The sequence below is a fragment of the Acanthochromis polyacanthus genome, chromosome 13 (assembly GCF_021347895.1).
Source record: "Acanthochromis polyacanthus isolate Apoly-LR-REF ecotype Palm Island chromosome 13, KAUST_Apoly_ChrSc, whole genome shotgun sequence".
In the NCBI taxonomy this organism is placed as follows: domain Eukaryota; kingdom Metazoa; phylum Chordata; class Actinopteri; family Pomacentridae; genus Acanthochromis; species Acanthochromis polyacanthus.
In genome coordinates, this window is record NC_067125.1 from 38,495,236 (window position 1) to 38,731,973 (window position 236,738).

Genomic DNA, 236,738 nt, shown 5'->3' on the forward strand with positions numbered 1-236,738 from the left:
CTTCAGTTGTTATTTGTGCAGTTTGTCTTCGATTGAAAAGAGCTAATGTGTGAGTTCAGAGTGTTCAAACTCAATGTGTGATATTTGCTGTGAATACTCAGAGCTTGTGTGGCTGATCTTTGCTTATGTGCTTCAGGGTTTTACTTGAAACCACAGAAATAGGTGTGTTCACAAAGCCCAGATTTTCTTGTTTCTTGTCTCGCACAGTGACAGCTGAGAATCTGCTGTGTGCGTGAGCTTTGTTTGTGTTCCTTCTACTTTTGTTTCCCTCTTCACATTCATGCGGTTATAGTTGCCTTTTTCTGCTCAATTATCCTACAGCAGTGTCAGCAGCTCTCTTGAAGTGTACTCTAGTTTGAGTGATGGTGGTCATCTGTTATCACTGTTTCAGTAGCAGGAGGACTGTCACCTCAGTGTCAAAACTCACTCCCTCCCTCCTCTGAACTCCTCTTCTCCATGTCACTGTCTACATCCCAAAGCACCGCAGCTGTGTTTGGCCCGACTGAGTGGGGATGAAAGGGGGGCGTGTTTGTTTTCAAGCCCAAACAGTTCACAGACGGGTGGAGAGGAGTGGATCTGTGCGGGTGTGACAAACCGTGGTTCCTTCCTCAGCAACATTCCAGGCCTATGTGACAAAGCTGTAGCGTATGTTGACAGAGGGAACACCTTATGAGGAAACCTTCAGCATCTGTCCAAGCCCCAGAGGTTGCTGCTGCCGCCGGCTCCTGGCTGGATGACAGCAGTCGCTCGTTACTCTCACGATGGTTTGGCACATTTCTCGCTGGGTATGTGATTAAATAAGCAGATGTCCAAGTCTGCATAATTTTGGTTCCTGCTCTTCTAACCACACCCATTGTGCGATTCTCATTAGACACAATGTATCTCTCGTCTGAAAGCCATCATTAGGTCCAGTTTGACTTAACTAAAGTGCCCTTCCCCTGCACCCACACCCCGTGGCTGTAAACCACGCAGGACTCTGGGGTGTGGTGGAGCAAGAGGGTGGCTGTGGCTTCCTTTTGTTAGCCTAAAAATGTCACATGCACTCACACACACACACACACAGAGACATTCATACACACACACACACACATACACAATGACGTCACTCCTCATGGGCAGTGCTAGCTGTGGAAAGCATGGAGGAGAGGATGGTTGTGTCTCTTGAGAGAACTTCTCCACAGACACACACACATTCACCATGGTGCATTCCTCTGTGGCTTTTGCTCAACTAGCCATTAGCTTCTTGTGCCTTCAACTGCTGCTTGCCTCTGCAGCCAAAGTATAGGCAGTCTATACTTGGAGTTTATTAGCCCATTAGCTTGCTGGCTACTGCAGCGGATGTTGGTTTCCCCCTTTTCTCTGCTTCGCCTGTAGCTGTGTCTGTTTTCCTCATTTGCTGTCACTGCACGCTCATTGCATTCACTTGCAAACTGGAATGGCAGAATCTGCAGATATGCAGCACCACACCCGTTCATCTACTGAGTGACATTTCTTTGTTGAAGAAACACATTCAGTACATATTATTGTGAACAGTACATAACAGGTATTTTAGCTAAGGGAACGTCTTGAGTGATGGGTGTGAGTCATGGTCTGATAACAATACATAAACCACTTCTTTGTACTTTGTTTTGTTTAAATGAGGATTAATTGAAACACACTCGAGCCGCCCTGTTGCTTCTTTATATTGCTGTCGTTGTGTTTGTGTTGTCATGTGAATCTCAATGTCTCAGATGTTAACATTATGCTCTTTCCTGTGCAGTAATTTTATCATCAATTACATTATCTCAATGAATCCACACACCAACAGTAGTGCCACTCTACTCTGAGCCCTTTTATTGAGAGACGGTGGCAGATCAGTCATCAGTGAAACCTGACCCATCGTTCTGTATAATTCTGCTCTAGGTAAACTGTGTGGGCCTCGTTCTCTTAGCATGAAGTGAGATTTGCTGTGCGATGGCACAATGGCGATGCAGATACTGTTTTGGCCTGTGGCTTTGGCTTTGACAGGCGAACCTCTGGGCTGTCTTAGTTTGATATGAGGGCAAACAATCGGGCTAGGGAGCATGCACGCAACACTTCACTGAACACAAGGCTGCCGGAAGACAACAATAACGAGATGGTGAAAGATGAGTGCTTTTGTTGTTAACATTAGATGCCATCATGTGTTTAGTATTCTTTGGACGAGTTTTTCCACAGGAAGAGAAGCTGTTGTTATTAACTATAGAAGTCAATGTGGAGTATAATCATTAAATGCCATCAGAAAGGTGTATAATTAGTCTAACGTATTACAAAGGGAAGGTGCTAGTTAAAATCATTTTTTGGACTTCATTCACTGTATGGGACACAATTTCAAAACTAGAAAAGCACTCAGAGAGTGCAGACCTCCGCCAAGGATGGAGAGGAAAACAGGAAACCCATGCAGTAAAGGATCATGAGCTGGAATTGAACCTGCGTCTCTGACACAGTTCTGTTTATGAATCACCTTCTTAACCAGTTGAACTATCTGGACACCTTGCTCCAATTTGTTGGACGACATACTAACCTATGATGCTTTTGTCATATTTTGGACCACATACTAAAAGATACTACAAAATTCAAAGTGATCCAGGATCCTTTCCATATTGCCACCAAAGTTAAATCAGCTCTTCCTCTTACCATAGTCTACATCCCCTCAAAATTTCATGTGAATCTGCCCAGGCGTTTTTGAGTTATCTTGCTAACAGACAGACAGACAGACAGACACACAAACACCGGGTGTCGCATAACCTCCTTGGCGGAGGTAATTACTGATTCAAAACAATCCAAATTGGGTTTTTTTGGAAGACTTTGTGATGTGTCACAGTAGGGTGGGAGAACTGCAAGTGCAAAAAAAATAATTACATTTTTGCCTTTATTAGATGGCGACAATGCATTCGTGGTATGTACCCTAACTGCCTGACCACTGGGTTGCTCCCATATTTGTTTTTATTTGTACAGCGGAGTACAGTTAGGCAGTAAACAGAGAGAGAGAGGAGGAATGATGCACAGTAAAGGTTTAGTCTGGAGTTCAACTGCAGCTTTTTTCTACTGAAAGCATTTCAGCACATACAATATACACCAAAACCATTCAATCATGACTTCTCCACATAAATATCATAATTAATGATGCCTAAAATCCATTTTAGCTGCGATTTGCTTAGTGGCTCAGTGTCAAGATTTACTGGGACAGATGACCACAACAATAGCATTGTTAAATATTAGTAATTTGAGCATCTATTAATTTTTTTAATCAGGGACCATGAAATTATCATAAAACACATAGAACTGATGCATAACATATAGAGTGTATAGCATTGAGCTAATTGTGCCCTTTTAAACAACTGTTCAGATGATGCTCTGACCCCTTCAGACTGGATTATAAACTCACCTGTAGCTAAACAATCAGATTGGTAACTTTTAATAATTTACCAAGCTTCACATGATTTAGTGAAGGGCTTTAGACTGCTAGCATGCAAAACAATCTTGGGACAACAGCAGATGAGCTATGATGTGGAAAACTGCATTTCTCTGCATGTATGTGAAGTTTCACTTAATGTTTTGACACATAGATCATGTTCCTACTGCTGGTACGGTGCAGCATGGTGCAGCTTATTGATCCTCTGGTCTTCAAAAATGTAGCCCTGGAACTGGTTTAGTCCCTAGCTTTTGTACGTAGCCCTGTTAGTTACACCTGTGCTTTCCTACTACATGTCTTTCCACCAATTACATCCCATCATTGAGTTCAGGCTTGATGGGAGTTCCTACAGAAAAGATGTGATCGCTCTTAGCTAATTGAACAGTGCATCCACTCTTCTTGTATGCATTCTTGTCCAAACCTCTCTGGAATAACTGCTTGAAATGGCTCACTGAATTGCCCTGTTTGGTCCTCCTCTGACATCCTAGCTTCCTATGCTCACCGCTTCCTTCCTGTCCCTGCTGGGCCGGCTCACCAGACCCTCAAGCGAACTGGCTCATGCCTTCATCTCTGCAGATGTCCCACGTCAGCCTGATCTAGCCTTCCACCCTCCACCCTCAGCACTCTGCAGAAGTTTTGGTCAGAGGGCGACCCTGAACATTCTTCTAAAGCCTCATAGAAGTAGCCCCTGCCAACCCCCCCACTCACTATAAATAATCTCAGCCCTGTTCCCATGGCCCCCACCGAGGTCCCAGCACTCAGAGAGCAATGTGCGATATGCTCCAGAGCGAACGGCACCCTTTTCTGATAAGCAAGGGATGATTGGCTTTTAGGGAGAAATTGAGGCAGGTGTTGAGGCAATTGCAGTTGCTGTCAAAGAAGTCAGACTACCATTTTTTTTTTTTTTTGGGGGGGGGGGGATAAAGGGTCTTTTTCATGTAAAAATATTCTGCTCTGTACTCCAACTGTTTACGGTTTGAGAGACTTGAAATTGTCTAGATAAGAATTGTCTTTATAAAAAAATAACTTGTGCAGTTCTTCCACTGTGCTTGGTGGTGTAACTGCATGGGTTATAATCACATTCAAATTTACATCTCCAGTCGTGTGGCTGTAATTTTTTGGCGTACCCAGATTCTGTATTTCCATTGCACAATTATAGTATTTGCGGCATCCATTCCTAACCTCTAACCCCTCTGGGAGAACTCTCACATTCTTCTAGTTTTTCAATCTGTGGTTTAGAGTGCAGTCATCTGTAATCCTTCAGGAATTGGCCCATTGAAAATGTATTTACCTACTGGGGTGTGCTTATATTTTACCATATGTGTCTAGTTTGTGCTGCCATTAAGCCATAACTCAGCATTCAAACCACAGTGCATACCATAAAGGGAATGCTCACCCTAATGCAGTGTAGCAGCATTTTATGGCATTTTATAATTTTATATTTTTGTACGTACTTCATGATTGATTTGTCTTACTCATGCTCATTCATTGTAAAATTCTGAATTAAAACATGCTCCATTGCGGCTACTGTGGAGCTGAATAAAAAAAAAAAGGTAATAAACACCACAGATTTATTCTCTTTATCCACAGTTACGGGGCATATGACCAGGTGATCTGCTGCACAGTGCCTACAAATATCAGTTTGTCCACCAGCAGCAGCAGCAGACTCAGTGGCTAAGAATGGAATTCATCCTTAAGACATGCTGAATGTTGAATGAAGGACACTGCTAGCTTTCATTTTAGTAATTCGGTTAGAGCTACTGCTGACAAGGTAAACCTACAGTGATGAAGCAGACATAGGCGCGCTGCCTGTGAAACACATTTTGGGGAATATAGGAAATACCTAAACTCTTAACTATAACTTTTTCTTCTCACTGCAACTTCCTGTATTTCAAACATTATAAACTAGCCCCTGTAGCGAAGTTCCATACAGCACAAGTGGCATATCAAGCACACATATTTTTTGTTTCTGTTTTTAGAGATGGACAGTGGCCTGGGCTGCGAGTCAAGAAGCCTCGATCTAATCTTTGTGCTTCTGGGAACAAAGTTGGAAAGTTTACTCTAACTGCAGGCACTGTCAAGAGACAGGCTCTGCATGGGGCAGATTGAAATGAAGACGATAAGTATTGTATGCATGTTGGTGTCATATGTTATCATCAGAGGGAAAGCATCTGATGTGATGTGACATCAGCAGAAAAAAAAAGCTGCAGACGGGAGTAATGAAGTAACACAACAACAGAAAAACACATGAGCATGAATGAATTTTGATGTAATGCAGGTACTTATTTTTGGGGTCAACTGCAAGCATCAGGTAATGTTTTGCAAGTTGAGATTTGTGCATCTAAGACCATCATTTAAGCCATTAATTATTTAATATCTTATCCATCTCTTGTTAATATATCAGCGGTTCTTGGTTGCTGACATTGCCCTTAGCCTTTTAGTTATTGTGATGCTGAGGATTAAAATTTACACGGTTGACATCATTTGAAATGTGTGTGTGAAGATTCTTGCGTGAGGGTATTTGATTGCGTATTAATGCGTAGAGATGAGACCAGCATGGTCCTCAGCTGCAGCATCCTCCACTCTCTTTAAGAAAATACTTCCAGATGCTCTCACCATGCTGCAGGACAGCGAGAGGAAATTCCAGACAAGCCAAAAGGAAGAGCAGGAGAGATGGTGGAGATCTTTTTGAGGACAGGATGCAGTAAAGGATAGTTGATGTCCCTGATGAAAATATAGGCTGTATCTTGATGTAGTCTGCAAATGGACATATGTGGGGGAAAAAACTCTGTATTTTCAGGACGTTTAAAATATAAAACGAATAGTTATTTGATAATTTGATTTAATCTGGCGAAAAATGTAAATAAAAGATTCTGTGGTGCTGAGAAAAGCATGCAGATGTTATAGAAGACAACACTGATGAGATGAGTTAGAGAAAACCCACAGGGCCGAAATCAGGGAAAGCATTTTATCAGATGTTCGATTACAAAAGGAGCTGCTGCGAAAAACCAGACAGTAAAAAAACAAAAGTATTTGGGCTACTTTTTTCCTCCATGTGCACCATCAGCACCACAACCAGCAGACACACACACAGACAAAACAGATACAGATGGTGGTATCAGATTTAAACACTTGGGTGTAAGTAAAGCATGGAATGTGTTAGCATGCTGTGACATGATGATGGATGGAACAGAGTGGAAAGGCAGGGAGTTTGAGACACCACCACAATACAATTTAGGGAAGGTTACTGTAATTGGAAGTGGTTTAGTGAAAGGAATCAAGAGCGAAAGAGGAAATCGGTGTGAGTAGATCCATCTAGGGCTGGACCCGAATATCCCGAATGTCCGAATATTTGTTCGCTAAGGCACTATCCGGATATTAATTTGGTATCCGAATACCCCCCCCGGATATTCGTCTTTAATAGGGCCCGAATATTCGGAGGCCAGAAACCACTATTCGGGCCAGCCCTAGATCCATCAGTTATTTTATCAGTCGTGGTTTTAAATGGCCTTTTGTATTTGCTTTTCCCTTAATTTCACAGATCTCCGCACCTTATTGCCAATCTAAACAGGAGACCCCAACTGCAGCAGATAGATAGACGCTGCAAAAACCAACAGCTACTCACCCACAGTTAGTCAACAGTGTCAGAAATGAAACCCAAATGTAAACCAGGATGGGCAGAGACCAGATGCACTTTTATTGACCATTGTGTGAATTTTCTTTCCTCTACGTATCACATCAGGCCCATTTTGTGTGTGCGAGCACATGTGCGACTTTATCCGTATCACTCCGCAGCCAGTTGTTTGAAACCAGACACTGAAGTCGTAACCACAGCACTGGCACGCCACCATTCAGTAAATATTTACAGCTCTTGGAGCACTTTTATGGGAATACTTCTGGAGTTCCATAAGTCAAAAAAAATGACTGTTATTTTGTGTGCTGGAAACATATTTCATGTATTTATTGTCCAGTAGCAGTGAGCAGTAAATGCAGCGTTGTGGAAGTCTCGCTTATAAAGTTGACATTGTGCAACAATATTAGCAGCACAATATCCACATGACACAGAGAGTCAGCTACTACTTTTGCCTCAATTACCAGGTGTGTGGCCAGTATTAAGGAGGCTGCTGTATGTGTGGATTTTGTAGTGATCAGGAGACATGGCTGGACATTGATTGGTTACTGTGTAGCATTACATTTGTTATTTCATACATTTGGTCTTTCCTAATATATTTCACCTCTTTATCTGAATCTATTATTTATTGTGAGATTTCCCAGTGGCTGTGGGTTGTTTTTTTTGTTTTTTTAAGAGACTGTGAGGTAGATGCTTTGAAATTTGTTTTGGGGCTCAGTAGTTGAAAACGGTAGTGTGGGTGAGATTGGGGTTGGGAGTGGTGTGTCTGAAGTGTGCTTCTGTGAGAATTGGGATCATACAAACTGGGTGAACACCACAACATGTGCATCTCATTGCAGGATCAAAGAGGAGACACGTGGCTCCTGCCTCCCCCGATCCCTTGAGCCTGCTCCCCATTTCCCCCTTCACCTCTCTCTTCTTTTATGTGCTCCCTTCTTTGCCATTTTTATCCTGCTCTTTGCCTTCCGGTGTGAAAGAGCTTCCAATTTCTGTCCAAAATAGTCTGTCTCACTCCCTTGGGCTTCAGGCTTTCCCTTTTTACTCTCCACATAAGCATGCTCACATACCTGTGGCAGATTGACCTCCCTGTTATTGAGGGACTCCAACCACACCGGGATCCCTCTTCGTATCCATCTCTCTTCATGTTTCTCCACCCTCAATACCAAGGAGGTTCCTGAACCTAAAATAAACTGTTAGAAATAGGTACAGGCTTTGAATGTTTATTTTGCTGGAAGATCTTTAGATTTTTAATCAATAATGATTGTGATCTATAACTGCTGAACTATCATTTAGATACCTATTGAAAGCTTTAGTTACTGCTGAAACAAAAGCAGGTGCACTGGAAATTGTATTTCTTTATTTAAGTAACTAGCAATGAATTTACAAGATACTGCTGGAGATTTAACCAAAATTACAAAAATATAGTGTTCAGAAACCTCTGATTGGCAGTGTAGCCCAGCAGGAAACCATATGCTCATTTACTGTTGCTCTGTGTGAGGTAGTTCTAATTACAGGTGTCTGTCTTATCTTGTGTGTGTGTGTGAGAGTGTGCGTGCATGATCTTCAAAAGTTAAGAGTACCCAGAGGGACACCCATTACTGACTGCTTTGTGGAGCTGGCCTTAGTATTTAAGCACTATGAGCAGCTAATGACTTCCTTATTTTCACTGTTAAAAAACCTCTTCCAGCCTCTTTTTATACTCCATCTCACTGAAAAGAAATAAGAAAAACATCCGGTACTTTTAGCGAATTAACAGGTTGCCATAGGCAACTGCTTGTGGGGTGATATACAAAGACAGTGCTTATTCAGACCTCTCTCTGAGTATCTGTAGTATTTGCTTTATTGTGTTTTTTAACCGTACATTTTGACAAAGACACAGGAAACAGACTTTTACAGCAGTAGACCTGTTTTCTTAGCTTTCCACAATATGCCTGTACAAAGAATGGGGTCACACCAAGATCCCAGGATAGGAGAGCTGAAAGGCACTTTGTCTTAAATCAACTGTTTTGTAAGAATATCTGTCAATTTCCTATCAAAACCTTGACCCCATCCAAGGTCAAAACAATGTTTAACCGTCTAAGTCAACTGTCTTCAACCCAAGGCTGGCTCCTAAATACCTTACATGTTGTAAACTACCAGCATGTCCACCAGCTACACTTGACCAAGGTTTGACTTGTCCAATGTCAGTTCTTTTCTTAACACTGCATTTTAATGACCTCATTAGACTCTAAATGAGTGCAAAGCAATAAAAAAGAGGCTGTTGTTGTTATTGCTGTGATTTCTACCTAATTACTGGTGTGTGGCTGTAGGACAGCTTAGAAATGCAATGCCAAACTGGATTTCAGTGTATAATGTATGAATTTGTCAGTCCTCCAAGAAAGTATTTGGAAAATTTTAATCCACACATTATTTACAATCCCATTTTGATTAGTTCATATGGCTAAAGTGCCTCACTTCCTATCACTCAGGCTGTTGTCATTTTTTGACCACATGAAAACATGCCCTTAATAATCCAGAAAAGTTGAATGCTCTGCTGTCATCCATTTGCTGTGATATCTCTGTCCCCTCATTTTGTTGAGCTAGTTTTGAGTAATTTGAGTGTGTGTTACCTGTGCTGTTTGTCAGAGATGTTATCATCACATCACACCTTGGTATTTATTTTAAAAACTTTGTACAACCCAAAAATACGTCGACTCTGACCTGGAACCTGGTCTGTGCCAGGGAAAAAAACAGAAACCAAATTTGTTGCTTTCTGGCAGAGAAGCTGGGAAAACTGGGATAGAAGCACACATAAGCTTATGATTAGCTAAATGGCAGATAATAATTCAACTACTGGAGGTTCCTTTCTTACTTTGCTGATGCAGTGTCAACCATTGAGTAAACTAAAAATACCTGAGAGAATAATTTAATACAGAATAACTTTCCAGAGTTTTTTTGTTTTTTTTTGATTGAGTGTTATGTGTTTTTTCTTTTTTTTTCTGGAAACCAGACTAAATGTTATTGTAGTATTTATCCCATGAGTTATGTCAATATTTTTGTGCTTGTGTTTATGCACACAGTCCTTGTTGTTTGGGTTCCTCTTATAGTCACAGTCAATCTGATGAATGCTCTTGATTTTTTTTAATATAAAGATTTTGAAGGACCTTTTTGGGCTCCTGTAGTCTCCCACCACACAGCGAACCAGTGGGCAGTAAATAAATGCCCTCGGTGTCCTTCCACCCCACCTGTTAACCACTACCACAGCAGACTCCCAGCCGCCCTCATGTGCCGCCTGACTGTGATATTTATGTTTGTGAGGAATGCAACACATTTTAAGAGCACTCTGAGGGAGATGGAATGTGTTTAACCTGTAACGGTGTATTGGACTGAACTACAAAACACAGGCTGAGCACACTTAAAAATTGTTGTTTAGAATATGTGACCCTGTAACTGTTGAGAAGTCCAGAGCAACTCCTTATTCAAGAAGCTAAAATGGGCTTCAGAGATGTTGCATTTCAGGTATTGTCAAAGTGAAGTAGCATTGTAAGGGGCAGCTACAGTCTTAAGACGTGTTATCTGACCAACGTGGTGTTCCAAAAGGCAAGTACAGTGGGGAGGGATGGAGTGGTATTGTTTAAAACAGGATAGCATTTTCAGACAATCTCTCCAGGGAGACATTCATAGTAGTGTAACAAGTGGAGAAAGAAATCTCCAGAGAAGTCCAATGCTGCGTTTCTGTCTCACCTCCATGCAGACAGCCAATCACGGCATGACGTAGGTGTGAATGTCGGATCGTCTGTTTCGGAAAGTTTTGGTCGACACAGACACCGCCTATCCTGCATCCGAAAATTGTGGGGGGAGGGAGTTTTCCATGCAATCCTACCATTCGACATGCAATCCTGACAGAGCATAAATCCGTCTTAAGAAGTGTACTTTTCTTCTCATTTGGTTTTGAGACAATAAGGAGAGACTTTGTAGGCGGACAGTAAGATGTAGCTCTGAGGCCATGTTTATCTAAAATGACAGTTGTGGCCTTTTCCACTCAGCCACTTTGGTTGTGTGATTGTTTTCATTGGGAAAACTACTGCACAAGTGGCCCGGGAAAAAGATATCTTGGCATTGCATAACATCCCAAGACAATCTGTACCAATCCCTGGTGCTTTAAAGAAAGCAAACTAAACGCAAACACGTCCGTTGAATCCTGGGTGACACTAAGAAGTTTCAACAGTAAATTTCTGTCATCATAAAACACAGTTCATAGCATGATGGAAGTCTGGTGTGTCTACAAGCATATCTCAAAAGCCTGTCAGAAGTGAATAATCTTTTGCGGAGTTCAGGCTCTTTTTTGACTGATTTACAGCTCTGTCTTGTTAGTGCTGGAGCTGCAGTCCACCAGCAGTCGCTGAATACCTCCCTGTTTTTCAGACTCTGTGGAGACAAAAGCCCAGTTTCCTCACTCTAAATGAGCAGTCTGGTTATGGCATAGCAGTGTCTCTGCCCAGTTTCCCTGGGAGTCATGCCAAAAGGGGTGCCCCCTTCTCTGCAGTATTATCATCAGAGGATAATATTGAAGGCTTAGGCAGTGTGATGTTGCTAACATTCTGCTTAGCATGACACATTTCATCCAAGTGAAGTTGCAGATGTTGATTTCTTAGAATGTGCAAGACAAACGCAGAAACTTAAGCACTTGCGTATTTTTCGCATTACAGTTTTTCTTGTTAACCCTAAAGAATGAGTTGATAATGCAAAACGATAGGCTTGTTTTTCTTTCTAGCCAACAGCCTGGTCTATCCAGATCTAGCCTAAAGCAGAGCCTGGCGAACAATCTCAGGCTGCTGACTTAGGAGTCTTGTGCTTGCTGGTGTCTGGGTTATTAATAGAGCTAGCCTGAGAATTCAGACTAAGGTCAGCAATCAGATTCCTGCTCCCAACTAGTGGAAGGGAACAAGAGGGAAAAGTCCCTCCCCGAAATTATGCATTTTTCACATTTCTATTCATGTATGTAAACTCCCACTCCTGCATGATGCCTCCACTGTGAGGGGTACCCACTCCTCCTGCTGCAGATTTCCCTCCACAAAGTGGCAACCGTCCTGCTGCCTACTTTAGCTCACTGCTCTAAGCTTTTTATGTTATTCACATAGTGGAAAGTACTTCACCCATGGGATATGTCCTCAACATGTCATCTACTTGATGTCCTTATAATTGATGAGATGGAACATTTTTATGCACTGGAACTGTGCTTCACTGCAGCTATTATAGAGGCTTCAGAATGAGCGGACATTTCAGAATGGTAGACATCTTCGCCTAAATGTCCTCCTCAACTGCTTTACAATCAATGGCAAGTGACACAAGTATGTTATGCACTCCAGTAATGCTGCTAGCATCATTAGTAGCTACAATAATTAACATTAGTTGTTTAGATAAGAGCATCTGTATTTATTATGAAATAAGGAGAAACTATTTAAATAAGTTAGTTTAGTCCTGCACCAATGCTGTCAGATATAATTTTTTTCCCACAAGTCGGCATGTGGAGTGATATGTAGAACTGGATGTTTTAGAGATTCTTAAGGATTTTTGTTAAAGTGGCCTTTACATTTTTTTTTCAACACTCCTCCTCCAAACTAGTAGCAGTCCATATTACATATATGTGGCATATACACATATGACTTACCACTCATAAACACTGTCAGGTGTGTTCACTGACTCTGCATAAGTCTTTGTGGTGGCAAAACAACTAGATATGTCTAAATCAAAACTGAAGCTATAACTGCTTTAGCATACATAGTGAAGGTTGATGTGTAATTCTGATTTGGTGTGAATCAGGACCGGACTGCTTTCTTTATTTTTGCAAAATAGGACGTTGACCTTGGTGGAGGAATGTGCTCTGAATATTTTACTGTGCCATTCTACTTAAAAAAAACAGTCAAAATCTAAAAATGTAAATCAGAATTTGTGTAACATTGAACATGAAATTTGATTTCATTATTTTTAAGAGGTTGTTCAGTTATTTGATCAGCATATTTCATTTTTTTACCACATTTTTCATTAACTTATGTACATGCATTACAGATTTCTCCACTTTCTAACATGTATAATTCCATATAAAAAAATATTAATCAATTCAATTTTTTTTCTTCAACAGTGAAAATTAAAACAGACACAGCCACTATCACAGGCTAATAGTCCCACTAACCAGTGTTGAAGCTTACTTGGATGGCATTTCATACACACGTGGACAAAATTGTTGGTACCCCTCAGTTAAAGAAGGAAAAATCCACAATTCTCACTGAAATCACTTGAAACTCACAAAAGTAACAATAAATAAAAATTTATTGAAAATTAAATAATCAAAAACAGCCATTACTTTTGAATTGTTGATTAACATAATTATTTAAAAAAACAAACTAATGAAACAGGCCTGGACAAAAATGATGGTACCTCTATAAAAGATTGAAAACTATTTGACCAGAGTGACATGATTAACTCAGGTGTGTCATTTAATTGACATCACAGGTGTTTCCAAACTCATAATCAGTCAGTCTGCCTATTTAAAGGGAGACAAGTAGTCACCCTGCTGTTTGGTGAAAAGGTGTGTACCACACTGAACATGGACAACAGAAAGTGAAGGAGAGAATTGTCCCAGGACATCCGAAAAAAAATTATAGACAAACATCTTAAAGGTAAAGGCTATAAGACCATCTCTAAACAGCTTGAAGTTCCTGTGACAACAGTGGCTCATATTATTCAGAAGTTCAAGACCCACGGGACAGTAGCCAACCTCCCTGGACGTGGCCGCAAGAGGAAAATTGATGACAAATTGAAGAGACGGATCGTTGGAATTGTATCCAAAGAGCCCAGAGCAACCTCCAAAGAAATTAAAGGTGAACTCCAAGGCCAAGGTACATCAGTGTCAGATCGCACCATTCGTCGTCGTTTGAGCCAAAGTGGACTTCATGGGAGACGACCAAGGAGGACACCACTGCTGAAAAAAACTCATAAAAAAGCCAGACTGGAATTTGCAAAAATGCATGTTGACAAGCCACAAAGCTTCTGGGAGAATGTCCTTTGGACAGATGAGACCAAACTGGAGCTTTTTGGTAAGGCACATCAACTCTATGTTCATAGACTCAAAAACCAAGCATACGAAGAAAAGAACACTGTCCCTATGGTGAAACATGGAGGAGGCTCAGTAATGTTTTGGGGCTGCTTTGCTGCATCTGGCACAGGGTGTCTTGAAAGTGTGCAAGGTACGATGAAATCTGAAGACTATCAAGGCATTCTGGAGAGAAATGTGCTGCCTAGTGTCAGAAAGCTTGGTCTCAGTCGCAGGTCATGGGTCTTCCAACAGGACAACGATCCAAAACACACAGCCAAAAACACCCAAGAATGGCTGAGAGAAAAGCGTTGGACTATTCTAAAGTGGCCTTCTATGAGCCCAGATCTGAATCCCATTGAACATATGTGGAAGGAGCTGAAACATGCCATTTGGAGAAGACACCCATCAAACCTGAGACAATTGGAGCTGTTTGCTCATGAGGAGTGGGCCAAAATACCTGTTGACAGCTGCAGAACGCTCATTGACAAATACAGAAATCGTTTAATTGCAGTGATTGCCTCAAAAGGTTGTGCAACAAAATATTAAGTTATGGGTACCATCATTTTTGTCCAGCCCTATTTCATTAGTTTGTTTTTTTAAATAATTATGTTAATCAACAATTCAAAAGTGATGGCTGATTTTGATTATTTAATTTTCAATAAATTTTTATTTATTGTTACTTTTGTGAGTTTCAAGTGATTTCAGTGAGAATTGTGGGTTTTTCCTTCTTTAACTGAGGGGTACCAACAATTTTGTCCACGTGTGTATATTTCTGTTCTGGATAGTTTCGGTTCCCTTTACATTGCAGATGTGGCTGGCTGGATTATTGTTATTAGCGCAGCCCAGCTGCTGGCTAGACGATGGCAGCTTTGTCAGCCATCTGTCCACTCAGACAGATAAATAGACATTCAAGCATCAGTTAACATAAACACACAGTCACACACATCTGGAATTTCCAGCTTAATGCAGAGCCACACAAGCAGGACTATGAGCCCAGTCTAACCCAGCCAGATTAGTCTCACTGACACCCAGTCAGTGCATCATGACCCCGATTATATTCCACCAAAACCCTGCACTGCTGAAGGGTTAAATAGTGTGTGAGCATCCGTTTGATAATAGTTGACCGTCTTTGATTTTGATTATTTTCTGTGCGTTTGTATTCAATATAATACCATCAATAAACTGCTGTGATCTTGAATATCTGCCGCTTTGGTCACTTTGCGTAACATAAATCTGCTATATTTGGTTTACAGAGATTATATTCTGGACATCTGGACATTCCAGCAGTGAGTGGTTCTGCGACAGATGCAGTAACGGAACAGTTTCTAAAACGCTGCAAGCCTTTTGCTATGTACAGTTAAGCAGTTATTTTTATGCCTATTATAGACATAGTTTACTTTTTGTAAATGAGTTGAATGAAATGCAGGATTGTGAGCGACTGTTCGTGGCAAACTGATCATTTTTGTCCTTTTGGGGTCATGCCTGGATAGGGTGAACTGAGCCAAAGGGAAAAAAGCAACCCTTGTGGATAGTTATGAGATGTTATATGGTTCTGAGCCTCTGTTCTCTGGATCTCTGCGTCAGTGTCTACATTGCTCAAAGCTTTTTCTCTCCGCCTTGTGCTGTCTTGCTGTTACTACTGTTAATTCCTTCTAACTTGCCCTTCACCCACAACCTTCTCTCCACATCACTGTCATGTTGTGCCGTGGTGCCTCAGTCCCTGCTGTTACCAGCAGTCAAGAGGACCCGGGCTATGACAAAGTTCAGTTCATCACTCTGTTCAACTTGAGTCACAGAGCAGAGTGTTTCTGACTGCAGCTCCCTCAAATAGTTTTTTTTTTTTTTTTTTAGAGTCCCAGGTGAGTAGGAAGAAAAGCTCTGTGCTACTGTATTTAGCCTCGTGTCTACGCCAATTGAAAAGATTTTCATCCCAGCCGGAATCCACTTCATCTCTAAACTCTGCTGCCTTGCCAGAATTATGTGTTCAGGTCCTGGCTGCTGAATGCGAGTATCCGATGATGAAAAGAAAAAGTTTACTTCTAGCTGAGGACATCAGTGAAAACGGCACACTAGGTGATCAGCAGACTCATTCAGTTCAGCATTAATAAATTCCTGCTCACATTTAGTAAGAGGGAATACTTTTGTATGCATGTGTTAACCATTTATCAACGCTTACTCAGGTATTTCCTACCTTTTACTACACTGCATTCTGGATCAGCTCAACTGCAAAGACCCAGTGTAACAATAACAAACACTCCGAGATTGTTTTTTTTCCACAGAAGCTGCCAGTGGCAGTTATTGAGTTAAAATTGGCAGGCGTAGCTCATAATAAACTCTTAAATTCTGACATTTATTGCTTGAGTGTTTTCACATCTGTAGCAATTCCAATATAAAACGATGCCTCACCACACTCAGATCTGCTCAAATCAAAGTGTGGGTGTTGAACCAGTGTTTCCTAATTAAAACTTGCAGCTTTAATTTGTTGTTAGTTGAGCAATTACTTCAACATTAATCTTTGGGGCCTACAGTATAATAAAAACAAAGTCAACATGCCCACATTAAAGAACTTATTTCCTTTTTAGGCTCTTTTGACAAGTCATTTGCTTGAGATGTGAGAGCTGCTGATGCACACCATGTGCTGTACAACATGCCATGCTCTTCAACTGGGATTTATGAATTGTGCGTCATTCCTCAGAAAGCTGCAGCATTCCTCTTTTTACAGTGTAGTATGCGCTTGGTCTGCTTTTAAGTGGCTCATGGAAAATTGAACTGTAAAGCTGTGTGAAATTCAGTGAACATTCAAGCAGTCCTGAGATTATAAAAATGAACACAAGCACCAAATGAAAAACTGTTCCAAGTCTCTCATCACTGCTTTTGTTACAAGTCTAGTGACAAAGTTGAGCTTTAAGGGGTAGAAGTGCTAACATTGGCACATGTGTGGGTGAGGGAGCAAACTGTGCCCAGCCTAAACAAATACTATCATGCCCCGCTGAATGTACCCAAACCCACAAGCCAGAGCAGCAGTTACAGTATCTATAATATAGAAAACAAACCTCTCTGCAGCTTTGAAGCCATAGTGGTCAAACTTAGCTTCACGAAAAAGTTGGTTGTTTTTTCCACCACAGTAAACTTACCTTTTAAAGTATACTTTGGTTTTCATTAAATTAGAAAATTGTGCTCTGTGGTTCTGAGATTCATCACTTCAGAGAAGTGTTAAAAAGTGCTGTCAGCACATATCGTGGGTAGAACATCCAGTATAATTAATAATATTTTGAAACTTGCATGTCAATCAGAGGTGATGCATCAGTTTCTGTAGCTGACTTCTAAGAATGCTGTCATTATAAGATCAGGCTTGTTTGAAATTTTCTTAAAATTCCCAAAACTCCTGAAGTATCAAAGCAATAAAGCAATGTTAGCAATGTTAACAGAACATTTGGGTTAAATGACAGTCCCAAACAATTACATGAGAACATGTTTCTACATTCTGATTAGTTTTAACGCCTAATGGTCAACGCATCATCTTCTTGCTGATCCACACAAAGCTTTTCCTTCTCCCTTCTGTCGGACCCTCACAATGAAGCAAATTTCTCCCTTTCCTTCTTTTCCATTATCACTGCTCTTTTTGCAGTGTCACCGGCAGTCAAGCCCGAGATACAGCATGTGTCTGTGTGCAGCCTTACGTGATTAATGTCTGGCTGTAAGACTGTGTAGCTCTGCTGGAGCTGGAGGCGAAAAGGTTTGTCTGTACAAACCTGGAGCAGCTCACGGATGGTTGCTGTCCTCTCCTGGGTCCTGTGTGTGTGTGTCTTGGCCATCTGCAGAATGGTAAGCGTTGCGTGTTTTTTGCATTGTGATGAGAGGTGGGATATGCTCGGTTACACGGCACGTGTCTTAAACAACCCCTCTCTGTTTATAATGTGCCTCCTTGTAATGACATTGATTGTGTCCTCCAAACCAGTCAGGAGACTTTAATAGAAAAACTGGTTTTATATATATGTGCTAATGGCTGCCTATGCTCAGTTTGTCTACTCTGCCTGCAGCATGCATGTCTTAGGACTGATATTTTCTTGGTGGCATGGTGCTGAGGTCACAGGCATATGCAGTAGTATGTGCTGGGGCTTTTTGATCAGTATGCACCAGCTGTACAGTCTACAAGACAGACAGCTGTAAACCAGAGAGGTTAATCAAATATGTGCCAGAGGAGTGTGAATACCATGTGAAGCACTGCATGCTTGTTAGTTAGTGCAACGTATGTTGGAGCTGCATGTGCTAAAGTTACTGGCATCACAGATGAGTCAGCTGGCAAGGCATCCCATTTATGTGTGGGTACATGTGTTGAGAGCTCAAAGCTTTCTGTGTGTGTGTGTGTGTTTTGTGGCTCTTTTAGTGTTTGGGCATCAAGATTAGAGAAGCGGATTATATCCGGGAGGAAAGGAACAGATGGAAAGAGAAGAAGGAAGGGGACAATTATGTGTAGTTCATGTTGGAGCTGAGGCTTGTCAGGCACCACCCCAGCCACCAACGCCATCTGTTGAGAGTACAAGTCATCGATTGACACATATCTCTGCATTCTTAAGAATTTGTAGAAATCCTTTCCTTTTAGTGGTAGTCTGAATAGCCCATGTAAAAAATATGGCTTTTTAAACACTATAATGGTTTAATCTAGCTGCTAGACAGACCCACTGCTCATGAGAGCAGAGACTGCAAAAACCACATGGTGGTAAATCAGGTCTAGTTGGCTCATTCACAGGTGAAGTCCAGATGTAACAGCCCTGTTCTTGAGCATGACTCTGAAGTCAAGAAGCCCTGAGCCTTCATAACACCTTTAGCTCCAGCATGTAGACAGATTTTTTTTAAGTTTTAAAGGTCAGTTGGAGACCATAGAGCCCTCCTGTTATTATGCTAACAGCTTCTTAATCCTGTGCACACAGGGGTTCCTCAAGGGGTGTCTGGAGTGTCAATCACCGGTTCTTGTAAGCTCAGTTCTGCGGGCTGCTGTTTGTCAATCAATTATGCTGTTGGGAGCAAAACAATCTTTGCTATACAAGATAAGCGACTCGGTTACCATTGAGATGATGCCAGAGAGCTGACAGGTAAATCAAGACACGTTGTGTTGATTTCTAAAATGGTGATTTCTTTGGAAAGAAGTTGGTACAGAGGACAGTTCTCTCACATGCTCAGGTTTTTTTCTGCTTAATATGGCTTTACCACTTTCAGACTTGTTCTCACTTGAAGAAACACTTCGTTTCTGTATAGCGTTGGTGAGAATGGCTGTACTGGGAGTGTACATGTACACTCACCATCTGCTTTATGGCCTGTTGTGTGCGTTGCATTAGTTTGTAATGCACAACGGCATTTGAGACATTGACACAAAATTTGTATTTTGTGCCGTTAGATGTTGCGACACAAAATAAGCTGCTCTTATCTGTGCATTGATCGTTCTTCGTTTTATCTCAGAAATCTTGTCTTGAGAGACAGTCCGAATTCCTACAGATGGTGAGGGTTATTCTGTGAAAAGACAGTATGTGTTCAGTGAAGTGTGATTTTATAATTGCTGACCAGTACAATTACAAATTTAAAACTGTTCTTCTTTTCTTTCTGAACTACAAAGACGTTTTTGTTTCATTAAATCTGAGTAGATTTGAATATAAACAGCTTAAGTCCAGTTGAAAAATATAGCTTGGTACCATTTCTGTTATAGTATTTTGCATTTAAAACAGCTTAATTAGAGATAGTTAATTATTCAAACACTTTGACACATCGTGCCATTTGCTATTCTCTAGACTTTACATTATGAGATAATCTGTTGATGGGAATATCCTCTAGTGGTCTGTAGTGGGGGCAGTATCAGCAGAACAGACGGACTTGTTTTATCTGCATACACTGCATTTTCTTATCTATGCAGTAGAGTGTACCTTACTATTTTTCTTTCATAGATGTTTAATGATAGCTGTATTACAATAAAAAGTACATTAATGTAGCTTTTATACAAAGCACTTTACAGTTCTCACTTACCAATATAGACACACACACACACACTAATGGCAGTAAGCAACCAGGGCACTTGGACATGCAGACAGTGAACCCAGAGTCTGAACTGACCTGCCGCTCCTGCGATAAATGGATGACCTGCTCTTTCTGCTGAATCACAGCCACCTGATGTAGAAAAGAGATTGTTTAAGGTGGGCGCTTTTAGTTCCAGAAATTGACACTGATTTTCTTTGTGTGCTGGCAGCAGTAAATGCTCTGAGTGAAGTAGAAATGCTACTCCCAAAATGGAAAAATACTATACTAAAATACTATTACAAATAGAAGTTATAATCTTACTTAAATAAAATGACAGAAGTATTGTATATATCAGCAAACTGTACTTATAACCACAGTAAAAAGTAGTAGCTGTACAATAAGATGTAACATTACTATATTGTTGACAGCTAAGCATCAACGTTGAGTGTTTTACTGTGAAGTGGAGCTAGTTAGAGGCCAGCTCCCTCCAAAGGGTCATAAATCTGATCATGAGGTGATTAATGGAAGGGAAAAAAGAAGAAACAAAGTTCTGCTGCACAAATCGTTTTTTGTTTCTGGACTTTTCTTTTTTCCAATTTTCATCTGTGGGCATGGGTTTGACATATCTAATTATTTAATTTGTTTAGGCTTTGACCTTCAGTGACAGATGTATGTGTGAACAGGGTAAGTATGAAGGGGAAATTGACATTGCTTTTATATAAAGGATCTAAAGCAAAAAGATTGGGGACCACTGTTAAATCTTTAATGTGTATTTTATCAACTTGTACATCTACACAGTTTTTAGCTTTAGTACATACATTCTGTACATGACTACGCCTTTCTGTTGTTTATGTCTCTATAGCCTCTGTGTGCTCTGCTCTTATCTCTTATTTCTGTATATTCTGTATGTTGTATATACTGCTGGTTTCTTGAATTTCCCTCGGGACCAGTAAAGTTCCTACCTACCTAATGTAAAATGCTTTTTATTAACCACAAAGCAGGATTTTTTTTTTAAATGTAGTGAAATAAAAAGTTAAAGATTTTCTGAAAAGATGTAGAGTAGGAAAAATATGAAGTCCATACAGTTTAAGAGGAAGACTCAAGTATTCAAAGTACAAGTACCAAACAGTATAAAATGCAGTTCTTGACTAAATCTACTTCTTTGTAAATGGTCTGTATTTATATAGCGCTTTTACTATACCTGCAAGGTACCCAAAGTGCTTTACAAGATACGTCACATTCACCCATTCACACACACATTCACACACTGATGGCGGAAGCTGCCATGCAAGGCGCTAACCACGACCCATCAGCACGACGGGCCGAGGATCGAACCGGCAACCCCATGCCGCCCCCTGTAAATTTGTAAATTTGGAGGCACATGCTAAACTTTCAATAAAACTTTGGGAGACCAAAGCTCCACTTTAGAGCTGATAATGTTCGTGTAGCACTAAATATGCAGATTATTAAACTTCATACATAATTTCCTACAACTGAGTTCTGCCTGTAGTGTAAACTTACACTTCTGTGTAACTTTGAACATCTTTGACTACTTATTATTTAAGTTCTTCTCATTTGTTTATCCATATGACACATGATGTAATGAATAGTCAACCTCCATCTAGGGCTGGACCCGAATATCCGAATATTCGTTCGCTACGGCACTATCAGGATATTAATTTTGGTATCCGAATATTCGGCCCCCCACCGCCACCGTCGTCGGACGTCACCGGGCGGAAAGAATATTACTGTCTTCCCTCCGCCTTCGGCCCACATCGGCTCATCTCGTCCTGTGATTCTTCGGCTCATTTCGGCTCCTCCATTCGTGTTTCTTACCACCACCCGAATGGCCGGGTGGCTTCCAACTCTGACGTCACGCTTCACTTCGTTGCATAAACACAAGACAACATGCTGAAGACGGTGGTTGTGAATTCTAAAGACTAAACGAGGGCAAAATGTGGACCCGGGAGACCAGACGAACGGATCCGACTATTCGGCCGTCTCCACCACCGCGCCGCCGCACGAACCACACGAACGGATCCGAATATTCGGGCCGTCTCTGCCGCCGCACCCGCCCCCCTCGGACGTTACGGGGTGGAACGAATATCCGGATATTCGTCTTTAAAAGGGCCCGAATATTCGGAGGCCAGAAACCACTATTCGGGCCAGCCCTACCTCCATCGTTGCCTGCCCTGGGGTCTGCCGACTGCGGTTTCTTAATCTACTGTTGAAAAAGTAATGAATCTGAGAATAATTTAGTTACTTTGTGCTTCTGTTTGATTGCCAGCTTTGACAAGGCAGGAAACCCAGTCCAGACGCTGATGTAATTTCTCTTATTGAATCTGTTCGAGAAACAATGCCAACACTGTTTCAGCAGATCTATGGCTCCGACTTCAGACTTCAGTATCGTTGTGATAAGGCCCACCAGGAGCCAAAAATCACACAAGGTGGTTTTGTGTTCATGTAATGTGGGAGCAAGACTGGTTGGAATTCAGTGTAGCAGAAATAAGGACACACAACAACCCACTGACTTCCTTTAACCAGGGCAAACAGAGTTCACCTCCCAGCAGATGTTGGTCTTGTTTTGTCCGTTGTCGCCTTTTGTTTTTCAGGTGCTTTTCTCTGCTCTGTTTGGGTGCAACATGCCAGTCTAAATAAACACTACAAGCACCTTTAACACTGGGCTCAAGTCATGCAACTTGTTCTCTGCTTTTCTTCATGATTCAGTGACAGCTGCTCAGCTTTCTGGGAGTCGGTTCCTGGTTCTCATTCTGAATAATGGCTGGGAATAAATAGTACAACTCATTAAAATGTCCAGATCTCTGCCAAAGGTAGTAGAATAAAGGGCAATTACTCATTTGAGGGGAAACCAAACCCTTTGTTGTTGCTTTTGATGTGTAATTTCAGTGTGTGTGTGAGTGTGTGTAGCCGATTGTGATAAGCCTTCGAACTGCTTGATATTTTTACCAACTCTCTCAATTTAGTCAGGTTACATTATGCCATCCACGCTACTGCTAATGATGCAGTTAAGACTTCTCAAGCTGTTAGAAAAGATTACAAACAGAACTGCAGAAACACCCCAATATTGAGAGTGCAGTTCATATGGCCATAATTGCTCTTATTTTATGCTATTCCCCGTCTAATTTTTTGTGCCCGTGTAGCTCTCTCCTCAGGAATCGGAAAAATGTAGCTCAAAGGATTCTGAAGCAGATTTTGGGCCAGCAGGAAATCACGCTCTCTGCATGCTGGTGTGGGTGGACGTAAAGGTTAGAAAAGTCACGGTGGGGTCTCACTGTACACAGCACATAAATCCCAATAACAAAGATGCCAGCAAAGTCGCTTCCAAAGTCATGTAAGTCTTCAGATGACTGTCGGTTTTGATTTGTGGTAGATTCAGTTGAGTTGAACAATGGAATTCCTCGCTTGCAATCTGGAAAATTCTTTCCTTTCTTTAAGTCGTCCAGTGGAAACCCCACCCCCACCACCAGAGCCACATGAGCCTTTGTTGCTACATGCCACCTTTTTAAGAGGGAAATAACAAAGTGAGAAAATGCTTTAGCTCCTTTCCAACAGGAATCGCTCTGTGTCAGATAAAGATCCTTAATTGAATGGAGGGGGAAGTGTAAGTTCAGCAAATCCAGGGTCTCCTCGTTTGTCGCTGTTGTGGAACAATATTTATGTTCCTGCAGAGATGGTGGATATCTGCTTCAAAGAGTGTCAGCGTATACTGCATGTTACTGTTAAGACATTTCATCCATTTTCCCAGACAGCTCAGGAAAAAATGTATATCAAATTTCAAGTTTCTTCATATTTACTCCATATTTCCTGTCTCCCCTTTAACAACACAGGTTTCCATTCTTTCCTCTTGAATGCTTGCATGTATGAACCACTCTGGTATAATGTTGGTGCTTAAGCTGACAGTTGTCCTCGTATTCAGGGTTGATTTGTGTAACATGCAACTGTCTGCAGTTTAAAACCTACGTATAATTTGCAATTTCTGCCAAACTTCCATGCGATGATCCTCTCATCAGATAACTTTCTCATTATGCTAGAAACATAAATCCAGAGTTTTTGTGTAAGGGCTGGACTTGTGTATTGTAAATCATGGTTTATAACTGCATTAACCATTGATGAGGTCATTTAAAGGTGTTTTTCATATTGTAATATAAACTGAGTAGCCACAGCATTAAACCCGCATGCTTAATATTGTGTAAATCATCTTGATATGGACATAAGAGCTCTGCAGGTGTCAGGTTGTGTTTGGTACCAAGACCTTGGCCAGGTCCTTTGAGTCCTGTAGGTTGCAAAGTGGCACCTCTGTAGATCAGGCCTTTTCTGTACCATTCCATAGATTCTTGACCAGGGGTGATCTTGGTAGTTCGGAGACTGGGCCAATGACTTGAGCTCTTGGTTGTGTTCCTTGAGTTTTTCCCAAATAGTTTTTGTTGTGTAACATGGTGCATTGTCCAGACTGGGGGGAAGCCGTTGCCATTGGGCAGATGGATAGTACATGTCACAGCGACATCTACACACAAGGACCTAAGGTTTCCCAGCAGAACGTGACATTGTAATGAGTTCATCAGTGTTCTGCATGTCATCTGTCAGTCATCTGTCAGTGGTTTTAATGTTGTGAAAATATATTCAGAACGTAGTATTGATTTGAGCTTCAGTGCAGAGGCCTATTATATGTTATTTCAGCTGACATTTTGCTGTATTACTGTGATGGAATACAGGGATACTTGAACAGAGCAAAGCTGTTGCTAATGTTATTAAGAGCATTTGTAATTTTGCTGATTATGAAAGTGGAAATCTATGCTGTGAAAAGGCAAATCCCCCATGCATTTACAAATCTATTTATGGCGTGCAAAGTGGTATTGTTTCCTGTGATGAGCAGCAGGTGGCACTGCCCTTCCTCAGCTGTCCATGCTGCATCCTCTGCAAAAAAAAAAAAAAAAAGCAAATTCCTGCACATTCAGCCTCATAGACCTTAACACAAATTTATGTTTAGTGCAGATGTAGTTAGTCGATCGGACTCGTCTCTGTTTTTCTGGTTCGGTCTGGAACGTTTTTCAATAACTGTTTGTGTTGGTTGCTGTTCTGAGTGCAGCAGTTTTTATCAAGAAACTCATTCCAGTCTCCGCTGGCCTTGAGCCAGATGACCTTATAGAGTAAACAGGGATGGAGAGACATTTTAATTATGATGAGCAAACATGATCCTCGGAGCACTCTTCCGTCATGTCTGGTGCGTCTAACTTTTGTGTGTGTGGTGTCTTCATGCCCTTCCTGTGTGTGTGCAGGCCAACATACAGGTTGGTGCATGCATGTGTGTTTGTATGCTGCCTCAGATTGTATATCTAAAGCTGTCCATCCCTTGGGCACTATCAGCCCTTTCAGACAGTTCATGATAATCACCCTTGTGATGTGATCCAGCCAGAGGATTAAAGCAGACCTACAGTCATCTCCCAGACACCAGCTTTCCTCACAGGAAGTAGTGTCTCCTGCCTGTTTGACTGTTTTTTTTCTTCACCCTGTCATCCAGGCCAATTCTGAACATGTCACATTAAATGGCGCTTTAAGTGAGATTTGCCTACTGTGTGGTTTGTAGGACTGGCATGTCTGTTGACCTGATGCTATTTGTGCTGCTCTCTGTCTAGTACTTATGGTAGTTATTACAGTTGTATAAGTTGGCACACTTGCAGTAAGCGCTATTAAGATTGGGATCATGTTACATTTGGTTCTTCCTCCCATAGGCAGAAAATGAATTCTCAGCTGAATACTGCTCCTGTTTTTGCTCCCTCCTAAAATGCTTGGGATTAGATCTCAGGCTAGACACAAGCTCAGCTTTTCCAACTGCATGTATTTCTTTGCAGCAAAGGCAGTGTCAAGATACTGTTCCTCACTGCTACTATCACTCTCTGTTAAATCCAGAAACACAGTTTTGTAGTGCTTTATTGCATCGGTACTTGTCTCTTTACAAAGGAAACTCAAAATACATACAGCTTAGACACATGAACCCAACACGGCAACTTAATCAGAAAATCCTAATTCTTTAAGAATGAGTGAGAATTTTAAGACTTGCAAGGCACACAGATTCATTGAGATTAATGAAAAAGCTTTGTGCTCTGGCCCACTTAAGGGTTTGAGAGAGAGAGTGAGCAAGAGGACAAAGAAAGTGAGATAAAAAGATTATTTGTAGCATGTAGGCCACAAGTCACTTCTCCTCCCCACCATGGACACACACACACACACACACACACACACATGCACACATAGACACACACACTCTTCTTGTGCCGCTCTGGCCCTGGCACTGCCAGCTGGGAGGTCTGGGTTGGATGTGATGGCCATTGTAAGAAGTTATGTGCACAGTGATGCTAGCTTTCTTTTTCTTGTTTTTGAATTTTGATCTGATTTCTTGGTTTACAGCAACTGCTTCTCCAGCCGCCTCATAGCTACTTTCAATTATTCAGTCACTGAATCATTTCAAACATATCTGCGCTCTTTGCTCACGTGTCTCTTTGCGACACAGATTTTGTTTGTGTCTATGTGATCTGATCACTTGTGTGTGGATCTCACATGTATGGCTTTAGGAATGAGGACATGAGAGGCTTGTAGCAAGGCCACAAGGCAGATGTTGTTGATCTCCTCAGAGAGCAGCACCTCTTCTGGAGGCAGGATATTCGTGCTGCTGCCGCTCATCTGCATATCAGCTGCAGATTGGTCATAACTGCAGAGCAGGGCGGAGCTCTTGAAACGCTCCAGATGCAGAGTGTCACAGATCGAAGGTGTACCTGTTTAAAAAAAAGATGCTTCCAGACACAGTGTGGAGGATATGTAGGAGAAAACCTGATACCACCTGATTGGTGAGGCAGGGAAGATACATGTGCTTATGTAACGAGGGGTGCCCAGAAACTAAAGAAGTGACACTTTGTCTGAGGAGCTTTCCAAGGCCTTTTCACTGGTTTCTGTGTCTTCCTCCTGCTGTCTGGGGAAACCAAAGGAATACGACTGGTTCTGAAGGAATAATATGGCAGCAAATTCAGAAACAAACAGTGATATAGAGGTATGCGCTTGTTGCTTTTCTTCTTGCTGACCCTGCAATTAAGTGTATTTCTCTGTGTTTGTGACTTGCTCTTGGTTTTTTTTCTTTCTGACTTTGCAACATAGTAATCTGTGGCTGCAGGTTTTCTCTGAGCATATACAGTACGCATGTGTCAGAGTTTAGGTTATCGTCACAAAGCCACACACAGACTGGACCATTCATATGACTGCATGTGATTTTCTTTTTCTTTCTTTATGCATGTAATGACAATTTTCTGCTACACTACAGTAAGGATCTGGAATATCTTTTTTGCACACGAGTGCCTGAGCTTTTCCCTGCTGCTCATCTCCAAGATGTTAAAGCATGCGCATTGATTGACACATGTATTGATCAGGAGTGGTGGCTTAATGCATTGAGAGACTTATGAATGAGCCTCCGATGGTGGAACACATTGCTTCCTAGTAGTGTACACCAACAGCAATACATTTGGGACAGAGATACTTGCACTTCTCCAGGATATTGAGTCCTTCATTGTCTGAATTTGACTTACACTGTACTGGGAAATCAGAAGAAAAAGCGTGTCTTTTCTGTTGCAGTGAATATGTGGAGTTGTGGTCACGTGAACATTTGCATGAGCTCTTTAGCTGTGGGAGAGTTTGGTGAGGGGGGACTATTTCTGTCTCTCTCTTTCCTTCTCGCTCTGTACTGAGCCAGCTTCACACAGAGCCCTGCTATAACTATCCAAACAACCACAGCATTCACACAGAGCGCACATGGCTCCCTTCACCACCTGCTACTGGCCTCATCACAAGAGGAAACCTTACTGGTATTCAGCCTGTTCATTCCACAACATTCACATTTAAAGTGGAACACACATAGAGTGTTGTTTCTGGTGTGAATGCCTTTGAAAAAGTACTTTTTCTCCAAAAACTAAGAACACAAGTGGAGCTTAACATTGGTGTGTACAAGTCATATTTGCAACAATTAATGCACCATCTCTCATGCAATATCAGCATACAGTTAAGTGAGCGTTCCTGCCAACAGGGGCAAAACCTGCCAAGAAAAAATGACTTAGCATTCAGTGAATAGCTGCAGAGTAATTACTGTAGCTGGATTACAAGCGACTCTGTCAACTACATTTCCTCCCAAACCAAAATGTATTTTCATTGTATAGAGTCAATAACAACATGCTGTGTAGTTTCTTTTGGCAGCTTTGATTGAATTTCCCATGTTGTACAGACGGCATTTGAAGAGGGCTTTCCCCTGAGAGCTGCTTTTAATGCAACAAATCATCATCCATCAGCGCTGTGTCAGCCAAGCCCACTACCATGATCCAACAGTAACAGAGCAGCTTAGTCAACCATACAACTTGTTTATGTTCAGCTGGGTTTCATGTCCTTCAATTGTTTCTCAGGGACTGCATAGGTTTGCCATGAAGGTTTGAGCCCCATCATAAAATACGTCCCACATGTCTCTGATATACTCAAGAGGCTGCTTTTCCTACAATGGTCCCGTTGATAACCTTTGACTGAAACACTACAAGGGGTATTATTTGTGTCAGTAGTTTTACAGCAGCCTACCACTTGCCTCTCAGACTGCTTATTACGTTTAATTAAAATTATTGGATCCTTTGGTTGGGACTGTATATGCAATAAACAGTTCTGTAGTGAAATTGTTGTTTTAGCCCCACTTTACTCATTTCATATGACAAATCGGACATTCCAGGCCAACATCTTCTTGACAGTGAAACAACCCTGTGTCCATTTTGAGGCTTCAGTACACCGTAAGTACATTTTATCAGTACTGCAGGAAATGCCATAGATGCAGCTGTTGACAAAGTACGATATGTCATTACCAGAGGCTAACGTTTCTGTCAGGCTATCCACATACCATTGTTTAATCTTCCTTGTCTCACTTAATTGGCTGTGCAGTGGATAAAATGTGGATAAAAATAATGTGAGGAAGTCTTTAAAGCATTTTAAAGTAATGTGAGGAAGTCTTTAAAGCCAAATGTACTTGAGTTGTCTGACTGTATATGAAAGCTTATTTGTCACAAACTAGTTCTTGAACTGTTGTGTATATGAAGCTTTTCCAGCCATGTGTTTTGCTTCATGACGTCTTCATGCCAGTTTGGACTTTACCCAGCCATACTGTGGTTTCACCTGGTCTGACGCTTATTCATTCTGTTTCATCTCAGTCTAAACTCTGCATGGTATTGCTGATGATAAAGGTTGCTTATTAGTCATGATGAACACACCCTTGGTCAGTTATAGAAACTATAATTGGTTCAGGTCTCAGCTGAGACTCGTTCCAGTGGGAGACTGTGTGGGGTGGCTCTAATGGAAATGTGTGAAATTGATGTCAGAGCCCATTAGGTTTCATTCTAGTTAAAGGAATAGTGAGGCTTTTCTGGGTTTGTATGGCTCACCAGAGTTGGACTGATGTTTCTATCACCCGTCAGTCAAGTGTTTCATAAGTATATCCTCTTCACGTTTTTTTTAAACTTTGTTTTATGCCATCCAAGTTGTTTTCCCCTGACTAAATCCTTGCTCGTGATCTATCTGCTCTCACATGTACGTTGCTTGGCATAAGAGCATCTGCTAAATGAAATGGTAGAAATTGTAGACATAAAATGGCCTGATTTTGCTTTTGTAGACTGATTTTGCAGATTTATAGAAAATGTCTACCTGTGAGGCTTGTTAGAGAGTTTTTGTGGAAGTCAGAACATTTGTTGTCAGTCCTGCGTAGTTACTCTCCCAAGAACGTGGTCAAGTTTTGTGAAGATTGCCGTACGTTTGTCCGTCTGTTAGTCTGTTTATCTGTGTGCAACATTACTCAAAAATGGAATAACAGATTTAGATTAAATTTTCGGGGAAGGTCAGAAATGACACAAGGACCACCTGATTAGATTTTGACAGTGATGCAGCTTATAGTCTGGATCCATGCATTTGTTAAAGATTTCTGTTTCATTGCAAGATAACGACACAGCATCTCTGTAGCTATGACAACAAGGGCACACTACATCAGCTGCCTGCTGACGATCACATGATTGCAATCCTACTACAAATCCACCACTGAGGGGTCATCAGGACTCATCCGTTGGAAATCATACAACAACTGAGCAGCCTTGGCTTAGTACTGGGCTCTTTAAGTGCTTTTCTTGTTTAATTGTGTAATACTAGGTTTGGGTTTTGGGTTTCACCTGGATTTCGGCGGATTTCTGAAAGATGGAGTTGATAATTACAAAAAAGTGCAATTCATTGGGATTAAGTTCAAGCAAAAGGATGAAGTGCTGCTGGCTCTGTGACAGGAGAAACTCAAATGGCTTATTAGAGTTAAGATCTGGGTGAGTGGAAATGTCTGCATGTGGAACATAGTAGGTACACAGTAAAATCTGATCAAATGTCAAGTGAAATGTTGAACTTCTAAGGTTGCTAAAGTTTATTCATTCTCCTATATCTCTTTTCCTAAAGGAGAGAATGAGAAAGAAAATGTCAAACCCAGCTTTTTCTATTTCACACAGCTGTGTGTACCAGGAACACCAAGTTGCTTTGGTTGTTCTTGACTTTTGTTCTCAAGCTCTGTTAATCTTTGTTCATCTTGCGGGTCTGCTCTCTTGTAAGACGTCTTCATTGCGGTTTTTCTTCCAGCTGAGTAATCTGAATAAATATAGAGGCCAAGAGAAAATTAATGTATTTTCGTAGGTACATGAAAGATCCAATTTCCAGTGAAATTCCTTTCATAAAGCCGTTTAGCTATAGGTATGTTATATTTTCCAGACTTTAATATCAAGACTAAGGATATCATGGACTGATGGTCTGGCTGGTTCAGTGGGGAAAAAGTTGCACCGGTTTCCAGTTTTGACTTCTTACAAAGCTGCTTTAGAGTGCTTAGAGGAAAGTGAATCTACTACTTGCACACAGTAATGCCATCCACACCAGTTAGATTTAAACACAGTGTAACCTGATAGTACATGTGGTTTAAAGAACAAATCTGTGACCCGGGGTCATGTTCAGGAATGCCTCTGAAGGAAAGTAGAAATGAAAGAAGACACATGCAGTCTCAACAAGGAAACATACATGTAAATAAAAGGTGAACATTTATTACATGGACATACAGCATGAAGGAGAAAAAAATGTGGGAGGACTGGCAAAGTAATATATGAAGCTATCAGATAACTGTTTTAGTCAAAGGATCCCAGACATCATGGTGGTTGCTATCTTCTAAAGACAATACACCCTGGACAGTTAACCCTTTAAGCTTCAGTCAATTCCAGCCGTTTTCAGTACAAAAAAATCGCTAATATTCTATTTTTAAATTTAAAAAATTACAAAAAATACAGGGAATATTGGACGCACATCGCGAGGTGCATTTCCTTGAAAACGACCGATTCGTGGATTTTATACCGACTTCAGGACATGTTTTGGAATTTACCTTCATTCTCTCAGTGCTCTAACGGATCTGGATGCAACAGTTTCCATCATGGTGATTTATGTGGTCTGTTTTCTGATCATTTGAGCCGTTCTAATATGTTTCGTGTTTTTTTTTAAAGTGTATCAATCGATGATTTTTTTTTCTTTTTTGTATTCCACCACGGTATTGCACGGGTGTAAAACAGTTTAGCTCCACTCTGGTGAAGAACATCGGTGAATTAATTGTTTATCACGGTCTTCAGCAGTAATTTTTGTTGCTAAATGAGAGACATTAGTATCGCACATGTCTGCGATTACGTTTGCGCTGGGGACTGCTCTGATTGGTGGAACTCACGGGAGGCGGGCCAAAATTGCGGGAAAGTTGCGGTGATTGGACAAAATTGCAAGGCCGCGCAGAATTCGCCGAGATTGGTTGATTTCGCGTGAATTCGCGCGATCGCAACATCGCGAATTCCTGGAGGGACTGGTTGGAGCAAATTGATGCATAAATTTGCTTTTAAATGAGGAACTGCTTTAAAGTTTAATTTAATACGTGAAGACAAGTGCATTAGCTTATAAATTGCTGATAATTAATTCATTTATTAGCTTAATTAGTGAAATCATTAGCATAGCCAGCAGTTAGGTTTAAAAGATTATGATAGGGCGTTAAACAGCTCAACTTCCTCATTATGTAATATGGCAGACATACCGTATATATAATGTCATCTCTGGGTTACAGTTGTAGCCTTTTCTAGTATAATGCTGTTTTGCAGTGTTTGCTTTGTTTGAGTTAAACATCAATGCCACAGTATGTCATAGCCAGGGATTGTTGACAGTAGGCATGATCTGCCTGGATTCAGTGAAGATATTGAGTTGATGTTACATTATTTGACAGGAATGAATGCATTTTTCAATTATTTCTGACCATTTCACAAATAGAAATGACAATTATGGCTGAATAATGAACTCAAGTTTTTAAAAAAAAAAAAAACTAAAGTAAAATTACTTCAAACTTTAGTTCATGCTATTTTGTAGCTGGTTGTTTTTCCTCTGACACTGGCTAACATTTTCCAATTGCTTTGTCAGCCAAATGAGAGAAAATTAATTGGCAAGAGCTTGACTATTGATTACTTGTTGAAATTTCAAAAAATCTCATCATAGAAGAAGATTTATTGCTTCCCTTGATTTTCTATCACTGTCAGTTGCACTGTCAGACGAAAGAAGACTACAGAAAATATCACTCAAACAAAATGTGATGGACATTTTTTACTGTTTGCTGGTATTTTAAAAAACAGATATTTGTGTCTATGATGTTGTCTTGGTTGCTGCCACAGAAATGACACATTTTTCTGTTCATATTGTATCATGCATGATAAACAGCTCTTCAGCTCAGAGTGGTAAATGTTGCTCCATGTGTGGGTTGGTGTGTAGTCTGTGGATGGTGACGTGCGGCTCATCAATGCTGCTGATCAGTTCCCCGGGGCGTTCAGTGGCTCAATTGAGCTGAAGGACACTGTGTCCTTTGGGGTGGAGGTTTATAAATGCTGGAGCCTCTGGTCTCCACTCTGCTGCCTGATGCAAAGGGTATGAAGAGCAGTTTTCTCCGAAGCCAGAGGAAGAGGCTTTGCTGGTTAGAGGTACCACAAGTGAGACACTGAAAGGCAGGAGGTGAGGCTCTGCGTGGAGGAAGGGTGAACATGGATTCATGATCTATTTTTATGAAGATGAATTGGTTTGTGCTTTATTTTTTTTCCTGGAATAGTTTGACTTGTGATTTTAGCAAGAGATTACAACTGATATTGCTCTAAGTCTCTCTCCTCAGTCCCCTTTGCTACTTTTTAGGACTTTTTCAAGCGCATTTTATTTGATACATGAGTGTGTGTCAAAGCTTTATGATCGGCCATTTCTTCATGTAGGTCAGAGAACCCACCATGCTGGACATTGATCTCAGTGGTTTGGTTGTAGCACAGGAAAGCAGGTCACTGATTTCCCAAATTGTGAAACTATCAATGTCTCCTCTGCCCTTAAGCTCTAGGTCCCAACATAATTAAAGCTGTAGGCCGTGGGTTGAGACATTATCCGCTTAAAATGACAAAAGATTCTTTTGAATTGCATGCTTAGCTTTTGTTACAGTGGTGGGAAAATTATAAGGGGTTTCAAAGTTAAAAGGGAAAGAAATTGTCAAAATCTGTAGAATTACACTTTATTTTCTAGTGGGAACATTAATGCAAAAATATCACATTTTTGGCTGCTGAGTGGCTCTAAAAACAAATGGAATCTCTTTGACCAAATGCGTGTCTTGCTTTGGTGTTTGACTTTTCATCAAACATTCAGTGACTTTTGCATTATGTAGCTGCAACTGGGACAGATCCTTCTATGTGCTGGCACTGACATTGCCTGAAGTGGTTCATTTCTTGTGCTAACAGAAACACTGAACAGAACAATACCACAGGAATTGATAACCATAGGAAGTGGGCCAATTTTATTTTGGAAACCTGCTGCTGTCAAAATGCCATTATGCATAGCTCAGTCATCTCTTCAGTTAGTCAAACAAGCAGGCATGCCTTCTGCTCTGTAATCATACCATTTCTGCGCAAATGTTATGTTGTTTCATATGTTTCTTTGTTTTTATTTAACCCTTTTTTTCATTTCCCTCCTCGTCTTCATTTGTCCTGCCTGAACACGTTCACTCCTCGTTTCATACCGCTCCTCCTGCACCTGATTTCCTCATGATGGACTCTGGGGGTCCTTCTCCTGCCTTTCCTGGCATGACCCCTTCTTTTCTTTGCCCTGCTAAACCTCTTGATGTGTGCTACCTTCCGGTTGGAGATTGCAGAGTGCGCTGTAGCCCCAGTTGCAATGGAGGACAGTGACCATGAGCCTTCCTCTTCATCAGACGAGCAAGACTCGTGCCCAGCCTCCCCTAATCATAGCAGAGACCATGATGCTAAACAGGTATCAGTGACACCCCCAAACACTCTTCAGCTCCCCATTTTACTGCCAGCTAGTGAGAGTCTTAAGCTGATCTGGACGCAGCAATCATACTGTAAAGTTAGAGGACAAAACTACGACTCGTCTTTGGGTCAGATACATCCTTGCTGTTTTTATTATGTATTGTTAATTTTTCATTTGTCCATCCTCAGTACCCCCTAATCTAAAATGAGTACAGTGTCACAGTATGAGCCTACAGCTGAATTTAAATGGCCTTGTTGCTTTCTGAGGCCACTGCATTATTGATCTAGCAGGGAGACTTTGTCTGTGGGACTGGGAGAGCTGTGGTAACTGGAGTCCATAGTATGCATAACAGCATACACTTGAGCTGTGTGTCATCTCACAGGAAAGGCTGCACTTTTAGATGTTATACTTTGTAAATAAGAGTGATATACACTACCAGTCAAAGGTTTGGACACACCTTTTCATTCAGTGCTTTTTGTTTTATTTGTATTATTTTCTACATTGTAGATTAATACTGAAGATTAACGCTTTTTTGTTTACTCCATAATTCCATATGTATTCTTTTAGTTTGATGTCTTCGGTGTTACTTTGGTTTTTTTCAACCTGGGGTCTAGCCTAGCCATGCTACACTCATGTTTCTGACGGCACAAGTGTCTAGGGAAGCTCGACAGGGAGGGAGGCGGGCTAAAAGGTTGTCTATCAAATCCCTCTGCAGCAATTGGGTAGGTATACAACCAATCAATGCAACGAATAGGCTGACGTAGTTCCAAGAGCACCGGCGGATTGTGGCTAAGTCCCATTAGCTTCCCAACCAGCAGAGCCAACTGGTATATTAAGGATTTACCATATCCCGTCGGCATAAGTCCAAATACGTCTTTCTTCTCAATGAAACACTTCAGTGCCGTCCTTTGTGTATCTTTCAAGTTGAATTTTAGCTTCAAATCTTTAAGGGCTGTGGCCAAAGCCGAGTCGAAAGATAACTGTTCATTGTGCGCTGGTTGTTTCTGTCAGAATCGTCACGCCTCTGTCGTCACTTCGTTACGCCCGCCTTCTGACTCTACACTTCATGGTGATTGGTCCGGCCAGTTTTAGGAGAATCCAACCTCGAGCCTTATGGAGGGTAACTTGACCCACCCTGGCAGAGAATTAAATTCGTTGCCATGGGTTGTCTAGCGCGGCTAGGCTACCTGGGGTCTGTTTTCATATGTCACTTCATACATGTGAGTGATGGAGAAATGAATGTTCGACATAGCTCCAGTATTTAGCCAGGCAGGCAGCTTAGCAGCTCAGCTAGCAGCTCAGCTAGCGAAAAGTATGGGGCAACTTGCCCCCCCGCATCAAAGTCCGCCCTAACGTGCTTTTTTCCCCACACTGACCGGCTCGGATAGTCTCAATGAGTGTCCCACAACATACTAGAGATGAGAAGTGAACGGAAACCTCCACATTACCTGGCGATCGCTCTTTGTTGTGGTCTGTATCCAAATCTCAGGACGCTAGAAAGCAAATCTCATTCCGAAATCGCGCAAGAGCTCGCGCCAAAACACCGGTTTCGGCGCGAGCTCTTCGGTTGAAAAAAACCGAAGTTCCCCTTTAATCTACAGTGTGTTAAATAATTAAATAAAAACCACTGAATGAGAAGGCGTGTCTAAACTTTTGTCTGGTAGTGGACATATTTGACTATTAATATAGTTCTTAAAAACCATTCATAAAGTTTTGTTGTGCCACATTAGCACTGCAGAATTTATAAAGTGGTCAGGAGATTTATACCCCATGATTCAGCAAAACTGTTCACAGATCACTCTCTGCCTCAGGTGATGTATAACCAAGCTTATGCCCAGTATTACAACTCATTCAATTGTTTTCATTGTAATGAAACAACAAGCAGATCCATTGAGATGGGTGCCTGGTCTTCCTGCTCATCTGTAACATGATCTATCTTCACTAATGATTGTTGAAAGTGAAAACTAGCTGAATTGCCGCCAACATGTAGGATGTTTGTCATGTGTAGTGAAAGGCGCGTCCATGTGTTTTATAACCAGTTAAGCTTGTTAATTTTCCATACAGATTCACTCACTTCTAGCTTAAGCCAGAAGATGACAATCTGTCGCCTTAAGCTAGAAGAGAGTGAATGAGGTTAACAGTTATTTCTTCTTGGTTGACTTCTGCAGTGAATATTTAGCTTTGATAATGCCAGTAGGATCTCTCCTGTCACTGTCTCCACTGTAGAGCATAAAGTCATGAGATATTACGACCATTTTTAAAACTGTGTATTTTCTGCTTCTGAATCTCTATACCTTCCTCCCTGCATTGGCACTGTTCCTTTTCTCTGCATGTCTTCGCCTCTGTCCACTACATTTTTCCCACCTCGTGCGTCCCCTTCGATCTTGGTGTCTCTCTAGCATTCAAGCCACTCAGACGACTCAGAATTGGAGAATATAATGCAAGACCCTCAACACCAAGAGGGGCATGGCGACCACCAGCAGCAGCATGAGGCTCATGATGCAGATAGGGAGACAGAGGGTGAAGACCGCCCTCACACCCCGTCCTACCTGCGGCCCCCTGTGGCGGGTAGGGCCCAGTCAGACTCGGGTTCAGAGGCCAGTCTGCCGCACAGCAGGAGTGTGGAGTTTGACTTGACTTCCCCCGTCAGGCCAAAGAGCCCTTGGGGTCGATTTGACCCGTATGACAACAATGAGGTAAAAGTAGGTGTAGTTGAGAAACACAGAAAGGAAAAATAAGTCTCTGTGTTGTTTAGTTGTGCTTTTAAGGTGACTGTGTGCTGTGATGTGTTGAACGGCTCGACTTCAGACAGACGGACACACTTCATGGGACGAGAAAGAGCTTGTACAAGTCTAGCGCTAATAAGTTGCTTTATGTGGCAAAAACAGTGCTTTGTCTTTATTTTCTTCTGATCCGACATGATGGTACTATTGAGGTTTGCTGTCGTCGTGTGTAGACTTTTTTTGTGCGACAGACTTGCTGTTAAAAGTTTACACACCATGAATGGGACAAACTCTCCAAGATGTTTGCGGTGTTTGATAGCAATGTCAACCATGCTTACACATGAACGTGCATTTTCGTGATCTACTCTTCTATTCTTGTCTGTGTTTAGGATCAGGACAAGGAATATGTGGGTTTCGCAACACTGCCAAACCAGGTGCACCGCAAGTCCGTAAAGAAGGGATTTGACTTCACGCTCATGGTGGCAGGTAAATCCTAGTTTGCACATTAGTAGGCATTTGATCTTAAGCCCACCTTTTACTCTGAAGAGACTGCTAATCGCGACGTCTTAAGCTTCGCTGTTTTATTCTTTGCTGTTCTTTGTTTGAAGGGGAGTCTGGCCTGGGAAAGTCCACCCTGGTCAACAGTCTGTTTCTCACAGATCTGTACAAAGATAGAAAATTGCTCAATGCTGAAGGTGAGGAACACACTTTTTTTTCTTGTTTCTTCTTTGTTTAGTAATTTTTCAACTACAGTGTGTCATGGCTGATGTTAAAAACTGAGGCCTGTTTGTGTTTTTCCTTAGAGCGAATCACCCAAACAGTAGAAATCACCAAACACACGGTGGATATAGAAGAGAAAGGTGTCAAACTGAAGCTCACTATCGTGGACACTCCTGGGTTCGGGGATGCTGTAAACAACACTGAATGGTACATGTTGAATATCTTCACTGAATAAAATAACAAAACTGTGAATCCTCACAGAGCACGGATGGATAGCCTCGTTGTAGCCGTGCTGTGGTTAACAAGTCATGTGTAGCAGTTCAGCTGTTCCGAGGTCTGCATTGCCTCGGAGACTGAACGACCCTCTGTGTTTCTGCTCTAGCTGGAAGTCAGTGGCTGACTACATCGACCAGCAGTTTGAGCAGTACTTCAGGGACGAGAGTGGCCTTAACCGCAAGAACATCCAGGACAACCGCGTACACTGCTGCCTCTATTTCATCTCACCCTTTGGTCATGGGTATGACAAAGCTGCAGTTCTTCTCTAGGGATTAGTTAGCCTGCTCACTGTCTCTTTTGTTACTTCTGATAATGGAGAATATAAACACTTTTCTGCTGCAGTATGTAATGTCTGTGCTGGTTTTAAAAAAAAACGTATATCTCATCACCTTACAGATTTTCATTTACAGCCTGTCCTGAGCACACAGCTACACACATCTATCGCAAACATGTAGTGGGCCAGTATTTACTTGCAGCGCATTCAGCCCCATAAATTGTTAATGCCGCAGCTCTTGCACAGAGTTAAAGCAGTTCTCAGCTGCCTTCAGGTGAATTTACATCTGGTGCAGTGCTTTCACTCTAATCATTTGTTAGCGCTGAGTGCTGATGTGGTACTTTTCAGTGCAATTGTGCACATGCACTGTTCCACATCACTGTGCTCATCAAGGAACAACTCTACCATAAAACTCAAGTAATGCTGCAGTGCATTTTCAGTGCAACAGTGATGGAGCAACTGCTCCCTCTGTTGGTGACCATCAGTCATTACTCATCAGGTCACACACCAAGAGGTCATTAAGAGAGCAAACCTCTGCTGCCACTGATCGATACCTTGCACATCCAGAGACATCATCTTATGGCTTAAATTTGATGTTAAATCAATATTTTCAGGCTGCTAGCGTACAGTTACAGATCAGGTTTGTGGCTTCACTGTTTCACAAGCAACTTTGAACAGTCAGTCTTAAAGGCATTATGGAGGATGTTTTTTTTTTGTTTAATTTGTCTGATTCACATAAAATGAATATACTGACCTTTAGTGGACTTGTATGTATGGTCTCTAAAAGAATAAAAAAATAAATAAAAATAACTGTGGACATGGCAGGACCTGAAAAACATCAGCCAATCAGTGCGCTCGGACCGAGGCCTTTGGTTTGCTCCCTTTCCTGTCAATCAAAAATCTTCCGGCTCAGGCCTAGTTACGTAGATTACGTACGCCTTGGACTTACGTGTTTTCTGTATGTGTTGCTTTGGTATAGCTTCGTAGTTAGCTGGCGACTTGTTTTGCTCATCTTTTTTTACATAATGGCAGATAAAGATCCAGGGGGACCCAGCCGTAAAAGACAACTTCATGAGTCCTACGCAAGTTTCTGGAGGGGGGCGTTTCTTTGTAAATGTTAAGAGGCGGGGTGAGGGAGAGGTTGTGTGCGCATGCTACGTTCAAAGTTGTAGGAAATTAAATCTCCTCTAATGCCTTTAGATGGTAAATGATTGTATTTATATAGCACTTTACATGATACGTCACATTCACCCATTCACACACTGATGGCGCTAACCACGACCCACCAGGAGCAATTAGGGGTTCAGTGTCTTGCCCAGGGACACCTCGACATGAGCTCAAAGGGTCGAGGATCGAACCGGCAACCTTCCAGTTACAAGACGGCCACTCTACCCACTGAGCCATGCCACCCACAGTCTTATCCTTTAACATGTATGGAAATTCCCTCAGATTTTTGTATCTTACTGGCTGACATAGCATAAAACAGTAAAAATGTCCTTCCTTAATTATAGTCGTTTCCTGTAACAGCAAATCGTCAAATGAGAGACAGCATATTTCACTCATGTTTGAAGACCATGGGTGCTAATAGCACATTGCATATAGAGAGAGCATTGTGTTGTTTTGTCCTTTATAAATATGTCTTGTCTTTTCTAGCCTTCGGCCTCTGGATGTGGAATTTATGAAGGCTCTGCATGAGAAAGTCAACATCGTCCCTGTTTTGGCCAAAGCCGACACACTCACCCCTAGTGAGGTCAAGAAAAAGAAAATTAAGGCAAGGCAATCAATAAACCGCTGATCTCCTCCTATAAGAGAGGAACCTTAAGATGCGTGCCACCTAAACACTATCGCTGTAATAGATTCATGAAGCAAGCAGTGTTCTGTATCCCAGCGTCTGAAAAGGACAGAGTTGACACATTAATTAGAAATAGCTGTTTTCAAGATTTCCCCTCCATATCTGTCCATGCAGATCAGAGAGGAGATTGAGCAGTATGGCATCAAGATATACCAGTTCCCTGACTGTGACTCTGATGAAGATGAGGAATTCAAGCAGCAAGACCTCGAGCTGAAGGTGAGCACCAGAGCTGCCAGATGGGTCCCACTGTTCTTACTTTCATTGTCTTGTCTACAGTTTGGTGTTTGCAGGATGTTGAAAGCAGCGTGCACTTTGTTGCCACATGCTCAACAAACATAATTTCCTTCATCTAAGCTTTTGCAGTGTTGACAGGAAAACCTAAAGCATCCTAGAAGCTGGATGCTCTTATGAATCTTTCTTTTTAGACATATTTGCTGGTCTGAACTCATTTAAGAGAATAATATAGAGTGTAGTGATGTTACATTGAATATACGCTCCATATAATGCATGACCTTGACAGTTAGCTCACAGCACATTTCACAGACTTGATGAGTCAACGTTCTCCATCCTTTTCACATCAACAACCTGGCAGTGAGGATACAGTCAGTGTGCCAGCATATCTCTCTCTGCTTCTGTCTTTGGGTAGCCTCTGGTCAGAGCAGTGAGGAAGAGTGGAATTATTTAATGGGATGCTCATGTTCAAGTTAAAAAATTAGGGTTAAAAGCGATAAATTACGGCTCCATTTGGATTAAACAGAGATGATAAAGAAAAAGCGCTGCACAATATAGAGGAGGACAAAGACTTTAAGGAGGCAAGTTGGGAAATAAAAAGAAACAAACCAGCCGTAAACACGTCCACTGCAGCACTCAGTACTGCACCAGTCCTTTCTTCACTCCTGACCCATCTACATTACAAATATCATTTTATTTTATGATCCTTTCTGTTCTCCCTTCAAGGAAAGCATTCCCTTTGCAGTAATTGGCAGCAACACAGTGGTGGAGGCTAAAGGGAAGAGGGTGCGAGGCCGTCTCTACCCCTGGGGTATCGTAGAAGGTAATCACTCTGTCCTAGTTCACAGCCTCAACTCATTTATAGTGTATTAATTTCAACCAACAAAAACACCATTAAGCCGATTTGTAGCATCTGAAGTCTTTAGATTTCACATTAACATAAACACAGAAAAAGTTTCTGACAGGTACAGTACTTGTGCGTGTTCATTGATTCTTTTTGCATCTTTATTCACACTTTCCTTCATAGCAAGTACAAATCCTAGGTTTTTAGAACACTGAATCTATAGCTGACCCTCACGTTGTGCTCTGCAGTGGAGAACTCGGCACACTGTGATTTTGTGAAGCTGAGGAACATGCTCGTTCGCACACACATGCAAGACCTCAAGGATGTGACCCGGGAGACCCACTACGAGAACTACAGAGCCCAGTGCATCCAGAGCATGACCCGCATGGTGGTGAAGGAGCGCAACCGCAAGTAGGTCCATGCTGACAGATACACCAAAGCAGACGTTCACGTGGATGTCATCTAGATTTAAAGAACAGAAGAACAGAATGCAACGAAGGTTAATCCTTCTTATTCAGTGGATAAATGATACCACCGTGAGCAAAAAACGCCCAGAAGCTGTTTGGGGTTCAGAGACTTAAAGAAATATTAGATGTTCCAACAGCAAGATAAAGATTTTTTTTTAATATAGAAAAGACGGACATCATTACTTTCTATGTTTTCCCATGTTTTTAATGAGTTCCCGTATTAATTCCCCAGAGCACACACAGTTACCTTAGATTTCTGTGTGATGTGTTAATGGTGTTTGTTGGACAGATTCGTTGTCCTGCAGTTTCCACGTCCCAGAGAGCCCCATGTTTATTTAAATGTATTTATATGTGAAGCACCTTTAAAAATAACCACAAAACGAACATGAAATCTGTATCTCTCTGCAGTAAACTAACCAGAGAGAGCGGCACAGACTTCCCCATCCCTGTGGTACCCGGAGTGTCGGAGAGCGAAACAGAAAAGCTCATCCGAGAGAAAGATGAGGAGGTACGGCACGCCGGCCGCGAACCGGAGTCACATCACCAGCACCATCATGACCATGAGCACCTGTCCGACCACAATTCTGAGCACTCAGACCCTCAGCCCGACCCAGAGCCACCCTTACATCAGCTAGAAGACGAAGCCCTCTGAGTGTCTTTAGCTCACAGATTTTGTTTATCCATAAGCTTTTTATAAAACACAGTCAATCATGCTTTCTGGGTTAACAAAGAGTAACCTCAGAAACATGACTTGGTGTGATTATGCATTAAATCTCTAGTTCCCTGCTCTTTGGACCTTTCAGCGCTGGGTGGGAAAGGCGTTTTCTCATAAACATGTTCTGTTTGTTCTGAGAAGCACTCACATTGAAGCACCAGGATACTTAGAATCATGGCGTCATGTAGGGTCAGATCTTCAGCCAAATAGCAGTTTGTTGGCCTCCTCCTCAGGTACACAGGTGTGGAGATAAATGTGTGATATGAGCAGCTTTTACAACATTCAGCATTGCTGTTCACCCTGGGTTGATAACATCTGTTCCATGGTTCACCACTGAGACTGCTGACAAGGTGCTGAGGAGGACACAGTCTCATATACCTGGGATTTGTTGTTGTTGAAAGGGCTAAAAGAAAATACAGTGAAAAATGACAGATAAATAACAACAGAGCGGGCATTAATTAGAATATATATTCTCAGATTAAATATTATGAAAAGAAACCTTCCATATAGATTATTTTAATTGCCCAGATGTGAACTTAGCACCCTGTTAATGTGATTATTTAATCCCTTGTTCTGAACTGAAGCTTGAATGAGCAGGAATAGATAGATAAATGTCTTTAGTGTGATGAGAGGTTGTCCAGCAAAATAGATTAATATAACCAAATACAGCTGATGATGTGCCGTTGTCAATGTTTTAAATTTCTCTTCCTTGTCCCCACTTAATCCTGCAAAATCTATTTATTTCATTAAATAAAGAGACTATTTTTCCTCATTTGTTTTTTATTTTATTTTCTGTTTAAACAACACAAGAATTAAAACAATAAAATGTTACTGTGACTTCATACTATCTCAATATTTAGCCCGTTCATGCCACAGTTAGCCGCCATACTTTACTACACAAAGTACAGTCACAGCAACGGGACAAAACAACTACAGATTCTCACACTAGGAAGCGCCAGATTTGCACTTGTGTGACCTAAATTATTACTTTGATTTAACAGACAATATTATAACTCCTTGTGATTAACTGGTTAAGCTGCCAGCTCATATTAGTGCATTTTAATATCTTGAAATTCTGCACTTGTTCAGCACAGGTCACGTGATGCAGAGAGAACAGGCTGACCTCCCGAGTGTTATTGACTTTTTTTTTTGTCTGTGCAGTCATGCGTAAATAATTTCCCCTTAAAAACCCAGCACAGTTCGCTGACATGCCCACACTTGGCGCTGCAGTCTAAGTAAAAGTGCATCAAACTGTGTCACTAACATCACTCTCCTCTCTCCTCACAGTTGCGGCGGATGCAGGAGATGCTACAGAGGATCCAGGATCATTTGATCACTCAGAAAGACGGCTATTAAACACGGTCACACTGTGTACATGTCTCACTGGGTTTAAAAAAAGAAACACCCAGGAAACCTTTCTTCCACTCTTGAACATCGACATCCCTCGGTGTCCACCCAGCCACCACTCAGCCTCATCGACAGCATGTTTCACATGGATCAGGGACCTGGTGAGGAGGTGGTCACACGTTCTGACATTTGCAGCTTAGCAACTCCTTTTATCCTCTCCAGAATCTCTGACATTAATCTCACCACTGCTGCAGAACACCTGGCCCTCCTCTCTACCTGTTTTAAACAGGTCTGGTGTTGGTTGGAAAGAACCGGTCTCCAGTTTGAGGATTAATTCACATATCGGAAGTTTTATTTAGCCACATGAACACAGGGTTGTATAGTGAGGTTTACATCAACGTACTGGTGATCTGCTCAGATTTTTTAAGCACATTTTTTTTTCTGGTGCGAGTGTTTATTTTTATTATATCTATAGGTCAACATGCATATATACTGTAATAATTTAATTTTCTATGTTACACTCAACTGCTTTTCCTCCTGTAAGTGTACCTGGTTTTATTTAATTACACCCTTCTACACTGCCTGACATTATACGTGATTGTTTTACGTTGAATTCCCGCCCGCTGAGGTTCCTGTTGGTTAATTTGGTTTCATCTTCAGGCAGAGATTGAGTTTAATGTAAATTTAGTTTTATCAGTGTCTGCATGTTTAGAGTTGCACCTCCGATGCCCGATGTCATGGATGTCTGAGGCTCTGCTCAACATTGGCCAGTTTAAAGTCACTTAGAACTGCTTACTGATTTTCCTGTCAGGATTTAAGTTAATGTACTTTTCAATATGATGGAGAAGAATTATTTGGAGATTTCCCCAAAGAAGAGTCGTTTAAAAGTCGGCTGAGGACTTTGATAAGACAGGGCTCTAGATTTGCATGAGGTGAGCGTCCAGTGGCAGGGTTGCATCACAGCCCATGCAGTGTATTTATTTTTGCATGTGTTTTATGAAGGTTACTCAGATTGTAGTTTGGTTATTGGTGATCAGCTGTTGGGGAAATATATATATATTAAAAAAACAGATGTTCTTTGGTTTTTTTACAATGTTTTGGCGTGTTTTAATTTTGTGTTCTCACTTCTCAGCAACTGTTGATTGAGTACTAACCTTGACATTTTTCTTGTAACCAATGATAAACTTGAGTGTCCCAAATTTTGGATTTACCTTTAAAAGTGTGAATTTTGTTTGACTTATCAAAGCCAAGGGTAATGATCAAAATTACTGCGTGAACATAATGATTTTACCAATTGTTTCCGTTACAAACCTTTGTTTTGGAGATGAGATGACTCTGCCTTGTGTGACTTTTGTTTTCTTTAAAAAAAACATTCCTCGAACTTCTATCCCAGAGTCAGGTCATACTTTTGTTTTTAAGTTTGTTTTATATTAAATTTGTCTTTTGTTATGCTACGTTTTTGAGTATATTTATGTAATAAATTTATAAATGAAACGAGGATGGAAAGGATGATATGTACAAATTCTAATATTGTAATAAAATATGAATATAATTTCATGCTCAATCAGATATTGGGGTTTTATTTTTATGTTAAAGTTTAAGTGGAGCTGAATGCTGTGGTTTCATTTTAATAAATAAGTTTAAATGCAACAAACTTTAATCACCTATCCGTGTATTATATTGTCCATTATTTCAAAGTCAGTGTTAGTGGCCACATACTTATGGTTCAGAGAGAAGAAGATGCAGCAGACAGGGTTAGATGGAGGCAATTGATTCGCTGTGGCGACCCCTGAAGGGAAAAGCCGAAAGGAAAAGAAGAAGAATACTTATGGTTCAGTAGAATTAGAGGTTTTGTTAATGGAGTTCTGAATAGAAGCCCCACCTCAGGTGTCGCTAAGTAGCGGCTAAAGTTCAGTCCTGAGCTGGTTAACTAGTTAGCTTGTGTGAACCGTTTAATGCAGACGAAGCTCATTCTATCAGCTTATATCTTTATTCAATAATTCTTCAACAAAATACAAATGAAAGTTCATAAACTGAATTTCATATCAAGTAGGCCATTCCATTTTATTACCATGAACCCAGTTGATGGAAGAGTTTAGACGAAAGAGTTTTTTTTTTTTTTTTTCAATTCTGTTGAACCACGGTTCAAAAGCAATGTCTGATTGTCACCAGTTAATTTTCATAGATTTTTTTATTTATTTATTTACTTTTGTCAGATTCAAATTATTTCTGTGACCATTCTGGGTTTTTCCTTTCATTAACAGAGGGGTACCAATAATTTTGTCTATGTATGTAAGAGGACACTTAACGTTTATGATTATTTCTGTGTAGAAATCTTTATTTACAGTTAAATCAATTATTTTCAACAAGTTTTTAGTTCTTTTTTTCCAAGTAGTTGAAGAAAGACCACTACAAATTAGCATTTTTTTTGCATTGATATAAAATTGAATGTATCAGAAAGTGATGATGTAGTGCTGTATTTTATGTCTGTCTCTTTTTGTCAGCCAAAAATGCTTTTTCAACATGTCGTAAAAACATGCCATATGATGAAATAATGGAAAGTACGCTGTGAAAAACACTATAGAACAATTTTCTTTAAAAAAAAAAATCATGAATTTTGTCCAAAAAAAAACGCCATAGTATACTATGTCGAAAAAAAAATCAGATTTTTTTTCCACTTTTACAAAAAACACACCATAGTATACTATGTCGGAAAAAATGCGATTTTTTTCAACATGTCGTAAAAACATGCCATATGATGAAATAATGAAAAGCAGGCCATGAAAAACACAATAGAGCAGTTTTCTTTGAAAAATAAATCATCATGAATTTTGTCCAAAAAACACACCATAGTATAATATGTCGAAAAAAATGTGATTTTTTTTTCAACATGTCCAAAAAAATGCCATAGTATACTATGTCGGAAAGAATGCGATTTTTTTCAACGTCGTAAAAACATGCCATATGATGAAATAATGGAAAGTAGGCCATGAAAAACACAATAGAGCAGTTTTCTTTGAAATAATAAAATCATCATAAATTTTGTCCAAAAAAACACACCATAGTATTCTATGTCAAAAAAAATGCAAATTGTTTCAACATGTCGTAAAAACATACCATATGATGAAATAATGGAAAGTAGGCCATGAAAAACACTATAGAGCAGTTTTCTTTGAAAAAAATCATCATGAATTTTGTCCAAAAAAAACACCATAGTATACTATGTCGAAAAAAATGCAATTTTTTTTTCAACATATCGTAAAGACATGCCATATGAAGGAATAATGGAAAATAATCTGTAAAAAAGACTTCAGAGTGGTTTTCTTTGAAAAATAAAATCATCATGAATTTTGTCCAAAAAAACACGCCATTGTATATATACTATGTCGAAAAAAATGCGAATTTTTTTAACATGTCGTAAAAACATGCCATATGATGAAATAATGGAAAGTACACTGTGAAAAACACTATAGAACAATTTTCTTTGAAAAAAAAATCATCATAAATTTTGTCCAGAAAAAACGCCATAGTATACTGTCGGAAAAAATGCGATTTTTTTAAAAATGTCGTAAAAACATGCCATATGATGAAATAATGAAAAGCAGGCCATGAAAAACACAATAGAGCAGTTTTCTTTGAAAAAAAAATCATCATGAATTTTGTCCAAAAAACACACCATAGTATAATATGTCAAAAAAAATGTGATTTTTTTTCAACATGTCCAAAAAATGCCATAGTATACTATGTCGGAAAGAATGCGATTTTTTTTTTCAACATGTCCAAAAAAACACCATAGTATACTATGTCAGAAAAAATGCGATTTTTTTCCAACATGTCGTAAAAACATGCCATATGATGAAATAATGGAAAGTAGGCCATGGAAAACACTATAGAGCAGTTTTCTTTGAAAAAAAATCATCATAAATTTTGTCCAAAAAAACACACCATAGTATTCTATGTCGAAAAAAAATACGATTTTTTTCCAACATATCGTAAAAACATGCCATATGAAGGAATAATGGAAAATAATCTGTAAAAAATACTTGAGAGCGGTTTTCTTTGAAATAATAAAATCATCATAAATTTTGTCCAAAAAACACACCATAGTATACTATGTCGAAAAAAAATGCGATTTTTTTTTCAACATGTCCAAAAAATGCCATCGTATACTATGTCGGAAAAAATGCGATTCTTTTTCAACATGTCGTAAAAACATGCCATATGATGAAATAATGAAAAGTAGGCCATGGAAAACACTATAGAGCAGTTTTCTTTGAAAAAAATAAAATCATCATGAATTTTGTCCAAAAAACACACCATAGTATACTATGTCGAAAAAAATGTGACTTTATTCAACATGTCGTAAAAACATGCCATATGATGAAATAATGGAAAGTAGGCCATGAAAAACACTATAGAACAGTTTTCTTTGAGAAAAAAAGTCATCATAAATTTTGTCCAAAAAAAAACACCATAGTATTCTATGTCAAAAAAAATGCAATTTTTTTCAACATGTCGTAAAAACATGCCATATGAAGGAATAATGGAAAATAATCTGTAAAAAATACTTTAGAGCGGTTTTCTTTGAAATAATAATATCATCATAAATTTTGTCCAAAAAACACACCATAGTATACTATGTCGAAAAAAATGCCATTTTTTTTCAACATGTCCAAAAAATGCCATAGTATACTATGTCAAAAAAAATGCAAATTTTTTCAACATGTCGTAAAAACATGCCATATGATGAAATAATGGAAAGTAGGCCATGAAAAACACAATAGAGCAGTTTTCTTTGAAAAAAAATCATCATGAATTTTGTCCAAAAAAACACCACAGTATACTATGTCGAAAAAAATGCGATTTTTTTTCAACATGTCGTAAAAACATGTCATATGAAGGAATAATGGAAAGTAGGCCATGAAAAACACAATAGAGCAGTTTTCTTTGAAAAAAAATCATCATAAATTTTGTCCAAAAAAACACACCATAGTATTCTATGTGGGAAAAAAAATGCAATTTTTTTCGACATATCGTAAAAACATGCCATATGAAGGAATAATGGAAAATAATCTGTAAAAAATACTTGAGAGTGGTTTTCTTTGAAATAATAAAATCATCATAAATTTTGTCCAAAAAACACACCATAGTATACTATGTGGGAAAAAAAATACGATTTTTTTTCAACATATCGTAAAAACATGCCATATGAAGGAATAATGGAAAATAATCTGTAAAAAAGACTTGAGAGCAGTTTTCTTTGAAATAATAAAATCATCATAAATTTTGTCCAAAAAACACACCATAGTATACTATGTGGGAAAAAAAATCAGATTTTTTTTTCAACACGTCCAAAAAATGCCATAGTATACTATGTCGGAAAAAATAAGATTCTTTTTCAACATGTTGTAAAAACATGCCATATGATGAAATAATGGAAAGTACGCTGTGAAAAACACTATAGAACAATTTTCTTTGAAAAAAAATCATCATGAATTTTGTCCAAAAAAAACGCCATAGTATACTGTCGGAAAAATGCGATTTTTTTCAACATGTCGTAAAAACATGCCATATGATGAAATAATGAAAAGCAGGCCATGAAAAACACAATAGAGCAGTTTTCTTTAAAAAATAAATCATCATGAATTTTGTCCAAAAAACACACCATAGTATAATATGTCAAAAAAAATGTGATTTTTTTTCAACATGTCCAAAAAAATGCCATAGTATACTATGTCGGAAAAAAATGCGATTTTTTTCAACATGTCCAAAAAAATGCCATAGTATACTATGTCGGAAAAAATGCGATTTTTTTCAACATGTCGTAAAAACATGCCATATGATGAAATAATGGAAAGTACGCTGTGAAAAACACTACAGAACAATTTTCTTTGAAAAAAAAATCATCATGAATTTTGTCCAAAAAATACGCCATAGTATATACTATGTCGGAAAAATGCGATTTTTTTCAACATGTCGTAAAAACATGCCATATGATGAAATAATGGAAAGTAGGCCATGAAAAACACAATAGAGCAGTTTTCTTTGAAATAATAAAATCATCATAAATTTTGTCCAAAAAACACACCATAGTATACTATGTCAAAAAAAATGCAAATTTTTTCAACATGTCGTAAAAACATGCCATATGATGAAATAATGGAAAGTAGGCCATGAAAAACACTATAGAACAGTTTTCTTTGAGAAAAAAATCATCATAAATTTTGTCCAAAAAAAAAAACACCATAGTATTCTATGTCAAAAAAATGCGTTTTTTTTTCAACATGTCATAAAAACATGCCATATGATGAAATAATGGAAAGTAGGCCATGAAAAACACTATAGAGCAGTTTTCTTTGAAAAAAATAAAATCATCATGAATTTTGTCCAAAAAACACACCATAGTATAATATGTCGAAAAAAAATGCGATTTTTTTTTCAACATGTCCAAAAAAAATGCCATAGCATACTATGTCGGAAAAAATGCGATTCTTTTTCAACATGTCGGAAAAACATGCCATATGATGAAATAATGGAAAGTAGGCCATGAAAAACACTATAGAGCAGTTTTCTTTGAAAAAAAATATCATCATAAATTTTGTCCAAAAAACACACCATAGTATACTATGTCGAAAAAAATGCCATTTTTTTTCAACATGTCCAAAAAATGCTATAGTATACTATGTCAAAAAAAATGCACATTTTTTCAACATGTCGTAAAAACATGCCATATGATGAAATAATGGAAAGTAGGCCATGAAAAACACTATAGAACAGTTTTCTTTGAGAAAAAAAATCATCATAAATTTTGTCCAAAAAAAAAAACACCATAGTATTCTATGTAAAAAAAAATGCAATTTTTTTCAACATGTCGTAAAAACCTGCCATATGAAGGAATAATGGAAAATAATCTGTAAAAAATACTTTAGAGCGGTTTTCTTTGAAATAATAAAATCATCATAAATTTTGTCCAAAAAACACACCATAGTATACTATGTCGAAAAAAAATGCGATTTTTTTCAACATGTCCAAAAAAATGCCATAGTATACTATGTCGGAAAAAATGCGATTCTTTTTCAACATGTCGGAAAAACATGCCATATGATGAAATAATGGAAAGTAGGCCATGAAAAACACTATAGAGCAGTTTTCTTTGAAAAAAATATCATCATAAATTTTGTCCAAAAAACACACCATAGTATACTATGTCGAAAAAAATGCCATTTTTTTCAACATGTCCAAAAAATGCTATAGTATACTATGTCAAAAAAAATGCACATTTTTTCAACATGTCGTAAAAACATGCCATATGATGAAATAATGGAAAGTAGGCCATGAAAAACACTATAGAACAGTTTTCTTTGAGAAAAAAAAATCATCATAAATTTTGTCCAAAAAAAAAAACACCATAGTATTCTATGTAAAAAAAAATGCAATTTTTTTCAACATGTCGTAAAAACCTGCCATATGAAGGAATAATGGAAAATAATCTGTAAAAAATACTTTAGAGCGGTTTTCTTTGAAATAATAAAATCATCATAAATTTTGTCCAAAAAACACACCATAGTATACTATGTCGAAAAAAAATGCGATTTTTTTCAACATGTCCAAAAAAATGCCATAGTATACTATGTCGGAAAAAATGCGATTCTTTTTCAACATGTCGGAAAAACATGCCATATGATGAAATAATGGAAAGTAGGCCATGAAAAACACTATAGAGCAGTTTTCTTTGAAAAAAAATATCATCATAAATTTTGTCCAAAAAACACACCATAGTATACTATGTCGAAAAAAATGCCATTTTTTTTCAACATGTCCAAAAAATGCTATAGTATACTATGTCAAAAAAAATGCACATTTTTTCAACATGTCGTAAAAACATGCCATATGATGAAATAATGGAAAGTAGGCCATGAAAAACACTATAGAACAGTTTTCTTTGAGAAAAAAAAAATCATCATAAATTTTGTCCAAAAAAAAAAACACCATAGTATTCTATGTAAAAAAAATGCAATTTTTTTCAACATGTCGTAAAAACCTGCCATATGAAGGAATAATGGAAAATAATCTGTAAAAAATACTTTAGAGCGGTTTTCTTTGAAATAATAAAATCATCATAAATTTTGTCCAAAAAACACACCATAGTATACTATGTCGAAAAAAAATGCGATTTTTTTCAACATGTCCAAAAAAATGCCATAGTATACTATGTCGGAAAAAATGCGATTTTTTTTCAACATGTCCAAAAAAATGCCATAGTATACTATGTCGGAAAAAATGCGATTTTTTTTTTTCAACATGTCCAAAAAAATGCCATAGTATACTATGTTGGAAAAAATGCGATTTTTTTCAACATGTCGTAAAAACATGCCATATGATGAAATAATGGAAAGGAGGCCATGAAAAACACAATAGAGCAGTTTTCTTTGAAATAATAAAATCATCATAAATTTTGTCCAAAAAACACACCATAGTATATACTATGTCAAAAAAAATGCAAATTTTTTCAACATGTCGTAAAAACATGCCATATGATGAAATAATGGAAAGTAGGCCATGAAAAACACAATAGAGCAGTTTTCTTTGAAAAAAATCATCATGAATTTTGTCCAAAAAAACACCATAGTATACTATGTCGGAAAAAATGCGATTTTTTCAACATGTCGTAAAAACATGCCATATCATGAAATAATGGAAAGTAGGCCATGAAAAACACAATAGAGCAGTTTTCTTTGAAAAAAAAATCATCATAAATTTTGTCCAAAAAAACACACCATAGTATTCTATGTCGAAAAAAAATGCGATTTTTTTTCAACATATCGTAAAGACATGCCATATGAAGGAATAATGGAAAATAATCTGTAAAAAAGACTTTAGAGTGGTTTTCTTTGAAATAATAAAATCATCATAAATTTTGTCCAAAAAACACACCATAGTATACTATGTCGAAAAAAAATGCGATTTTTTTCAACATGTCCAAAAAAATGCCATAGTATACTATGTCGGAAAAAATGCGATTTTTTCAACATGTCGTAAAAACATGCCATATGATGAAATAATGGAAAGTAGGCCATGAAAAACACTATAGAGCGGTTTTCTTTGAAATAATAAAATCATCATGAATTTTGTCCAAAAAACACACCAAAAAACACTGTTGAAAAAATGTGATTTTTTTTCAACATGTCGTAAAAACATGCCATTGTATACTATGTCGGAAGAAATGCGATTTTTTTCAACATGTCGTAAAAACATGCCATATGATGAAATAATGGAAAGTAGGCCATGAAAAACACTATAGAACAGTTTTCTTTGAGAAAAAAATTCATCATGAATTTTGTCCAAAAAAACCCACCATAATATACTATGTCGAAAAAAATGCGATTTTTTTTCAACATATCGTAAAAACATGCCATATGAAGGAATAATGGAAAATAATCTGTAAAAAAATACTTTAGAGCAGTTTTCTTTGAAAAATAAAATCATCATGAATTTTGTCCAAAAAAAAAAAAAAACACAATAGAATCAGTCTAAATCAAAATGAGTACTACCCAATACACAGTGATCAACAACAACGACATCGTACTGCTTAAAGCCATGTTCATCAACTTCAATCTGATCTTGGGGCTTGAAGAAGTCATCCTGATGGACCACGCAGCAGGTTCTTGATCAGGCGGTTGGTGAGGCTGGTTTTCCCTCCATTGGTTACGTCGCCGATGTCGATGATGTACTTCATGTTCTCGGACTGGTCAAAGCTCAGAAAAAGAGTCAAAAACGTCAATAAAATCTGGGTCGGGAGTGATCGGACGTGGAAGAAAGCTGAAAAAGAGAAGGTTGCAGCAGGAAACGACAGCTACTGGAGTCCTCCATGGCACTTGAGTTTAGTGAGTAAGGTCAGAGCAGAAAGGGAGCTGCCACTCAGACGCGGTTCTTCCACCCAGAGAGGACCTCTTTCTGCTGTTACACATACTGCTCTAGTTGAGGTTTTAGGTGGAATATTCCTTTTAACCAGCCCCTCAGGTCTCTTTGAGGATTTTGGATGGAATACTGAGTTAAACCAACATTTTAGGCGCATGTCCAGGGATTTTTTGATGGAATGTTCCTTTAAGGTGGATGTGTGAGGACCTTGTAGGCGGAATACTTCCTGAAACCAACCTTTTAGGTCAACATTCAAAGATTTAAGGTGGAATATTCCTTTAAACCAACCTAAATTTCATGTTTTGAACATTATCAAGTGAGAAACCTCAATCCAGACTCCTCATAATGACGTTTGAGATTTATGCTGCTGTTATTTGTTAAGTCCAGACTAAATGACAGAAATCCACAACTGTAATTTTATTTCAGGACTCTTATTAAATGTCAAAACAATCCATGTGACTCTAAAAACTCAACAGCTTTACAAACTCTGAGATTAAACTCTCCACAAGGATCCAAAATAAGTTGGACTTTTTCAACTTATTTTCAGAGTAGAAATGAGAAGGAAACCTTCTTGACCCCTTATGTTGAGGTCCTGTACCAAGAGTTTGAGCAGGTTGTGAAGAGTCTTTAGTTCTTTGGTCTGAAAGTACCAGAAGAGTCGACTCATTAAAGGAGAAAACAGGAGCTATTGTTGGTTCTTCTGTCGCTCTGCAGTTTTCTCAGACTGAATATCAGGTTTCTATTTTAAATGATTTACTGTGTGAGCCCAAGAAGACTTCAATAAACTCCCTCTATCCCCTGAACACAACATATTTTATTGCCATGTTAAATCTTTTAAGTATGTTTTTGAGTTTTAATCATAGTTTTAGCATAGTTTATTCTCTTTGCTTGTGTAGTTTTGTCATCTGTGTGAAAGGTGCTAAACAAATAAAGTTGAATTGATAAACTGAATAACTGACTAACTCATGATTGTGACAACAGAAGTATTTTTATTGTGATTTAGGAGTTAGTTTCATTTTTAAGGTTGGGGTTAAAATCTTGACAGAAAAAGATTACAGAAATAAACTACATTAAAAAAGCAATTAAATCAAAAGAAAAAAACATTTAATACAATAAAACTTTAAAAAAAGAAAATTAAACAAAAACAATTCAATTCCATTAAACAGACAAAATATTTAATTAGATAATTAAGCAGAAGATGCAAAACATCTAATTATGAAGTTAAACATTTTTAAACAAAAATATTAAACATTAAAGATGAAATATTTTAGATAATGAAACATTTAAAAATACAATTAAACAATAAGAATATTAGAGATTTAAAAAAAATATGAAAGATTTAATTAGATTATTAAACCTTTAAAAAGACATTTAATTAAAAAATGTTTAATTAGAAAGTGAAATCTTAAAGACAAAACTTTAAATAGGAATTAAACAGAAAATACAATGAAGCATTTAAAAAGAAAATTAAACATTAAAAGGTAAGACATTTATAAAGAAAAACCTTAAAGATTTAATTTAAAAATTGGGAATTGGGAAAGAAAAGGAAACTTTTCAAACAAGCTGATAAAACATTTGAAAAAAACAACAATTAAACATTAAAAACACAAAACATTTCAAAGTCAAATCAGACATTAGAAAAGAATAAAAGGTGAGAAAAGAGCAAAACTAAATATTTAAGAAGAATCTAAAGACAAAACATTTGAAAAGACACCAGTTAGACTTTAGAAGATCAAATTAAACAGAAGAGACGATAAAACGATGAAAAAGAGCAAAAACAGATAAAGGTCTTAAAGCGTTTTCTAGTCTGAAATGAAAACACCAAGTTGTTTCTTCAAACATTTCCTCTTTCTGTGTTCTTGGTTTGATTGTGGACAGATTTACTAAGAGCTCATTTCAGAAAACTGCTTTCCAGATAAAGTCTACTAGTAGTTGAAGGCATCGATCAAACTAATGTTACCTTCTGATCTCCACAAACTTTACTGTTCAGTGAACAGAATCAAAGTTTGTTCAGGATTTCTGAAGAACCCACAGGTGAAGGTCTGAGAAGAACTCAGATGGATGGTCTAAATGTGAAATCAAGACTCATGGTCACAAGTTTTAAGGCTTCTGTTAACCACAAAGTTCAAACTAACACAGAAGTACTGAGAAACTTTTCAGTCCTCAGACTGTCTGAAGGTTCAAACTAACAGCCATCTACTCAGGAACTTCTTAAATTTCAGTCCTCAGACTGTCTCAAAATTCAAACTAACAGAGACCTACTGTGGGACTTAGAAAATTTCAGCCCTCAGACTGTGTGAAATCTCAGGTTCTGAGGACTCAGGAGGTGTTGAGGCTTTGGAAAGTCTTGGAACTGAGGGTTCAACCCTCCAGCACAAAGGCTGAAGTCCAACCTCCTGAGAAAAACGGTCGAGAAAAGATTCAACTAAAAAAAAACCTCGAAAACGACAAAAAATTTGATGATAAATGCGCAAAAAAAGAAACAAATTAGTGTCTGAGCAAGTAGCTCAGGGGGGTAAGAAGAGAGACTACCAAGTGGAAGGTAGTACATTCAAGGCCCACCACTGGCACTCTTCTTTCTTTGTCTAAGTTTTTCAAAAAGTTAACAAGGGTCTGGTCTTGAACCAGCAACCTACAGCTCCATAGGCATATCTTTAACTCACTGAGCTGCAGATCAGATATACAGACATTAATTCGTCGTCCCTTTGACACCGTAGTTTCCAAGGGACCACATGGGTGGAGTCTGGGTGGAGCCAAGGCGGAGTCAGGGTGGAGTCAGGACGGAGAGTAGGAGGGGAGGTGGGTGGCGGCCTCCAAATATATTATCAAACCCAAATATATTCAGTTTACTGTCATAGAAACCAAAAAGATTTACATTCATGATGCAGGAATCAGGCAGTTTTTCACTTTTCATCTTAGTTTAGTCACAAAGATAGTTGATAATGTGTGAACTGTTTCAGCTTGTGAACCGTAGAAGGTTTTAATGTTTGGGGCCGAGTGTCAGAAAACATTTAGAAACCAACATCAACAAATCACTCAAAGATTTGAACATCATTAAAGGGAAATCCAACTTTTGCATGACAATGTCTAATTAAAGAACATTTATTTCCAACGTAAATGTGTGATGTTCATCCTCTGGAGCTTCTCTTCTCATCGTCTTCCACCTGGACTGGTTTGGTCGGGAGCATGAGCAACAAACGTGAAAAACTGCACTTTAACATCAATGAATGACACTGAAGTTTAATCTCTACATAAATGAGACTGAGTCCGGATGTGCTGCTCTGTCATTAACTCCTGAGTTTAGGGAAAGTTCAAACAAAAGAGGATTGTTCAGATAAGACTTGAGAATGAGCTGATTCTGAACAAACATCTCAGACTTTCTGATCTTCAGCACCTCTAGCAAGATAGTTTAACAACGACCAACTCCAGAGATCCAGAAGTTGGAGAGAGTTAGCTTTAGCTGAGCCAAAGAACATGTGGGACGCTAAGCTAGCAAACATTTCAAGACTTTTCTCTGTGAATTCTGAGAAATAATTTCCTATTTAATGACAGAGCTACACATCTGAACTCAGTCTCATTAAAACAGACTCTAATTCAGTGTCATCAATCCATATTAAGTATTGGTACTATCCACATTGTTTTTTAAAATACCTCATAATCCATTTATCATTTAGCACATAGCAGATAATAGCCTTCTTTATCACAGAGACAAATGATGCCAACCTGATCCTCATGTGATTTTCTGAAGTGATGCATTTAAGTAGCCTAGCCGTGCTAGACCCATGTTCTGAAGGCACAAGGATCTAGGACCGCTCGACAGGGAGGGAGGCGGGCTAAAAGGTTGTCTATCAAATCACTCTGCAGCAATTGGGTAGGTATACAACCAATCAGCGCAACGAATAGGCTCCTAGAGCGCCGGAAATCAGAGGATGCGGTAGTTCGGTGAAGCCTTATTTATAGTCAATGGGTGAAGCTCAAGTATATTACAGACATGTTAACAGAAAGATTATTCAGAGTCGGTGCTAATGGAGCTCAACGACTGTTGTTGTTTTTGTTGTCGACCCTGGCAGAGAATTAAATTCATTGCCGTGGGTTGTCTAGCGCGGCTAGGCTAGTTGTTTCCGGTTGTTTCTGTCAGAATCTTCGCGCCTCTGTCGTCACTTAGTTACGCCCGCCTTCTGACTCTACACTTCATGGTGATTGGTCCGGCCAGTTTTAGGAGCATCCAACCTCGAGCCTTATGGAGGGTAACTAGACCCACCCTGGCAGAGAATTAAATTCGTTGCCGTGGGTTGTCTAGCGCGGCTAGGCTAGCATTTAAGAGAAAGATAAGAAATCTGATAAAGAATTTACACATCCCTTTTGTAATCAGAGACATTAGTAAATGGTTCAGTGGAGCACTTCACAAACTGGTGGATCGCTTCCTCTGAGTTGGAAGTCAGCTGCAAGCAAAGGATTGTCTTGTGATAATGCAATCCAAATCTTAATACCACTTTGTTCAACGAACCAAAAAAAAAAGCAGGTCCAGCCATTTGTAAACATAATACAATTTATTAAGTATACTTTTTAACTTTTTTTTTTTATAAATTTTTACATATCTTCCCCAGCTTTTTACATAATACAGTTAGATCTAAATGCAGCCCAACATTTACAGGCCATATACACCTTAAACTTTCTCCATAGGGAAAAACACAAGTACATTGTTGCTTCTTCAAGTATGTGTATCCCTGTTAACTTTTATACATTTTGTTTGAATACAATATGATTTCAAAATACAACAGCTCAGGATCACTTGCATGAAGTCTGAAAGTGGGGGGGAAAAAAGGATAATTTATCTTTGCACAAAATGAGTTCTTTAAAAAACAATGTCCCTGCTCACATTGTATCAGAACAAAATACAAAAAAGTTAGAAGGGGTGAATACTTTCCAAAGTGGCCAAATGTGATATCAACAACGGGAGGTCTGTGTAATTATCGCCCCTCATATACAGCACTGTACATGGTCCCAGAAAAAAGAAGAAGCTATATTATAAAATTTACATTAAAACAGAAGAAGTTATTCTCCAGATGAAACAAGCAACGGTAAATTTTAAAATACAAAATCAGTTTTAAATGGTACACTTTACATACACTTGATACATTAATAAAGTAATCGCAGTTTTAAAAAAAAAAGGGTTTAACTTCTGCTGCGTGCGCTACTTGAAATCCTGTCACAGATCAATACATTCAGATTAAATTAGGAGAGCACAGCGTTTTGCTGTTCTGCTAAGTGCTATGTTAAAATGACTGCTCATTGAGACTTGTAGAGATTTTCACAGTGCTGGCTTTGGAAAAGGGTAGTCTTGAATAAACACACATTACTTAGATTTATGTCGGTTTTTCAAGTCACTTTGTACCAATCCCCACCCAAAGTTATGGATAACAGAGCTTAAAATCTGCGCCGCAGAATCTTATACATTCCTACACCAGCTACTCCAACAACAGAAAGCGCTGCTATAGGTCCTCGCATTCATAACAATCACTAAATTAACACAGTCATGGCATGCATTCACAGCATGCAGACACACAATCCTACTACCACTTACACTACAAGACACCATAGATACACACTTTACGTTATGGACTTTTTCTGTGTTCACATTCAACATCCCTAGTCTCACTGCCCTTATCTCACCTTGTAGAATTAGACTGAGTTTTTATTTCCGACAACGAATACAAAGTCACCTCTGCCTGCTGTGTTTACATCAAGGGGGCATGTAGATGTTTGGCAAAATTTAGAATATAATAGCAGCTGAGACAAAAACTTTCATCCTAAACACTAACTTGTACTTGTGCTCTGTGTACAATCGCCAGTATATTTGAAAGACAAATAATAAAGTAATAATTTGATTGTCCTTTAATTCCAGCACTACAAACCAAACCCTGAAAACACTGCATATTCTTTTACTGTAAGTTGCTGCGGTGAGATTGATATCCATCAGCATTATACTTCACTGAACTGTATTTTCCCCTCATCACAGATAGTTGTTTTACACTGAACACAAACAGCCAGCAGGGGGAGGTATTGCTGTGTGCACCATCCCTTAGGACTGCGGCTCCAGTGCAGAGGATGGTTCAGTCCATGATTTAGCTGCAGCCCTGCAGCATGTGCAGCTGCTGGGGAGGAGGAGCTCATCCACATCACATTCTGTGTGCTGAGCACTGCGGTCCAACCCTCTGATCCTACTCTGTCTGGACTTTGTACTGGCAGCACAACACATCCCTATATGAAGCTGGTTCTGTTTAGCTCATGTGAAGATAACTACTGCTCCATTATCTTCAACAATGGGTGGCAAGTGAGGGCCTCAGACTGCACATCTGCCCACTGTATCAGCACACACACATAACGACTAAACCACATGCAGTCTGGTACATCCTACATTCAGGATCAAGTTTTCCGGACACTGGTAGACTCGTATGGAAAGAGGTTTGCAGTTTGTCTGATTGTTCCCGGCCTTCTGTCTGCTGAAATGCTTCTGAATGATAGTGAAGGTCTCCAGCAGCTCTCCTGGCCTTATGGTGGACTGACGGCCTGATCCGAGGCCCATGGCTCACCCCTTTCGGGGGGTCGTCTCTGTCGGCCGCCTGGTGGTCCTGGTGGTCCTGTTGGCAATGCTCAGGCCAACTTTAGAGTGCTGATAGGGAAGGAGGGCATGGTCACCATTGTCACAGGGTTAAGAACTGTCTGACCCACCAGCTGTGGGTGGTGTGCCATCATTTGGGCGCTCATTGTTGTCTGCTTACCAATGATGGTGGCTGACTGGGTGGGTGCAGTGCCGTTCACCTGTGGGTGGGGGTGGTTTAGTGTGTGAGTGATGTGACCCACCACAGCTGGCTGTGTGACAGCCACTGGCTGAGGGTAGAGGGCAGGTAAATGCTGGCTCAGGTGAGCCACGGGGTGCACGGTGATGTGACCAATGGGTTGGTGGCCAGGGGCTAACTGCACAGAGCTGGTGGTGGAGGGAGCAAGGTGGGCGATGTGTTTGGGACCCCCTCCCTGGATAACATGGTTGACTGCCTGGATGACTGAGGGATGGGACACTGAAGCGTGGGCAATAACTGTGGGGTGCAGACTGGGCGCGGTCACCATCTGTGTGTGGGTGGGGATCAGGGGCTGACTGGGAGTAGTGGGAGTGCTGGATGTAGTGGCTGTGAGTACAGGCTTGGGCAGCGGCTGTGGAGGAGTAACTGGTAGGGGCTGGGGCTGCTGCAGAGGGGCTTTTTGCTGCATGGAAATGTGTTGGGTGATGAAGGAGGTGGTGGTGGGTGTCGGGGTCTGAGTGGGAGCTGCTGTCTTATGCAGCTCAGGTTTCATGGTTTGAGGCACGGCGGGTAAGGCAGTTGGCGTTCTTGGTGCTGTCTCTTCATCTGGGTCGTCATCCATAACCTCTTCGCCTTCTGCAACATCAGCAAATGAAAAAACAGCATTAAGAGACAGACTCTGATTTTGCACTTGGCTTTGAAATAGGTGATTTAGTGCTATAGACTCGTATCTGATGTTAACAAACATCCCACATGCAGTTCAGGCAAACCAGAAATTCCATTAACTCTGCTGAACTCCAAGCACTTTCTAGGTATTTTCTTGCTTTGTCCCCTTTTTACACATTGTGAGCTCATTGTTCTCAGCAGTTTAAAGTCCTGCACCTTTATGGAAACAGCACAGCCATATATAGAAGTAGATAGGGCTAAAAATGTCTTTATTATGCTATTTTTATATAAACTAGAAAAATAAGACAAGTTGAAAGTAAAATTTCCTTAACTATTGTTTTTACAAAAACTGCAAAAGCCTGGGATCAACATTTTCCAAGTTACAAATATAAAACAACACGTGTTTCTGCACGCTTTAATCATTTTTCTTATGTTTTTAATTTGCGTCCACTCTCTGTCAACCTACAGTTCAGAAAAAAGGCCACAGTTTTTGTCATGACCGCGAGTCTCCGCTGAGTCGAGCAGAATTGGATTTTATTAACCCTACCTGAGGCTGTGGAGGTGGAGGCTTGGTCCTCCTCAGGCTGTACTGTCTGTCTGAGGACGCGGTCAATCTCAATCACATCCATCCACTGGCTCAGCTCGTTCTTCAGCTCCGATAGCCGCTGTTGGGTGGCGATCTTCTCTCTGGCCAGTCGCTCCATGTCGTGCTCATACTCCTTCTCTTTGCGCTTTAATGTCTGAAAGGAGAAAGGAGAAAATGGTCAAATTCATGGACACAGTGACTCCATGATACTATGCGCTACCAGTATGCACAGAATCACCTGTTTATTAGCCTCACATGTGCAGTGAAATGTAACCATCCAGTATGACAGCCTCACAGTGAATCCTCTGACAGAAACATTAGTATTTTTTTCTAAACTCACTTGGTGGTTTTGTATTAGACTGCAGTATATTGATTCATGTTCCCCTTGTGACATAAGTTATGTAGGTTGACTAATTATTTGAGTCACTTTTGAATATAATGGAATACATTCTACCACTGCAACTTCAAAATGTATAATTGCACTTATACTGCACTACAATAAAAAAACAGTACTTTTCAGTTTTTCACTTTTCAGTTTTGTTAAATATTCAAATTCTTAATACAGTACAATCAAAAGGTCAATTTTGATGCATCATCATGGATTTAACTACCCAGCAGGTCATACAGTAATTAAGATCAACTCCAGCAGCTTTAAATTGATGCTATAGTAGTTCGTGAAAAATTACAGTCCAATAATAAAATGCACATTACCCTATATTTTTTCATACATTACCTATATTTTAATGCAAACACATTTTATTTTTGCTCAAGTAAAAATGTAAATGTATGACTTGTAATAGTACTTTGAAGCTGTGATATCACTAGTTCTTACTTTTACTAATTTCCTTTTTTTGCATAATTCTTCCACCATTCAAAAGCTTTGTGATCCAGGCCTTTTCGTTGTTTTGTACTGGTATGTAACATATCCATTGCACTTTACTGTACAGTATAACTTCAAAGCCACTTTGCAAACAAAAAATACTGGCTTATAATACCTTAGTGCAGGGAGCAAAATAAAAGGGCTACAGCAGCACGAGGGAAGGTGGAGGAAGGAGGAGGAGACGAGCATGGAAAGTGGGAGGTGCTTCCAGGCAATGGCTCTCTGTGACCCAGATTCCCCTCCCCAGCTGACACATGACAAAACCAAACAAACTGAGCTGGACTTCCGTGTACACGGCAAGAGGAGGAAAAGTTTCTCTCTTTTTTTTAAAACATGAAAGCTCAACAAAACTTCACCAAAAGTTAGAAATTACATGTTTACAGAGAATCATTTATCACCTAGAATATTCACGATTCAAACACTTGTGTCCAGATTTACTGCTGGCTAAGGCCACAGACAGGGCAGAGCTATGCTGCTGAGGACTAACGTTTTGAACTCAAACACTGCACATACATGCACATTATTTATGACAGGTTGGTCAAACTATCCAGCACGCTCTCTGGTCTCGCTAGGAGAAGCTCGGGAAAATAAAACTGTGTGAAATCTGCTACCAGGATCACAAAGCCGTTTTCCCAAAAGGTGGACTTCCTGTTTGTGCTCATGCTACCGTGTACAGTATTTGTGTGTGTGAGTTTGCAGTGCATGTTCATCTTGTGCGTGCCGTTTAGAATCTGTGTGTAAGGCAGAACCGTTGTGTTTTGAGTTGTGGCCTACTTGTGTTTCAAGTGTGAGCTTTCTGCCAGTGTTTGTGCATGTGCGTCTCCAGTACAATGCACATGTACATAAATAGCACAGGGGGACAAAAAGGCGGGCCTTGTGCGATTGGGCACCTGTCTCTCGTCCTTATCCAGGATTAGAAATGCATGGGCCAAGCGGTCTGTGCTCTGGCTGCCTCCCACAGAGTGTTGTCAGTCACTAGCACACAGACTCAGAGTTCACATTTTAGTTCAGCTAAGACAAAAAGAACACAGTTAAGCCAATTAAACAAATGTAAACAACGAGTTTACTGTGATCTCTTTAACATCAACAACCTTGACGCGCACACAATAGATTTTTTTGTTGTCGTGTGACCAAGATAGACACTTAGCAGGACATTTTACAGCTGGAAAGTCCCTGTGGTAGTATTCTCTGTTGGGATAACCATGTGTAATCACAGCAACAGGCTCAAAGTTTTCCTTTTTCAAACTGATGTTTTTTTTTTGTATAACTACCATTGCTCAAAATGTACTCTGACACCAATATATCTACAATAATCTGTATCAGTTTATCTCTGCTTATATATCTTTGCTCTACTTATTACAGACCAACACCAAATTAGAATAATATTCTTCACTCAGTACTGTTAACCCTCTAAACCCCAAGCACTTCCTAATAGTTTTTCATCTTTTCCATTTTTACTCACTGTGGAAGCGTCTTTCACTGCAATATGAAGTCCTGCACCTTTACTATAACAGCACAGCCATGGGCAGAATTAAATGTCTTTTGTTCAACACAACACTGTTATAATGCCATAGATTATATTTAAGAACAGAATAAAACTAAAATATAGTTTATTTAACGAAAATAAAAATGAAAAAAGAACCTTGAACAATATTTTTTAGTGCCGCAGGCGTTACCATATTGGGGGGGTAAAAAAGAGCGACTCGATTGCAGATATTTGAGTCCTTAAATTTTTGATTTGATTCCACATTCATCTACTGTGTGCTCTGTGTAAACTGTCTGCAGTTCAGCCAAACTGTCCCTGAATTTTATTTTTTATCATGCTAGCGTTGCAGCTTAGTCAGACTTGGCTGCTCAGTAGCATTGAGGAGCACAGATTTTTTATTTTAAACAGGCTTTCGTCACAGCAAACCGTTTCTTTTGGCAAATGTTTATATTAGACATGTAGAATGAAGGGATTTTGATTAAACATCATATTAGGCTTGGATTTAGTAACTAAACAGCATGCCACAGATGAGCAGTTGAAGGATTGTAAAGATGGCGTGCCTTTCGACCTCACCAGTGGGTTTAAAGGGTTAAGGTACAAACTGCTACACATCTCATTGTGAAATTTGGTGGTCAAGTGCTGCTGGAAAACCACAAGAATTCTAGTATTGCAGCATTTTATACTCACAAAGACGGGTATTTATACAATTAAGTTGTTGTCTTCTGAATCATGCAAATGTAATGTGGACATGTAGTGCATTTTAGACCTAATGAGCAGGGCAGCACATATACTTTATAGATTAATGAAAACCACAGATGTGTCACAGATGTGAAACTGATGGTCGACAGCTTTCTGTCAGCTGGGGAGCTCCATGGTTCAGTCTAAACGCATTCATGCATCTTTGGTATAGCACTTGATCAAATTTGCCCATCTGCAGATGTTAGGGAAACCGCCAAAACCCTTTCAAGGTGTTCTCCGTAACCCGAAAAGATCCCAAAGGTGCCGTCTAGTTTCCTTGACAATGCCAACATCTAAACATTCCTTTTAAAACTCAATCCGACACGTGCACCGAAAACGTCTGGCTGGCTCCTTTTTGCCTTGCCGTTTCTCTTTAGAAACAGCTGAGATTAAGCATGTAAATCTGATAACTAAGTCTGCAGCAGATGGATCCCACATGACTTCATCACTGTGTTAATCATGTCACCAGGTTGGTAGGACACAAGGTGCCAACAACCTTTTGATTCTTTACACATGACCGCACCTCCCGAGAATCCAAACCTCCTCCTTCCACAGACACAAGGCCTTACCTCGCCGCTGTTTGTGTGTGAAAATCTAGATCAGTACAGAGACAGGCTGCAGAGTGTGTGTGTGTGTGTGTGTGTGTGTGTGTGTGTGTGTGTGTGTGTGTGTGTGTGTGTGTGTGTGTGTGTGTGTGTGTGTGTGTAAACACTGCTCAAGCGCTGTCACAAGCAATGCGAGTGCCGAGCACATGGCCCCACAGAGAACGGGAGAGGGAGGGCGGCAGATAGCGGGGGATTGAAAGAGAGCAACACAAGCTGTACTCACTGACTCACTTCTGCAGCAGCCGAGGACACACAGCACAAGGCTTGGTTTAAAGGGCCAGCACAGGAGGCCACGTTGCAGACATGCTGCTCAGAGTGGATGACTGATCAGGCTTCTGCAATGAGGTCTTGTGACAGTGTGGTAACCATAAACCCTTGTCTTACTGTGTCTCCAGGCTGGAACTGAGAACTTCACGTGGAGGCCGATTTCAACAATAAAGGGCTTGTCTCTGGAAAAAATACCTACTTCTGCACACCATTCGCTGTGTGCAAGAGGCTGGCCTAGTTACCTCATCTCGGTTAACCCTCCTGTCGTCCTTTAAAGTTTTAAAAATGTGGAAAATACATATATATTTAACAGTGAAAACTTCCACATTTTCAAAATTTTTTAGGAAATTTTTGAACATTTTTTGGCGGAAAAAAAAATGTTAAAAAACACTCAGGAAAAAAATCAACCAAAATCCAGTGAATTTCACTGTCAAATTTGGGGATTTTTTATTTAAAAAAAAAAACTTTTGAGGGAAACTTTTTAGGAATTTTCTTCCTGAAGATTTTGCAATTTTTTTTATAAATTTGGGGAAATATTTTCTGAATTTTTTGACTTTTTCAGACAAGGCAACAACATTTTTTGGTAAGGACAACACGAGGGTTAAGAACTAACTGGTCACTGGTCTGCAAGGACTGAGAAGACTTAATACCTAGCTGCTGTAAAGGTAAAGTCACTGGGCAGATAACCATAATGATAATGAAAAGATTTTTTTATCATCACTTAGGTAGCAGAACAGATTCAACAGTCAGTTTTTGAGACTGTGTCACTGCAAAATTACTAAAGAAACTGCCAGACGGTCATGAGATTAACAGTACAATAAAGAATATACTATGAAAAGGAAACATAATAATCAGGACCACTACTCCCGCCTAGCAAGGAGGGCTGATTGTTTTTAACATTCCAGGCAGAGCGAATACCAGAACGGCACAGCACGTTTCAGACTGGCATTTGGGGACAAGCAGCACAGAAACAAATTCAGTCAGGCTTTGAGAGGGATCTGAACTGCGAGCGGAGCAAACTGAGCCTTGTGTTTACGGCTCCACGCTCCCTCCCTGCTGCTGGCAAGCCAAGCCCGGTGGTACGGCGAGTCCTGCCTGTTGCAGCGCTGGGCGGGGGCCCAGCACGGGGGTGTGACGTCACGCGGCTCAGGCTAGCCATGTGCTTGCTGCTCATGTGGCCTTAAAAGCTTAGAGAGGCAGGATGGAGGGAGGGAGGGGGAGCAGAGAGGAGGAGCGCTAATGCATCAGGGCTTATTTTACAGCCTCCGCTTTCACAGCACCACTACAGGCTCAAGAGGAAAGCCTTTAGGAACAAGATGTAACACATTTTGAGTAAAACCCATTTATAGCCCTGGTAACACAAAAACACTGACAATAAGTAAAAAAATAATCTGAGTGTATTTAACACCTCTGGTTATATTTGCTGACTCATTGGCACTCGAGATGTAATAAGGAAGTACAACCTGGGTCGTGTCGTAAGTTGGTGACTTTCCGTGGAAAACTAATTAAGTCCGCCCACAGTTGCGGGAACTTTGGTCATTTATAAATCAACACCTGAGTAATAATGCCAGACAAATGAAATGGAATGTGATGCCGAGCCCAACGCCGTTATTCGAACCTCCTCGGAGGACAGTGTTTTTGTGTACAAGCTGCTTCTGTGCTGCCAGCCCAGAGGAGAGCAAGGACAGGGGCGGGACGGAGGCAGCGTTCACGCGTATGTCCCACTTAAGTCAAGATGGCAGGGAGTGCACGTGTTTATTCTTTTTGTTTGAGGGGAGCGTGTATCCCATTACCCAAAGTTCCCATCTTTTACTCCACCCATACAAAACAAAACAGCACCAGAATCGCCAGTGGGGGGAAAAAAAGCCACCTAGTGACGAAGAGGCACGTACGAGCAAACTTAGAAAAGGAGCCAAACTGCTGTGACCTAGAATACACAGGCTGGTATAACGCTGGGCTAACTTTGTCCAACTAGACATGATGAGGCTTTAGAGTTGACATTTCTGCATTAAGCGGTATCGGCTATGACATATTTCCTCAGTTTATTCGCTTTAAATATAGCCCTTGGCCAGCTCAGCTCCTGATAGAAGGAAAACACATGCAGGTCAGTTGAGCTCACCACTCGCACCGTGTTGCTTAATCACAGAGAGGGGCACAGGGAGGGAGATTGGGTGACGAGCTGTGCACCCACGCTGTCCTAGTTTTCCTCAGTATCCACGCGCTGAGAGGAATAACCAGACTGCTCCCTCTCAGAGCATCAAATCAGCAGCGCGCCGTTCTCCTCAATATTACCATGAGTAAACCTGCACCACAGTTATATAATATTGGCAGAGCTGGTTCTTACACAGAGGCCTTAAAAGCTCATAGCCAAGCAGTGCACATCAAATATTACTGCATCATATAATCTACAGCCAAATAGAAAGTAAGTACCTTGGTGTTATGCAGATTAAACATCAAGCCCTATTTGTAACCAGACAAGTGTAAAAGCAATAACACATGCTCTTCTACTTTACATGCAATGATGAGAATCACTTGGCAACTGGATCATGTCATTATACACCAACATATGACAAACTTGTAAAACCGGAAGCTTCCCTGAGTCCATGGGTGAACTTTTGCCTCAGAGCAACACCTGCCACCGTACAGGATCCATCTACACCCACAATAAACACTCTGACACACTCATCAGCACAGTCACCGTCTGAAAGAGTTAAACTAGGCCAGTGGCGGACCTTTGCACTGCTGTTTACAACCAGGATACTCTCACAGCGAGTGCCTGACTCACACGCAAGACGAGGCATTTTTGGACATTTAACAATGGTTCAAATGAGGAAGCCTCAGAAGTAGAAGTCAGATAAAATACAAATCAAAACACATGACAGGGAACACTAGAAAAGGCAGAAGAAGAACCTGGAAATATTACTAATAATAAGATGCTTGATATAGCATTTTTAGGTCAGCAACAATAACACATAATCTCAAAAAACTCGTCGACTCCTAGCACTCTCTCTTACTTGTTGCGCTTACAGAGATCAAAAGCATCATTGGCTTCAGTTCAAACAAGATAACCTAAAGTGTCATTCGATCTGTGTTCATAAGTCACACACTGTCCTCTCTGTGTGTGATAAGCAGTCCCACCCTCGTCCAAACATGCAGCTAAACAGGAAGCAGAAAGCACGCTCTTGCCTGCTTCATGCATGCTCTGCATTATTGGATGCAATTACCGTCTGAAAACCCATTATCGCAAAATAACAATGACATTTTCGTGCTCCTCGGCTACCAAAATAACATCTACTTACGGCTATTTACAGTAAATGCTCAACAAGAACAGATGATACTACACAGTGTGGAACTGAATCAGCATATGTATCTTGTACATCGTGTCCTTTCTTCCTTACTCATATCCTTAGCTTGGGAGCAGGCTTTTGTTGTGCCACTCCTCCTGTACGTTATGCTAAAGGTCATATTGTGCTGTGAATTCTTTAGCATGGAGGCTTCTTTGTTCTGTAGTAATCACGGGTGCTAATACACCTGTACAAACAGGTCTTATTGATTCATAACATTTGATGAATGCTCTCTGCAGGCTGAGGCGTACGGTTTAATAATAATTGGTCAGGAAGTTAGAATATGCTGCAGACATTTAATAGCTCGTGTTGTTTAGGCATAAGTATTTGCAGAAAATGCAACAAATACTACATTTTAGCTAACCAGGCGTGTCAGCACCGAGAACTCGTACAGACATTTTGCCACATCTCTCCCATCTAAAAAATAAAACCCCTCAAGATGACAGTAAAAGAAGGTAAAGTCTTCTGAGTACCAAAGACTGAGCCATTCAGGTCAGGAGGACAGGTCAAAGTACAGTAATTAACTCTAAGAAACACCCAAGTATGAGTTAACCACTCATAAAACTTGGTGGTAAAACTTCAGACACCAGAAGCTTACCTGAATGTATCTCAGTGCACTTCGTAGCACGCTCAGATTAGAGGTTTTCTTCTCATCGATGTTTGGGATGTTCTTTTTCAGCATCTCAAAACACTCCTTTAGGTGTGCTCGTCTGACAGATACAAGACAGAAAGGGGGACTTGAGACAGCAGAAATGACAGAGCCACACGATGGATGATTTCACAAGAGCGTTTTTACTTGGTGTTTTTAACCACAAAGATTAGCATTAAAATCAGACTGCTATAAATAAACAAAGGAGTCAGTCAGTTTCACAGAAAACTTTAATCTTTGGATCAGATGCTATCAAGACGAAATACCAAGGAACTAGTACACTATTATTAAACAAACAGGTTGAACCCACCTGTTTTTCTCAAGCTTGTTATGCACTTCTCTTGTGCCTGCCCTGCAAGAGCACACACGAGAGCATGATAAAAAGTTGATGCCCAAAAGAGCAACATGACAAGAATGATCAAAATCAACCAAAAAGCTGTTTAGTAACTTTGTTAATCGCACGCAGTTCAGTGATATGCATGAATTATTTAAAGCAGAATTTCCAGTCTGAGGCCCTGTTTACACGAGGACGCTTGCAGGTAAAAACGTCAAAATATTTCAACAAAACACCCTATTGTTTATACGAGGACGGCGTTTTGGGGGCTTAAAAACGCACAAATTTGAAACCGGCCTCCAGAGTTGAAAAGTAGAAAACTCCGCTGTTACGTTTCTGTCTAAACAGCAAAACGCAAAACTTTATTGAGATCTGACTACGTCGCGTACGTGATTACGTCACATACGTGCACCGGTGCTTTGGTTTGCCGGCCGGTACAGTAAACAAAGATGTGTGATTATTTCCATCCTTCGTACCTTCAAGCAACTCTGGCAGCTCTATGTACAGTACAGGAGTCGTACCAACAAACGTACAGAATCTGTACAGATTCCATTCATGAACATTTACCGCGGCGGAGATCCGAAAAGGGAGATAGTACGTATGCGCGTAGACATGGCGGAGTTTTATCACAGCGCCACCCAGCTGCCTGGCATGCATATCCAATCGAATTCCGCACACTATAGAGTCACCGTATATACGCAGATTTCCTTCAAAATCGCTCGTCTAAACGTGAAATAAAAAGTGAAGACAAGACGTCACGTTTGCGTTTTCTGTTAAGATGGTCCTCGTATAAACGTAGCCTGAGCTGAACAATATCAAGATAAAAGCACGTAAAGTATACTTTAAAATAAGGACCTGAATGAGTGTTTAGAAACGATTGCATTCAAGAAAACTGATTGTACTGATGATAACTGATCATTTTAGTGTGTTGTTTTTGTTTTCAGGTGCACATTTCAAAAATACCTCTGAACTCCTGGTAATTATTTTTCACATTTTATGGATGATTATGATTGCCAAGGAGCATATCTATTTAAAACAAAACTCAGTTGCCCTCAGCTTACTGTGAGTGAGTTCTGAGGTTTACACTTACCCTCCAGGTCTCTTCTTGCTGTCTAGGTGGCGGCCGTCATCAGGGGGACTCCCTCGGCTGACGGGGCCGTTCTGTAGGGGAGCCTGCTGAAGCACAGGGCCCGAATGGGGGAGTAAGGCATGTTGCTGTGGGGGTGAGACGATGGAACCAGGGTAGCGCTGAACCAGCTGCTGATGTGTCTGCTGCTGCAGCTTAGTGCTGTTGGTTTGGGCGATGAGCTGTGTGTGATGGTGGTGGTTCTGTATCGGCTGCTTGTGATTGGCGGTCACCACAGTTGGATGGTCAGGTTGAGGTTGTGGAGAGCACAGGAGGGCTGCAGCACTTTGCTCCTGAGGGGAGTGAGGGTCTCCTTTTGGGGAGGCCAGCGGAGGAGCAGCTGGAGGGGAGAGCGTGGAAACAGGCAGAGTGGGTGAGCCTGTTGGGTTGGGGGTGACCACAGGGATAGGGATGACAGTAATGGGCATGGAGGGAGGAGGCAGAGAGGGTGGTATCGGGCGGTAGTCAGTGCGGAGCTCCTCTGCTTTAGAAACATTGTTGATGTGGATTGTTGAGTTATAGTTCAGATCTGTGTGCCTCTGCTCTGTCAGCTGCTGCAGACGCAGACTTTCCTTCAGTTCATCCTCTGTGGAAGAAACAAAGCCAGTTAACAGAACAAATCACACAGTTTCCTCCTGTACACACAGAAGGTACTATAAATCACCATGCAGAAAGTTTTTTCATGGACCAGAATGAGCTGTTGGGGAGGGGGTAACTACGTATAACAGTAAACATGAGCAGTGCATGCGCAGTAAAGGCAAGAACAAAAACCTGTGCTTTTTGAGTATTTGAAAAACAAAACATGTCTATGATGCTTTACATGAAATAGTTTTGTCATTATCTTAGTGCTGCCTATAACCTCTTCTCTACAAAACATGAATATGCTTCATCATGTTAAAAACAATAACAATACTGTGACCATATTTAGGAATATGTGAAAGAAAATAAACCGGGTACATGTTTAGTTTCCTTGCATAACTACTGACAAAAATGTATTAAATGTTTGGAAGAAAACTTGAAAACTGAAAAAATCTTCATACAGCCGGCACAGCACATACAAACTAAGGCCTACAGCGACCCAGTGGCATTAATCCTGGTTGTCCTAATTTTAGGAAATCAGAGTGACAAGCAAGTGTTCAACATTTAAAGCCAAAAGTATCTTTACTTGTGGCAGTTACACAAAGTTTTGAACTTTCCGCTCGTTTGTGGCTCTTAGTTCATTTTTAGGTGATTAGTTTAATGCAGAAATCAGTCTGAGTTTGTACGGTGGAAGCTTTTTATCTTGTGGCATCCCTACTTTGTAATTGAAGTGTAGCTTTATATTTGAGAAGTCTTGCCTCGCTGTAAGTACGCTCTAACAAAAAGCGGCTGTTACTCTAATGGAGGTACATCTAGCTGTAATGTAATCCCAGTCACACTCCACTAAACAGTTAGTTCAGGGGAGGCGAGTGCAATTCAGCTCTGTGTCTTCACTAACAAAGCCTGACGGACTCTTTACTACCAAGACACGTGTAGCAATTACTTAAGTAAAAGTTTTCTGAAAGCATAGAATAGAAAGAATGAAAACACACGGGAAGTTATTGAAAACTAATGAGCTCTTTTAAACGTTATTAGTAACCCGATGTTGTTTAAAAAAGAAGGTGAAGCCATCTTTGAAGCAATCAGAAACATCTTGATTTCTAACAAATAAACTGTCTTGTAAAACTACTGTAAAAGATTTGTACACGTAAATGTGGCAGGACGTAATACCAAGACCCCGACAAGCTTAGTAATATGTGTGTTCGGTATTTTCGTAAAAAATGAGTCAGATAAACTGCATGCACAAGTCTTGCAGAGCTATCCAATCATCTTCAGGACGCCCCCTCCATAATATATGGATGGTGTCGAACGGGGCTGTAGTTGCTATGGCAGCTGTGATGTTCACAGATAGAAATGTCAGATTCAAGTAGTTGTCATTAACATCATTATGAACGGGACCAGGGTACTGCAGAACAACACAGTCATCCCCTCATTGCAAAACTAAAGACTCAGAGACAGAATAGACTAAATTAGATTAAGGCAACATCATCAGCAGCCACTGAAAGCAAGAGCACGTAAATGTTGATGAATAGATACAAAAAATTAAAAAAAACAGAGACTACGATCTCCAAATAATTACACATTGTAAAACATCAAGATGATAAAGACAAAAGATAGAGGATGGCCACTGTTGTTATTACAGATCTGTAGCTAGAATATGCGCTCAGCTCTCATTTCATGACATACATGTAACTGCAACAGTCCTGCAGTAAATCCAACCTTCATGAAGGTTATGTTTGTTTTGTTGAAGCTGTTTTAAAAAGATAATCAACAAAGATGTAGTACTGTTACTTAGTCCACAAAATAATAGGAACGCCTGTCAGAACCACAAACTACTTAAAATGGAATTAGTACCTATTAGAACAAACTCTGTGACCTTCATGGATGTGTTAGTCTGCATTGGTTTTAGTAGCTTATAACAAACAAACTGACAGATATCCGCTCCTTTAATCAATAATCTAGATCTGAAGCAGGGTCAGTGTTGGGATGTTCTATAATATTTCCAGAAAGGACTCAAATAGTTTTACAAGCTTTTCACTAGTCTGTGTTTAGCTTCAGTCAATTAAGGTAAACCTTTGTAAAAAGAAACTTTTCTATGTAATGGAAACTACTTTATATGTTTCCCTGTGTATGCTAAATTCCCCACAGATTAAAATCTGTTGATATTGTGTTTATCCAGCTGTTAAGAGTTCAAAGTTCGGGAACATTAAAGTCCTACTTTTGCACACACAAACCTACAAACCTTTTGATCAGGTGTCATCCAGCCAAAACGCTGCAAATATCCCATTATGTAAAGCAAAGCTAAATATGTTATATTCCTATTTATTCTTTCCTCTTTGTCCAGACAAAACTGTATAGGAAGTGTTGCAACCTTCTAAACATGTGAAAGAAGGAAACATTTCCAGTTTTAAATAGCTCTGGAGAACATATTAATGGAATCTAATTAAGCAATCCAGAGTGGCGTTTTCTTCAGAGTATATATACCATCTTAAACTAAAGAAAGATTTCATCCAAGTAAAAAAAAAATACAAAAGAACAAGATGTTCTGGTTGCTATGCTGGCCAGCTTTTGTAAGATGTTACATGCTCTGTTATCAGAAACAGATAATTCAGGTTTGTGGCGTCGACACAAACACAGACTGGAGCGTCTCTTCTGACAGAAAACCAATGAAACCCTTACAAAAACAAGGGTTTTCTATAGACATTATATAACTGCAGCAGCACGTACAGAAACACTGGCCTACTTTCCTCCACACAGTGACCTGCTCTACAGTAGCAGGGAGGAGGGGGGAGGACTCTGATCTCCTCGAGCTGAGAGAGGAGAAGCAGGAACTCTCACTCTGAGTCTGTTCTCAGTACAACTAATGTCTCCGTAACACACACAGTGTATTACAGTCTCAATTACAGCACTCATCTATGGTCTAATGTACACGGAGAGCTTGTTTATATGAGCATGTTTCATCATCTTGTTGGTGCGGAGGGAGACATTTACCTTAAATTCCCTCTTGAGCCATTTCCCAGCTTTCTACTAAAGTTGGTTTGGCTCACCTGGAAGAAACTCTTATCATGTCTGCAGTAAGTTAATATGCTATACAGAACAATGTCCTAATCTTTTGTGACTGTGGAAAATGTGCTACAAAAACACTACAATTAAATTTTATTTATTGAGCTAAGTCGGGGGGTTGATGGATAAAGGCCACTCTCACAGTAACGTTTGATTAAATGTCTGTCAGCTTTCTTTGAATCATCTCTCACAAAACACAATTCCAGGTTTCATAAAGCGAGGCTCATTTTTTCTAATACTTTTTCTATAACACAGATGCGTTATGGGGACAGTTACAGACATGGTGATTTTAGTATAGAGCTTACATTATTGTCACGCATCTCTTCCGTCTTTTGTTGTGGTAATTGCTTCACCACTTGTGCTGTATAGGTCAAGTGTTTGAGGGTGAAGCACAAAAAAACAGATACATTTAGCCTATTTAATATCAAGGTTAAACACTGACAAAATATTGCATGCAGCTATTTAAAAGCCATTTGTTACCACTGACCACATTTTTAACAAACTAAATCAGTCTCTAAATGATCGTCCGCTGTGCATGTTATCCTACAAACATGACAACAACTCACTATATTAAAGTGAACAATGAATAATTATAATCCCGACCAAACTAACCTCCACGTGTCTCTGCTCCGGTCAAGTGGTGGTTATATAGTGGTTATATGTCAATATATTCTGAAACAGCCTACATTCAACCTTACTTTCATTTTCTAGATTAAAATATTGCCCTGGTTTTACAATGTGTCACCTGTCCCACTTTTCACCCTGCTGGTTAACAACATCCAGGCATTATTGTGACAGAAAGTGGGCTACAGTCTGCCAAGACTTGCTTTTTAGGGTCTTAACTTTAGTTTTAAAGTAGTCAGATAAGTCTCCATAATTCATAATATGGCGTGGTCTTAACCTTGCAATTTCAGTGACAAACTTATTTTTATTTTCTTACCAACTTTCTCAGGTAAATTCACATTATAAATGACAATGTATGATCTTAACTTTACTATTCAAACTTTTTAGATGTTTTTACTGGAAAGCACTTTGGTTCAGATGTGCTTTATATATAGAAGTAACAGTGACTTAAAACAAACTGCAAAAGTAGGGCTGCAGCAGCTAGTACCTTTAACAGTGAACCACACTGAATATTATTATTACTTATTGAAATCATTTGCTAGTAAAAACATTAGATCTTTCAACGTGCTGCTGAAGTAAAACAAACTTGATGCAAAACTTCAAATAAAATGCAGCTGCTGGTGAAACAGCCAGAGAAAATTGTTGAAAAGCAAAAGGAGAATTGATGTTTGAAAAAAAAACAACGGACAGCATATGAAGTATGACTTTTTTTCTTTGTATATCGACTGTAGTCTGTTTTTAGCCATTAGATGGTGAATCTGTGGGAAAAAAAAATCCGGAATAAAGACCGCTGTGGCTCATCTTGCTCATAAACAATCTTTGGGAGGGGTTGCCCGGCACGCACGTGGTGAAAGGGGCGTGGCTTTAACACACACGTCATCGACAGACACTCCAAAGCCCTCCACGAGCGTCTGAATCCCTGCGAGTTTGTTGTTCTTTTCTGTTGGCGGACACAAACACGCAGGTACACGATGTTACACGATGTTACAGCAGCACACAGTGAAGCTGCGGCTTTCGAACAGCCGCACAGATGTGAGCAGAGGTTAGGGCTTTCGTCCGTGGATCCCCGGCGGACGATATCAAGTCATTATGTAAAGCGAGCTTGGCATTCCCTGCGCCACCGCCCTTTATCCCCCCATGTTTGTGATTTTAAATGCTCCGCAGCGATGCGTGCATGTATCAGGAACATATACTGACAGGGAGGAAAATAAAGAGAAGCGAAGGGAGAAGTTTAGAGCGACGCTGCTGTGCAGACGTCTATGCAGCAGGTTTCATTGCAGTAACCCCTGACACTGCAGCAAAAAGCCCCAGTGTGTTTTCCTGCTATTTCAGAAGGCTGTGATTTAGGTTAAGACACAAACCGTTACATGGAGCAGATCAGGAGTTGGCTTAATCCTGCAACAGCGTCTGCACACAATATGAAAGTAAAACTAAAACGCCTCAGAGCAACTGAAACGCATTTCTCTAGTCTGTTGCATTCGTATTTGAATTCACACTGTTACTAATTCATGACTTGCGTTGGTACATTAATGACAAACCGTTTATTTTAACTCGTAACATTAAAATTTCCCCCGCTAAATTCGCTGAGTGTTCCCAGCACGTTACAGCTACTTTCTACTAGTTACCAGCATTGCTAAAACCCAAACTGTATTAATATTAAAACACAAACTTACCACGTGCTTTCTGTTGTTGCTGGGCTTGCAATTCCAAAAACTTGGCTGCTTCCAGGAGCGTTTCGATGCTCATTTCTGTCCACTTAGAAAGGCTCGGCTTGATTTTGTCGAGAAAAACGCTAAAGCGACCGGGATATGCGCCTGTGCACTACAGGGAGAGGTTCCCAGTCTGGAGCTGGAAAAAGGGTAATCGGATACCCCCTCAGTAGAAACTCTGCCACTTACGTAGAAGAGTTACAAACAAGATGGCGCTCAAAGTAGTACGAACAAATAAGGTTTGTGAATCGCGCAGCGCTTGTAACCGCCCACCGTCAGACGCCCTCCTCCCCGCATATCACAGAGAACACGACAAAACACGGAGCCCGGTGCGGTCAGAGCTCCAGGCATGAGCCGGAGGATGAGTCACGTCTGTACAGTCATGAAACAAACAGTTCGCCATGGTCGTCTGATGATGTTCATGTGTTCGAAACATGTAACTAGTGCTGCTCAGAGCGGTTAGCTGCTAACCGAGCACTGTTGTCGGCCATGTGTCGCTTAGCAACCACTTCAGATCAACATGGCAACAGCGTTCGTTAGTCGGCAGTGCAGCACAGAAGCGTTCAGGGCAAATAACGGTTTCAGGACTTTTCTATTCTATATCTTTTTCAACTATATGTTTAAATCCTGCCATCTAATTATTTCATGTGGTCTCTCGATAAAAAAAATTACGTTAATTTTAACGGTTATGGTGCACTATGTTAAAAAATACACTTGTTGCTTTGTGGTTTGTGTAAATGATCTGATATTCTGACAGTTTTCTCTACAATTTAAGATATAGCGTCTTCAGGAGATTCACATTTTATTATTTTTATTTTTATAGCTAGAAGAATCCCAAGGTTTGGCATCTTCAAACACTAAAACAACCAGTGCCTTATATTGTAGTTGATGTATCTGGCTTCACAGATATATGGTCTTCATAACTATAGTCAACTATCACATCAAGCTAAATCATTTTAAGCTGTTGGATACTGTAGTGTGACCGTATGTAATCAACACTGGAATGAACAACCCAACGCACACTCATTAACACAGAATATGATCAAAAAAACGTGTGCTGCATTGTTAGACTGTAAAACGTGACTGTAAGACTTGATCCCTGGGGGGAAACTACCCAGTACTATGTGATGAATGTAGTCAGAATTATCTCCACCAGCTGCATAATAAAAGTGAGCTGCACATTAATGCATCCATTATTATAATTCAGTAATACACATTATTCTGACATGGTTGTGTCTGCATTATGAACACTGTAACGTTCGGTACTTTGTCAATTTAATGCTAAAACGTTTATTCTTCTTTTACTTAAGTAAATGATACGAGTAATTCTTCCACCAACAGGCAACATCACTAATTTCTTTGCAACACACACATATATATAAATATAGATGCACAGTATGTATCCTGTTGCAAAAACATTGTGTTGATATGCTATGTGTGTGTGTGTGTATATATATATATATATATATATATATATATATATACACACACATATGAGGCCGAGGCCACTACCAACAGTTTGTGATACAGTTTGTGAAGAACACCTTCTCTGCAAATTACTACTTTGGAGTGGTTCGAGGCAACATAGTAAATGCTCGACTATTTCTGATTAGTTTTCTGTCACTCAGGTGAATAACTGTGGCTAATCATTTCAGCGCTTGTTGATTGATTCGTGTAATTACTGTTATTAAATCACCCCAAAATTGCAGCAGAGGCCCGGCTGACACATAACTCATTACAGTTTGTCTACAAAGCAAACCTCCTTATGTGGCAGCAATAGAACAGCATTTCCAGAAGAAATAAATAATACACAAGCTATGAGCTTTCTGAAACAGTGTTAAGGATGTAAATTATTAAGAGACCAAAAGTGGCTGTTTATAAGACCGTTTCTCTACTTTCTCCAGCGCTCCACATGACTCTTTTTCACACGAGTGGAGTGGGAGTCACTGACTGAGGGGACATGTCGTATGAACAGGAACTGTGTTTTCACTTATGACAGCAGGGAGGTGCATGTACGTGCACATGGCCTTGGGTATTTAGAACCGCTTTCCTGTTATTCTCTCGACTCTGTTGAGGAAGCGAGTCGGCTACAGCAGAGTAATAATTGTGTGCTAAAATACTGAAGGACCTCCAGGCACAGGAAGGACTGAGGGGATCGAGGAACTTCCTGAATTACACAGTCTGTGTGCTGATTTAAAAAGATGCCAAACTGAGATCATTCCAAAATATGACTAATAAAGCAGAAATTAAAGGTGGTAATCTTCATAAAACAAGTCATGTCAGGAATTGTTCCATGTAGAAGAAACACTTACTCTCCTCTAGTGGCCATTTAAAAGTACTACATCATCAAAAACAACTTACAGAAGCGCCACAAAGAAACAGCAATGTTGTAAAAATGTACATTTATTCCAAATGTTTTGAGAACCTGAAGACAAAATATTTAAGTACAGTGTGTAAAATACCTGAAAAGGTAGACGAACAAGAAAATCTGATTATGTGAATCTACTGCTGTAATTTTCCAGAAGTTTTTCCAAAGTTGATCAAAACATTTCAAAAGCTGTGTAGAACTGCACAAAAAAATGTTGCAGCAGACAGGAACTCCATAATCATTTCTAAAAATATCTCATTTCACACGAGGACATTTGTTTTGAAAAGGAAAAGGTCCCACCTCTCTGATTGTTCAGGACTTTGTGACAGTCTTTAAAAGCATGTTCTTCAAGTACGTGCACAGCTGGTTCATCAGGTCTTTGTTCTGGCCTTCCACCCAGTGCATCTCGATCATCACGCCGCTCTCCTCCAGCATCACGTTCAGCAGACACTTGAACAGGAAGTGTTTGACTGTGCTAGGGCTCAGGGGTCGCTTGGAAGGCGGCTCTCTTGCTGAGGCAGCAGCTTCCTGGGGCTCTGCTTCCTGGCCGGGTTCTGTGCAGGTCGAGGACTCCATGTCCACATCCTCACCTGGTCCACTCTCTGACAGCACTTTTTGTTCTCCAGTTTTGTCAGCTGTTGCTTCTTTAACTGGCTCGTTTGAAGGTGTAGCTTCGTTCTCGGTGTTACTGTCCTGGCTGCTGCTGTTCGTGGAGGTGTTCTGGTTCTGGGAGGGTGGAGGTGTTCCAGTGGTTTGAGAACTGGTTCCAGCACAGTGAGGCGCTCTGGGAAGCTCTCGCAGCTGTCGCCTCTGTTCACGTTTCTTCTGCCGCCCGTGGATCCAGGTGTTCTCCACAGCTGTCAGAAACAGGCTCTGCTCCTGCTTTCTGCAGGGGACACGTTTGTGCAGAACCTGCAGTGCAACAAGAGATCATCAGCTGAGACTGGACTGGAGGTGAGACACCAGAGCAACCCAGTACTTCTGACGTCCAGTTCACTGCACAGAACAAGTACCACATACAGCGAGGTACTGGTTTAGGCAGAGGCACTAAAAGGAAACAATTGACAGTACTAACCGATCAGTTTTCTCATTTTCACTCCACATTTTAATGATGTAAAAACATTTTGATGTTTCAGGTAAACGTTAGTACTGTCTGAAAACAACCTTCAAATCTGTGAGACTTTTTTCTAATTAATGCAAAATGAGGAAACTTGATTTCTTATTTTATATCTGGGCTACAGATACAGTTTAGAAACAATTATTCTTTTTTCTATGCTTAATATTAAACCTGGTAAATATGTATTATTTTCTGTTTTCTACAATTTTATGAAACCTTTTTAAAACTATTCTTTTTTTATTAAATAAAAAATGTTTTAATTGTCAACCATATTAACAGCCAATATTAGATATACTGGCCTCAATATTTGCAGCGACTTGACAACATTTTTTTCTCACCACACATCTCTGTCATACCACTAATAGAGCAATCCTTCTATCCCAGGAATTGGATGAATTGTAGCAGTTTGGGCTGAGAAAATTATGGTTGCAGGTCAGGTTGGTCCTGTCTGATAGATGGCAGACAGTATAATAATAATATCTGACATTTTAGGTTTAACCTGTCACAGTGTAATGGTTTTTGATCTGAGGTTTAAAAAAAAAAAAGAGTCGTGCAATCTCCCCTTTTTGCATTTTCACAAAGTTGAAAATGAGCTTCAGACAGTATTCAGAGTTTAGCTAAAATATCTAACATAGTTTTACATCATTAATAGTGGAAAAAATAAGAATCAACACAACCAAGTTTCTCTTAACTTTTCTGTTACTTAGATTCAATTTTGGATTATTTACATCATTCTGACTGGCAAACACATAATTAAAGTAATCTAAAAAAACACAGTGTAGCTCTCTTGAACCGAGGAGAATGGAACCACAGTTCTGATGAGTTAGAATTAAACTGTAGATATCTGACACACTGCTGTTGTTTTTCACTTACAGATGTCTGTAGCTGAACTGTAATGAGAACCTCGTACATGTGAATGGTAAACGTGACATCATTTCTCCTTTAAGAATGATGCTGTAGATGTCTGAATGATGTTTTTTTGGCAAGGAAGAACTGCATCAAAAGTAGCTGCAATATACATCCAGTCTATCTACTAAATGTTTAAATGGCTGATCACAGATTAAGGTGAGGCATCCAAAACGCTTTGTTATGTCTGAAATATCAGAAATCCAGTTCTTGATGCCTGATCTAGGAACTTACAGTTCCACCAGTCACAATCCTTTTTAACAAATAGAAATTGAATTATAGATATCTGTAATAATTCATTATAGCGAAAAAGGTATTACTGAAAATATCTATGTGAATATAAAAACACAGAAGTTAAACATTTTCAGTTGTCTAAAAATGACGCTTTGATGTCATTCACAAACAGTAAACTGCTACTAGTCAGAATGATTAAATGTGATGGTTCTGTCACTTCATCACACACAGTTTGTGTATGTGTTTAAAATTACAACAACTGCAACTGAATTTTTAACTGAAAGGGCAGAGAGAGCTCTGAAAAAAAACCCCATTTAATGTATTTTACTCACACAATACTCTACATCTGTCATTCAGAGTGCATTTAGTCGTCGCTGTAGGACCGAGTTAGAAAAACCCAAAATCTTAGACTGGTGCTGCACAAACATAAGGAGACACTTGCTGACACAAAACACATGAATGATGGTTCAGTTTTCTGAGTGGCAGTGCGGCGGTAAAGTTTACCCTCAGGTCGGTGAGCGTCTTCTCCAGCAGAGCGGCGACGGCGCCAACAGGGCTGCTGCTGGTGCAACCTACAGCCGAGGCCCGGGCCTGGAGCTCCTTCAGCCCCGCCTCCGGTAGCGTGAACGACAGGGGTTTCCGGGCCTTCTCCAGTTTGCGCTTCTTACTGGGAGGAGACTGACACAAAACAAAGACAATTAGAGAGAATTAAACAACAATCTGTATCACATATTGTTGTGGACAGCTGAAACTTGTATAACAATTAAAGGTGCGTTTCAATAAAAACACAGTCACGTCTAAAGGAGACTGTGTGGGGCAGTAATGCCAGAGATACCTGTGGTAGATGAGTCAGGAAGATTATTTTCTAACCAATGCATGATAATTCAGATACAACAAACCACAAAAACTGCCATGACAATAGCAAAGAATTTGCTTCCCCCAGGAGCAAACAGAGTAAAACCTTCTGCAGATTAGATACAGCCGGAATATTTCTAGCTCTTTTGTTCTGAACCAACTCCGTGTTTTGTTTTGTGTATTTCCCCCACTTCATGAACACTAGTTACATTGTTAGACCTACCGCTTTATTTCTGTATCTGGTCTGCTGTGTGTCTCCTGTGTTTAGAAGTTGCATACTTAAAGACAAGGGCTCAAGTCAAAACAGCTGGTCTGGAGATGCCGTTTGGTTTTCGGTCGACATTTTTAGACGTCTGGAAATAACATGAGTCATAGAAGTTCAAACGTGTCCAGACCGGAGCTGACAGCAGAGGGCAGCGTTTACTCAGAAGCAGCTGGATAACTCTTTATGAGGAATTCAGAAATATGTGACAAAGTGGTGCTTTAAAGCAAAAATCTTTGATAACAGCACACTGCTGAGGCGGAACATGAACACCCCAGCTGTATACAATAACTCCTTACTTTTGTCTTCTATTTTAACTACTGCTGGTAAACCAGACAGACATGCAGACGATATAGCATCATACCTAAAATCATTTAAGAACAGTTTAAAACCTTGCACCATTAGTGAGAAGGTTTAGTGTGACATTTTGGTAATATTGGGCAACAGAGGATAAACCTAATTGTGAGCCAGTAGCGGGACACTAGACCACAACATAAAGAGCGAAATCTGGATGTCTGAACGAGTGAGAGAGAAAAAGCATAAAGGAGAGGAAGCACACTGTTGCATCAGACGAAGGCATCGATGCAATATGATGGGTCTTCTGCCCCGCTGTTTAGAGGCATCAAACATCACCGCCCTGCTGCCGAATGAAAACCTGACAGACAGCAACACCTGGCTTCACTCCGATTGCTTTTCTTCTTGTTCTTTCATCAGAAAGTTATGCCTGGATGTTTGTTGGCTAAAATGTAAACGAGTTAACCCTCGTGTTGTCCTGCAGGTCAAACTGACCCGTTTTAAAGTTCAAAAATGTGGGGAAAAAATATATTTTCACAGTGAAACTTCTGATGTCCACATGTTCAACATTTTTGGGAAATTTATGAACATTTTTTGGTGGGAAAAAAGACATTTTAAAAATGTTTCTTAAGAACATTGACAAAAAAAATCAACCAAAATCCAGCGAAATTCGCTGGATTTTGGTTGATTTTTTTTGGTCAATGTTCTTAAGAAATTATTAGAAGTTTTATTGATACATTTGTAATCATTTTAGATATTTTTACTCATTTTTTGAAAACATTTACAAGCATTTTCTTGCCAAATTTGGGAGATTTTGAATAAAATGTTTAAGGGAAACTTTAAAGAAATTATTGGAATTTGCACATTTTAAGAAATGTGAGGAATTTTTTTTTGCTGAATTTTTGGGTTTTTTCCAGATAAGGAAGCAATATTTTTTGGGGCCCTTAAACGAAGACAACAGGAGGGTTAAGTGAAAAGAACACCACAGTGAATCCCATCATTACTGCACATGTAGCACAAATCTGAAGATGTTTGCTGAACGCCACAGGAGGGCGCTCAAACCACGCACGCTCCACATGAACCTGCAGTAAATCAAACTGTTCCTTATATCTAATCTCCTCTAATGTCACACTGTAATGGCGGTGGAGGTCATTATCCAACTGGGTCTGAATGCAAAAGCTCTGCAGTGACTGTCCGCTGCAGCCGATATGTGAACGCTGCATTCGGAGTCACTGCAGGCTGATAGTGGGGAGACAGCAGGGGTCTGCAGCAGCAGCAGCATTGCACGGTGACGGAGCAGACAGCATGGCCGACTGACCTACAAACAGCACAGCGAAAGAGGAAGCTGTGACCTTCACACTGCTGCACTCAGCTGGAGTCAAGTTCCAGTTACTTTTTCACTACAGGCTATTGTAGTTTAGAATATTCCCTTAATTTACATTTTCCTTTCCCCCCAAGATGAAAATTTAATTATAACTAAATGTATCTGCTGCTTTGTCAAGAGAGAAAAGAAGCAAACTAAGTGTTCACTCCAGGGAGAGTGTATTTGGTGCATATCTGCAAGAGATGGACACTTTTAATTAACGTCTTGACAGTGGACGCTGCCTCGTCTGGCTGCTTGTTAGAGCCTCTTTCATTTCTTCTTGTTTGTCCCAGATGTCTCCCCCTTTTCCTCCACGCCCTGAGATCCCTGCAGCTCTTTGTACAAGAAAAAGAAATCAATAAAATCCATCAAGCCGAACCTGTCTGTTTGTACGCAGCATCCTTGACACGGATTCTCGCCCTCATACTTTGCCATATAAACACACAGATTTGTAGACAAAGAGCATGAAACCCACGTGTGCAGTTTTAAATACACACCCCTCCACTGAATCACATCCTCTTCCGACTCTGCTGCTCTTTCACTCCATTATTAATCCCACTTACCCGCTCTCACCTCACCGCATGCTCTCTCTCTCACACACACTGAGTGGATGGAAACCATACAATAAAAGCCTGCCCCAATTTTCAATCCCAGTCCAACTAGAGCTGCTCTCTCCAGCTTCAGTGTCATTCAATCATACATCTTGACTTTCTCAGTCTGTGCGTACACACACACACACACAGCGGAGAAAGAAACAAAACACTGCCGATTTCACCTTCAGGCAAACATCTCAAATCACACTCTGATCACTCCTCTCCTCCCAACCCCCTATTTCCTTTTAGTCAAGTCCCAAAACCCCCGTATGGACCCTGGACTCTCCTGATCTCTCCTGCTGCCAGAGGCCTGTATGAGCAACAACAACAAGCCTCAGGGCTCAGATAAAGCAAGTCCTTTTATTCCGTCTGACTCTGCTCTATGTGCATCCTCCTTTTGTCTGCATTCACTATGTCTCTTTATCCACATCCGCTCAAGACAGTATCTGTTAACTCTTGCTAATAAGAGGGCAAATAACAGCTTTTAAAGGTGGACCATGATGCTGGAGGCTCCTGTAGACTAACCAGATGGACGTTTTCTGGAGTTGGACGGGTTCGTCTATTAGCGTAAGAAGCCAAAAGTGTTGATGATTGTTCCTAAATGGCAAATCAAGATGCTGTTTTGTTTAAATACGAGGGATGACGCTCATTTTCAGATCTATCCAGGAAGACAGGGAGAAGTTCAAACCTTGCTTCCTTTCTCAGATCCACACAACTGAACAATCACAACCTGAAGTGGGCGTAAATGTCCACTTAGAGAACTCAAATCACAGCTGCTTCGATTCTGACGTCAGGAAGCTGCCAACGGGGAACAGGTTTCTGAAGCTGCCTGACCATCTGGCCAGCAGCTCTGATGAAGTACACTGGCACCTTTTTAGGACAATATAATGCAGCTATAGAAGATTTTATGGCAACTCTCCACACAGCAGTACGGAAGAGACAAATCTGATGGAAACTGTGCTTGTACACACCAAGAAAGCTGGAAAATTATTCAGTATTTTAACGTGAAGTGGAGAAAAGAGAGAGAAAAGAAAATCTATGCGATGATCAAAGTTAAAACAAATTAACTTTAAAGAAAAAGACATGAGAACGTTCATACATGTCTGTTTAGCATCTATCCTGGCCTGCATTTATGTCAGATGTTGTAATTTCCTAATCTGGGAACCAAACCTAAGAACTGACTCTAAAGTTAAACTAACAGATCAATGAGTTTCAGTTCATTTACAACACAGACTTTCTTTCAAGATGAGCGCTGTAAATCCAGATGTGTAGATTTGTTTATTTGTGTTTCTGTGAGGACAGTTTTCTACCTTTCTGGTTAAACAAACTCAAAGAAGAGAAAATGCTGAGATAAAATAGTGGGAATAATAATAATAGCAGTTTGGGGCTGCTGTGGTAAGAAGAGGTTAAGTAGGTCACAGCTGCATGCGTGTCACATATGTTAAAGTCTATATGTAACAATAATGAGCAGCCACATGAATGTGCGCATGTAGCAGACGGCTATAGAAACATGCATGCAGGCAGAATTAGGTAGTCGACCGTGCACTGAACCGCACACGCAGAATCTTATCATGTAACTCCACATACACACACACAAACACACACGTGCTCCAGGGGTCTGCCTGGTAATGATGACGAGCAGCTCCCGAGTGGAAATGGCAGAGGAGCTACGTGAACGTGGAGGAGGAGGAGGAGGAGGGAGGGTGGCAGCAGAAAATGTAGGCCAATCATTCTGCTCAACTGCTTTTGTGCTGAAAAGGCCAAAACAGAGAGGACTCCAACAAACAGTCCTCATAATGCAGCCTCTCCTGCACCTGCCTTTGTTTGATCCCATCTATCAGCGCCGCAGCATCGCTTTTAGTCCTCGCTGTGCTATTTCTATTTATCTCCAACTCCATCCCTGTCCAGACAAGTCAGCGGTACAGTCTGTGCGCACACTCCTGCCCTGGCAACTGTTGCCTGGCTACGGCATGTTAGAAATCACATAAACATCTCCCCAGAGGACGGGGTAAGTGCACATAATGGATCAGGGCTGGAGGGAAAGAGGATCCAGTGTGGAGAGAGGATGGAGCGGGACAGCGATGGTGCATTATTGAGGAGGAGGAGGGTTTTTGGAAACATCCACAAGCAGAGCAGAGAGACCGGTTTTAAGGAGACAGCCTGGTCTAATAAAGATGTGTGGCCCTGAATGTTGGTATCAGGCTCCAGTGACTCAAACCAACCCGAGCTACATGTGTGAACTTACTGGAACAGTCACGTCGTCATAGAAACTCCAGGCCAGCGCCCACCGCATGGTCCGACCCTGGCAGAACTCAGTGTGGGTCACTTTAGGCACCTGAACAACAGGAAAAAAGAGAACACAGTCAGATGTGACCAGCATAGTGATGCTAGCCAAACATTCACATTCTCCTCAGATGGTCCACTTTTCTTAGTAGGGAAGTCGCTATTCTGACCATGTTTATGTGCTTTTAAGACGAAATGTGGAAACAGTGAAGACACTACTAAGACCATGTGTTGTATTTCTGTTTAAGCAACACACTGATAGCTGCTAGACCTTAAATATTGCTTTAAGTGACTTCTTGTCAGGATTACTGCTGAGAAGTAACTTTTGTAACTGACCCAAGTCACAGCAACATACAGACACAATGAATTAAAGGTTTCTGTACAATACGGGACAACATTTATGCGTATTTCACATCAACACTTTGGTAACTCGTGTACCTAAATTTTCACCTACTGTCTGAGTTGTTGTGCATGTTCATTTTCATAGCTGGGAGCTCACTTTTCAGATTATTCCAAAACCACATGAATTCACTTAAACTTCCCTCTGATAATTATATTTTTGTTTCTGTTTTTATTTTAAGAGAAGATCTGTCAGGCTCATGATGCTCCCCTTTACACGGTAGATATTATAAAAGCTTGTGAAGCTGCCAGAATGCTTTATTAGAAAGGTATATTGTATTATATATAAAAAAAACAAAACTGTATTTCAAATTTCCAAAGAATGGTATGGAAAGTTAGCCTAGCCGTGCTTGACCCAGCTCTTAAGACACAAGGGTCTAGGAACGCTCGACAGGGAGGGAGGCGGGCTAAAAGGTTGTCTTTCAAATCACTCTGCAGCAATTGGGTAGGTATACAACCAATCAGCACAACGAATAGGCTGACGTAGTTCCTAGAGCGCCGGCGGATTGTGGCTAAGTCCCATTAGCTTCCCAACCAGCGGAGCCAACTGGTATATTAAGGATTTGCCATATCCCGTCGGCATAAGTCCAAATACGTCTTTCTTCTCAATGAAACACTTCAGTGCCGTCCTTTGTTTATCTTTCAAGTTGAATTTTAGCTTCAAATCTTTAAGGGCTGTGGCCAAAGCCGAGTCAAAAGATAACTGTTTATTGTGCGCCGGTTGTTTCTGTCAGAATCGTCGCGCCTCTGTTGTCACTTAGTTACGCCCGCCTTCTGACTCTACACTTCATGGTGATTGGTCCGGCCAGTTTTAGGAGCATCCAGCCTCGAGCCTTATGGAGGGTAACTAGACCCACCCTGGCAGAGAAATAAATTCGTTGCCATGGGTTGTCTAGTACTGCTAGGCTAATGGCAAGTGGCTTTCAGTAAGACTTGTAATTTTGTATATTTTGGAAGAAACATGTTTGTCTCCTTTTCAATGATTCATTTATTCTAAGCATACAAGTAACAGTGCTCCCCTCTGAATCAATAATTACAAAACATAAGGAGTAACTTTATTCTGATCAGTTCTGTCACCATTTATAATCATAAGTAATTAATGAAGTTACTGCTGTTGCTCTCCAACAACGACAACTCTCCTCTTTTAATTATGAAATAAACTCAAAGAGAAAAGACTTCTACAACCAGTCTGAAGCTGGAAACGTTTTATCAAAACCTGGGTCACATTCATCGCTGAGGGTCGTTAATCTGACCTCTTACAGACGGTCTTTATCAGTTTTATTTTTTCTGGACATTTCAGTTTGTCATAGAAACTGTAGAGTAGACGAGAAGTAGATTTTTTTTGTGATTTTTTTTCCTAACGCAGCTCAAACTTGTGACCTGTGATAGGAACTTGTACCAGGTCTGACCTTGTATGAACGGCTTTGCAACTTTAATGGAAAAGCAACCGGACATTGAGGCTAAACGCTGAGATGCCGTCAGATTAACGGAACGAGTTCCTCTCTGAAAACGACCTATGAGATGTACAGAGATGAGTTCCCGCTGTGATTTTTGGCTCCCTATTTCTGGGTGACAAAATAACGATTGGGGATCCACGGTGTGAAAACAAACACGTTTGGTGTGAAAATCATTGCGCTAACAGAGCACTTTAACTGTCGCTAGCTAACGGCCTCAGTAAATAAGAGGAGGGGTGACTTGGGTGAGGGTCAGAGGTCGATCAGCTCAGAGTCAGAGAGGTTTTTATGTGACATTTGCTAAATTAAAAAACACAAAGAGAAACGAGGGCACGCTGGAGAGTAAATTGAGTAATGGGTGATAAAAGCATTAGCATATTAACTAGAGCAGGTTTCTTTTTACACAGACTCCAGAACGAGGCCTCTGTCTCCTCCCTGGATGTGAGCCAAGGCTGCACTCACCCTGATGAACAGCGACAGCAGCCTGAAAACCTCTGGTGGAGCTTCGAGAGGCGGCAGGTGCAGACGGGGGGTGACTGGGGGTCCCTTTCTTTTTCTATGGGCATGTGAGGGAAGAGACTGGCAGCGGACCAGAGGCCTGCAGCAGTCAGGAATCATGTGCCGGGCTATTAGTTAAGCTAATGACGCTAATGCATGTTAGCTACAGAGTACTGCGTGATTCAGTCATGCACCGCTGACAGAAGCTCATTCATGGTTGGTTTGTGACACTGCTTGGCTGGCATATTAGAAGGGGCCGATCTGCTCTACATCAATACACAGGAGAGCCTGAGATGGGAGGCAGGGATTGTTTTAACAAGCCATTATCAAACCCTGCGATGAGCGGCGTGTTGCTGCATGAACAAACAGAGATCAGAGCTGTTGCTGCTCTTCAACTCTCACCACGTTTCTGCATGTGTTTGTGCATTTGTCTTTGTTCTGGGTCTCACTGGCGACTCACCCCTTGCTTCCTCAGCTCCTCTTTCAAAGGTGCCAGGCTACACTTCTTCCCCAACATGCAGCTGTACCACCTGCAGAAAGAAGAATCCATATAACCCAGCTGTGTGTGACTGTGAGCGGCTGACGGCCCGTGGTGTGAATCACTGAGCACAGATCAAACGAGCAGAGGTGGGCTTTGGGGAGCGGCGCAAAGTAAAACATGAGAGACAGAAAAACATCCGGCTGTGAGCGGTCCGCAGAGGAGGGAAAACGGTTTTGAAGTCGTCCCGTGGCAGAGGCCTGATCGATAATCACTGCTGTGCTATAAAGACATGAGGTTGGTCCTGATCAATGAGCAGCAGAGTCCTGCCGGGAAGACGGAGGAAAGATAAACACATCAGGGAGTCAGAGAGGACGGACGTCCGGTCAGTTTCACCGAGCTGGTCACGAGTGGGTGTGGAGTTTTCACGAGATATTATTAAAAGCTCATCATCTGGTCTGTATTTATTCACCACAGCTTGAAAAAAATGTAAGTGGTGGTAAGAAAAACCTGTTATTATGCACTCAAAGCCCAGCCAGGGGTGTGAGGAAAAAATAATAGTTTTGTTTTAATCTCTCCGGACAAAGTCATTCGACTGCCCGGCTGTTGAAATCCAACTGAGAGAAGCTTTGAATTGATCAAAATGATCTGCTCATTTGAGTCCTTCTCAAATTTACCGTCAAATCAGCTGCTGACTGTTTAACTCTAGACAGCAGGTTCTAATTTGGGATATAAAAAAGCCAACAATCTGATTTTTAGCCCTTATGGTGTCCTTATTATAATTTTGACAAGATTTAAAATATTAATTTACGCAGTTGTAAAAAAAAAAACGCAACTTTAGTCTTGGTTTCAATGCATATTTGGGGAAAAAATGCACTGATCACGCTGATAACAAAATGAAACCAGCAGTAACCACTAATGCCAACTGTGCTGAGTGGTCAGAATTTATGGAGTCACACCCAGCTAGTTAGTCACATCCAGCTAGTTAGTCACACCCAGCTAGTTAGTCACATCCAGCTAGTTAGTCACACTGTGGTGTGTGGATCTCCTCTTATCTAAAAACTTCTAAAAGCAATCAGTTAAAATCAAAATCAAGCAATTGTTACTCCAATCTAACATGGGTAAGTGCACATTTAATGAGATTTGGTTGGACAACAGTGCATTCAGTACTTGGATGAAGCCTCTTGAAAATCCATCCATCCATTCTCTATACACCGCTTTATCCTCACTAGGGTCATGGGGGGTGCTGGAGTCTATCCCAGCTGACTCGGTGAAGGCAGGGGACACCCAGGACAGGTCACCAGTCTGTCACAGGGCTACATATTCAGACAAACAATCACACTCACATTCACACCTACGGACAATTTAGAGTGATCAATTAACCTCAGCATGTTTTTGGACTGTGGGAGGAAGCCGGAGTACCCGGAGAAAACCCACGCATGCACAGGGAGAACATGCAAACTCCATGCAGAAAGATCCCAGGCCCAGGCCGGGATTTGAACCGGGGATCTTCTTGCTGCAAGGCCAAAGTGCTAACCACTGCGACACTGTGCAGCCCCCTCTTGAAAATAAATTTTGCAATTCAAAAGTCAGAAAAACACCAGTTTAAAAGCTTTACAAACAGTAGTCAGGAAGAAAATAAGCAGTTTGAGTTTTAGTTTGTTGGATACTATAGTAAACAAAAAGGCTTAAACTTAACTCATTGAAACCTGCAGCAACCATGAATATAATTTAATGTGAGGCAAAATTGTGTACTGTATGTTGATTTTTTGGATTTTAGACTGTTGGTAGAACAAAACAAAAAACATTGCAAGAATTTTTTTGGACTGTATAATTATGATAACAGTGTCTTAGTCAAACATCTCACTTTGGGCTTTCGTACATTTTGATGGGTGTTTTTATTTTTTTATTTTTAACACAAACTACACAATAAATCAATTAGTAGAGAAAATAATGAACCAAATGACTTGCTAATGAGTCTATTTTCTAAAAAAACGACAGCATAATCTCATAATAACATAATCACTGAGCAGTAGGAGAGTACATATGATTTTAAGTAAGATTAATACACTAATTTTCAGCTGAAATGTGTACAAATACAGTGTTAGGTCTTTTTTTGGTTTAAGATGCTCTGACCTTATCGTTTCCTTCTTTATTCACACAGTCCTATCGTTAGCTGTAAAAAGGCACAAAGCCTCGACAAAATTACATCCTACAGAGTGTTTAACTTTGTGACTGACAGTAGGAAAAGGGCACCGACATGTAATCAGGTTAGGGAGGTTTGAAGATGCCCAGAGGGCGGAGGGGGCGGGCACAGCAACATGTCAGCCTCAGTTGACACAATGAAATATTGAACAGCTCTAATATTCACAGATGTTTGCCACTTTTCATCTCAGTGGGGAGGAAACACCCAGAAGAGATCCCCGATCGCTACGGCTTTTTCAAGAATCCTAAACAGTGCAGCTGCATTAGCTTCCACATTCAGCCGTCTCTCTTCACGTTTCTGAAGCACAGACGCTCGAGTACGATCTCATTACCAGAGATGGTAATTTTCATATCAATGGCGAGAAGACTTTGGAGTATTACCTCATTTCTAACTGCATGTTACACCCTTATCTGACAGTAATTACCCTTTGGTGGAAAGCAGGGAACGAGGAGCAGGGCGGAGTGTCTCAAAGGCCCAATCAGAGAGGCTGGCAGTGTTTCCATGGACACCCGGTGGCTCTGGTGTCCCAGCATGCTTTTGGGAGTGACAGGCGGCTCTGGTTGGTTTGTCCGCAGCCTCAAACCTGTTAAATAAAACCCTGACTTTCTCTCCCCGCTGGATGAATGTAACAGAGCCACACAGGAGCAGGCAGGTGTTAACATCAGCTCCTCGCAAGGCCTCGTCTCTCTGCTGAAGCATCATGCAAACACACACGGCTGCATACAGCGCGCACACACACACACACACACTGCACTCTCTGCAGGAGGCCCGAGCAGGTGTGGCAGGTCTAATCAGTTTTAATAGCGCCACTCTGCAGCTCCCTCCACCCGGGTCTCACTTGGCTGCTCCGGTGACAGCCCTGGTAACGGGGGAGGGTGAAGTGACGGCCGCCGGAGACTCCCCCACCCACCCACCCAAACACAGCTGTTCCCTGTGGGCTCCCGGATACTGCACAGAGCGAGTGTGTGCCAAAATCATTAAGGCGACTGTGGGTGACAGCTCCATCAATGTGCAGCAACCCATCTGCCCATTTCCTCTCTCAGTGTCCCCCTTTCACTGGTGCACTCAGTGGCCATTTAAACCTCTCCAAGCCTCTCCAGAACCAACAAAACGGCAGCACTCCACACTCATGAGTGAATTTAATCATGTAACTGTGTGGCCCTGTATGGTTGGGAAGAAGAATACAGCTCCAACCAGAAAAAAGTTCTCTTCCTCACCGCAGGCGCTTTTTGAGTTGCAGGCTGTCATGAATGATCCTCTTGACAAACTCCAGTTCCCCGCCCTCTGCCATGATCTCCGTCACCCCGCCCGTGTTCACTGAACTGGGAGGCGGTCGCCGTGAGTTCCTGGAGTTTACCCCCTGGAGAGGGCAGCAAGACAGACAGAGATTAGGATGGAATCCCATTAGAAGCCTGTTACTATTGTGTAAACAAACAGCGTTTAATGTTGGAGCCACTCTGGCCAGAGTCAAGTCATGCACCGACCTCAGGAACTTAAAGGTTCAGGACAGGACGCCATTAAACATTTAAAACGTGAAAACCAGGGAAACGCTCACCTTCGCTTCCAGCTGGTTGGCAAAAAAAGGAGGGTTGCACATGCAGAAGTCGTACACTATTTCTGTCTCCTCTTTCAAGGCGTCCATTAGCAAAGTCTTCTGAGGAACTTTGACAACTGGAAGAAGCAAAAAACACTTAAAGTGAGGTGAAACTGGGCGTTTTAGGTTATGAGACTGTGTGATGCATTCACAATGGCCAGTTTAGAGCTTCACAGTCCAAAGATCGAACCCTCATTCTGGGTGGATAAGAAGTCCTTACAGTGTGATCGACTACACCTAGAAACCAAGAGAGACCTTACACTAAATACTGTGGCTGATGCAACACTGCTTTATTTCTGTATTTTTAATAAATAGCAGCAGACGATGTGAGAGGTTTGACCGTTTTTTCCGTTTACACTGCACTGCAGCACTAAAATTCAGAAGCAACCACTTGAAACATCTCAAAAATACCATGAAGATTACGACTACAAATGACACCACAATAATTTTGCCAGCCCTGAGAATGCTGATCACTTCCTATCATAGAAGACAACGAAAGGCAGAAAATCCCTCACAACTTTGACATGACAATATTAAAGATGTTTACATGAACATTCAAATAATCATCAGTTTAGTTGGAGTCCAGTCACAGCGACTGAAACCCTGATTATGCCTTAAAGAGAGATTAACAAACTTTTACTCTTTTTTTTTAGAATGAAAAACCCAAATCTTTCTCTAACAGGCGAAATCCTGAATCCATAAGCAAATGAGAATTTCTGCTTCTGCCAACCAGTCAAGCTGCAAGCAAACATCTATTTCTGTCCAGCTTCATAAGATAAGATAAGATAAGACAGACTTTATTTATCTCACAAAGGAGAAATTTACATATAAAATATGTAGTGAAGACTCTGATGTGTCAATTCAATAAGAGAAACAAAAAACACAGTCAGATTTCTTGTACGTGTTCACATGTTTGGCTGACTAAGCTTGGCGCCATGACAGCAGAAGATGCTTCAAACATGATTTCGTTGAAAAGAATCTACAAATTCTAACTCACCGATGCTTCACACACATCTTCAACCCGGCAGAATGAAAAATTAGGGATGCGCAATGCTGCTTTTTGCTGATATGCCAACATTTTGCAACTCATTCTGGCCAATTTCTGATCTCAACATATGTATGCATGTTTCCCGCTTCACTGCAGAGAACATCATGTCTCTCTTGTAGTGAGTTAACGTATTATTATGTCTGCTCTGGTGGCATGAGGAGAGATAAAACACAACATTTTTAAATGAGCACCGTCACAAGGTAAAATAGGAAAACTACTTCAACATGGGACTCATACCATATTTATTTTTTAGATAACATTTTCAAAACAACCTGTAAACATTAGCCTAGAAACTATTATATGCCTATCAGTAATGACTTTTGAGGTGACGCCAATGTTTAATTTTTATCATCAACGGACACAGAGTAATGTAGAAATCACTGTGAATCCCTACAGAACAATGTATCTACATAATGACCACAGAGAGCACAGAAAATCCCATTAATTCACAATTGTATCCTATTATATTATATACTTGTGTGAAATTGTATCATATTTACCAGTTTAGTAAAGTCACAGCAACCTTTAATCTTTTGAACCCTCAAAACCCACCAGCCAGGTTGAAAAGCACATTTAGGCTTTTTTATTTACTCGAGTGAAAGAATGTAAAAACAAAACAAATTGTCAGATTATCGACTTTCTAACAGTCCTGTCAGTTTCATCTGAAACATCACCCCAATCTAAGCTTAAAACCATAATATTTCATCAAAATCCATTTGTTTTACATTTGCCCAAACCAGATTCTGTAAACAACAAAGACTTCGGCTCCCCTCGCACTCAGAAGCCACGACCGATCTAGCTGTGATCAACAGTCACATGACAAAAAAAAAAAAAGGGATTTTTCAGCTGAACCGGGCTTACCAACCGCTGGACATCGGTGTGAACCGGCCGTTCAAAGTAAGGCTGCGAGCGGCGTGGGAGCGATGGATGACCGATGGAGACCACAGTTTCACTAAGAGTGGAAGGCAGCGCCGGGCGAGTTACGCCACAATTTGCGAATGGATTGTAAATGCTTGGGCTAACGTGTCTGCTGGCACTGTTGTTCGAGCTTTCGCAAAAGCCGGCATCATTTCCGAGGCGCCGCACGGCACGGAAAGTGACTCTGACAGTGAAGAAAGTGAACCTGGCATGTTTGATGGAGGTTTAGCGCAGCTGTTCAATTCAGAAACAGAGGATGAGGACTTCCATGGGTTTGACTGATGACGATTACCGGTAAAAAAAATAAAAAGTGAATACCAAACTCAGTTTTGCTCCCGCTCTATTTTTAAATACGCACACTTGTGTGCTTGTTTTATCTGTGTTTTACCATGCCCGCGCCTATTGATGATTAAAAAAAATGTTAGTACTCTGTAATCAATACTTAAATAAAGCACAACCAAACTCAGTTTTGCTCCGGCTCTATTTTTAAATACGCACACTTGTATGCTTGTGTGTGTGTTATTGTTGTAAGGCCGACGTAGTAGAGGACACCATAAGAACGTTAAAGGGGGAAGTGTGGGCGTGGATTGTATATAAAACCCTCACCATATAATCAGGTGCGCCTTATGTGTGTGTTAAATACAGTAATGGCACACATAACTGAGACTGCGCCTTTTGGTACAGTGCGCCTTTTGGTCGTGAAAATACGGTAACTGAAATATGTGCTTACACGGAGCAGATAGGAGACAAGTTTGAAATGAAATGCTACTCTTATATAGCACAAAAGACATTTTTGATTCTCACTACTTGTAGCCATGCTTGTGAGAGAGTCAAAGAAATGAGCCCAACAGAGTAAACATGTGACAGGAGCTAAAAACACCCAGAATCTGCCTTGAGCTCAGAGAGTTAAACACCAAAATCAAAGTTCAATGTTGTGTCCAAATAAACCTCTGTGCCAAATATGACTAAGTTTCTTGATGACAGTGTTTCCCCTCCTATATAAACGACGAGGTGGCCCGCCTCGCTGGAATAGGCTATCGCCTCATTAAAATTTTGCCGACACTGCCGCCTCACTGGTCCGCACCAAAAAAAAAAAAAAAAGTAATGCTAAATATTAGAAAGCATTGACACATAAGTCCGGTATATTCGCCGCTGAAATCAACAGAATGGCAGCCTTTTCTCGCCATGGGTGAAGACAGCAGGCACATCCCTGTTGGTCGGTAACACTCAGTTCTCTATGACATCCCGCGAGTTCGTGTGTCAAATGTCGGTCGTTTCGATTGGCGAACAACGAGCATGGCGGAAAAGAAGCGGCAGCGCTCCATCGTTTGGTTTTTCGGGGCTAAAAGCAGGTGTGTATCACAGACATAGGTCAAATTAAGTATCAAAACTATCGCATGTCATCAAAATAAAGTGAGCAACGCAGTGTAGGTATCGATCTCGCTTCCTTTACCGAGTTTGCTTACTGTTCTGTTGTCTGCGGCGATACGAATTGACAGTGACTGCAAAAATGGCTCCGGTTAAAACATTTAGGTGACAAAACCCGTTCTCACGAACGAGACAAATGATTTCAACGGAATATAAAGTTCCTAGTTTCTTTTGATAAAATGATTTATAGAGTGCCTGAAATTATATCATTCAACGGCAAAACAAATTCTGTGTTCAAATTCGAGTTCTGTGTTCAAAAAGGTAACAGTTTTGAAAACAGAACTAACTCCTTCAGAAAACCAGTTGTTAACCCAGAGTTGAAGTTTTCTTTCACATTTTTAAGTAAAATGAAGGTCATGACATAACCTTTTTATTATAAATAAAAATGAAGTGGGAATTTGGTACCTAACATGTAGTTGTTTTTAGAAAAAAAGTAAAAGTCACCACTTGATTCCAGATTCAAGTCCTTTGTTGTCTTTTTCAAATTTGTAATAAGAACTGATGTGGCATTTTGGAATGGCTTGTGGAAATCTGACCAGAAAATAACAGACTGGACTAGTTGACATGTTTTGATCGCAAGGACAAGTGGGTTTATATTTGTCATATTTTCTCCCTATCACTAATTTTTAGAAAAGAAACATGAAAATTTTATTTAATTTAGTTTTTGGAAATGGCTACAAATACAACAAAATGTGCTCCAAATTGTGCCAGAATGCCCCATTTTGCATCTTGATTTTCAAAATTTTTCCGGGGGGGCATGCCCCCGGACCCCAACCCACCACCTCGCAGCCATTTCAACCCAGGGGAAACACTGGATGATGTTTCTGAGAATAGAATAGACAACCTGAAGCATAATGATTTTGACATAGAGGTATAAAAGCTGCTCCGGTCTTACTTGGTTGGATATGACCCGTAGCTTATGGTCACTAATATTGGCTACTTCTACTGTTGCTTTACTTTTTATCAATCATCATTATCCCATAACCGTTAGTAAGCGGCTGGAGGTCAGATGCGATGTGTCACATGATCTCCCTGAACGTCGTCATCTTCAGACAAATTGTTCTTCAGGGTGAGCGGACCACACTAACCTTTAACCAGGTCAGACAGGTTGTTCTGCTCCACATTTTTCGTGGCGTAGTCAAAGCAGATGTCATCCACCTCTGTGGCGAGGAAGTACCAGCCGTTCATCGTGGCTCCCAGCAGGGGGTAGATGCACGACGCCCCGGTGCCTGAGGACACACACAGCGTGACACTGATCAATTCATGAAGATGATGGTTTTGGCTGTCACTGAACAATGTAGAAATGTGCTGGTGTGTTGTTTAACCCTGTGGTCCTCATTTACGGGCATCAAAAATATTGTTTCCTTGTCTGGAAAAAATTCAAAAAACTCCCCAAATTTCTGAAAATTTGTGAAACCTTCAGGAAGAAAACTCCAGTAATTCCTAAAAAGTTTCCCTTAAAAGTTTTTTTTAAAATCCCCAAATTTGGCAAGAAAATTCTTGTGAATATTTTCAAAAAAAATGAGTAAAAATGTTCCCAAAAAAATCCTAAAAATATCAAAAGTGATTACATGTATATCAGTAAAATTTTTAATATTTTCTTTAAGAACATTCACAAAAAAAAAATCAACCAAAATCCAGCGAAATTCGCTGGATTTTGGTTGTTTTTTTTGTGAATGTTCTTAAGAAACTTTTTTAACATTTCTTTTTTTGAACCAAAAAATGTTCAAAGATTTCGAAAAAATGTTGAAAATGTGAACATCAGAGGTTTCACTGAGAAAATATAGTTTATTTTCCACATTTTCAAACTTTAAAACGGATCAACTGCGATCCGCAGGACGAGGGTTAAAGTAAAAAACTATGAAGGGAGGGACGGCCAACAACGTGACATGATGCTTTTCTGAAGAATGATCTTGGTCTTACTGGCCAGAATGGACAATAAATGTCAGCTCCAGCAGCTTCTATTAAATCATTCACATCTAACAAGGACCAAAGCTGCATAATTCAGTCCAGGCTCAGACAGAGATGGCACTGGTTAGTGAAAGAAAACGCCCAGTGGTGATCCATCAGCCAGCAGACAGCTTCAGTCTGCTTACAGGAAGGTTCAGGGTCACCAATCAGTGACCTGAGGCCCTGAAGACACGCATACACCTGCAGGCTGAGTGAGCACACACACCAACACACACAGCCTTTTCTCTGAGCGACAGAACGGCAACGAGCAGCGACGTGTGGATGGAGGTTTGGGTGTTCGTGCTGGGAACACTGGGAATGACTGGGCTCATGTGCTGGAAGCAACAACTGACATTTCATGTGGCGCTCTGAACCGCAACAAAAATATACAAGAGCAGTCGAATTAACATTTACATCCACAAAAAAAGTCATGGTTTTCTCTCTGCTTTACTGTAAAAACTGTCTGCATTCGGTTATGTTTAAAGGTCTAAGTGACTCGAGCTTAGGGCTGGGTATCGATCTAAAAGTTTCGATACCAGTACCAATACCGATACCTTCACTTCGATACCGGTTCCTAAACGATACTTTTTTCGATACCAGTTTTACAATATATACTCTAACAGAATGAAAATTGCATTACACATTACTTTTCACATCTTGAGTTTAATTTTCCAGTGATTTCCAGTGCAAAAGAACATTTGCAAGCAATGTCCAGTTCAGTACATACTGAGGCACCTTCACCCCCTGACCCTTCCTGGCCGACCCGGAGCCGGTCGCGGGACACCGCCGTGGAGGAAATGCGCCCGGCGGGGGACGGCCCGCACCCGGGGAGAGGTCCCGCGAGGGGATCCTCCCGCACCGAGCGGCCGCCCCTGGCCCGCCGAGTTGAATCCCCCAGGCGGACTGCGCGGACCCCACCCGTTTACCTCTTAACGGTTTCACGCCCTCTTGAACTCTCTCTTCAAAGTTCTTTTCAACTTTCCCTTAAGGTACTTGTCGACTATCGGTCTCGTACCGGTATTTAGCCTTAGATGGAGTTTACCGCCCGCTTTGGCATATACTGCACCGCGCACTATTGGCGTCCATTTTACAAAAGTAGAGCCACGTTTTAGACCTCAGAGGCATCTTTTCCCACTTCGACGACACGCTACACAACTGCAGTAAAGTCAATGTGCCTAACTTGAATTTCACACAGCATGTTTTTTTTCCGGCTTGCCGCAATCACGTGTAATGTTACAGCCAATCACAGGTTTGCTTTATCATAATCACGTGATAAGTACCGGAACATGGAATCGAAAGACGAGGCTTATTTTGATACTCATTACTACCGAAACTGGTTCTTGTGGATCTGCCTGTAGTCCAAGTGATAGATTCCAGTGTTTCCTCTGCATTCATTTAGGAGTGGTGGCGGCACACATACATGACTATTTATGGATACAGCTGTCAACCAAAGTTTATTTGAATTGAAAAATTTTGCTCATTGTGTCAATATTGCTATTTGGCAAAAATCTGATTAATCACAATAAACTAATTACAAAACCTCCTGGTAATTAGATTCATATATTTTCGCATCCCATCACTAGTTATCAGATTTTTAATTAATTCAACTATCACCATCAACGATTTTATTTATATATATATATATATATATACACACACACACACACACATATACATATATACAGGGACGGCTGGTATAAATGGGCTAACAGGGCTAAGCCCTCCCAGGCCAACACAAAAAAGAGGAGAAAATTAGTTTTTAAATAACTTACAACAGATTGTTTTAAGTTTAGGTGAAAACAAAGGTAGCAACAGCACCAATCAGTCAAACGAAAAACACAGAATATCTCTAAATGGGCTTATTTTTTACAGCCCCAACAGACACAGTCTGCTTTCATTAATTTCGTTCTTGTAAGTGATTGACAGGTGTCATGTCCCGCCCCCGTGACTTACGGATCATGTGGGCTAACTTCAGGCAGCCCACAGGCCTTTGACGCAGCGAGAAAAGGTTTAGCTATGGCGGGCGTTACCATGAACGAGGTGGATTATTTGCTTTCATGTCCATTTTCCTCAATGTCTTTGGAGGAAAAGCTGGAAGTTAAGAGACTGGGATCACATCGGTCGTCGATGTGAGCTTCTTTTCAAGTAAGGTAGGCCCATGTTGACCTGTTAAAGGACTGTGACACCTTGTTTTTGCTGAGGTCATGTTGCTTTTGCAGCTGTGTTAACCATTTAATCGGTATTATGCATTTGTTAGCCCACCCAACAAATTTCACCACCAGCCACCACTTTATATATATATATATATATATATACACATACACACACACACATATATATTAATAGGGATTAGTACCGATGTCGATGCCTCTGCGTGGCTGCTTCTGTCCATCGATGAGGTCCTCCACCCAGTGGATGTAGTTGAGGCGCAGGGGGACGGTGGGTATGAGGCGCTCCAGAGGGATCTCAATGGTCAAACCAAAGTCCTCCTTCAACAGGGTGCAGGTCAGCGCTCGCACTGCCTCCGGCTCTCTGAAGTTCACACTAGAGGAAAATAAATGAGGTTGTGTGAGATTTTAATTATTTACAAATGAAAACAGCAGCTGCAGGGAAAAGAGAAAATACAGTAGGTCCATCTAAACTGTTGGTAGTTGAGGTTAAAATGAAAATTCAGACTTCAGCCTTATTTTATCTGTTTTGATAGTTTTGTGTTTACCAAAAACACTGATGAAACCTATGAAACGCCTATTCCTACCAGCTCCAACCGAGTAACAAACACAGATTTTACACTAAGCTTAACTAGATTACCTAAAACGCCTGCGTGCACAACTATGGTGAGTACCAAAGGTCAAAGTATACTAGAAGAACAATGTCAGGAAGTGTGATAGATATGAGAAGATAGCAAACTTCATGACTGTTTCATTCCAGAAATCTGTTGGCATTTAATGTTGAGTCTGTAATGCAACCCCATTTTCCTGATCAGACAGTTCATGACTTAAATTATAATGCTGCCAATTTCCTATTTTATTTGAATATTTCAAACAATATCCAGCCCTTACGCTGTATCTGACTGTAGAGTCAGCTTGGACAATAATACTATTCATCTTTGCTTTATCCTCTAAGCAAGTTTGAATAATTTAAATGTGAAGGGCTGACCTCCACTACAGATGCTGACATGTTCCAAGCTCACAGCATTTAACTCAAACACACACCATCCCCATTTGAAAATAACGAATGGGGATGGGGACCAAAGCCACATAAATAAAACTAAGCTTGCATGAAACTAAAATCTCCATTTAACGACAAATTCAATTTAGTGACTTGCTGATCCTCCTGTTTTAGCACTGAGGCCACCTGACAGCAATTTAACAAACTGCTCTTAATGCAGCACTTCATTAACCTTCTGCTCCTCCAGCCTGGTGCAGCTCTCTGCACCGAGCCCCATCTCTTCACAGAACACACACACGAGCACACACACATGAACACACAAACACAAGCACAGACACACACACACATGGGGGACAATAAGGAGATAAGCAGCCCATCAATTCACAATCCCCTGCTGATGACAATGAATTTCACGTTTCCAACACAGCTCAGACCTCCCACTTTTTACTCCCAACTCTCTCGTTCGACTCTCCCGTCGTCTCCTCTCGACATGTTTAATGATTTCAGCTGTCACGGGCAGCCACGAGTACGGCAGACAAAACGAGTGGGCGAGATAGGTATAATTAAAGCTTTGCAGAGCGCTTTCACACCTTGGCAGATGCAATTAGACACATCCTGGTGATTTGAGCGTCTGGCACCTCACAGGTTTGGTGTGAGAAGAAAAACATCATCTGCTGCTGGAAACGGAGCTTCGGCTCGCAGAGCTCGAGGAGTCAAAGTTTAATTTTGTAGTTATTTGTGCTGTTTTGTCTCACAAATCAATTACACATAAAAAGCGGAAATTTTTGCTTTTTCTGCATTCAGCTGAACATCACAACAGCAATTTTGCCGTCTTACAGGCCTGTGAGACGAGCAGAAAACTCCAACAATTAAATATAAATGAGTGTTCAGGCTGAAAACAATCTAGTTGTCAATGAAGCCTCACATAACAGAGAGACATGGAATCCAGAAGGACGCCGCACTATGGTTTATTACATGATCAGTAAGGACTATACTCAGTGGTTATCATGGCAGCAATAATTAAATACTTTATCATGCCGGTCACAAATACTAGTTACTCTACCTGGAATGTGCATAGCCATATATGCAGCGTTTTATAGTGTTAAACCCAACTTTAATTATTTCATTTTCAGTTCAACATTCTCAACTGCACAATGTCAGAAAATGATTTGACTGCACCCATTATCATTCTGCTATTAGGGGGAACAACACTCTGGTGTGTCTGAAATTTGTAAAACCAATCACGACTGACCGGCAGCAAGTTCAAGATGCAGGCGATGGCGTCTCCACAAAACGGAGTGAAAGGAAAACCGTTCCGGTAAAACACTTGAGGCAGTACTTTGGATGTGCTTAGATTTGTATAAGCTTTCCATCACTAGCTGCGTTTCCATTAGCCTTAGATATGCGCAAAATGTAAATAGCGCAATAAAAAAACTGGTAATGGAAACACCTGAATTTCAAAAAAGGACTAAAATGTCGCTAAAAAGTTTTTACGCTCTCATGAGGTGGATTTTCAGACGTTTTGATATTGAAAAATATCGCAGAAGCGCAACGGAAACACTTTTTCCGCGATTATACGTCAGCGGACGTGACGTACCTGGTCACATGACCAGTTCTCTCAGAGTAAACATGGCGCGGTACGTGTGGACAGAAGAAGAGACCGAGACTTTTCTTACCATTATTCTTGAGAAAAACATCACTGCCATACTAGACAGCAACTGTCAAGGCAACCGCAGTCGATGTAAACATAACAACACCTACACGCAACAGGTTTTGGGCGTCCATCTTCCTGCAGTAAAATCTCGCGGGATGATATTTTACGAGAGTTACGATGCTTCTGCCCAGAACAACCTTCAAAGCGCACATATACTTTGTCGAAATTTTAGAAATATCGCTTTTATTTTGCAAAAAACTGTAATGGAAACCCAACTAATGAAATCCAAACACAGCAGGAAGTCCTACATTCTCCAGATGTGCCGTGCTGTGATCGTCCACTGTGCTCGCAACATATTCAGGAATAACGACTGAAACGGAGGTACAATCTGTAAATAGTTGTTATATCCTCTAAAAACTGCGTCCTGTGTTTTTCTGTGTTGAATATGAGGGGAAAAGCGACCATGTGTGCAGACTGGAGTGGACCTTTTGTTGTATGAACCAAACCATGTGGGTGTCTACTTGTAAATCTGCATCTGTCTGTGCACTTGGATATTTACAGCCCTTCACCGTAAAAACCAAACAGGTCTGCCTTATTGTATCAAAACTAGTGGTGGGACGTGATTTCAAAAAAAATTAATCAAATTAATTAGAGGCATTGTAATTAATTAATCTCATTCTTGTCAAATAGCGATGAATAGAGATATATGTGAACTTAAATAACCAAAGTGTTTCATGTTTCATTTATATTTATCTGCATTATTCATCCGTCTACTACAGTCACAGATTACTGCAAACTCAGAGTGACATTATAGCGATTATATTCAACACTTCAAGACTTTTTGTAAACTAAGCACTTTCAGTGTCTTGAAAAGTGGTCTATTATGGGCTGGCTACACCGTTTGCCATCCATCGTCTGTGAAACGCACCACATTGCATGCTGGTTGTGTTGCAGCGCGTTTCGAGCTGTTATGGCGCGTCCTCCCAGAGCTCATTTGCATAAAGTACAAATACAAATTCAGTGCGGGCAGCGGAGGTCAGACACATTGTGAAATACTCGTTAACCGTCTAAACCACCTGTCATTGAACTAAAATGAGAACAGATACAGCAACTGCACAGCTTATTTCTCACCTTAAATGCTTTCAGAAATACTTGTTGCTGAAGCATTTGTGTGATAAAAGAGAAATTTTGCAGCTGAGCCGCCATGTTGGTCTGATGTTTCCACCAGACTGAAGCTAAAGCACCATCATGATAGTGGCCCACTGCAGTGCATCTTCTTTGCAATTTACTTCAGGTTCATTACTGCCACTTACCATGCTGGAGGGTGCATCAGTGCTACAGGCGTGGCAGAAATTAAGGAAGTGAGAAAAGGTGAAATTAAATGTGTTATTTTTTTAATGCGATATTTTTTCTGTAATTAATTCATCGAAATTAACGTGTTAAATCCCAGCTCTAATATAAACCTTCATCAAACACACCTTTTCCAACATCTAAGTGCTGCTTGAAGATTGCTGCTCCTGTTGTTTCCTGAGGCGATGAGGATTTTAAAACAATAACAAAGTCTACGGCCATTGAGTCAGACTACCTTTACAACAACATGGTAGAGTCATAAAAACACATGTAATCGGAGCATCGTTAACTGATACATGGCAACCCTGGAGCATGTCACAGTAGAAATACAAGTTGTTGTCTGGGATTGTGGGTTGGATTGTGTGTTTTTGGATGCAGTAGTGTCGACACAACGCAGATCAATCACAGATTCTGTGACTTTAGACGTGAGTTTTGCTACAGTAAATGCAGTCAGGGCATAAGTGTGAGGGCGTTCCCAGATGAATAACAGAGCAAAAAGAACCTTAAAACAGATGTGTGCTGTGCTACTGTCCTACTTCACATATTGTTAAAAAGACCAGCTTTATCGATAATCTGGCCAACTGAACTGAACGACAGATCTTAAAGTGACTCTGATGGAGTTGAAAATGAGCCCCAGTGTCCTCGGTTTGCTTCTCTTTAGGGACATTTCTTGCCTCTCCTCATTTCCTGCCATTCCTCTACAGTCGGCTATCTAATAAAAGCAAAAAAAACCCATATCCTTTTTACACCGCTTTATCCTCACTAGGGTCATGGGGGGTGCTGGAGTCTATCCCAGCGGACTCAGGTGAAGGCAGGGGACACCCTGGACAGGTCACCAGTCTGTCACAGGGCTACATATACAGACACACAATTACACTCACATTCACACCTACGGACAATTTAGAGTAATCAATTAACCTCAGCATGTTTTTGGACTGTGGGAGGAAGCTAGCCTAGCCGCGCTAGACCCATGTTCTGAAGGCACAAGGGTCTAGGGAAGCTCGACAGGGAGGGAGGCGGGCTAAAAGGTTGTCTTTCAAATCACTCTGCAGCAATTGGGTAGGTATACAACCAATCCGCGCAACGAATAGGCTGACGGAGTTCCGAGAGCACCGGCGGATTGTGGCTAAGTCCCATTAGCTTCCCAACCAGCGGAGCCAACTGGTATATTAAGGATTTGCCATATCCCGTCGGCATAAGTCCAAATACGTCTTTCTTCTCAATGAAACACTTCAGTGCCGTCCTTTGTTTATCTTTCAAGTTGAATTTTAGCTTCAAATCTTTAAGGGCTGTGGCCAAAGCCGAGTCGAAAGATAACTGTTTATTGTGCGCCGGTTGTTTCTGTCAGAATCGTCGCGCCTCTGTCGTCACTTAGTTACGCCCGCCTTCTGACTCTACACTTCATGGTGATTCGTCGGCCAGTTTTAGGAGAATCCACCCTCGAGCCTTATGGAGGGTAACTAGACCCACCCTGGCAGAGAATTAAATTCGTTGCCGTGGGTTGTCTAGCACGACTAGGCTAGGAGGAAGCCGGAGTACCCGGAGAAAACCCACGCATGCACAGGGAGAACATGCAAACTCCATGCAGAAAGATCCCAGGCAACCGGGACTCGAACCAGGGATCTTCTTGCTGCAAGGCAAAAGCGCTAACCACTACCCCACTGTGCAGCCCCTGCTAATACCAATTTATCTCATTCTCAATTCATGGACACGACTGAGAGGAAGCAGGCGACAGACGTGCCTCAATGCTAAACTGATTCTGCTCCGTGCATCTTCACTCAGAAGTGATAGCAAAGACAAACGACCCCAAATGAGAAGCAATTTACCTGCACAGTCCCACATCAATCTTACCCAGTGTCTCTCCACCTAATGAACATATAAGGTTAATGGTCCAGTTTCAACAGCTGCTGACCTCTCACAGAAAACCAACACCTGGTTCCTCTGAGGATCTAAGACGAACCACTGAGCAGATGCGCACTTTAAAAAATGTCCCAACCTTTGGGGAGAAATCAGGCTAATGAGGGAGAAGTGATACATCAGCATAGCGCTTCCCCAAAATGAAAGCCAGCCTCTCTCATCTGCCCCGCTCTCAGATATTCTGCCCTCTTTCATTTCTCCTCAGAGGCATCATTAGATAAGGATCAATATTCAGAGAGGGAGGCTGCTCAGGCCAGCCCTCTATTTTTAGCCCCTCATATGTGTGAGTGTGTGTGCAATGCAGACCGATCACTCCCATCAGCACCACTGCGAATGGCACATCTCCATGGCAACCCCACCTACTGAACAGAAGAGGAGAGCACGCAAATCCGGCCACGCTGGAGCAATGGCTGATGCCAGAAGGAGCGTGAGCGTGCCCGCGATTTACGCTTCTGCTGCCACGTAGGTTCGTCGCAGCGTGCTTACGCATTTAACGTGGCCGACGGGATACAGTATGGGACAAACCTGAGCAGAAAAGTTGAGATGAGACGAGATGGGAGAGACTGTAACAACACCAGAGACACCGAGGGAAAGAAGCTGGACTGCAGCTTAGGTAAAACCCAAGTGGACCAAGCGAGACGGAGTAGAAATAAATTGAGATTCAAGTGCTGAGAGGCAGAAAAGTTCTTGGCTCAGATGGATGAAGAGGACGACATCATTAAACCGGAGGGAGGTTTACTGCTGAGACAAACAGCTCGCTACATGATCAGCATGAAAGCACACACAGTAACACACACACACTTTCAATCTCTGTCCACAGAGAGGTGACCTTCAAGGTACATCTACTTCAATGTGAGCGCGCTGGGAAATATTTTGTGCTGATTAGCCGCAACTTCTCTCATGTCAGGTGTTTTTTCTGCACACGTCGAGCCCTCACAAGAGCAGCAAAGAGAGCATCACTTAAAGCTCACCAGGAAAACTAGTCGTGAATATTTCTGAGCTCACTCTGTAAATCTGGAGAAATGCTGACGCTGGAGGAGACGACCATGAGAATCCCAAAAGCAACCGCCAATTACACTGAAGTAGCTATGTGTCCAGAACATGTTATTATGCGCATTTTGAAGTAAATCCCAATTTGGCAACAAGTTTTTGAACTCATTTGAGGTGTTAAGTTAATAGAGTTAATGCCCACAATAGGTGAAGGAAACACCTTTTTCAACTCCCATTTGTTTCCACTTCGGTATTTGTCTTCCTAAAATGTGAAATATGGACGGTACCAGATGATATTAAAGAGTGATTACAAGTTTCCCTTTTGAAAACAACTCCTGAGGACTTCTCTCATTTTTTTTCTTGAAAATAAATAAAATGTAGCTTGTTTCTTCTTCTTCAAGGTTTATAAGCCTGTGGAAAACTTTTTCTTTTTGGTTCACTGCAGACATGCATAACGCAGCCTCCAGTGCATCCTTCTACTCAGCTAATCAGCGAACAGAAACAAGCCTGAATCACAATCACTTTTTCATTTTTATTTCTTGTGACATATTGCTTGGTCTTCAAAAAATAAATTAATCAAGTTCCAAGATCTGTCCTATGTTATGACAGAATTTTCCTGATGTTTCAGGTATTTCCTGAGGTACTGTTTCGGTATCTGTATGTAAATATTTAAGTAGAATTTTGGTATCGTGACAGCACTTATCCACTGTCCAGCATGTCTTGAGAATGTTCGTAAAGGAAACTGATCTGTATGAGCGAAAAGAATGATAAATCTGTTAACGATCTAAATATGCTAGCTAGATAAATATCTTTCTCCAGAATCACAGACTCACCCTCTAACAGAGAGAATGTGATCTAAAATGACAAAAGGATGATTTGGAGGCAAAGGAGCAGGAGATAAAGTTCATTTGTCATTTGGTATAAATCAAATGTGTGACCAAATAACTCAATGTACTGAATGTGCCAGTAGTGTTGCAAAATATTTGGCATAAACAGCAGCGGTTGTGACTGGAACTGCATAAATGGTGCAGCTGTTGAACTCCTCGGAGGAGATGTGTGTTCATTTTTTAACCAATCAAAACCAAGAGAAGCAAAATTATAATATTAGATATAAAGGGCAAGGCACTTAAGTGATGCTCGCTTCTTCGCACCACATTTTGAGGAGCAAAATATGTAAAAATATCCTGTTTAAGGTGCTGACTTTCCTTCTCATCTTTCCCATCTCTTAACAACAGTGCAGACCACTCTAGTGCTATATTTATCTATTTAAAATCATCAGAGACCTTAATTATCCATTCATTTTCTCCTCTTTTGCCAAGAACGTGTTTAATAAAACATCTCTGAACAGAACTGGTATGAAAATTGAACAATTTTAAATTAAATGTCACTGGGGTTGTTGCATTTTTAATAACCATTCATGCTTCCTAATCCTCGATCTGCCTGATCAGAGCCCCCCTTCTCATTCCCCCAAAAACTGAAACAAACATTCAAACTGTTTGGAGGTTTATCTGGTTCCTCCCTTTAAATCCAATCAACTCCACCACATTTCTGCTGCTGCCTCTGGTCTGAGCTCTGCCCGCTGCTATCAGTCCTCCCCACTGACGATCCCTAAATGAGGGGAGTCCTATCTCCCCCGAGGATTGAGTGAGTGTCTCCCCAAGATTACTCTCATCCCCCAACTCACTGCTTAAATACTTAAAAACCCACTAGATGAATTCATTGAAAAATACAAAACCACCGCTAATCCCTCCACTGATGGAACGACAGGCTGACGGGGAGGAAGGAGCCAAATTCCTGCAGACGACTAACCAGAGCTGCTACCGCACACAAAGTCAGACGCAAATCCTGGACATCCGTTAACGCTGCGGGCGAACAGAGCGAACTGGCACCAGACTCTGGCCTGTTTTCACTCAATGTCTGATCAACATTCAGGGTTCAACCCTTTGTGTGAAAATTTTAGGAAAAGCGAAGGACGGGCTCATTCTAAAATCCTCTTTTTAGTTGGCAACTTGTAAAAGTAAAAACCACTTGAATGGAGTTGGAACAATGGGAGCGTGCTGTCCAACAAGAAAATATCACATGACATTTTGACAAATAAGACAATTTAAGAGGGGTGATAAATCTATTATAGGATGCAGATATGTTGTAGAAAGAGGGTGCCAAATCATCAACAGTTTCTGGTCAACCTTCTCTGATTTGCCTGAAATCTTTGTGGCATAAAAGACTGACACTGAACTATTAAAATAAAACACATTATCATATATACTACACCAAAAAAATTGGTATCAGCACCTAAATTGCAGAAACTGAGTGGATCTCATTTGCTCATTTTCTCCAGTTTCTACAACTGGTGTAAATGTAAGAATATGTTGCATCTCAAACAAATACGGACCAACTGTGTCCGCCTCGTGCCGGTTCAGTCTAGGGCTGTACCCAAATATCCCAAATATCCGGATATTCGTTCGCTACGGCACTATCCGGATATAAATTTGGTATCTGAATATTCGCCCCCCCCCACCCCCCGTCGGACGTTACCGGGCGGAAAGAATATGCTGTCTTCCCTCCACCTTTGGCCCACATCGGCTCATATCGGCTCATCTCATCATGTGATCACATAAACATATACACATATGTCGATGTGATCACTCCCTCCTCCCCCGAGACGTAAATATTCGGAGCTCGTCTCTTCCCTGCGCCTTCAGCCCATTTCGGCTCATCCCGCCGTGTTCTTCGGCTCATCTCGGTTCCTCCATTCGTGTCTGTAAACACCACCTGAAAGGCCGGGTTACTGCCGACTCTGACGTCACGCTTCACTTCGTTGCATAAACACAAGACAAGATGCTGAAGACCTCTGCTGAAGACAAAACGAAGGCAACGAAGGTCGGTTTACACTGAGTTCAATCTGTCATCAAGAAATGTTGGCCAGAACTTTCTAAAAATGAATTTTCGGGCCGTCCAAGTCACAAGCCGCCACTACCGCACCCCCAAAATAGTCTTAAGAAATGACTTTTTGAAATGCTAAATCTAATTTTACCCATTAGCAGATAGTGACTTCTATCGGAAATGACACTGACTGAGCAGCAGGGCAGAGCACTGCGCTCTGTGAGTGCTTTTCTTGGTAGGACTGTCGTTACAGTCTTCAATTTGAATGCTTGTTCCTTTAAAGTTACACACAAGTTAATAAAATGTTATTTTCTTATCACCAATCATCCCAGATTTCTGTCCTTGAAGAAAATTAACTGCTAACTAATAGAACTGGTGAATGCAATGCAATGATTAACATGTAATTAGGGCTGGAGCTGAATATTTGGACATCTGAATATTCGGTCAGACGACGGTATCCGAATATTTATTTTGACTAAATAACGTCAGACGTTACAAACCGAAACGAAAATTCGTCATTAATCGGGGCTGAATATCCGGAGCCCAGAAATTGTTATTCAGGCCAGCCCTACGTGTAGTGAGTCTACCTGCTAGCTAAATACAAGGAACAGTGAACTCCAGCTGTAATCTTGGACGCTGCTTTACTTCCACAGACCACTGCTTCATGTTAGTGTCTGTTCACATGTTTCTGTTGTCACAAATTTCACTCACATTCCTACCAAGTTGTCACATTCCCTGATTGTCTAAGTCCAGCTTCCACGCTGGGCGTCCAACCCAAACACTGCCAGCCTATTGTTTGTCATCTGTCTGTCTGACAGGAAGCCGCAGACAGACACAGAGATGCTACAAACCGATAATTAACACCTGTCACAGACACGCATCATGTGGGGTTTTACAGCGTGCCCACACACACAGAACCCGGCCCGCTATAAGATGATTGATTGGCCACCTCACAACCACAAAAGAGCAGCCCACACCAATATGTTCACAGCCGTGCACAGATGTTGGGCCTCGCTGCAGCAACACCATGTCTGCATTCATCTGCATAACACAGACAATAACAAGTGATTTCCTCACTGAGCAGACGGCTACCTGTTTCACACAAACAAAGGAGGAGGACACAAGTCCAACAATAACTGTCAGTTTCTACAGTCACTGTTTTTGTCCTCCGTCTTTGTTTTAGTGGACGGTTGTAGTAAATTTCAAAAGAATTCAAAATAAATCAAACATAGTGGCATGCCGTCCAGATATTAATAGTAAATGGTAAATCAGTCATGAGTCCAAACTAAAATAAAGAAGCGGTTAGTGTCTGAAAATCTGGAACAGGTTCTTTTGTCATATGAAACATAAGACAAAAGTCTCAATTGCACCAAGTGTTCAAATGTTTGTCAGATACATAATAAAAATAAGAAAATACTTATTTAAAGTCAAGCCTTTGATCAAGAAGCTGAACAAGCATTCAGTGTAAACTCCCTGTTCGTAAAACGTACTTAAGTAAGATGCAAAGCCCAGATAAAGCCCATATAATAAACTAAAGTGGTAATAACAGAATGAAAGTAGATTACATTACTTTGAAAAGCTGGAGAACAGCTTTTAGCCAACACTTTAAAATTCAAAACAGAACAAATGACAAACCGCTAATCTTGACACGTTAAGGTTAAGCGGCCCGTGGGCAGGCCATTTTGATATCTGCATAAGCATTTTTCGAAATAGAACTACACTGCCAAATCGATGATAGAAACATTACACGCCGATGGAAAGCTTAGATTCTCATGAATCCGCCGGTATAAACCACTTTCAGACGTGATTACCACAGCGGGTAATATAAACACATTTGTCCGACAAACAACGAATATCCATCCATCCGTTCTCTATACACGGCTTCAACATACACAGCGCGACTCACATTTGCGGGTTCATTATTACACACAGATGAAAATATTCCACAAAAAACGGCCATAATCCAACCTTGGACATCCAGACGAAACAAGCCAGTAAACTATTTTGTCCAAAACATGTCTTGAAGTCGGTATATAATCCACGAATAGGTCATTTTCAAGGAAATGCACCTCGCGATGCGCGTCCAATATTCCCTGTACTTCTCCTCATATTTTTATTTACAAATAAAATATTAGCGATTTTTTTGTACTGAAAATGGCTGGAATTGACTGCACCTTATAGGGCTACGTTTAGCAAATAACTTATTAACAAAAACATGTGGCTAAATTAATTCTTTTCAAAACAAAATTCTTCAAATTCCAAAAGAAATACTTGAGACTGCAACTGCTGGTTATTATTAACGGCAGACATAACAAAGGTGTGACTACCTACAACAATTATGGTTTTGTTCAAGTGTAGCTTCAAAGTGAGTCAGTGAATATGCAAAACAGCAGCACACATCTGGATAAAATATAGACTTCATCAATAACTAGTTATTAGTTAAACCCGTGCTTTTCCTGTGGCAACAATGTCTAAAAATGCCTCCGAGAACTGTGATGACAATTAACAATATTATTGCCATTCCTGAATTATCAGTCCACCTAATTCAGAGCTGTGGCAACACAGGTGCAGACATCCTCCAACATCTCCTGCTACTCATCCACAGGTTTCATTTACGAGCGCTTTATTACGTACAAATCAAGGAGAATCACAAACATGAACCCCGATTTGCCTGGACATTCTGCTTCATTATTAAGTATTGCAAACAGGTGCATGACAGTGAGAGGCGACCCACTGGAGACAAAACACAAATTCTATGTGCAAACCACAACTTGCAGTTCCAACATCTGCCCACAGACAGCGAATAAAGACAGAAGTAGGAGATGGAGAGCCACTGCAGCAATCATGAGCTCACACTGTTTGACGTCAACACCAGTAATCCCACCAGACATATTCTTCCTTTGTTCTCCTGCCTGGACTTTTTCACATTTCTGAACAGCATCTCGCTGGGAGGGACACACGCATACACAGACACACACACAGACACACAGACACACAGACACACAGACACACAGACACACACACACATTCATTAACTGGTGTCCAGTTCGACTGAAACACGGGAAGCTCAATGGCACTTTTCGACTGACACATTAACCTATTTCTAACTACATTATGAATTGGATTTAAACTGCCACTCATACATACTTTTTGAAGTAACGCAGAAACGCAGAGGCATGAGAGGACAGACTGAAAAAGGGAAAAAAAATCTTTTGATGCTGGGTCCATTAATCATTTGTCCAGTGATGTTTCTCCTCCTGCTGTTGCCAGAAGCTGAATGAGCAGCATCAACATCAGACTGAGTCAGCCAGGACATGAGATGCTGAATGTGTTCCTCTGGGCTACACTGAGTAAAGCTGCCACATTGGTGAAAATAAGTGCAGTTTGTGGTCAAAAATATGTGGACATCTGAGCATTTTAACTCTGCGGGAGAACTGCAGAAATGTGCTTACAATTTAATAACTGAGGTTGATCACTTGCTCAGGGCGAGAGCCTCTCATCATATTAAACATGACATGGTTGGTGGATTTTGCTATTTCCACGTGTTCATGTCATCGATCTTAAAGTTATATGATTACTGCTGTATAACGTTATCGGTACTGAGCACAATATTTAGATTTAATTACCAAGAGTAACAGAGTTTAGTTGATATCAGTAGTCTATATTTTTCTAACTTATGAGGCTCTTCCAAATTTTTATGTGAAGCTATAAAAACCATGATTATTAGGGATATAACAATCCATCCATCTGGATCTATACATCAGTTCAATCATCAATGGCTGAACATGATCGATGCACATGTAAATATAAGCTGTATCATCTTTAATTTAGCTGATCAAAAACATGTGCTGGGTAGAACAGAGGGTCTGTTTTATTGATCATGTTTTATAAATGATCTGTACGAGTTTAGAAAATAAAACAGCATCTCATATTTTAGTTGCTTTACATCTAATCGCGTTAAATGTGCACATAATATCAGCTGATATCCACTGCAGGACCCTGGATAGACCTGAATCAAAATCATATTGTGGTGATGGAATATTGAATCTTTGACTAAAGAATTTATAATATATATAAGTATATTTATAATATACTTAGTTTATAATATTTATAAGTCTGGTTCTCAGTCTGCATTTCAGATGTTGGATGAAATTGAGGTCAAGTTCTTCCACATTAAGCTATTTTAAAAAGCATTTCATCATTGGTGCCCCAGAGTTGGACTCTTATCAAACCTAGTTTTGACCAAACAAATACATCACCACCCCAACTCCCCATAATTTGGATATTTGAGTGACCAAGAAGAACTTTCTCTACTTATGCTGATACAAATAAAGTAAAACTAAAGCTGAAGCTCTCCTACAGCATGTGGACATGGACTATAAAGCGTATGTACAATAACTGTGCAGTTCACAGGAGACCAGAGCTGCTGAGTGATTCTCTGGTCCAAACATTTAACTAGTGACCGTGGTGAGAGATCAGTGATCAAAGATTAAAAATCAATACCTTAAAGCAGATTACTTTCAAGCAGTCCCCTGTGGGAGGGCAGAATCAGTAAACACACAGTGTCGGTACTCACACAGGTTTTCCTGTCAGGCTAGTGTGGACGTGCTGCTGGAAGTCTGGATATTTGGAGGCCAGGTAGGAGAAGTCCGGAGGTTTGTCTTTGTAGCGGTTCCTGGGATGCATGGACTTATTCAGGGACATGGTCTGACCTGATCTCAGGGAAAAAGCAAAAGCATCAGTGTGGATAGTTGAGGAGCAACAGGAACAGAGAGAAGTTACTAACACTGTGGTTTGTGAGGAAAACAAGCGTGGAGATGCTGATGTGACAGAGAATGGACACTAGTTTGGACTCTGAAACAGCTAACGTTGGAAAAGAAGAACATTTTGATCCACCAAAAACTTATTCCGTCAACTATAGCCCCTGCTGTTTCCAGTAGCACCGATGAGACTTTCGAACACACTTCAAATCTCTCCAGTTACTTCATTCTCCGTGGGAGGCGGAAGAAATCTTTTTCACGTTTCAAATCGGAGTAAAATGTAACGACTTCCAGGAGCTAGTTTGAAGCTAACTCCAGAAGCTAACGTTTATCCAACATTTGTTTCTGCTCACCTTCACGGTACGTTTATCTGGTGGTTGCTAATATTCTCAGACTGACGCTGACTCTTCAGACTTTACCAGAGTTTAGAAAAAGCAAACACAACTCACGTTGCTCAAACGTTGGTCCACTTTCTGCAACTCTCTTCCTGGACTCCTTCGACGTCACGTTCGTGCGCCGGTACGTGTTGACGTCGTTAAAGCGGTTGCCATGTGAACGGCTAAACTATGCCTTAAGCTTTTCAGGAAGTTTGAAATTGAAAAGATGAAGTAGAGAAACGATTTTTAAGTATTACGTGTCCAGTTATAAATAAATACATTTTAAAATTGTATATAAAATTGTATGTACAAACAATAATACCCCCTAACTGCCATACTGACTGGTTTACTGACATCAATACCTTTTATAAACAAGATATCAATCAATCAACCAGAGTTTATTTCTATAGCACTTTTCATACAAAAGTAGTACAAAGTGCTTAACAAGTTAAAAACAAACAATAAAAAACAATAAAAAGACAATGGCCCACATCCCTCCCAAACCCTGCCCCACAACATACTTCCTAAGAACACACAGACATACACACACACAGACAGTCACACAGCCATGCACACACACACACACACTTACTCACTCACTCTTTGAATCTGAAATATCTCAAGACAGATCTGAAATCTCATTTTTTTTAAAGCTTCTAGCTATGCCCACTCTTTTAACCTTAAAGATATTATGTCTTTCTATGATAATCCAAATGGTGGGCTTGAAAATCTATTTAATTTCATCATTCTATGCATTTTTTAACATATCCAATCACAAATAGAAATTAGTCAAATCACTCCTTAAGTTTACACCTTTCTTCAAAGAATGAAGTTCTGGTTCAGTTTACTAAATAATGAAAAAATAATACATTTAAAGAATGCATTGGAATTCTTTTCACCCTTAACGAATACGTCGTGTCAGGTGTGTATCGTGTTTTGCTGTTTTTGCTAAATGTTGATTATTTTAAAAAAAACAACATTTTTTCTTATTAACTGAAAATTTGAGCAAAATCTTTCTTTTTGGAATTAATTTGACAGTTTTTTTCAGCACCATGAACACCACTTAAGACTACAGGATTAGAACGTCATGGCAAGTATAAAGATCCAAAGTTAAACGTTACTTCATTCTCTTTTTTACCAGTACTTCTTTATTCATAATTGTTCATTTTAATATGTATATATATAAAATTTTCCATTCATTCTTTTTATTGAACTTATGAAATTTAAACAGATGAACATAAAAATAATTAATACGCAATCAAATACATTTGCATATTTTTTAATGTTGTGCCCCATTTCCTTTAAAGAAAAAAAAAGACAATTTATCACTTTTAAAAGCTGAAACTTAGCTTCTTTGTCCAAATATCCTATTATTTCAAACCCACTGTCCTTCACTGTGATAATCCAACAGCTCAGAACAAATAAGCAGGACACACAGATGCAGATTTTCTTCTTTTATTATATCGCAAACAATAATGACATCCAGGTATATTGTTAACAGTTTGCTGTGTGAAGAGTGAGACCATAGTGGCGAAAACATGAGCTCTCCTGTAGGAGCTTGTTGTGCAGTCTGAAGCCCTCGGCTGTGGTTCACAGGCAGGTGACAGAGGACAGAGGGACCAGAGGCTGGAGGAAGAGACCCACAAACAGCCGACAGCTGCCTGCCGGTCCCTTCACACCAGACCAGAGCAGCACAGGGATTGCTTGGGACCTGCAAATGGCAAAAAGGGGATTTTCTTCAACACTAGCGTACAACAACAGCAGCTGTGTTGTAGCTCTTTTTTTCCCTATCGATTATTACAAAATAAACAGAACACACATCGTCCTGACCTCTGATTAACCACCTTCCTTGAGTAAAACCAAGGAAGGCGATGCGTTTTTAATTTACATTTTACGGTCTGGCATGTCATAGCGTGATCCTGAGGAGACGATCATTTTCAACAGTTGGCCACAGTGTCGGACCAACACACGAGGAGGCTGATTTCTCAAGATAAACCAGATTGTACGGACTAAAGTCTCCATTTTTGGCTTCAGCTAGAACATTTAACACATTGGCATCTTCCTTAGCCAAATTGTACTACAAAATTAGCCGATTCTCTCTTCACCCAAAGTCTGCCTCAGACGTTTGGACAGAGAAAACAGGTTATAGAAAAAATAAGACCTTTGTGAAGGGGGCACACACCAAAGAGAGACATTAATATTCCCTGAAAGAGAGGGTTGCTCCTTTGGGACATCCTAGTCTGCCACAATCCCATTGCATTTACAGAAGGAGGAGGCTGTAAAAACCTCCTTCAAATAGCATCACACACAACAAAACCAGCCTCTCTGCGACCAGAGAACAGAGCTGTCTGAACCCAGCCAGCGACTGCGAACAGTCTGGTTTAGGAGCAGCTTGGGAAATACTCGCTGCGTTGGATGAAAAGACCGATACCTCTCTCATGTTTGGATAGTTAATATGCAGCTGGAGCCTGCAGATGGTTAGCTTAGCTTAGCATAATAACCGCTAACAGCTAGCCTAGCTCTGTCCAACAGCAGAGACTAGTTGCCAGGCAACCTGGAAGACTTAAGCAAGTCGGTATTTCAGGTCGTCATCTGTACTTTTCATGTCTCCCACAAATGTCAATTTAACAAGATTTTCCTTTCTAGTTTTTTGAACATGAAGACTTGTAAATACTATAATTTTAATCTCTTTTAAAATTCAATTAATTATCTAGATATTCAAGGAACACAGTCCATATTTACAGTATTTTATCTGTACTCCAGTTGCAAGACAGCCAGGTTACAGTTGCAGTGGAGAGAAAGTCCAGCAACAAATAAAGAGTCATTTTATCAAATTAAAAAACAGGATATAATGTGCTAATGAGCTGTTTTCCAGGTGCTAGCATGCAGATAAATCCTTTTACCTGCCAACCAGGCAAGCTGTGTCTGTTTGCAGTACTGATAATCTAACGGGCTGCAACTTCATATTTACAGCAAAACATATGAGACTGACAGCGATATTCTCATTTAACTCCCAGCAAGAAAGCAAATAAGCACACTTTCCCAAATTGCCAAGCTACTTTAAAGTACACAGGGTCAGGGTCTCCCCACATTATTCAAACCAATTAGTCTGATAGGAGCTTTAAGAAGAACACGTTCGGACAGCTCTGCCTCTGGCGCAGGTTTACATGCAGCAGTGCTACATCAACAGGTCACATTAGGCTCACAGTAGCCACTAGCAAGAGCTTGAGCAGCAGATCACCACATCCAGTACACACAGGAAGAGGAAAACTTGGCAAAGAAGCTAAGATAAGAAGATCAGTTAAGCAGTGGAATTCTTTATTAGCCAAGAACTGCATTGGAATGAAAAGGCTAATCAGAAATTATAGGTTTATGCATTTATCAACATCATTAAACTTTAATGTTGTCTTCGGTCGCCGTTCAACGACCAAAGCTTTAGTGAAAACAGGGATGTGCAAGATTAATGAACCACCTTGCCAGCTACGGTTTAGAAGCAAGATGTTTCATTTTTTTTTGTCCTACAAGGGAAGTGGAATGGTTGTCTCTTACAGCATCGACTGAATTACATTTATTTTCCAGCCTTTTCAAAAATCGCTTTACAGTTACAGCTTCACGTAGCTCAAAAGCTGAACATGTGAGGAAAAGCCACTCAGAAGACGTTTGCATACGTGTGAAGTGTTCCGTGGAGTTTGTCTGTAGAGATGCTCCGGCTTTAGTGTCGTCCATCCAGGAGCTTCTTTTTACAGTGAGGAGCTCTTTACAAATAAAAACAAAACAACCCCAGCATCAGAGCCCTCTACTGACAAACAGCACCGGCAGATCACTCAGCATATCTGCTGCTTCTTCACCCAATCTCATTTCCACCCAGAATACAAAACTGCCAAATCTCTTAATAACAAGCTGAATTTACATTTCATATTTTCACAGAAAACTGACTTTTTTGTACTCAAAACCTTTTTTTTTTATTATTATGCAGAACATTTAATTCAGAAGTTAGAGATCTTTGCACATCCCAGATTATCAAACCTGGGGGGCTCACTTTGACTCCTCGTCATGTTTTCTCCTCGGTAGGTTTATCGTGTTTCCAGCCTTCAGAGGCGCCGTGGGACAACCGAGCATCTACATCTGTGCGGTGCACCGAACTCTGCCACAAGTGACCGATTCAGCTCAAACAAGCATGCAAGGTCACAAGAAGTCATCTCCTAAAGGGAGACACACCCAACTGTAGGAGATTAAACTGGTGTGATCCCTGATGCTGTGACCCAGGGTGCTCACCGACAGCAAAACCAACTTGCTCGCTACGTTGGACTTCTCGTAAAAGCTTAGCGCGGCTGTTCACAAAGCCACTTTTATACTTTTAAATGGGATAACTCGTCTAAAGCCTAGCAGTGGTTCATGTGCCACCATGACAAGAGTTCAAAGCTGTTTTCAAGCCCCCGAGGTCTAAGGACAACAGTTTGAAACATTCGTATATACAGCCATTAAAATATTACCTAGTTCCACATGAAGAGAAATGGTATGCACACTTGAGAAGTGATGTTATAAAGCTACAGATTATTTCAATAACAAAGCCCCGCAGACGTCTCATCGCATCGTTTTCCCGCCTCATCTCTCGAACGTTTCACCAAGCTAGGCACCAACAGACTACGACAGTGAAGGAGAGAAATAACAGAGAAAAAAAAAATCCTAAATAAAAAAATAGACAAAATAAATCTTACACATAAAGACACTGTCATTTCTTAAATTATCGGTTTTTAGTGCCCTACATTTTACACCCAGTCAAAAACATCTGCCTTCGGTTGGTCGGTAAGGCTGCGTGACAGACGGCCAGCCCCGTGTTAAACCTATGGTACTTCTAGACAACGTTATGTAAATTTACAGTATACAATTTTGGATTACCATGCAAGAATACTTTTTTGTGTAACATTTAATAGCTCGATCTACATCCAGGAATAATTTACACAGAAGGACAAAAGTTATTGGACCAGAGAGAGCGATGGGTAAATAACCATGGTGGTGAGTGCGGTCGGAGGAGACGACAGATGTGCGGGTGAGGTTAGGTGAGGGGGTGAGGGAGGTGGGATGGGAGGGGAGGTAGGATGGCGGGAGGGGAGGTGGGATCCAGAGGAGCGCCTGGGCAATTAGGGTGGTGGTCCAATCCTCCGAGGTCCAAATCAGCGACACTCCCACACTTTTAATGTTTGATCTACGCTCCCAGTGACCACGAAGGGAGCAGCCTTGTGGAAATCTGTGGAGCAAACAAAGCGTCATGAGAACAAAGCAAACCAAGAGAAACTCAGCATTACTACAGCTGAACCACAAAATCAACTAGCAGGTTTGAAAGGTACGTTTAATCCCAATAAAGATACCAAAAATTAAACCATTTGTCAAGTGCCAGAAACGGTAAAAACAGCAACAGTTGTCTGATTTTGTTTTCTTTAACTAATAGTGTGAGACTTTTATTTTCAAGCAGGAAAATCAGCCAAATCTAAGCCTGAAATTGCGGTGATATTTAATCCAAAGCAGTCTTTTCTACATTTGTCAAAAACAAAACTGTTTTGTCTAACTAAAGCTAAAAATTCAGAACTCTTTGATCGCATTCAGCTGCGAGTAAGGCTGTGCTTACCCAGAGCAGATTGGAGACTAATATGGAAATAAATTCAAACTGTAAACAGCAAAATATCTATAGTAGGTTGAGAACCCGTTTTTTAACACCTGTGGGAAACTAACCCTGTGCATGTTGATTAAACCTTTTTACAATTTTTGTAAAACATATAATCAAACAAACCGAACTTTTGTTTTTCCTGTTTTTGTGATTTATGGCATTATAACTGTACAAGACATTTTGTTCCAGTTCTCTTTACTTCTACTCATAGTTGTAATGTTTCAACAGAGGTGCAGGATTTTATAAGTGAGCGAAAACGTAACAGGAGCAAAAAAAAAAAGCCCCGAGACTCCTTAAAGTTCAGCAGGTTAAAGGGTGACTATACTTAAACTGAGCATGTGCAGTGGCTTCTTCCCTTACAGGAACAACTTGCCTGAGATGGTTGATGCCATTCAATGGATGTGCTGTTTATAAATAAGGTACAGAGGTCATGTTTTAATAGTTTCTGGATAGCAATAAAGCTCTACCGACAAAGAAGAATAAACTAAAATCAGGCTTTGTACAAACGCAATACTGAAGAGGGTGACTTTACTGTTGTTTTTTGTTTTTTTTTCATGCTGTAAATGTGAAAGGCGAAACGTGGAAGGGCCATTATGGGAGAGGTATTTGATCAAACAATGACATGAGTGATCAAGCGCAGTGTTGTGGTTCGCTAGTCACCACCAAACAATATTCATAATCACAGGGTACATCAAAGAGCTGGTATATGTTTGCATGCTTTAATGTGCAAAATACATCATTTTTGTCATGCCGTTCATCACTGAAGAACCTTTTACCGCCTTCTGTCTAAAACCATTTCAGCTCCTGTTCATTTAAACTTCAATCCCCAGAAAGTGAAGTCTTCTTTGATTGTAAACGTATGGAAGAAATGGAAGAAAAGCCTGGACTTCAATGGAGGAAATTCAGCTAAGTAGGAAGCAAAATACAGGAAAAGAATAATTATGGGCGCCTTAATGCATCCTTGTCCATATTCAAGATAATACATCAAAAACTGAACTCTGAATTATTCGTTTCTTAGCAGTTCAAACTAGTCTGTAGTGAGTCAATCACAACAGAGTAGATGGACTTCAAAACAGAGACGTCATCATTCTGTGCCAGAAAAAGGGGCATAAAATAGGCGATGAATCCCTTCCTACCAAACAGAAATCTGCTAACATGAAGACAGAGTGAGTGAAAACGTGCCGGAAATGAATGGAAATTCGGTCTTATTATTAAGCCACTTGAAAGGCAGACACATTTGGGGGAAAAGCTCTCGGTATTGTACAATGGACCTGACAACACTTTGCAGAAAAAGGGGGAGAATAACACTTTTTTTTTTTCAATGATGTCTCACAAAGGTGCTTTGTCTTTTCCATACTGCACCAGAATTCATCACATCAATAGCTCACAGCGATCCTCTCTGGTTGAAGCAGGATTTAAGAGGACTAGGTTTCAAACGGCTTGCCAAGGAAAAGTTGGCTCAAGAGCTCCTCAAGAGAGTTCCCGAGCCTTGATCTGCTGAAAAGCCGCAGATACGAGGAGGGGGAGACGGGGAAATCCTGGAGCGCTTGTCTACCTCTTAAACCCCAGCTGCCAGCAACCCTCAGGACGCTGGTGGAGAAGCTGGGCTCGTTTACAATCATTCAACCTTCCTCTAAAGCAGATATTTGCGAGCAGCGCCGCTATCAGCACCTCAGAAGACCCACCGGTCAAACAACAACAAACAGAAAGCTCTTTTTTTGTAGGAGAGGGGTCGCTTACCCAGAGAGGTAACAAAGTGTTCGTGGGCACACAGGGTTTTCATGCAGCGCTTGTTCTTGTAGTCCCAGATCCTTAAGGTCTTGTCATCTGCACAGGTCACAATAAACTTTCCTCCAGGGTGGAAGAGGATCCCACGCACCCAGTTGTCATGGCCAACCTGGGAAACAAACAGACGCTGATGATGAAGGTGCAACCAAATTCATCTCATTCATCAGGGGATATATTTTCACTCTCTGCATTTTAGCATAAAATGTCAACATAAATACAAATTGTAAGAATGTTTACTTAAAGGCTGTCAGCATGAGACGGTCCTCACCAGTGTCATAAGGCACATGCCAATGCTAACATCCCACATCTTGATGGTTTTGTCTCTGGAGCCAGACAGCAGGAAGGGGCCTGGCTTGCCGCTCTTCTTGGACTGATCGGGAACAAAGGGGGAAAATTAAATATCGGGCATGTGTGTGATTGATTACAGGTACTTTCTACAATGTTGCACTCGAACAATATCACACATTCATCAGAGTATAAGTCTTTGTCACAAACATTAATTCACACAATTCTGACCTTCAAAATATGTGTAAAAATAGAACCAAGACCAAATACTACAAATTATTTTGGATTATAAAGGGGATTTAACCTCTAAACCCCAAAATGTAAAACAGGAAGGATCACTGGATTTTCAACTGACTAAATCTTTGAATTGATCATGTGTAACTTTTTGGGGTTGTCTGTATAAACAACAAAATCTAAGCTTAAAATCTGTATATTTCATCAAAAATGATCATTTAAAAGGTCTCTAAAAGTAAACCATTTGCAGTGGGCAGGTTCTGCAAAAGAACGAAAAAATTCTGTGTTCCTCGGCTGCATTTACACGGATCAGAGAAAGTAGTCTATGGGAAGTCGGAAAAAATGTACCTGTTGATTCAGTTTTTTTTTCCCAGTTTTTCAATAAAATGAATAATCAAAGAAATTAAACTTTTGCTTCCTTTCTCAGGATTTATGCCACAAGACAATGTTGAGTTCTGTTCAGTTCTAACCATGGTTATGCTGGTTCCATAGAGGTGCAGAACTTTATATTGCAGTAAAAAATGAACTAACAGTGAGTGAAAATGTGACCTAAACAAAAAAAAAAACAAACTGCTTGGGGTTCAGAAGATTAAAGCATTGAATGTAGCTTTGTAATTTCTTCTTTATTGGGAAAAAAAAATAAATTACTTAAAATCTTCTCCACTATCAGTAGGGAGAAATAAAGAAATCTGCTAAAATAAACTAAGAAACTGATACATTTGGTTTTAAGTGCAATTAAAACAAGAACAGGGCAGTTTAAAAGCCGTGTCAGGCACACTAGAAAAAGCGGCAGCAGAATAATAATAATAATAAAAAAAAAAAGACCTCAGGGCAACTCTGAGTGTTTTCTGTCGGCAATTAGTTTGACGACACGTATGCAAACATCTGTGTGGCAACAGCTCCAGGTCTGTTCAAAGTCAACAACTCCGTCAATCCATTTAGCCTGAAGTAACACAAAACCTCTCAGCACGGTATACAAAACAAAAACAGCAGCAAAAAATCAGCTTCTGTGCAAATGAACACAGGGTCGACTGGAACAACTGCTGCAAGGGCATATTTTGTTTTAATCTGTCAAGGTTACAATTGGACACACTGGAGATCACAAGGCAAAAGGAGGGAGTGTGTTCTGACTGCAGGCCATGCCGTTGTGCTGCCTGTGCATGAGCTTCATTTTGAGCTGGTCGGTTCACATGGCTGTCAGTCTGAGCGGTGACGTATGTGAGCCCACTGACACGGACACGCATGCAGAGAACGAACACGCTCCCCATCATCTGATGGTGTGAGGAAAAACAGCAGCTACCACCAAATGAATCACATACTTTGTCTTGATAGATAATTACGAGTTTATCCACAAAGGAAGTCCCCCAGTTCTGTTGCCGAGCTTTCTGCACATAGTTGTACATTTAGAGCTGCCTGATCGATCTTCCTGTCATCCTCAGTCATTGTCTCATTTAGTTCAGAGCCTGTAAAATATGTTTCTGGCTCCACTACCTTCTCATCAGGGGAAGTTAACTATCACACTTCAGTTGATCTCGTGCTGGTCTACTGTATGCTTGGCTCTTCTGAGCTTCCATGATGATCCACATTGGACACGACCTGATACCATACACCAGACATCACCAATAAAAGGTGAACTGACCTCTGGGTTTCTGGCCCAATCAGGACGGAGAGAAAGAACTCATACTGAAGAAACCAGCTCTTTTTTACCTCAGAGCCTGTGGCTTCTAAGATGGTGGGGTAGGAGCTCTCCGGTGCCCAGGAGATGCACTCCACCACATGTTCGTGCTCCCGCAGCTCAGCCTTGCATTCTTTGGAGGCCACGACCCACACACGAACCGTCTGGTCGTTGGAGCAGCTGGCAATCAGTGTGCCGTCCTGGTTGGGCCGCACCATGCGGACCCACTCCCTGTGGCCTGTGAAGGTCTTCACACAGTAGCTGATGGACACAAAACAGCAAAGCAGTTGTTAAGTTGTCAGAGAGGATGTGAAGAGTTAAAACAGAATATCATGCTTAAATAATACTAAAACATTGTGTTTTTTTTCTTACCCAGTTGCCACCTCCCACATTTTTATGGTTTTGTCCCTGGAGGCAGAAACGATGTGATCTCCATTGGGCATGATGGCTACAGACGAAACATTGTGGTCATGTCCTGGAAACAGAAAAGACAAAAACAACACATCAGCAAAAGAGCTTCAGCCTTTATAAAGATTTCCTAAGAGCACAACCCTACGTAACATTTGAAGCATGGGGTTGTGATTTTAATCATTTCAGATGGCTACACATGATCCTCTTATCTTTCCATCTTCATTTTAACCACCAGAATCAAAAGTCTGTTACAATTTTTTACATATTTCGGCACCAACAGTGCCAGAAAAACAACAGGTCTCATCCTAATTAGCCAATTAAATGACAAGTGAGGCAACCAATTTGGTGGGGTTTATTTTGTTCCACGGAGACTCAGGGATGCCTAATTACCTACACACTGGCCATATTTAAGCTGCTGAACAGATGAAGACAACAACGAGTAGACTCCAAAAGGCCAGCTTAACTCTGTGTGTGTGTGTGTGTGTGTGTGTGTGTGTGTGTGTGTGTGTGTGTGTGTGTGTGTGTGTGTGTGTGTGTGTGTGTGTGTGTGTGTGTGTGTACTAACACATGCCATGAGGCTATAATAATGGGTGGCAGCTACACAGAAAAGTGCTATGTGGTGCTGAAGAGGATAATTAAACTGCTGTCCAAATCGGCACTAATCTATTTCACCAGTTGGCCTTGTGGTGCTTTTTTCTTTTTTTTTTTAAGATGAGAGAAAAGGAGGAGTGGATTAAAAATGGACCAAAGGTTGAGTAGATGAATTAAAAGTGAATGGTGTGGGGAGTAAAAAGAAGGATGGAGGGGAAATGGTGGAGAACAAAACTAAACAGCAGGCTCAGTTGGATGAAAGGTTTTAGACAGTGATCTCTGCAAGCATTTTCTGCACAGTGAACGCAGCTCGTCTGTCTAAGGAAGCGTGCCAGCAGCTCACACCCTCGTTTACAAAAAAAAAAAAAAAAAAAAAAAAGATACTGGCAACCAATGAAATCTGGAGCTCACTTGGACCAAAATGCAGGATTTACAACTCCAGCTTCAATGTAAGAAATCCAGAGTGTTTTTAGTGTGTTCACTAAGCAGGCTTATTTATTTCATTTATATTCATTCATGTCTGCTTCACAGTCAGACATTAGTGTGCACTTCTAGAGGAGGTTTGAAGACAAGAAACAACGCGTTTGCACGGTGGTCCCTAAATCAGCAGGGCTTGAGGGCACATTTACTTGGCAGTTAGAGAGTACAAAGAGAAGGGAAGGAAAAAGCACTGTTTTCTGAAATGGCGTGACCGGTGGCACGCAGATTCTCGGATAAGAACAAAACCGTATCCAAAATCTGAACCAAACCTTTAACTATTCAAATGATTGTAAATGTTACCAGTTTAAAATGAGCTCCTGCAGTGGCATGTGTGGTGAGACAGTCTGTTTGCCAGAGTTGTGAATTACAGACTCATCAAATGTGAGCACCAACAGAATTCATACTCCCTGAACACTGTGCACACTCAAACACAAGAATATGCATACACAGATGTTAGAAATGATAGTAGCTGTGACGCATGTCTTAAGATTTCTAAACTTTTGTCAAAAACTGATAACAAATCAAGTTTTTTTTATCTTCTTACCATGCATGGTCCTGATGCATTCGAAGCCTTGGAAGTCCCACAGCTTGATAGTCATGTCCGCAGAGCAGGATGCTAGCAGTTTGCCAGTCTGGTCAAATGAGATGTCCTGCACTGAATCTGTGTGGCCTTTCAGTGTTCGTTCAAAGTCTCCTGTCTCATAGTCCCACACCTGATGGACAGAGCATACACAAATAGCATTAACATAAAGACCTAACCACAGTCACACTTTTGCTCTTCATTTCATTCTGTATCCCTTTTCCAAACCCCAGCGCAGCCCCCAAATGTCACATCATCTGTGGCTCCGTGTCACATCATCCTCCGCTGAGCAGTCCAGCAGCGAGAAGAGAAAATCAAGCTGCCCAGTGAAGTCAAACAATCAGACATGCTGGTGGCCTTCAGTACACTCTGTGTGGTTTGGATTACAGAATCTGCCACACATTACAGTTGCCAGTGGCAGAGATGCATAAGCCTGGATGCTGATTAGGGTTACAGTTAGGCCTGATAAAAGCCAAGAGACAGTTTATTGTGCTGATTGCAGCGCTGCCAGTTGGAGCACAGACAGAATATGGAGTGAACAGTAGTAAGCCTGATTTTCTAGCCTGAGAAAGCTGCTACGTCTCTGGCTTTTAAGCAGACAGACGGTTTGTCACAGAGGGATAAACCCTTCTTGGTTCCCCTCTTGGGGTGAGGGATTTTGGGCAGACGGTGACAGGAGACCCTCACACTCTCCTCCCCCACCCTCATGGCTCTTCTGCCCCCTCCCCAAAGGAAGCTACAGATGGCCATGAGGTACAAAGTGCACAGAGGGGGTTTAACTCAGAGCAGTTCAATGAAGTTAATGTGTTTGGAGGTACATCAGGTTTAACAGTTAACACACATTTAAGAGTATTTAGCAGCGGCATCTAAAGCACACATAATCCATTAACCACCTGAAACTCAATACCACAAGACTGACAATTCTTCCTGGCCCTTGTCCACGGTATTATTTAACCAGCAGGCCAAACACTTGCCTAATGTAATAATGAAAAATGGTTTGTTTTCTTTCAGTGAAAATGCCTTTGATCTTTGTCATTCTAAAGCCAACAATAAGACAAAGACTTTCTTTGTATGTGTCATTTGTGAAACAAGTAATGAATAAGCAAACACTCTTGTTCTTTGCCCTTGTTTAAATTAACCTAGCCTCTGGCGGATATGTCCAAGTGTGCAGAGTACACAAGTAAAAGATGATTTACATCCTGCACACATCATGAAAAAGAACGGCAGACACAAATCAGAGGAGACTTTTGTATTTTTTAATTGAATATACGCCCACATATTGGGAAAAATGGAGATTGGCACAATGAAATTTCAGCTATACTGTCTTTAGTGTGCAATTTTTCACACGTTTTAAACTAAACAACAAGGAATGTCTATTGATTTTGGTGTTCAAACCATTTGTGTGTTTTGGACTAAGACTACTGGCCAGTTCCCATTTTTTTCTGTTCTTGGGTTGAGTGGGATGTTATTTATATCTTGGCATGTGAAGACGTAACCTCGAGGTTCACAAAAACAGAAATGAAAGAAAAAGAAGGGGTTGTTGGGTACAGAGAGCTGAAGCCTGTGTCAATTTACACCCTGCGTAGACATGAAAAATAGGTTAATTTTTTGAACATCTGGCTTATAAATTTCTAGTCATTATTGGCACCTATGTTAAATCCAAGTATGAGGTGTCAGTGTTGATGCGTTCATATAGCCTACTAACAATTTTTTGAAAACTGGGAACACATTAATGAGGAAGTGTTCTGACATTACACAACCAACTGGACTGAAAAAAATTTAAAATGGTACAATGTTATCATATTGTTATAAACACACATTAAAAACAGAAACATTGTTACATTCTTAACAGTACGATAACTGATCCTAATGCTGTGCAGAAGAACTCCGCTTTAGCAGTGCTGACTGGCAGCTGACATGAGCTGTATCAGTCCTTTAAACTGTACCTTGATGTATAAAGCTGGTCATATATTGTTAAAAATACAGGCACAAGATAAACACAGTCAGCAAATCTCTGTTTCCAGTGAGGACGTTAAAGGACAAAGCTATGAGGTTGGAGCATTCTCTTGTTTTTGAAACACATATTGCCAATATGTCAAGAGTTGTTTGGACTGTAACATGAATTTACTCAGCAGCTTTATTCTCTCTTCTTGTTGCTGAGTCTGTTCCTGTGGGCCATCATCCATCTGTATTATTTGATATACATCTAGCTGCATACATTTTTGAGCTAAGTAGTCACAAAATAGTGGCAAGCACAGATGAGACTGACACAGATGTGCAGGTTGCTACAAAAACACACAAAAAATCTTTCTAGGATGAAAAAAAATACTACTTTTAGATTTTTTTTTGGGACAGATTAAACAAAGAAGGTATAATGTGATCATTTATAAGACAGCTGTTTCTACCTCTCTGAAGTCTTCAGGCTAAACTAAGCTGTTACCACCTCCTACATACTGACAGACAGGAAGTCTCATGGTCAGGTTAGGAAGCCTTACAACTTCAGGTGGAAAACCAACAAGCTTCTCAGGCTGTGCTTCTCCATGTAAAGAGCACAAGGTTAAAAATTTAACAGCTCTTGAAGAGAAGAAAAGTAGGACAAAGAGGGAGTCAGGTCAAGCTGCAGAGAGACGAGGCAACCGGGAGAAGATTTGCAAGAAGGCTGAGCTGAATTTTAGATTTGCGTCCAAGCCTGACTGCTCTGGGGGGTGGATAGGTGGTGGGCTGTCATGGTGGGGCAGCTAATGCTTTAAGTGGAAGACAAATGAGGCAGGATGCTGAAAGGTGGGGCTGCAGTGGGAGGGAGGGAGGGGTGTGGCTGGAAAAGGAAGAAGATGCCAAAACAGAGAGAGGGATCCCTGCTGTGAGGGTGTAGCCAAGGGGGGAGATGTACAAGTGTCTCTTATTGTCTCATGAATAAAATATACATAACAAACAGCTCAATGGAGTATTGGCATTGTGCAGTGAAGCAGAGGAGAAACGCTGCAGCAGAAATAGCTCAGAGACAGACCATGGAATTTATATAAGGCATCTAGGGATACATGCATGACACAAAGAGAGATACTTGTGTATGTGAGGGAGTGTCGAGGAAGGAGAGTCAGAGCAGTGGAGGGAATGCTGAGGGAAGTGAAGCGTAATGGAAATAACAAGGGGTGAAGAGTAACATTCAACAGAGTGAGCAGAAGCTGTGTGATAGAGCTGCAAACCAACCTGGCACTGAATCTAAAGGCCCAATTTGTCAAATGTAAAACTTAAACAGACCATTTTAGTGTGGGGGATGATGTGTGAAAAGCAAACAAATGGTCAGTGTATGATGGGTTCTTATTACTTTGATCTACATCTTATATGTCTCGAGGTGCGTATGGTGAAGCTCCAGATCATATAAATGTTCGTGAAGTCTTTTAGTCTTTGAAACCATACTGTATGTTTGATTTCTCACAATGCCTGCTTTAGCCCAAACACTATAAATGAAAACATTAGCATATTCAAATATTACCCATACTGACAGCTGTGCCATCTGTGCAAGCTGGGAATGGGAGGAATCACACACTGAATAATGGGTCTGCAGAAATACTTAAAACCGTCAGAAATGACTCTATACAACGATGGCGTTTTCTCTAGGCAGCCATCTACAGGGTACTCACACAGTATATCTGCCATAAACATCTTTATCTTCACCAGTTAAACATTTAGAATAACTTAATTTAAAATCCGGCTGTGCACCACATGATAACATCTGCTTAAAATCCAGCTGTGCAACACATGACCACATCTGCTGAACTCAGTTTGACATTAATACTGTTCTCATTAATGTCTGATAACATATTAGCTGACACTAACTTGCTTAATTACAAAATGACCTGTTTATTATGACGCTTCATTGGAGAAATTTAATGATACTGAATATCTTAAAGCCAAAGATGTCAATCAGAAATGGCGGATGATTTAATCCTGGAAAAAAACTAAATGTTTCATGCTTCCGTCGTGGATGTTGAACCTTTTAGAGGTAATATTTCATTGCAGTTTGCTGGTTTTCAGGAGGATTACGCAAAAACTAAAAGGGACAATTTTCAGGAAACTTGGTAAAGAGATGGGCCATGGCCAAAAAAAAAAAAGAAAACCTTTAATTTTGTGGTGGATCTAGATAATTTTCTTTCCAAGTTCTGAGATATTGACCAATGCAGACATTTAGGCACTCCTGAATGCCTTTCTAGTTATTATTGCCTCAATTAACCACTGTGGATTTGAAAACAGTCAAATGTAGTGTGAGGCATACTGAAAAACATAACGTAGATACAGAGTACATAGTTACGTTGAAGTGGAAACAACCAACCCCAAAGAGCTTCATTGGACCCTTCAGGAGGGATTCTGCTGATTTGCAAACCTTCAGCCAAAAGATAAACTTATCAGTAAAATCACCTGGAGCAGCTTTTGTTTGGAAAACCTGCTGACTCCGAGTTCTCTGCAGCAGGTAGTTTAAAACCCTTTCCAATTAAAAAAGATCAAGTATGTAAGTTCCACAGCCCTATTTGTCAAAGCACCATTTCCACCATGTGGCAGCACTGACCTTTATTGTTGCGTCCTCAGAGGCCGACACCATGACGCTGAAGACTGGGTGGAAGATGACACGGGTGACTGGACTGCGGTGGCCACTCAGCGCGTACCTTTCTGGTGGGCGTGGGATCCACTCTTTGGGGTCACGCTTCTGACTTACGGGCCCACCCAGGGTGATCTCCTCCTTAGCTTCATTCAGTTTGGATTCAAGTTCCATCACCTGTCCAAAGTGCACAGGTACAAGTTAGGGGAGCGTTAAAAAATACGCACATATCTAGATGAGTACAGCAGAGGAGGGAATGCTTTTTAGACTGTCATGTTTGCTGGAATCTGTCTTTTAAACAAATTATTAAACAGCTGGGTCAATGCTTTACTTGGTATTCTTCCTGTTGGTGTTAAAAGTGGATTCAGCAGTAATGTCACGAACTGTTCACAAGACTACAATCCCCACAAGCATTCTTTGAGCAGGAAAAAAAAAAAAAATCACAAACCTTCTTTTGTAATCTGATAACTGAGGTCCATTTTTTTTCCAAAAGGCCAGCATACTTCTTATCCAATTCTTCATTCTGTGGAGAAAAGGGGGAAGGGATATCAGCCAAACAAGCAAAGAAAGCCAATCAAAGTCGTGGGCTCAGCATAATCGGTGAGGTCTGCGGGAGGGGGGCCAGCTGGAGTAGCATGTTGAGGTCTTTGGTTATAGTAAGAAAGAACAAGGAATTATTTACACACCCCTCACAGGCCAACACTGACTGCCAGACAGTGCCAACCTACTGTACAACTCACATGCATACTATACGCACATAAACACACACCCTAGTCCTAATCCTTCTCACGCAAGCTAATCTCCTGCAGACAAGAAAGGCTTAGGCAGCTTACAGCCACACAGCCGGTACAGGAGGCAGCGGTGGAAGTTAACTTGTGGTAGTCCTGGCAGACTGAAGCCCGATTCCACCTGCAGGCTAATGCCTTGAACAGGCCATTGCCTTTTACATAATGGACTTCATGGCACAATCTGTTTCTTATTGCCAAGAGAAAACACAAAACAATGCTGTGGGATGTCTTCTCTGTTGCTACTTAGAAACCAAATATAAAACTAGCAATTATTTTAATGAGAAAACTGTTCAGTCTACTACATGTCAGAAAATCACAAAATATGTCCACAAGACTAAGAGGATGAAGAATCAGTTGTCAAAACTGTAGTCGATCAAATGACTAAATAACAACACAAAACCTAATTGGTTAATTCTCTAGGTAATTCATGAAGGTCTTTGACTGACTAGTCTTGTTCAACAATACAACAAGTCAAGAATCTATTTTAAAATGTTGAAAGGAACCATTTTATTTTTCCTACACATTTTTATGAAATCCAATTAAATACACAGAAAAAAAACAACAAGAAAAGATTCTGAAACGTTGCCTTGTTTAGCCTTATTTTAACACACAATACAACGGTTCTGGTGCCACGGTATATCCATGCCTCAAGGGTGCTACTAGCTATCAAAGCATCAAAAACCCACATTGACAAACATCCATGGGTGTCAGTGAGGGAGAAAATTAGCGTTGCGCTCCAATTTCACAGCTACTTCCTGAGCCTCGGCTGGAAACAAAGCAGACATCCTTGAGGTGTGGAGAGGTGCAGGCAATAACGATGCCTATATTTAACACTTCTGAATGACAAGAGGTGATTCCTATTAGGAGCAAGAAGTGTTTAAAAGAAAAAAAGAAAAGGGAGACAAAGACATGTACTAAGACACCGTGGAGAAATATAGGAGAGAGAAGGAGAGCAGGGAACCCAGTTTGGACAAGTCTGCAATCATCTAATCTGCCATCTGCCTGGACTCCAACCCACACAAATACACACAGACACACACACACAAAATGACAAGTGCCAGACTCCATTGCAGCCTGCCAGCCTGTTGGCAGTGGGCAATAAACATGCACATATGTGTGTGTTTGTCTGTGCATGCAGGTATGTACATTTTCATCTCAATGGGCAAGAAAAAACTAGAGCATGACCTCTATTAATTATTCCTACGAGTGCACACATCCTGGCAAAGCATTAACCTTAAACCACTACTCTAATCGCCACAAAGAACCAAGGTGAAGAGCATTTAATTCACAATTAAAGAAATTAAACTACATTCAGACACACAAACCATGGGTAAAGAATGCCTCACAATGTGGTCTTAGGAAAACGGTCCTTAAAATCACTTGGCTGTCTACCACTGTCCTACCAAAGTGAGTGTGGCCGAGAACTAATACCCAACAGGGTGCACCGATCCCTCTGTGCCATTCATCTATTATTCAGCCTGCTTCCAAAGGCCTGCCACATGGAGAACGACTGGGAGAAGAACGGGTAAAGACACCAAGGAGGCAGGGGAGGGGTGTCACATGAAGGTAATGTGAAAGAAAAGATGCTACAAGGAGCAGAAGAGGGAAGCGTGACATGAAAAACTGCCTCAGATGAAAAGGGGTCCAGATAATAAGTAGTAAGAAGCCACACATGAGGAACAGTTTTACAGTGAGCTCTGGAGCTCCCGAAACCTAAGAAGCAAAGGAATTACCGTACATTTTTGGAACAGCGTTTGTTGTATCATTATAATCTTTATGAACATGGGAATTACCGACACAGTTTCAGCTGATTTAACTGTATTGTATTTCTATTGATTCTATATTATTAAGAGTAGGCTTAATAACAGCAACATTCCTCTAATTAACATGAAAATAATTAGGAGGAAAGGTATGAAAGAGCAAATGGTCAACATATTATATTAGGTAGGGCTGAAGAAAAACCAGCACGCTGCCATATTTTGGTGTCAAACACAAATGTTGAGGAGGTGGAATCTAATTAAAGGTATTTCAATGCAATTTGCTGTTTTTTACGAATGGTTATGCAAAAACTGAAAGGGCCAATTTTCAGGGAATCTGTTGGAGCGATGGGCCACGGCCAAAGGAGGAACCCATAATATATTAGTGTGGGTAGGCTAAGTAACAGAAACGCTCCTGAATTACATGAAGGAAGACATAAAGAAAGGTATAAAATAAACGAGAAGAGCATGGCTCCGATTTAATATTACGTGGTGCTGCAGACAAAACAGAATGCAGTTAAATTTTGGTGTCATGCGGGAAATTTGAGGTGAAGGAAAATGCACTCAGTGGTCACTTAGTCATGAACATTACAAGAAGTTTGGCCTCATTTCTAAACAACACGATTTAACTAACACACCCATGACAATAAATTGAAGATTATATGCAACATAAAAGTAGATTACAACAACAACACTTGTACTGAACTGTGCTGTATTGTGCAAGTGATCCCAACAGAGTGGCCAATGAGCGTGTTAAAACTGTATTTAACCCCAACTGATTCTCATGTCATCACAAAGCAAAACCAGTAATATAGAAAAATTATATATCACAGTGTGGTACTGCAAATGCAATATTTGCAGGTGAATGAAAGCTCCCCTCAAGATCAGTTAGCAGAAGCATGGAGCACAGACCCCCTAATCAGACAGAGCTTCCTAATTGGCTGCAGGTGCTCCCGGGCACACTTGTGAACATGTTGACAAAAAGGGGAAGTAAAGTGGAAATTAAGGCATATTATTTGTATAAATTGGTCTGATTGGCTGTGCGGATGCGTGTGTCCACCCTCACTCTACTCACATTATCTAATTCCGCCTCCTTCTTGAAAGTGGAATATGCTTCTTCATATCCATTGGAACGTAGATAATCAGCTATCGCTCGATTTCTGAAACAGACAAAGAGGAACCATAATTAGTTCTCCTGATTAGCAGACAAGATAGTGGTTAACATTCCTCGAGGAACATTGTGCGTAATGGAGCTGTATTCAACGCTGCAAAACAAAGACAGAAAATGAGCACGTTCAGGAAAAGTGCCAGACAAAGATGTAAATTTAACACGCTTTTCACACATTCAGAATGTTATCACACTATATAATAAAAATGCTTTGCATGCACAAATGCAGTCCAAACAGTTAGCACCACCTAAAACAATATATACAGACTCTCTCACATACACAGACACATTCACAGTCGAGTCTGCCCATTTGACACAAATTGAGAACACATCTGTCAAGCTATTATAATGAGCTCTTGTTGCTGTGGGCAAATAATGGGAATGGACGACTCCCCATGGTGTAGATATGGGGGAAATGAGAGGTAGTGTACATCCCACCATCACCCACACACACAGACAGAAATGAGAATAATCCCTGTGAACTCTACAAGCTTCTGGCTACTGATACTTGACTCCAATGCATCTCCTTTCCAGGCTTGAGTTTACAGACAAACACAAGCGGATTTTCAAAGACACCAGACCTTTCAGAGAGCCGACACAAAGGTGGTGTGGAAGGTAGCAGCAGAGAATAACAGCCCCACTATTTCAAATATGTGAAGAGAGATGGCCAGATAGGACAGACAATAGACTAGACAGGCAGGACTGAAAGCGAGGAGAGAGGAAGCTACCTTCACTCTTCCCGTTTTTGTCTCCTGAGCTGCTATTAGGGAAACCCACAAATCTCTATTGCACACGCAGTCACCACAGACATTCACATACATGCATATATAAAGGTCTGGTTTACGACTGCAGCCTCAGCAGCAGTTCAATTTACCAGGAGTTATTAATGAGGTTCAAGTCAGTTAGTCTCAACAGTTCAGGCTTTTATTCTCTGTCTAATTAAGTTCGCATGAGGCTGCAGAAAAGTGAATTATTTATTCTACTACTTTTTTCCCACCAAGATGTTCCACTTAGTGTGAATACAGTTCATAAACTCTAGTAATTCTGTTATTGTCAGTAGAGTGAGGCAAGACTTTAATTTAGGACTGGGCATAATTTAATATAAGCAAATGTCAATTTTCAGTCTAACAAAATTATTACATTACAAAATTATTGTTTTACAAAATCACATTTATTTAATTTTTATTAAATACTGTATGTCATTTTCATCAGATACCCCAGTTCAGTCTAACACAAACTAACACAACCATTTTTCTAAAAAGTCTGCTTTTATGAAGTTCCAAACTGAACATTAAAAGCATTTCAAAGACGGTTACTGCTGGGGATGTTTTACTGGATTGCAGTAAATTTTTTCAGGTCTAATAAAGCCACTCAATGTATGTTTGCAGCCTTCTGACATATGGATATAGGTAAAATAGTCTTTTTTGTGATAGTGATTACAGACATGTCATCCTATATCTGCAATGTCTACATCTTCATAAGCATCTATTAAAGTGTATTGGCAAAGCTATTTGCATCGTTCATGTAATATAGACTTTCATAATGAACACATAGTAACTGGGTTGCAGTATGCAAATAGTCAGGAATAACAAAGGCACCATCTATTAATGCCATGTTAATTTACAGAGAAATTTCACACATTTTAACATTCAGTTTATGCTAACCTGGCTAGCATGGTTTAGCTAATCGTCGACACTAAAGCTCCAAAGTTGGACATTTACATGCATGTCCTGCATGTTGTCAGGACCCAAATTCCACTTAGACCGCATGACTAAATACACTAAACTCCAAAGCTTGAATGAGCATGGCTTGATTTGTGGAAACTGTAGTATGTTTTGCAGGCTACAGAGTTTGACCGATATGGTCCCTGATGTTTTGACTTTGGCCATTCTGTTCCATCTCTTCTGTGAGCATCCCAGAAAGTTTCAATGACCACACTGTGTGTGTTCCTAGAAAAGCAAATGCTAGAATTAATGGAAAAACTGAATTACAAAGGCAGAATAATTACTTAGAGAACGCAAAGAGAATTAATTCATGAGTACCTGGTAAAAATGTTCTTTTCCTCAAACATGAATACAATATTTTCTTGGCCCTCCAGTGTTTGTGCACACCATTAATGCCAGGAGACGCCAGACAAGCTGTCAGGCAGGCAGTGCTTTGAGGTGCCAATATGAAGGGGGTGGGGGTACAATCTGTCAGCCCAGCCTGTGCCCCCTGCGCCCTCTCGGTCAGTGTTGAGCACTGAAACCCCCTTCTCCCTCTGCCCACCTGAATCCCCATGACAACAGGAGCAGACCTTATTACAGCTCAAGGTTAGCAGGAGGTTATCTACTCTTCTGACAGCCTGCTGCAAGTCTTGAAAACTAGCAAGGAGGGCCGAGGTGTACCAGCGTGTCTGAGAAAGCGTATAAGCAGGTGAAGGAAGCCAAGGTACAAAGGAAGCTTTGATGTGGGGTGTGTGTTTCCACCACCACCAAACAAAAAGAGAATATCAGTACAGAATATCAGGAAGAATACAAGCCAACTCCCAATACCAGCTACAAGTCACAAAAGTCATTCTTGCTGTCAGTTTTATCATCATCATAATATATGTAAACCACATGGTGGAGAGGTTTATCTCTGTGGCTCCAAAGGGGCAAGGTGATAACAGTGAATCATATTCAAAGTGTTTTTACATCATATATAAACAATACAACCCTCCCACTAACGGTTTTTGTATGAACCAGCAAAGTCACACAGAAAAAAGTGAACGAAATGACGCTAATATTTATAAACACACATACTGCTGCAAAGCAGTGGACAAAAATAGAGCCACTGTGCTGAAATCAGACATCAACACAGAAGACCCACCACTACCCAACTCCCACTTCACCCTGGATTTGCCAAACAAACAAAACAAACACCAATGCCCAGTTTTCAATATGCAGTCCCCAACGACTGCGAGGAAAAAGGAGGAAAATAGCGGAAAAAGAGAAACTAATGTATACTAATGTCGACAGAAGGAGAGCAAACCAGCTGGTTTCTATGGTTACTAGCAGCCCACAGCTAGATGACGTGATGGGGAGATAGTGAGAAAGAGGGCAGGGCCAGTATGTGGACAGAGAGGACAGACAGAAGAGGAGAAAAAGAACAATAGATGGCCCAAAACCCTGTACTGTATCCTGACACTTTCTCTGCTTCAGTGAAATCAAAAGGCTTTCTCTTTGAGGACAGCACACTACTGATCACCGAAAAACTATTAAACAACTCCAACAGCAACGTCTGTTTGAAAGCACTAATCTCTGCATCATCAGGTGCAGCCTATGTGAGTCTCACGTGGGTTATATCAGTGCTATGGTCCATCAGACTCTGGTACAACACTGCTCTCTCATGTACCATAACCCCTTAATGGAGCGAGCAGGAAAGTCTGTGATACAGAGACAGGGACTGAATGTGGGAGAGAAGCATGACTTCATCCTTCTGAGAAGAGGGGTGAGTCAGCCATCCAGCACGTCCGTGACAGTGACATCATTTCCTCCATGATCCTACACATAATTTTACAAGGTAGCAGCAGTCAGTAACTCAGCCTCTGCCTACTGACTAACTTCACCACATTCTACACAAATGATGAAAATCTTACCATTTGTATTGACTTAACCATGTTGAAGATTACTGAAAAATACATCCAGCACATCTCACATGTTTCAAAACTGGGATAGCTGTACATAGAGTCATGGCTAGGCTGTTCTGTTTCAATGGTCATTGGATTATCCAACATTTTCGACTGTTGTTCAAGACTTGTGGCGTGACTATCAGCACACTTTAGTGATACAACTTGAAGTGGATGGTTAAGCCAATCATATATTATAGTCCTGAGTGATATGGTGATAGTGATATGTACAGGAAATAGACATTCCATTAACAGAATAAGAAAACAGTTTGAGAGAATGTTTGATGGTTTTATCTGAATGCATCGGATCCAAACTGCTATGAAAGCACTAAACAAAGAGGCAAAGTTCTGCTGTAAAGACAAAGCATGTTCCCTCGCTGGTTCATAACCAGCCCATCATACTCTGATAATGGAGCGTGCTGCCGTCCATCGCTCTCCGTGTTGGTTTACATGCAAGTCCCCTGAGGCCTGCTACTTTGCAGCTGCCTGGACTTCTTGCTGCCTCCATCTACATCCACAAACTTCCTCTGGTGGGCACTGGTGGTTGCCACTGCAGGATGGGCTTCACGGTCAAAAAAACACCACGACCGCTTGCCCCCCACCACCTTCCCCTAAATGATGAAGTCCCAGTGGCCTGCTGTGAGGGCTGACAGACTTTATGTTGGGGTGTGTGGAGGCCGGTTCGGGTAGCTGTCCAGTGACACCTGATCCAGATCAGCCAATAGGAACCTTAACAGGTCGCACTCCATGTACCCCCAGGTCTTACTTGCAGTCTTTATTTAATGCATATTTAGGTGAGATCATTCATTTATTATTATTGGTTTTTATTTATGTGTGTAAATGTATTAAATGTGGGGTTTTCATTGTTGTGTTGGCATTAATTTTATGATATGTATACCTTGATAAACAGCTTAAAGGTTTTTTTCTCTGGTCTAAAATAAAAATAGGTTATTAAAAATAATCCATAACTATAGACTGATATGAAAAGTGTTTTTCAGCTATATCACTTAGCCCTAATAACTTATCTGCAGTAGGAATTTCACTGCCAACAAACTCCAAGCTATGGCAACAAAAGAATTCCTTGTAAAGATAATAAGCCCCCTCCTTACCCCCAGAAAAGAAACCAATACATTACATTTTTTGCCAATATGAACTTAGTGATGAATACTCACACCAACCCCATACAAAAAGGACTGTAACCAACTGTCGTTTCCATTATTTTAGATTAATGTGTGGTTGTCCATTTCATGCATTTAAATGCCCAATTATTGCAGATTTATTGACTAGCAGAGCACAAAAATTAATCAGGCAACAAGCACTCTCTTGTCAAGCCACAGATTATGATACATTTAACTAACAACACATTATGCATATAGCACTCCCATCAGCTGCATGTTGCCTTGCCAGGCCATTTCCCCGCTGCCATATATCAGTCTACAGGCACAAACCTAAAGGAACGTTTCTAGACCAGACTACATATGAGCCTGCTTTGCTTTTTAAGGCTGGTGATAATTCTTTAATAGGTGCTGGCTCACTTTGAAAAAAACCTTGGTATGTATAAAATTATATTTTATGGATTACTTCACAGGCACATATCACATTCTATGGTTTTTCTTCAAGCAGACTTTAGAACTCTTTGCCACACACTGTTTGACAACAACTGTATGACCAGCACTCAGTGTGGCTCAGCAGAGCTTAAGATTTTCTGGCAGGCTGACTGTGCTCCAAAAAGGTGACAGAGGTTGTGCCAACAGTTGGTCTGTGAGATGATAACCACTGTGCAAACATTAGTGGATGAGAGGCCAGTACTGTGCAGTGATGCAACCAGGGTCTCTGTTGAATTCTCATATTCAAGTAGCATTGCCACTCGCAATACACAATAGTACAGCTAAGTACTGCTAAAGAATGATAATGACGTAAAAAGACATAAAGAAGCTGATTTCACTTTTGTGTAGTGTGGGGCTGTATTCGTGCTCTACTGCACAAAATTAACTTTACCCAAAATATTTTCCAAATTCTTTACTTTTTAGGTTCATGTAAGAAATGGGCAATGCACAAATGTCATTCTTTCATTTCTCAAATTCTAGAACTAAAGGAGCAGGGGATCATTTAGAGCTGGTATGAACAAAAGCTTTCAATGTACCAAAAGCTGGCATTTGTTTGGACTTGATGGAAACATCTGAAATCGAGCAAGGACAGAATTTTTTTCAAGCCTGACAACTGAAGGAACCACAAGATGTAGTACTACTACTAAATCAAACTTTCCCGCTTTAGCAAACATGTCCAGGATGGCCATGCCACAAATTTTTGCAGAACATAAAGTACCACTCCTGTTAAAAAGGTTTACTATGTGAAAACAACAAAAGGCATATTCTGCGAAACAGAAGTTGCGTACAGAAAGGTAGGCTGGTACAGAGCTAAATTAGCCTAACGGCTAATATCTTCTCATGGAGAACTTGTCAACAGAAACAAAAATCATACGACAGGATTGCATAAGTACCCAGTCACAGCTGGATCTCTGTGAAAACTGTAACTGATCTACTATTTCTCTTGCTTGACTGATAAAGAGGAGCTGCAGGACTTGGCTACTGAGAAATGAAGCATGCCACCTGAAGGCAATCACCACCCAGATCAACAAGACTATTAATCAATTACATCAATTTAAAAGGGGGAAAACGACTAGAAATGCCCTTCACTTGATTTCCAACTTTTTTTTTCCCATCACAAAGCCTCTTAAAAGAGTGATTATCATAATGCAGTTGGCGTCATTCTGAAACAGGTATCTAGTAGAGAAAAAGGCAGTTCACTTTCATATAAATTAAGAGCATTGCAGTGGGGATCAAGCCTTAAGCCAGGAGGAAACTTCAAAGGCCAAACTCCCCCTCACTGGGATTCACAGAAAAGAAAAGGTCCAACCAGCAATGTCTGTTCACTAAATAGAGACTTAATACAACATTGACTTTTTTTCCATTATGAAGAGTGTGTGCGTGTGTATAGCAAGAGTTTAGGATCAAAAGCAGGCCTGAAAAACCTGCGACCAATTCTGCACCAAAATACACAGCAAAGCCACACGTTTTCTATAGTGGGTGTGTGGCGTGTGTACATTTTCTGTCACATGGTGATGATGGAGCTTTGCTGACTGAGCTGAAGCCAGAGTCAAATGTACTTTCCTTAATCCTATGAGGCCGTGTATCATTCAACCTTGGATAAACAAAGGATAACATGGAGAGTAAAACAAGAAGTAGAAGAAGAAGGAGCTTCCAATTTCACAATGAGAATGTTTGTTTTTGGTTCAGCAATTTCTACTGTGGTAAAAATATTTTTTCAAAATATCTGTGATTGTATTAATGCTATTGTATAAATGAGAATGGCTTCTTTACATTGCAATAAAACGTGCAATAACATGATCAGGGGTTATACAGGATTAGGGATGCAGCTTTTTTTATTCAGTCCAAAGCCTAAAGATATTCAGTTTCCCCTTATACAGAACAAAGAAAAGCATCACATTTTCAGGGTTGATATGAACATTTTTACAGAAAACTGACCCGAATTGAACTGATTATCCAAGTAGTTGCTGATTTTATCCACTAATTAGTAAATTAATCAACTACAAGCTGCTACTCTACAATGACTACACATGCACTATCCAACACACACAGTAATGAAAAAGGACACACAATATAAAGTCAGATAACCACTGAAAACTCAAATGTGCAGCATTTTCAGTTCTCTGCATCCGGTAGACTGGCCCCATTCTGTATTTATATGTGGGGGGCAGTTACTGACTGATATGGCATGATGGTGGAGAAAACATGGATTGTTACCATGCCAGCCCATCTGTGTGTCAGTCCCGGGGCAAAAATCAGATCCACATTGCTGATAGACCCCCTGTAGATACACCCAGCCGTGATCAGTACACTGAGCACCAAGAGAGGGGCTGGGGAACAGACCATCAAACAGAAACTGTCCCTGTGCCAGCAACAAATGCCTGTATGCAACCTTCACTCCCTCCACTCAGGAGACACCTGTCATACTCCAGCACCGAAGTCCTAGCACAGATACATGGCAGCTATTTGAATTACTGCATCTATGAATCCAATTTGGGCAGAATAAATTGCAATCAGTTCAGTTAATGAACAAGGTACAAGCTTTGGCCTTAAATCCACAAATCTGGCCACTGACACTTGAATCTGACAATTCTATTATAATTTAAAGTCGGCAAGTGCAAACCTACACCAACTGAAAAGACACTGAATCAATATCCATATGAATTTTTGCTGGTATAGCTATATTTGATTTAGAGCATCCTTTTCTGGGATGGGTAAAATGTAACAAAAAAAGTTAAAGTTAATGAAAGTCTGACCTAAAGAAAACTAGTGTGCAGTTGATGTATGCTGATGTTTCTAATCACATAACACTAGGGCCATTTTTAACCTTCTGTTTCACAGAAGGTGTTGTACTGTCTGTACTACAAAGCGGTATGTTTCAATTTGTGTGCAAAATCCATTGTTTTTTTGTAGAACATCATTAGTCTCCCTGTGCATCAGATGCAACTGCTTTTTGTTCTCTCTCTTTATGACGCTAGCATCACCTAATCTATTATTTCTCATAAGCCTTATCAATATTTTTAAAATACCTATTTGAACCACTGATAAATTACATAATTCACATTTGTATGAACACAGAGATATTAGAAGACTCATATCTGGGCAGGTAAACATGATTTTGGTTCTGGCACAGAAAAACAACCAGTGATGTGAGCAGATGTTCTTTGCCCAAGTAAACTCCTTAAACCAGAGCTTTCACTGCCTATGGCACTCGTTTAAGTCACCTCCACATCTTTGAATGGCAGTTCATCCGTTACGTCAAACCACATTCACAGCCAAGGGACGATAGAAAAAGAACAAAAATCACATGAACCGTCTTGTTGCCCAAGACACGAAGGAGGCCTCCAGGTCTTTCAAGGGAGCAGATAGATTGTGTTCTGTGTCTATTTTTACGACATGCTGCCGGGGATAATCCCCCTGAACCTTGAAAGAAACACAAACGTGCTTTTCATTGGCTAAAATAGGCACAAACAGTTGTTATGAAGATGCTGCGCAATCACATCATCTGACTGTGGTGCTGACACAGTGGAGACAAAGATTATTTCTCTTGTTAGGATATGCTGTACCACACTGGGGTAAGAAAACCGTTATATTGTTTTTCAAGCAGGGATTTACCAGACTCAGAATTTTGACAGTCAAAATCGGATTTGGCTGTTCGATACAAAGGATTTGACTTTTCATTTCTTTATTTCCTCTGGCAGTCACAACATCCATTGGCATGAGTTTTGGTGGTGGTTTCAATTAGGGCTGGGCGACATGACCAAAATTTTATATCCCAACATAGTTATTTTATATCCCGATACGATATACATCACGATATAGCATATTTTTGGTAAATTCAATGAATGAATGGGACCGCGCAGCAGCATACCTTACAAAGTACAGTAGTCTGATCCTTGTCGGTCTTTTTAAATCCAAACCAAGCTGAAGAAGAAAACATGATAGGCAGTTCAGCTCGATCGAGCGCACGATTTAGACGGTCGCCAGGTCGCCATTTGCGACGTTGTTAGTCGCAAATGGCGACCTGGCGACGCTCGATCGAGCTGAACCGCCTATCATGTTTTCTTCATGGAGGCACCCACTTTGTATGATGTCATCAACCTCCCACGATTCCCGGTGCTCGCGGCGACCTGGCGACCATCTAAATCGAGCGCTGAAATACTGCCGCAAAGCGTGTTTTGCGACACTACGATATAAACGATAGGATCTTCACATAAAACGATAGACATTTTCTATCGTCCAGACGATATCTATCGTCATATCGCCCAGCCCTAGTTTCAACCACATGAACACAGACAAATGCAACAGAGTCCTGGGAACATATTTTTCACCATTTCAGAAATCTGTAAAAGACCGCTGCATACGATGCAAGGTTGAAACCGCTGGGCGTTTCAATTGTAGACATATAAAGTTGGGTTACCATATGGATTTGTCTGGCTTTGTATGAGACATAAATCAGTTCACTATATTCAATATTTATTTCACTGTAATGTGAAAATGGATAAACAAAGTATATCATTTAAAATGAGCTCATATTACCGCATGTTAAGAGTAACCAGTACCAACTTAACAATTTCCATTGTTTTGCTATATTCTGTGTTGTTGCATAAGTGAATAGTTTAAATTTGACTGTTGTCCTTCAAAGGTTCAAAATGTCACAAAACTTCATATTTTTCCTGAGTCGGGGTTACATCAAGCCTAGTTTACCAACCAATCAACATCAGGTCAGGTTCTCTTATTAACCACCAGCCTATATTCTCACACATGGAGTCTTTTAATTGCAAGCACAGCAGCTATCCCTATATGAATATATGAATACATCTATGACTCCCCTTAATTATATTTCCTCATTGAAACATTATCCTTGAACATTTTTTTCTGCATTCATAATACATGTACTGACTAAAATTAACAGATGACTCGACTCAGGGGTCGTATCTTTGTCAATGATAAGGTGAATATATGCTGGAAAAACAAAAACTATAAGTAAGGACTAACTGCATTGTCTTGCTTTCTGTTGGATTACTTTTCACACTTTTGATTTCATGGAAAAAAACATCACATTTTAAGGCCAAAAACATTTGCACACAGCAAAATTAGAGACTCCCTGCAGCCACCTGACTGCTCCAGGCAGTTCAAGTTAAAAAAAAAAAAAAACGTTAAAGAAGGGACAGCCAAATGCAATGGGAACAAAATCTATTTGTTTGCTGCCTGATGGTAAACAAGGCCATGACAAAGAAAGGAAGGGGCCCAATGAAAAATTAGTGTGAATAGCAGACAGCCATCCGGTCACTGTTCCCATTACCCCCTCTGTCTGATTCAAAATGGGACACTCGGTTTCCAAGCGGGCTTCCCAAAATGAGACTGAGTGAGGAAATGAGATCTTAGGGGCATTTCAAGGCCGCATCAATGAGAGCGCCAACTGAGCCAAGCGACATCTCCAACTGGTGGAATGCAACAGATGCTTGAATGTGACTCAAGTGGTCCCAAACCAGTTTCCAGTAAGCTTTGGGGGCAGAGACTTGTGCAACAGAGGAAAAAAAGAGGGCTGGGGGGCAGTAGATGGGGGGTCCTGGGAGCTTCCTCTGAATAGCAAATAGCATAAAAGATTAGCATTCCAATAGACCTCTCCATACCAACAGACCCCTCCCACAGCCCTAATCACAGAAAAACACTGAAACATTGTTAGGAATGCTGAGAGCCTTGTCATGTGAACGTTGGAGCATTTCTCAATGACAGTGCAAGACAGGGATGAAAATGACAGTCAATACCACCTAAAGACACAGGCAAATGTCTTTACCATAGTATCCTGTGGTTTTAACATGCTTCCCATGTGGAGAGGGATTTCTGAAGAGTAAAGCTCAGCAAGTTCATACAATTTCCTTCGTGTAACCTTGTATCTCACATTAAGATGCCTTAACTTTATATCCCCTGCCTCCGGGGTTAATTACCAAGCCCACAGACTAAGCAGAGCCAAACTGAGGCTCCCTCTATATTCGTCCTTCTCACATGCCTGGTATATACTACACGGCACATGTGCAGAATTTCTTTGTCCGTGTGCCACTTCTCTGCATGTGCCAGCTTTCAGACATGTTGGGCACATGGTTTCCCTGTTGAATCACAACAAGCACAGACTGCACGCACAGAGCAAATGCATGAACATTCTGGATCCCCCCTTTTCCTTTGTATGTAATGCGGGGGCAAAGGTTGCACTCTAAGCTTCTCCTAAGGTCACACAGGGCAAATTGTGAAGGCTAAACATTTTAAGGGGTAGGTAGTGTAGGTGGAACATCAATACATTTGTGCTGTAGGGCTTGGGGGAGCTTGGGAACCTTTAACCAGTCATTGATTCATCTCGAGGGGTACCGAGGAAAATAAAGTTACCAAATCTCGACGTTTAAACTGAACCCTGTGGTCAATACTCAACTTTCAGTAGAAGCAAGTTGTCTACCATCACACTAAAGGGACAACTGTAGCAGGTCTTCTTGCTTTGTCGGCTTTGAAAACAGTTTTAAAATATCAATAGTTTGCTTAGGCACAGGTGTACAAGCAGAGCTGACTGAAGCCAGCTCACATTAGTACTTTCACCAGACTCTCTCATGTCACTGAGAAGCTTCAAGAAACATGAGATTGAGATCAGCACTACAGCGATTCCATGTGCTTGGCCCCAACATCTGATTAGATGAACATCATGGGCTGCCACAGCCTGTCAACAAAAATGCCAGCAAGCAGCAGAAGAAAAGTGAATATCTACTGACTTTACAATTAGGGCTGGACCCAAATATCCCGAATATCTAAATATTCGTTCGCTACGGCGGTATCCGGATATTAATTTTAGTATCCGAATATTCGCCGCCGCCCCCCACCCCCACCCCCGTCGGATGGAACTGGGCAGAAATAATATGTGGCGTTACTGTCTTCCCTCCGCCTTCGGCCCACATCAGATCAGCTCGTTGTGTGATCACATAAACATATACACATATGTTATGGAGAGCCCTGGTGCTATCAGGGTAAAACACACCATCCTACCTACTGTAACATCCGCAAATAACTCAAAGAAATGACTACTCTGAGCACTGACTTACTTCAACTTATGTTTTTATAATATGTCTGGCATAGAACAAATAACTTAAACAAAATAGACAATCTAATTTAAACTACAATGATTAATAGAGCCAAAGAACATAAACTGATATTGGTAATCAACCATTTGATGAATTTATTTTCCAAGTAAACATTCCTGATGATGTGCCAGTTTTTTTGTCCTAAAGTGACAGATAATTTAATAACCTTGGATGTTCAAGGATTGGTCGCCTAAAATAAGCAGTTTGATGATGCCATCTTAGATTTTAGGACAGTTCATTTTTATATTTTAAGGACAGAACAATCAATCAAGAAAATGATGAGCCCATCAATAGATAATAGCATTAATTGTTAACTGCAGCCCTAAGTTGAATATTGCTCTTCACTACTTGGGAAAACACCTTGCCTTTCAAGAAAGGCACCTAAATGTATTAATTCTTTCAAAGGTGTACGCTCAGGAAGTATCAGAAGAAAATGGCCGCACTACGCAGTTGTGCAGGTGTCTGAAACAAGTCTCACTCCTTGAGGCAACAGCAACAAGCAACCTATGGTGAATAAATCCATTAGTTTTGAATCTGACATGTTCATATCATAGCCATACGCTATGAAAAGTTTCTTGACAACTTACAGTTCATCTCGTTGCCGTTGTGACAGCACCATGGTGATGGGGCAGTGTGGGCGGGGCCGGGAGGGATCTGTTGGTAAAAGGTGAATCTTGTGCAGCTGCTGCGCTCTCCTCAGTCAGGAGATGAGCTGTGCTGATCCGAGCAACACGGGCGAGGACGAGTAGTGTACTCCAATGGCAGGTAGTTGGTTCTGTCCAGACAAAGACTCAGATTGAGAGGAGGGGAACGCAGGAATCTGCCCCCCAACTGGCTGACTCCAGGGACAACAGAAGTGGAGAGCCTGCAGACCAGTCACCAGCCAAGTCTACACTGCATCTAGAGAGAGGGGAGAGAGAAAGGGAAAGTCAACATTAGGTATGCATGACCGATAACATGAAGAGTGGGTGGGGATGAAAATGTTTGTAGCCCAGAGGAGAACTGCATCAATGTTTGCACCAGTTTATACAACGATAAAATGGATGAGACGCTGTCAACAATGACAGAGGAAAAGACAGAAATATAAAACAACTGAGTTTTACTGTCTACAAGAAAAAAATGTGCTTCCTATAGCCAGGCTTTGACAGCACTATACAGCAAATGAAAGAAAGCATAAAGCAATAAATAAGATACTTCCTTTAATAACACCTCTTTCATCTTTTATATGCCCTCTTTTTAGCTTCTTTCACAATCTTTCACGCCACCAGTCTGACCTGAGAGCACTGGTCTGCTCTTGCAGCAAATGCCTCCCTCCATGTAGATACAAGAGCTGACCCACATTCTCCGAGCAACGTACTTCTCCTCCCAGGTTGCCAACAGAAAAGAAAAACAGGACAGCCAAGTGAGCTCGAGTAACGGCTGTGCTCTTGTCAAATTCCCCTGACCCTATCTTCCCATTGTGAAATCGCCTTAAGAGCTAGCTGGCTGATGACACAATGAAGTATCTATGACCGTTTGTGTCGATAAAAAAAATTATCAGTGTTAGCGTTTTATTATCAGCAACTGAGCATTGATGCAAGGTATAATAAATGACAATACAATGTGATGCAGCCAACAATTATGTGATCAAGTCTTTTTCCACACTGCATCGTGCTCTTCAAAAACACTTTACCAAAGCAGGTACCCACTAGAATAAGCCTCTTAGTCTACTGGGACCAGCCTGACTAAATCTTTGCCAGACCATTAAACAAAAGGTGCAAACTAAGCCAAATTACTTTTTCTATTGACCTGCACCCAAATGACAAAATTACTGCAAGGCAGACATCCAGACACATGTACATGAGACAATGTGCGTTACGCATGAGATCTACTGCACAGGAAAGGGACAGTGAAAGAAACAAGCATGTGTCTAGAGTATTCATGAGGATTGCCAGCATGACAGGAAGCTGTAATGAAGGAAAATTCAACATTCCTCACTTCAGCTGATGATGCAGCAGTGACATTACCACAAGGGAATATTCCTCTTATTCACTCCTGCTTTAGTTTGCAGAAAAAGAGCACAGTAGCTTAAGGCTGCAGAGGTAACATTGAGCTACCAGGTGCAGAGTCCAGAATTATAAATTCTAAGTAGTTTAGAAAGTGTGTTTTCTTACTTATTTGCAAATCTGACACTTTGACATTGCTGTGAAACTGTTCAACAAGAAGCATCCTGATGTAGCCAACAGCTAACCTCTGGACCCTGATGTCACCACCTGACAGCAGTCCAAATGTCTGTGTGTGGATTACAGCATGCTGTGGGTTTCTGGCTGATGCCCAACAACTGTGCTATGATTCAGGGTCACAACACTACAACAACATAGTAAGGCAATGGTACTGAAGCTAAAAATGGCTCCCATGAAAACTCCACATACAAAAAGCCCATTATAGGCATGCGCCAATAACAACCTGTAAAATTGCTCTCGTGTGTGAAAATGAGGTCATCTACTATGTATATATTGATACTTCTCTCTCTGCTGCTGACAGTTGTGATCGCTGTGTGTATCCATTAATGCGTTAGACTCCCCTCTCTGAAAATCTCATTTGCAGCTCCAATACTGAGCAAAATGTTTGCACAATCACATAATCAGGCTAATTGGCTCTGCACAAAATGTTGTGTCTTGATGGAGGGGGGATATGGGCTGCAGCGGCCGTGCATCTATAAATCTACTCGCTGATGGTATAATGGTAATGTGTCTTCCTCCCATTGATTCGCTTGTCTTTGTGTAGCAGCAGGAACTCTACAAAAACAGGGCCTTTTACAGTAATGTGCTGACTTTGAGAGATAGTGTTTAATTTGCTGATGAGTCCCAGCAGATCATCTGCTTGTAAAATGTCATATTTAACGAATAATGGACAATGTCCTCTGTTTTGATATTAGAATGCAGCAACTAAGTGCCAAGTCAAAACAGCAGTGAACCACACCCACTGAATCACCGTTTGTGGACAAATTCTATTTTTAATCAAGTCAAGCAAAATATACAACTGGATATTTTACAAATTAGGACCACCAAACACAGAACTTTATTCAAAACAGTCAGACCATGCAAACGCAACTGGAAACCCATGTTAGAAAACACGTGAGACGTTTTTAACAAAATGAGGTGATTACTGAAGAACCTGTTCAATACCACAGAAATCTGTGACGAACTACAAAAGTCTCAGTTTCGACACTGTCAGCAAATGTGAAACATCATCACTTTACAACCTGTCAAAGAACTGCAAAGATCCAAACTAAGCAGGCATTTGGTCAAAATGTAGGACATCAGACTACAGCAGAATATTGAAACTTGCATAACATCAGCCAAAAATGACAGACAAGGTATGTGTAGAACATTTTTGGACTACCAATGTGTCCATGTCTGAACAAAGGAACACGCCCTTGTGGAATGCAGTACAAGCAAATGAAAATAAAAGCAGCAGTATAACTTCTAATCTGAAAAAGTGTCCCAGCAACTTATCACAAAACATACCATCATAGCAATGTTGACAAAGCTGACAGTTATCACCCCACTGTCACATCTGAGTCATAGCTTTCTGCCAGCGTCATTATGTCATCATTTTCTTTTAAAAGCAAGCATCTCAAACAGCTGGAATCTGGAGCACCTTCATTTTCTGTTGGTGACTTCACCTCAACATCACCTGGTATGTGGGAATGTTATCCATGGCTGCCTTTCACAAACAGCACAGAGCACCATTAACCAGACGAAAGAACAATGGAATGCACAAAAGCAAAACTTTAAATGACGCAGTCGAGTAAAAAGAAATTCCTCATAAATTTCAGATGAAGATCACTTCATAAACTTGCAAATGAAAACAAAGCCTGCACGCGATCTGAACACTTATTTGCTGACACATTTAGCTGCTGAAGCCGGTGAATAGAGTAGAGATGAGGCGTTTCTTGGACAGTAAATATTTTTTGTTTCAGCATGGCCATCAACACTTTTTGCTAAATTTGATTAACAGAGTTTTGTGGCAAAATATATCATGAATTTATGGACATCTATGCAAATATTCACTCAGTGCACCACTGTGCTGTACTTCCTGGGTAAACATGGAGATTGTATTATCTGTTGTTAGCCTGTATGAAAGCCTGCCCATCACTATCATCCAGATTCTTGAAAACCAGATGACTGAAAGAATCATTCTCCACCTGTGATGAGACCTTAAAGAACATGGGAAAGAAACATCCTCTACATGACAAGACTGAAAGGTTAAATATTCTGTAAATAGTCTGCAGTTTCTGTGAATGGTTACTCTTTGTGAAAATCTCAAAAAGAAACCATCCAAAGACCTTTGTCACCAACTGATGATGAAAGTGGGTGAACATCTGGCTCAGTTGTCAATATGCAGCCCTTACAAACCATACAGTGCTTGTGTCACTTGAGTGGGTTGGCAACAATTACCTAAACTTGTTAAAATCTATATCTAGCAGCATGACTTTCTTCTTTCCTGTCTAGTGGAAAAGATTATATTAACAGCAGCATGACTGTACAGATGTTAGGATTCAATCAAAATGACACAAACACTACATTTTGAAGTACTGCAGACAGAACACAGAAAAAAAAACATATTTCTCTCACTGGTTGTCATCCCAACAGTTGTATTCTCAGTTCTCATTATTAGATGAGAGCTTCCCCGACACATTGAGGGACGAGGCACAGAGTAGATAGGAAGCTGACATGAACAAAAGATCAATCATAAACAATAACAACCTCCACACATAGTAACAGGTGGGAATAACACAAATATGCTTAGCCTCATTCATACGTACATGAGGACAATAACTGTACAATACAAGCAAAGTTTCACTGCATACTTAGCAGGTATGAGATGCTTGCCTGACTATGGCATATCTAAAACTCCCCAGGGCATTCCCTTCATGCCAACAAATTATTATGGCTGTAAATGTAGACTGGAAGTGTTTGTTGTGTCTCTCAGTTATTGATGACATATTAGCAAACTGGAAATGTGTTCAAAGCTTTTCATTATCCAGGCAACTTTGGCAACCATTATACAGAAACTGCTAGTCTTATGGCGACACTGTCGGACATCATCGTTTAACAAAGCATATTTATCATAACGGTGTGTCAAAACAGTGATTTGTAGGTTGACTGGCAGTCGCTGCTGGCAGCAGGAGAGTAATGGCCAACCAGCTGTGGTGGGCAAGCTTTTTGGAAGGTCAATCTCTGTGCTGCTGTCAGCTTGGGGAAGGAGACCAATAAGGGTATCTGCCCTTCAGCCTGACACAATCACAAAGACAACCAGCCTTTCACCCTCATCAGTCTGTTGGCACAAAATAAAGAGGAGGGCCCCTCGACAAAACTGTACATGTTGCTGCTTTCCAGCAATACTTCCCATAATTCTGTCATTCTTTACTTTCACAAAACTACCCAGACAACATTAGAGAGCACAGTCTCACAAGATCAGTGACTGCCCTTCTTTTAGTCCCTTGCTGATAACAAGCAGAAACGAGCAAAGCAACCCTCACTAAAGCTTTCTATTGCAGCAATAAACAATTGGCACTGCTGTGCTTCCACTGCTGACAGTACTGAATAGAGCCTGGCTGCGGGGATGCACTTATTCAAATCAACTTCTGATAAAACTCGGGACTGACTAAAATGCTTTCAAGTATGACCAGCTGACCACATTCACTGGCTCCTGCAGTCACTGTTAGAGGAAAAAAAGCACGCGTGTATTTTACAAAAAACAGAGCTGGTATTCTCATGCTAACTCATGTACTGTGCTCTGATGGTTGAACTTGGAGTCATTTTAACAATATGCTAGGTCTATAAATTTTCCTTTACTGACGTGTGAAAAACTGTGCTCCAGCATTTCATTACATTATAATTTCATTTTGTGAAACATTTTCGTGGAAAACAAAAATTATACTAAGGTATCCACGGAAAAAAAATAATTCATAAATGCACACTAGTCTACAGAAACAAGCCTGGCTTTACAAACAAATGTGAGAATAATGTGTGTCTAGGTAATTAATATCTCAAGGTAAAAATATATAGGTTAATTTGGTTTATAAAAGGAAATTGTTTTCATTGTTGATCCATGATTGATTAGTTGCTTGGTCTAGTGCTCAGTGTCCCCCAAAGCCAAATGTCTTGTTTTATCCATACCCCAAATATATTCAATTTACTTCCATAGAGGAGTAAAGAAACTACAACAAGATCAAAATAAAGGAGCTTGAATCACAAAATTTAACCATTTTCTTTAAGAAACGACTCATATCGATTAAGTTACAGATTAATGTCACAGCTAGCAAGTAATTGATTATTCGCAACTCTAGTTTACAAAGACAAAAACAAAAGAGTAAGCTGTAAAGAAATCTACCATATACTAAGGAGAAGCCTAAGAGTCAGTGCCATTTGACCAAGCACAGCTGGCAAGATGTTCCTCAGCTGTGTTTTTGATTATTAAAACTGCATTAGTATTGTGTACACAGAATCGTTGGGGTAAAGGGACAGGGGTCTTTAGATTAGCATAGCATCGCTAGATTCACAGCCTCAACAAATGCTGGGCTTAGCTGTCAAAATAACAAACCTCTCTTTAAATTGGCTTCTTTTGCATATTTTTCGGACAGTCACAGACTACACCAGAAACACTCTTACCTGAGAGCAGGGCACACAGTCAGCGTGTCCTACTAAAGCTGTGAAAACAGTTTTGAAAAAACAAACTATTTTATCAATATCCCATAATTCCCGTTGATCAGCTGGAAAGCAGTTCTCACAGGCGTGGCTGGGAAAGTAAACTAGCCAAGAGTCCTGGCCAATGCTTTATATCCGAAATCAAGACAAGGTTGGCCAAAATTACGACGGAGGCTCGTCTGTCGGACAGTGCACAACCCTGTGAGCTGCCAAAGCAATGATTTACATTCATCCCAGTGTTAGCACCCTGCGTCTACGAATCCCTGACCCGAATGTCTCAATTATGAATCCACACAATGAGAGAAAACGAGGCAGAGGCTTGAGTACCAGGGAGAAGCAATTCATACAAACAAGTCGCCTCGGATGTGCTCCACCCTGATTTTCAAACGCAGTGCCAACAAACCGCATGAGACAGACCGAGGCGCTCAGATGATGGGAGCTTCAGCTGTAGCGATCAGCGGGCATTCAGAATGACAGCGACCACCAGCACAAGAAATGCACTCTAAGGGGCGCATGTCATGACAGAAACCTGATGTTCAGTTACAGTGACATCTGCACATGAAATACACAACGCAAACCAGATGCAAATTCACGCCCTTTCCAAATGCTAACACTAGATACAGCAGCGACCAACAACAAAATATCCACACGGTGAGCGCAGTAAAGTGTTCAAACGTGTCACCAATCACAGACATACCATTATACCTGCAATAACACAGTTTGACCTACATTTGAGTTCTCTGTCGAGATTTTTTACAAGGTTAACAGGCACTAACGTCGCTACAAACTATGCTAATTACTGCTTATTACTAACTTTAGATAGACGCCAAATGCAAGAGCAATTTACAAGTGCATTTACAAACATACCATGACAAACGGAGATGTTTTCTGACTTAATTTGTTTTAATTAACCTGACAACAGCCCCAGCTTGTAGTTTAATGTTGTCTATACCTGGTTATCGTTAGCTAATGTTAGCTAAAGTTAGCCAAGTTAGCTTCCCGGCGATGCAGTCAGAAAGTTAGCTCGTACGTTAACTCTTCACTCCAACGATAACGAGAATAAGCACTCAAGCTCATTTGGCGGCTATAAACCTACCCATTAGGTAACTACTTTATTTACTGTAAGTGCACAAGATTGTTTATGTGGACACAAGGATAAACTCCGCTGACAAGGTACCTGCTGCTCCACTCCAAGCGGCCTATCCGCCATTTTGAGACATAAAAGGAGGTGCAAAAATTACAGCCACATCGTCATTTTCCCCACCTAACGCCACATTCCTTCGACTCTCGCCGGCTTCATAATTGAAAACTAAGAGAACTCACCCTATGGTTTCTGCCCGTGGATATCCTCGGCTGTCCCCAACGCTAACACGACCCGACAGGGCGTGAAATTTCCTCTCCAAAATATGATCTTGTGATGTTGGAGGTAAACTGTCCGTCTTGTCTCTTGCTTGTTTTTTCGTTCGCTACCGCATTCGCCTTCAGCCGGGCACGCGCACGATGCTCGCGTTCACGGGTCGGACGGGAGCGCGCACGCCCTTGACAGCAGTAAGAAAAAAAATCATTATTTTATTTGCCTGTTAACTCTTACCTGGCTGCTGAGCATCAGTACATTTTAAGTAGGTACGATTACTTTAAATAGGACCAGTGTATATGCTCAGAGACTTACTATTAATAAATCACTTTATACATGCAATAAGATAAGAAGTTTGGACTGGACACAGAGTATCTATGCAATTTCAATTTGACGATACTTTTATTTTACCACATTTCAGAAATAAATATTGCACTGTTTACATGTTATGGTCCTCTTACCTGAGGATCAGTGCATTTTTACCAATATGTGTGCTCAGAGACTTACTAATAATATAATTTTTCTATTTATGAAAAAAGATGAGACATTTGCAGTGGATACTAGATAAACATGCATTTTCAATGTTATACTTTTTAACCTCCATTGCTCTACATTTCTGCAGTAAATATTGCAGTGTTTACATGTTATGGTTATGATTGAGAGGCCTACTATTTTAAAATCACTACACATACAAACAAATATTTGCGATGGACATAAAATACCGATGCAGGCACTATACTTTGACTTAAGTATTGACATTTTATTTTATACTTTCATTCCATGACATTGTAGATCTAAATATCGCACTGTTTACCATTTTTTTTAATTTAGAAAAACAAATACATGGTGGCTCAGCATCTGTACATTTTGAATAACATCAACTACTTAACATTTTAAATGGTATGTAATTGATTGAGATTCACAATTATGAAGTCACTTTTATACATGTAAAATTATAAACATTTGCAATGGACACAATATTTCTTTGAGTATTTCTACTTTAAAGAACTTTTAAATACCATTGCATTTTAGGAGTAAATCTCCAAGTGATAGCCCCATTACATTTATCTGACAGCTGTAACTACTTTGCAACTACATAAACAGAAATCACGAGTGGCATCTAAATATTCACTGATATCTCGCTTGATCAGTATTATCAGGCAATGTTGTCCTGCCACAGGTATTTCTTTATATGTTGTCCGATACTCACCGATATGAAAACTTTTATACAAAACTTATTTTTAAAAAGGTGCTTGAGGTACTTTACAAACCGTTTCATCACATAATTTGTCCAGCAGAGCAGCTCTGACTACATGCAGCACATGTAGCAGAGCACATGGTGATGCAGACTCAAGCTTTGTCTTCATAGTAAGTTGTGAAATAGTTTGTGAAATACATTGCTGGAAAGCTAAAACAAAAAATAAAACAATGACTATCATTTTCTCTTTTCAGTGCAATTTAACTCTAAATCAAAAATCCAGTGTTGGTCAGCCACTCGTGAATATGCATTGCTATATTTCAGCTACTGGCTTCTGCTACTTCTTTAATAAAAAATGGGGTAAATTCTTGAATGGGATTACTACATTTCCATCAGTCAAAGATCTCACTATTTGTTACTTGTATGAGTTATAAAAACCCCAAACCATTCTTTTACTAGTTTTATTTTATTCATTTTTAATATAAAAGCATACTCAGACCAAAAAAATAATTAGATAATTTTGTAAAGAGCAACCCACAAATACCACACACCATCAGAGGAAGCAGACTCAAACACTAGGCATAAGAAGCCTTTTGTGCAGAAGAAGTTTCATCAGTGAGAAAACAAAAAACCCTCAGACAATCATCATTTTCTGGCGTCACACAGAGACAATAACGCAACATGACCAGGTGCAGTTAAATGCATTATATTTGGGGATAGATATTGTACTTTTTCTTTTCACGACACCGTTTATAAAATAGTTTAAGCTACTTGTAACTTTAATATCTATTTTGATGCATATCCATATGCAAATTAAATGAATATTTAAACTGTATTGTCTGTATTTATGTCATTTAAGCAAACATTTATTCTCCACGCCTGCTTTGCCTTTCAAACATTCAGATTGTGAAGTAAATGCAAATGGTACATCTGCAAATTATGAAAGAATATGCTACACTTAAATCTCAGTTTTATATTATTACACCACAATTTGCCCCCTATTTCTGATATTATCTAATAACAAAGTAACATTTCATGCACTTTTAACAGCTCAATTATTCAAGAGAGAAATGTTGTTCTAAATTCTAACAGAGTCCATTATGTCTCCAACTAAAACAGAACGATTGTGTTAAAAGCAACAGAGCATCTCTGAAGAGACAGTTTCATCACTCTCTGGGAGTTTATTCTTTTCATAAACTATTAAGAAACCCAAACAACAAATTTGTTGGGATTTTAACAGCTTCAGAACAGGCTCAACAAGTACCCATTTTTGTAATTTCGGACCACAGAAAATTATAAAAATTAATTTTCCCTCACTTTGTCTAAATCACAAAAGGTTTGTGAACTTCCTCTCCAACATCTTCTGTCACTAAGGTCAATGACTGTTCTTTACAATCAGACAAATGTTAGTGCGCCACCATATGGACACTACTGGTATTACGGTTGAGCCACACTTTGAGAGCAAGGGGGAAATAAAGGAATAAAATCAGTGAAGAAAGTGAAAAAATACGATACAAGAAACTCAGAAAACAAAATCAGGATTCATATTTGACTTTTATAACCTGTAAAGTTTCTTTAAACCTATTATTACTGCCATTCAGACACTTACATAATAGGCACATACACACCATGCTCTGCTACTGATGTTGCGACATCATGTTTTAAGAGCACAATCTGGATAATCACTGTAGTAACCTCATCTCTCGGTCTGAAGAGGTCGCCTTTTGTTTCTGTATGCGGCTCCTTTATTGTCAGGCAGTTCAGGCGGTACAGTAAGTAGTCCATCTTGCACGTCTTGTGTCAAACAGAGACTGCATTTTCTCAGAACAATCAGCTCCGGCACCATCTCTCTATTGCTTTAATCATTAACATCTACACACGGCAACAATTAAGTAACAAATTGCCATGGGAGGGATACATTGCATGTATACAAGCGCAAACAAACCTTCATCAGTCTTTTTTGGTACATCACACTGAAGCAGCCCTTCTTTTTTTTTTTTTTTTTTATCCACTTTTGGTGGTGCTATGATTATATTAACACACAGCACGAGAAAGTGCACTGAAACTGCTCACTGCTCACTCCTGGCTGGTTTTTTTAGTCTTCGTTACACATGAAAAGATGACCCAATAAAAGGAAACAAAAACAGTAAGAAAGAAAAAACACCCAGCAACAATAAATGTGTCACGACTGCCAAGGTTGAGCACCTGTCCAACGGCGAGGTTAGTGTCAGAACCAACTTCATACAGAAACAGATTTACAACACTGGTGGCCATGAATGTTTAAAGAAAAGCGACATCAGCCATTTAACAGGATAACTGTGTGTAGAAATATAAAACATTTGGAAAGCCAATGTTTGCTTAGCCTCTATTCAAACTATGCAGCAGCAAAAGCAGCAACAGCCCTGGCCGATGGATTTTCTGTCAGACTAGACAAAGACACGCACACACTGTCAAACATACAAACATACATGCGCATATTTTCTTTCAATGTGTAAAAATAGAAGATTGAACACAGCTAGTATATAGACAGATAAATCTACTTGCTCAAGGTGGACGTTTCTCAAATCTGCGCTTTCCCATCAACATCAATCAAGTACCTGTCTAAATCCAGTAGAGATTTATACATCTTTTTTCCACTTCTATACATTTTCTATAAAACAGACATGGCTTAAATTAACTGATGATCAACAGGCATAAAATACCTTCTTAATTCTCTTGTGCATTTTACAAAAATCCATTTTATTTACTAAAAAAGAAAAAGGAAAAAAATAAAAACAGCAGATGAAATCGAGCTGAATGATCGGCTGGAAGCTCACTAACATATCTCTGCGTTTGTTGGTTTGCTCAGAGAAACAGGAACCATAGGACACAGCAGGCACCCACCTGGGATGTCGTAAGTACAAATGATCGAGGGATTAAATTAATTCAACATCAGGGGGACGTGTAAGGATGATGGGTGATTGCTGCAAAGCGGCTCAAAGAAGCCACTAAAGAAGGGGAATTTACATTCTCAAGCTCCAGTTGAAAAAAAAATCTCTAATTTAGTAACTGTATTGTGGTCTTAGTGCACAGTACAAAGTACCCCTGAGTTCTAGGACAGGGCAGGTGGTGCATCATTTAGAGCACCATTTGGGGGAGGGGGGGTGGCTGCATGCCCCGGGGGTGTGTGAGGCTCTTTAGGCAGTGGCGGGGCAAAATAATGGTCCTGGGCTAACAGTGTTGTGGGAAGCTGAGAAGAAGCATGGCTTGGGGATTATAGTACAATGGATAAGGCTCTGGTATACAATGTCATGGTCATTCTTGGTCTCCTACCCCCCCCCCCCCCCCCAGGCTGCATCACTCTTTCAAACTGAATCATATTTCTGAGCAGCTACCACCTTCAGTGACTTCCTCACCAGGTTCTTGGGCTGGGGATTTTTCAGATTGCACATTACACTGATTCTATGTCGTTTGTACTTTCTCCTCACTACTCTTCCTCCCTCGTAGGAAACTCCGGTATTCCTTTTGTCCTACAGTTCATACAGTTTTTCTCTGGACTGCCCTGACCCCACCCTCCCCCTGTTTATTTCAATGCCGATTTAGACTGCTCGGTTCTCGGGTCCACAGGCTCGGTGACTGGGCTGTTGCATCACGGCCGCTCTTTTCCCCCCCATAGCAGAAAGTAGCTGTATTGAGGGCTTTTAGATATTAATCAATGGGGATTTTATCTTCTAGCTCCAGTGGGCTGTCCTCAGTGGGTTCCTCGCTCTTTCCGAGCTCCTGCAGCTGCTGTCGCCTCTGCACCTCTGCCTTCAGGTTCTCCAGATCTTTTTGACTGAAAAGGAAATAAAAAAAAAAAAAAACATGATTTTAAATGTAAGAAATTTATGGTATAGCTTGTTCATTTCAAATTACTGGCCACTCAGAGATGTGTACAAAAAATAAGCAGGGTTGGTCTCACCAGGACCAATCACTGGCTGGGCGTCACTAATTCTACCTTCTTAACCAGAATTTTAATTAATTAAAACTCATTGATTTGAAAGGTTGCGGTTCAAAATAGTTTGTAGAGTATATTTTATATCCAGTGTCTGTCTGCACACGTACTGTATGTTCATGCAGTTTGTGCATCACAAATTTAGAATACATTTTAAAATTCTTTTGTTTTTAAATCACTAAATGGTCTTGCCCCACCATACCTCTCTGAGCTTCTACACCGAGCGGATCCCTCAGGTCAGCTGACCAGCTGCTCCTGAGGGTTCCCAAAACAAGGCTGAAGCTCAGAGGGGATCGAGCGTTTTCCGTTGCAGCTCCAAAACTCTGGAATGAACTGCTGCTGCACATCAGACAGGCCTCCTCACTGTCTAATTTTAAAACCTTTCTTAAAACCCACCTCTTTTCTTTGGCATTTCACACCACATAGGTTTGTTCTTTCCATGTGCACTATATTGTATCTGGGATGGGCAGTCCAGTCTGTTCAGTCTATTTATTGTGTATTTTGCTTTTAGTTCTATTTTTTTTTTAAATCTAGTTTTATTGTTTTTTCTTAGTTTTATTATTTTTATCTTTGGATCGTGTTTTTACACTTCTGTACAGCACCTTGGTCAACTCTGGTTGTTTTAAAGTGCTTTATAAATAAATTTGATTTGATTTAATAAATCAAAGGGTGTGACCTCGTGTGTTCCTGAATACCATTTTTCAGGGAAAAGAAACAAAGGTGGGTCTGCAGTTACTATCAAGTGAAGGAATGGCAGTTTTCACAGGAGAATAGTCTGCAGTGTCCACAGCTGAAAACAGCACATCAGATTCAGAGTGTATCAGGAGCATGCATGCTGTTTTCTTAAACATTACATGTGGCTGTGCACTGGGAATTAGCTCCCCAAGGTCAGAAAATCAAAGCACAGCTTTACTGCAGCATCCTGAGGCGTCTGAGAAAGAACATTCGGTACAAATGATGCCAACTGTGTTGAGATGGCGTGTAGGAGCTCCATGTACTTTGTGGTGAAGTATGGTTATTTTTTTGGCCACAACACAATCATTGCCCCTCACCCTCCCTACTTGCTAGAATTGGCTCCCCATGACGTCTTCTTCTTGAGGACTGTTCAAAGGTCCGCTTTCTTTGACACAGTTTCAGAGATTTAGCGCTCATCGCAGATGGTGCTCGGCGTATTTTCATAATGACACTTCCAAGGAGTGTTACAAGCATAGCAGAGCTGCTCAGAGTGTTGTATCATTCCATAAAAAGACTGCTTTGAAATGGATAGTGGCCAAATTCAAGTCAGGCATGGGGTTGTGATTTTTATAGGTTATCGTCTTGGAACTTTTTGATCACCCTTGGTACTGGAGCTAGAAAATAGTTCATTCTTATAAGACATAAAGCTATTTTCAGGGATGGCTGATTGATAGAAGGTGAACACAGTGATAGACTTGAAAAACTTGAACAAAAATTTTAATTCCAAGGTCTCAAGAGGCCACTGCTGGTGTTACAGCCATTATAAACCTCATATATTGTACAGAGAACACACTTATACACCTTTCTGACTCTACCTGAGAGGTATAAAGATGATGCCGTTGATGATGTTGAGCTGCTCCAGGACACTTGCCATGCTGGGGGCAGTGAACTGGAAAACGGAGGGAATGTAATTCATAACATTAGTGGTATATATTTCAGACTGAAAAAGATGGAGAAACAGAAACGTGTCTGACTCAGATCAGTCACCTTGAGAGGCATGATGCTGGCATTGGAGCCGTTCTTATAGATCTCATTCATGGTTCTCTGCAGAGCTACAGCCTGCTGGGTGAGATACTTCAGATACTCTGAGCTCTCCTTGGTTTTCTCATGTGCCTCACCCATCTGAGAAGACAGAAAAATGCCATCAGTTTAGGATATCGCCTCATCATGACTGATAAAAAGTGTGTCAGCTCCTCAGTGCCAACCTGGTTCTTGTAAATAGTGTAGCCCTCCTTCTCGTGCTGTAGTGCAGAGCGGAACTCAGCCTTGCTCTCGTACGCTCTCGCAACCAAATGGTGGCTGAAAAGAACAACAAGGCAAACGTTACGCAAACCATCATGTCTGCAATATTACTACTCTGGGCCTGTGAATGGTGAATCTCTCCCCACACCTGAGGGCCACTTTGAGGGACCGGGGTCCATGGTACTTTGTGTTGATGGTCAAGGCGTTCTCCAGGAATCTCAGAGACAAATCATACTCCATCACTCCATGCAGCACCAGCCCGATGTTACTCTGTGGAAGCCACGAACAAAGAACCAGTCTTTATTACTAATCCTGTGTTTGTCCTGCAGCAGATCAGATTTTACCAAAGATATAATCGGTATTAATTATGTTAGAGGCTGATAAATCTCAAGACTGCACTCACGTCTAGAAGTGCCATCTCTGGGTGATCCTCCCCGCAAACCAACAACATGAGGTAACGAGCACGATAAAGCAGCTTCAGGGCGGTTGAAAGTTGGCCGTTGGCGAAGCAGTACAGAGCCAAGTGCATCTGAGAAGTGATAAGAAGAAACACGAAGGTTAGAAAGACATTAAACATCTTTGGCATGATAAAAAATTGTTTCTACAATAGGTCTGACAGCTTACATATTCTTGAATTGTGTTGGGGTGCTCGATGCCGAGGACTCTTTCACTCATCAGAACAGCCTTTTGCTGGTTGCTGAGAGCCTGCGGGGAAACATAATGCAATCCTCATTATCTTTAATAATAAGCTGTTTTTTTAAAATATTGTATTATATTCTGTCTTGACAAAGTGTTTAATAGAATGAAAATAATTAGAAAGTCTGGAAAACATCAATAAAAATGACTAAATAATAAAGCAAAAATCATAAAAGCAGCCAGAGATCATAAAAACAAAGATCATTAAAACGGTCGGGACATAAACCAAAAGGGATCATAAAACACTGCCACAAATCAGACATTACGAATGTGTAAAAGAATAAAGAGACAGAAGGCACAAAAGACATGGCCCCTTTGATCTCAATTGGCAGGCTGCTTGGGAGCAGTAATGGCAAAGGTCCGGTCCTCTTATTCACAAGCTGATACCCAAGAATAACCAGCTGAGCTCCGTTTACTGATTTTTACTGATCTGAGAGAATCCTTCAGAACAAAAGGGTCCAATGATCCTTAATGTAATTTGGGAAAATGCCATTTAATGCCTGTAAAGTGATAACATTTTAATTTCAATACTGAATTTTACAGGTAGCCAGTGTAAATTGCCACGTGCTGTGTTGACATGGTCATATTTTTAAATGCCCCTTAGGGTCCAGACAGCAGCCTCCTAAACCAGTCGGAATCTGTCAAGGGAGACCTGACTGAGGCCGGAATATAACGAACTGCAGTAATCATGATGGGAAAAACAAATTCACGCATAATCCTACGCAAATCTTTAGTAGAAAAGAAAATATACTTAAAATAACAGTGGGCCAAGGATAAAGCCTTGTGGGACACCACATTTAAATTCATCAGTTAAGTTGATACGGCAACCAAGAACGATTGGCTTGAGAGATTCAGGATCCTAAAATCAAATATACACTTAAAAATTGTAAAAGTTGCGATCGTTTGTGCGTACCTCGGGGTGGTCTCCCATGATGTAATTAAGGCGAGCCAGCAGACGCAGGCAGGCACAGATCTCTACATGCATGGCTCCGTACACATTGTTGAAGAGGTTAAGAGCCTCGTTGATCAGCTCACAGCCCTCCTTCAGGAAACCTGGAAATGAAAAAGATTTACGTTTAGATAAATCAAAGAATATCAGCAAAAGCTATGCTCTCAAAAGTGTACAATCAGACATTATCTGTTAAAGTAACCATCACCTTGTTGTACTTTGGCCTGTCCACTCTGGAAGAAGTGGAAGGCATCTGAGGCTTTGGGGTTTACATGCTTCACAACAGGGAAAATATTCAGGATGTCCTCCTCTGTGAAGGCAGGCTTGTGGCGGCTGTCAAAGTTGTACTCCTTTATCAGGATCTAAAGTCAAACAAAATTATATTTCTATTAATAAAGAGTAGAGGGTAAATGGGTTGGTCATTTGGTGAGGTTTCCATAAACTAAACAAGTTTCACCTGGATGCCAGTTTTGATTGAAATTTCTCTGAGCAGAGTGATTTTCTGAAGGCCATATTTCTCCACCACCTGGTCGACGCTTTCACTGAGGAAGAAAAGAAAATGGATATTTGTCATGAATAATCACACAATGCTTGGAAATGCATGAATAAAAAGTCAGCTTGTCAACATGTGTTTCACAGTAACAGATGGAGCCCTTACCACTGGATGGTGAAGTGATAGTAGCTTTGTGCCTCAGAGGCAATGTTCTTCCACAGCTCGCTGGGTGTCAGGCTGGCCCACGCCGTGTTGTCGCCGCTGCCTGGGACCCTGTTGCGACGTTTGCGGCTTTTGCGGCGTGACACCAGCTCGTCAGGAGGCAGGTGGGCGACGGCGTCAGGGAAGGAGCTCAGGAAGCAGTTTAGGAAATGGCTTACAGCAGCTGAAAGGGCAGACAACTCCACACCCTGCAAGGTGACAAAGAATGTAAATCCCCGATCAAAATGAACGTTGGTTGATCATTTGAATGTGCCAGATTGGATGCATCGTATATTACAAACCTGGAGGTATGTCTTGAAGATATGTTTTGCACATCTGGTGATCAGCTCACTGATTCCTATTCTCTTTAAGATACAAAAAAAAAAAGAGATGTTAGCATGAGTATCAGCATGGATGCAGATTGTGTGATGGTGGTGTTTTATACACACATAGAAGTGCTGTAGCTGGGCTTTGGCAGGAGTTTTGTCCACAAACTCCAGAACTGTGCCCAAATAGCGAACATTGATGCCTCTCTGGTGCAAGGCCTCTGTTAGTGTGGCTCCATCCATGGGAAGAGCGCTGTGGTCCAAACAGTCTTTAACCTGTATATAAAACGCACAGATATAACTTTAAACTCAGACACACAACAAGAGATTTCAGTCCATTTCTGAGCTGGATCTGTGTCACTGACCAGTGAAGGGATCTGACAGGACACCAGGAAGGCAGCAGCGTCTTTGAGGAGCTGCTTCTGCTTCTGGACGTCTTCTGTGCTGTCGTCTGGGAAACGCACTCCTGGTTTAAAAGCACAGTCTCTTCTTTACTTATATATTCTTTTATATTGTAATTGGCAATGAAAATACTATTCAGTTCACCATCAGTAACTCTAACGAGGCATGGGAGACCTTTCCAGCTTCCAGAACAAATGCTAAAATGGTGCACAAATGAAAAAAGTCCAAGAGCAGATATCCTTAAACTTTAAACAGAGGTGTCGTATCTTTGAAATTTTATGAAGCCAAAAACATGGGAGATGTTGGATATGGATGAAACAATGTGGAAATTATCTATGGAACTCACTCAAAGCTGAATAAATCAAAGATCAACAAAAAGCCCTTCATTTGCCCCATGGTAAGATGCTAACATGAGATAGTTTAGCACATAGCTGTTAGCAAACAACGACGGCGTATTATTACTGATCAGTTACATCATATGAAGTCTAATGTATGGATCTAATGGAAGATGAGGGAACAAAATACTCAGAAAAGAAACCCAGAAAAGTGGAATAATTTGGTTTTTGTAGCTATTAGCTAAAACATATTAGACAATGAAAGCTATGCAGAGTCATAAAGTCATAAAGAAATGTGAGCCTAAAATAAAACAACATATTGACTTAGCCTGCTGTGGAAGAACACCATTTTTCCAATGTATGTTTGTCAAGAAATGAATTGTGAGGAAGTGAGTTACCTAATGCAATAACATCCTCTTTATTTATAATAATCTGCTGACAAATTACAGCTCTCTGATGCATATTTAGTCGGTTCTGTCTACTTCTCCCAGATATTTGAGAGCCATTTTCCATAAATCTGCTGTAATATTTCACTGATATCATTGATAATGGCATAGATTTAGATGCTGAGTGATAAAGCGTGACCGGCATAGCAACAGTAACCAAGGAGGTGGGCCGTGAGGGAGCCAAATATGCTAAAACGTCTAGAAAAAGGAAATTAGACACTAACAAATTCAGCTCAGGGACTGAAGATGGATGGCGTACTGCATCTATCTCGGCTGCTCTTCTAAGAGGGTAATACTGTCATTCTTCTTCTTCTTCTTTTCCTTTCGGCTTTTCCCTTCAGGGGTCGCCACAGCGAATCAATTGCCTCCATCTAACCCTGTCTGCTGCATCCTCTTCTCTCACACCAGCTACCTTCATGTCCTCTTTAACCACATCCATAAACCTCCTCTTTGGTCTTCCTCTTGGCCTCCTGCCTGGCAGTGGGAAACTCAGCATCCTTCTACCAATATATTCATTCTCTCTCCTCTGGACATGTCTGAACCATCTCAGTCTGGCCTCTCTGACTTTATCTCCAAAGCCTCTAACATGTGCTGTCCCTCTGATGTACTCATTCCTGATCCTATCCATCCTGGTCACTCCCAAAGAGAACCTCAGCATCTTCAGTTCTGCTACCTCCAGCTCTGCCTCCTGTCTTTTCCTCAGGGACACTGTCTCCAGACCAAACAACATGGCTGAGGGTAATACTGTCATTATGCTGTTATATTACACACTGCAGATTCAAATCCATTCAATTTCTGTCTGCATTAGTTTTTTCCTTCTCAAATCACTTCACACTAGGCATTATGATTTCACAGCTGAATCTGGTCATTTGTGTTGTAATTTTTTTACTCTGGCTGGTCTTGAAACAAACCTTTCTTTGGCTTCAGCCTTGTTAACATTGAACATACGCCCATCCAAAAAGTTGCAGAGATTTGTTTTTTTGTGCCTCAATTCATCATTTACCAGCTTGAATTATCCACATACAAAAGAAGGAACAAGCTTTTGGTAGAAAAAAAAACTGAAAATCATAAGCATCAAAATAGTTCTCAACCTCTAAGTTGTTTACTAAGGTCCCTTTAATGGCTACGCAGCTCATTTTCGAATAATTCTAACACAAAGTGATCATTCCTTTTGTGTTTACCTGGAGAGAAGATGTCTGGGTTGAAGCGAATATCGAAAGACGTGTTGCTGATGGAGCCCACCGCCTTGCAGGCATTGAGGACCACCTCACGGCTTTTGGGATCTAACAAAAGATGCAAAAAAATGTTAGAAGAAATGGTGCGGGACTCATAATGTCAACGTATCTGAAAAGTGAAGACTGAAGCCATGTCTACAGAAAGCTGGTGTTTTGATTTGCAGTATTATCAATGCTGCAAATCAAACTACAGATTGCATCACTGACCTTGTAATTCTGTTTATTTCTTCAGCCAAGTTTGAAGACAATGCTAGGCTTACTGTAGACATGGCCTGACTGAGGACCCACCACCACGTGTTTACAACCACAAACAGACTAGGTCAAGCAGATTACCGTGATTTAGGATCAATCGAACACCACACCAATCACTGAACATGCGATTACTTCTGCATTCCAAAGCACCATTTGGATTAATGGACACAGCAGCTGATTATTCATTTTACGGGGTCAAATCCTAGAAGGGATCACAGTCTGGAGATGGGCTGATTGGGGGCCAACACTCTTCTTTGCAGGCTGAGGACTGAACAGGGACAGCTAGTCGGGTGGAAAGAAGCCACTACCTGTACTTTAAATGAAATTCTGCCTGATAAACTACCACACTAATGCCAGACACACATTTTCTCTAAAATTGTGTCAGATCAGTTAGGTTTTAGTTCATTTCTACTCGTCTGCAATTAAAAACTGCCTTTTTCTTTGTAATTTTCCACCAGAGTAGCTCTCCCTGCGTCGCCCTGGCCTTGTTTTTTGCTGGACGTACCAATACCAGATCCATCTTCGGCAACTAAGGTCTCCGCCAGCTCTTTGGCCTGAGCTAATCCTGGAATACTTTCCTCAAGCTCCTTACCCTCCAGTGGGCTCTTGCATTCCCCATTCTGAGTGGCTGCCGGGTCTAGAGGCCCGTTTGTTGCGGGTTTCAAGGAGTTTTCTTCAGTTTCTGCTTGTGAGGCAGCGGAGGTGGCGTTTTCTGTCTGGTTTGTGCCATCTGTGGACACTTCTGTTGCATTACAAGAATCTGTAGCAGTGGTCTGTGTCTGGGCTGTGTCAGCTTTGCACTCTGTGGATGTTTCTGAGGTCTCTGTGATGGCCGGTGCATCAGCTTTGCTTGAGTCCTTGTTTGCCTTCTGCTGCATGAGCTGTAATGCTGCCATCTTCATGAAGAGGAGATATCTGGAGAATCGACAACGACACACATTAATAAAGTCATATTTATAGTAGCACGTGTTTTAGAAAAGCTCATGTCGGCACACAGCAGCACCAACCTGTGCTCAACGAAGGCCTCGATGAGCTCCTGGCGTAGGCAGGCCAGACGGTGGCGGTGCTGGCGGGGGAAGCCTTGGCGCTGACTCTCTGGAGGCAGCTCCTCTCCGTCCACAGGCAGGAAGTTCAGGTCAGGAGGGAAGGTACGAAGCAGGTCCAGAATATAGTGTCTGCCATCATTCCCAATGATGCCTTTACATTCAACAGAAGAGCACAGCTCCACGGTGTCGTTCTTCTCATTCAGCACACTGTGATGCTGGACCTACAGTTTACAGCACACGGATGGAAACATTAACTCGTTGGTGAGGCAAAAGATCTGAGCTGCAGCATGCGTTGGATGTCTGTCAGTCATAACATAACAGGAGAAAAACTCAACTTAACCCTCTGAACTCCAAAATCTGGCAGTAGGTTTGAAAGCCAGATTATAAAACATAAAATAAATTCTCAAAAATGCCAAAATTACAGCATTTATCATAACAAGAAACAGACATCATTGTCAGACTTTCAACTTTCTGACAATACCTGAACTAATCATGTGTAACTGTTTTGTCAGGAAGAACAAACAAATCTTGGTTTCAAACTGTGATATTTCATCAAACTATACGTCAATTAAAAACTTGCCGAAAATAAACGGTTTAGAAGAAAAAGATAACGCAATGAAACAAAACTTCTGTTCTCCTTGAGGCAACAAAGAAGCAATGAAGTCTGTAACTAACAGTCACTGCAGGCCGAGCAGATAGACAAGCACGTGAAATCTCAGCTTTTCCCCCAGTATTAGAAACACCTGTGGGCACCTGAAACAATCCTGTACATGATTCTATTTCAGTCATTTGTGTCAAACTATTAATTAAATAAACTCACTTGGACTTTTTTTTTTTAGTTTTTATGATATATGGCATTTTAACTTGAAGGCATTTTTGGGTTCTAGCAGTGGTTGTAAAAAACTTTATACTGCAGTGAAAAATGAGCCCACAGTAAGTAAAAATGTAACAGGAGCAAAAAAAAAAAAAACACCTGGAAACCGCTTGGAGTTCTGATGGTTAACATGAGCCTGTTGATACATGTTTCTAGTTTAATAATCGCTAGAGGTGATACAACCGTCGTGCTGCTGACCTTTAGCGGCCTGCTGGTCTTATCCAGCAGCTCCAGATATTTGCTGTGAGAAACAACTGTCTTTCCAAAGTCGATGGAGCCGTAGATGACGCTCTGCTCCTGCTCGCGTTCCAGGATTCCTGGGATGATGGACTGAGCTGTGACCCGGTAGCCTCTGTAGTCCACCACTACTGTTCCCAAGGTGTACAGACCCTCCACATCCACTGCCCCGTAAGCCCGCACTCCATTCAAGTCATTGGTGGGGGCGGCGTGGGCGGCTGCATCGCCACCCAGCTCACGGTAGTGCTCCCGCACATCGAAGCCCAGACTGAAGAAGATGTTGTTCCAGATGAACATCTGCATGCGAGTTTCTTCACCGGGGTTGATGGCCATTACGTTGCCATCAATTACTGCCATGGCGCCTCGAGTGGCAGCTGCTGCAAAGTCACTGTGGACCTGCAGGAGAAAAAGACGAAGGTGTTAGCGACATGGAAGAACAATTTACAACTCAGAGTGGCACTGCATTGCCTGCCAGCAGAGTGAGTCAGCAGTTTGGGTGATTCAGCCTCCTCTGGTCTCCACAGTTGATAATCGTAAACAGATTTAATGCCAAGAGGCTGAGTTAATAACTGCAAAGGCACAATAAACTGATAAACATTAACAGTCTCAAATAAAGCCAGAAAGCTTCAAGAGCACCTTGAATATAGCTCTCTCTCTCAGCAGTCGCTCAGGCAGGTTCTTCCGAGAAAGTTCTCTGGTGGTCTGCAGCTCCTCGTTCCAGTCTCTGGTCTGAAAACGAGTCAACACACACACACACAAAAAAACAACATTTTAACACAGTGGAAAACCTTTACAGCATTTATTTGCATGATGTGCCACATGATTCAGCTTCGTCCACCTGTCCAGGTATGTGCTCCTCATAACCCAGGCGAGAGGTGTAGGCGTCCTCAGCTCGAACACAGTCCATGGCGTGGTCTACCTGCGGAGCGGTCCAGCTGTACACCTGGAAAGGCGTCGCTATCCTCTCAAACGGGTGTCTCTGGACTCTGCAGCAGAAAAAAGAAAAACAGAAGAAGGCATCACTTTGTAGTTCTGCAGTAAATATCTCTTTGTACAGTTTATCTGAAGGTTGCATTTGTTGGTGTAAAGCCAATAAATAATGAGAGCAAGAGTCTTGTAATCATGTTTCCCTTTTTGAGTTTTGTTCGTTCTGTACTTCAAAACTTTGACCTGCTGCCTCTTACTGTAAAAGCAAATGCGTTCTTCAAGCTTAAATGTATGGAAGAAATGACTACATAGTCTTCACAGAAAAATACAACAACAGCAAAGAAAAGAAGGTTTTGTACAAAGTGAACAGAGGTCAGAGGTTTACCGTGTTCCACCCATTTCCTCTCAGAAATAATACAGGCAGTATGAAGACAAGCTGACCAAAGAAGAACAGCAGCACATTCAAAAACACCTCCAACTAAAAGCAACAGCATGTTTTCACCTCTTCTTTTGCAGGGCAGTGAAGTTCTTCTTGAAGGCAGGGCTGATCTGGCTCAGCAGCTCAACCAGCGAATGGCTCAGGAAGCTGGGATTGGCTGGTTTGGGGTTGAAGGTGTAGGTAGTAGATCTGAAACAAACAATCACATTACCTTCATTATTCACATCAGTATGGCTGCCAAAAAGCATTTGACCTGAAGTCTACTAACTGAAGAGCACAGCTGTTTATTTTCATTGTCGATTATCCATCCATTCTCTATACACCACTTTATCCTCACTAGGGTCATGGGGGGTGCTGAAGTCTATCCCAGCTGACTCGGGTGAAGGCAGAGGACACCCTGGACAGGTCACCAGTCTGTCACAGGGCTACATATACAGACACACAATCACACTCCCATTCACACCTACGGGCAATTTAGAGTAACCAATTAACCTCAGCATGTTTTTGGACTGTGGGAGGAAGCCGGAGTACGCGGAGAAAACCCACGCATGCACAGGGAGAACATGCAAACTCCATGCAGAAAGATCCCAGGTCCAGGCCGGGATTTGAACCGGGGATCTTCTTGCTGCAAGCAAAAGTGCTAACCACTACGACACTGTGCAGCCCTCTTTGTTGATTAATCTATCAATAATTTTCTTGATTATTCAAATAGCTGTTTGGTCTAAAAGATGGCAGAAACTGGTGAAAAATGTTGATAAGTGTTTATGAAAGCTCAAGAGGACATCCTGAAAGGTTTGTGTTTTGTCCAAAACCCAAATATATTCAGTTTACTACCATGAGGAGAAAACAAACCATAAAATATTCAAATTAAAGAAGCAACAAGCAAAGAGTTCAGTATTTTTTCTGGAAACAGATTGTGGAAATAGTTGGGGAATAAATACACAACTAACAGATTAATTGTTGCAGCAACAACTCGGTGTTGGATCAGTGAGCAGTTTTCCAGTAGGATGAAGCTCAGTGAAGCTGTAAACCATTACATGTTAAACAGTGGAAGCTACAATGTTTGTAATAAAACTGTTAGGGAAAGTCAACCTCCCTCCAAACAGCACAGCATGTTTCCTGACTCTACTTGATAGTTTAATCCAATTACACCCCATTATTGTGACTGTTAAGCTTTCACTGGCATCCAAAATTAGGATCCTGCTAATACACTGCTGCGCTCGTATCCTAATCGACACTCGATCTGCAGTTTAAACCTGTGAATCCTAAAACCTGCAGGCAAGTTTTGAAGGTATGTTATCACTAAAAAATAATAAATCACAAACACTACAGTAATTATCAGCACCAGAAACTGTGAAAGCAGAAAGGAACAGACTTTAAACTCTCCAACACTACGTAAAGTACTCGTTTGTTTTGTGTTGTGTCGGAAAACGGAACCAAGCAAAATGACATTATTCTACAGGTCTCCAAAAATACAAAAAAATAAAGGACTTGCTCTAACCACATTAGTGATTCAGCTGTGCCCAAAGGTCCTGTGATAAAAATCCAACAACCTCTCGACTGAAATGTGGGCCGTGTGTATACAGAGCAAGTACACTACAGTAGTAATAAGTAGTAATATATCTGTAGTATGTAAGTGGTTTTTCCAGTGTTGGTAATACCTGTGGGGACTGTACATGGTTATTCCAAGTTTATTTCTTTTTTGTAAAATCACTATAATATACATGTATAATAATCATTTTTGTCTTTTTCTATGATACGCCCTTATAACTTTGTGATACTGCACAGAGGACATTTTTAAGGTCTTTCTACTTCTAACGATGGTTGAGCTGTTTCTACAGAGATACTGCACTTTATACTGCTGTTAAAAAATAAGCACACAGTGAGCAAAAATGTGACAGTAGAAAAAACATGTTCAGAAACTGCGTGTAGACATCTGTCGCTTGACAACTCATGCATTGACTCTGAGTGTAAAGGAGGAAAAAAGGACCTGTGACCATGGTTTATTAAGGTATTATCTGCCTTTTTTTCCCTTTTTTTTGTTTGTTTTGTTTTTGTCTTTCTCTTGAAATCAATTTACTTTTGATTGGCTTGTTGTATTTTTTTGTCGTGTTTCGCCCTGTTTAACTCTTTCTTTTGATGTTGATTATGTTCGTCTTGGTTTTGTTCTTGCATAAAATGTGAAAATACATAAATAAAAAGATAATTGAAAAAAAAAAAGAAAAAAGAAACTGTGTGTAGCAAGTCCAACTACAACAATCATATGTCTGTTGTGTTTAAATGGAAAGCTCCACCATAGAAAATGTGCCGTCGGGAAGGAGTTTTATGACCTTCTAATCACAGTCTGACTGCTGCAACTTAATGACACGTTGCGTATTCTGATCGCTATGGCGCACTGAAAACACTCTGCATATCTGCGTAACAGTAGCTGCCAAATGTTTTGTGTCTGAACCGCATCGGGAGCATGAAGGTGGACTGACTGGTTGAGGTAGAAGCCGCGTGTGGAAGCGGTGACGCTGACATGGCGCTCCTCCACAGTCACAATGTACAGGTACATGAGGTCACCGTGCATCTTCCTGTTTCCAGGTGGAGGGTTCCAGCCGCTCATGGTCAGGACCTTCAGGCACTGCATGGGCTGGTAAATGACAGACAGAAAGTTTGAAATGTTACGGCTTCACCTTGATCCGACTGCTCACTCAAGCTTAAAGTTCAAAATGTTCTTCCGCTCTATGAGGCCTACAGGTGAGACCAGGCTGCTGCTCACCTTCCAGTCCTTGTTCTGTGGCTGGAGGGGCACCAGGGGGCGCTCTTTGCTGCCGGGCAGGATGTGCTCTGGGGGGGTGCAGTCGATCTGCTCCAGCTCGTTGCCCTTCTTCTTCCTCTCTCCACTATCTGCATAAGAAGAACCAAGACGTGCATTTCCACACATTAAAATGCATGTTGCTGAACACCAGCTGTCCATGCACTGTTGTCTTACACACTGGACTGCTAAATACTTAAGCCCTTCTCAGACATTGACGTGAATTAGAATTTAAAATCCATAAGCGAGAGGACAGAAAACACTCTGTTTTGCTCTCTCTGCAAATGCCGTACAAGCATTTCATGTCTTTCTGTAAATGTGCTACGATGTCTGAATCGGGCTGTGAAAACATTAACAGGAGGCAGCGACGACTGAGGACTAAAAGCACAACTGTGGCCAAACTGTGAAGTCAGCATGACTTGTCGTGTGTCGTACCTCCGAGGTCTCCGTCAGTGAAGATGCTGAGGAAAGAGAGGGAGTTGCAGTCCACTCCGTTGTAGGCGTCTGAGGGGTCCAGACTCTTCAGCAGGTCTCTGATGTGACGCACATGGATGCGAGCTTCACGCACCGTGTAGGGCTCTGGAGTAAAGAGAAGCAAAAGGGCGTAATTAGCAGACAGCAAGTGGGCGTTAGAGCAAGAGATCAAACTGATAAACCACTTTAATGAATCATTCAGTTCAGTTCTGGGCAGCAGCTAAATGCAGTAAAAGCTCTCAGTATTGGACTGTGCCAGGCTATAAACGGGAAGACGAACATTAAGGCTGAAATTCAGAGATTTCCTTCAAAACACATTAAACATGTTCGATAATATCGGACAATATGCGACAGACTGAGGTACGGAGGGCTAAATTATGGCGCTGGATTGTACTTTTTTTGTCTTTTTATCATTTTAGTGTTAAGAATTGTTTTGGGCAGACCAGAAATCATGGCTCAATGAGGCACTGAAGCAATAAAGTTATAAAAACCAGAGCACATAAGCCGTAAGTGTTTCTCCTGCTTGATTATAAGTTACTACACCTGCTAACTAATTATATTAACTCGGTCTCCCTATTTCCTAAGAATAATGAGATGAAGATGAGGGTAACTGTTGTCATTAAGATTGATAACAATCACCTCTAACACCCCCTTGTGCAGTGGATATCTTCCACCGAGGAGTCTTTCAACCATTTATCAGATACAACTGGGATTCACAGATAATCTGCTCTTCTTTGTGAACTGGGCCAAACTAATCATCTCTTTGCCTGGCCTTCATTCTCCCGCTGACATCTGCTCCACTATTGGCAGTAGAAGCACAATAAATGAGTAAAAGTTGGCTTCTGTTCTTAGTTTATCATAATAGGTAACTTAATCCACAGCTGCTGAGTGGTGGAATGCTCCATATCTACAGTGTGTGCTCGTGATATGACATCTAACCCGATAAAACAAACTCTGAGTTCTCTATCGGTGCCTCCAGCATTTTAGAGGCCAGAGCACTGCTTTTTTTCCCTCATGATTTTGAAACCTGAGGTTATAATTGTGGCACAATCAAGGTGAAAATCTTTTTTTTCCCCCCTCCTTATCAGCGTGTCTGTGTGGTGACAGTAAGCAGTTAGTGCCTTGGCTGAGCATTTTTACCTTGAAACTGTCTCAAAAAAAGACAACTTGCAGGCAGAGTCTTATCATGTTCTTCTTTCAGAATTGGTTTCTGGTTCAAACACGTATGGCTGAATTACTCCAACAATACAACTTGCCATTCTATAGCACAGAATAGTTTAACAGTGTTTGAGCAGAGCTGTAGGTGAGCTGGTGTGCTGACCTGCAGCGAGTAGACGTTACAGATGTGGAAATTGTAGAGGAAGCACCGGTGTAGAGCGGCATCCAAGACATTTTATGATCAGAACGAATGAAATGACTTGAGTTTAAATTAACGGGCAAAGCGGGATTTTCGCAATTTGACTGAACATTTAACAACAGTTTCACGTGGCTTAACGAACCCATATCGCATATTAATTACTGCTTTACACAGACTTTTTCTCAGTATATTCATACACATGACGGTTAAACACTACAAACACAGACATTTGCTTTGGCTGATGTCAAATAATGTTGATCACGTTTATCAGGTTGTATCTGCCCTTGCTTTCTGACTTCTTCACCTCCATTAGTGCTGCATTTGTTTTCACACGAGCAGGTTAGTTAAGACAACCTGGCGACACTTTTTGAACAGTAACACTAGGTTATTTTAGTGAGGACATTAACTGATTACTGTCTTTTTTATGATATTTTTGGCCTTTCTGGCTTTATAATACATTTCATTTGTATAGCGCTTTTTAGAACACTCAAAGACGCTTAATTGGATTCCTTTATTGGATAGGTACAGTGTGGGAGGCCAGGCCGATGCGTCGGGGACTGTTCATGGATCACACGCTCAACCAGCTGAGCTACCTGGGAGTCCGTGATTACTTTCTTTTAATCAGGTAAAAGTATAAAACAAAAAAAAGTAATGTGACAGCAGCTGTTAACTATGAACTAAGCTCAGAAATCCAAATGTTTCTGACTCTGACCTTCCACCACTTTGAGCAACGAGCCCTCCTGCAGGCCCTCGATGGACTTGAGCTCAGCAAAGTTGTCCAGCACGTTTCCATCCAGCTGCAGAGAGAAGCAGGTTCGGTGGCAGGTGTCCTCACGGTCCATCAACACCTGATGGATTTCCTGCACCATTTCCTGGGGGGACACCTGATACACAGGAGGAAAGAAAAGAGACGACGTGACAGGGACACGACGATCACCAAGAAACCTGCAGTTCAGACTGCAGAAGTATTTTACCGTAGAACACACACTGATTTAAACGCAGCCTAATCAAGTCAGAGCTAACTCTTACCTGCAGGTCAAACAGCTCTGTTCCCGGTGCCTGGATCTTCACGGTGAAGCCGGTGTCCTGGATCACTATCACCTCCTGCTCATTAGACTCCTCCCCTCCGTCCACCTCGCCATTCCTGTCCTGCTTCGACTCGGCCTCCTCCGTGTGTTCATGAGCCCCGTCACCATTCACCATGGCTGTATCTGCACTGTTCCCTGTAGCAGAAGAAACAATAATGATAGCATAACATATGGACCATTTAAAACCAACACAATCATTCAACTAAAGCAGCTAAACTACTAACTTAAACAGCGCATTGACAGGAAACGCTCTGAGCATGGCATTGACATACTGTCACGTTGTTAGCAAACATTTGCTCATTTACACTTTCAATTCTGCATGCGTCTGTCTGATGAAGGCCACTCTCTTAGCTCTGTATATGTTTTCAACCATCTCTTGAGGCAAATATCTAGTCATTAAATGTCTCCTTTCAGTAGTGAGTTGGTAAAAAATGAGGGGTTTGTTTTAGAGCTTCGGCACAAACTCTCAGGCTACATTTGAACACTGACACGGTCGTAGGATATAATGGAAAAAGAAGTAGTATGTTAAACTCAAAATGCCAAAAATAGATAGATTAATCCTTTCTTGATCCCGCAGTGGACAAATTTTCAAATCCCGAGATATCCAACAAGATTAGGTTGCATTTTGCTGTTTAGAAGCCAGAATACATTTCTGTTCACTCTGATTCACAATCCATTGCACAATGTAAGATACCTAACAGTGCAACTACAAAGCTTTATCTGTTCCGTGCACAGACGGCAATAGATATACGAGCAAGGCGGCCAAAGCTTAAGACGCAATGTTACGATGAAAAAGTACGTCAAAATTATTATGTGCATGCTGCATTCAACAGTTCATGCTTTGTAGGGGAACTCTATGCTCTTTTCCACCTGGAAATTCTTTGGCTGCCATTAGTCGACAACCTCCACACAGTCAGCCATGCAAAGGAAGCCACCCTGACAACAGAAACAACAGACTTGTCTTCCAACATAACCGACGTGCTGCCAGGCAGCCGGGTCACAAACAAGGAACACAAACCTCTGGGTGTGGATGACCTTCTGAAATATTTATGAATGGGTGAGCAGAGCCAACAAAGCTCAGCTACAGTATGCTGCCGCCACGACATTTAATTCAAACAAACTCCACACATATGACAGAATAAGGCTGAAGAATCTGGACGTCGTGATTTCAGCTTCTGAAAAGCTGCAACGATAACACAAAAATCACAAATGCCTGAAACGTGACAATAAGCAACTAGCTGCTCATCTACACAGAAAAGTAGCCAACTTCCAACCTGCTCAAACCGACACTGTTGCAACACAGAGGGGAGTTTAGCCAGAAGGCCTTGAGGGATTGAGTCAGAAGGATTTGAGCATTCACAGGAGGGAATTATTGGTAACATACATGGTTATTTAATACGCTTTCATTGTGGCAAATACAATACCTGAAGGCAGACAGCCTCTTTTATGGACATCTGAGCTTTTAAAATGAAGGTTGTACATTGTGTCAATAAAATGAGCCCTAAAAAGTCAGACACCAAACTGGATTATTACATTTTCCACCTTTTCTTGAGTAACAGTTAAAATGAGAGGAAACTGGCATGAATAAAAATGAGATGTATTCATTCAGCGGAGCAGAGGCCGGCTATGCGGATGTCAGGCGGCTGTTTTCTGTCACTGGGACACAAGTGCTGCCAGCTAGTGTGTCCTCTCTCACTGTCAAGGGTAACACAGCGTCAGGGTTACTGAAGAGAGGGAGGGGTGGGGCTCCATGACTGGACCACGACCCTTAGTGGGAGCGATCGCACCGAAATGGTGGAGGAGCCCAGGGCAGAGAGGAACGGCAGGCCACGCTCTGAATAACAAACACAACGGCTCCAGAGCGAGTCAATAACGCTAGAAGGAGGCGACGGCTCGGTGTCGAGTGTTTCACCGACTTCGTTTTCACACATTTAATTTCTTTATCAGACTTGAGCTGTGAAGATGACAGACTAAAATCCCTTTATACTCCATGTCTCGTCCAAAAATTACATCGTTTGTAGAAATTGCATTCCATAAAAAACAAAAAATGTTTGTGTTTCTCTTTGCAAACATTAAGCCATTTGTGACTTGGCTGTCAACATCAGTCACTGGACAAAAACGTAGGAACTTTTTGGCTGAACTGCAGGCTGTGTTTACACAAAAATGATCAAAGCCAAACATGGAAACACATTCAAGTTGTAAATAGTAAAATATCTGTTGTATGTTGAGTCACTTATTATTTATACAGTATGGTTAACACCTGTGGGCAAGAAATTCAACTTCAGTTTTGTCTTTTTTATGATTTACGGTATTATAACTTTGTTATATTGAACAGAAGACATTATTTGATTCTTTGTACCATGGTTGTGCCGTTTCAACAAGAGATAAAGGACTTGATTTTTGTATTAAAAACGACCCCACAAGGAGAAAAAAATATGTGTCAGGAGCAAATAAAAAACTCCTCGACAAACTGCTTGGGGTTCAGACTGTTAAAGTATACTGTGGACTAGACAGGAGGGCATCCTTAGTTTTAGTCCCTAGCACCTTAGAAGATCAGGTAGTGACATCTTCCATGCAATTCTGTAAAGATACACAAGTTATAGCATCTTAATGTGAGGATCTGCTGTATTTAACCCTGCTTCATTATTTTAAATGTCTCGGGTCTCCAAAATGTTTGTCAGATGAAAGAAGTATTTTCAAGACGTTATCTCTGAGTCTGGAATGCCGTAAGCTATGACTATAATTTTCACTACTTTCTGGTGTTTTACCAAACATATTAATCAAACATAATGTTAGTTAAAGTTCCTCCACTGACATCATCATTCCTCAGAACAAGCAAAGAAACAACTGCCATGTATCAGCAGCAATCATTTTAGACTGTCTGACTTATTCCAACGAATAATAGTTCATTTATGCGGGGTAAAGTGTGGAGCTGGTGTTTGATTAGGGCTTCCAAGATTTAGCTTTAGTTAGCAGCATTCACCATATCCGGCAGGCAACAGTCCAAAGGGCCACAAGGCCTCTGATTGATGAGGCATTGCAGCAGACTCAGCGTTGCAAAACTGACCCATTTTGCTCCACAGAAGTGGAAGAAAGTTCATTAGGGAGTGAGGAGAAATAAAAAAAAGAAAAAAACGCGGATTGTCAAGTTACAGTTTAACTGTAAACAGGACAAATGTGACGCCTGGTATTGTCCTAAAGGGGAAAAGCCAAGAAGCTGAGATGCACAAAGACTTATTCATGATGTATTTCCTGGAGAAATATCTACCCAGGGTTGAGGAACATGATATGTATCACGAGAAGATTAATCAGAGAGCATCAGTGTTTAATTCACTGCAATGGCTAAAAAACAGACACTTCCAATTCATTGTTTATTTATCAGTTAAACCATGAATCCAATGAGCTTCCAGAACATACACTATCCCTCTGCATGTATAAAGGTGGTCAGCATATCATGATGTATTAGTTTTCAATGTAAATTCACACACAATGTGTGAGATATGTTTCTGTATGAACCAGCCCCAAAGCCAAGTTTCTAAAATGTCATTTTACATCACTTTAAACAAGGACTTTGGTTTCTCTTCTGGTCTTAAATACCATCACTTTGCTTGTAGTCACTCAATTTGGTTAAAAATAAAGAAATCTGGTCAGAACAAGACAAACTCCACATTAGTAATTTGCAGCTCCAATTTAATGGAAACCAAAGAAAATATTCACATCTAAAACCCATTAAAAATTAACTAATGAATCTTAGAGACCATTTTAAACAAAATTATGCCACAGAGGGGTGAATACTGACCTAACTACACACAGCGATGGTTGGACAGTTACCACACAGAAGCCCTCAAGGTAAGGAGCAAATAAGCTAAATGAGATAAAGAGGGCAAAAACAGACATAATGAAACACCACAGCAGGCACAGCTGAGACTGCAAATGACACATCTTCCCTCAGAATCCAGCTGCCAGCTCACAATAACAATTCACAACATCTTCTATCAGATAATGTCACAGTTAAAAATAAGCCTTTCTGTACAACAGCCCACTTCTCTTGATAACCAAAGTAACCAGCAGCCAGCCATCGCTCCACTTTGCAGCCCTTGACATGGGGACCGCGGCTGCTGCCATGGCAACGTTAACCAGCCAGACAACCCTGAAAGCAACAACAACAACACAACCGCACAAGGCCTGTCTGTGATGATGTCTGATGCACCACAAGGTGGCGTCCTGCTGGTGGACAGACGGACTGACTGCATCTGCAACAGAAATTCCTGTCTACAAAAACTCAAAACGAGGTACTTGCTGAATAAAAGAATCACTAAAAGCTTCACAGAAAATTAAAATTGTCAAGACATACAGATACTACCTGGAGATAATGTACTGTATAATTATGTGGTAACACACGGTGAGTTTAAGTCAGTCAATAAATCAAGAATTAAGAACATGACATTCAAGAAATTTACAAAAAAAGGCCAAAAATGTTCAGGTGTCTCACATTTTTGGTTTCTTGTAAAGTCCAACACATTGATCTCTGCAAACTCTTAAAATGACTCAAATAAACAATAACTCTTTGATTCCTCTCAACTCACAGCCATTATTTTCCACTATATCATGGGGTTACACAATCATCAGGTCATTGCAACAGATGATGAATACAGTAGCGTTAGCTGGACAACCAGCCAGATGAGCTACTGTGCCAGGGTGTCAGTGATTCCTGGGATTAGCTTAGACACTCTTCACCCCACAGGAACACTAAGCTTCTTAAAACCACTGACAGTGGCCCTCGCCTCGATGTGTCGGCTCTGCCATGTGTGGCTACTTACAACTCCTCACTTCTTTGTTTTTAACATCGCTGCAGTTTCATCTTGTTCACATGGTTGTCATTGCATGTGTTAGTTCTTGTCACTTTCTCCTTTCTTTTTCTGTCTATTCACTATTGCATGTAATTAATGTTGTGTCCTTGCTGTCAGGTATTTCTGGCTCAGGAGCTGTGCAAGTCTGACCTACTGGAGACTTATCCCGCCGATGGAGACTTATCCCGCCGATCGGTCCAATGTTTATGCCCTCTTGTCTGTTTTCTCTCCATCATCACCCTTTACCCTCACCTGAACCGGCTGAGGCAGGTGGCTGCTCTCCCCGAGTCTGGCTCTGCTGGAGGTCCTTCCTCTCCACTATTGTTTAAGACATCAAATAAAATTATCCACATAGAAATACAGGAGCATCTTGTTGACTGGGAATCCTTGGATTTGTTGGGTTTTCATGTATATTTTTGTAGAATTATGGGTTCAGGGCTACATTTGTCTGGTTAATCTCCCCAATTAATAAACTTTTCTTCAATTCAGTCCTTAATTCTCACCATAAATAACACTGTACGGTCAATATCTAAACTAGTTAGGTTTAATTGTAACGCCAATCTTATTATTCTGCTGGAACAGCTGCTATTTTAAATGCGCTATAAAAATAACGCTAGCTTGACTGACTCATGCTTCGCCCCTTAAATTTGCCACTGCTTTTATTGCAGATTTCGAGCACTGTTGCAGGTAGTGATTATTTCATAAATAACAATTTGGACCATAAAATGCCATACTAATTGCACATCACAAGCTCCTACATTGCTACTATCAGATTTCATGTTTTTATTTTATTTATAATAAAACTACTAATTCAGGAGTAAAGAGCATGAACTCGATCCTCACAATTGAGTATGCGAAACCAGGAAAGAAAGCTCATAATGCTGAAAAACTACCTTAAACTGTTGTTGAACTATCAGGACAGCTGCCTACTGCTGTTCTGTGTAATGTGCCATTTGTTGCAGCTCCACCAGGACGAATCTGCTGCTCCACGTGAGTTTGTAGGAGGAGTTAAAGTCAGATATATAAGTAATCCTGATAAGTTATTAAACAACCAGCACATCTTCACCCACAAAGCGACACAAGCTCATCCATAGACCCACAGCGCACTGACACACTGTCGCCCGGGTTGCAGAGACAATTCAAGGTCCCACATGTGAGCCAGTCTGACAGCCTGCAGGACTCGGTCAGCTCTGGAAGTCAACTTCACCGCCTGACAGTCCTCGTGTCGGTTTAATCTGCCTCCGTGCCGCCGCTTCACTGCGATCCGCCACGAAAAACCTAAAATCGCAGCTTACTCACCTCACTTACACCGCTGTTCGTGTATTATTAGCGTAACCTTCCCTCTCTCCGTGCATCATGACTTTTTCTACTACGACCGGCTTCCGCTTCCCGGTCGAGGAGGAACACAAGATATAATCTTCCCCAGCGGGGGAGGAGGGGGAGGCCGGTTAGAGGGTTTTGACCGACCGCAGAGCGATTCACCGGCCTGACATCACTTAAAGAGTATTTTTCATAACACGATAACGACGTATTACATCTGTCACACTGGCTCTCGGACAAGTATTCCTCGGAAATACTGAAACCAAGAGTGCGGCCCCCCCTGTGTTGGTGCGGGCGGTGTGCCGCTCCGCTGAAGGTGACCTTCAGTCGGTTCCTCTGTTACCGAACATGTGCGTCAGTGAGTCCGCTTCACACAAACTGCTGCTCTGTGGCAGCTTAGAAAATATGTACTATACAGCCGGTTTGAGCTTCACCAGAAAAACACCCGTCTCCAGTGCTTATGCTCGGCTTTTTGAGCTCAAAGCGTCACGCCGGTAGTGACAGGAGCGGCGAGTTAGCTAACGAGCTAACTATCTGAGCTAACGAGCTAACTATCTGAGCTAACCATCTGCATACTGAATGAGGGGAGCTAATGCTAGCATGCCGGCTAATTTGTTTGGATTAGCCTGGCTGGTTTGCTGACAGTGTCAGGTTGAAGTCCATGGCAGCAGCTATGGCAGAACTATGGATGTAAAAATGAATCTATGGAAGTTGCTAGCTCGCTAATTAGCACAGAGGACACTGACAGGAGGTAGCAGGTTAGCAAATGGTGCAAACTGGACCATGCAAACTTGCAGAGGCTACCAAGGAGATGTTGGGAGGAGGAGGGGGTGAACCTCCACCTTGGATCTGAGGACTTTTAAGTCACATAACAAAGCATGAAAGTAAATGACACTGTCTTTATGCAGGGGCACTCAGGAGACAACACTGAAAACAGCTGCACAGTGATGCCAGATACACGAAACTGTGTTGTTATTGTGTGCATTTTCATAATCACTAAGTGTGGTATAACAGCACATATGTGGCAGTCGGTGTGCAGCAGTCTCACCACAGCCGCAGGGATCCTTCACACGCGTCTTGCTGCCGTCTTTCCCGTCCGGGGCTCCATCCCCGGCTTCATCCGCAAGATCAGCCGGATTACAGTTAGGCACTGACGCCGGGATGTCATCTGTCTTGCTCACCATGGTCGGCAGTCAGTGTAGCGACAGAAATCCCCCGGCAGCTTCGCGTGAAGTGTGTTCGTGAAAATGCAAAAAGAAAGAAAAGAAAATCTGCTTCTCTGGCTAAGGCAGGCTGGCTGGCTACATGCGAAGGGTACAAGCTTACAAAAACAAGTCTACAGAGGAAGGACAGCACTGTACATGGTGCTGAACACACGTGGTTCGCTCCTCCCCTCCTCTTGACCTCTTTGCCTTTGCGTTGCACTTCCCACCCACCGAGCGTGGCGCTACGGAAACCCACATGCGACAAAAGTCTTTTTTTAAAAACTCGTCTTTATGTTTGAATTATTGTCGATTTACCTCTACACTAAAGACAAACTGGAAGCAGTGTGTGACTGAAAAACCTGAGTATCACAGTGGAATAAATACATAAAATTAGAAATAACACTAAAGCACAAGAGCTGCACCTCGGTGGTGGCCTTGCAGCTAGAAGGTCCCTGGTTCACATCCCAGCCTTTCTGGGATCTTTGTACATGGAGTTTGCATGTTCTCCCTGTGCACACTTGGGTTTTCTCCAGGTACTTTAGCTTCCTCCCACAGTTCAAAAGCACGCTCAATCGTCTGTAGGTGTGAGTGTGATTGTTTGTATATGTAGCCCTGTGATACACTGGCTGTCCCCTGCCTTCACCCTAAGTCAGCTGGGACAGACTCCAGCCCCCTGCGACCCTAATGAGGATTCAGCGGTGTACTAAAGCACAATTTATTTATTTTTTTTACATTTAGACTAAGATGCCACAACCCAAAGGTTTCCCCCTTTTCTCATTTTATCTGCTCAGTCTGCTTTTACTTTTGTGAAGCACAAAATTCCTTCAAAAAGTGCTTTATAAATAAACTTTTGCTGCTACATGTTATGTGATTCTAAGCACGTGTGTCTGATCTGCAGTTACCGGCCTCACCAGTTTCCCCAGTGTTTGTGGTTGTCTTATGCTGGTATCCCTCTCTAATCCTTTTCTCCTTCCCCTTTACCTGAACCCCAACCGATCGAGGCAGATGGCTGCTCTCTCTGGTTCTGCAGGAGTTTTTTTTTCCTACTTAGAGAATTTTCTTCCCACTGTCACCAAAGAGCCTGTGTATAGGCAGTCTTTGGAGATGATTTATGTTGTGAATTGTAAAGATAAAACCTGAATCAAACTATATGATGATGATTATTATTAGAAAACTGTAGGTTTATTTGGTAATCCTGTTTTGTTTAGAGCAGTTTCTTCAGTGGGAACGGTTTCTACCTGAGCAAACGCTTGAACTATGAGTACTTACATGATAAACACCTTTGAGTAACAGTGAGGGATCATGTATTTTAAATACTTGAGAAAGCAAAAGATGCAGTTGATGTTTAAAGCTTTTCTTGTTTTTATCTCTTCAAACTATCAACACTGAGAGATGAGCACAGATGAGGTAATGCTAAATTATTGAAGCTAATTATTACTGTATTCAAAAGCAGGAAAACTGCAAGACCTATTTTGTAGGACATTCAATTCATCACCTCACACAGCATTTGACAGCACTAACATACAATCTGTGAGTATACACATATTCAGTGATAACTTTGCTACTCATTTTCTATAAGCAAATGAGTGTGAAAACACACACATTTCTATTTCCAAGACAGCACAAACTGTAGCTATCAGCCAGTGCAGTTATCTGAAACATACAGCGTCTCTTGTCCAAATTTTCTCTTCTTTGTTGTCAGTTTGCACTTAGAATATTCTACTTTTATTAACAAGATTTTAATAATGCAGGGTGCTGATAATAGTTTTACTAGTCTGTGTGGCATATAACCTCTCTTTGTTACAAAATATACTGAAAAATTCTGGCCTAAGTGCTTTTTTCAAACGTCAAAGCATTTTACGTCTATAATCATAAAGATGGTACACATCTGCATGCAGTTATAAGCAGAGGAAAAATAATCAAAGATCTTTTTCACTTATAGTTAACAATGCAAAAAACATTAACTACATGAAATATACTACAGTTCAAAAGTATGGGGTCACTTATAAATGTTCTTATTTTTGAAAGAAAATAAGTTTTTTTCAATGGCGATAACATTAAAGGAAGCAGAAATACACTTTAGATGTTAATGTGGTAAATGGCTATTCTAGCTAGAAATGGCTGATTTTTAATGGAATATCTACATAGGGGTACAGACGAATGGCTGCCCAGTGGGTGCAGTGGTTAGCACTTTTACCTTGCAGCAAGAAGATCGCCGGTTCAAATCCCAGCCTGGACCTGGGATCTTTCTGCATGGAGTTTGCATGTTCTCCCTGTGCATGCGTGGGTTTTCTCCGGGTACTCCGGCTTCCTCCCACAGTCCAAAAATATGCTGAGGTTAATTGGTTACTCTAAATTGTCCGTAGGTGTGAATGTGAGAATTGTGTGTCTGTATATGTAGCCCTGTGACAGACTGGTGACCTGTCCAGGGTGTCCCCTGCCTTCACCCACGTCAGCTGGGATAGACTCCAGCACCCCCCGCGACCCTAGTGAGGATAAAGTGGTGTATAGAGAATGGATGGATGGATGGGTACAGAGGAACATTACTCCTGTGTTCTAATGCTACTGTACATTGTGCTAGCTAATGGTGTGGAAAGGCTTACTGATGATTACACTCTTGTGCAATTATGTTAGCACATGAATAAAAGTGTGACTTTTCATAGAAAACATGAAATTGCCCAGGTGATCACAAACTTTTAAACGGTAGTGTATATTTTCTGCTATATGACACACATTCGTAGAAGCTGACGTGTCCGTTTCAGGCAAGATTCTTCCAAAAACATCAGATTCTAGTCCATTGAAGTCACCTAAAGCACAGTGTGATCCAAAATAAACATATTTTATTCACTTGTAAAATCACTCTCTCTTTTCCTTTTAAATCAGCCTCTCTGGAAAAGTGTCTAAAAAAAAAAGAACAAAGCAGGCAGCAGACTAGACAATCCTCTGTTTTATTCCAGTTATGTGTACAGTAGATCACTGTAAGAAGCAAACACAGTATACGCGGTAATCAGTCAACAGCTCACCCGTGAACCAAAATCAAATCAACGTGTCTCTGTCCATGTCATGTTGGGAGCCACACAGCATTATTGCTAGAAACCACATAACATGTCAAACAAGATGCTTCATGGTGCCACATGAAGTCCACTGAAACACTTCTCTAAGGTCTGAAATTAACTTGTTGACCACAAGGACGAGCAAAATGACAGACACTGCCGTTGCTTCATGACTGTTCTGAAGATTAAAGTTATATCAGCATTTAGAAAGATGGAAGACATTCTCTGTGGGCGTCAGTAAATTAGCATTACTCTCCTGTGTTTGCAGGATGTGAGATAAACTGCTCTGAAAAGTAGAAAAAAATCAAACCAGGTCATTAAGATTTACTCGCTTAAGCTGAAATATTCATGAAAAGACATCATTAAGGCGTCACACCGCTCGTCTCCGTGCTTAATTCCAGTGCTGGGCCTCTTTGGCTCTTTAGCATTGTCGTCATCCGTCTCATACAGCAGCCAGCGTTTTGGTTATTTGTCCAAGATGTGACACAATACCAAAGTATGGATGATCTACTGTGTAAGAATGTGAGATGATGGTAAAATGTGCCTGCTGCTCCGTTTAGATGGCAGGTGGAGTGATGAGGTCTAACAGTCTAGAGTTCAATTTACCTGTTGGGGAGAAAAAAGCTGTTTCCAAAGAGACAGCTTTGTACTTTAATCGCCTCCTGTCTCATTAAACTCGAGGAAGAATAGTGCACACGGTCATACTGATGGCTTACCAGAGCTAAGAAGTGAATGAAAAACCCTCGTCACATTTGCATTTTCGCTAAAAAAGAAGTTCATTTTCATCCAGGCAGCATAATAATACACCTTTTTGCTTTACGCTGCTTCACGTGAAGCGTATCCTTGAATCCTGTCCTCTGATAAACTGTACCATAACAACATAAAGATTCACCAACAATCCGTCGGCTAGTTCACAAAAATATTAAGCAAAACATAGTGAGTTCAAGAATTACCAAAGTTAAAACAATTGTAAAATCTACTTTAATGCCTCGAGTGTCCTTAAACCAGCTGTCGTGACCTAGTAAGAATATATAAATATATTGATATTGCTTTATTGATGATATACTCCTAAAACATAACACTAAACTTCTAAACAGGAGCTGCAGGGAAAGCCTCACAGCAACTAATCACGATTAAACTAATTACTGATGCTCAGTTAAGTCATGGCTAAAGTAAAGACCGACTGACACAACTTAGAGGAAAACACTGACATACAGTAACTGCTATATGCAAAGTCTAAGAGTAAAGTAAAGTTTTGCCCTGTTTCTTCACACAGCATTTATGATGACTCTTCTATTATAAGGCAGGAATTGCAGTGGGGTACTGAGTGGACGACGATGAATTCATAATTGGCCCTGATATACGCAAGCAATAGCATAAAAAGTATTTTCTCCATTAAAATATTGTGTTGATTTGATCTTTCCTTCATGCTATTTGCTCAGTGTTACACTAGGGGCCACCACTTGCATGTGTTTGGATATCAGAGGACATGCTCGTCCCTCTTCTTGTCCTTTCCAGTACAGGAAATGTCTTTTTCAGGGAGTAAAATGCATAAAAAAACGAGAACACACTGCAAACAGGCCGTCCTGCAAATCCACAAGACCGTGCTGCATTTGAACGCACACTGAAAGCTACACTTGTGTTTTTGTTTGTCCGTTTTTTTCCTGAGGTGAAAAGAAACCCCGACGAAACAACCTCAAACACAAACAGGCTGAAATAGCAGTTGTCTATGTGAGTGTGTGTGTTCAGTACACAAACCACACCTGAGTAAAACGCATGGACCAACAAGCCAGAAGTGAGTATCACCTGAATGTGGCCTGTTTATACAAAGCATCATGACATGGTGCCTCAATGCATCCCAAAGGAAAACATAACTACATTTTATGTTGTTTAGTGCGAGAGGCAAAATCCCACTGTTGTCTGACATCTCCTCTACCTACGACAGGCACTGATACAAGAGCAAATTTAGCTTTTACCTATGAAGAAAAATCTAACAACTGATTCATTCATCTCTTTTTTGCAATGTAATCACCAGATAATAATAAAAAAAAACAGAACAAGAAGGCTGACATGTCTGTATTTAATTTTTTTATACTTAGTATGTATTATGTGTGATATGTAAGGTGGTGTGCGTTTGCTTTTTTTGTCGTTTTTCTTGACAGAGGACCTATAGCCTGATATAAAGAGAAGACTGTCCTTAAATAGAGGTCAGTGTGCAATGACCTTTCAGTGTGGTACATTATGGACACTTATCAAAGCAGGAAAGGCAGGCTGAGGTAAAATCGTGATCTATTTGCAAAGTTTGTTTGCAGTCAGTTCAAACCGTGGTGAGCTTATAGACGTTTTTCACAGCAGATATTTTGACTTGCTTTACTGGGAAAATGATTCTGTCTGAAATCAAACCCCAAGCAGAGTTTTATGTTCCACTTCAGAATGAGCCTTAGGAGGGTGACAACATAAAACAAGTAAGCAGCATTTTACTGTTTTTTCAGACAATCCGATAAACAAAAATATCTCAAACTTGAGTTAACGAAACCTGAATTCTTTTCATTTTAGCACTGGTGGTTGTCCTTTAATGCTGGGAAAAACTTTTCATATTATTGGCCGATATTGACCTATCATATATCAGTATTGATGTATATGTTATAAAACTTTCTTTTGTAGAACATAATACAATTACAGACGCTTAGGAGAATTTAAAAACTGTTTCATTACATCGTTTGTCCAGAAAAGCCGCTCTGACTCCAATGTTTACTTTAATCTCAACACTGTGTGCAGCACATGTAGCAGAGCAGACACTGGTACCGAGTCAAGTGGTGTATTCATGGGAAACTAGTTTGAGAACTACGTTGCTGGAAACTTAATAAACAATGACACTTTTCATTATTCCTCTAACATATAAAGGAACAATATCAGATGAGATATCATTTTTCAAATTTCTTACTTCCTGAAATCGAAATTATTATTATTATGTTTCCGAACTAAGTTTCTGCTACTACTTAGAAGAAAGTTAACATATTAGGTATATTCTATAAGGGGACATAATTAGTTATCATAGAGGCAGCCCCACTGTTGTGATTCCTGGCTCAAGTAGCAAAAACTGACAAACGTCAAGGGCCTGTAATAACTGTTATTGTCATTATCTGCTGTGAAGAAGGTCTACCCCACCAGGGAAAGCTGACAAAGCTTTAATATTGTCGCTACACGCATTTAGTACCTTGCACAGTGATTTTAAAACTGCTGACAAGCCTGTTGTGCCCTCAAATAGTGTTTCTTGTCGCACTACTCTCTGTTGTTGAGATAAACACCTCCAGAGTTGACACCTTCCAGTCCGTTAGATAAAAGTATTTTCTGTGGATTAGACGTAAAATAACGACACATGAATCTATAATGTAGCAGAGTGGTGTTAACGATCATGGATTAAAAGAAAATGTTGGCAAAAGTTCAAGAATTGCAAGTTACTGTTTCTGTTCTCTTCTATTTCAAATAAGTGAAACATACTTTGATTGATAGTTTTCCAGGAGTGCCCACCATCTCAGATATTTTCAGCTGTGACTCGGTCGGGGGCCTCACAAACGTTTGGTCACATGGGGAGATTTACGGTTGGCCTTGAAAGGTCACAGTTGTTTGGGTCACACAGCTGGGCTTGTAGTCGACTTTAAACTCACTATAAATCAAAAAGGGGCCACTTTGAAAAAGGCCCCACCGTATACAGAGCATTGGACAGCAGTGTAAACAGACCCTCCTCATTTCAAAGACTGACTTAAAGTGACACTGACTTCTGCTTTGCATGTTACTTAAAGTTATATCAAAGTCAGTTTTTAAGAAAAAGGTGTCTACGGTAAGTGTAATATCATTAAATAGCTAAAACCAGTCTCAGTATCAATTCAGTCAAGGTGCACAACAGTTAACAGCATTAACAGTCTGGCAGGAGAGAGTCCTACAGTAGTCAAAAGCACACGTCACAGTAGTTCTTAATCTGCCTTCGTCTCAGCAGTAGGGGGTGCTGCTGCTGAGGACACCAGTCTGGCAGCTTCATCCTGGGGCTCCACCGGCCCTTCTCCGCCTCCCTCCTCCTCGTCCTCCTTCTCCAGGCCCAGTGGGGGTTGTCTCTGAGTGTGCCTGGAGCGAGCTCTGTGCCTTCGGGGGTGGAGGAAGAGTGCTGGGTCGGGCATCGCTGTGGGCTCTGCAGGACCCATCACCTTCTCTATTGGCACGCACTCCCGGGCGCGCTCCACCCTCGAGGATGCTCTGACGCTCTTCCTCTTGGGTTTAACCACGGGGGAGGAAGGGGAAGCTCCGGATAACATCTGTGGAGAGACGGAGTTCTGCTCGGCACCATACTGGGGCCCCTGACTGCTGGCTCTGGACAGGAGTCCCTGCCTCTGCTGCATCCGCTGGTGGTGCAGTTTCTGCCTGGCAGCGTGCAGCTGGAAGGAGAGGTAAGCTGCTGCCTCCGTCTGCTTCTGCAGCTCGGTGTTGAGGATGGTGGAACAGTGGCTGCGGCGTTTGAGCTCCTCCAGAAAATGGCGCTCCTTTTCCTTGAGATTCGCTCTGAGGGCTCCAACCAAAGCCCCTTTGTGAGTGAGCTCCTTACGAAGTTCTCCTAAGGTGCACTCCTGCTCTGCCAGACGGTTTTCCACGTTCCGACAGCGAGCCTCCAAGAACTCCTCTTCCTCCTGAAGTTCTGACAGAACAGAAATTCAAATGTTAAATGTAATAGAATTACATGTATGCACCGTGTACACATATATGACATGTTACAAACTATAATGAGATGAACAGGGTTTAACATTTCACAAGTTAATCCTGCGAACTCCAAGATGTTTCTGGACATTTTTGTTGCTCCCGGTGGGATCTTTTCTTTTTTTTTTTTTTTACAGCAATCTAAAGTCCTGTATCTCTATGAAAACAACCATGGCTAGAAGACTGAACTCAAAAATGTCTTTTATGCACTGTCATTCTATTATAATGCCTTGTTTATTCTAATAAAAAATTAAAGTTCAATTTCTTTGATTGTTTATTTTACAAAAACTTGAAAATAATTTGGGAATCTACATGTTCAACTTTTTCCAAGTGGCCACAGGTGTTACTATTACTGGTGGCTCTACAAACTATAGATATTTTACCACGTACATCTTTGTTCTGCATTTATACTCGTCTCCTATCTGCTCTGTGTAAAAACAGCCTGCAGTTCAGCCAAGTTCAGTTAAAAAAAGTCGTGCAAATTTTTGTCAGAGACTGTTGGTCACAGCTGAGACACATCTGCCTTCACAGTTACGCCAATGAGTGGAGAATTTTTTGCTTTTTATAGAATCAAATTACCACAAACGGTACATTCCTGGATAATTTTTTAAATGAGACATGCAGAATAAACCAATTTTACATGAAATATCACAGTTTTAAGTTCAGATTTGGTTAAATTATCTATGTCCTTGATGATTACTTCAATGGCTGTTGGAAAGTTGAACATTCAACATTTTTTTCTCTGTTTTTACAGTTTCTAGCTCTGATAAATGATACAAATTTTGCCGATTTTTTAAGAGATAACATGCCCTTCAAAGACAGTAAAGTGCAACAATATGAACACACTTTCCACAGTTGCCTACATACACACACGCAATCTTCCTTTTACAAGCGAAGCTAAGCTTTTGTTTAGCCCCACCGGCTCTAATCCTCAGCACATATGTTCACAGAAGCACAACTGAAAGATTGTCCAGATCATATTTTGGTTGGGATCTGATGAAAGTGGTTTAACTGGACCAAGAGTGAGCATCCAGAAAATCACCGGCTTCCTCTCAAAGTCTCATGAGGATAATCTATGAGCCAGAAAATGACACAGTGACTTAAAAGCTGGTTGAGACAGTTGCTGAAATTGACACAGATGGGGAGAGTAATCTTCCTCCCACCTCACAGCTGACAGATTGTAGTAGTGCTGGTTGATATTTAAACCTTTATGATCGTATGTTAGGAGTCATAGATTCATGTTTCATAAATGTGTCTGCTAAATCGATTAAATCTGCAGAGGAATAGAGAGAGAAAGAAAAAAATGTCTCCAAATCAAGGGACTCCTCAAATTAAAATGCCTTTATTATATTGACATGTCTCAGCTGGAGTGTTAAAAAGATGCCCAGGCACAGAACTACGCCCTGAAGCAGCCTCGAGCTGCTACATGGAGGCATCGTTTTAACAGTTCAGTGAGGACACGTCGATACAAAAAAGACGTTTTAATCTGAGGAGCGCCTTGGTTTGGAGACATTTCTTTTCTCCCTCTTTTTAACTGCTGAGATATTTCCCCCGACGCCAATGACAACCCGAATAAAATAAGATTTAGAGTTGAGAGTCTTAGAGGCACACCTCGGCTGTTCGTCTACTTCTAACATTTGAGGACGGCAGCACAAGAAGCCTTTCAATTAAAAAACACAATTGTGATTTTTCATTTCTTAACAAACATGCAAGAAACACTGACTTTGTAAAGACTGTAATGTTAAATTTCTGCTCACATTTTGCCAGCAACTGATTAAAAGGTATATTTGTTTTTGAAACTCCTATTTAGAACTACTGCTTTCAGAGAAGCTGGATTCTTTTGTCAATTTTTCTTGATCAAACACTGAAATGACAAATTAACCATCAAAATATCTGTCAATTGACTATAGTTCAGTGATTTTCCTCTTCCTCTACATTGTGGTTTTTCATTCTACAGTAAGATGTGTGCGGCTCTGTCAGTTCACTATTCCGTCCATGCTGGAGTAAGCATTCGGGCTACCGTGATACTTGTTATTTTTAATATCAGCCTTTCATGTGCTATCATGCGCTCTGTGGAAAGCAGGCTGACTGATGCTCATGTGCAGTATTTATGTGCAGTGGGTGGAGCAGAGAAAGGCAGAGGGAAACAGACAGAACAGATCGCTAAAACCTGCTTTACTTCTTAACAGTGACGTGCAGATGCAGATGCAGCATAAGCCTTTGTATGAAAGCCTGCTATTCAGTACATTCCCTCATTAAAATAGATCCTGCCATGCCATTAACCAGCAGAGACAGAGTATCACTCCCCACAGAGCTACTACTTGAAGCCTTCTCTCCGTCTGAATGGCTCTGCCAAGGTCAGGTTTAACGCTGCTTATTGCGCTTCCCTTTTTTTGCCTCTGTAGACAACCTTTCTGCTCTTTCATTCCAATAAAATTCCCCTGAGGAGAGGTAGCTATGAAATGAAAAGCCCTGAGTCAGTGCAGTAACCTCCGGGCTGACTGAGCTGGAGCTCAGAGATTATCCTCAGAGGCTGGAACTGACCCTTCTACTCATGAACTGACGCTGGATCTCTGGGTAGGAGAATCCCAAAAGGTTGATTGGAGGTTTGGTGAGTAAAACCTAGAATCCACATTAGGCTTCAGTGTAATAGACCTGCACATATTGATAAAACCTTAAAGTCTGAGGGTACAGCTGCTCCTTTATATTGCTTTTTAGTCTCCGTTTGCTCTATTTTTTTGCATTTTTTTCTTTTCCCATCATCACTTTGCTTCTCATTTTCCAAATCCTCTCTCTTCTTCCCTCCATCTTCCAGGATGGATCCTCCGAGGACCAGTAAGTATCGGGTTTTCTGTCGCCCATCGCCACACCCATGTTGAGCTCATACGCTAACTATAGACTACCTAATGCGATCTTCACATCCCTCCATACTCCCTCCTCCGTGTCTGCAGCCGAACCGCATTCTGCCGCCTTGTCTTCTCCCTTTAATCGCTGCGCTCTCTACCTCGCATTACCTCTTCTCTCCTTCCACCTCTCCCTCTGTCTTCCCCTGGCTCCACATCTCTCTCAGCAAACTCTGTAAGTGGACACCCCCGCTGGGACCTCGAGGAAAAACGAGAGCAGGAGGAAGAAAAAGGAGGATGGATCAATTTGTCAGGGTGGGGGGAGACAACAGAGGGCTGTGCTGTATTGATGGTTTTGGGAGGGGGGATAACCTGTCCTGGAAAAAGAGATAGGATCTAAAGGCTGAGTAATGCAGCCGAGCACGACTCCTCCTTGAATCTTTACAAGCGCACACACATTTACACAGCATTATGATCGCTCTTTCTCTGGTCTGTCTCTAATTCACTGTGACAAAATGGTGCCTTTCTCCGCATCCAGCCTTGAGCCAAACATGTCTGCAGCTGTGTTCGCATCTTCACCGAGAGCCCCCATGTTGCTGTTGCGAATTCGGAAACATCGCTGCACTTTGCACCCCTGACGGGGCCTGTGCACGGTTTGTTCGAGGCTTCCCCCATCCTAGTGTGTGAGGAGATGATGTGAGATAGGGAGGCGTGGGTGAGAGGAGGGAGGAGGGTTGGCTGACAGGGATCTGTCTCCTGGGGGATGGGAGGGTGAAAGGACACAGCGATAAAGGCTCAGAGAGATGCTCGACCGGGGGGTTGAGGTTGAGTGCGGTGAGGACAAACTAGCTCCGAGATGTAAACACAACGGCCATCTTTGTGTCTTCGAAGCCGAGGAAGGCAACAAAAACAACATACAGAGAGTTGTGTGTTAGAGGACGTAACATACCGATCTGACTCCTGCCTGGAGGCTTCACCTTCAGCTCGCTTGTCAACTCTGAAAAACACGAGACAGACAGACAGAGAGAAAGAAATCGCATAGTTAGAGATTAAATATACACGCTCGCCATCGCTGGAGAGTCTTATTAAAGCTGTGTGCTGACATTTTCTGTTTGCAGTTGCTGGTTAACATAACAGATGCTCGATGCAGTTTCTAGCACATTTCCAGCGAGCTCATGCATAATTTATGACACAAAATCTGAAACTTTACTTCAAAGACTGTGTGCCAGAGACTTACGTCCTGCTACAGTCTGGAGGAAATAAAAAAAAAACTTTCTTTACTGTAGAGATATAGACATCTTAGCTTTATTAGCATTCCTCATTGAAATCAATATGTATTTAGCAGAAAACTGGTCACTTTGCAGCGTAGTGAAGATAAGATGCAAAGCAAACAAACGGAAACCGAAACAGCTGAGTAAAGTGCCGAGTGCTGCATTTTAGAAAACATCCAATAAAGCTAAATTACTCCTGTTTTGAGGATTATTCATGAGTATTTGTGAATCGTTTCAACCCAAAGCTACTATTTCAAACCTATAAAGGTGATATATGATTTTATATCTCGGTCATTTCAGGTTACTCTTGTAAGAAGAAGTCTGCAGTGTATTTTACTGTGCTATTTGTGTCCCTTATGAATATGGCTATAATCTGTGAGATGGCTTTTATGTCTTGCATTAGTGGATGGCCTTTGAATCCATTTTACTTGCACCACAAAAAAAAAACAGACAGATTAGAGGCGCTGGACACTCAGCAGCTTGTCTGTCTGAACTCTGGATGACAGAACTATTTCGATCAAAGCCGTTATTGAATTATTTTTTTCCGTTTTTGCAGTAGTGGAGGAAGACGCAATAGTGGTGAAGAGTGAGATACTCAACACGACTACATTTGTGAAAATAAGAAACAGTCTTGGCAGTTTTACATTATTTTTTCGTTTGAGAACTTCTCATTTTTGAGGACATCAGATTGGTGCTCAGCCACGGGTGTTGAACCAGATTTCAGCAGAATCTCTGGAGGAGGTTTTGGGGAGCAGACTGCTGGTCATGTCTGGCCTGTCAATCATCTCGCTGTTCATTCAGAGTTGCCTGACTGCAGCAGGAAAATCTTCACATTCAGCTTATTCAGCGCACATTTTAGCAAACCGATGGGTGTCAGAACCATAAATGTGTGCTTTTTTCATTAGGTACTCCAAAATTAAGACTTCAGCATGAGGGAATTAGCATCATTTAGTGTTTATATAAGCTCATAAGTAAGGTGCAGATCTTACATTACCAAAGTGCCAATATATTGTAGATAGTTTGTCTCTCCAATTATGTGCAGGGAACTTTTCCTAAGGGAATATTCGCGGCGTAAAAAGATGATCTACATCACATGTGAGGCTGACTCCCAGCCTTTCTTCTCCTCTTGTCACACCCTTTCTCCTTCCCTCTGCAGTCAGCTTAACACACCCACCCATGCAGCTGGCATGAAGAGAGAAAGACAGAGTGGGTGAAGAGGGGAGAAGGGAGGAAGGAAGGAAGAAAAGGGACACAGAGGAACCTCTGACAGGCAAATCCAGACAGACAGACTCTCTGATTGCTGCCTTAGTGTGCAGCCGTGACCACCAAATTCAAGAGACCTCAGGAGTTCCTGTTTTCCAGTCACTCGCAATTTGCCAGGAGCTTTTTAATGAGGTTAATCAGCCACGGAAAGCTGTTCGTGAGAAATATTTCTTGAAACGACAGTCAAACAGTGAAAACGAGTCACTCAGTGAATTGCAACATGCAGCGTGTGTGTAACGCTTTGTAGGTCAGGCTTATCTCCTGCAGCCTAACTGAGCATTCAAGGTTTTCTGTTTCATCGATTCAACCTTGAACGCGGCAAAGATATCTTTGAAGGGCAAACACACACACAAGAGCCCCTAACTGATATACAAAAACACAATAAACACATTATATCACAGAAAAGGGGCCCATTTCAAAGATTAATTTAGCTCGTAGTTCACAGAGACGGAGGCATAAGTGCCTTTATGCTGATGAGGAAACTCCAAGAGTTCAGAACAATAAAAAAAGAGGTCAGCAGCACAAAGGCAGAACTAATATGCATCATCAGTTCAACCTTGCAGTACCCTTCCAGGCTACGTATTAGTGAGCTGGCAGTAAACACCCATCACACCTGCTAACTGCATGAGCCTATCTGCATCCAGTTTTACAGCCATTATTCACATGCTTCACGCATTTCTACAGCAAAAACAGTCCAAGAACCGACAGAATCAATGCCAGCTATACAACTTATGTTCAGGACAGAGCGCTATGTGCAAAGGAGAATGCAATCAACTGTGCAACTTGTTCATGTTTATCTTCATATCTATTGATAAAACTATTTTTTATAATCATTTCAATGACTTAGCTTCCAAAAATGTGTCTTCCACAAGCAAACATCGATGTGAACAAAAAGCAGGCTATAAAAAATCTACAATTATGACCCTTTATTCTTTATTCCTTTGCATACTGGAAAGGTTACATAGAGGCCATTGGAGTTTACTTTTACTTTAAACAGACTTTCCACTCTGGCATAAGAGCAACAAAAGAAGCTTTAAAGATGCTCAGCACTGTGTGTTTTCAGTGACTGTGACATAATTATAACCCTGCAAACCCACAGAAACCTCAGAGGAATGGAGCAGTTAAAGGCGATGTCACAGGCAGAAACAAACCCAACAGCGCACTCATGACACCAGCAGGAAGACGACGTATTTGTGTGCATGATTTCTGGAGAATAAAGAAATATATTTCAAATGAGAAAATGCTGCAACACTCTGCTAACCATACTTCACAACACAAGCTGCTGCGTTTCTGATGGTTCCGCTACATATTGTCTGGCTTTGTTGCAGCTGATGGATCATATAAACAAAACTTTGGCTCCACATGGCCCCAAAGCTCCCAAACAGTCTGTGGGAGCACCATGTGGGCCTCCATCTGCATTTACAGTGAGTCAGTTACTCATAGAGACAAGCAAATAGGTGGGAACGCTCGCTCTGTTTGTGGTGTCACCACCACACACAGCTGTCCTGACTAGATGTGATTGTGCAACACTAAATGATGGAGGGGGTTGTTTTCAACACAACTGGTCACGCTGGCTCTGAGCCAGACTCTCCCTTTCCTCCTCTCTCTCCCACACACTCACCCTCCCCCCCTCCCCTGCATGTGTGCACCACAATCCCCTTCATATGGATTACTAAAGCTATAGGCTGTATGGATTAAACGTGATGGATACGTGTGCACGCATTTTTCTAAAGGTGGCATTGTTAGAAACAGATATGTGGGTTTTCATATTCCCTTCGCTGGGAGAAAAATCAGTTAAAACACTCACAAAATTTTGGACATTTTTAGGGTTTCAGGTTGGAATTAACGTGTCTAGGTTTGTGTGTGTGTGTGTGTGTGTGTGTGTGTGGGTGTGTGTGTGTGTGTTCTCTTGCATGCTTGATTAAATGGACGACATATCCATTAGGCTCCACAGAGGAAATGATGCAATCTACAGGAATTGTAGCATGACATCACCATGTATCCATTGTTTGATGGAGCAGACACACATTACACACACATCCTCTCAAAATTAAACACAACGATTAGAAAAAAGCGAGCAAAATCAGTTAAACTGCTCCCCAAGGCTCTAATTGAACAAAATTGGGAGAACATCTGGGTGATTAATTTTAGAATACAGCTGAAAAACTCATTTTAAAAAAGACTACAGGACTGCCTTCTTTCCAATTATCCATTAAGCCTGTTATTCAAAATCTCAGTAAATCCATTTTCTCTGAGGGCAAAGGGTCAGTGAGAGGTGTCATTTCTGACTTATAAAGAGCCACAGCAGCTAAAGAGAAATTGCAAGCAAAGCTAGAAGAGGATTAGAGAAAAAAAGGGATCCTTCACCTAGTCAGTGGAGCTGAAACGATAAGTCAGTTATTGACAGGAAAAAGTGTTCAGATAAGCAATTAATCCTTTTTTTCCCACAAAATTATCTGATATGTAAGGATTTGCTGTTTCTTTCATGATATATGACAGTAAATTGAATATCCTTAGGTTTTTGGACACACACTTTGAAGAATCAGATTTTTTAAATATATTTAACAGATTAAAAAATTCAAAAATCATGAAGTCAGTTCTTTAGTTTGGAGGGTTGTGGTAACTATGTATCTGAAGAGTCAGATTTTTGGCTTCGTGACCCTCACCTGAGCATCTCTTCTGCAGGGACAGGATCTCCAGGTGGAGGCCATGGAGCAAAGTGAGGTGCTCCTGCCTCAGGAACACCACGCTCCTCTCCACACTGTCTATCTGCCGAGACAGGCTGCTGTCATCCCCCATGGCTGAGTCTGGAGAGGGAGGAGAAGCAGAAAGGACTCCAGCAGCAGCATCCATCTATCACCAACATTTTTATAACTTCATATCACACTGTGAGGCTGCGAAGTGTAACTTTCCCTCTGCCACAAAAGAGAGAAGCTGTGAATCGAGGTCATGCTGGGGCTGCTATAAATAAGGTATTGATGAGGAGGAAGCAACAGAAATAGGAGAAACCGTGTTAAGACGCAGCCGGAGCGATAATAAGTGTTCCTGCTTACCTTTAAATTGATGTTAAATTTGAAGAGATTTGATTTGCAAGCGTTATGAAAACGTCCTCCGATGTGTGCATGCTGGCCTCCAGAGCTGCTCCAAATCCTGTCGGCTGCGGCATTCACCCAAACACATCTTATCTGGAGCGGTAAAGTGCTTTTCAGCAGCATGTGACGCCGTTTGATTAGAGCAGGAAGAGGCTGGATGGCTGCGCACAAATGCAAAACCAGCGCCGTGCATGGCACCGAGTTCCTCTGGCAGAGCAGCTTCTTCCCCCACCAACATCTGCGGCCAGCATCAGCGGGAAGAAGATGCGCTCAAATCCGTCGATAGGAAAAGTGCGCAGTCCATCTTTTTTTTAACGTGCGCACCTTTTCTCGCTCGCCCACCGACTGAGCCTCCGGGCTGCCTGACGAGCTGGAAAATGATGAAAACAAGCCATCGTGATCAGAACACGCGAGAACATCGTACGACGGAGTCAGTAGTCAGCTGATTGGAGGAGCAGAGAGGCTGTGCTGTGTCGACGCGGTGGAGGATCGATCCTGAGCTGGTGGAGTGTAAAAGAGACACTGAAGTTTAATGTGTGACTGGAAAAAAAAATAAAAACCTCAAACCACGTGATCAGAAAATTAACATCTTTAAATTCTACCAAGCTGTTGATTTTGAGGTTTTGCACACAGTGATGTTATTGGTGTGATTCCAGCACCATGGACAGAGTCTGCTGCAGTGCTTCTCAACATGCGGGGCGCGGACCTCACAGGGGCTCATGGTAACTGCACAGGGACATTTTTTGAGGCTCCTACAGCTTCCCAACATTTGAGCTTGATCAACAGGAACAGACATCAGGATTTATCACTCCAACACTGGCTGCATCTGGATCAACATGGCTGCTCGCTCCAAAACCTTCTCTTTTATTACAAAATCAGAATGGCAAAATGTGTTTCTGGACGCATTTGTGGCAAGAAATAAGGCATGCAGTTGCTAAATCTGTCCTCAAACAAAAAGTTTTCTGAACGTTTCGCTAGGTGTTGGACCCCTGCTTGAGGCATCTTATTTGCATAAAGTAGCCAAAACCTCAATTTATGCAAATAAGGAGCAAGCAATGCAACATCTCATCTCTGGAAATGTGGCGCGACTCTGCCAGAAAGCATCTCAGGGTGTTTCACATAGATGGTGAAGAGGTAGCAGATCCTGTAGATGATTATGATCCACTTCAACGCTTCCCATTCATTGTGTATGTAAGCAGCCATGCAATGCATTCTGGTAGCATCCAGTTGTGCTGCCACACAGGAAGCTTCCTTTGCCTGCACAGAATTAAGGTTTGACTACTTTATGCAAACAACAAGCTTCAAGCGTGATCTAGAAACTTTAAAAAAAAGTTTAAGCTAACTGCTGTTGATCTACAATGAAGACAGATTGAGCAACTGCATGGCTTGTTTCTTATCTCAAATGTTTTCAGAAACATATTTTTCTGTTTATTTTAGTGAACTGTTTTTGTAATATAAGTAAAAGTTTCCAAACAAGTCACCATGTTGGTCCAGTTTGAAATCCAGATGCAGGTGCATTTGAAGGAAACGTTTGTCCAGTCAGAAGCAGCCAACGTTTGTGCAGTTGTATAAGGGTGAAGCTTGTGTTGGTTTCCTGTTGAAGAACACATCAATCATCAATGGAGATACCGAAATGTTGCACACCTGATAGGAATCCATAAGGACTGTTGAGGCACAGACTGAAAGAAGAAAGAGAGAGAATGTGGAATGCAGTGTACACATGCAGTGCATTGCATTTCAGGAGACGGGGTGTCTCCTTTACCACTCCTTATTTACATATGGTTGAGTTCTAGGCCACTTTATGCAAATTATGGACCTCCAGCTGCTACTTGTGCTACTTGTCTCTGAAAAATTCTGAGAAACCTGAACTTTTTGAAGGCAATCATTTGGTGTCCTGAGTATAAGAAAATCACATTCAAAAATACAATTTTATGTAATGGTAGGTTCATTAAAGCCCTTTTCAGTCAACAAGCACTGATTTAACCCGTTCTCACTAATAAGGAAAGGAATGCGTGTGTGTGTGTGTTCTTCCATATCTTGACAACTGTACGTCCGATCTGCTTCAAACCTGGCGAGTGTATCGATGGGACCAAGATTATAGATAGCCAGATGAACTGTGCTTGAAGCATTTGAAAAAAGATAAATTTAAGAGTATTCCAACTCTTTTTTCCATTGTTTAGGTTAGTGCTCAGATGAACATACTGGAATACAAACACGACATTTCTTTCTTTGATCTTTATTATCACGTTAAACAAATAATGTTATCATATAAACATAGAAATTTGAAATTTAATTACAAAAAAATCTGCCTAAACATGAAAAAATAAAACTGTTACATTTACACTGCTCTATTTAAATGTTTGATGCGCCAGAGAAAGCAGATGATTTTACTCTCAGAACGTAGTCGGTCTTGATTGCTTCAATAGAGTTTTACAGGTTGTTTTTAAAGTCCTCAACTGGCTGCACAGTGTCAATAGTCTCCACTGCTGCTATCTCACCAGTTACCAGAAAAGAAGAATGAAGAAGAAAGGATGTATTTATGTAGTATTATCTGTTGTTGGTTGTGATGGAGAAACATGCATTTCCTCATTCTCTAATAGCTGTAAAAGATGAGGACTAACACAGTCAACCAACACATTTATTGTGCATGATGAGGAATATGAGGCTGTGAGGCAAAATAAGTTCAAAACCACGACCTCGTTCTACGCAATTACATCCTGCAATAAGTTTCCTTGTGTCCACCAGTCACAAATACAAAACCAGAGCATCATCTTGAGGCCTTGGTACAGTGATGTTTGGAAATCCAAGTCATACAGGCATCAAAAAGAGCAAGAAGTGGAGTGCAGAGAGCAGCAAAATAACTTGTTTTTTGACCAATGTCCCACAGTGTCACTAAGACACTAATATGAGGTGACATCTGGACTTGGCTCCTATGTTTTCTTTTTTTAATCACAATTCATTAAAAGCACACAGCAACAAAATGAACAAACTGCATCACACAGGCACAACTCCAATAACATTATAGCCTCATACAACACATTCACAGCTGTAAGCTTGCTTGTTAGAGAAAACTTCAATTGTCATCAATTGTCTTCACTACAACCACAAAGCTGCTCTAAAAATGTGCGGAAAAAAAGCAAAACAACGTTCACAATAGAAATTTAAATGGGAGATATTAAAAAAAAAACAAGCAGGTAATCAAACCAAACTTCATTGTCTGCTTCCAAACAGTGTCATTTTATAAGTGCAGAGGTTTCATTTAGAGAAATGGTTCACTTTGGGAGATGTTTCTGTCGCTTCATCAGCTCCAGCTTTAAATGCTCACACCAGATTTAAGGTTTACAACTTGAGTGTGATATTTCCTTTAAAATGAAAGCAGATCTGTTCAGTTCACAAACCAAACATGCTGCTGTTTTAGTAGTTTAGTTGGACAGCCTGGTTTCAAGTTGAGATGACTAAGGGCTTGATCACATACAGAAAATTGTATCGGGTTAAACAAAAACCCCACAAAAAAAGTGTCAAAATGCTCTCCAACGACACCACTTCCACAATCACATCAGCTCCACTAACAAACAACTTTTTTACAACAGGAAACTTCGCTGAACATTGTGTCCATATTATCTTTAATCCACAACTTGTTCTTAGTACAAATAAATTACAAAGATAAACAATTAACCAATCAAACACAGATTATACACACACACACAAAAAAACAGCAATGCAAAAAACAAAACAAAAAACAATAACAGCATCAAATATTTCCATGACATACAAGCACTGTGATACCACACTTTGAGATGACAGACTAGGCGGTCATGTGTTTAACAGTTTGCTGTATTCACAGATCTCAGACCTGTTTGTTCCAACACACCTCAGGAACGTCTCTGCATCCATCTGTGCATGTAGGCACATTCAGATTGAAGGCAGGATGGCACAGATGTAGAAAAAAAGTTAGAAAATAGAAACATCTCTGGTGGTCTTGGTGGTGTTGAGGTCACTGAGGTGATGCTAAGGAATATGCTGTCCTCCACAGGCTACAAGAGGAAGGACAATTCCTGCCTGTCTGAAAGCTCCTACTGCAGACTGTACACCGGTACGCTAGAGGAGTATATACAATTTCTGAAAATATTAATGGAGGGTTGTTACACAGCACTATCTACATCATTTCACTTGTTTTGTTTTCCTGTCATTTCATATGGTTCAAGTGTACTCATAAGAGCAACAGCCAATTTAACATACAGTATACAACAGACGTGAGCACACCCCTGTGCAGCATCACCTAAATGTCAAATGATTCAAAGTTGTGGCACCTCTAAATTATTACTTAATTATTACTATAATTACTGCATTACTTAGCATTTCTTTGATGAAGAGTCAAAAACAATCACTTGGAAGAAGCCACATTGAAAATGCAGGCCCCAAAGTAGAGACTCAGTGCAACAAACGTGAACACATCTGTGATCACTGTCCCAAAATTAAATACAAATGTGATTCCCATTTAGCTTAAAAGGTACAAAAATAAACATGAGAATAAAACAGCTTTCTCAGTTTTGACCCTACAAGTCTATCTTTATGTCTTCACATGGAAAAGAATTTCCAGTGGAGCAGAACATCTGACTGTGAGGCTTCACAAAGACAAAAATGATCTCAAAATCAGTGGAAACACACAGGGCACAGGGTTATATATAGAAATCTGAATTTCTGTGAGAGGTTCAGACTGTTTGAGGGACAGTGCAAAATGTCAACCTCTACGGACGGCATTCAAGAAGAAAACCCTTGCTTGGTGTTTGGCACTAGACTCCAAGATGAAACTTTGTGAAAAAAAGATGCAAATAAGCCTGATAAATGTCTGGAGCACATTCTTTGCGTAGATGAGACCATGTGAATTTGTTCAGCTCAGACGGTGCATGTTTTGCAGGCTACCACAGTGAGCACACAGTCCTGACAGTGAAGCACAGTGCAACGATGTAGGGCTGCATGAGTGTTTAAGGTTTTGGAAAGAAGACATTTATAGATGTCACCACGAATGTCCGTTAGCAAACCAAAATACTGGCTGGCAAAACAACTCCCTGTTTGCATAAACTTCACAGAAGAGGAATATTCCAACATGATAATGAAGAGTTTCTAAAGAAGGAAAAGGTAAAAACTACAACCTAGCCAAGTCTGGCACCTGACTTGAATCTAACAGAGCACCTTTGGAGTATTTCAAAAAGAGAGTTGAAGCAGCACAGCCCAGCAAAGAGCAGCTGAAAAGAATCACCTCTGAAGAACAACGTTCAGTTCAACGTAGAAGTGATGCAGTTACTGAAAGGTGACACAGTTTTGAATCATTTGACATGTATGTGATGTTACACAAGGGTGAGCTCACTTCTGTTGTAAACTGAATCTGCCAATCTGCTGATGGACAGTGCTGCCACCGGTGATTGCTGATGGGAGGTCGGGTGAGACCCTTTCTCCCTTTTTGTTGTTGTAATTGATCCATGAGCTGATCGAGTCATAATCTACTCAATGTTGCTTTGTTCCTGCAAGATTTACTGACAAAGACCTGGCTGATTGGCAGTGCTGTTGCTATAATTGCAGGGCACACGCTGAATATGAGGGTTATATTGTATAATTCTAACGTACGCAAATCCTGATATCACTGATTCATTCATGAGTTATACATTCTTTCTTCCTAGATGTTTAATACAATTCGGCAAAAACATAAAATTGTTTTAACTGGGTGGCTATCAGACATCATGTTGTTTTGTGCAATCAGTAAAATGTGTTTTGTTTTATTGTCCATTCATAAATCTATTCTCTTCCTAAAGGAGGATTTGTATTTGCAGGGTTTCTTTACTCTGTATAGACAAAAATGTTCATGTAATTTATAAAATTGCCAAGCACTGACAGCAAAGCTTGTGTTAGAAAGAGGCAAAGAACTGTTACTAGTCCTCTGAGGTAGCAGGTGGTTTTTAGATGAGGAGAGTTGGTGGACAAGACATTCACCACTGCTGAGTAAAAACTCAGTGGAAAAGAAAAAGTCACTGAGATTTTAAATATCCCAAAACAGCATAACGGGTATTTAACATACATAGATATACATATGGCTATTATTATAATGTAACTAAAGATATTTTATATATTCTTTCTGTTTCCACTGGCTTTATAAGTGAGTATGGGATGTTTGCTTTATGAACAGTGCATCTTCATTCATCAAAAGCTACATTATAGCATAGATTCATCACCCGGTGGGACAATAAGGCGTTAGGTGTCTTTTTACAAGGCCTTGTATTGTACATGTCAAGATGCCTGTAGCAAGCCAAACCTGTCAAAACAACAACTGAAAGGGAACCGTAGTTTTCAGCATTACGGGTGTGAAGCCTTTTGATTAGAGTTTAAGTACCTATACAGTATAAGAGACAGACAAAGCCCTCCGTCTCCCAGCTATGAACATATTACATGCAGGCAAAACGGTACCAAATCTCAGCCACAGGGTGTTAATGTACAGTAACGAGTGTGTGTTTGAATCCGATCCTTCTTGTGTTCTTGTTCTTCCCCCTCTCCTTTCTACATCTCTTTCTCTTTCTTCGTCTCCCGAGTGCTGCTCTTTAAAAAGTCGCTCCTGAGCAGCCGACAGAAGAGGACAATATTCATGGCGGTCATGATAGCCATACCAACGCTGCCCAGCGTGTAAGCCAGGAGGGGAACCTTGTCCCTGTTGAGCACCAGCCAGCGGGTCATCCAGGCCAGCGTGTTGATGCGAAATACCACGTATGTTCCCAGGTTGATCATGCTGTTGATGCGGTACAGCGTGCCTGTGGCCATGTTGGACATGCGCAGGATCTGCCTGAGGTGGAGGAACACTGAGTTTATCTCCACCAACAGGGCAACCACGGCAAAGCCAACGTAGCGGCATGACAGCACCGAGAGGCCAAAACAGGTGATTACCTGCAGAGGAAGATGGAGAGGAGCAATGTTACAATGTTACAATGGCTGTGACTAAGCATTCAAAAATAAACATTGTGAATTAACTATTTGTAATAAGGACTGATCATATAAACCCCAAACCTGCTGCTGCGATGTCTAAAGACAAATATATGAAATGAAATTTTTTTTTTTTAAATGACACCAGTTATCAAAGCCAGAAACTGGAACTCAGACAGTCCTTGAACTACTCTGTGAATTAACCACATCCAAGGCTTTTCATCCATCCATCCACTCTATACACCGCTTTATCCTCACTAGGGTCGTGGGGGGTGCCTGGACAGGTCACCAGTCTGTCACAGGGCTACATATACTGACAAACAATCACATTCACATTCACACCTACGGACAATTTAGAGTAACCAATTAACCTCAGCATATTTTTGGACTGTGGGAGGAAGCCGGAGTACCCGGAGAAAAGCCACGCATGCACAGGGAGAACATGCAAACTCCATGCAGAAAGATCCCAGGCCCAGGCCGGGATTTGAACCGGGGATCTTCTTGCTGCAAGGTGAAAGTGCTAACCACTGCACCCACTGTGCAGCCCCCAAGGCTTTCGATTGGGATATTTCATCAAAGTAGCTTTTTTATGTATATCATTTACAACTTTACCAAAAGCAAATTGTGCGACCCTGTAACGTCTGTGCCCCTAAGTCCAACCAAGAAGCCATCTGTGATTCAACTGCAATCAAGAGTTGCTGAATTGCAGGTTGTCAAAGTCAAATTTACTTATAAAGCACATTTAAAAGCAACATCAGTTGAACTACAGTGCTGAAAAAAAAAGAAAAAACAACAACAAAATGACTAAAAGACAAAACAATGCAAAATAATGGCATAATAACAGATGACGTTAGGCTGCGTTTACACAAAGCAGATAGGAGACAAATCTGGAAACAAATTGAATCTGTAAAAAGTAGAATATCTACAGCATGTGTAGCCCCCATTTTTCCAGTATTGGTAACATTTGTGGGCTTATATTCCTATTATGTTCCTCATCATGCACAAATGTTGTACAAGCAGATCACAGTTTCTGTAATTTTTTGTAAAATAAATAATCAAAGAAATCTAACTTTTGTTTCTAGCTATTTATGGTATTACAACTGTCATAATGTGGTTGAGTTCTGTTGTCCTTTAGCCACGATTGTTCTGTTTCCATGAGGTGTAGGACTGAAAACTGAGCCCAGAGTGAATGAAAAATGTGACAGGAGCAAAAGGATTAAATGTTTGGATGATTGATGTTTTACTTGCTTCCATGCAAAAACAAAAAACGGTTACTGCTGACCTGTTCATCGCTGAAAAATGTGAAATTCTTGCCAGGATTAGGTTGCAGTTATTTTCTCATCCCCTCAGCTGGTTTTGATCCTGCGTAGGTGATGGCTTTAACTTTTACATGTACTTATTGCTGTGTTTCCTGTGATTCCTTTCAGCACTGATGTTTTAACGCTGTCTTTGACCTCTGACATAACTTAATTTCATAAGCACACTCATTTCCGCTGAGTAGTGCTTATGAAAGTCTGTGATGTAACTAACAGACAACCTCCACAAGGTGGCAGCAACCTCTTTAAAAACCAGGCTGAAAACAGTCAACGGAGACAACTCCACAGCTCCTGTCTGCTCACATTGCACTCAGGAGTTAAAGACATTAGAGGAGATTTAATTTCCTGCGACTTTGAACGTAGCATGCGCATGCGCACATACAACCTCTCCCTCACCCCCCTCTAAACATTTACGAAGAAACGCCCCCCTCCAGAAATTTGTGTAGGACTCGTGAAGTTGCCTACAGCCGCAGTATAATACAATAATACATTTTACCTGTCCAGAAGGAATTTAGCAACCAAGGCATCTGTCTTTAGGTCCATTTGTTGCTTGAGCTGACGCCATCGCCCAAATGACTCCCCAATAATCACTTTTGTTTTTGTATTCTCGCGATCCAGTTGTCTTTTATTTTCTCTGACCTCAAAAAATGCCTTTCTTTTACAGCTGGGTCCCCCTGGATCTTTATCTGCCATTATGTAAAAAAAGATGAGCAAAACAAGTCGCCAGCTAACTACGAAGCTATACCAAAGCAACACATACAGAAAACACGTAAGTCCAAGGCGTACGTAATCTACGTAACTAGGCCTGAGCCCGAAGATTTTTGATTGACAGGAAAGGGAGCAAACCAAACGCCTCGGTCCGAGCGCGTTGATTGGCTGATGTTTTTCAGGTCCTGCCATGTCCAGAGTTTTTTATTTTTTTAGAAACCATACATACAAGTCCACTAAAGGTCAGTGTATTCATTTTATGTAATTCAGACAAATTAAACAACAAAAACATCCTCCATAATGCCTTTAAGGGGAAAGGATTACAGAAAGAATTTGATATGTTGTGACAGAATGGAGAGCTGTTGTCCAGCACTCCCAGCAGCTGTGTTGAAGGTATAAAATCTGGATGACAGAAATGCGTTTACACCAAAACAGACTGTTCAGCCAGCTCTCCACAGGGGCCGGCACCCCCTCGCACCGCCGCATTCACCAGCTTCATTCACAATAGATTGTACTTTCATGCTTTGCAGCACCAAATTTGGCACATTTATTCATCAGCCTCCTGAACACCAAAATCCACCGGCAGGCTTTAAAGGTGTGTCACCATTTCGAAAACATCACCAAAATTACACCATGTTCAGATCCAGAAACTATGAAAACAAAAAGAACTGTTGGATTTTCTACTTCCAGATGGTCCTTGAACTTTTCATCTGTGACGTGCCTTTCAAATCATGACATTTCATCAACTAAACTTTAGTCGACATTTGCCAAAAATAAACCAGTTGCAAAACCAGACTCTTTCTGAGCTCGTCAGTGATACCAGGAAGCTGTGTTTGACTAACCAACAATCGCATGACAAAAATTCAGGGACTTTTTGGCTAAACTGGGCTGAATTGCAGGCAATGTTTACACAGATAAGAGACAAGCAAGGACAATATGTACAATACATAGTTGACATGTTTTTCCAGTATTGGTAACACCCGTGGACACTTGGAAAAATGTTATACTTGTCAATTACAGGTTTTCTGATTTCTTTGTAATAACTGGCATTATAACTATGTCGTATGGAACAAAAGTCTTTCTTGTTATCTCTCCTTCCAGCCATGGTTGTGCTGTTGCCATTGAGGTGCAGGAGTTTGTATTTCAGTGAAAAATGAGCCCACAGAGGGTAAAAATGAGGCAGAAGCAAAAACAAAAACACCCAGAAAGGGCTTGAGGTTCAGAATGTTAAGAGCTGATGCTAAGTGAAGACGTACGCTAGTTAGTACAGGTCATGAGATACAGCGTGGTGTGAGAGAATGACCTTAAGCATCAGTCACGGTTCAGCTGAAGAAGCATCTTAAGTTTGTACATTGTGTTTCATGACACGTCACAAGATGCTCTCTCAGATGCAGCCATAAGCCACGGGAAAAGAGAAGGAGTGGTGGTTCTTCTTTTCCAGTCTCAGATTGTTCTTACTAATTCTGGCTTTTAGTTCCTGTACCACTGGCTTTGCTTCAGTGGTAGTTTCCCTCAATCAGTTTGCATATATCTACATACAGAACATCTATACTTTGGCCAGTATATCATATACACACCTCTGCAAATGCCGCATCTCACTGCTGTTAGTCTTCTGGAGTCTTGAAATTTTTAAAAAATCTTTTCGCAGCTATATATTTCTGCGACAATACCCCTGCTTGGTTTCTTTATTCTGAGCAATCTTCTTATTGCTGCCTGTTTGGCATCTTCTGGGGTGGATCAGACTGGGTTGATAGTTTAACTGTGTAATTGTAGTTTGTGTCTTTGCAGCCACAGTTTACGGAGTACATTTTCTGCCATTTAGTCTTCACGGATAAGTGACTCTGCCCTTTTCAATGTGAAATTTCCACATGTATCATCTCAATTCCTTCTGTTTAATAGCAGTGTTCTCAGAGTTTGGATTTCCACAGCCTGCTTTTCTAACTTCCGCCAAAGCCTGATGCATTTATTTTTGTTTGTTGAACTCCGACATGAACTTTTTCAGACTTTTCTGCATTGACAGCATTAGTCCCCCCCCCTCTTTCTCTTTTTAAATGCATCACCTCTTGTTTGTATTGCAGTCTGGAGCGACAGACGTCCATTTCTAAGTTTTCCGCCTCTTTTTCATAATTCTCTGTCATTTCAGCCATCTTCTGAACTCTGTCTTCTTGTTAGCTCCTCCACCTCTTCCTGTAGCTTCCTGCATCACTCCACAGCCTCCGCTTTCAGGCATGATACAAACAATTCATGCTATTCTTTCAGCTTTGTCACAGACTTGTGATGTGACTTAACAATATTTAATTGTGCTTACTTCAACAACTTCAACATTTTCAAACAAGTTTCAGAACTTTGTTGAGCTCCTGAAGCTGTTTCTCTTGCACCCCCATGGTCTCTCTGAATTCCTCCCCCTTCTTCAGGCAGCTTTGTTCTCTTCCTGGAGACGGGTATTTTTATCCCTTAGGGGCTCTACTTCCACCTTTAGAGAAAATTGTCTTTTTACCCGCAATGGCCTGACCCTCTCAAATTTCTCTTTCCACTGGTTGAACTGCCACAAGTGGAATTTGCGATCCTTTTCCTTGTGCTGTTTTATGTCAATATTATCAAGTGGACTTGAGCGTCATTTAAAAAGCAGATCTATTGAAAATCTCAGTATATTACCAAACAGACTAAAATAGAATCCCAACACTCAGAAACACCTTTAGGACCAGGCATGAACTAACCGTGAGGTCACCCACTGGTTTCAACGCCGAGAAAATGAAGCCCGGATTTTGCTACTTCCTGGTCGCCATTTTGGATTTTTTGGAGCCAGTGACGTAAAAAGCGTCACCAAACAGACTGGACCGGAGAGCAACTAGGGGCAGGACCAGTCAATGGGGCTGTCAATCAAGTATGGCCACGCCCCCTGGCTCTGCCAACTTTAACGATTTATTTAAAATTCAGTATTGATTTATTTTAAGATCGGCCACTTGATCTCTCATTTTGACCATGAAAACTAATGAGAAAAAAATCCTGAGCTGTAGAAAATCAGTCTATCAAATTTCATTTTTTTGGTGATGAATTGGGGTCTATGGAGAAAAAGCTTTTTGGAGCCAACCCTAGCGGACGGCGTGATATTGCAAGTTTTTGACACTTCCGGGTGGGCTTCATTTTTGGAGCCAGATGCTACGTCCATCTTTATATACAGTCTATGTTTAGGACATGCTAACAAGGTTAAAAATAACTTGCATTTTAGACTTATCTTGTAAATAGTTGTTGAAATATTTAAGGTAGACACAAACGTTGCTCTAAAATCACTATGAATTTTTCAGTTAAACAATTAAAATAGTATTTTTTTCCCCCGATTGCTCCTGACTCACTCACACACCCACACACCCACACACATACCAAATAATCAGAGAAATAAATGTAACTCCTCACCTGTTGTTAGGTTATGATGACAGTAATGACAAACACTTACGGCAGCAGTAACACTGACGACAGTGAAAACACTTCATGTAGCAACACAAACAGCCTCCCTCATTACAGTCATCATGTTGGGAGGGAAACACAACGCTGTTTTTTTTTTCAGTAGGAAACAAAAGCCATGCACACATGCAAACACACTGAAAACTGGGTGAGATCACACTGCGGTGTTGGTAGAGCACTCTGCTGTGACATTCCTCTGTGGTGGCACAGGTGTCTGAACAAAGTGTGTCATGACACTCTGTTATCAAAGTCACTGAAGCGGGCCGCAGCAAACAAATAATTTGACTGGTAACTATGTTTTTCTAATCATCAGACAGGTAGGACGCAATAACTCAAATTAGAGTTAGTAATCAACGCATCATATTGGTATACTTCTACAAAGAAAAAACAGGAGGCGATCCTAAAATCGAAAGCAATTACTATCGGCAGTGGTAAAAGCAAAAGTCAGTCTGTGAACATGTATTCTGTTTCTGGGTTAGACAGAAATAGCATGAGATCCAGGAGACTTTATTTGGGACAAAAACAGAACACCGTCATGCTGAAGGCCAGTAAGCTTTGTTGTGACTTCTCAAATCCTCTACGCTGTGACAGATCTAATAGCAGCCAGCCGAGACACAAAATCAAAACAACAGAAAGCCTGGATGATGGTACAGACAGATACTGATCATTTAAACACACAGGATGCATTGTGCACCAGGTAACATCTACAACCTCACCGGCAACATCCAGTTTCCAACATACCTTACAGACTAGTGACTAGAAGCACATAATTATTTATTTATACAAACTAAACAACAACCACAATGATGATGATGATTCCATTTTTAAAAGGCTGAACTTCAAGAAAAACTGACAGCAGATGGATAATGAGACGATATACAGCAATAACAACATGTGGTTTTCCATTTATAAAAACACTCATCGGTGTTGGTTCAAACCAAAAGCAAAGAACTCAGAACTCTTCAGAACACTATCTGTGAACCTGAACAATAAAAAAAGAGAAAGCACTCTGGGTAACCGTGAGCAACCAATTACACAAAGACAGCAAAGCCAGACCACAGCTTCAATACGTCAACCAGTGGTCTTTAGCCTGACTCATCTAAAGTCTAATCCGATGTAGGCAGATAAAAAACAACAGGACACGTGACTACAGAGGAACAATCCCTTATACAATCCTATGATAAGAGGAGGACAAATTCTGTAACAAAGACGTACTGTGTTAGATATTATGTTGTAAAGTAAATGGAAGCTTATAAAAACCCTACTGTGCTTGGCAAATAAGGCACCGAGGTTACTTAATGGGAAATGGAGCATTGTTTTAAATGTGTGTCGAGCTTTATGGGGGTTGTTCACCCTGTGCATAACCTTGACATGGGCACAGACAGCGGGTAAGCTGACAGGCCCACAAACATCTTCGCCTCAGTAATACTTCGCCTTTTCAAAACTTCCGACAGCAAACGTACAAGGCAAGTGATGAATAACATAAAAAAGCAAGATGTGGGTGTGAAACTGATCTGACCATACTAGGTCATCATCAGGTGACAAGGCAGCCAACCAGATACGAGCAGCAGGCCAAAGCTGATACCAGTGGGGCTTCTCTTAGTCATCCGTAAAAATTAGAGGCCAACTCCCACTTCCAATACTGCGCTTAGGGGTAATCCACCCACCAGCCCTCGATTTATCTCGATGGAATTGATTCAGCATTAGCTGGATCTGACACACTAAGCTCTGCTGAAACTTGGCGTTTGCACTCAGTAGCAGAGCCAGTGGTGTCCAACTGGAAGCTTCAGTGGACTGACGGAAGCACAGATGTATGACCTGTGTCGCACCTGATGTGAATACCAGGATTTTAACCACAATAGACGGATGATACTAATCAAATCGAAGTAGTGGCACAACTACGCTCTGTCTTATCTAAGTCACCAAACTGCATTGTTAGATTTCCCCCCCTTTTTCATTAAGTTAGGAATATTAGTGAAAGGTTTTTTAAACGTGGCTCCTAAATTTGCAGAGAATTACGTAACTGACTTTTCCAGAACAGCTAATGAATCTTGTGGGCTAAATGTTTTGCTAATTGCCTTTTTTGAGGTGAAGAATGGATTCTGAAATAGGGAACAAAGTTCTTGAAATTTTCAAAAAAATGTAATTGGAATATTTTACCAGCAACTTCAACTGCTGAAGAAGATTGTGATAAACCCAAACGCTCCAAAACTGCCAAGAAAGGGATATTGTGGTGAGCGTCTTCAACCGAGTGCTTTTTTTCAAGCTTCACAATGAACTTTCAATCTCAATTTTTGATTAGAATTGAGAAATAAATATACAGTTTAAGCTTACATTATAGCCACCTACAATTCTACAACAATTCTACAGTTTCATTTAGCAGACGCTTTTGTCCAAAGCAACGTACAACACAAGCAAGAATTCAGACATAAGGAAAAACCTGTAGTAAGTGCAAAAAGTGCAAAAAGTGCAAAAAGTGTGATTGGTCAAAGGTGTTGCCATCAAGTTGCAGAAGAATCGCCAACCCCCCCCAATTGTTTTTTTTTTTGTTTTTTTTAAACTTTGTCAGCGCTAAATAAGTGCTGGGTTTTGGACCACCTGACTTATTCTACCCCTAAGGTGGAGTCAGATTACGTGCCAAGGTGTTCTCTGAACAATTGAGTCTTCAATTGTCTTTTAAAAGTAGAAAGGGACTCAGCAGAATGCACAGAGTTTGGTAATTTGTTCCACCATTTGGAAACAACAGAGGAGAAGAGTCTGGCTAGAGATATCGAGAGTTTTGGACCACCTGACTTATTCTACCTCTAAGTTGGAGTCAGATTAAGTACCTAGGTGTTCTCTGAACAATTGAGTCTTCAATTGTCTCCCTGTGTTAAATCCAGGCAAAGGGCTGAAAAGCAAGGCAGTGTGAGTGTTTGTTCCCTTATTTTCCTCCCTGTGGGCTCAATTAGATGTACTGTTAGACTCTGGTGAGAGACCTTTGCCTCGTCCCACTTTCAGGGGGAAACTGGGTGCAAAGACAGCAGGCGAGTATAATGTATGGTTGCATGGAGATGCTGTAAACTAACAAAACAAAACAAGCACTGTCAAAGAAAAAGAATTTGACCCTCATCTTGACTTTTAGCATCAAAGGAAAATAGTGCACTGAACAGGTCAACCAAAGGATGGGGTGAAGTTCACATGATAAGAAAGTTTGTGTCAAAATGGCAGGTATTGATAACCTTTTTGTTCTCGAAACACTGCAGAAATCAGTACTCCAGGGGTTAGCTGTCAGGAAACCTAGGTCCAGATACAAAGGGACATATTTATCAGAAATCATCGCAAAGACAGATAACACCTGAGACACCAAATGGCTGCTTACCACGAGGATATAACAGTCAGAGGCAAACAAGGGAAGTCTGCCCCCATGTGATGCTAGATTCTAGACTTGTACATACAACTCATATGTATCACAAAAGTACAATTCCAGCTTGAGTTGAAGTCTCAGCAATCTGCAGGTTAACATGCTGCACCAATGATGTGGAATATGCAATGAAACCGAAGCTTTGACGCTCACATACTGCAATAATAGCGGTGGAGAGCACCTCAATCAGTCTACAGAATTTTCAGCGGCTTCAGGTCAAAACTGAAGGTCACTAACCTCAGTTTTGAGGTTATTAAGAGTTCTTAACCTGAAGTAGAAGAACCTGTTGAGCCTCTACCAGGCCAGCCAGACCTGCTCCATATCTTTGTTAAGGTCAGCATGTGCAGGTTTTGGTGCCATTTCTGTAACACTGACACTCTTATACTTCTAACACACCCATACAGATGAAGCAGGTATTCAAAACCCCAGGCAAGAACATTAAGGATTTCCCCGCTAAACCAGTTCCCCTGTCTCATAAGTTGCTAGGTGGCTCAGTCAGAGGAGTATTTCAGGTTTACCGGTGCAGGCCTTTTGTTTCACCAAGCAAAGTGAGTGTTAAATGACAAGGAAACCAAAAAAGTAAAGAAAATGGTGCAGAAAGGTGAAGGAGGTCATTAACCCAGGAGGCTGGAAGAGCAGCACATCATCTCCACCAGTATGTGTGTGTGTGTTTGATGTCCACACTGCCTCTGTAGATTCCCATAGCAGCAGGGGTTAAAGGAGCAGGCAGATGTGTTCGGTACAGGTGGGTGGAAGTTTTAGTAATAACAGCCCTGGTGGGGGATTAACTTCTAATTTTAATTCATTTATAAATACGGGGAGGGTGAAAAGAGATTCTGGCACAGATCTTGATGCAAGATGCAAAAAAATCCAAACAAGTGAAAGAATCTGAACAGTATCCACCTCTGACTAAATGTGACCCTTTTAAAAAGTGACTGAGTCTTTATGTTTATATGTAATAATCATGATGAATGAGTGTAATTATTTACCGCCTCACATGTCAGCGCTCGTAAACACGCGTGCATTATTCCCTGTCCTCTTAAGATGTAAGTACATAAAGCTGTTACACTTCCTAAAACTCCATTATAGGACAGGCAATGCTTCTTCAATGGAGGTTATAAAGTGGCAGGAAATAGGCTAGCGAGGCTGATTGAGAGGAAACTAGAGAGAAGCCCAGCCATCTATAGCGAGTAGGATGACCTGTCAGAGGCTCAAAGTCTATAGCAGGAAAATGGAGGGAAGGATGTGCAGCTGGGAAACATGAGACAGTAAGGATTACACGTATACATGCACACACACACACAAAGTCCAAAGTTTGAACAGACACACTTATCTAGAGAACCAAAGACTGGTGGTCATAACTACTATCATGCGACCCGCGTTAACTCGGGTCAGCTGACATCAGGCCCTTTCAGTTCCTCTCTGGTTCAGGCATCTGCTCAAAAATTCAACTCACGTGCACAAACACAACTATTTAGAGCAAATATGATCAATTATGACTGTGTCGCTATTCATTTGTACGTGCACGTGCACCATTTCATACTCAGGCTGAAGACCATGAGCACTGTTACTCATCTTCACATGGAACATCAGGGTGGGGCTCTGTCGCTGTTTGGTGAGTTCTGGATCTTGGGTCATTTGAGGTATTCAGGCACCATGTGTGAAGGGAGGAGCAGTGGTTTGTACTGAATCTACTTTACTGTCAGTCTCAGTCATTACCTCGGCCCTCAGAGCTGTCACGGAAAGATAAAAACCCATGATGCTTTCTCCAATGCACCTTAGCACTCACTGGAACAAAGAGGAACCTCAAAGCTCTTGAGATCTGCTAATGTTCCCAGCTATTCATGATTTTAATACTCGCTGCATTGCGATTTGACGCCGCTATGTCACAAAAAGGCAGAAAAGACACATATTTCTTTAAGAATGGAACAATGGCACAAATCATATTCCAGTTTTGTACCAGCATTGTGTTTCCAAAATGGAAATCTTACAGGAGCAGCTAAGCATTTTGGAAAATATGATCACTGGCTTTCTCTACTGAGAGTTAGACGTGAAGATCAACAGCACTCTTCATGGCCATACAGTAAATATGAAGCCACAGCCAGCAGCCAGTTTAGCTTGGCACAAAGACTGGAAAGACAGGAAAACAGCTACCCTGACTCTACAAGTTTCTGCACTCACCTTAAAAAAAATTGGCATATTTACGTTTGCATTTTTGTACAGATTAACTAACAAGACATTACATGATATCTGGTGAGCTTTCAGAGCTGATGCTGATTGGCAGATTTTGCTCCTCTCCCTGTTTTCTATGTTTGTGAAGATATGGACAGACATGATTTTGGTATTGACAAACCTTTTTCTAAAAATGCCACCCTTCCTTTACCAATTTACAGACTATAACATACAAAATATTAGTAATAAGTCATTTATTTACATAATGCCAACACAGCTGAGAAATCTGAGGGTGGGCTGTAAGAAACCAGCGAAAACTTTCACAATCCTGGAGGTATCGGAGGTTTGCAGTGAAACTTTAACACAAAAATACAATGACACGGTTAACGCTGCTAACTACAAGTGTTCAATGTAAGGTTGTTCCTACGCTGAACTCTCACATGTTTGCATGCCCACCCACACCGCCTTCGGAATCATACGCAAGTACTCTGGTATGCCTACAGAAGCTGGATCTCAGCCAACTTAGTTCTCTATCTTTTTCATGCTTTCTTTTTAGGTCACTAGGCGTGGCATGCCGAGAGAACGAATGCACGGCACCTCCTTAGCCACACCTTACTTTTAAAAGATGACTTTGAGCTTACAGAGCGACAACTCCCTCCAAACCTGCTGATGGATGAACGCCTCTCCAAACAGGATTCCTGGTTGTTATGCCAACTGGAATAAATGGCGCTTCCTTTTTTTTTAGGGCACTCTGTTTTTCCAGCCTCCAGCCTCCAGCCTCTTTGGAAAGCATGGCACGTGTGTGTATGAGTGTGTCACACAATTGCTCTCTTCTGCTGTCTGACTGGAGGCTGAGGACATCATAACATAAGGCTCATTCACAGTTTAGACCGATAACATCACAATCCTGAGCCCTGATATGCCCCGTGATAAGATAACAGCAAATATACTACTACTGTTTTCCAAAAGCAACTGTCAGAAAAACACATACTTCTTACTGCATCCACTTTGTTTTTCTGTCTGTATGGCCACTATGAATGTTAATTATTCGAGGAGACATTCCTCAGTTTGGACAGCATGTATAATGCAAGATTTTTCACTCTCAAATGCACATAATGACGCACAAACTCATGCTTATAATATTTTCCTGTGAAATTACACTATGCTCATAAATTAAAATTCTTATAAATAAATCATTCACAGCAAACGTTCAATCTACAGATAATGCTTCATAGTAATGTCCCAGTGATTGAGACAAGAAGCTACAACCATCAAATTCGTAGATATTTTGTTGGTTCTTTGCAATAGTGGTGTGCCTCTTACACAAAAACAATAGACAAGGAAATTCCTCAGTATTAGACATACCATGAGGCGAGGAAAACCCTCCACAAAAACAAGACATAACACTACCAGCACACGGTCGCTCTTATTGGTTTGCAGCCATGTGAGGGGGCGGAAAAAGCTGCAGAGTGTGGGTGGATGAGTGGAGATGGGGGAGATGTTTGGAAGTCGTACAAGGATAGGAGGTGGAGAACAAGGCAGCGTGTGTGATATATGGACTCGGGCTGCAGCACAGAAATGTTTTCGGGGGGAGCACACATGTGCAGAAGCCCTCTCAGGAAGTTGGTGTGTGTGTGCGTGTGTGTGTGTGTGTGTGTGTGTGTGTGTGTGTGTGTGTGTGTGTGTGTGTGTGTGTGTGTGTGTGTGTGTCACTCATGGGAGCTTGAGGTTCATGTGGAGACCAGATGTCTGTTCTCCAGTCTGAATGGAGGGACTCGTGGGGTTTCCCGCCAAAAAAAAATGCGACTCAGACACACACAGATGTATCACAATCTTTCCTGACCAAAAAAAAAAAATCATGTACACATTCCTCTGTCTTTTGCTGTGTGTCTCTATGTGGCCTGATATTGCTGTCTTTTGCAGCTCACTCAGCTAACTGTTTGTTCAACTAAAATTTCTGCAGAAACCAAAAGGAGGTTCCAGCAGCTCATGGTCTGTGAACTTGGTGAAGTGAAACCTCGTTCCGCGTCTCATGCCAAAGTGTGGTCCTAAAAGGAGGAGTGGCAGAGCCCACAGACCGTGGATGGCTGGAAATATGTGCCCTGGCAAGCAAAAAAAACAAACAAAAAAATACCATGCATACTAAATGAGCTGCTGGTATAATAAAAATCAAAGGGGCTCAAGCTGCTTTGAGCATGAGAAGAAAACAGTCTGAATAAAATTCCTGTTAAAAGTCTTTTTTTTTTTAAATCAATGCTGGATTAGCCACTCAAGGAAGTACTGGATGTTCTAAACCAGCAGAGCTTTAGATATGTCTGGACAAACAGGGATAACTTAGCAACCGTATTGACTTTAAACCAAACAAGACTTTACAGATTACAATTTCTGCTGTCACATCAGGCCTTCATAGATATAAGGTAGCTGGTGGAAGGAGTAGCTCAAGTGAGGAAGGAGCAGATAGACTGAAGGGCAGAAACACACATACAGGTTCACCAGGTTCTACAGAGTTGAAAGACGTCTGCGGCAGACGTGGCATTCCAACAACACGTGCTACAGGACGTTCGCGCTTCTAAATGTGACATTCCCTACTGGCTACGTGAGATTGCCTCACACTCCTCCCACAAATATCTATTCTCATTCCTGGTAAACTGAGACAAGTTCCTTTCATATCTGAGGTTGGTACAAGATGAACCACGAAAGGACTAGGACTTAGGATGAATTGGAAAACATTGCTGACATATGTGCTGCTGCATTAGTGATAATTAGAAATTTGACAATCAACTGGGCTCTCTTTAACATTAATTATAGGTATTAGTTGTTATGGCTACGGGGCTACAGAAAACTATGTAACAGACCAATTTACCAACATTGGATAAATTGTTGCAGCAGCTGTTTCAGATTTTACATAATTCAAAAATATGGACATGTGATACATGATTAATCATTCTGTATTTAAAGATATTTGTCACAGGCCTTTTGGGCTGATTGCTGCAATTTTGGAAATAGCAGAAGGCAGTTTAGTAATTAATTACTTCCCCTAGGGTGTTACAAAATCCTGTTATCATTTCAGTGTGAGGGAGCAACTAGTGCATAAGGTGTGAATATTCCACAACACTAATGTGAGTATGAAAGGTGAAAAAATGTTAGAAACACAAAATCATCAGCAGTATTTAAAAGCCCATATGTACGCTGTCTGCTTTAGATTTTCTGTGAATAAAACAGAAAAGAAACAATGCTGAATCTCCAACAGCCAATTAACCTGTGATGCCTTTTTCTGCTGCAGAGGAGAGTTCGCTTTGGCTCCACTCTGCAAAGATAACTAAGTTTTGCCTAATGAGAGAGGGGTGAGAGACATTTACAGAAGATAACAGAAAACATGCTGCAAAACCCCGTGAGAGGGCAGAGAGAGAGCAGAAGGGGCAAAACTGATCCTGGGTGTTTTCCCTGTGTGTCATCAATTAAAACCTCAAATGAAAACATGGGATACAGATATTCACATGCTTTTATTCTTCTTGGAAATAATTATCTGCCCTTCTGCCTCCATTTGACATCCTTCACCTCTGGCTTCCAAATTTAATTGCAAGATCACTATTTCCAAGGGTCGTGGGCAAATAAAGCCGGCTCAACACGGAGAAGAGAGGTTTTTTTTACTGCTACAGTAACTATTCTGCAGTAAGTTTCAGTTCAGACAATGACTAAAACGACACTGTTTTAAATTACATATTTCTTAAAGACCCTCATCATGGGAAAAACATGTAGTAAACACCATGGCTGAGTATTTTCACTTTGAGCCAGCAGTGTACTGATAGCTGTATCTAAAAAAAACAGATTTAGACTTCTGGGGATTCAGAAGTAACAAATCTGTGCCATTGTTCTGTTCAGGGTTGGTTTCCTGTTAAAACATGTTTGGCTGAATTATTCCAATATTACAACTTGCTAGTGTGTAGAGTAGAGTAGTTTTACAGTGTTTGAGCAGAGCTGTAAGTGAGCTGAAGCGCTCCAGCTGCAGCAAATAGAGGGGGACAGGTTTAGATGGAAGTGAGGTCTTAATAAATCTACACATTTTACGAGAGGCAATAGTGTGGAGCAAGGGCCTTGCAAAAATAACTAGTTTATAGTTACGATTTTATCATTACATTTTTTTAAAGCTCTGCATGTCATGTTTTATTTCATCAACACTGAATATAGGATAGTAGTTACATATTTCTCCAACATCCTCAGTCAGAATAAGCCACTCCATTCCTGGAAGAATTATGAGGCCTTCCTGTTTTCCAAAGAAAGCACAAGCTTACAGCAGACAGGGTCTCATCAGGCGTGAGTGACTGTGGCAAGGCAAACGTTTTTCTCAGACAGAAATAAGCAGCTGTAATCTCGACTTCAGTCAATAAGAAGGAGGGGAAAAAAACTCTCCATGGAATGTTTTACTCTTTATTTCTCCTTGACTGCGACACCAGAGATCAGCAAAACTCGTGTCAGAACACATGCTGTTTCACTATTCGTTTGTGTACCAGATGAAACTCTCAAAAAGAACTGCAGAAGTGACACAAGAAGCAGTAATTGCATGTGCAAATAAAGGGAGTCTCCCCACAGAGCCAACCTTAAACTCGATGACTGCTGCTACTAACACTACATTACATTACATTAAATGTACATTACAGTTCACTGGTACACTCAGCACCAACATTCACAAGAATTTGCAACAGGTGTGACAACAACTGTGTCATTTGAAAATAATTTATTTGTACGTCTATTTTCAGAGACAAATCTTCTGCCCTTACAGTAAAATGACATTCACTGAAACGGTTCACAAAGTTGTGTTCTGCTCGTCCTGTTTTACGGCTTTCTTCTGCCAAGAGAGCCAACACACAACAATGAATTCATTTTTTCCAAATGTTGCAACACTGTTCAGATTTTTTCCATTCAAGACACACCACCAAATTTTCCATTCACTTTGTTTGTTCAGTTACACATAAAGGCTTTACATGCAGGAAGGTATATACAGTACACACTGGGATGTTTGCTTTGCTAGGACCGACCAAGATAAAGACGCACTGAGCGAAATCAGGGTGTTGTTTCCATCTGTTGTCTCCTCAACCACATCCACACTGTCAAATTTTTAGACTAAATATGTCATAGTTCTGTACATTAGCATTGTAAGAAAGAGGGACGAGCAACAGGGGGAAGAGCTAGAGGACAAGCAGGGAGCAATATGAATCTCTAGACTGCCTATGTGAGGAGAAAATTAACAAGAGCAACCTGCTGCCTCTAACTGTATGACCAGCTGGTCCTACTAGGTTCAGTGTTAACCCACTGGGATGACTCCTGACTTCAGAAGACCTGTGTTGGCAAATCAAGTCCTGACTTGACACACTATTACCAAATTTATCACAGTTCCATGACAAGAACAAGGTAAACAGCTAAGAAATGCAAAAGACAGAGGCCAAGATTGTAGAAGAGTTCAGGGAGGACAGCTTTACATTGAAATCAAGCAGTGAACGTTGTAGAAAAGAATGAATGAAAGTCTTGATGATGGCACAATAGGGAGACGACAGGGGTAAAGAGAAAAAGAGTTAGTTCTCTGAGAAGCACAGGGAGCCATGCGAATGAGAAAGAAGTCTGCATCCCTCCCACACTCTAATGACAATCTGAAGCCAGCTGGCCTGGCCAAAACACCCATTCACTGGACTTCGAGGAAGAGAAGGAGAAAAAGACAAGACTTTCAAAAAAAAAGGGGGATATTTCCATCTTATTGCCACTGTTTGCTACCAACAAAACGGTGTTGTGTGATCCATTTCCGACAATTAATCCAGAAAAACAGGGAGCATTTCCAGCACTGAAATACTGCTGCATTAAAAAAAATGCTCAGGTTTATCTTTAACCTTGGTAACAAAAGACTTCTAAAGTCCACATCAACTCACAACCCTCCTACAAAGCCAAGCATAATGACTGATGAGGGCTAGAATTGCAGTCAACCAAAGAAAATCTTGGCCAGCTGACATCATATCCACTCCTCCTCCAAACAGTTGAGGTAAACTAAATGCCTGTTTCCTGTTAACCTTATTAGCCTAAATGAATTACACATAAAATCTTTCACAGGTAATCTGTTCCTCTCAATGCCAAAGGTACAGGATTTACCCCAGAAGGCTGACAATGTAGCGCTCCTCTCCTTATAAAACTTAATTGTACTGTACAGCCAATAAGAATTTAGTCAGATGGAACATATCTACCCGAAGTTAGCCGCAGAGCAGCGCCGTGTGTGGAATAAAAGCTCTCTAACTGGCGGTCAACCAGCCAACCTGGAAACAACGGCTCATGTGAGAACAGGAATGACTTGAGTAAAAATGTCCAAAATTCATAGCGCAATTATGGTTGGGCCAAAGTTTCATCTGTGAATTGGTACACACGGGAAATGAACTATTAATTTAAATGTTTGCCAACAATTCAAGAGAGAAGGCACTTTTCTTACAGAGCTAATAACAACTTACTAAAAAAAAATCATCACAAAACACTACAAACTGCAGGAGGAGAAAATGCACACTGGCCTGTGCAGACAAAACTTAACCCTCCAGCAACCAACAAAGATTTGCATTATTTGTTAACAAGCACATTCTGTTAGTGATCGGTTATACTGATTGCCGCCACATTGCAAAGAAATTCCCATATGTTGTCTACAAAACCCAGCAGAGCTGTGTGTTGGGAGATGAAAGTATTTCCTCGTGTGCTTTTGAAAAGGAGGATCACACACTCTAGGTCCATTGTTACATGTAAAAAGTGTTGATACAGTTACTTTTAGCATGTGTTTTTGTTTCCAACTGTGTAGCGGGAACATCAGCATGTGGCAAAAGCCATGTCCTCCGTGACCTGATTTTTAAATTTTGCATACCAATATTTCCACATGCTTTTGGTAGAAAATGCATTAACACCCAAACAAAAACAAATCACACCTGCTTTACAGTCTTGGCAGAGATAATTCCAATAAAAGTTTAAACAAACAGCTCTTGTGAAGTGAAAAACACACTACAATAACAAGAGCAAGAGCTTGGCAACAGAAAGCAATACACAACATCGCCACAGTCTTGGATGTAGGTCAGGCAGCTAGAAGTGAGAGAGGGAAAATATTCACTCAGGATGGAGTTCTGTGCTGCCACTTCCGGTCATTTCTCTGTTTATTTTCAGGAGCATTCAAATGCAAGGATGAGGAAAGGCTTCACTCATCTGACCTGCTCTTCCCTCAGTAAAATACCTCCCGACACGCCAGCCTGCTGAGGGTCACCGTGTCACAAAGATGAATGTCTTTCACGGAAATCTGATAGAAATTGTGTTGCGATTAAGTGGATGGCAAGAGACTGAAGGAGTCGGGTGGTTCTCAAGGAGGGACAAAAAGGTTGAAGGCTTGACGAGGAGGAGGAGGGGGGGGCTGTCACACTGGAATGATTGTCTTTTTGTTCCTCCCTCACTTGTTCTTTGTCACTCGACAAGAAAGACGGCTATTTTGTCTTCCTCGTGTCTGTGCTTCTGACAGGTGCGTCAGGGTTTTAGCGCATAATTTGTCTATCGAGTAATTGTGTATTAAAATAACAGGGGTGACTGGTTCTCACACAAATTAAATGAATAAACAAACTCTTGTCTGTAACGGTAAAGACAAACCATCTTGGGCCAAAGTGCTCAATGGAAGTTTTGAGTTTTTTATGCTTAAAAGACCTACCACAATGTGATGAAAGAGCAGCTCCCAGGACTGACTCAACTTCTGGTTCCGCACCATGTCAAAGAAGTCATATATGAAGTAACCTGTGTGCACAGACAGAACATTTGGCCAAGGTTAATGTCATGTTTGGTTCAACAATTCAGTAATTCAACCAAAACACAACAGATTCTTTTGACAGAAGCCGCCTTGGGCTTATCGAGTGTGTCAGGGGGGCACTGCTTCCATGACGACAGCAATGGCAACCAAGATGTGTCTTGGAGAGGGGCTATTCATATCCACCACCCCCACCCCTTCCCGCCACCAGCCGTAACCATGGCGACAGCTTTTCAGAACGCTGGAAAAAATAATGAAGGGGTTGAGGTTGGGGATGGAGGGGTACGAGGGAGCTTGGCACTTTGGTGAGGCTGGAATTAACCCCATTATGTTGGAAATTTGACACCAGGAACCTTCTGTTGACGTGATGACATGTTTGAGTCCCTCTCAGAAACAGAAAGGTCCTAAAATGTTATCTGCCACAAAACAAATCATCATTAAAACACTGCCATCAAGTATTTAATTGGTGTACTTCACCTGGTCCCCTTGACAAGCATTGTCAATGTACAGGAAAAGCTCCTAGCTGATGTGGCCTTGAAAACAGTAACTTCTATTTAACGAAAGGTTGCATTTTAGTCAAGTGTTGCCAAAGAACATCCACCTGAAGTGTGCAGCTTATTCAGTGAAAGTGCCAACTATCTGATATCTCTTATCTTTTGCATTTGTGTTTTCACAATCAGTTATTGCCTGAATATCTGGATTAAAAACACAGGTGCAACAAAGAATGAGTGAGAAAAGCAAACAAAAATGGATTGTGGTTTTCTTTCATTAAGCGGAGGATTTGTCTTTCTGCAACATGGGCGTGATGCCAACATGAAGCCCAGCCCTGTGTAGCTAATGTCTACAGTGAGAACAAGACAATCAGACATGGCTTGACTTTCAATGAATACTGACCGAAGCCTGAACGAGAGAAAGAAAAAAGTTTCTAGAGAAGGAACACAGTTGCTTTTGTTCATTGCAAGATCAAGTGAGATTATTTGCCGGGTTTATATGAGCGGGGCATTCCTCTTTTAAACCAGTTAGTCAAACATCATGGTTTCAGACTGATACATGACTCAATGACTCCGCTGGAATGACTCAGTTAAGTAAGTAAAACCTGATTAGGACACCTGGCTCAGGCTGATACCAAGAATGTTGCAGCAGCATATAAACATCGTGCCACTGGAGCTTTTGTTTTTCAGGTCTGTGTAAACTGAACTTGCAGGGCATTATAGACACCTCTTTACACGGTATTACTCTATTCCATTGAGCAATAATTACTATCAATATTAACATGTCTTTTCTTGTGAAGCAGTAACTCCCTACTGTAATCTGTGTGAAACCTGTACTTCAAAGCAACACAGAAATGTGAATATTAAAGACAGACGAAAACAGCTTTACAAGCATAAAACAACAACAATGGTGGATCTTCATTCAGTAAGCAGAAAATCATTACTGGCATGTCACTGCAAGGTCTACAGTGTGGTTACACAGTACGGAGGAATGCACAAATCTGGTGTACAAAACTCTTCTCTAAACTTGCAGTGGTTTTAGACTCAAACCGCGAATCTACTGGGAAGGTCTGAGAGAAGCACTAGTGTTTATGTGGATAAGTCTTCTTTCTGTTACCACTGGTACACACGTGGACAAAATTGTTGGTACCCCTCAGTTAAAGAAGGAAAAACCCACAATTCTCACTGAAATCACTTGAAACTCACAAAAGTAACAATAAATAAAAATTTATTGAAAATTAAATAATCAAAATCAGCCATCACTTTTGAATTGTTGATTAACATAATTATTAAAAAAAACAAACTAATGAAATAGGGCTGGACAAAAATGATGGTACCCATAACTTAATATTTTGTTGCACAACCTTTTGAGGCAATCACTGCAATTAAACGATTTCTGTATTTGTCAATGAGCGTTCTGCAGCTGTCAACAGGTATTTTGGCCCACTCCTCATGAGCAAACAGCTCCAGTTGTCTCAGGTTTGATGGGTGTCTTCTCCAAATGGCATGTTTCAGCTCCTTCCACATATGTTCAATGGGATTCAGATCTGGGCTCATAGAAGGCCACTTTAGAATAGTCCAACGCTTTTCTCTCAGCCATTCTTGGGTGTTTTTGGCTGTGTGTTTTGGATCGTTGTCCTGTTGGAAGACCCATGACCTGCGACTGAGACCAAGCTTTCTGACACTAGGCAGCACATTTCTCTCCAGAATGCCTTGATAGTCTTCAGATTTCATCGTACCTTGCACACTTTCAAGACACCCTGTGCCAGATGCAGCAAAGCAGCCCCAAAACATTACTGAGCCTCCTCCATGTTTCACCGTAGGGACAGTGTTCTTTTCTTCGTATGCTTGGTTTTTGAGTCTATGAACATAGAGTTGATGTGCCTTACCAAAAAGCTCCAGTTTGGTCTCATCTGTCCAAAGGACATTCTCCCAGAAGCTTTGTGGCTTGTCAACATGCATTTTTGCAAATTCCAGTCTCGCTTTTTTATGAGTTTTTTTCAGCAGTGGTGTCCTCCTTGGTCGTCTCCCATGAAGTCCACTTTGGCTCAAACAACGACGAATGGTGCGATCTGACACTGATGTTCCTTGGCCTTGGAGTTCACCTTTAATTTCTTTGGAGGTTGCTCTGGGCTCTTTGGATACAATTCCAACGATCCGTCTCTTCCATTTGTCATCAATTTTCCTCTTGCGGCCACGTCCAGGGAGGTTGGCTACTGTCCCGTGGGTCTTGAACTTCTGAATAATATGAGCCACTGTTGTCACAGGAACTTCAAGCTGTTTAGAGATGGTCTTATAGCCTTTACCTTTAAGATGTTTGTCTATAATTTTTTTCGGATGTCCTGGGACAATTCTCTCCTTCGCTTTCTGTTGTCCATGTTCAGTGTGGTACACACCTTTTCACCAAACAGCAGGGTGACTACTTGTCTCCCTTTAAATAGGCAGACTGACTGATTATGAGTTTGGAAACACCTGTGATGTCAATTAAATGACACACCTGAGTTAATCATGTCACTCTGGTCAAATAGTTTTCAATCTTTTATAGAGGTACCATCATTTTTGTCCAGGCCTGTTTCATTAGTTTGTTTTTTTAAATAATTATGTTAATCAACAATTCAAAAGTAATGGCTGTTTTTGATTATTTAATTTTCAATAAATTTTTATTTATTGTTACTTTTGTGAGTTTCAAGTGATTTCAGTGAGAATTGTGGGTTTTTCCTTCTTTAACTGAGGGGTACCAACAATTTTGTCCACGTGTGTATCTGCTGTTTACAGCCTGCATAAATCAACTGACGTTTTTGCGCTGTCGCTGTCTCGTTGATGTCACATGACTGCATGGGGTTACGCCCGGTGCTAGGGACCGATCATAATGCCCCTCATTGATCTTCACATACCGACCACTGCTCCTTGCTTTGCTAGCTTCCAGGGCCGGGCTTCCTGAAGGAATGTCAAACATCCCAGGAATCCTCCAGGAGCCCTTGCTGCCTGGCACACATCCAATAAATTTGTGGATTTAAGAGGGCTCACGTGCCATTAGTTGCTCTAGAAGACTTTAAGGATTAATGAGGAAAATGTGCAAAAAGGGCCAGTTGCTATTTTAGGAAAGAGGGGTAGGGAGAAAACTTAAGGACTGAGAAATCATGGCGAAATCAAGCTAAGTGCAATTTATGCATGCCTCTAATTTGACTTGCAGATAGTGGATGGTATAATCCACTGTGGATTCCAGGTAGCAACTGAACGACAAAAAACGTAATCTGCAGGATGTGAACAAGCTTAACTGGATAGAATCAAATTAGAGGAAAAGAACACTTTAGAAAACATCCCAACAACTCTTGTGTCCAATTCATTCATATAGAACAGTAAGAATGTTGAAATTCAAGACAGTCTAACCCTGATAAACAATTATTTCCCCCCATTAAATCAATAATATAGCAAATTTTAACAATGTCAGTGCAACATAGAGACAGTGATCTACCAGAAATTATGCAGTATATCCTAAGTTAATTAACTGAACATTCAGAGTGATATTGAAGCATTAAACTGTCAACTAAATGTTACAAAAATGAGTCACGCTGGCTTTTGGAAATGTAAACTTTGCAAAAGCACACTGTGCAATTTGTTGACATTAAAATCCTTTCAAAGGGGGCTTACCTTAGCTTTTTTAAATAAAGGTTTTGCATGAACTGCATCAGACCTGAAACTGCTCTAGCATCATTTAGGAAAAAGAGACTAGCTGGGATAGATTGTCATTTGCTCACTTTCCCTCAGGATGGCAGCATCTCTAAATTCACCCTCTACCACCACTACCACGAGCAGCTCGTTCAGTTTCAAACTGCGCACTAAACACTGCAGAAGTGCAACTCACCGATTGAAAACGACACCAAAGCATGAGAAAACACCGAGTGAGTTTCTATCAGATCTTCAGCCATCTGTGGATGAAGGAAAAAGCTGAAAAGAGGAAACAGAGAAAGTATAGATGAAGAATTTCCAATGATAAAAAAGCAAAACTTACTTTACTCTAAATTTAATCAGCTTTCATATAGGTTCCAGTCATGCCAAAAGCTTCTCTGTCCCCAATGAGATTACTGGAGTCAGCAGCAACACGTTTGGAAGCAAAAAATATCAAATTGAAAAAAATGAAGACATAAAATTTCAAATTAGATCCTGATTGTTTTAAAATACAGTAAAAATGAAATTAACTTACCAAGACACTGCCCATATCGCAGTGATGAAACTGTGCACAAACGATGAGGAGATGTTTTTCCATTTCCACGCATTCCTGCAGGCACACTCAGGTACGGGCAGTTTACTGACTCCGGTGTTGACTAGTCGGAAAAATCCGACGGCGCTGCCTGTGGTCAGGATCACTGAACTCAGCTCCATGGCAGAAATGTTCGCTAGGGAAGCTTGAAGATTTTACCAGACCACTGATGACACCGAGATGAGCGGTATAAACGCGGTGGAGTCCCCGATTGTGACCCAGAATAAACAAGAGGACGGCCGGCTACTGGTTTGCGACGACCGGAGACAATCAGGTTAACATACCGGTGGGTCCTATCTGTCGTCCTCAGCCGTCACTCACGCAGGATTTTGAAACGGAGCAGAAAAAGCGTTTTTTTTCCACGATCCACAGAGGAGAAGGCGTGCTCGAGTCTGTCAAATGATTTCCCACTGACACGGACTGAATGTTATCTGGTGTTTCTTCTCTAACAGTCCCCTTGAGAAAGGCTCCGTGGTCACAGGTAGAACCGGTAGATGTGGATGATGAATGCTGGTGTGAGGATGTGTTTATAGTCGTGAAAGCGCCCTATTGTAAAACCTCACCCCTCGGCTTGTGTAACTTTTTGACATCAACAGAAACCAAACAACGGCTTCTCCCCGCCCTACTATAAAGAGGCGCGGCTAAGACCACGCTTCATGTATAGTGATGCGTTCATGTACTGTCGGAAGAGTCCCACCTGACAGATAACGGACATGATTTATGAAGAGCAAACGGTATTCTATAACATGAACAGATGGTTGACTAATTAAAGGGACGAAAATGAATCCTTGCCCCATACAGAGATAAAATCTGGTGGCTCTCTTTTGCTACATTCATTTGCCCTCTATAGATGGAAGATTCACTACAAATCAATACAAAATTATTCACTTTTATCCTGTTATGAAACACATCGATCCTAACTTCAGTGGTCTCTTCCAAGAAACCAAAGTCCTCCTCCATTGGACATGAGAGGTCACTGAACGCTTTTGTAAGTTTGTAGCTGTCAATCTAGTCAAACATTTACAGTACAATTAATGCTAGTGCTCCCTTTAATATGTCACTGATCTGTACATTATATTGGTAGTACATCAATAAAGAAAGTTTACAAGACACGTGCTGATGAGGATTTTTACCCCGTAGTCGCAAACTGCCATATGTCGGACCTAAAGAATCATCAGCTCCATCAGATTACTGTGGTAGGCTGTATATCAGAACTCAGTGTTATTTTTGGTACCAATAGAGATGTTTGCACCACATTTGTAATTTTGCCACCTTTGTCTTTGATCTAATACTGACAAAAATGTGCATTTTAACGGATTTGACAAGGTCTGTGCATGGTTGCTGCAATGTTGGTAACATTTAACAATTGAAAAAGTTCAACTCTTTTGTGAAAATACTTATATTTCTTAAAGAATGGCACTGAAATTAGTAATATTTCAGTATATGTACTGAGACTGGTACCATTTGGGCAATAGTATTTAAAAAGCATTTGAAATACTAAGTCCGAGCAAGTCTACTATATACAAAAAGAATATTATTGTAGTAGTAATATAACACAATAGTCATCTCATTTAAACATTTCACAAAGCACTGCAAGCATATCCATTACATCAGCATGTGAAGTTTAGTCATGACTACCAACTGTCAGATGTTCAGAACCAGACGATCCAGAACTGGTCAGTGGTGGAAAAAGAGAGTTCAGCCACTGTAACAGTGAAAGCCTGAGATACCTGTTGATCAAACATACGGCCAAAACTCTAGCAGCCTCTCCATTTATAAGCACTATCATAGAATATATACAGTCTGTGGCCACTATCAAGAGTTATGCGATAAGAACAAAATATGCTAATATGTTTAGGAAAGACTAAGTATTTACTGAGGAAATAAGTGGATTTCCCATATTGTTTGTAGACTCAGCATTCAGTACCTAAAGACACAGACACATTATAAAGATTTCTTGTTTTATTTTCAGCACTTGTCAGCTTTTTGCTGTTTGATTTCTCATTTAAGAGTCTCCAGTACAGGTTTTTTACACACTGTTTTTAGGTAAGGAGACAGAATGTACTACAAAATATGGCCTCAGCAAGAAAATAGTAAATTACATAGAGCCCCTAAAGGCAACACTACTTCTAAGCCTGCTCATTGGTTGACAGGCCAACGTGGATTTATGGGAATAGTAGTTTAATTTAAAATAGAACTGAAGACCATGTAAGGAAAGCAATTGATTTGATTTTGGCACAGTGTTTATTATTTTCTTATTTATTTATTAAGCAGTAGTACTGCTTGATATTCTGACTGGACATCGAAGCTTCACAAAGAGTTTCCTTTTCACAGTTGTTTTATTCAGTGGCACTGACCAAAACAACCCTGCTGTCATTCATGCCCAGGACATTTATAGAATGACAGCGACACCTTGTGGTGACACACAATTGTTATTTTACACATCACTGCCTCTGTAGCCCCTCAGCTCCCACGATATCCTGCCATTTATGCTGTCGGTGGATGGAAGTGAATGAGTGTTTGATGCTTTCTTGAAGTACTAAGTGACAAAGTAAGCATGTGTTTTCCTTTCCTGCACCTTTGTTGGAAATAAAAAAGGCTCCAAGCAGCACCAGATATCCCAGGTAACTGTTCCTTAAACCTTCCTCTTAATTCTCTAGAACACAGATTGCCAACAAACGCTGCCTTGCGAAAGCAATTGTCATTCAGCCAAACACTTCATTTGAAGTGGGTACATATAATCATTCACTACATCTACACGTGAACGACAGGACTCCTGATATAAACATACATAACCAATCATAAATGATTGCTTCACCCAGTGATAAAGGCTTATGCATAACTTTCAATGTGTTATATCATTTTGAACATTATATTACATATTGGTGACGTTTCATAATATATTTAGTAAATTATTACATCACTGGTTAGGTAAAATGAGTTCAATTTCCACCTACCACAGTCCAAATCAAAGTGATTTACACAATAACGCTGACCAGTCCATTGTTCATTGTTCATGTTCTCTTGTGTGTTTGTCACTCCTATCCCATTCTCTTTCAACTTGACCCTGAACCAACCAGTAAAGGCAGTCACCCTCCCTGATACTGGTTCTGCTGCTGCCCTCTCCCATTATACGGGAGATTATGTGCTCCACTGTGTGTGCAATTATAAATGCTAAAACAACAACAAAATACAGTACAAAACGAAAACAATATGAAAACACTACACTCATTTTTTGTAAGAATAAAACACGTTAAATAAATAAAGTGGATTTTTGTAGCTATTTTTTCCATTCTAAATTAGTCAGGGTAATCTCTATTAACAAAAATACGACAGGACATCAGTTATAATATTTATTATAGTGGGGTAAAATTGCATTTTATATATCTTTGTAGTATTTCAATCCCTAATATTTAAATTACCCAGATAAATTCATATCAGAAATAACCATGTAGGCTCTTAACCTCAATATTTATTCTTGTTGGGTTAATTCAAAATGCAAATCTTATTTTTATACTGGAAAGTACTGTTAATTTCAATACACCATATAAATAGCTGTGACTTAGCTCCATGACTGTATCAGTTAATACACTCCTAACATATAAATATATGAACAAGCAGCAT

The 236,738-nt window shown here is 40.9% G+C and overlaps 7 protein-coding genes across 13 annotated transcripts; 1 reads left to right on the plus strand and 6 right to left on the minus strand.

Moving 5' to 3' along the window:
- The first annotated feature begins 17,812 nt into the window (after nucleotides 1–17,812).
- On the plus strand, nucleotides 17,813–45,567 carry septin4b (septin 4b). Of its 4 annotated transcripts, none has more exons than XM_022221898.2 (11): nucleotides 17,813–17,964; nucleotides 37,667–37,763; nucleotides 37,886–37,972; nucleotides 38,081–38,204; nucleotides 38,380–38,514; nucleotides 40,201–40,318; nucleotides 40,514–40,615; nucleotides 41,357–41,453; nucleotides 41,723–41,885; nucleotides 42,350–42,449; nucleotides 43,944–45,567. In XM_022221898.2, exons 1-11 carry the CDS (start codon nucleotides 17,908–17,910, stop codon nucleotides 44,010–44,012), a joined length of 1,149 nt encoding a protein of 382 aa, XP_022077590.1. In that variant the 5' UTR covers nucleotides 17,813–17,907; the 3' UTR covers nucleotides 44,013–45,567. The 4 variants fall into 4 exon arrangements, with proteins under 4 accessions (XP_022077590.1, XP_022077591.1, XP_051813443.1 ...); XM_022221899.2 differs by lacking the exon at nucleotides 17,813–17,964 and adding an exon at nucleotides 26,883–27,208; XM_051957483.1 differs by lacking the exon at nucleotides 17,813–17,964 and adding an exon at nucleotides 36,978–37,250.
- Nucleotides 45,568–58,452: 12,885 nt separating this feature from the next.
- mnta (MAX network transcriptional repressor a) lies at nucleotides 58,453–77,793 on the minus strand. The gene is made up of 6 exons (XM_022222092.2): nucleotides 77,342–77,793; nucleotides 71,367–71,988; nucleotides 70,253–70,294; nucleotides 69,892–70,003; nucleotides 61,935–62,127; nucleotides 58,453–61,357 (listed from the first exon to the last, which is right to left on the minus strand). The coding sequence occupies exons 1-6, from the start codon at nucleotides 77,412–77,414 to the stop codon at nucleotides 60,576–60,578; spliced, it is 1,824 nt and encodes a 607-aa protein (XP_022077784.1). The 5' UTR covers nucleotides 77,415–77,793; the 3' UTR covers nucleotides 58,453–60,575.
- Nucleotides 77,794–79,762: 1,969 nt separating this feature from the next.
- Nucleotides 79,763–116,907, minus strand: mettl16 (methyltransferase 16, N6-methyladenosin). Of its 2 annotated transcripts, none has more exons than XM_051957640.1 (10): nucleotides 116,797–116,907; nucleotides 116,164–116,299; nucleotides 101,982–102,169; nucleotides 98,764–98,904; nucleotides 94,243–94,358; nucleotides 93,905–94,047; nucleotides 90,464–90,533; nucleotides 87,615–87,704; nucleotides 82,507–82,680; nucleotides 79,763–80,657 (listed from the first exon to the last, which is right to left on the minus strand). In XM_051957640.1, the coding sequence occupies exons 2-10, from the start codon at nucleotides 116,289–116,291 to the stop codon at nucleotides 80,058–80,060; spliced, it is 1,650 nt and encodes a 549-aa protein (XP_051813600.1). In that variant the 5' UTR covers nucleotides 116,292–116,299; nucleotides 116,797–116,907; the 3' UTR covers nucleotides 79,763–80,057. The 2 variants fall into 2 exon arrangements, with proteins under 2 accessions (XP_051813600.1, XP_051813601.1); XM_051957641.1 differs by having other exon boundaries at nucleotides 116,701–116,843.
- A 1,256-nt stretch (nucleotides 116,908–118,163) lies between these two features.
- Nucleotides 118,164–157,329, minus strand: LOC110956835 (lissencephaly-1 homolog). Of its 2 annotated transcripts, none has more exons than XM_022202563.2 (11): nucleotides 157,139–157,329; nucleotides 149,708–150,020; nucleotides 136,648–136,732; nucleotides 133,476–133,550; nucleotides 132,998–133,204; nucleotides 128,398–128,566; nucleotides 126,744–126,846; nucleotides 126,404–126,632; nucleotides 124,446–124,547; nucleotides 124,130–124,286; nucleotides 118,164–121,972 (listed from the first exon to the last, which is right to left on the minus strand). In XM_022202563.2, exons 2-11 carry the CDS (start codon nucleotides 149,737–149,739, stop codon nucleotides 121,899–121,901), a joined length of 1,233 nt encoding a protein of 410 aa, XP_022058255.1. In that variant the 5' UTR covers nucleotides 149,740–150,020; nucleotides 157,139–157,329; the 3' UTR covers nucleotides 118,164–121,898. The 2 variants fall into 2 exon arrangements, with proteins under 2 accessions (XP_022058255.1, XP_022058256.1); XM_022202564.2 differs by lacking the exon at nucleotides 157,139–157,329 and adding an exon at nucleotides 155,780–156,131.
- A 1,485-nt stretch (nucleotides 157,330–158,814) lies between these two features.
- cluha (clustered mitochondria (cluA/CLU1) homolog a) lies at nucleotides 158,815–186,488 on the minus strand. Of its 2 annotated transcripts, none has more exons than XM_022202566.2 (27): nucleotides 186,113–186,488; nucleotides 178,836–179,029; nucleotides 178,519–178,690; nucleotides 176,411–176,554; nucleotides 175,940–176,067; nucleotides 175,656–175,810; nucleotides 173,239–173,364; nucleotides 172,648–172,795; nucleotides 172,446–172,538; nucleotides 171,771–172,205; nucleotides 170,660–170,919; nucleotides 170,245–170,567; nucleotides 169,347–169,448; nucleotides 167,348–167,448; nucleotides 167,106–167,258; nucleotides 166,959–167,021; nucleotides 166,621–166,865; nucleotides 166,420–166,504; nucleotides 166,171–166,324; nucleotides 165,927–166,066; nucleotides 164,942–165,022; nucleotides 164,721–164,846; nucleotides 164,466–164,587; nucleotides 164,281–164,374; nucleotides 164,063–164,197; nucleotides 163,891–163,964; nucleotides 158,815–162,181 (listed from the first exon to the last, which is right to left on the minus strand). In XM_022202566.2, exons 1-27 carry the CDS (start codon nucleotides 186,246–186,248, stop codon nucleotides 162,055–162,057), a joined length of 4,116 nt encoding a protein of 1,371 aa, XP_022058258.2. In that variant the 5' UTR covers nucleotides 186,249–186,488; the 3' UTR covers nucleotides 158,815–162,054. The 2 variants fall into 2 exon arrangements, with proteins under 2 accessions (XP_022058258.2, XP_022058257.2); XM_022202565.2 differs by having other exon boundaries at nucleotides 170,158–170,567.
- Nucleotides 186,489–189,198: 2,710 nt separating this feature from the next.
- On the minus strand, nucleotides 189,199–203,149 carry ccdc92ba (coiled-coil domain containing 92Ba). Its single transcript, XM_051957488.1, has 4 exons — nucleotides 202,499–203,149; nucleotides 202,112–202,252; nucleotides 197,861–197,908; nucleotides 189,199–194,009 (listed from the first exon to the last, which is right to left on the minus strand). Exons 2-4 carry the CDS (start codon nucleotides 202,242–202,244, stop codon nucleotides 193,297–193,299), a joined length of 894 nt encoding a protein of 297 aa, XP_051813448.1. The 5' UTR covers nucleotides 202,245–202,252; nucleotides 202,499–203,149; the 3' UTR covers nucleotides 189,199–193,296.
- Nucleotides 203,150–204,757: 1,608 nt separating this feature from the next.
- On the minus strand, nucleotides 204,758–233,848 carry tlcd2 (TLC domain containing 2). Its single transcript, XM_051957489.1, has 4 exons — nucleotides 233,058–233,848; nucleotides 232,719–232,801; nucleotides 228,270–228,352; nucleotides 204,758–209,467 (listed from the first exon to the last, which is right to left on the minus strand). The coding sequence occupies exons 1-4, from the start codon at nucleotides 233,234–233,236 to the stop codon at nucleotides 209,087–209,089; spliced, it is 726 nt and encodes a 241-aa protein (XP_051813449.1). The 5' UTR covers nucleotides 233,237–233,848; the 3' UTR covers nucleotides 204,758–209,086.
- Nucleotides 233,849–236,738: the final 2,890 nt, after the last annotated feature.

Coding starts and splice junctions, on each gene's coding strand:
- mnta (XM_022222092.2), bottom strand. CDS start 77,414: ATGAGCATCGAAACGCTCCTGGAAGCAGCCAAGTTTTTGGAATTGCAA. Junction 71,989..77,341: donor GCAACAACAGAAAGCACGTG/GTAAGTTTGTGT, acceptor TTTCTTCCACAG/AGGATGAACTGAAGGAAAGT. Junction 61,358..61,934: donor CTCCACCTCCACAGCCTCAG/GTAGGGTTAATA, acceptor CTGATGTTGCAG/AAGGCGAAGAGGTTATGGAT.
- cluha (XM_022202565.2), bottom strand. CDS start 186,248: ATGGTGAGCAAGACAGATGACATCCCGGCGTCAGTGCCTAACTGTAAT. Junction 172,796..173,238: donor ACTGCCCTGCAAAAGAAGAG/GTGAAAACATGC, acceptor TTTCTGCTGCAG/AGTCCAGAGACACCCGTTTG. Junction 170,920..171,770: donor AGACCAGCAGGCCGCTAAAG/GTCAGCAGCACG, acceptor TGTAAACTGTAG/GTCCAGCATCACAGTGTGCT.
- tlcd2 (XM_051957489.1), bottom strand. CDS start 233,236: ATGGAGCTGAGTTCAGTGATCCTGACCACAGGCAGCGCCGTCGGATTT. Junction 232,802..233,057: donor GCGATATGGGCAGTGTCTTG/GTAAGTTAATTT, acceptor TCCTCTTTTCAG/CTTTTTCCTTCATCCACAGA. Junction 209,468..228,269: donor TGCTCTTTCATCACATTGTG/GTAGGTCTTTTA, acceptor CTTCCTCTGCAG/GTAATCACCTGTTTTGGCCT.
- LOC110956835 (XM_022202563.2), bottom strand. CDS start 149,739: ATGGTGCTGTCACAACGGCAACGAGATGAACT. Junction 128,567..132,997: donor CTGAGGACGCAACAATAAAG/GTCAGTGCTGCC, acceptor TCTGTCCATCAG/GTGTGGGACTATGAGACAGG. Junction 121,973..124,129: donor ACACTTTGTTACCTCTCTGG/GTAAGCGACCCC, acceptor TTTGCTCCACAG/ATTTCCACAAGGCTGCTCCC.
- septin4b (XM_051957483.1), top strand. CDS start 36,993: ATGCAAGACCCTCAACACCAAGAGGGGCATGGCGACCACCAGCAGCAG. Junction 38,205..38,379: donor GCTGTAAACAACACTGAATG/GTACATGTTGAA, acceptor TTTCTGCTCTAG/CTGGAAGTCAGTGGCTGACT. Junction 38,515..40,200: donor ATCTCACCCTTTGGTCATGG/GTATGACAAAGC, acceptor TGTCTTTTCTAG/CCTTCGGCCTCTGGATGTGG.
- ccdc92ba (XM_051957488.1), bottom strand. CDS start 202,244: ATGGGGGATGACAGCAGCCTGTCTCGGCAGATAGACAGTGTGGAGAGG. Junction 197,909..202,111: donor CCTGCAGAAGAGATGCTCAG/GTGAGGGTCACG, acceptor CGTGTTTTTCAG/AGTTGACAAGCGAGCTGAAG. Junction 194,010..197,860: donor TCCAGGCAGGAGTCAGATCG/GTATGTTACGTC, acceptor CTGTTCTGTCAG/AACTTCAGGAGGAAGAGGAG.
- mettl16 (XM_051957640.1), bottom strand. CDS start 116,291: ATGTCCCTGAATAAGTCCATGCATCCCAGGAACCGCTACAAAGACAAA. Junction 98,905..101,981: donor ACGCAGAGGCATCGACATCG/GTACTAATCCCT, acceptor GTGTGTCCTCAG/GCACCGGGGCGTCGTGCATC. Junction 80,658..82,506: donor AGACGCTCACCGACCTGAGG/GTAAACTTTACC, acceptor GTTGCACTGCAG/GTTCTGCACAAACGTGTCCC.